Below are 226476 nucleotides of genomic sequence, written 5' to 3'. Positions count from 1 at the left end.
CAGTGAGGAAGAGTGGCACAGAACCACGTTACAGCATGGCCAGTCTCATGCCCAAAAAGTGCTACCAAAAGAACATAAACTGTAATCAATGGGCATGCTTCTGTGTTTGAGGCACCTAAAGATCACTTGCAAAGTGGTTAGGGTCCACAATATTTCATTACCACTCTGCAAGGCTTGTGTTTGGAATCTGAGCAGCTTTAGCCCAGGAGAAGGAGTAGACCACAAGTACAGCTGCTTGGGTCATCAAGGGCCTGGAGGAGATCCCTTGAGACTTCCAGCAAGTGCCCAAAGGAGCCAGTGCTTTACCCTTATGCTTAGTGGTTGTCTTTGAATTTACATCTTTACTTGTGAAAACATTGTCAGCTGGCTTTGACATCCATTTTTCTTCACTGATTCCAGTACCTAGGCTCAACTAGTGCTAGGATGTGAAATACTGATGTTAGCTAGCTATGGAAGAGCTTTAAGAATACATAGAGTTTTGAGAGCAGAGAGAGCAAGAAGGTGGCCATCTGCAAGCCAAAGAGAGATACCTGAACAGACCCTTCTCTTATGGCCCTCAGGAGAAACCAAACCTGCCAATACCTTGATCTTGAACTTCTAGCTTTCATAACTGAAAGAAATTGCACTTAGAGGAAGAGGACAAAGCAAAGAGAGAACAGAAATTTGACACTGAGAAGAAACAACTGAATATTCCACTTCTTTCCAGCCATCCAGTTATCCTTTACTGGATAAAGACAACCAACTTCAGAAAATGATATCAGCAACATGGCTGAATAACACGTCCCTCATTTGTGCCCCTTCCCCAACCTCCCAATAATTTGGCATCCATCCATAGGCAAAAGTGCCTTTGTAGGAGCTTTAGGATCCAGCAACACACACAAGCAACCCAGGAGGAATCTTGCCCACCCATGCATTGGGTAATAAACAGACCAAGGTCCTGGCTTGGACCCAGCAGTGGCCTGTGAACAAGTTTCAACCCCTCTCAGCTGCAGTCTTCAAACCCCTAGGAAACACTAAATCTCAGGCAGTAACCCATGGACCGGAGAGGCTTTGTGTAAGTCAAAGTTACCAGCAGAAAATTTTCACACCATTGGAGCAAAAAATATGTTTAGATGCATTGAAGAGGAATAGTTTAGCCTCATCATTTCTCCCCCAAAGTGGAACAACTCCAGGCCAAGGGAGATCTCAGCTTGTGATTTCTCCTGTGGGGGGAAATGAGAGTACATAAGTGTCCAGCTTCCCCACCTTTGCAGAATGCTACCAAAGAGGCCCATTTCACTCTCATCCCATTCAGAGTACTGAATCAAGTCTGTGTGACTAGGGCATGGGAAGAAGCTGGAAGGGTAGCAGATATGACTTTTGGAGGCTATTAAAGGGATATACAGTCTACCAACTGCATCACAGTCTCCATTAAGAAGCTGGCTCATGAGCTTCTGGGGATGCCTTACCCGTGGATCTCCCTGACTAGCCCATGGGAAACCCCCAGTGCTCCATGCATCTCTCTCTCTCTCTCTCTCTCTCTCTCTCTCTCTCTCACTCACACACACACACACACACACACACACACACACACAAAACCTGTGGCTGGCTCTCTGCACTCCCAACAGCCCTGAGAGCATGCTTTGGCAGACAGCTAGTGACCAGGTACAAAAAGTCTGCCCAAATTCGTGGGCCAGAGAGGTAGAGCTTTAGCCCTACCCTTGGGAAAGCAAAAAGACTGTCCACACCAAGGCTTGTCCATTGCAAAATCAAGAAAAGGCATACAAACTTAATGCTACCACAAGAGGGGTGCCTGAGTGACTCACTTGGTTAGGCGTCCTACTTTGCCTCAGGTCATGATCTCACAGTTTGTGGGTTCAAGCCCCACATCAGACTCTGTGATCACAGCTCAGAGCCTGGAGCCTGCCTCAGATTCTGTGTCTCCCCCTCTCCTTACCCTTCCCCTGCTTGCACACTCTCTCTCTCTCAAAAATAAATTTACAAGATTTCTACCACAGGAGGCAGCAAGAAGCATGGAGCAGTCATATCCATACAGTCTGAGAGTCTCAGATTCTCTACCAGAAGTGACCAAAGTTCCCCAAAACAGTCAAGATTGGTGGAGGTGTATTCTTCAAAGACAATGCAAAATTTAAGGAACATGAGAAATCAAGGAAATAGGACACCACTGAAAGATTATGATAATCCTCTAGTAACTGAACCCAAAGACATGGAGATCTGATTTAACTGATAATTCAAAATATTTAAGGAAGCTCAATGAGGTAAAAGAATACACAGACAATTCAACAAAATCAGGAAAACAATACATGAACAAATTGAGCAGTTTAACAAAGAGAAATCCTAAAAAGGATGAAGCATACTCTGGAGTAGAAAAATACAATGAATGAAATGAAAAATACAATAGCACCAACACCAAAGGCTCAAGCAGGAAAAAGAATCTATGAGTTAGAAGATGGGAACTCTGAAATTATCCAGTCAGGGGGAACAAAGAAAAAAGAATGAAAAAGTGTGATGAAAGCCTATGTGATCTATGGGATACCATCAAAAGAAACAATTTATAAATTATTGGAGTTGCAGGAGGAGAAGAGAGAGAGAAGGGAGCTAAAAGTTTATTTTTAAAAATAATGGCTAAAAACTTCCCAAATCTGGAAAGAAATTTGGATATCCATGTTCATAAAGTTTATGGGTTTCCAAATCCAGAGACCTACTCCAAGACACACTATAATAAAACTACCAAAAGCCAGAGTATTAAAAGCAGCAAGAGTAAAGAAGTTTGTAACTTGGAATCCCATCTTGTCAGATTGCTCAGCAGAATCCTTACAGGCCAGGGAAGAGTGGGATGATGTATTCAAAGTGCTAAAAGAAAAAAGCTGCCAAGAGTCAGCTGCGAAGATAGACAAATAGGAGGACCCTAAGCTCACCTTATCCCACAAATACAACTAGATAACATTAATAACAGTGTGAATAACTAGAAAATGATCCAAAGACTGGCAGAACAAACTCCACAACTAAAGGCTGGGAAGAGGCCACCCTGAAGAAGGTAGGAAAGGCAACATCACAGTCTGGGAGCAAAACAGACCATGGCCAACCACTATGGAGAGGGAGCTAGTGGCATGAGGGGTGAAAAACCAGACTTTTATGCTGGGGATCCCACAACTGGGGAGAATGAATCTTCATAATATTTCCGTTTGAAAGTAAGAAGGAGTGCATTTCACGAGTTCTTAAAAACAGTGACTTAAAGCCTGGAATTTAAACATTCTGTGGCCTCAGCTCTGGTACAACCCTGAGGGCATCAGGAAGTTGAGTCCCTGCCCTTAAAGAGCTCAAGAAACAGCACGTGCAGATACAGCACAGATCCAGTAGTTTGAAAAATGCTGGGGTCAGACAGAAGGGAGAGTGATTTGCTGATCGCAGAGCGTGGCCAGACAGATGGGTCACGGGGACATTCCTCCAGGAGTCAGGGACAAAGGAGCTGGCAGGTGCCGTTTCTCTCTTCCACTCCACAGCATAAACAATGGGCATCTTCAGGAACCAGTGCAGTACCAACACTCCTTACTAATTTTCTTAGTAAGGCACGAAGCCCCATCACTTGTGCTTCAGCAGATCTGCCCTTCCCAGTCGAGCTCATCTTGGTTCCTGAACTGTGGGTCCCCCAGAAGACCCATGCAAACTCTGCCAACACTCTATCTCCAGAACTGTACATTTTGTGGGACCTCAGTTCTTGCAGTGGTGAGTCCAGGTATCATTTCACAAGTAGATCACTGCATTAAAATGTTAAATGTTTAAAAATGCCCCACCGAACACTGCCCACAGTAGGCAAAGAGAGCCTCTGCAGTCAACTGGATGGAAGGAAAAAGAAGCCAAGGCTCAACAGCAGAGAACATGCAACATACATAGGAGACACTCTCTGAAGCGCCAGGCCCTGGGGAATGGGATATTGCACTGAAGGGCACTGTAGGACCTCTTCTTCTTAAGGCTGTTATCATTAGAGCAAGAGAAGTAGCTGACTTACTAACACAGGAAATCAGACAAAATGAGGAGACTGAGAAACATCTCCCAAATGGAAGAACAGAACCAAACCACAGCAAGAGATCAAAGCAAAATAGATATAAGTAATATGCCTGATAGAGAACTTAATGATCATAAAGACACTCAGTGGACTAGAGAAAAGAGTGGAGGACATCAGTGAGGCCCTTAACACAGCGATAAAAACCAGAGATCAAGAACACAATAAATGAAATTAAAAAACACTTGATAGAATAAATAGGCTAGATGAAACAGAGGAACAAATTAACAACCTGGAAGACAGAGTAATGGAAAGTAACCAAGTTGAGCAAAGGAGAGGAAATAAAATTATGCAAATTGATAATAGTCATAGGGAACTCAGTGACTCCACAAACATAAGAATATCTACATTATGGGGATCTCCAAAGAAGAGAGAGATAAGGGGGCAGACACTTTATTTGAAAAAATAATAGCTAAAAATCTCCCAAATCTGGGGAAGGAAATAGATCCAGATATAGAAGCCAAGAAATTTTACCAAAATTCAACCCAGGGTAATTAAAATGGCAAAAAGTGGCAATAAAGGGGAAAAAAATCTAAAGCAGCAAGAGAAAAGACAGTTACTTACAAGAGAAACCCCATAAGGCTATAAGCTGATATTTCAGCAGAAACTTTACAGGCCAGAGGGGAGTGGTATGACATATTCAAAGTGCGGAAATGGGAAAAAATCTGCATGCAAGAATACTGTATCCAGGAAGGCTATCATTCAAAATAGAAGCAAAGATAGAGTTTCTCAAACAAAAACTAAAGGAGTTCATGACCACTAAACCAGCCCTAAAAGAAATACTAAAGGGGAATTTTTGAGTGGAAAGGAAGACCGTAAGTTAGAGAATATGAAAATTAAAAAACACAAAGTAAAAATAGGTATTTCTGTAAAAATTAGTCAAGGGATCCCTAAAATAAAAGGATGTAAAAATATGACACCATATACCTAAAACATGGGTCATGGGGATAGGAGTAAAGAATGAGTTTAAACTTAAGTGACCATCAACTTCATGTAGACTGTTACATGCATAAGATATTATATATAAACCTAGTGGTAACCACAAATCAAAAATTAGTAATAGATATACAAAGAATAAAGAGAAAGGAATCCAAGCATACCACTAAAGAAAGACAACAAACCATGAAAGAGAGCAAGAAAGGATCAGAGAAAATCTATAGAAACAACCACAGAACAAGTAACAAAACAGCAATAAATATATATGTATCAACAATTAATTAGAATGGAAATGGAGTAAATGGTCAAATCAGACAGGGTGACCTAGTGGATTAAAAAAAAAAAAAGACCCATCTATATGCTGTCTACAAGACACTAATTTCAGACCTAAAGACACTTGAAGATTGAAAGTGAGGGATGGAGAAACATTTATCATGCACATAGATGATAAAATAAAGCTGGGGTAACAATACTTATATCAGATAAAATAGACTTTAAAACAAATACAAGAGACAAAGAGGGACACTATAAATAAAGGGGACAATCCAACAAGAGGATACAAACAATTGTAAATATTTATGTATCCAACGTGAGACACCCAAATACATAAAACAGTTAATAACATATAAAAGAAGTAATTGATAGTAATATAATAATAGTAGGGGACTTTTAACACTCTATTTATACATCAATGTATAAGAAACAGTGGCTTTGAATGACACACTGGACCAGATGGATTTAACAGACATATTCAGAACATTCCATTGTAAAAGAGCAGAACACATATTCAAGTGCACAAGGAACATTCTCCAGAATAGATCATAAATTAAGCCACAAAATAAATCTCAACAAATTTTTAAAAAAATTTGGAAGTTATACCATGCATATTTTCTGACCACAACACTATGAAACTAGAAATTGACTACAAGAAAAAATCTTGAAAGAGCAAAAATTCACGGAGGTTAAGTAACATGCTATTAAATATTGAATAGGTCAACCAAGTAATCAAAGATGATATCAAAGATTACATGAAAACAGAGGGTTAGTTAAGATGGTAGAGGAGTAGGGCAACCCTAAGCTTGCATCCTCCCTTGAACACAGCTAGATAAATATCATTCTGAACACCCAAGAAATTGATTTGAGGATGGAGAGAACAAAGCTGTGCATCTCCAAGCAGAAAAAAATGACCACACTGTGGAAGGTAGGAACTGTTGGAGAGTTGATTTTGGGGAGAAAAGAGCCATGGGCTTTGCATAGGGGAAGGATCCCTGACCACTGAAAGAGGAAAGAGAAAGTGAAAAAACTGAAAACATGTACAGAGGGTTTCACAGGAAAAACTTCCCCAAAACCACTGACTGCGAAAAAACGAGAGTTTTGTGGGTATTTTTTGTTTTGTTTTGTTTTGGTTTTGGGTTTTTTTTTTGTTGTTGTTGTTTTAATAAACAGCAGAGCACAGAATCTAAAGCTTTGGAGGTCAGTGCCATCACCAGGGACACATCTGGCAGTGCTCCACTTGGAAAGGAGGGCAGAGACCCAGTAGTGGGCAGCATGGTCTAAGGATAGCCTGGGCACACAGGGAAAAACAATTCCCCTTCATGGAGTGTATTTGGTAGAGGTAATACAGCCTCTCCAGGGTCCCCATTTGCCAGCATAGGAACAAAGATGCTGGCTGAGGGCAGCAAACCTTGGCACTGGCTTTGTGTTGTGATTTACCATAAACTCTGAACTACTGCATGATCATGCACCCATCTTCTGGGACAAGCTGGCACCAGACACAGTGCAGCAAGACCCTTCCACAGAAAATCAGAGTAGGGCCACACCATGGGGGTTTAGAGATTTGAAATACAGCCACACCTGAGATAAAACACAGAAGGGTGGTGCTGCCTGGTAAACGGACAGCTCATACACAGGATAAAGGCAGGGATCTGATGGAACCCTGGGACACAGGAGTGGTGATTATTGACTTGTCTGTGAGGGCTTACTGAGGAGTGGTGGGCACAAGCTCCCCGTTCTGGAGATGAGAGAGTGGATCAAAGCTATTTTCACCCCTTGCCCACCACCAGTGAACAACTTCAGTGAGCTAAACAGTGCCATCAAGTGGAGACTGAAGCCACTGCACCAAGCCCGCCCCGCCTGCGACCTGCAGGTGCATATTCACTAGGGAAGTCCATCTGAGAATCAGTTTAACAGGCCCCTTGTGCAGAAGACCAGCACAGACCACGTGTACACACCAAGTCTGATCATAGAATGCTGCAAAGCTTCAGCTTTAGGGGAAATAGAATCTAGCTTCCTTTTTATTATTTAATGTTTCATTTTTTTTTATGTTTATTTATTTTTGAGAGAGACAGAGACAGAATGCGAGTGGGTTGGGGCAGAGAGAGAGAAGGAGGCACAGAATCTGAAGCAGGCTGCAAGCTCCGAGCTGTCAGCACAGAGCCTGACACGGGGCTCAAACTCATGAGCTGTGAGATCATGACCCGAGCGGAAGTCAGATGTTCAACCAACTGAGCCACCCAGGTGCCCCTTTAATTTTTAATTTTTTAATTTGTATTTTTAAAATATTTTTATTTATAAATAGTAACTATTTTAACTGTATTCTTTGGATATAGCTTCTTTTAACAAGCATACCAAAACACACCTAGGATCTAGGGGTTTTTTTAATGTTTTGTTTTCTGGACAAAATGACAAGTTGGAGGAAATAACCACAAAAGAAAGAACAGAAAGTAAATTTTATGGCCAGAGATTTCATCAATACAGATATAAGTAAGATGTCTGAACTAGAATTTAAAACAACAATTATAAGGTTACCAGCTGAACTTGAAAAAAAGTACAGAAGACACTAGAGAATTCCCTACTAGAGAGATAAAAGAACTAAAATCTAGTCAGGCCAAAATTTGCAATGCTATAATCAAGATGCAAACCTGAATGTATGCCATAACAGAGAGGATGGACAAAGCAGAGGAACAAATCAGTGACCTAGAAGATAAAATTATGGAATTAAGCTGGAGATAAAGATAAAATTAAACCGAAAAGAAGAGGGAAATAAAGGTATTGGATCATGAAGGCAGACTTAGGGAACTCTGCAATTTCTTAAAATGTAATAACATTTGCATCATAGGGGTCCCAGAAGATGGAGATGAAAGGGGGAAGAAGCTTTATCTGAGCAAATTATAGCTGAAAACCTCCCTAATCTGGGGAAGGACTCAGACATCAAAATCCATGAAGCACAGAGAACTCCCATAAAATTCTTCAAAAGAAGGCCATCACATAGACCTATCATAGTCGAATTCACAAAATACACCGACAGGAAAGAATTCTGAAAGCAGCAATGGAAAAAAAGTCCTTAACCTACAAGGGAAGACCAATCAGATTCACATATCTGTCCCTAGAAAGTTGGCAGGTCAGAAGGGAATGGCAGGATATATTCAATGTGCTGAATGAGAAAAATATGCAGCCAAGAATACTTTATCCAGCAAGATGGTCATTCACAATAGAAGCATAGGTAAAGAGTTTCCCAGACAAAAACTAAAGGAGTCCATGACCACTAAACCACCTCTGCAAGAAGGGGAATCTCTGAGTGGGGAAAATAGATCAAAGGCAACAAACACCAGAAAGAAACAGAGAACATCTCCAGAAACTCCAAATTTACAGGTAACACAATGGCATTAAATTCATATCCTTCAATAATCATTCTGAATGTAAATGGACTAAATACTTCAATCAAAAGGTATCAGAATGGATTAAAAAGTGAGACCCATCTATATGCTGCATGCAAGAGACTCATTTTAGACCTAAGGACACCTGCACATTGAAACTGGGGGGATGGAGAGCCATCTATCATGTTAATGGATGTGACAACAAAGGTGGAGTAACCTTATTTCTATCAGACAAACTAGATTTTATTTTATTTTATTTTATTTTATTTTATTTTATTTTATTTTATTTTATTTTAATGTTTATTTAGTTTTGAGACAGGGAGAGACAGAGCATGAACAGGGGAGGGTCAGAGAGAGAAGGAGACACAGAATCCGAAGCAGGCTCCAGGCTCTGAGCTGTCAGCACAGGGCCCAACGTGGGGCTCGAATTCATGGACTGTGAGATCATGACCTGAGCCGAAGTCAGACGCTTAACCGACTGAGCCACCCAGGCACTCCCAGACAAACTAGATTTTAAAACAAAAACTAACAATAGATGAAGAAAGGCATTGTATCATAACTGAGTGGTCTATCCATCAAGAAGATCTAACAATTGTAAGTATTTATACCCCTAATGTGAAACAATACAAATATATAAATCAATTAAACGTAAAGAAACTCATTGATAATAGCACCATAATAGTAGGGGACTTCAACACCCCACTTACAATGGACAGATCATCTAAGCAGAAAATCAACAAGGAAACAATGGCTTTGAATGACACATTGGACCAAATGCACTTAACAGATGTATTCAGAACATTCCATCCTAAAGTAGAATACACTTTTTTTGTGAGTACACATTGAACATTCTCCGGCATAGAACACATATTGGGTCACATATTAGCCCTCAATAAGCACAAAAATATCAAGATCATACTATACATATTTTCAGATCACAAAGCTCTGAAACTTGAAGTCAACCACAAGAAAAAAATTGCGAAGACAACATAAAGGTTAAAGAACACCCCACTCAAGAATGAATAGGTGGGGCACCTAGGTGGCTCAGTTGGTTAAGCGTCCAACTCTTGACGTCAGCTCAGGTTATGATCTCAAGATCATGAGATTGAGCCCCATGTCAGGCTCTGTGTTGAGCATGGAGCCTGATTAAGATTCTCTTTCTCCCTCTGCCCCTCTCCCCTGCTTGCACTCTCTTGCTCAATCTCTCTCAAAATAAACATTAAAAAAAAAAAAAAAGAATGAATGGGTCAACCAGGAAATTAAAGAAAAATTTAAAAAGTACAATGGGGGGCGCCTGGGTGGCGCAGTCGGTTAAGCGTCCGACTTCAGCCAGGTCACGATCTCGCGGTCCGTGAGTTTGAGCCCCGCGTCAGGCTCTGGGCTGATGGCTCAGAGCCTGGAGCCTGTTTCCGATTCTGTGTCTCCCTCTCTCTCTGCCCCTACCCCGTTCATGCTCTGTCTCTCTCTGTCCCAAAAATAAATAAACGTTGAAAAAAAAAATTAAAAAAAAAAAAAAAAAGTACAATGGAAGCAAATGAAAATAAAAACACGACAGTCCAAACCTTTGGGATGCAGCAAAGGAAGTATATTGCCACATAGGCCTACCTCAAGAAGAAAAGTCTGAAATACACAACTTAACTTTACATCTTAAGGAGCTAGAAAAGAAACAGCAAATAAATCTGAAATCCAGAAGAAGGGAAAAAATAAAGATTAGAGAATAAATAAACAATATAGAAACAAAAAAATCAGTAGAATGGATCAACAAAACTAAGAGTCAGTTCTCTGAAAGAATTAATAAAATTGGTAACCCTCCAGCCAGACTTACCAAAAAGAAAAGAGAAAGGACCCAAATAAATAAAATCACGAATGAAAGAGGAGAAATAACAACCAACACCATAGAAATACAAAGAATTATAAGAATATTATGAAAAACCATATGCCAACAAATTGGGCAATCTGGAAGAAATAAATTCACAGAAGCATACAAATTACCAAAAATGAAACAGGAAGAAATAGAAAATGTGAACCGACCCATAACCAGCAAATAAATAGAATCAATAATCAAAAATCTCCCAACAAACAAAAGTCCAGGGCCAGATGGCTTACCAGGGATAAAAGAGTTAATACCTATTATTCTCAAATTGCTCCAAAAAATACAAATGGAAGTAAAACTTGCAAAATCCTTCTATGAAACCAGTATTACTTTGATTCCAAAACCAGACAAAGACCCACAATAAAGAGGAATTACACGCCAGTATCCCTGATGAACATGGATGCAAAAATTCTCAATAAGATACTAGCAAGTCAAATCCAAAAGTACAGTAAAAGAATTATTCACCATGATCAAGTGGGATTTATTCTGGGGCTGCAGTCTGGTTCAATATTCACAAATGTGATACACCAAATGAATAAAAGAAAGTATAAGAGTCATATGATTTTGTCAATAGATGCAGAAAAAGCTTTTGACAAAGTACAGCATCCATTCTTGATAAAAACTCTCAACAAAGAAGGGATAGATGGAACATATCTCAACATCATAAAGGGCATAAAAAAAAAAGACCCACAGCTAATATCATCCTTAATGAGGAAAAACTGAGAGCTTGTCCTCTATGCTCAGGAATAAGACAAGGATGTCCACTCTCACCATTACTATTTGTCTTAGCTTCAGCAATCAAACAACAAAAAGAAATAAAAGGCATCCAAATAGCAAGGAAGAGGTCAAACTATCACTATTTGCAGACATGATACTCTATGCAGATAACCTGAAAGACTCTACAAAAAAAAAAAAAATTGCTACAACTAATACATGAATTCAGCAAAGTCACCGGATACAAAATCAACGTACAGAAATCTGTCACATTTCTATACACCAACAATGAATCAGCAGAAAAAGAAATGAAAGAATCAATCCCATTTACAATTGAACCAAAAACCATAAGATATCTAGGAATAAACCTAACCAGAGATAAAAGGTCTATATTCTGAAAACTATAGAACACTTATGAAAGAAATTGAAGAAAACAAAAAAATGCAAAAACATTCCATGCTCATGGATTGGAAGAACAAACATTGTTAAAATAACTACACTACCCAAAGCAATCAACACATTTAATGCAATCCCTATTATAATACCACCAGCATTTTTCACAGAGCTATTACAAACAATCCTAAAATTTGTATGGAACTACAAAAGACCCTGAATAGCTTAAGTAATGCTGAAAAAGAAAAACAAAAGCTGGAGGCATCATAATTCCAGACTTCAAGCTATATTACAAAGCTGTAGCATCAATACAGTATGGTACTGGCACAAAAACAGACACATAAATCAATGGAACAGAACAGAAAATGCAGAAATGGACTCACAACTACACGGTCAACTAATCTCTGACAAAGGAAAGAATATCCAATGGAAAAAGGATGGTCTCTTCAACAAATGGTGTTGGGAAAACTGGACAGCAACATGCAGAAGAATGAATCTGGACCACTTTCTTACACCATACACAAAAGTAAATTCAAAATAAATGAAAGAGCTAAATGTGAGACAGGAAACCACCAAAATCCCAGAGGAGAACACAGGCAGCAACCTCTTAAACCTCAGCTGGAGGAACTTCTTACTAGACACATCTCCAGAGGCAAGGGAAACAAAAGCAAAAATGAACTACTGGGACTTCATCAAGATAAAAAGCTTCTGCACAACAAAGGAAACAACACAACTAAAAGGCAACCTAAAGAATGGGAGAAGATAGTTCCAAACAGCATATCAGATAAAGGGTTAGTATCCAAAATCTATGAAGAAATTACCAAACTCAACGCCCAAAATAATCATAAGCATAATCATAATCATAATCTAGTTAGGAAATGGACAAAAGACATGAATAGACACTTTTCCAAAGAAGACATCCAGATGGCTAACAGCCTTATAAAAAGATGCTCAACATCACTCATCATCAGGGAAATACAAATCAAAACCACAATGAGGTACCACCTCACACCTCTAAGAATGGCTAAAATTAACAACACAAGAAACAACAGGTGTTGGCAAGGATGTGAAGAAAGGGAAACCGTCTTGCACTGCTGGTGGGAATGCAAACTTGTGCTGCCACTCTGGAAGACAGTGTGGAAGTTCCTCAAAAAATTAAAATTAGAACTACCCTATGATCCAGCAATTGCACTACTAGTTATTTATCCAAAGGATACAAAAATGCTGATTCAAAGTGGCACATGCACCCCGATATTTATAGTAGTATTAGCAACAATACCCAAATTAGGGAAAGAGCCCAAATTTTCATTGACTGATGAATGGATAAAGATATATAGATATAGACATAGATGTCATCAAAAAGAACAAAATCTTCCCATTTGCAATGGAGCTAGAGTGTATTATGCTAAGGGAAATAAGAGAAATCAAATACCATATGATTTCATTTGTATGTGGAATTTAAGAAATAAAATAAATGAACATATGAACATATGGGAGGGGGAAAAGAAGAAAAGGAGAGAGGGAAACAAATCACAAGAGACTCTTAAAGATAGACAACAAACAGGGTTGATGGAGGGAGGTTGTTGGGGGATATTCTAGTTGGATGATGGGTATTAAGGAGAGCACTTTTTATGATAAGCACTGGGTTTTGTATGTAAGTGATGAATCACTGAATTCTACTCCTGAAACCAATATTGCAGTGTATGCCAACTAACTGGAACTTAAATAAAAAATTGAAAAAAAAATAAAAATGGAAAAAAGGTTACATGAAGACAAATGAAAATGAAAACACAGGAGTCCAAAATCTTTGGGATACAGCAAAAGTGGTTCTAAGGGGAAGTTCAGAGCAATACAGGTCTATATTAAAAAGCAAGAAAAATCTCAAACAACTTACCCTTAAATCTAAAGGAGCTAGAAAAGAAGAACAAATGGAATCCAAATCCAGCAAAAGAAAGGAAATAATAAAGATCAGAGCAGAAATAAGTGATATAGAAACTTAAAAAACAAAACAAAACAAAAAACAATAAACAAACAATAGAAGGGATCAATGAAGCCAGGAGCTGGTTCTTTGAAAAGATCAACAAAATTGATAAACCTCTGGCAAGACTCATGAAAAAGAAAGAGGACCCAAATAAATTACTAATGCAAGATGAAAAATAACAACCAATAACAAAGAAATACAAACAATTGTAACAGAATATTATGAAAAACCTATATGCCAACAAATTGGACAACTTAGAAGAAATGGATAAATTCCTAAACATATAACCTACCAAAGCTAAAGCAGGAAGAAATAGAAAATTTGAACAGACCAATTACCAGCAACAAAATTGAATCAGTCATCAAAAAAACCCCAAAAAAAAAACAAAGTCCAGGACCAGACGGCTTCACAGGCAAATTCTACCAAACATTTAAAGAAAACTTAATATCCATTTTTCTCAAACTATTCCAAAAAATACAAGAATGAAAATTTCAATTGAAATTTGAGGCCAGTATCACCCTGATACCAGAACCAGATAAAGGCACCATAAAAAAAGAGAACTACACACCAATAGCTCTCATGAATATAAACGCAAAAATCCTCAACAAAATATTGGTAAACTGAATCCAACAAAACATTAAAAAAAATCATACAGCATGATCAAGTCAGACTTATTCCCAGGATGTAAGTGTAGTTCATTATTCATAAAACAATAAGTTCGATACATTACATAAATAAGAGAAAGGTTAAAAACCATATGATCATTTGAATAGATGCAGAAAAAGCATTTGACCAAGTACAACATCCATTCATAATAACCCTTCCCCGCTCCCACAAAGTTGGTGTAGAGGAATCATATCTCAACATAATGAAGGCTTTATATGAAAAACCCATGGCCAACATCAGAATTGTGAGAACTGAGAACTACACCCCCGACCCCCACTTTTCTTAAATTGGGAACAAGACAAGGAGGTCTACTCTCACCACTTTTGTTCAATATAGTACTGGAAGTCCTAGCCACAGCATTCAGACAAGAAAAAGAAATAAAAGGCATCCATATTGGTAAAGAAGAAGTAACTTTCTTCTTTCACTTACAAACTTTCACTGTTTGTAGATGACATGATACCTTATATAGAAAACCTTTAAAACCACCAAAAAAACTAGTAGAACTGATAAATTAATTCAGTAAAGTCACAGGATACAAATCCATGTGTAGAAATCTGTTGCATTCCTATACACTAATAATGAAACAGCAGAAAGTGAAATTAAGAAAACAATCCCATTTATAATTGCATCAAAAACAATAACGTGGGAATAAACTTAACCAAAGAGTTAAGAGACCTATACTCTGAAAACTAGAAAACACTGATGAAAGAAATTGAAGATGACGCAAAGAAATGGGAAGACATTTCATGCTCTTGGATGGGAAGAAGAAACATTGAGGGGCACCTGGGTGCTTCAGTGAGTTAAGTGTCCGATTTCAGCTCAGGTCATGATCTCATGGTTCATGAGTTTAAGCCCCATGTCATGTTCTGCATTGATGGTGAAGAGCCTGCCTGGGATATTCTCATTCTCTCTCTCTCATTCTCTCTCTCTCTCTCTCTCTCTCTCTCTCTCTCTCTCTCCCCCCCCCCCTCGGTCTCTGCCCCTCCCCACTCTCTCTTTCAAAAAATAAATAAAAGGAAGAAGAAACATTGTTAAAATGTCTATACTACCCAAAGCAACCTACAGATTTAATACAATTCTTATGAAAATACCAATAGCATTTTTCACACAAAATAGAAAAGATAATCCTAAATTTGTATGGAACCACAAAAGACCCTGAATAGCAAAAGCAATTTTGAAAAAGAAAAACAAAACTGGAGGTATCACAATTCCAGATTTCAAATTATATTACAAAGCAGTAGTAATTAAAACATTATGATGGGGTGCCTGGCTAGTTCAGTTGGAAGAGCATGTGACTTTTGGTCTTGGAATCATGAGTTTGAGCCCCACAGTGGGTATCAAGATTACTATAATAATAATAATAATAATACACTTAAAACAACAACAACACACACTGTGGTAGTGGCATACAAATAGACACAAAGATCAATGTACTACAATAGAAAGCCCAGAAATAAACCCACAATTATATGGCTAATTAACTTTTGACAAAGGGGACAAGAGTATACAATGGGAAAAACACAAGTGGTGTTGGGGAAACTGGACAGCCACTTCCAAAAGAATGAAACTGGACCACTTTCTTTCACCATACACAAAAATTAACTCAAAATCATTTAATAACCTTAAACCATAAAAATCCTTGAAGAGAGCACAGGCAGTAATATCTGACATGGGTCATAGCAACATCTTCCTAGATATGTCTCCTGAGGTTAAGAGAAATAAAAGCAAAAACTATTGGGATTATATCAACATAAAAAGTTTCTGTACAGCAAAGGAAACCATCAACAAAACTAAAATAAAACCTTCTGAATTGGAGGAGATATTTGCAAATGATACATCCAATAAAGGATTAGTTTCCAAAAAATTCAAGAATTTATACAACTCAATACCCAAAAAACAAATAATCCAATTAAAAATGGACAGAAGACATGAACAGACATTTTTCCAAAGATGACAGATGGACAACAGACACATAAAAAAATGCTCAACATCACTCATTATCAGGGAGATACAAATCAAAGTACAATGAGATATCACCTCATTGTCAGGATGGCTACAATCAAAAACACAAGAAACAAGTGTTGATGAGAATGTGGAGAAAAAGAAATACTGTTCCACTGCTGGTGGGAATGCAAACTGGGGCAGCCACTCTGGAAAACAGTATGGAGGTTCCTCAAAAAATTTAAAATAGAACTACCCTCCAATCCAGGAATTGCACTACTGGGTATTTACCCAAAAAATACAAAAACACTAATTCAAAGGGATACATACTCCCTACGTTTATTGCAGCATCATTCACCATAGCCGAACTATGGAAGCAGCCCATGTGTCCACTGACAGACAAATGGATGAAGATGTGGCATATATACAATGGAATATTATTTAGCCATAAGAAAGGATGAGATCTTGCCATTGGCAACAACATCAATAGAACTAGAGCGTATACTACTAAGCAAAATAAGTCAGAGAAAGACAAATGCCATATGATCTCACTCATATGTGGAATTTAAGAAACAACACAAAAGGTAAGCAAAGGGAACAAAAGAAAGACAAACCAAGAAACAGACTCTTAGCTATAGAGAACTGATGGTTACCATAGGAGAGGTGGGTGGGGGAATAGGGGAAGTAGGAAATTGAAATAAAAGAGTACACACATCATGATGAATAAAATAAAATAATTTTTTTATATAAAAGAAAAGAACATGCCAACCAGGAATACTACCTGGCAAAGTTGTTCTTCAGCTACGAAAGAGAGATAAAGACTTTCCCAGACAAAAACTGAGGGAGTTCATCACCACTAGACCTGCCTTATAAGAAATGCTTCCAATCACAATCATAAGAGGATGTTTTGATAATTTGATTCTAGAATTCTGTTAGAAAAATACATGAAGAAATTCAGAGCATATACACTTTGACCCCAGAGTTCCATATCAGGAATTTATCTAATGTATATACTATCACATACACATATCCATCACACATACATTGCATATATGTACAAGGATATTCAATGCAACACCATAGTAACAATAGAGTAGAAAATAACCTTAAAATTCATTAGCAAGGAACTAGTTAAGTGACATATTTATGTGTTAAAACTATATAGCCTATTTAAACATTATGTAGACTGATGATAAGTATTGATGCAAATTTTACATCATTGTAGAACAATCTCCAAAATCTACTTTTAAGTAAAGGGCATGTGTGCAGAAAAATGTTTATAGTCTGTTTCTATTTTTATTTTATTATTTTTAATATAACTTATTGTTAAATTGGCTAAAATACAGTATGAAAAGTCTGCTCTTGGTTTTTGGGATAGATTCCCATGGTTCATCGCTTAGATACAATCCCCAGTGCTCATCCCAACGAGGGCCCTCCTCCATGCCCATCACCCATTTTCCCCTCTCCCCCACTCCTCCATCAACCCTTAAGGAGAGGAGATGGGTGGTACATATACATACAGGTATATACACACTTGCATAGTCACATAATATCTCTGGTAGGCTACACAAGAAACTGGTAAGAGTGGTGACATCTGAAGGACTGAGGATCAGGATTGAAAAAGAGACTCATTTTTACTGCATACTCTTGCATTGTGTGGATTTTTCTGCCATATGCACATAATCAATTATTCTTGCCTTTTGAGGGCATATTGTTTTATTCAGTATAAGAATCCTAGGTTTATTCAATAACTATTTTTTAATTGTTTTGCAGAGTCAATATTTTATTTCATTCAAAAATGAAATAAAAAAAGGTATACAGCAAAGTCTTCTTCCTACCCATGACTCCTATCCCTGTAGTTCTCCCCCACCAGAGATAACTATATTCAGTTTCTTTTATACAAGTTTATGCATATATAAGCAAATACAAACACATATATTCTCCTTGTCCTTCATCCTTTTTTTTACAAAGACAAATTACTATTATATAAACAAATCTGCACAATGGCTATTTTTACTTAGTAACATACCTTAGAATGAAAATTACAACCCACAAAAAGTAGACTAGACATCTTAAAAATTAAATACTCTTGTGCTTTGAAGTATGCCATGAAGAAAGTGAAAAGACAACCCACAGAATGGGAGAAAATTTTTGCAAATCATAAATCTGATAAGAGACGTGTAACCTAGAACATATAAAGACATCTTAAAATTCAATAATAAAAAAAATTCTGACTTCCAGAGAAGACATTGGAGTAGGAGGATCCCAAGCTCACCTCCTCCTAGGATTACACCAAATAACTGCCATATCAGTGGAAATAAACCAGAAAACAACCTGAAGACTGGCAAAACTGACTCTACAGCTAAATGTAGAGAAGAGGCCACATCAAAGATAGTAGGAAGGGCAGAGACACAGTCAGGACCTGTGTCTGACCTATGGGACTGTCCACCGGTGAGAGGGATACCCTGGGTGTGGAGAGGGGAGAGGATCAGATCCCATACCAGACACAAAGAAGCCATACTGGAAGATGAATCCCAGTAACATTTGTCTTTGAAAACCAGAGGGGCCTAACTTTATGAGTTCTTATAATCAGTGGGACCTAACACCTGGAAATTTATAAATCAGCAGGCTCAGAGGGCAATAGGAAACTAAGTCTTCACCCTTAAAGAGACGGCACAATAAACAACCCCACTGAGATACAGCATAGAAACAGTTTCAAAGTACCTCCGGTATACAGAGATTTATTTACTAATCTCAGAGCATGTGCTGGAGGGGCAGGAACTTTTGGAAGACTTCTTCAAGAACAAAAGAATTAGTGGGTACCATTTCCTCCCCTGCACCCTAACCTTGACACACAGACACTTATGGGAACGAGTACAGCATGAATATTCTCACCTAGCTCCCTAACATCATGTCCCACTCCTGTGCTCTTCTGTGGATCTGCCCTCCTCCATCGTGGTCTGGGAAGGAGTTTTTCCAGGGTGGCTCCATGTCCCCTTTCACAGTGGACTGGTGCAGATCTTGCTGGCATTGTATTACCCACCCCTGCATTCCTCTGCAGATCTGCCCCCTTCAACACTTCTTAAGCAAGAGACCATCCAAAGCAGTGCCATAAGCCTAGCAGGGTACAAGCAATCCCAACAAGGGCCAGCACCACCCAAAGTGACTCCTACCCTGCAGAGAGGTAAGATAACCACAGTCACCAGTCAGACTGTAGATTCAGCTGTGGCAATGGGCAGGGGACAGATAACTGGTATGATTCCAGACCCTGCCCTACCAACAAAAGCTTCACAGGAGACTACAGAGGGAAAGCATCCTGCAATTTGATGCTACCAGCGCTCTGGCAAACACCTGCTCTGACCCAACTCAAATCCAAGGCTGCCCCAGATTGGCTCGCTAACAACACAGGGACCAAATCTTGCCCACAACCAGGCAAATAGAACCATTTAAGATGATTGAACTGAAGGCAAATGTAGCTCAGTCACAACACTAGGGCATACACAAAATAAATAGGAGACACCCCTGAAGTGCCAGGTTCTGGTAAACAGGAACACTGAACTATAGGGCACTACAGAACCTCTTCCTCATAAGTACACTACTCTCAAGGGCCGGAGATGTAATTGACTTTCCTAACACAGAGAAACATAGAGTTAGACAAAATGAGGAGCAGAGGAATATGTCCCAAATAAAAGAACAGGAACAAATCACAGCAAGATAGCTAAACGAAATGGAGATAAGTAATATGCCTGATAGAGAATTTAAAGTATTGGTCATAAAAATTCTCATTGGCCTTGAGAACAGAGTGGAGGATCTCATTGAGACGCTCTGCAAAGAACCAATCATAGATGAAGAGCTCAATAACTGATATTAAAAATACACTAGAGGAAATAAATAGACTAGAGGTAGCAGAATAGATCAGCGACCTGAAGGACAGAGTAATGGAAAGTAAGTGAACTGGAGAGAGAAAAAAGAATGAAAAATGAAAATAGATTAAAGGAACCAGTGACACCATCATGCATAATAACTTTCTCATTGTAGGGATCCCAGAAAAAGAGAGAGAAGGGGGCAGAAATCTTATTTGAAGCAATAGTAGCTGAAAAGTTCATGAATCTGGGGGAGGAAACAGAAATCCCGATCCAGATGGCAAGGAAAGCCTCCAATAAAACAAACCCAAGGAGGTCCACACTAAGACACATAGTAATTAAAATGGCAAAAAAGTAGAGATCAAGAGAAAAATTTAAAAGCAGTAAGAGAAAAGAAAACAGTTACATACAGGGGAACCCTGTGAGATGATTTTTTAGCAGAAACTTTGCAGGTGAGAAAGGAAGGGCATGATATATTCAAGGCGTTGAAAGAAAACCTGCAACTGAGAATACCCTATCTAACAAGGTATCATTCAGAATAGATGGAGAGTTTCCCAAACACAAGTTAAAGGAATTCATTGGCACTAAACCAGCCTTCCAAGAAATGTTAAAGGGGACTTTTTGAATGGAAAGACCATAAACAGGAGTAAGAAAAGTAATAAGCCCCACAACAGGAAAAATAAGAATATTTGTAAAAATCAGTCAATGGATTCACAAAATAAAAGAACGTAAAATGTGACACCATATACCTAAAATGTGGGGGAGGGGGAGGGAGAAGAGTAAAAATGTAATGCTTTTAGAATGGGTTCAAACTTAAGTGGCCATCAACTTAATATAGACTGCATAAGATGTTATATATAAACCTATTGGTAACCACAAATCAAAACCTGGAACAGATATGCAAAAAATAAAGAGAAAGGAATCCAGGTATATCATTGAAGAAAGCCAACAAACTGTGAGAGAAGAAAGCAAGAGAAGAAAGTAACAGAAGAACTACAAAAACAACCATAAAACAAGTAACAATATGGAAATAAATGCATACTATCAATAGCCAAATTTGGAAGCACCCAAGTGTCCACTGATACATGAATGGATTAAGAAGATGTGAGACATATATACATACACATTCACACATACACACACTGGAATATTGCTCAGCCATAAAAAAGAATGAAATCTTGCCATTTGCAACAACATGGAAGAATCTAGAGAATATAATGTTAAGTGAAATCAGAGAAAGACAAATACTATATTATTTCACTCATATGTGGAATTTAAGAAACAAAAGAGACAAACCAAAAATAAGACTTTTAAATATGGAGAACAAACTGATGGTTACTAGAGAAGAATTGGGAGAGGGGAATGAGTGAAATAGGCAAGGTGTATTAAGAGTACTCTTCACCACGATGAGCCCTGAGTAATACATAGAATTGTTGAATCACCATATTGTGTACCTAAAACTAATATAACAATGTATGTTAAGTATACTGGAACAAAAATTTTTAAAAAGTGAGTAGAAATGTGGAAGGACTTTTAAAGGTCAGCAAGTTTAATAAGCTTATCTTAGATTTAGGAGGGATCCCTTGTAGTTTTTTGAACTAAGGAATGAGAAATTAAAGCTGTGCTTCAAGAAACGTTAACTGGAAATTGAACTGAGATATTTCATTTGATCCCACTGGGACTTGGTGAGTCTGATTATACCAAGTATCATACTTGATATAGTTGTGCAACTTAGAGAACAATTCCTGTTGCAAGGAACTTAGTCTGGTGGAATCAAGAAACTGATTTTTAAAAGTCTGACTCAGTAAAATGTTAATAGCAGAATTGTTCTCAGCTTATATTATCATGGGGTAGCTGTTCTGTGCTGCCAGTGTAGTTCCACCATAGCAAGAGATGGAGTCTGTCATGATTTTACACCACTAACGTGGGTTCTGTAATTCACACAGGATGCTTTAAAGTCTATCCCCAAATCACAGGAATCCTGTTGTATCATATACATTTAGATGAATTTTATTTTTTTAAATGCTATTTGAGAAAGAGAAAGAGAAAGAGAGAAAAAGAGAGAGAGAGAGAGAATGCACCCAGAATGAGCACAAGAGTGGGGAAGGGGCAGAAAGAGGAAGAGAGAGAATCCCAAACAGGCTTCATGCTGTCAGCAAGTGCAGAGCCTGATACAGGGCTCAGTCTCACAACCATGAGATCATGACCTGAGCCAGAATCAAGGGTCAGATGCTTAACTGACTGAGCCACCCAGGCACCCCTAGATGAATTTTAAACAGCAGCATCTGTATTTCATTTTTCTGCATTTGTTCCCCTCTAAATTAGATTTCCATCCATCCTTAGGAAGTCTCACCCCTCTTTTACTGCATTCTTACCACCCCACATCTTCTCCTAATTATGCCCACCTGGTGGCTCCTTCTCTAAAATGCTTGGATTCCTTTGTCCTGCATATCCCTGACACTTTGCTCTGCAGGTCTTTCTATAACAGGCTTGCTTAACCAAAATTATAGTCAACTTGAAGACACAAAAAATAATTTGGAAAATTTTAAAAAATTGTAAATGCTGAAAGGAGTTCAAGCTGAAATAAAAGTAATTAGTAACACACTAGTAAAAGTAAGTATAAAGCCAAATTCAGAATACTCCCATTGTAATATGGTTGAGTATTAATCACATAAGACTAGTATAAAGGTTAAAGGACAAGAGTATTTAAAAGTAATTATAACTACAATAACTTATTAATGAATACACAATATAAAAAGAGGTAAATTGTAACATCAAAAACTCAGAAGTGGGAGGAAAAAAGGATAGAGTTTTTGTATGCAATTGAAGTTGTTATCAGCATAGGTGGCTGCATCTATGTTTTATGTAAACCTTATGGTAACCACAAAGCACAAGCCTACAGAAGATTTACAAAAGAGAAGTGAATCAATGCATAGCTCCATGGTAAATTATCAATTTACAAAGGAAGGAAGCAAGAGAGGGAATAAGAAACAAGGAAAATACAAAACAGCTAGAAAACATTACAATGACATTAATACATCCTTACCTATAAATAATCACACCAAACAAAAGGCATAGACTGGCCTTTTGGATAGATTAAGGAAAGATTAAGGATAGATTAAAAAAACAACATCCAGCTATATGATGCCTACAAGAAACTTATTTCAGGTTTACTGTTTATTTTTTTGAGACAGACACAGAGCATGAACGGAGGAGGGGCAGAGACAGAGAGGGAGACACAGAATCCAAAGCAGGCTCCAGGCTCCGAGCTGTCATTACAGACCCCAACATGGGGCTCAAACTCATAGACCATGAGATATTACCTGAGCTGAAGTCAGACACTTAACTGACTGAGCCACCCAGGCTCCCCCAACTTTAAGAACACACATAGGCTCCAAGTGAAGGTAAGGAAAAAAAGATATTCCATATAACTATAAACCAAAAGAGAACAGAGGTAACCAATATCAGACAAAATAGACTTTAAACCCAAAATGGTAATGAAACAAAGATCATCATATACTGATAAAGGGGTCAATTCAAGAGGATTTAACAGTCATAACTCAACATTGAAGCACCTAAATATATTAGGCAAATACACACATGAATAGAGAAATAGACAACAATACAGTAACAGTAGGGGACTTTCAATATTCCACTTGCAACGATAGATAGATTATCCAGACAGAAAATCAATAAGGAAACACTGGACTTGAACTACACCTTAGAGAGAACTGGCCTAAAAGACATATACAGAACATTCCATCCAACAACAATAGAATACATATTCTTCTCAAGTGCACACAGAACATTCTTCAGGATAGATCATATAATAGATCACAAAACAAATCTTAGCAAAGTTAAGAACACTGATATAATACCAAGAAACTTTTCTAAACAAAATGGTATGAAATTAGAAATTAATAAGAGGAGGAAAACTGGAAAATTCACAAATATGTGCAAATTCAACAACATGCTCCTGAAAAACCAACGGGTCTAAGAAGAAATCAAAGGGAAATTTAAAAAATACCTTTCAAACAAATGAAAATGGGAATACAACATAAAAAATTTGCTGGATCCAAAATTTATGGGATCCAGCAAAAGCAGTTCTAGGAAAGATGTTTATAATGATAAATGCTTACATTAATAGAAAAGAAATCTTGAACAACCTAATTTTCCACCTCAAGGCACTAGAAAAACAACAGACTAAGCTCAAAGTTAACAAAAGGAAAGAAATAACAAAGATCAGAGCAGAAATAAATTAGAGACCAAAAATAGTAGAAAAAAATCCAACAAAACTAAGAGCTGGTTTTTTGAAAAGATAAACAAAATTGACAAACTTTTAGCTAGACTAAGAAAAAAGAAGAATCAAATAAAATCAGAAATGAAAGGCACATAATTGATACCACAGAAACACAAAGGATCATAGGAGACTATTATGAACACTTATATACCAACAGATTGGATAACCTAGAAAAAATGGGTAAATTCCTAGAGACATAGAACCCACAAAGACTGAATAAGCAAGAAATGGAAAATCTGAATATAGAACAATAATTAAGGAGATTGAATAAGTCATAAAAAAAAAATCTAACAAAGAAAAGCCCAGGACCACATCATTTTCCTGGCGAATTCTACCAGACATTTAAAGAAGAATTAATGCCATTCCTTCTCAAACTCTTCTAAAAAATTGAAGAGGGAACATTCCCAAACTCATTCTGCAAGGCTAATAATACTCTGCTACCAAAGGCAGATAAGGATACTTCAAGAACAAAACTACAGGCCAATCTCCCTGATGAGTACAGTTGCAAAAATTCTCAAAAAATATTAGCAAAGAAAATTCAACATAACATTAAAAGGATCACACATGCATGATCAAGTGGGATGGATGGTTCAACACACACAAATTAGTAAATGTGATATACCAAATTAATAGAATACAAGATAAAAATCATATGATCATCTCAATAGATTCAGAAAAAATATCTGACTAACTTCAACATCCTTCGTGATAAAAAACTAAAAAAATAGGGTACAGAAGGAATGAATCTCCACATTATAAAGGCCACATATGAGAAGCCCAAAGTCAACATCATACTCCATGAGAAAAGTTTAAAAGTTTATCCTCTAAGGAGGCATCTGGGTGGCTCAGTCAGTTAAGCATCTGACTTCAGCTCAGGTCATGTTCTTGCCATTCCCAAGTTCAAGCCCCGTGTTGGGCTCTGTGCTGACAGCTCAGAGCCTGGAGCCTGCTTCGGATTTTGTGTTTCTCTCTTTCTAACCCTCCCCCACTCATGCTCTGTTCACCCCCCCTCAAAAATAAATAAACATTAAAAAAAATTTTTAAAGCTTATCCTCTAAGATCAGGAACAAGACAAGAATCTCCAGTTTCACCACCTCCATTCAACATAGTACTGGAAGTCTAGCCAGAGCAATCAGGCAAGAAAAAAAAAAGCATCTAACTTGGAAATGAAGAAACAAAACTGTCTTTATTTGTAGATATGATCTTATATACAGAAAATCTTAAAGACTCCACCAAAAAACTATTACAACTAATCAACATATTCAGTCAAGTTGCAAGATACCAGAAATCAGTTGTGTGTCTCTATACACTAACAATGAAATATCTGAAAAAAAGAAAGCAATCCCATTCACAATATCATCAAAAATGACAAAATACTTAGGAATAGATTAACCAAGGAGTTCTATATACCTAAAACAACAAGACTTTCATGAAAGAAATTGAAGAGACACAAATAAATGGAAAAACAGCTCATATTTATGGATCATAAAAATTTATATTGTTAAAATGTCTGTATTACCCAAAGCCATCTATAGATTCAATGCAATCCCTATCAAAATTCCAGTGTGAAGAGCCCAGGACCCAGAGTATTTTTCCCACACAGAAATAGAAAAAAAATAATCCTAAAATTCACATAGAACAACAAAAGACCCTGAATAGCCAAAGCAATACTGAGGAAGAACAAAAAGCCAGAAGCATCACACTTCCTGATTTCCATCTATACTACAAAGCTATAGTAATCAAAACAGTATGGTACTGGCATAAAAATAGACACATGGACCAATAGAACAGAATGGAGAGCCCAGAATACTCAATGGGAAAAGGGTGGTCTCTTCAACAAACAGTGTTGGGAAAACTGGATATCCACATGCAGAAGAATAAAATTGGATGTCTTTCTTTCTTAAACCACTCACAAAAATTAACTCAGAATGAATTAAACACTTAAACACAAGTCTTGAAACCAAAAAAATTCTAAACAAAAATGTAGGGAAAAAGCTCCTTGACACTGGTCTTGGCACTAATTTTTTTGGATATGACACCAAACGTAGAAACAAGAGAAAAAATAAGCGGGTCTGCATCCAACTGAAAAGCTCCTGCACAACAAGAGACTACAAAATGAAACAGCAACCTATGGAATGGGAGAAGATCTCTGCACATCATGTATCTGATAAGGGGATAATGTTCAAAATACACAAGGAGCTCACACAACTCAGTGGCAAAAAATACAATCTGATTTTAAAATGAACAAAAGAACTGAACATTTTTTTCCAAAGAAGACATACAAATTGACAACATGTAAATGAAAAGGCATTCAACATCACTAATCATCACGGAAATGCAAATCAAAACCACAGTGAGATACCACCACCTACCTGTTAGAATGACTGTTATCAGAAAGACAAGAGGTAACAAGTTGGCAAGGATATGGAGAAAAGGGACTTGTACAATGTTGGTGAGAACATAAATCAGTTCAGCAAGTACTGAAGCATTTTTCATAATAGCCAAGATATGCAAATAACCTAAGTGTCTGTCAAAAGATGAATGAATAAAGATGTGATACACACACACACACACACACACACACACACACACACACACACACACACTGGAATACTATTCAGCTAGGAGGAAGAAGAAAATCCTGTCATTTGCAACAACATGGATGAGCCCTGAGGGCATTATGCCAAGTGAAATAAATCAGAGAAAGAAAATATTCTATGATTATCACTTATATGTAGAATCTAAAAAAGCTAAACTCATGGAAACAGAATAGAACGATGGTTACCAGGAATGGGGGTGGGGAGATATTAAAGGATACAAACTTCAATTTAGTTCTGAAAGGTCTAAAGTACAGCATGGTGACTATAGTAAACAATACTGTATACTTGAAAGGTGCTGAGAGAACAGACCTTAAATGTTCTCACCACAAAAAAGAAATGGTAATTATGTAAGGTGATTGAGGTGTTAAGAATCTTACTGTGGTAATTATTTCATAATATATAAATGTATTAAGTCATCAGTCACACTGTATACCTCAATATTATATGTGAATCATATCTCAATAAATCTGGGGAGGGGCGCCTGGGTGGCTCAGTTGGTTAAATGTCCGACTTCGGCTCAGGTCATGATCTCACCATTCGTGAGTTCAAGCCCCGCGTCGGGCTCTGTGCTAACAGCTCAGAGCCTGGAGCCTGCTTCAGATTCTGTGTCTCCCTCTCTCTCTGCCCTCCCCCGCTCATGTTTTCTCTCTCTCTCAAAAATAAACATTAAAAAAATTAAAAAAAAAATCTGGGGAAAACAAGACAACCAGCTTCACTAGTTTGTGTGTGTATGTGTGTTGTATCCCTGAGATATTTTATGCATATCTATCAAATGTGATACCAAATATGTAAAAACACTTTGCCTTATTTTTTAGCACAAATGGTAAATTAATACACATATTTTTCTGTATTTTGATTTTTCCATTTTATATATCAGATTATTCTAACACATGAACTCTTCAAATAAAGTTTTGGGGGTTTGTTCTTTTAAAAAAATAGGTGGAATTTCAGTGGGTGATAACTTCAAGAGATTGTGGAATGCTGGACATTATTTTTTCCAATATGGGGATGAGATAAACCTGAAAAAATCATAAACACCATTTATATCAAAGTTCTTAACAGCAGCAAGTATGTGGTTATCTCAGGTGTAAATATCTCAAATTTAGATAAAACAGATGTTTGTTTCTCTTTCCCTTTAAAAATAAACTCTATCAGGGGCACCTGGGTAGCTCAGTTGGTTAAGCGGTCTGACTTCAGCTCAGGTCATGATCTCATGTTCCGTGAGTTTGAGCTCCGCCATCAGGCTCAGTGCTGACAACTCAGAGCCTGGACCCTGCTTCAGATTCTGTCTCCTTCTCTCTCTGCCCCTCCCCTGCTCACCCTCTATCTCTCTGTCTCTGTTTCATAAATAAATAAACATTTAAAAAAATAACCACTATCATGTTTACTATTCTTCTTTGTTAATTACTGTATTATCTCCCAGGAAATTAAGTATCTTGGATCTTACAGGTAAATGGGTCTTCCTGGATTTAGGAAGACCTGATTTTCTCTCTAGTGAGTTATTTGAGCAGTAGTGGGAGTGGAGTGAAATTTGAGTGCCACTCCACAGCTGTCCACTTGAGGGAGGATGAGCTCTTTTCCCGTCTCTCTGGCTCTTTCTTTCCTTATTTTATTTTAGGCTAGAGACCCCCTAGATGATTAATCTTGCTGGTTAACCCTTAAATTTAAGCCCAGACCTACACTCTAACTTTAAGCAAGCATAATTCTCCTAGGAAATATTTGTATATCCCTTTAAAGAGCTCAAGAGAAGTAGTTACTAAAGTCTCCTGCAGGCCTATTCCAAAATTGGGTGCCTTCTTCTGTCCAATCTAAATCTCTAAGTTTTCATAAAAGTTCCTTGAGTTGGGCTAAAAGCCAATATTCATACTGTGTATAAATATATGAAGTATATTGTATGCTAAAGTATATTAAATACTATTTACAGTCTTGAGGGATATCTTCAGTAGTATTTCAATATGTCTATTTAAAAAAAGCAACACCTATGTGAGATAAGAGCAATTTGAAACTCAGATGCTATTTTACCTTACCACTGCTTTCTAACACAATTACCTAAGACACTTCCTAGAAAAACCAGTGTTTTCCTTTTAGAGAAATGAGAGAGAATATACCAGATCCTCCAAAGAGATTTCTCAGCTCAACAGCTAACAGTGGCCCACAAACTGAGGTCCCCATTGTTTCTGGATCACAGACAAGGCTAGGGAATTCACGATTTCTGACCTCAAGCCCCACCTTGATGTACCACACCTCTGTGGCATCTTTAGATCTTCTGTCCCAGACCCCAGATACCCAGTAACAGTGCACCCTTCAAACCCTTTAAGCTTCTGGACTGTCTTCAAATGAAACAGTGGAAAGCAGACAAAGGCCTTCACCTCCCTAACTCCATACCGCCAGGTAAACAGGGTCCTGAAAACTGGGATTCTGGAGGGTCTGTGGGAAGGCAACTGAGGCATTTAGGGGTTACATAAGTGGCTAGATTTGTCAGGGACAAGCCTAGGCTTTGAGAACATGAGCATACTGTATGTTGAGGATAGGAATTAGAGCCCTTGCCTCCAGGGTCTGTCTGGAAGCTGCCTGCAAAGGCTCTCAGGTTTGATCCCATAAATTCACTGGGTCTAGCTGGCCTCATCACCGAAACTACTCAGTCCAACTGCTGCTTGCATGTAGGCCCATGAGACTCCTTAGTGTGATAAACATGAAAAGATTGGACTTCTAAAAGATTCTCTGGTAATTTAAACTTGGATAAATAAGTGGTGAACCATGACGTTCAGAAAAATTCAGAAGGAAAATTAAACAAATTCCTAGAGCTCCAGTTGTTTACCAGTTCTACAAATAGTGGGCATTTACTCGACATCAGTCTTTGAAACCTGGTCTTGGGTTTGGTAATTAAAGTAATGAAGAGACCCCGTTGGCATCAGCAAGCCAAGGGCTCAGACACTTAATCCGGCAGTCACAGTAATAATGCTTCCGACGCCTGTCAACTTTGATCCTTCACTTGTTCAGTAACTGTTGATCTCCGACATAGATTCCGGGACTATTCATAGTTACTGTCCCCACCGAAGGAATCTCTTACCTACTCATTAAAAGCCACACTAAAATTCTAATAAACTGCCACATTCCTTCTTGATCCTTTAGTCACCCCCCTCACCCCCATCGCTAGCTTTAGTATTATTTATAGTAGGCTCAGCTGTGTTTCTAGGCACTTAAAGACCCTCCTTCATTGCTATTTCTTAAGGTGGGATCCACCTTCATGGATCCTGCTGGGCTCAGTGCTCTATCATCAGACTCTCTGGACTACAGATTAGGAGCCTGCTTGCCAGAAAGCTCCTGGGTGCTTCTTCCATGCAATGGAGTGGGAGGCCCACTGACCTGGAAAGAATTTCCCCTTGCTTGATAGCTGGGTCAGACATAACACTTTAGAGAAGAAGGTAAGGTGACGGCATGGGAAATGCAGTATACAAGGTGCCCCCCAGCTCCCAGCAAATCTGTGCTTGTGGCTGGCCTCATCCTGGCATTTCCTTGCTTCCTGGCCTTGGGCTTTTCAAGTCAGTGAATGGAGCAGGGGTTATGTGGAGGCGGGGGCGGGGGGATGGTTAGCCAGGATTCATTAGCTATTTTTAAAGCAAAGAATAGGGATAGTGTCCTGTTGGCCCTTCTTTCCAGAGAAAGCCATCTCTGGAATCTCTGTTTAAAAATGCCACCTCAGCACATCTCAGAACCCAGAAGAAAGAAACTACCACAGGAAACACAGCGGGCCTGGGCCCAGTAGCCTGACACCTTCCTCCAGCTGCCAAGTCAGGCTCTGTCCAAGGCTACCGGTTCTGATGCTATCACGCAATGCTAGCCAGTTGCACTCCCTCATCACAGTAAAACCGGAGTCCTTTCTGCTCTGCCCTTCACAATAATCACTTAATTAAATAATTCATCATAACGGAAGTCAGCAGGGTGCCTGGGCAAGTCCATATTCCAACACAGACTATTAACTGGAACCCAGCTTGCTCAGCAGACACTTTTTTTTTTTTAAGTTTATTTTGAGAGAGGGAGAGAGACAGAATATGAGCAGGGGAGGGGTAGAGAGAGAGAGGGAGAGAATCCCAAGCAGGCTGCATGCTGTCAGTGTAGAGCCCGACTGGGGGCATAAACTCACAAACCACGAGATCACGACCTGAGCCAAAATCAAGAGTCGGCTGCTTAACCGACTCAGCCAGGCGCCCCAGCAGACACTATTATTAAGCATCCCCACAACCCAAAGCAGCAAGTGAAGCCTGCCTCGTGTGATTTGACCCCAAACTCAGGAAAACACAAGCAGATGGGAAAGGTCTGAGGCTGTATCTCTGTCTCGCTTCTCCGTCCTTCCCCAGCCATAGGCAACCACCGTACACAAGGACAGAACTCTCCAGTGACGAAATAGCACACACTTTTTTTTCTGCTGCTCTCTTTTACAGGCCTTTGAACTTCACTGCTCCCATGGGCCTGAATTGTCCATGTTACCAAACCCTAGCTGGCCACCCAGATGCTCAGATAGAAGGGGAGGAGCTGGAGACACCCTTAGAGGCAACAGCCAGAGGCCCCAGGGTCCCCCCAGACCACACCTCCCTGCTGCCTTCAGATCTTGTCCTTGCTGTTTGGGGCTGTGATGGCTGAGGGACCCGGCCACCCCTGACTCTCTCCCACCTGTTTTCCTCAGTCTGTGTGCTGCTGGGGCAAGACCGACGCTGAGTCACTCTTGGCTACTCGGCCTCCCAAGAGGTTTCTGGAAAGCAGGATGTCACAGCAGAAGCTCCTTGGCCTGTCCCTTTTGCATTACTTCCACCTGCCTTTGTCAAGGCCACTTGTTTTCTTTCCACAATCTTCCTTGTCTGCTTGACATGTCCCAGGCCAACTGTAGTCCTTAATCACCGTGAAACCAGAGTCCCTTGTCTCTTACCTACTCTGTGCCTCAGTTTCTTCATCTGTAAAAGAACACACAAACAACAGTACCAACTTCACTGGACTCTTCTGAGGAATAAAAGCAGTTAAAAGTGTAAGGTGCTTAGGACAGGAAGGAGCCAATAAGCGAGGGCAAGGATTATTTAAGATAAGTGAGCAGTGCGGAAGCCATTAATTCCTTTCCTTTGAAAGCAAACCCTGTGACAGTCACCTGTGATGCGCACTTACCTCCCATCACACAATGGTGGAGACATATGCCAGGCTGGGTTCTCCCTCGCTCGAGTGGGACGGTGTCTGTGTGGGAGCAGGGGAGGAGAACTCCAACTGTTAGATCCAAAGAAACACAAAGAAAACCACCTCCCTCTAGCTTTGAAAGAATGCAGCCCTCTCTTGAGGGCCACGCCCTTTTTGCTTCCCTTGACATCTTCCAAGCAATAGTGAGGGAGTCATAGCTTGGGCCCAATTATTTGTGGCACAGGAGGGCTTCTGGCTAGCCTCCTAGTCAGTCCCACTAAGTCTGCTGACAGTAAAGGACAAGGCTGGTGGGGCAGAACTGAGAGAGGCAGCCCTACTGACCGGCTCCTGCACAGAGAGAGGACGAGAGCTCTCGGATCACAGGACCTCTGTGGGACAGTTGTCAGGAGAGGAAGGTTCCATTGGGGCAGGAGAGGAGGGGCTCTGGTCGCCTGCAGTGCTCCTGTGAGCGAGGCCCAGGGAGGATGCCAGGGCTTCTGCTTGGTGCCTGGGGCTTTCCGGTTCCCTAGTGCTTAATCCTCTTAAAAATCCTCTTGGCTTTTCCAACAAAGTGGCTTCGCAGTGGGGTCCCTTCTCCAACAATCCTGGTGGGAGAAGAAAAGAATGGGGAGGGAAGGAAAAATCTGATGGCAATGTTACATTTGTGCACAGAGCTGGAGATGGGGTGGAAGGAAACTCTGGAGAAGGGTAGGGCTTAGTAACAATCCACGGGGGCAGTGGGGGACAGATACATTCCATCCAACGGACTCTCATTCAGCAATAACAAGAAATGAGCTGTCAGGCCATGAGGAGACAGAGAGGAAATTTAAACACAGGTTGCTAAGAGAAGAAACCAACCCGATAAGGCTACAGACTGTATGACTCCAACTATATGGCGTCTGGAAAAGGCAAAACTGTGGAGACAGTAGAAAGACCAGTGGTTGCCAGGGGGAGGGGATGAACAGGCAGAGCACAGAGGAGTTTTGGATCGAAGTAGATAGATGTCTTTATACATTTGTCAAAACCCATGGAATGGACAAAGAGTGAACCCTAATGTAAACTCTGGACCTCGGTTAATAATAATGTACAATACTGTTTGGTCAGTGGTAACAAATATACCACAGTGATGTTAACAACTTGGGAAACTCTTCCGGGGGAGTATGGGAACTCTTGTGTTTTCTGCTCTGGTTTCCTACAAACCTAAAACTATTCTTAAAAATAAAATCTTATTTATTTATTTATTTATTTATTTATTTTTTAATTTTTGGGACAGAGAGAGACAGAGCATGAACGGGGGAGGGGCAGAGAGAGAGGAAGACACAGAATCGGAAACAGGCTCCAGGCTCCGAGCCATCAGCCCAGAGCCTGACGCGGGGCTCGAACTCACGGACCGCGAGATCGTGACCTGGCTGAAGTCGGATGCTTAACCGACTGCGCCACCCAGGCGCCCCAAAAATAAAATCTATTAAGGCACCCAGGTAGCTCAGTTGGTTAAGCATCCAACTCGTGATTTCGGCTCAGGTCATGATCTCACTGTTCATGGGTTCGAGCCCTATATTGGACTCTGTGCTGATGGTGTACAGCCTGCTTGGGATTCTATCTTCCTCTCAGCCCCTCCCCTGCTTGCTCTCTCACTCTCTCAAAATAAATAAGCATTAAAAAAATTAAAAATAGGGGCGCCTGGGTGGCGCAGTCGGTTAAGCGTCCGACTTCAGCCAGGTCACGATCTCGCAGTCCGTGAGTTCGAGCCCCGCGTCAGGCTCTGGGCTGATGGCTCAGAGCCTGGAGCCTGTTTCCGATTCTGTGTCTCCCTCTGTCTCTCTCTGTCCCAAAAATAAATAAACGTTGAAAAAAAAATTAAAAATAAAATAAAAATAAAATCTATTGAAGACAGCAAAAACGAGAAGAAAGAAAACAAAGCAAAGCAAAACCCAAGCCCAAACCATCCCCCAAAGCAAAAACCAGGAGGGCTGGGTCTCGAACTAGAAGAGCTGCCTCAGCACACAGCTTCCTGAGCAATGGCTTGGACCTTAGGAGCTAAAGCTGAGGCCACTCTGCATGTGAGGTGTGGCTGCTGAGTCTGCCTCCAGCTCAAACAGAATGGCCTTCATCAGGGCCATTTAACTGGCTTTCTTTTCCCTTCCTCTCACTTAAGAAGCCTTTCTTTCCATAGTTTTGGTGCAAAAGTCAGCCTGGCTAAAAGGATTGGGGCAGCTGGCTGGCAAATGCTGGTGGAGGTTTGCACTCTAGATGAGGCACCAAAAAAGGTTTGCTCAGCTGGGAAGCTGAGATCACCCTTTCCTCCCTGCCATGTTGTTTCCTTCTAACTAGAGCTCTTTGGGTCAAGGCTCAGCCATCACAGACTCCATGCCTCCAGTGGTCCAGTCTGAGTCCAAGGGAGAGGCACTACTCACCCTCCTACTGGAGAGACGGTCCCTCGGAGCGGGCATGGCTGAGGCCCAGGGACGCTCAGAGCCCCAAGGAAGGCCTTCCTTCCTGGGCCCATGATCAGTGATGCTTCTTGGAGTTGGGCAGTCCCAAAGATGGTCTCTGGTGGAAAATGGGCCTCTTTCACTGCATCCAGCCCCAGACCCGAGTCACAGGGATCACACTGTGTGGTGACAACAGTTTCTGGGTGCTGGTCTGCATCAGGTTTTCAGTGCGGAAGAAGAATAAACCCTCAGCTCCCATGGTGACCTGGAATAACCCAGGTGATCCAGGCTCATGACTCACACATTCCCTATCAACCGTGCTACTTACACAGCACTGCTGTTGGCAAGTGTAGAGTTGATATGTGGGCCTGGACTTTGGGCTGGGTTTGGATTCCATCTATTTACTTACCGGTTGTGTAAGCTGCAGGAGGTTAAGCTCTCTAAGCCTTCGTTCCTTTGGCTGTGAAGTGGGTGTTATAATCCTGGTCTCACGGGAGACCTCAGGGAGAACCATGCCATCTAAGGGGAGGGCCCCTGGTGGCGGTTAACATGTGCTTGCCCCCCTGCCCAACCGCCCCCCAAAATAGACCCTCCCTCAATACTCCCAGGCTGAGCTTCCTGCGGACCCAGAATCAACAGATATTCCTCAGAAGCACTATCAGGCAGCTCTAGGCTCGGGATCTGATTGAAAAGTGATGAGGGCGGGGAGGGAGGAAATGATATCACCCTGACAGAATTCTTGTCCAGCACAGGAACCTCTGCCGAGCGTCCAGAGGCACAAGTGGGGCTCAGTGTACAGGACAGTCTAACCAAGGGCTCAGAAGACGAAGAACAGGCTGGGAGGGAGAAGGTCACAGAATGAATTTTATGGTGATCTCAGGGGGTCAACAGGGATGCGAGAGGCATCGCTGCAACGTGGGGTGTAAAGGAGCAGGCTCCCCGGATGATGGTGTCAGAGAGGCACGGGAGTGGGCACAAAACACCCGGGCCAGGGAGCACCCGGCCCCTTCCCCCAGGACTCTCACTGCAACCAGGCATGTTCATCTCTGTTTATTTTTTTTCAGAACAAAACTAAAAATCACCACTCAAAATATTTGAGGAGAGTGCTCAGCTCAATCACAGTTAAAAGCTTTATGTAATTTGCAGCCAGAGCATCATGGACTGGAGGTCAGAAAGGAGAGCTTCTGGCATTGCTGGGACAGGGCCTGGCAGCCTGAGACGGCCCTCCCTTGCCCTGTCAGCCCCACTACTGTCCTCTGTATGCTGCCACCCAGGGCGGCAGCCAGCCAGCCCGAGTCTGCTGAGGTGGATGGCATCCACACGTTAGAAGCCATCTTAGTTCCCCACTGTGCTTCCGATTTGACCATCCGGTACCTCCCTCCCCCATTAGGGGTCCAAAAATGTCCACAAAGAAGGCAGGCAGGTCGAGGCCCAGGTGCTAGTGTTGTCAGGATGAAGACTGAGACAAAGTTCTGAGTCCTCGTCTTCACCTGGAAGGGCGAACTCCCTGCCCAGGCCTTCCGGGTCACACGTGAAAAAACAGATTTGGTGCCATCATCGCTCGTGTTTAATGTTGGCTTCACTTCGCTCCAAAGTGACCCCGTTGCCATTCCGAGGGCATTCCTTCTTGTTCCAATCCTTTTCAGTGTAAAATTCGGCTAGCACAGGGCAGTGCTCAGAAGCCACTCCTCCCCAGGACCAGTTATCTGGAATCCAAGGGTTCGTGAGGCCTTCTCTCACTACAGCCCAGTGACCTGGAGAGACAGAGGGAAAAGAGATGCAGAGATGAGGCCTGGGGCTGGGTGGGGTCCCGGCTGGCAAGAAGAGGCATCTGTTCAATGTCTGCAAAGTCAGGATTCCCTGGCGATACTCCTCAGATAACCAGCTTGCCTGTGCAAACAAAATGTTCCAGCCAATTTGGTTTCCTGGACAAGTGAGGGCTTACCATGTAGGTACTGAACACCCCCCCCCCCCCCACCCTCCGAGTCTAGGCCTCCCGCCCATTCACGTATCGGCCTATGGTTGACCTCCTCCTCACTATACACCTTTTCTAATCTGAGCAGCAAGAGTAAATATATTTGACGTAAGGTCAAATATCTCTCAAAGATGTCCAAAGTGAAAGTTTTATTTCACAAAGCAAAGGCAGTAAGTGGGGGAGGGAGGTGAAGGAGTTCTACAGCAAAGAGTAAAAAGGAAAAAGTTCTTACAGAGGCTTATGAGCAAATAAAAGTATCTTAAAATAATGCTTGAGGGGGTGCCTGGGTGGCTCAGTCAGTTAAGCGTCCGACTTTGGTTCAGGTCATGATCTCATGGTTCATGAGTTCAAGCCCCGCATCAGGCTCTGTGCAGACAGCTCAGAGCCTGGAGCCTGCTTCAGATTCTGTGTTTCTCTCTCTGCCCCTCCCCTGCTCGCCCTTGTCTCTTTCTCTCAAAAATAAATAAACATTAAAAAAATTAAAAAAAAAAAAACCTCTAATGCTTTAGAAACATATAAAGCACAAGTATATTTAAAAAACAGTGAGGGGCGCCTGGGTGGCTCAGACGGTTAAGCGTCCAACTTCGGTTCAGGTCATGATCTCAGGGTAGTTCGTGAGTTTGAGCTGTGCTGACAGCTCGAGCCTGGAGCTTCCTTTGGATTCTGTGTCTTCCTCTCTCTTCCCCTCCTCAGCTCGTGCCCTGTCTCTCTCTCTCAAACATTACAAAAAAACTAAAAAAACGAAACACAAACAGTAACAGAATAGTTAACAGAATAGTTACAGAAGCGAGCCTAGTGAGGGAGCACGGCCAGAGACCTCCAGTGAGAAGCGAGGTCACGTTAGTGGAAGCGCGAACAGGTCTGGGCTGAGCCACGGCCTGCCCACGTGACATTTCCATGATGGTGGCCACTCTTCCCTGTACCTTCGTCTCTAGCTTCGCAGCAAGGGGACGGATGAAATGATTCCTACCTTCCTTCTGGCCCTGTGTTCTCAACCGTCCAGCTCTGCTGATGAGGGCCGCTCTCTGCAGGCACCTCCTGGCACCTGGGCAGGCTGTGGCCGCTCTCCGGCCCACCGCGCATTTTCTGCAAGCTGCATCTCGCCTAGTGTGAGGACGGTCACTCCCCCTGAGACCCGCTTCCCTCGTCCTTCAGATCCTCCCCGACACAGTCCAACAGGCAACTGGCACCCAGACAGAGGTAGAAGCTGGTGACACAGCCTGGACTGGTGAGAAGATCTCAGCCCTGGCTGCCAGTTAGGCTTCTACAGAGGCGACCCCAGAATTGCACTTTCACCAATGTGGAATGTCTCCCTGAAGTATAATATGTGTAACACGTTGGGACTGAGTGAAACAACCAGGCAGGATTGAGGACCACTGTTCTCGCCATTCATCAAAAAACCTTACCGTCACTGTCGTATTTCCGACCGATTGCTTCCTGACCCAAAGTCTGCTCAGCAGACTCGGTTGGGGGCTGCGTTGCGGCGCTCAGATTCCCCACCGCACCCTGATCCTCATACAGTCTGTGAGAAGCATGTCCCCTGTCCTACTGTGAGGCTCTGAGACATGTCTGCTCATCCTCAGTGGCTGTCCCTCACCCAGACAGTGCGTCAGGAAGCCTCGGGCCACAGCACGGTGCCTGAATGTTATGGTGCTTAAGGAGTGTCTGCTAAATGACTGAGTGTCCTTGAATTAAAGTAAGCTATCAGCTCATCTCTGAATCGGTACCCTGCTGGCCTAGAACCAGGTTTGCCTGAGACACAGTTTGCCACTCCTGAAGATCAGTGAATGCCTCTTCATTATTTTTCACAGCCCCTCTTAGCCCTTAAAAGTGGCTCTGTTTGAATGATAATTATACAGGCACCTAAACGATACATAATCCTGTCAATGCCCACGGAGGCGGTAAGAACTCCTGACCAGAGTTATCAAACCAAAGGACCTGGAACTATCAGTTCAGACGGGTCTCTCTTACACCATTTCTGAACAGGAAAAAGAACGAGTGACTTCTGCTTTACCTGTGAAAACCTTCTTTAAGCTTTTACTGATCCAGATGTTGTCCAAAGACTTTGAGCCTTGGGGGTTCTTGGTGCTGATGTTGGTGAAGGTGTGTGCAGGGACCAGGTGGTAGAATTTTTCTTTCCTTAAGATATCATAGTCACTGCTGTCAGGTCCCTGGCCAAAATCTCCTAAAACAATCATGTCTTTTTCTCCTGGAGGTAGAACAAAGAAAATCAGGTATTTAAGAGGTCGTGGGAGGTAAACCCAATATTGACTATAACCCACTAAGTGGGATCCTGATTCTCTGATTGGACTCCCCAGGGTTAGGAATGCATATGGTTCTCATTCTTCCAATTTTTCCCAATACCGCGTACAACAAACAAACATAAAACCAAAATACGCACAAAAGTTTGAGTAGGTTTGTAACCTGTTTGGACAAGGAAAGATATGTGAAGCAGAGATCGCCTGTGTTCCAGCTCAGGTTCCAAATCTCATGGCAGAAAAAGCCTGAGGGTCTTGTCCAGATATTTAACAAGAGCTGGAAAAAACATTTATTGGGCACAGTGGGGGAAAAAACATGCAAATAATACAAGAGGGTGGCCATCTACAAGTCAAGGAAATCATCCCTCTGACACCTTGATCTCAGACTTCCAACCTCCAGAACTGTGAAGAAATACATTCCTATTGTCTAAGCCACCCAGAATATAGTATTTTGTCATGGCAGCGCTAGCAGACTAATACAGGGTGAGAGGTTTTTCCCCTTATTTTCAACATTTCTACCATTGTTTGATGTTCACTAAAGCAACTTAATCATCACGAAGTACTGAGTCATCACAAAGTACTTCCCGGAGGGAGCAGACATTCTGAGAGGACAGTAGACCCCAGCTAGGCTCTGGGATTCCCATACCTCTGCCGTCTCGAGATTCCCTTCAGGGGAGCCACATTATTGTGGCTAGCAGGGTGTCTGTCCTAGCTTTCAAGGGAGTCTTTAAGAAAGGCAGTTCATAAACGAGGGCCCAAGGTATCCGAGACCTGCAGGAAGTCTTTCTCCGAGACACCAACATGTTTCAGCAATAATGGCTAGAGGCAAAGAACTCTGAAGTGAAATGACAAAAGTTCCCAGCAGAGGGCACTCGCGCACTGCAGATGACACCTGCTCTGGGGACCATGAGCGACAAAAGGGGGTGTGATGGAAGACCCTCCTGGGGTTCCACCTGTGGCCTACAGAGATGTAATGGTACCCCTAGGCTGTATCTCAACAACATCTCAACATGACTTGAGAAATCAGTGCCAACTTCAACAGGAAAGTAGACTTGAGAATAAAGTGAACAACTCCCACCTGGCCAGTGCTAAGGCCATCCATGAGCCTTCATCCTGGCCATCCATGAGCCTTCACCTGGGATTGGGCCTTCTCCACAGGTAAGAAGCTAAGTCTCTGAGAGGCTGAGTGGCTTGCCAGCCCTCAAGCTCACGGCTCTTCATGAAGGGCTAGAATGCGAGAGCCATGAGGATATGGGCGGCTGTTCATCACAAAATCCCATGGGCCTGGAACAGTGCCTGCTGCACGGCAGACCCTCGATAAGCACGTATGGAACAAATGGGTGAATGAGGCACGAGGAAAGCCCCTAGAATTAAGGTGCACTTTTTGAAAGGAGAAAAGACAAGGATGCTACGCTTACTAAATAACAAGAAAAGCCGAAGGTTAGGAGAAATGAGGCAGGACGTTCCCATATAACGAGACACGTTTTCATTGGGACGCAGACCCGAAAAAGTTTGGGCCAAAAGCGATTCTGAAACCAGGAGAGATGCTGGTGTCAGAGGTCAGCAGACACAGCTCCGTGTGACTTCAGGAATGACAACACCACAGCTCTTTCTGAATGCGCACATCCAGGTCTCTCACAACTCATCTGCTTTTGGTTAAATTGCTCTCCGTGATGGGGCGTCTGGGTGGCTCGGACAGTTACACATCTGACTCTTGCGTTTCGGCTCAGGTCTCTCGGCTTTGTGGGTTCAAGCACCACGTTGGGCTCTGTGCTGGCAGCAAGCACAGTCCTTGCCTTCGAGAATGCACAGGTGCACAGAGGCCTGAATTCTCCTAAAAAGCCATCCGCCTGGGATGGGATCCTTAGTTCCCAGGAGCGGCAGGGAGGATGCTTGGGGCTGACTTCCTCAGATAGTTCCTAGATTTACAGAACGCCAGTGACAATAGCAGGAGCTGGTCTCCACTGAGGGATAGTCCTACCCAGATGCCAAGCCATACTATGTACCCTGTTTCACGCTGAGTTCACAGAGAGAGTCCCAGGGGGGTCTGAAAGAAAGCCATCCCATCAGAGGACTGGCACACCACATGCTGAGGTCAACCCAGATGCGCATTCCAGACAAAGGCAGAAAGGCCCAGAGTTCCCTAATCAAATTGGCTCTGTTTGCTCTGATAGCTGTGGAATAAAAGCTTAGTCTTTGTTTTAGCTCAGCCACCTCTGCTAATAATCAATTTGCCCTTGCACCTTGGGCACACTCGAGAACTTCCTGAACCCTTGGGTCTGCTGTGTCACCAGTTAACAACTGGATATTAGTTATAAGCACAAGGGCACTGGGAACATGAGTCACTGTCCATACCCGGACAAGTCAAGGCGAGCCGGGCTATGGGTCAACAGTCCCTTGGCAACTTGGAATGAAAACCTGACCGCGCTCTGGATGTCAGAAAAAACAGTGAGACGTTATCAGAGAAGTTATGAACTGGCATCTTTTTTTTTCTGCTTCCGTGTACAGACAAGGAAAAGCTTGAGGTCAAGAACAGAAACGTCCACAGATTTTAAATGCTATGAAGTCATCTTTTTAATAGGCTAGAGACAAGCTGTGGGTGAACAATTTCCCATAGAGCTGCTTCTTGGATGGAGTATCTCAGCTTAGACATCTTTGTGACTTTTTCTTTAGCCTGAAGACCCCTGATTTAAGTAGAATGCTAGTCACAGCACATCCTGGTTCACACTGTAAGTTGCCTATCAACATCCACAGCAGCATTATTCACAACAGCCAAAAGATGGAAACCAGGTATTCACTGACCAATGAATGGATAAACAAAATGCAGTATATATACACAACAGAACAGTATTTGGCCTTAAAAAGGAAGGAATTTTTTTTGAGAGAGAGAGAGAGAGAGCGAGCATGTGCATGTGAGCAAGGGGCAGAGAGAGACAAAGAGATAGAGAAGTTTCTATTAGGGGCTCGCCTGAAGCGGGGCTCACACTCACCTGATGTGGGGCCCAAACTCACCAACAGTAAGATTATGACCCGAGCCAAAGTCAGATGCTTAACGACCGAGCCACCCAGGCGCCCAAAATGTAAGGAAATTGTGACACATACTACAACATGGATGAACCATAAAGACATGATGTAAGTGAAGTAAGCCAGCCACGAGAGGACAAATACCGCATGACTCCATTTGTACGAGGTACCTAGAGTGCTCCAATTCATAGAGACAGAAAGTAGAAGGGTGGCTGCTGGGGGCTGGGGAAGGAGGGGGTGGGGAGCTCGTGTTGAACGGGCACAGAGTTCCGGTTTGGGAAGATGAAGAAGTCTTGCAGACGGATGGACATCATGGTTGTAAAACCATGTAAATGTACGTACTGCCACCAAACGCTTAAAAAAAACGGTAAATGGTGTCTGTTATGTATGTTTTACTACAATCAAAAAGTCTTTTTAAAATATAAAGCTCTAATTTGACCAAATTATTTTTATAGCTGAATTCTCACGAGTCACCCCTATGAGGGGCCAATCTAACATGGACAAGGCTTAGAAAACTAGAGACTATTGGTGAAAACTCAAGAACACGTTAAGACAATTCTGGGCCTCCGGCTGTAAACGCCCACCTAGAGAAGGGCAGGGCTCTGAAAAGTCCAGCCAAAAAGCCCAGTCTTTACAGCAGCGTTAACTCTTCCTTCTGGTCAACCTGCACACGGGAAAATTTCTGTATTGCTGGGGCAGAGCCTGGAAACAGAGAGCCCACTTCCTACTGAAGCTCTGCTCTTTTCACTGCTCTCTTAATCCTCTGGTATGTTTTGAGTCAGCTCGTGTCCGCTGAGCCCTCACTGTGTGCCCGGTACATCCACAGATCACCACCAGGCCTCCCCAGCCGCCCCTGTTGAGGCGAGCGCTGGCCAGTCCCTGACTGGACGGGCTACAAGTAGTGTGGTGATTTCCCTGAGGTCCTACAGCGACTGAAGGAGCCAAGATTAAATGTGGGTTTTCTGAGAGCTCCGGGCTGATCTGCATCCCAGCAGGGAGAAAAAATCTACCTTGTGCTAATCAGGACTTTCCCGGTCACCAACTGTCTTTCCTTCACAAGACGAGCATGTGCCAATCTGCAGGTGGCATCACCACAGCAGCAGCTGAACGCAGGAGGACTTGTCACGGGGGAGGGTGTCGTCACTTTTTTCCCCCTTAATCCTTTCCATCAAAGAGAGGCTGAAAAGCCCCAAAGCCAACAGTGTGGAGCGTGCATGGTAAGCCCAGAGATGGAGGTGTCACCATGCACAGGGGTGGCTGGGCTCCACGAGATGCAGGGGCTGTGACAGACGGTCTTCTGTGCCCCCAGCATGCACTGCTGCTGACAGCCCTGTCAGCCTAAGGGATCAGAGGGATGCTCCGAAGAGGCAGCCCCTTGCCTGCCCCCTGCAGAAGTGGGACTTGTCGGCCCAGCCGAGGATAAAGACAATCTCCTACCTTTCAGGGTTTCCTGCAAGGTCTGTGCAAAGGTAGCCAAGCGGTGGCTGTCACTGTGATTCCTGCTTGGATTGTCGCCCCCTGGGAGGACCATGGATGCCAGGTGAAGGTTCACAAGGGTCAAGTCATTGCTTCCCACCTAGGCAAGAAGAAACAAAGCAACAGGGACAGGCTCAGATGCTCATATTTCCTGTATTCGTTGCTTCTGACTTAGGAACAGCTTCCTGCACGATGTTGACAACAGCAAACACAAACAAGGCAAGCTCACACTCCAAGAGATAATGCAAGACAGATCACGCTTGGATTCTTTTGAGGCCCCCATAGGACATCACACCCCCATTCCAACTTAGGGTCTGGAAAACCAGGTGCATCTGGAAAGGTCAGGTTTTGTTTTTTGTTTTTTCCTTGTAAGCAACCACAAAACAGGAGGCGGTGGTTCCCGCAGCTGGTGGTTAAGCAAGACTGGGGTCTTACACTCTAGGGCCAGACCGTGATCCCTCTGCCAGGACCCACCGCTGGGACCCACTTCCTTCCCCACCCCACACACATCCCACCTATCCGCCCCCTTTGTGTTCTCTTCTCTCTGGAGACCACTGTGCCCTGCTGCTCACTTTCACCAGATTTCAAAGGAACAGGAAAGCTGGCTGAAGCCTGGCAGCATCGGATACATCGCAGCCTTGGGTCCCCAGGGCAGGTGTCGTGGTGGGCAGGTACAGAAACACACAGAGATGGGTCTCCTGGGCACGGCAGCTTTGCTCAGCTGCTCGGGTTTTGGCAATCCTGCCCTTCCATTTGTCATGGTGACAAACGCTAAATACTGCCAGGAAGGACAGGGGTGCAGGGGGAGCCCCCAGGAAGTGAAGGCTTCACTTCATTTCATCTTACAGACATGACCCCAGTTCACCATCACCACCACCCAGCCTGGAGAGCCCTCTGCAGCTGTGGCTCCGACCACAGAGAAACCGCCTTAAGGCCACAGGCAGGGAAACCCTGCCTAGGAGGAGAACCTGGAGCCTGCTCCAGATTCTGTGTCTCCCTCGCTCTGCCCCTCCCCCACTTGCACTCTCTCGCTCTCTCTCAAAAATGAATAAACGTTAAAAAATAAATAAACAAAATTGGAGACACCGGTTGGTCTGGCTGTTGCCCTGCTAGGTCAAAGCAAGTGCGGCCACTTTACATAAAACAGAAATCCAGGGCAGCACTAGGAGGTTTTAAAAAATCTGGCAGATTTTGCACATCAATCTCCTAAGCACAACCACAGGCACCCCCAGGCGTGCGTGTGCACACAGAACCCCAGCAACTTTGCAGCCGGGGGCAGAGCCTGGTCCAGATCCCGGCTGCAACCAACACAGAGGCTGCCCCTGCCACATGCCGCCAGAGACCGTGCTGTGATTTGAGGCAACTCTCAGGCTCCAGAACTGCTCTGGAGCACACAGAAGTGGGGGGGGGGGGGCAGGGGGTGCTCAAACACCCAGCAGGTAGCTTGCTAGGCTCTGTGGCAAGGGACCACTCTTGCCTGACCCTGCATTTCACAGGTAAGTGCCATGGGGATAAGGTCAATTGAGTGCCGACTAGGAGATCTATTTTGGGTGCTGGCTTCTTTTTTCCTCCTAATGCCCAGCTTCTGACTGTTTGTTGTTCATGACGTATCCCAGGTGCATCCCGAGGAATCAAAGAGACAGCTCAGATCAGTCCCCCTGCTCCTATCGATGCTCACGTAGGGAAGGGCTCATCTGGAGAGGTCAGTGGTGGGGCTGCCCTGACTCCACAACCCAGAAGCTCCTCTTGAACCCCTCCAAACCCAGATGACCCCTTGAGGGTCTTCCCCTCCCCACCCCCAACCCCCCACCCCACCCTTCCACCTCCTGGTAAGGAGAAGCATGTCCTCAGAACCCATTCTGCTGTCCTCTAATCCAGTGATCTCCAAATGCCAGAGGAATGAAGAAGCACTGAAGGTACCTTTGAGAAACAGGCAGTCCTGGGCCCTGTCCCAGAAATTCTGTGTGTTTGGGGGACGGTCCAGGAATCCCTGATTTTAAGACAAGCCCCCCAGGTGATTCTGACGCACGTTAGGTTTGGGAGCCAGCCATTTGATCTTCTGTGCCCAGATACCAGAGTTATCAGAGCTAGAGTCCTCACCGCCCCCCACCCCCCGCCCCCAATCCCTCTCATTCCTGTTCTGGACAAGTTCACCGGCCAAGGGAACCCCAGGAGGACACGCTGACCTGACCCTCAAAGAGAATGAAATCAAGACAAAAAGATGAGGCCGCTCTGGATCACAGTTTAGAAAGGGACCCCCCCACCCCACCCCCCAGCTTTTAGAAGTAGACCTTCACAGAAACATGGAATGGTACCTTGAACCTCGCAAGGTACGGGCTGGGACCCGTGGGCTTCCCATGCCCGTTGCCAGGTGAACTTTCCTGCGAGGTGGCGTCTCTCAGCTCCACCCCGGCCGCAGAGTCCCACAGGAATCCAGAGAATCCAGCCCCCTGCGGGAGAGGAACAGCTATCAGTCTGAATCAGGATTCAGCCCCACACTGGGGGAAGAGGCAGGGGAAGCCAGAAGGAGATTTGGGGGGGCAGTGGTTGGTTCTGCACTGGGTCCTGAGATCACATGCATAGGGACTGTTTCAGAAACAAAAGCACACCCCTAAAGCCACAGCACATTCCTCCTTGCCCCCAGCCCCAAATTTCCCATGCTGCCAATTTCAGAGTTTTATGTGGAGCCAGAGGGACCTAGGCTGTTATCTCTTTGGGGTGAAGTGAAGGGAGGCTCCAACTAAGCACAGAATTATCTTTTTAATCATCACATCCCTATGACAGACACTCATATCCCTGTCTACCAGGCAGGGGCTCAGCTGCTCAGAGAGGTCAAGTAACTTCCCTAAAATCCCACAGCTGGTAAGCAGCAATGCTGAGAATCAAATAGAAAACTCTCAGCAGTAGGCTTTGCTTACCAATTAGTGGCTGCATACAACAATCAGCACCTAGCAAATCCTCAGTATTTGCTGGATGAATGGAGGTCAGTGCTAAGAGTCACAGTGGTTTAGAAGTGGTCAAGGGCCCTCTGCGGGTGGACAGGTCTGCAGCCCCGGTGCAGGGCCCCATGAGGGCCAGAGAGTCATGTCAGGAGTGTCCCAGGGCTTGGTGCTAAACGCTGCCATCTCCGGCTTCAGAATCTGCCAGCTTCTCACTGCTATCCCTGGGGCCCTTCTGCAAAGAGGAAAAGCTTCCTCTCCCACCCCACTCCATCATCTAGAGGCTCTGCCACCCGAGATTGGCAGCGGGACCTGTGGCATCGCTGGAGGGGCCGGTGGTGCTCGTTGCGAAAAGAGAGGAAGTGACTCTGCACAACCTAAGTGGCCTCTGCTGAGTCCCCAACATCGGCTGGACTCCAGCCGCACGCCTTGCTGGGCTCAGCACCTCAACTAGACCAACTTGTGTTGAGGAGGAGGGAAGGGGCGAACAGGGAACTGTGTTCTGCATGCTTTGGTATTTATAGAACCATAGGCCTGCCCGCCCACTGGAGAGAGCACCAGCTTAAGAATCGGAAGAGCCGGATCTCAGGACCACCTGTGTCACTCAGCTGCGGGACTACAGGAGCCCCCCCTCCCTTTTCTAAACCTGTTTTCTTGGGTACAAAGTGAGGGAAACGGGATTTGCCCTTTTGGTTTGGGAGGGTTATCCCCCCTTTACTGCTTCTCAAGCAGTGGTGTCAGAGTAACCTTCCTAAAGTACCGTTCAGGTGGTCAGCTCTGCTGAAGAACCTTCAGTGGCTCCCCAGTGTGCACAACCCACTGCCCGAGGGGCCCTCCCGGTAGGCACCTTCGTGTTCAATGCGGCCCTTCACACCTGCTCACCCACGTTCCCAGCAGGACCGGCTGTTCCTGGGAGCATCTCCCAGCCCCGGGACCCAGGGACCCCACCTCCAGAAGAACTGCTGTGCCTCCAAGCCAGGCCACAGGAGATCAGGTGTTAGAGCCAGAGCCCTAAAATGGGGTTCGGGGCTGACTCCACCTGGCGGCGGCTAGAGGACTTTGGGGCAAGTCGTTTTGTCTTTACAGATCGCAATTTCTCATGTGCAGCTGTGCCTCCAGCTGTGGGGCGAGGACCCAAGAACTGAAGAGAGGCGCGTGGACGTCACTGCATGCATGGGGCAGACGGCAGGTGCAGCTACCCCTCTCCCATCTCCGTCTCGGGTAGAGTCTCGGGTAGAGATCGAACATGTGCCACTCACAGATACAATTTATCAAATAGTGTTTAAAGAATTTTTAGGTTATCTGCCCATATTTAAGATTCAATAAATGTCACATTAAAATCCAGGTACGTGCATCTTTTGAGAGACCAGAAGATTTGTCCACACGAGGCCCACAACCCTCCACAGCAACAAGTGCGTGGGCACAGCCTGCCGCCTCACGTAGACGCTGCCAGGCCCTGGCTTGTGTGCAGTTAATAAAGCATTTCAATGCACATTATCTTTTCAAATCCTACAGCCACCCAGTGACTTAAGGAAGGGGCTATTGCTCCCATTTTAGAAATGAAGGAATGGAGGCTGAGAAGGTTAAGTGGCTTGAACTCGGGTCTCCTTGCAACGGCACAGTGTTCTCCAATGGCCTCGATGCCCCAAGCTGGAGCAGGGTTTCCTGCCTCGTCCCTCCAACAGGCTGTGAGCTCCCGGAGGGAGGGGCTCCATCAGCTCAGGTTGAATCCCTGCCCTGGGCTCACAATGAGTGAAAACAGGCAGGGCTGTGTCACCGGGTCTGTTTTTCTTACTGATGTCTATCTGGCATGTAGCAAAGTGCCTGGCATGCAGTAACCTTTCTAATTTTTCAGCGGACAAATAAAGAGTGTTAAATGGACTATAAGATCCTAATAAACCCACCTATAAGATACTATTTTTTTTTTAAAAAGGCAAGGTGTGGGCGGGGGAAGGGGGGGGTATGCGTGGGTGGCTCAGTCGGTTAAGCATCTGACTCTTAGTTTCGGCTCAGGTAGTGATCTCACGGTTTCACGATTTCAAGCCCCACATCAGGCTCCGTGCGGAAAGTGTGGAGCCTGCTTGGGATTCTCGCTCTCCCTCTCTCTGCCCCTCACCCACTCATGCTCACTCTCTCGCTCTCTCTCAAAATAAATAACATTAAAGAAAAAGGCAAGGTGGTAGTGTTATTTCTATGTAGCCTGAGTAGGAACAACCATGGGCTACAGAGGTAAAGACCAGACACATTCCAAGTTGGCTTAATTTCCGGCCTATGGGGAAAGTACACTGGCTATCGCCTATAGTAACAATTTACATTCCAAAACATAAATCCCAGAGAAATAAGATTTATATCACCTTTTTAAGTCGTGGCTAAAAAAGAGAGCTTATTGTCAATAATTAACCAGATAACTTTAAGCCAGTATATATTTATAATTTAAAAGTTCCAAATCTCAATATCCCTCACATAAATGCTATTTGTGTGTTTATAAACATGTTGGGCATACTAGAGAGAAAGAAATACAACATCTGAATTTATAGAAAAACTATGTGATGACACAATTTCCAACTCAAGATTAGCTACCAGAACTCTATTTTAAAATCTAAAACCCCACTAATATCAAACATTCCAAATGAGTAAAAACCTCAGTCTTGAATAGATCTGTCAGAGTGAAAACATACCCTTACAGTGATTTGCCCACAGCCACAGGGGAAATACCAACGAAAGAAGACTCAAAATTAAAATCTGCTCAAAATGTCCACAGAACATTTCCATGTGCACAATTTCTACCACGAAAAGCAAATGCTTCACCTATGAATTAAGTGAATTTGAAGTTTTCAGTCAATGAACAATGGGCTCTCCACAAACTTGGCAGAGGATAGAACTGTGGCGACAGGATTAAGAGGACAAAGGACAGAAATACCCCATTTGCAGCCTTGGCTCCAGACAGGATTTCTCCTCTCCTCCCAATACCCCAAACCCCCGTTTCCGCCTGGGCAGCCGTCCATTCCCGATCGAAACATGAAGCAAGAACCAGGGCATTTTGCAACGAATAGCAAAGAGCTAAGAAATGTGCAGCAACACAAAATTGCACCAGGGATGTTGGCGAAGGAAAGTTTTAAATGTCTGTGATTAGGGAAAAGAAAGGTTTCCACAAAACGGAGATAAAATCCAAGTTTTGCAGACGAAGGTACCTTCTGGAGCGGCGTGGAGGGCATCTCGGCGACAACGGCCTTCCAGCATCCCCGGGGCTGCTTCCACTTGCGGATGTTGGGCAGGAGAGGCTGGTTTAGCTCCGTACAGAACTGCAAAGACAGAGCACAAGTTGGTGTGTGTTCGTACCGAAAGCACACCCAGCTGGGGGCAGCCGGAGGAGCCAGGAAATGCCTGAGCCTGACTCATCAGCCTTATTCAGAGGTTTGTCGGGCTTCATCTCTGTTCTTAGGGTTCGTGAAGACGCAGAGGACTAAAAAAGCCCCACAAGTTAAAAAGCAAACTACCTATAAACGCACAGTTATCACCTGGGGTGGGGGGGGGGTCTCAGTTCATAGTAATCAATTCGCTTTGTAGCATTCTAGCACAGATAGCTCAAAACAAGCTGTCAGAATCCTTTCGATCCTTGTAAAACCAGTGGTTTCAAGGTCCCAGGAGGATCTAGATACCAAATGTGGAGAAAGGAAGAGGAATACGTGGGGGTCTTTTCTCCCCCGAGCCTAGCTCACAGGTGGAAAAGCCACCCCCCCACCCCGCTCCATCTAGAACCACCATATGTTCGCTTTGATGCTCTTCCGAGAAGAAAGCCCCGCTGTGGTGGCTCCGACACCCCACGTGTGTTTATAGGCTGTGCTGCTTTTCGCTTGCGCGGCTCCTCCAAAATGGCATGGGAACCACAGAGGGACTTGATTGATCACCAAGGCAAAAGACAACTGCACCAGCCAAGTAAATGAAGGGTTAACAAACTACGTGCTCCCAAAGAGGTGGACCAGCTCCTCGAACTCACGCCTCAGTCACAAGCCAGCCCCTTGACGACGGTTCCTTTGAGGGGGCCCCAGCGTTTGTCATATTTGGGTTTTGTTTGTGAGATGCTCCAGCATCGGATTCCACCCCTTCTTGGGGGACACCGTGTGTCATGCAAGTCGGAGCATGCCAGTCACCCGTTTCTGTGTCCGGCCCTACAAAGTGAGTCTTCTGGCTCCCCTGGGCGCCTCTCCACCCCCTCCCCCGTGAGCTGTCCTCCACTAACCTCACTTCGATCCAGTGCTTCAGCTTACACCTCTGTCCCGAAGGCCCCCAAACCTGTACCTGCGGCTCAGATTTCTCTCCCAAGGTGTGAACGGCATTTCGACAACCTTTTTAACATTTCTACCTGAATGTCTCCACAGAACCACAAGCCCAACAGGGTCACAAAGGGACCTGCCGTTCCCCTCCCCCCATGTCTATCTCAGTTCCTGGTATTTCCATCCTTAGAGCTGCTCTGACTCGTCCCTCTCCTCCTCCGGCCTGGCCCACTGATTCCACCGCCTCATGGGTCCGGAGCTCGCTCTTTTTGTTCTCTAGTCCCATGACCGTGGCCTGTTTCAGAGCCCCATCTTCTCTCACCTGGGTCACCAGCAGAACCGTGAAGTCTTCCTACCTGTCATTCAGTCACCCTCCATGTGTCCTCTGGGTAAGTTGTGATGGCCATGCTGACAGCTGCTATCCCTGTGGTTCCTAAAGTAAGGCCCGGGGCCCAGGAGCTTCAACATCACCTGGGAGTTTGTTAGAAAGCCTCCGGCCAGGGTCTGATCCTAGACCGACTGGATCAGAAAGGCGAGTGAGGCCTGGTGACCTGTTGTTAACGAGCCCGCCCTGCAGGTGATTCTGATTCCTGCCAAGGTTGGAGAACTGCAGCTGGCCAGACCCTCATCACAAGTCTCTGCCCAAGAGGCAGGCAGTGCTGTGGGCAAACAGCTGTCAGCTGCCAGCCCTCTGCAGGAGCACCTCAGCTGCAGAGAGCTGCATTCCTGGCCCCTCCTGGGCGGGGCCTCACACTGCTTAGCTTTAGGAGGGAAGATGAGCATCCCTCCCTGGGCGAGGGAGGAAGCATGGCAGGAGGTCTACTTTAGATACATGCCATTCTCTCTCAAAATAAATAAACTTAAAGAAAAAAAAAAAGCAGGGGCGCCTGGGTGGCTCCATTGGTTAAGCATCCTACTCTTGATTTCGGCTCAGGTCATGATCTCACGGTTCATGAGATCAAGCCCCGCATTGCACTCTGTGGTGACAGTGGGCAGAGCCTGCTTGGGATTCGGTCTCTCTCTCTGCCCCTCCCCAGCTCGTGCTTGCACGCTCTATCTCAAAATAAATAAACTTTCAAAAATATTAAAGAAACAAAAAAGAGATGTGCTGTTCTTGGGGTTCTGCCTTTCCAGTTAGACGGTTAAGTGTCTGCCTTTCCCTGATAGCAGATAACATAAAGAACAGACACTTTACCCAAGTCACCTTTAAAAAAATTGTTTTATTAAGTTTATTTATTTTGAGAGAGAGAGAGAGAGAGAGAGAGAGAGAGAGAGAGAGAATCCCAAGCAGCCTCGGCAATGTCAGCGCAGAGCCTGATGCAGGGCTCAACTCACGAAATGTGAGGTCATGACCTGAGCCAAAATCAAGAATCAAGCCCTCAACCGACTGAGCCACCCGGCACCTCCCAGAGTCGCCTTTATAAAGCTCAGCTGACACTGAGCACGGTGCCCCCTGACACTCACCAAGCCTCTGCTGGTGAACCAGGAAACGCCAGGGAAGACGGCACTCCCCAGTCCGTCCGTGTATGACACACAAATTGGGGGCGGGGGGACTGCTCCTTGCAGCTGATTATCTAAATAATTGCCTCAATTTTAACCTCACTTTGAGTCTGCCTGAGAAGTGTTCTCTTTGGGATTTGATCATTAGGGCTTTTATCGGTTCCTGACCATGGACAGTGTGCTATTCCTAATGAGGGCCTTCACCCCAGATGAATCCCCTTGGCCAGATGGTCTTGGCTGGAAGCCATCCTTGGATGGGAAATGAAGCACTTTGGAAAATGCAGCCGGAATGTATTGACTATAACTTTAGGGAATCTAGCGAGGAAATGGACTCCACAAAGGGTCCAATTTCCTGCCAGGGAATCATTTGCTTGCTGAGTGATCATTAGAGCTGAATCTGAGAATCATTAAAAAGGAAAGAAGCTCCGAAAGCCCATCTGGTGCTTCGCTCTTCTCCACGCAGGGAGTCCCACACCTGGCTGCTCACCCAAATCTCTCAGGATGCACCCTGGGGAGGCTCTATTTTTAGATACCCCCTCCGGTGATTAGCCAGCCACCCAGATTAGAGAACCCGCAGGACCCTGCTGTGCTGGGAACTGCAACATGTAGGAGCCACAAATCACATCTTTCCTAACCCTCAGAGAGCCTTCAGATACCTGAAGACAGGTGAATCTCCCGTTCACGCTGTAAACGCCAGCCCCACTTAAACACGCCCATTCCGGGCAACACCACTGTGATCAGAAGGGTTAGCATGCGAAGGAAGAAGGGACACAGGCTTCCATTGCTCTCCATGCTTATGACTCTCAGAGAAGGCCTTTGGAGCCTAAAGTCAGCTAGTCAAAGTGTGATCATCGGTATCGTCTGGGAATTCATGAAACATGCATATTCCCAGGCCCCTCTCAACCTACTGAGTTAGTAACTCCAGGCGGGGGCCAGGTGATCTGCATTTAAACAGTCCCTCCAGGTGCCTTGGATACAATTTTAAAGCTGGTGTTATCAGATGAGGGAAAGACATTCTCCTTTTGTTTTCTATCTAAAAGCTTTTCTTTCGTGGGTAAACTCTAGGAGATTTAAGGAACCCTAATTCCTGACCTTTAAGGGCTACCTATATTTTGTACATCTGAAGCCTTGATCTTGATAACCTCTCTCAGCCCACAGAGTAGATGATCCCCCTGCTATGCCCTCTTATTCAGTATCTCATATTATCAGAGACAATTAATAGTTTAAGGAACCAGGGGAAAATTATTTATGGCTAGAAGCGTTCTATGCGACATCTGCACGCACAGACCTCAGTGCTAGGTAAGGGGTAGGACTGTCTTCTATTTCTAGGGCTGAAAAAAGAATTGCCAGTGTGGTAACTTAGTTGACTGCACTACCAGTTCACAGCAACACTGAAGAGCACCTTTTAGATTCCTGCTACTCAGAGTGCGGTCTGTGGACCGTCAGCACTGACCTCACTTGGGAGTCTGTCAGAAATGCAAAGTCTCAGGCTCACCCCAGACCTACTGCCTTGAAATCAACATTTTCTCAGGACCTCAGAGTGATTTACAAGCTTGGCAAGTTTGAGAAGCCTGCTTCGGAGCCTTCCTTGTTTTGTAGACATCGTCCCTATTACCTGCCCCAGCCGGCCTGCATGAGGCGAACACCCTACCAGTTATTCGTGAGTGAACTACAGCACAGAAAGGTTAAGCCATATGTGAGTTTCCAGTCAAGATCACACGGTGGAGAAGAGTTAGAGGAGGGTCTGAACTGAGGTCTGCTTTCCACTGCTCTATCTCCTGGCCAGGCAGGTATAAGAGACGGAGTAGGGCAGGCTCCCAGATGAGGCCAGCCCGCCTTACTGGATGGATCCTTGGGTCCTTCCTCCTGAAAACTTCACAGGAAAACAAAAGCAACCTCTGAGAGCCCTCCCTCTGAACTCTGCCTAAAATTGTTTTATTTAGAACAGCTGGTTCTCAAATTGTCTGCTTCGTCCACATATCAGCAGGTAGAAACAATACTCTTCTAAGTAAAAGAGGCTCACCGGGGCAGAAAGGGTGGAAATGGGGGGGTGTGTAGGGTTGGGACAAAATCTCCCAGGGAGCTGACCTGCACAACCCAAAACTACGACCCTACAAATGTATTTCTAGAATCCTGGGGGCTAGCCCACCATCTGCCTCCATCAAAATCACACTGGTTCTTGTTTTTAAAAGCACAGATTTGTGAACTCCATCCCTCACAGAATCGGAATCTCTGAGGTTAGGGCCAATCTGTGCATTTCTCACAGGATCCCCAATCAGCTTTGAAGCGTGAGCAACTCAGACAAGGCTCTGCAATTGCTTATTTTGAACTCAGCCTTCATATTTTTCATACCTGTGGTCTGGAAAGACAGTTTTCATTATTCAAAACAAACCTACCATTTCAGCTATCACCCCCACACGGTGCAAGCATCTGACTGGGCCTCTTCTCAGATAATCCCATGAGGTAACACATGAAGGGAGCCCAGCGCACAGGAGGCATGTGACAGATATTCGCTGAATGGATGAATCAGAGAGGTCTCCTGAGGATCCCACCTTATGGCTTCTCTCTCCCAAGATGAGTTACAAGAACAACCGTAGGCTGGACTTGTTTCTCTAGCTTCAGACCAAACATGGGTGATACCGTCATTCTTTCGCACCCACCCCACTGCCAGCTTCATCAACACCAAATCCCCTCTGCTCTTTGGCTCAGCAATCATGGGACTCAGTGTCAGAGATTTTAACTCCAATCTACAAGATGCCCAAGGCATAGGCATTCAGAAATGCCAAGTCCTAAGAGAAAACACTCTTGGCTATGTTTCAGATGTGCTGCACCCTGGGTCTGCCCTGGATCAGCTGACTCAGCTTGTCTCTGCAGTGACAGAAGGGTTCCAAGGCTTGAGACCAACCTCGATTTGTTTGTGGACCTTTGGACTTTTTTTTTCTTTCTTTCTACTCCTTCCCCTTCCTGAAACAAATATTCCTTGCTCATCCGGTCCTGAGTGAGAAACACAAATAGGAAAAGCAATCTAATTTCACTCGGTGGCCTGTCCAGCCACCACCAAGCTCAGTGGTCCTTTCGGCTTCCCCGTTCAGTTAGGTATTAACGTGTTACAGCGGTGCCCACAGAGTTAGCTGGAGACAGACTTTTAGGACTACTGGCAGGCATTTTCAAAAGCAAACTCCAAATGGCCACCCTTATCCTGCATCCTGGATGGCGGGGGAGGGGTGTCCTCACTTGGAACCCTCTGGGTCAAATTTCCAGATAAAGTTGCTTTGTTTTGAGTTGGTTGTTTTTGCTTGCTTTATGGATTCTGGAGGTGACCTCCTGGACAGTGAGTTTTCCACATGTGAACCGCTAGTTTTCTCTGCACACTCAAGACAGCTTCTGAAAACGCAGTATATGATGGATAAAGCAGCACAGGTGAGCTTCCTTAAAAAAGATAAATTGCCATCATAAAATAAAGAAGTCCCTGACTCAGACCATGCAAGGTCAAGAGACTGAACTTTCATTTGGATGCCACAGGCATGGGTGCAAATGACAGAGACAACAGTTTCTGTACCGTTAATTGTAAGCAAGGGCTTATCTTTGCCAGCATCTTCAAGGGCGGAAATGCCATGGACAATAATAGAAGCCAGCACATCTATGGGTATCTGTAAATGATCCCATTTGGAGTGGAACCAAAGAATGGTTGAGGTCATTAAAAAACGTCACTGTACTCTAAAAGAAAACACCAACACAAAAGCAAATTACATCTCAGTATCAGCTCAATAAGAACCATGTTTGGCCTTCTAAGTGTAACAAGCCTATTGCAAAGTTTTTCTGGGATATTTGTTTAGCCTTTAGAATGTTGATATTTTGAAGGTCGATGGGCAGCCAAGTACTCAGTTACATTGCTTAGTTCTCCAAGGAGCTAAGTGCCTTAATGGTTATCAGCGGTCTTAATGGCCCTGGCATGCCTCTTTGCAGAGCAAGGGCTCACACACACAGTGTAACACGGACACAAAGCAAAAGCGAAAAGTCTTTCAACCTCCTCTTTGTCTCAATCTGTCCAGAAGAGATAAAGTTTGCTCGGTGGCTTATGCCCTATGTTCCCAAAGAGCCAGGATTATCATAGAAGAAAGAAGCCCCTGTCTTAGGTCAATGCAAACACAGGCACATATCCCTGAGGGGAGACAGGTGCAATGTGGGACAGAGAGCAGTATAGGGTGAGGGTTCTCCAGGGCTCTGAGCACCTCTGACTTTACTGCTACAACACTGCCTACAGGGCCTTCCCTACAGGGTCAGGAATCTGCAGAGGGGGAGCGTCGGTCATTCTCTCTGCTCCTTGGGGGCTCATTGAGCAACTACCATATTCCAACATTAAAAGGAAGAACTGGCCTTGGTTTCTTCTAGCTTCACAAGTTTCCTCAGTGGGCCACCTTCATGGGCTAGAAGAAGAGGGGGAGCTTTGAGACCCTAGGTCTTGGTCTCCCTATCCATCAAGTGCAGGGACGGGAGGAGATGACCCCGTTCAAGGGCATTTCCAGCTCCAAAACCATACGATTCTGGAATTCTAGGAGGCGAGGATGAGAAAAGAGGGAAAGTTGGAGGGGGGAGGGATGAAGGAAGCGTAGGGAGAGGAAATATAAGATTCTCATAAACTCCTCTCTCCCTCTTTCTCTGTGATAATTGCTGTATGAACTCCACGGAGAAGCTGATTGCATTGAGAGGACACTGAACTATCCAAAGGCCTTTCCCCCAAACCATGAGAGTGGATTCCACTCTTCCAAAAAACGGCATCAGCTTTCTTTCATGTCCCCTTGGCTCCACCCGGAAGACCCCTCGCTAAACTGCCTGGAATAAGAGCATACTCCTAATAGGTAGTAATTCTAATAGGTTAAGTTTGGCTAAATCCAACAATAGTCAGAAACACAGGTGGCCAGTAACCTACAGCCCAGTCAGCTTCTGAAACCTATAAAAAAGTAAGAGCCCTGGAGGGGGAAGGGAAGGGCAGGGGAAGTAAGTGCCAATAATTTGACAGACACTTTTCACAGATTATCACATTTACTCCTACTGATAACCTCGCGAGGCAGGTAATAATGCTCCCGTTTGACCCCTGAGGAAACCAGGCACCATGGCAAGGTCACTCACTGCCAGCAAGTGGGCCACGTGGGATGGGAACCGGGTCTGGCCAGCTCTAATGCCGAAACGCACAGAGGGGAGAAAGCTCAGAAAACACAAGCCCGCCAACCGATATAGGCGATGGTGTATGTGGTGCAGGCACCGTACCACAGGCGTTCCAAATCTGGGGTTCTCTGGAACTGAGTCAGTTTCATCATCAGTGCCCTCGGGGTCCCGGGGACACAGAGTTCTGGAGAGGTCACCACATCAGACCACAGCTTACCTTCTGGCAGGGACCAGGCACTGGCGGGACGTGCCCATTCTGTAACCTAGAGCCAAGTACTCAGAGCTTCATAAGGCAGCCCCTGCTCTAAAGCTCAGGCCCCATCCTTCCTCATCAGCGGGGAGAGGCAGTGAGTTTACAGCCCCTTCATCACTCGGCCCAGGGGCCACTTCCAGATCAGCTCCATGAACACGCTCTTTCCATGGGCACCCGAAAGGAATTCTGGGCGAGTGTTCATCCTTGTTTAAACATTATCATGCTGAGGAAGATCAAAAGCAAACAGAGACATTTCCTCAGCCTCCACAAACAGCTAATCATTAGCTGCTTTTACAGAGTCAAGGGAAGGGACACCCATAGGCACTCCTGTCAACAGAACGGCTGCTGGTTCTGGTAACCTCTCCTCTGTGTTCTCCCAAGTTACTTATCATGGGTTTCCTGAACAAGATGGTTAAAAATGACAAAGGTGGTGTGTGTGGGGGGGGGTGCCTGGGTGGCTCAGTCAGTTAAGCGTACGACTTCAGCTCAGGTCACGATCTCGTGGTTCGTGGTTTCCAGCCCCACCTTGGGCTCTGTGCTGACAGCTCAGAGCCTGGAGCCTGCTTCGGATTCTGCGTCTCCCTCTCTCTCTGCCCATCCTCTGCTCATGCTCTGTTTCCGTCTCTCAAAAAATAAATAAATGTTAAAAAAAATTTTTTTTTAATAATAATAAAAAATAACAAAGGGCTAAAAAGCCTTTCAAGGACAATCAAAACATTTTTCTGCAAGGGGAACTATAAAATGGAGAGCAGAGGGAGAGGGAGATTTCATAGAGGTGGAAGTTAGGAGGAGACGGAGCCACACGGGGCACGGGGTCCCACACTGCCACACTGCCACCACCCTCACCACCTTCCTCATCATCCCTCACTGTCGCCCTTCAGGGACACTTCCAAAGGTTCTCGTCTTCTTCAAAGGTCTTCGGATGTGAAGACTCTTCATCTCAGCTAGGAGCGAAGACTGTGATAGTTTTGTGGCTTTTTTTCCCCCTTCTCTTTATTTTTTTTTTTTAATTTTTTTTTCAACGTTTATTTATTTTTGGGACAGAGAGAGACAGAGCATGAACGGGGGAGGGGCAGAGAGAGAGGGAGACACAGAATCGGAAACAGGCTCCAGGCTCTGAGCCATCAGCCCAGAGCCTGACGCGGGGCTCGAACTCACGGACCGCGAGATCGTGACCTGGCTGAAGTCGGACGCTTAACCGACTGTGCCACCCAGGCGCCCCTTCCCCTTCTCTTTAAATTGAGGCTTATGTCCAGTCAGAGTGGCCAAAATGAACAAATCAGGAGACTATAGATGCTGGAGAGGATGTGGAGAAACGGGAACCCTCTTGCACTGTTGGTGGGAATGCAAATTGGTGCAGCCGCTCTGGAAAGCAGTGTGGAGGTTCCTCAGAAAATTAAAAATAGACCTACCCTATGACCCAGCAATAGCACTGCTAGGAATTTATCCAAGGGATACAGGAGCACTGATGCATAGGGCCACTTGTACCCCAATGTTCATAGCAGCACTCTCAACAATAGCCAAATTATGGAAAGAGCCTAAATGTCCATCAACTGATGAATGGATAAAGAAATTGTGGTTTATATACACAATGGAATATTACATGGCAATGAGAAAAAATGAAATATGGCCTTTTGTAGCAACGTGGATGGAACTGGAGAGTGTGATGCTAAGTGAAATAAGCCATACAGAGAAAGACAGATACCATATGGTCTCACTCTTATGTGGATCCTGAGAAACTTAACAGGAACCCATGGGGGAGGGGAAGGAAAAAAAAAAAAAAAGAGGTTAGAAAGGGAGAGAGCCAAAGCATAAGAGACTGTTAAAAACTGAGAACAAACTGAGGGTTGATGGGGGGTGGGAGGGAGGAGAGGGTGGGTGATGGGTATTGAGGAGGGCACCTTTTGGGATGAGCACTGGGTGTTGTATGGAAACCAATTTGTCAATAAATTTCAGAAAAAAAATAAATAAATAAAAAAAAAATAAAAAAATAAAAATAAAATAAAATAAAATAAAAAGCAAGTTGTAAAACTGAAAAAAATAAATAAATAAACGTTAAAAAAAATTAAAACAAAACAAAACACCAGAAATACATTGTCAAGTACTGTGAATAAAAGAAATACTTAATTAGGAAAAAAAAAAAAAAATAAAATAAATAAATAAATTGAGGCTTATGTCTGGATATAAACGAACACAAGCTCATTATAGGATAATTTGTAAAGTAGAGAAACACAGAAAAATCTAAGCAGAATACCACTGGGCAGGACAAGCACTGCCAACCTTCTGTGGATTTCCCTGCAGGCTATTTCCTGTGGAGTTTGTTGCTACATCTGTCTGTCCGTATAGATGCACACGGTTTTGCGTTCTGCTTTTCCTGCTTACCACTGTGCCACAGGATTACAACGCCTTCTAAATTCATGCCATGAGCCATCTGACATGCTATGATACGGACAGGGCAAGCCATACCACGGTGGTGGAGGTTTCATTACTTGGAAGAAATTTCTGCTTGAGGCTCCTCTCATTTCACTGTCAACATCTTAAAATCACCTAACAAAGTAGTTGTAAGACCGATTCTACCCTCACCTGCTCAAAATGATTTCATCCACAGGTGTAAATAAAAATCCCGAGTAAGTTGGCATTTAAAATTATAATGTGTTCATTTTCGAAAATGCATCAGGAGGTCTTTGTTTATTTAAATATGTATACCTGTGATAAACACACAGCAGTACAGGGCCCCAGAGTGCATTAAACCCCTGAAATGTACAATCAGAAGGGAAGTGACACTTTCTTTTTTTAACCCCCTGGTATAAGAGATGAGAGTTTTAAAAAATAGTTTCTTTCATCTTAAGATAAATAACTGTCACCTTTATTTTTTCCCTCTAGCTTTGTTTTTTAACAAAATGTCTCTCTAGAGAATTTGTCCTGCTGTCCGTCTATCTGTTAGGACCCTCAGGCGTGTACAGAAGGTGGGGGCGATCACCAGGTCAGAACTCAATGGGATGTCTACTCCGCTCTGGTGCCTTAACCTAAGCTGTAATGTTAAATGGGGTCATGTTCATTATTCAAGGATGAGGTTAGGAACACAGACTCTAGAAAAAGGCTGCATACATCCAGACTTCGGCTCTACCACTTATCAAGAGTTTTGACTCTGGGCAAATGACTATTCACCTGCTCCACACCTCAGTTTCCCCATCTGTAACAAGAGGACACAAACTGTTCCTGCCTTACCAGTTTGCTATTTCTTAATTTTTTTTAAACATTTATTCATTTTTGAGAGACAGAGAGTAAACTGGGGAGGGGTAGAGAGAGAGGCAGGCTCCAGGCTCTGAGCTCTCAGAGCCTGGAGATTGAATCAGAAGCTGGCTCCAAGCTCTGAGATGTCAGCACAGAGCCTGATACGGGGCTCGAACCCACAAACCATGAGATCATGACCTGAGCTGAAGTCAGATGCTTAACCAACTGAGCCACCCAGGTGTCCTTGCCATTTCTAAAGCAGGTAGCACAGGGCTTGGCACACAGCAAGTCTCCTGTGTGTTCTTGTGGCTGTTCTAAGATTGGGCCACTCCACCATGACAAGGCCATGGAAAGAGGGTCCCCGCCTTCAACTTTCCACACACGATGGCACAATTCTCAAAGCAAACCAGCTGAGGAAGTGAGCAGGGGCAGGGGCCAGGGCCAAAAGCCAACACATCGCAAGCTGGGACATAGAGACCACTGAAATACAGCCCTGCAGATATGGACAGGAAGACAGGAAACTAGTTGCTAATATTCTTCTCTGGTGAAGAGGAAAAAGGATTCATGCAAGCATTCAATAAAAATGTAACAAGCATTAACTGTGTGTGTATCCTGGGTCAGGCTCTGGAGCTATAATGGTGAGCATTAGAAGCATGGTCCCCTGCCCTCCCTGAGCTTGCAGTCTATGTATGAGGGGCAGGGGGTGATGTAAGCACACTTTAAAAAAATAATTATATTTATGATACTTTTATTGAGGTCATTCTAGTGCCAAGTACTGAACACACATGAATTCATTTTGTTCTCAAAATAGCTTCCTAAGGTAGGTGTTATTATGATCCTCATTTGATGGATGAGAAAACAGAGGCACAGAGAGGCTAATTAACTTGCCCAAGATCACACAGCCAGTAAGAGGCAGTGCTAGCATTTGAACCCAGGCAGTCTGACTCTAGAACCCGTGTTCTGTGTATAGCCTTCTTTTGTCTCTGTCGACACAGTTATTAATCAAATAATCATCCACACACAAAACTGTGGCTGAGACGTGGGCCACAAAGGAGTGGTTCCAGGAGCCTGTGGCATCCATGACAGTGGCAGTGGGGGTAGGGGTAAGAGGGGTTTGACTTAGTCAGGGACAGCTTCCCTGAAGAGGTGACGCTTGAGCTCAGAACCCAAGGATGAGTCAGAGTTAACTGGTTAAAGAGGAGGGGAGAGCAACCCAGGCAGCCGGACAGCACATGCAAAGGGCCTGTGGTGAGACAGACATGGAGAATTTGTAGGACAGAAAGGTGAATGTGGCTACAGCACAGAGGATGAGGGGCAGAATGGTGGAATGAGCCTCAAGGGATGTCAGAGCCTGACCATACAGAGCTCAGTCTGCCCTGAAGGGAGTTTGTTCCTCCTCCTGTGAGAAATCCTAAAATTGACAGAGGGCACAAAGAGATCTGCATTTTTACACGGGTGTAGAGCTGTAGTATACAGTGTGGGCTGGAGAAGGGCCGACAGGCCGTAAGACATGGGGACAGCTTGACTAAAAGGAAAGTAATCACAGTCTGAAAGATAATTAAGAAGGAAGCATAACTTGACTTTAAAAACATGAAAACAGGTACTTAAACCAATACGACCGAGTATGTGAATATTCACAGCAGCACTATTCACAACAGCCAAAAGATAGAACCAACTCAAATGTCTGTCAACCAATGAACAATAAACAAAACGTGCTGTATCCACACAATGCACCACCAGCGACCCACAGGAAAGGGATGACCTATTAATACCTGCTACGACATGGGTGAACCTCAAAAATACACTGAGTGACAAAGCCAGACGCAAAAGGCCCCAAATTGTAGGATTCCATGTACATGAAATGCCCTGAATAGGCAAATCCATAGAGACGGAAAGCAGACCGGTGGTTGCCAGGGGACGAGAGGAAGAGGATACTAGGTTTCCTTCTGGATGACGAATATGTCTTGAACGAGACGGATGTGATGGTTGCACAACACTGTGAATGCAGTAAATGCCATCGGATGACACACTTTCAAGTGAACTCTGCAATGGTTACTTTTTTGGTACGTGAATTTTACATCAATAATAAAGAAAGTGAGGGCACCTGGGTGGCTCAGTCGGTTGAGGGTCCAACTTCAGCTCAGGTCATGATCTTGTGGTTCATGAGTTCGAGCCCCACATCAGGCTCACTGTTGTCAGTGCAGAGCTCACTTTGGATCCCCTGTCCCCCTCCCTCTCTGCGCTTCCCCTGCTCTCTCTCTTTCTCTCTCTCTCTCTCAAAATAAATAACACATTTAAAACAATACTAAAGAAAGTGACTTGGACAATGAATTGGATGTTGAAAGTAACGCAGAGGAACCACTCTGTTCATTCAACACACACCAGACGCTACACCAGGCTACAGCTGTGCCTGCTGGCTGTCCCTCAGGAGCCCTCCATCAGGGTGTCAGTTCCACCCCCAGGGAGGCCACCTCTGCACAGGGACAATCCAGTGTTTCACCACATGGTCACTGAGCACCTGGAAGAGGAGAACACCACCCAGTAATTCCTGGAATAGAGGCTCTCTGAAGCTCAAAAAAGACATTTTTAGGGCAAATAAAATAAATACTTTGTCCCAAATTAGCACTAAACTTGTGAGTAATGATTGAAACTAATTATTCTAAGTGGAAAGCAGGTCTGAAAATAGCTTTGGAGTTTTGGAGGATTTTGCAGCTATTTTAGGAGAGTGTAGGAAAGCTGCAGGCAGAGTGAAGGACCCCAAGTCAGAGCAGAAACACCGTGATGGCCATGCCAGGGTTTGCCCTGAATATGCCGCTCCGTAGATTCTAACATTTTTACCTGGCTCAAGAAACATGCCAAGGACGAAGGTTGAAACAGAGTTTCATTTGTCACTTCCTAATGAAATGCTGAACTGAAATTTTGCTGTGAGATGTCAACCATATATGTTACGATGTTTTACTTGTAAGCAAAAAGGCACCTGACCCAAGCTTGTAAGGTGACAGTAACATTTCCTAAGACAAACCATGTTGGTTTAGCCTACCGGAGCTCTTCCCTTTCTAGAATTTTCTTCTGTTTTAGATATTTTCAGGTGACAGGCTCAAAGAATGGGTAAGATGGGTACCAAATGGGGAAACAGTGTTTCTAAACCCCCCTCCCCCCAAAAAAACCATCCAACAGTACAATGTATTAATAAGAGTTTTTTTTAAAAAATCTTTAATGTTTATTTATTTTTGAGAGAGAGAGACAGACCATGAGCAGGTGAGGGGCAGAGAGAGAGGGAGACACTGAATCCAAAGCAGGCTCCAGGCTCTGAGCCATCAGCACAGAGCCCGACGTGGGGCTCGAACTCACGGACTGTGAGATCATGACCCGAGCTGAAGTCAGACGCCTAACTGACTGAGCTACCCAGGCGAGTATTTTTACTTCTGAGGTTTCAGATATGACAACAGAAAGGGTTGGCGACACAGAAAAGGAAGATGGGAGGAGAGGAAAAGCCGAGACAAGAGGGTAGGTACTTACATTCAAAGAAAATAATCCAAAGAGAAGCAGAACAAAGCCCATGGTTTACATTAGCTCCCATCCCTACCCTCTTATGAGAACACCCACTTTTTTTTCAGCCCCAGAGATAGATTTTCTCAGTCCATAAACACTGAAGACTCATTCACTCTTAGACTCACTCTAGGCTGCAGAGCTCCCAGCACTTTCCTGTGTGTTCCTGTGAAGCATCCAGAGTTATTTAGGAACCGTTACATTAAACACAAAATTAGTTCTTATGGACCCCCAGGGAAATCGCTCTGGTTGCCATTTTTCTTACAGAATGCCAGCCTTCAGCTATTCTAAATGGTGTTTATGCAGCCTGCCGTCCTTAGCAGCCATAATCATAAAAATAAAGACTTCAAAGCCGTGGGTGAAAGTATTACTGATTCATGACTTATTTTATTTTGATTTGCATTATGCCAAATCCTACGCTTTAAAGCCTTCATATTTCCTAAATTATTTCGGGGCAAACCACACAGATTTGATTGTTCTTTTCTGTGTGGGCAGCAAGGGATGGAGAGACCTGTGATTTTTTCACTCCCAGGCACGTGATGACAGCAAGAACTATATAGGTGGCCGTTCATGACACAGCATTCTCATTTTGGAGAATGTCCTGAGACTCATCACTTCTCAGTTTTCTGTGCTAATGGGAGAAATGGAAAGCCAAATCCCCAAACTATCTTTTAGTCAACCTCCCTTCCCATTACATTTTTGGCCAGAGGCACTTAAAAATAGCATAACTGCCGGAGGTTAGTTTCACAGGGTCTAGAGCTCCTTTCAAACTACTGGGAGTGGGTAGAGTACAAGCAAACGGGGCACTGTGAAGCGTTACAAAAATCAAGTTGCACACCTGGCAAGGGCTGTGTCCTGGATGCCAGAACAGTGTTCTGCAGGGCACAAAGAGAAGTCCACGGTAATGAGTTGTAACCACAACAGCGCTTAGTACTAGACAGCTCACCACAGGGCAAACACTACCACTGGCTCGGACCCACGTCATGGCTGGAGAAATGGGGAATGTGGGGCTGGAGGGATTAGGATCACCCAGAGGGCAAGGGGCTGAGCCAGGACCCAAATCCATGTCTATCTGACCCCATTGTGCCCTTCAGCTTCCTGCTGTGGCAAGTACAAGGTGAGGAGTCACATGATCCATCTTGTGTTTTAGAAGGGTTATCTGGTAAGCTTACAAATGAGGAACTGAAACAAAATTAAATTACAGAGACCAAATCACCCTTTTATATGTTTTTTCAAAAGTGGTGTTTTTTTGTTGTTTTGTTTTGAGAGAGAGAGAGAGAGAGAGAGAGAGAGAGAGAGAGAGAGAAAGCATGAGCAGGGAGCAGGGGAGGGACAGAGAGAGAGGGAGGGACGGAGATAGGGAGGAAGGGTGGGGGAGAGGGGGAGAGAGAGAGAGAGAGAGAGAGAGAGAGAGAGAGAGAGAGAATCCCAAGCAGGCTCTGCACTGTCAGCGTGGAGCCCGATGCAGGGCTTGATCTCACGAACCGTGAAATCATAAACTGAGCCTAAATCAAGAGTCGGATGCTTAACTGACTGAGCCACCCAGGAGCCCCCTTTTATGTACTTTAATTTTTCTTTCTGCTTCCAAGCTTTCTAGAAATCTCACTTCTCTAGCCATGGTATAAATACTGATCAACTGACTTGAACTTCATTCAGGTAGAAGCTATGCAGGTGCATGCACACACACACGTTGCGATTTTTCATAAATAAAAGCAAATTGAGTGCTGTTACTAAATAAATTAAGTACCAAAAACAACATTAAAAAAATGTCCCGGCCACATCCTGAAATGAAGCCTAAAAATACATGTTACTTCTTCCCCTCTTATTTTCAAATATAGCCACACAAATGAAGTACATTGCAAGGATGTCTGGTAAGGACAAATAAAATGAACAATCGATATGTAGCAATTTATTCTTCAACTAGAGGTTTCAGCCAGGTGGACAGGAGAAGGGAAGACAAATCTTGCCTGATACAGAAGATTTGCAGTAATACAGTCACAATTTTGTAATCAACATGGGGAAAGGCTTTAATCTCCCTCCACTGCTCCCACCCGCCTCTCCAGAGCTGGTGCAAATGCTGAAAATTCAGGCAAAAAAAACAGAACTTGTCACTTTCCCTTCCAAGTTCAGCTCTTTGGCTTGTAAAGCCAAAGCTCTGGGGATCTTGCTTTAGTCCTGGGCACTTCTGATTCCTGTGGATCCCCAGGGCTGGACACATCAGGAAGATGCTCCGTGTCTCAATAATGACACTACAGAGCCACTTAAAAAAATCTCTTGACTGGCTAGTGGTGTAGGAAGCCACCAACAGATAACTAGGAAAGCAGGTAATTTTAGAATAATGCATATATGGGGAGCTACTTTGTTTTCTCTGGCTGCCTTGTTTGAACCTAGTTAATTCTGTCTGTGAAAACGGGTCTGCATTTCATGGACCAGAGTTAGGTAGGACAGGCTGGGGGCGAGGCAAGGAGTGTAGGACAGCAGACTCAGAATGCAGAGGAGGAACTAAGTCTAGGATCTAGAAAGAGGTCTTGGATTGTGTTCACAAGTGATGTCAGTACACTTTTCTGAAATTCTACCAAGATAGATCAAAGTCTCTGAAAGTAGGTTGGATGCTTTCCCAGAAGTTTGGAATCTTGTTAAGGCCCAAGCTCACCATTTCAGTACCTCCTGAAGGTTAATAAAAAAAAATATTTTATCAGCTGTAGGAATTACTCATTCTAAATGGGTAGTTAACAGTCTGATAGATTTCTCCACTGAATTAATTCAAGCCTTAGTGACCAGCTCAATCAGGACAATTTTACCTGCTGAGAACATGAGAATAAATGTTTTTAGCGACAGAGCAAAACAGTTTTACCTGCCTGCCCTTCTGTTTCATTTTAAATGACAAACTAACCTTAATTTTGCCTCTGTTTCATTTTAAATGACAAACTAACCCTAACTTTACTAAGTACGCAGTCATGCTCTTAAGAAATGAATGAATGAATCATTCGTGAAAAGTCTCAGAATTCTCTAAAGAAGTGAATTGAAAGTTCTCTAGGTACCAACTCATTGTTAGCATTTCCTGATAACAGAAGCATTTGAGGGTGGACTAAATAAGACAGGAAATTGCATGTAACTCCTGTCACATGGCTAAGTGAATGTTTGTACAAGGTGGTGGCTACATGCAACAATTTTGAAGGGAGTGCAGTGAGTTGAGCACATTTTCTCTCTGTTGAAAAGAAAATAGAGGGGCGCCTGGGTGGCTCAGTCGGTTGAGCATCCGGCTTCAGCTCAGGTCATGATCTCACAGTCTGTGGGTTCAAGCCCCACGTCAGGCTCTGTGCTGACAGCTCAGAGTCTGGAGCCTGTTTCCAATCCTGTGTCTCCCTCTCTCTCTGCCCCTCCCCCACTCTCACTTTGTCTCACTCTGTCTCTCAAAAATAAATATTTTTAAAAATTAAAAAAATAAATAAATAAAAAAGAAAAGAAAATAGAGTCAAGAGACCAACATGATCAGAGGGGAAAGTGCTTAGGATATACTGAAGGACAAACAGAGCCTTTCAAGTACTGAAAAAAATCCCAGAGCAAGCCTCTTCCCCTCTTCCCAGCCAACAGATGGTCTACGACAGCAGTTTTTAAACATTTTTGACCATGAGCCATAGCAATAAATACATTTTTATATGGCAATCTGGTATATTCTATTTGTCTGCCTGCCAACTGTGTATGTATGCATGGAAGTATGTATGTATCCATGTACCTATCCATCTATCCATTCATCCATCCATCCACCCACTCACCCCTCCACCCATTTGTATATGCATGTAAGATAATGATGCCGAATAGTAATGTGAACCCACAGGAACAAATGAAGAAAACTGGAAATAGTAAATAATAAGGTTAATGGAGCTACTGCTATAAATAGATACTTGTTCTCCTTTCTTCTCTCATCTTCTTTAAAAGACATAATAGTATATAAAGTAATGACTATAATAATGTCTAGTTGGGTCTGTAGCATAGTAGTTAGATGTAACATGTGTAGTAGCAACAGCTCCCAAAGGGGGAAGAGGGAATTCAGCTATATAGAAATAATGTTTTATCTCTCACTGAAATTAAGTTAGTACAAATCTGAAATAAGTTAGTATAAATCTAATAAATTAACATTTATATGGCAAATTCAACAGCAACTACTAAGAAAACAACTCAGAAAGCATAGTGAAAAAAATCATTATGGAAATTAAAATGCTACAGTAGAAAGTATGCACTTTATGCAAACGAAAGCAGTGAAAGAGGGAAAAAAGGAACAAAAAGACATAAGATATAGAAAACAAAAAGTAAAATGGGAGCTGTAAATGTGACTGTATCAATAATAACATTAAATGTGAATGGATTAAATAACCCAATCAAAGGGCAGAGACTATCAAATTGGGTAAAAAAACAATATCAAACTTATCCTGGGAACAGGAGATACAGATAAGATTCAAAGATATGAGTAGGTTGAAAGTAAAAAGACAGAAGAAGACACATGATGCAAACAGCAACCATAAGGAAGCTGGAGTGGCTAAACTAATGTTAGAAAAATTGACTTTAAAAAAACTGCCAAATACATGAGACAAAAACTGACAGAATTGAAGGAAGGAACAATAGTTGGGAACTTCAATACTCCACTTTCAGTAATGGTTAGAACAATTAAACATAAGATCAACAGAAAATAAAAGACTTAGGCAATAATATCAACCAAACAGACCTATAAACATTTACAGAACACTCAGCCAAACAACCCCAGATACACATTCTTCCCAAGTGTACATAGAACATTCTCCAGAAGAGACCACATTCTAGGCCATAAAACAGGCTTTGATGCATTTGAAAGGACTGAAGTCAGGCACAGTCAGTTAAGTGGCCAACTCTTGATTTCAACGTAGGTCATGATCTCAGGGTACATGGATTCAAGCCCTGCATTAAGAGTCTCTCTCTCTCTCCCTCTCTCTCCCTCCCCCACTTGTGCTCATGCCCTCTGTCTCAAAATAAATAAACATCTAAAAAAAGGAAAGAAAAAACAAAAGGACTGACGTCAAGTAAAGCCTGTTCTCTGACTGCAGTAGAATGGAATAAAATTAGAAGTCAACAGCAGAAAGAATTTTGGGAAATCCACAAATAAATGGAAATTAAACAACACACTAAATCACAAGGGAAACTAAAAACTCTGAGATTAATAAAAATAAAGATGCAACATACCCAAACTTATGGGAGTAATCTAAAACAGCACTTAGAAGAAAAATTTATAGCTGTAGATGTTTATATCAGTAAGGAAGAAAGGTCTCAAATCAATAACTTAAGCTTCTACTTGCAGACACGGGATGGTGGGCGGGGGGGGGGGGGTGGCGGGGAAGAAGATCAAACCCAAAGCAAGGAGAAGGAAAGAAATAAGAAAGATCAGAGCAGAAATGAATGAAATAGAAGATAAAACACAATGGAGCAAATTAAAAACTCAAAAGTTCTTTGAAAAGCAAAAAAATGAGAAACCTTTAGGTAGACTGACAAAGGGGGGAAAAAAAAGAGAGAGAAGACTCGTGATTTCCTGCCTGAACTCTAGCTGCTCACACAGACTGGGCAATGTGATCAGGGGGAAAAGCTAAACAGATGTAGATCTCGCCCAGCGCTGGTTTCTTGTTTCCAGGGTTGACTGCTCTCCAGTTTCTGCCTGCTTTTGGTAGCTCTTAGTGCTTTCAAATAGTTGTCTGCATTTTACCCAGAGTTTATAATTGTTATTTGAGGGAAGTTTATACTGATATAAGCTGCGCTGCCATTTCCAGAACTGGAGACTCCAGATACCTTCTTGAAGAGGAAAGAGGGCATCTCAAGCAAAGAGTTAGCACAGGAAAAATATTAACATGGACATGCTATGTTTAAATCATGGGCTGGATAAGTGCACAAGACCAGCCCATCATTTATAAGCCACTAGAAGAGGCCAGCAAAAGGCTCTCTACCTAATAATACAATTCTTAGCAAAACACAGAGAGTGGTGATTTTTCAAGGCCCTCTTCACTTTGAAGCCTGAATGAAATCATCTTTCTGCTTTTGTTATAGGCCTCGTGTTGGCCTCTGCCTGAGCTTGAGATCCAAACAGAAATGCTAAGATTTCTTCTCTTTTCCTATATAAATATATAATCAATTAGGAGACTAAGAAATAATGAACTTAGAGTATGAAGCCAAAGTAACGGAACCACCCAGAAGAACAGCTCCAGGGACAACCGTGGGTAGAAGGCAATAGTGGGTTCAGACGCACCTAGATAAGACAAGCTTCTGATACAATCTCTTTCCTTTTCCCACTCCCAAATTCCTAGCGTTGTATCTAAATGGCTTCAAAATGCTATGAAATGTTTGTTAACATAAAACCATTATGCATTCATTATAAAAACAGAACTGTTGTACAGAAATTACTAAAAATGGGTAAGTGCCTATAAAATTCTTAAGTTCTATATCAAACCAGTTCATAGTTTTTTTTTTTTTTTAAGAAAAGCAAAAAAAAAAAAAAAAAAAAAAAAAAGAAGAAGAAGAAGAAGAAGAAGAAGAAGAAGGCTTACGTGAAAATGCTTTGGCTTAGAAGCCGGCCAGGGTAAGCTATGATTTGTTAGATGAACTGGTCAGAGGCCAGGTTCCTAAGGGTGCAGGAGAGATGAGGAAGTGTGAAGGCTGACCGTGGAGGGGGGAGAGTTTACATTCAAGAAAACTACCAGCACATGAAAGAAGAGAAATAGGACAGTAGCAAAGAGGAAAGTAGGACAAGTAGGGACACATTTCAGGTTTGGGGACCTGCTACCACAGATTGTTTAACCCCTCCCTTCCCACTGAGCACTGAACTGCCGTTCATTATTCGTAATTAGAAAGCATGACAGAACATGCTTGCTATTTTCTGTTTTTATGGATCATTTCCTTAAGAAACACTTCCACGAACGGGATCACTGGCACAGGGCAGGGGCATCTCAAAGGCTGACAAAATACACTGCCCAAGAGCTTATGGAAGGACAGTGCCTCATCACCACCCCTCTCCAGCAATGAATGCCGACACTGGTTTTATCAGCACTTTCAACATCTTACAGCATTGCCTAAAATACTTTGCTAATGTACTAAATGTGAAAGAATCTCTTGTTTAATTTGCATATCTTTGATAGCTAATAAAGCTAAAGGGGATGTAAGAATCTTATTTGGGACTCTACATTTTGCTCACTTCATACAAAAGCTTTTCATAAAGACAGAAAGGTAGTGGGAGCCCCTAAACATACACGGTATCTTGTGATTCTAAAAAAAAAAAAAGAGAAAATACATCTCTCTCTTTTTTTTAAATGAACTGTGAAGTCTGGCCCATAATTCACCAAGATGCTCCATTTTCTGGCAGCGAAGGTGCCTGGGGGGACTCCAGCCAACAGCCCTTTGCAGAACGGGGGTGGGGCCCAAGTGTGCAGTTGTTGAAGCAGAGCCGGTGAGGGGGTGGTTGTGGCAGCCGGGCAGTGGGCCCGAGCCAGACTCCACGTGGCGAACAGGGGGAGCCTGTGCTTCACTCACAGAGGCCTCCGTTTCTGCTTCCCGGCCCCTCAAGGAAGGTAAAAAGCTGCCTGCTGGAAGGGATTTGGCCAGAAACATGACTACCGTGAGTTTAATCATGCTTAGACACTGATATGGCTCAACCCACTTAAAAAAAACAAACAAGCAAAAAAACAACTAACAGATACATGAATACAGACCATTCAAGATGGCATTCAGATTAAGCTCAGACTACATGAAGGACCAGGCAGGGGAGAAAAAATAAACCCAGAGAGCTGAAGAATCTCATTCTGATATTTTTAAATGAAGACAGAGTGCTATTTTTTAAAAGGTATTTTTAAGTAGACTTTACGTGAAGATTCTCGAAGCTATTCATGTTGACGCTGAGCCTAAATGAAGGGGGTGTCTGCTGCATGTTCTCTACTGCCTCCTTGGCAGGTCCTTGGACCCCCGTGGCCCTCACACAGCTGCGAGTTCCTCCACTCTTGGATGCTCCCCTGGTACTGTCCACATCCGGAGCCCTGAACCTCTAGCTGCCTCCTCCTTCAACCCCAGCCCACATTCTGTTTCCCCTGCTGGACCAAAGGGTCCTCGGGGGAGACAAACATTATATGCTTGTGTCTGTTTTACTACAAGTCATGCTGTTCAAAGACCTGAGTCTCAGCTCTCCCTCGTCTGGCCAGGGCCTGAGCCTGTGGGTCTGCTCCCACTCCTGCGATATGCAGAGATAGAAGCTTCCACAAAGTCCGCTAAAGCTAATGTCCAGATTAAAGGAGATCACGGGAGATAGGCAGTGGCTGGAAGGGAGCTCTGGAATGGAGTCCCATCCACTGGGGTCCACTCTTGGTTCTACAACACAACTGCTATGGGCCCTGGGCCAGGAGGACATTTCAGCTCCTTTGGTCTCCATGTCCTATCCACAAAATGGCAGGGTAAGATTCCATGGTTTGAACAGTCTCCCTCAGCCCTGGCATTCTGAGATGTTATATATGCCATTCGAATGCATTTATGAGTGCATTTGAAAGAAATGCATTTACGAGTGCATTCGAAAAAAATGCAAAGAGAACTCTACCCTCTTTGGTATGCAGTGCAACTTAGGCACAATGTTAAGTACTCAATTGTTGCACAAACTAAATTAAGTGGAAGTCCAAATCACAGTAAAAAAAAAAACCTCTAAATGCATGGAATGGCAGAGCTAGAACTTATGTATGTACCTGTGTGTGTGTTCAGAAAACACCAGCACCGGTTATAGATCTAAGCATTTAGCATCCTTAGGTCACAGACACACATTGATGTGACTGTTATTTATGTCCTTTTTCTTTCTGAGAATTCCCGGGAAGCTACTAACTTCCAATTCCAATGTCGCCCACCCCTAGGGTTCAACTGCAAAAGTCCCTGACCACCACGTGCAAATATCAAGTTCAAGTTTTCTGCATTCAGGCTTGCTAGTGAAATGTATGTGCTTCATCTCGCATGTAAGGTACCAAAAGAGGTCCAGGGGATCATCCACAGCACCTGTAAGAAAACTAGACTCAGAGTCAGGCTGCAAAGCTGAAATTCTATGAAAAATATCCAGCAGCAGGCATTTTGTCCTGGTCATTCTGGCAAACAGGGAGAGGGCAGGGGTGGGAACTCCTTTTTTTAACATCCTCTAATGCCATCAGCTCAATCTCAAGTCGGGCTTCTCCAAAAAGGAGGAGAAAGAGGTATCAGTGATGATGATGATGATCACGACGACGACACCAGGGATGACATCAGTAGCAGGGACAGCATTAGCTACCATTGCTCTGATGCTTATTCCCTACAAAAACTCTTTTAACTCATATACTGTCTTGTTTAATTCTCATAAAAAAATCTCAGTGAGGTAGGTATTACTGTGATCTCCACTCACGTTAAAAAAGAAACCAAGTCTGATCAATAACTTGCCCAAGAGATCTCCTAGCTGGTAAATGTCAGAGCTGGATTCAACCCCAGTCTATGGACCCTCGGAACCAGGGTTCCAGGAGACACAGCACGGGACTCAGTCAGCTTGTGATTAATGGCTGAGTCATGGCCTGTAGAGGCTGGGGTAGGGATAACACGGGCAATGGTCATGAGCTGGGTGGCCTGAGCCTCACACAGGCAGCTTTTCAGGCAGACTTGGATCCTGGGTTGGGTCGGCCGGTGCTCTGCCCGCTGGCCCGTCCAGTAAGAGGGTGACTCCAGCTGGAGCAAACGGCCAAGCTATTGTTTGCAACTTTGCAGGATGCTATTTGAAAGGGTCATTGAAAAATGATCTTACTAAATCAAGCTGTACCAATATTTTTATTTCCTTTCATGCAATGCCACATTGAAAGGCATTAGATGGGCCTGTTTATAGAGCCTGGGAAACAAATCTGTGTGCCTTAAGTTCAGAAAAACAAAAGCATCTCACACTTAAAGCAAAGAGAACACAGAGAACGGGATGGTGTGCATCCTTCTCAGAGCAAGTCCTTGCTCTTGGCACCTGATAGATGCTTGATGACAAAGCCCATCTAAATCCAAAACATTTATCAGAGAAATGTCACATGTCCTGACATTTATGCAAATTAAATAATCTTCCCATGGTTCCAAGGTTTTTTAAGACAAAAAATTGGTAGAGAAACTTAGCTTATTAATTGTATGGCTTATAGATTTTTTTAAGTTTATTTTTAAGTTTTAAATTTATTTATTTAATTTTGAGAGAGACAGAGACAGTGTGAGCAGGGGAGGGGCAGAGGGAGAGGGAGAGAGATCCCAAGCAGGCTCTGCACTGTCAGCACAGAGCCTGATACAGGGTTTGAACACATGAAACTGTGAGATCATGGCCTGAGCTGAAACCAAGAGTCAGACGCTTAACCAAGTGAGTCACCCAAGTGCCCCAATAGCTTATTTTCTACATAAATGACAAATGACTGTCACTTGTCCAGGAAATGGCTTAATGTAGTATCTTTAGAGAAGAGAAATTGAGAGACCTTATCCTACCCGGGGTCCCCAACCTCCACCCCAATCTACTGCACTTAAGACAAATAATATTAGAAGAAGCAAAAACTAGAAGCCTACTGCTCTGTGTGCAAGGGTCACTGGGCATGAACTCACCATCGCTTCTCCCCAGAAAGTGTGTTTTAATGGTGAGTAGGGCACATGAAACATAGAGGCCCCGAAACCCACTGGGAAGTAGAGAAAATACTAGAAAACAGGGTATGAGAAAAAGAATTTCCCCTCTTCACAATGGGATCAGGGATCAACTGAGAAAATAAAACCCAAGAGTTTTAGGGTGGGAAGGAACCAGAGAGATCAGTTTTATGTAAAGAAAGGGGATCCAAAGAAGGTCCTCTGCCAGGTCCAACAGCCAAACAGGGGCGAGGCTGGGAGGCGATCTCAGCTCTTCCATAAGAGAGCCTCCCCTGAGCTGGCCCTGTGTGCTGCAGAAGCCAGGAAAGCCTTGGCACTTTTACGACAGACAGGCTTTCTACCTCAAACCAGGGGAAGTAGAAGCCAGGCAAATTTGAAGCTAAAATACAAAGACCATAATGCACTATTAGGGAGAAAAAGCACTAGAAATCTTACTGGCTAGGACACTCCAAAACACTGCTGCTTCTCTTCTGCCTTTTATATTATGTTTTACATAATATGATTATTTTACTGGTCATATTGAACCTGCAAGTACCTGTGAGGGAAATGACCCCTCAATAGCTTATATCTTACAAGAGAAAGGCATTCAGGTAACGGGTTCCCATTCTTGGGACTGTGCCTGGAGGTGACTAGTTCCACCATGGCGGGATCTCAGGAGTCCAGTAATCGCAAACCCCAAAAGCAGATTGCCATTGGAAGCCCAGCGGTGAAGATAGTCGAAGAGGTTTGAGGTTTGTAGGATGTGTCTCACTGAGGCCTTTCTGGCTCTACCTATTAAATTAAATAAGACAGGGTGCCTGGGTGGCTCAGTCAGTTAAGCATCTGACTTAAGCTCAGGTCATGATCCCACAATTCGTGGGCTCGAGCCCCACGTCAGGCTCTGTGCTGACAGCTCAGAGCCTGGAGCCTGCTTCCGATTCTGTGTCCCCTTCTCTCTCTACTCCTCCCCTGCTCACTCTCTCTCTCTCTCTCTCTCAAAAAATAAACACTTAAAAAATATAAATAAATAAATTAAGACTATTTTCTAAATGAAAGGAAGAAGCAGGAAAACTAAAGATAAAAACCGGGTTCTTACCAATAGAATGATGTTTAATTCTCTTTTGGTGTGAAAAGAAAAAACAGAGCTTAATTGGCCACAGAAGCAAAAGTGTGACACCGCAGAAGTTCTCTATTAAGATGGACTAGTCGATAGCAGAGATGGTGACAATGAATGATTCTCCTCAGGACAACTTCTTGGACTTCAGTGCGCACAACTCAATGGGTCTTGTTCGAATGCAGACTGATTCTGGGGGCGCCTGGGTGGCTCAGTGAAGTGTCTGACTCTTGATTTCAGCTCGGATCATGGTACCATAGTTGTGAGATCTAGCCCCATGTCGGGCTCCACAGTGATAGCACAGAAACTGCTTGGGATTCTCTCTCTTCTCTCTCTGCCCCTCCCCCCTGTTCACACGCTCTCTCTCTCTTTCTTTCTCTCTCTCTCAAAAGAAATAAACACTAAAAAAAAAGAATGCAGACTGATTCCGGTGTCTGGGTAGAGACTGAGATTCTGCCTTTCTAATAAGCTTCAGACGCTGCTGATCTACAGATCACACTTGGGGTAGCAAAGCTCTCCCGCTTACTAAGAACTCTTCTTGGTGGTTCTTTAACTTATCCAAGTGGATGAGAATCCATATGTCACCTCTTTGGGAACGTACCTTATTCCAGCATATGAACTGGGCCAATCTTGCTGCAGAAGATGGTACCATGGCAGGTAATATACTATGTGTCACTCAAAGTGCCACTGACTACCAAGCTCGTGTCAACTGGCTGTTTCTGGACTTTCCTCAAAATGTTTCCTACTTGGGGGCACCTGGGTGGCTCAGTCAGTTAAGCGTCCCACTTTGGCTCAGATCACGATCTCATAGTTCGTGGGCTCGAGCCCTGCGTTGGGCTCTGTGCTGACAGCTCAGAGCCCGGAGCCTGCTTCAGATTCTGTCTCTTTCTCTCTGCCCTCCTCGGCTGGCACTCTGGCTCTCTCTCTCTCAAAAATAAATAAACTTACAATGTTTCTTTCCTACTTGTCTGGCACATAGAAAGCTCAACAGAGGCCCGTAGTATAAATGAATGAATGAACGAATGAACAAAGGAAAGATGGAAGGAAGAAGGACACTAAGTGAACTTGGCTCCCACCCTGCCTCTGTGCATATTTGGACCATCTTGTAAATCTTTCCACTTGTCATGTATGGAGATAGGGGAACAATTCAAAACCATCATCAGCCTTGGTGAGAAACGGGAAGGAGGAGGAGATGGGGAAATAATGCGTGTAGCCAGTAACTTATGGGGATCACTGAGCCCCGGGCACAGAGTTAAGTCCTTCACATTGACGTAACTTCATCTTTTCAAAACCTCTGTGAACTGGGGATTATAAAGATTTCCACGTTATAGACTGAGAAACTGAAGCACAAGAGGGTTACTAACCCAAGACACCCCAGTGAGGAAGGAGGAGGCAGGCTCTGGGCCCAGGCTGCTTGAGCTGCACATTATACACCCCTCTTCACAGCAGCCTCAACACTTAACCCTCAGGGCAGCACTGCTACCCCCCACAGCAAGCCCTGACCCCCTTCTCTGCTATATTCCACAAGCAGTTAGCACCCCAAATTGGCTTGCCCGTGCGGCTTCTCCAAACTGAATATTAACACAGCATTAAAGACCTAATCGTTGCCTGTGTTTTTATTATACTGATACACCTTAGCACACAGACTCCACATGTTTATGAGCTTTGTCGGATGGTTTCTGCAGTTTCCCTAACTGAAGAGTAAAACAAACAAACACACAAACAAAAAACTGTAGAGAATACTGAGAAGAAAAACTGTTTTTGGAGAGCGCACTTTTACAAGGTTTCAAGAACATACAAAGAATCTTCATATACTCCTTCACCCGGAAGGGCCACCCGCCTGCACTCCGCCCCATTTGCTTTATCATTTATGCTTGCTCTTTCTCCCTCTGGCTCACATATGCACACATAGATCTCCACTATTTTGTTCTGAATCATTGGAGAATAAGTTATAAACAGCACACCCCTTGATTCCGAAATACCCCAGTGTATAATTCCTAAGAATAAGTCCATTCTCTTACACGTACTAGTCATCGACTCCGGGAAAAGTTCACGTTGATCTAATACTTTAATCTACAATCCACATCCAACATTGTCATTTGGCCCAAGGATGCCTTTTCGAGCTGGACCTCATACGTTTTAATGGCTGGATGTCTATTAAGAATTAATACAAGTAATTAAGAATTAATATGAGTCGAGTGCTTTGGCATTTAGAAAGCCCTTCCACAACACCAACTCATTTGGTTCTCGTGGTGCCTCTCTGAGGTCAGGCAGGCAGCATTATCCCTGTGATGAAAATGAGGCTGAAGGAATGTTACATTCAGAGCCAGAGCTCAGCATCCCCTCCCCTCACATCACTGCTTGGTGCTTAAACACTTTGTTTTCATGCCAACCAGCAGACTGACCGCCAATCCAAACATTTAAAATTCTATAAATACAATAATATTGCTTCACTGTTTATATCTCTAACCACTTTCTTTTATGTTAACATTATAGATTCTAATTACTGCACATAGCTACATACTGAGGAAGAGTCTGAGGTGCCCCAGGAGAGCCACTTGGTATGAGTTGGGAGGCCCATGGGCTGGCCCTTGGCCTTGCCCAATCTGTTTTCCAGAGCCTGCACCACCATGTGCATAGAACTTGAACTCATAACTGGCAAAGGATCCCCAGATGTGTGCTTGGCTTGATCACAGAAAGCTGAGACACTGGATATCTCTTCCAGAACACAGTGAAACTGAAGTTTCAGGTGCGGAGGGAATTTGCTAATCTTCACAAACAGCCTAGAAAGATCAAACTCGTGAACTTGCCTGCCGAACAGAAGCACTGATTTCGGAAATGGAACCAAGAGGTTCAAATCTTTACTCTGCCACTTAGCTAATTTTCCTTGGGCAAGTTACCTAACTTTGCTGGGCCTCCATTCTACCGTCCGTAAGCCCAGATGGCAACAGCCACAAGCAGAAATGATATGCGGCGGCCAGCATGGAGTCTGGCCCATTGCACGGTGTTAAGAGGAACAGAAAGCCTACATGGCGAGTCCCTGCTGTCACACAACCCTGAAGGAGCCTTGCAAGGCTGAGTTTGTAACAGGATGTGAGCAATGTGGGGAGTTTGGTGAAAATTCTGCATGGTTCTCTCACTGTTAAGAACACAAACTAACAGAGCCACTCTGCAGTAAGTGCTGTCTCTGGCGACAGGAAGCTGAATTTTTCCTGCGTGTGGCACTCCGCTCTAAGTTTGTGAACGTGGGGTAGAAAGAACAAAGTATTTACCTTTTCCAGGGCCTCTCTGTCAAGTAGTTCCTGCACAGCTAGAAGCTTGATGCTGTAAGAAAAAATGGAAACCACACTTGAGAACAAATCATTTCACGTCACCAAGCATCAGCCAAGTCCCGAGAACAAAAGTTTGACGTGTCAGCCTGCATTTCTGCTTAGTCCCATCTAAAATCAACCTCTGCTTTGAACTGAAATAACCAATTCAGAACTATTAAAAATATTTCTAAATTGTACAGCTGATTTCATCATATGATCCAGAAATTTCACTTCTGGGCACATACCCAAAAGAGTTGAAAATAGGAACTGGAACAGATACTTGCACACCCATGTTCATAGAGGCATTAGTCACAACAGCCAAAAGGTAGAAACAACTGAAATGTCCATCAATGGATGCATGGATAAACAAATATGGTGTATACATGCAATAGGATTATTTCTTTTTAATGTTTATTCTATTTTTAAGAGCAAATGTGAGCAGGGGAGGGGCAGAAAGATCCGAAGTAGGCTCTGAGCTGACAGTGAGCCTGATGTGGGGCTCAAACTCATGAACTTTGAGATCATGACCTAAGCCGAAGTCAGACGCTCAACTGACTGAGTCACCCAGGTGACCCTGTATGCAATGGAATTATTATTCAGCCTTAAAAAGAAGGAAATTCTGGCCCATGCTATAACATAGAGGAACCTTGAAGACATTATGCTGAATGAAAAGCCAGACACAGAAGGACAAGTATTGTTATGATTCCACTTATATCAGATACCTAGAGTAGTCAAATTCAAAGAGACAGAAAGTAGAATGGTGGTTACCAGGGACGGGGGAGGAGAGAAAGGGGGGCTGTTGTTTAGTGGGTACAGGGTTTCAGTCGGGGATGACCAAAAAGTTCTGAAGATCGATGGCGGTGATGGCTGCACATTGATATAGATGTACTAAGATGCATGCCTATACATGGTTAAATTAATAAATTTTATGTTATGTACATTTCACCAAAAAAATTCTAAAAATCATGACAGCGGCTTCATGTAAGGAATATGAACAAATTCAGAGGAATATAAAGAAGAAAACAGTTGCCCATGTTTAAAATTAGTCTTCCCTCGATGTCCTTTTGATGATAACAAGCCAACAGCTAAATTCGCTGCTTATAAACATGGACGGCTCAGCTGCTCATCTGTTTACCACACAGTGATCAAGCCCTACAATATGTGGGTGGCCGAGGGTACCCAGGACTGGGACATGGTCCCAGCCCAGGAGGAGCTCACAGCCTCTTGGAGGCCACAGTCAGACCACAGTCAGAATACAATGTGCAGGGTACCAAGTAGACAGGCCAAGATGCAGAGAGAAGCCTGGCCCTGGCAGAGAACAAGGAAGGCTTCCTGGAGGAGGGTCTGGCTAGCCTTGACCTGGGAGAAAGGCGACCCACAGAGGGACAGCAGAGGCAAAGGCACCAAGCCTAGAGTAGGGGTGTGGAGTGTACACAACCCGCCCGTTTCCAGTTTAGGGGCCAGAGCTGTAGCCAGCAACTCAGATGAGAGAATTCAGAAGTGGATGCAGGATTTACAGGGAAGATATCTTTCCCTCATGGCATGCTGCTTTTGACATGTCTGTGGACACATGGAAGGACTCATCAGTACATGGACTCATCAGTACATGGAAGGAAGCATGAGAGCTCACTGAGATTGTTCAGAGAGTGGGCCAGCTTCCGATGGTACATGACGCTCCCTCCCCACTGAGCTCATCTGTTTATGGCCACTGGCCACTGTGTTCTCTACCTCCAGCTAACCTGCATGGGTTTTCCGGAGTAGAAATGTCCCCACTGCCCACCTGTACCAGGAGCCTCCCTCCAAGGGGGTCATGCTCATGTTAAGATTCACCTTAATTTACAGAATTCTTTTTTTAAAATTTTTTTTAACATTTATTCATTTTTGAGAGACAGAGAAATAGAGAGTGCAAGTGGGGGATGGGGCAGAGAGCAAGGGAGACACAGAACCTGAAGCAGGCTCCAGGCTCTGAGCTGTCAGCATAGAGGCCTGATGCGGGGCTCAAACCCAGGAACTGTGAGATCATGACCTGAGCTGAAGTTGGATGCTTAACTGACTGAGCCACCCAGGCGCCCCCAGAATTCTTTACAGTATCTCCATATGACTAAGCAAACACATCCAACCAAATGCAATGGTTTACATAAAAGCAACTCCAAGAAGCACAATAAAAGTTTTAAAGCTTATAAGACACTATGACCACTGCTAACAATTTAGCAAATATAGGAGCTCAGAGGACTCTGGGCATTCCCTCTGCTCCAACCACACTGACTCTCCTTCATCTCTTGGACATTAGTTTTGTTGTTTGTCTGGCTTGGGTCTTGCGCAAGATCTTTCCAACACTGACGCTGGTATATTGTGTCATTCCGGGCCAGATGTGAAGGCCATGTCCTCTAAGCAGCATTCTCTGGACACCGAGGTCAAGCAGTGTCCCTGATGATCACATTTTATTTTCTTCAGTACACTTGCTGATCTCTTAAAGCATTTATTTCTTGGGGTGCTCTTGCTTGTCTCTTTCCAAGCAGCATGGAAGCTCCTGGCACCTGGGGGCTCGAGGGTTTTTTCACTACTACATTTGCAATGTCTATCACTGGCACGTGGAAAGCACTCAAGGAACATTCACTGACCGACTAGCAGGGCCCAGTCGATATTACAGCTGACCCATTCCAGCTTGGATCTACTGGCCAGGCCTTAGTTTCTCCCTCTGAAACAGAATGCCTCAAACAAGAATACTATGTGTGTTTTCCCTTGGTGACAGGCACAACATTCCTGTGCAAATGCCTGCCATTAATGGGGCGTGCCTGGTGGCCGGTCAAAGTCACTGGCTACTCCTCAGCACATTCTGATTCCCAACACATGAATCTAAATTCCAGGCCACCAATTTGGATGGCGACTTACATGCTGGGTTAGGGATTTCCAGTTGCAGCTCAAGTTTCAGAAGCTTAAATTGCTTCTGAAATAAGCACTGGAAAATATTTCTACCAGAGGAAATTTTTCAGTGGTCTCTTGTTCCTGCCCTTATCCCTGGCTATGAAGTCTGACTCCAGATCAGATATCAGACATCCACCGAGTAGAGGAAAGGTTTAAACACTGTTAAGATCTTCAGCTCTCTTTTCCTCTCTGCTTGCAAAGATACTGCCCTCAAGCAACTGTAGAACATGAGCTGAAAATCAACAGTTTCAGGCTCTACAGGAAAATGAAATTAAAACAGGGGCGCCTGGGTAGCTCAGTCAGTTGAGTGTCCAACTCTTGATTTCAGCTCAGGTCATAATCCCAGGGTCATGGGATCAAGTCCTGCATTGGGCTCTGCAATGAGTGTGGAGCCTGCTTAAGTTTCTCTCTCTCTCCCTCTGCCCCTCCCCCGCCACTCTCGCTCAAAAAAAAAAAAAAAAATCAATGGATTCTCATTTAAGTCAAAGCCTGAAGGATTCCTGTTCTCATTGCCTTCCTTTGCTCTTGAATGGGGGTGGCAAATATGTGGCATGCCTATCGCCCCTCCCCAACCCTCTCCACCTCTTTCCATAAACCCTGCCCCATTTAACTTAGACACAGGTTCAGGATCCTTCTCAACACTCCAGTGAGGCACAACCAATCTACTCAGGTTGGCACATGAGATTACACTGATTTAACATCTACTCTAAAACTAATACCAAAGGGTATTAACATATGGACGGGTCAGAAAAAAAACAGGGGCATCCCCACACTACTAAAATGCAGCACCGTGAGATGAGATTGCTTTACGGGCAGGGGGAGAAAAGATGGAGAGAAGGTGAAAGGACACTCAAATCCATACGGCTTGAGTTTCAAAATGGAAAGAACACATGCTAGTAAGTGAATGCTACAGCGGCTTGTAACATGGGATTTCTTCAGGGAGCTGTGGGGCTTTTTTCCTCCTTAGAGCTGTAGTCTTTAAGAGTATATGAGATGCTTCCTGTTATATAACTATTCCTAATGTTTTTTCTTACTTTATTGGAAACTCTCCAAGTTTGGGGTATTTATTTCAGTATTTATGGTATCAGATTCTTCTAACACATCAGATAGTCCCTGGGATGAAATGTCACTCATACCAAGGAGCAACAAACCCTTTTACCAAATCCTCCAACTGGCATTTCTTAGCCTCATCTCTCAGTCTGTTTTTTTTTTTTTAATTTTTCTTAATGTTTATTTATTTGGAAGGGGCAGAGAGAGGGAGACACAGAATCAGAAGCAGGCTCCAAGCTCCGAGCTGTCAGCACAGAGCCTGACACTGGGCTCTAACCCACGAATCCCAAGATCATGACCTGAGCTGAAGTCAGATGCTTAACCGACTGAGCCACCCAGGTGCCCCTCTCAGTCTGTTTTATTCCTCCCTCCCTCTCTCCCTTCTTCCTCCTCTCCCTCCTTCTATCCTTTTGCTACTTCCATGAATGTATATTGAATACCGCCTATATTTCAGAAACTGCCAGGCACCACGGTGGCAGAGATGAACACATACTGTCTCTGCCCTCAAAGAGGCTAGGATTCTGCTTGGGCATGTGCTGGGGAGATGTGTCCCTGAGACTCTCCTGCTTCTGTGGACCGGCAGAGCTGGACTAAAGAGGACATATCTGTTGGGCTGCCTGGGGCTTGGCCAGCATCCTCTGAAAACAGCAGGGCTCCCATCAGATGGAATGACATACAATTTCTTTTTCTGCACTCCATTGAGAACAGAGGTAAATAACAAATGCAGCTGGCAGTGGCGATTTACTTAGAAAAATGACAACTTTATGGACAAGTTCTGAAGTCTAAATGGACGACACTTAGACCTAGAATGCATGCAATTAATGTTTGTTTAACTAAGCTACGAGGAGTAAGGTAATTGAGGGCAAGGTCTTATTCAGCTGGATAGAGCCTGGTACAGTGCGGTCTATCAAGGAACTAGAGGTGGCAATGGGGAAAGTGCCAGGTGACACCAAAAGCAGGGAAGAAAAGCAGTAAAGTTGAAGAGACAGAAGCTGGAGGGCACCTCTGCAGTCTCGGGTGGCTTAGGACTGCAGAATGAACCTTGATGGCCCCGAAAAGGCAGATAAGAGGCAGATAAGATAAAAGACAGATAGCTCTATGGGTGCTATAAAAACACTTAAAGGACAGCTCCCAACTATGCAGAAACTCATGTAGCCAGAACAGATTATAGCCTGAAGGGGCATCAGAATCAAGAATTCACTCCAGCTCCCTTTCTCTGAGGATTTTGGCACGGAGTTTCCACTGCATTTGTGAAGTGACACATGATAGTGCACGAGACACAGCAGCATTCGATAAATGAATAAAGGATGGATATATAATATGGTGGAGCCATCCACCCACCACATGGATAAAATATTTAAGGGTTATGTATTATGCACCAGGCACTATGGGCGCTGGGGATTCCGTGATGAGCAAGCACAGCATCTGCCTTCAAACTCCTGAGTGTAATGGAGGAACCAGGTATGTACATCAGCCACAAGACGAGCACTCTCAAGGATGCCATAAGGCCCTTTGGAAGGGCATTACACAAAGCTGGCAGGTCCCTGGGAAGTGACTTCTAGACCAATGCCTACAGGCTTGCAAGGCTGAGAGGTCGAGTGGGAGGAAAAGCATGAGCCAAGGAACCGGGGGACAGAGTGAACATGGCCCACCGCCACCCCAAGACTGAACACAGACCAGGGAACACAGGGGCAGGGGAGGGTGGGATAGATGCTGAAAGATGATTCTGCAGAAACAAGTGAGGCCAAGCCTGCTTAGAGGGTTTGTTAAGCCACATTAAGGAGTTTGGACCGCACCTTTTTTTTTTTTTTTTTTTTTTTTTTTTTTAGTTTGAGAGAGAGAGAGAGAGAGACAGACAGAGCGCAAGCAGAGGAGGGGCAGAGGGAGAGAGAGAATTCCAAGCAGGCTCCATGCTCAGTGCAGAGCCGGACTTGGGCCTCAATCCCACCACTGTGAGATCACCACCTGAGCCAATATCAAGAGTCAATTGCTTAACTGACTGAGCCAACCAGGTGCCCCTGGGATGAGCTAGGGCAGTGGTGTTGTAGAGGGCCCAAGACACTCAAGATGCCCAATAAAGGTATAAAAATGGCTCTGGTGTGAATGACTTGGGATCGGGTCAGGTCAGGGTGGGGACAAGAGTGGAGGCAGTGAGATCTGAGCTCTGCACCCGGCATACCAGCCCAAATTGTCTCTGGGACAGGGAGCCAGACAAGTGAAGGAGGGGTTTCCGCTTGCGTCTTCAGCATCTGAATCTCCGTGACAGCAGAAAGGACACTGCAGGCAGCCTTCCAGCAAGGGACAGGGGTCCGAAGAGCAGAATCGGGAGAGGAGGTGGAGTCGCAGCCAGTGGCCACAGGTAATGACGACTCACTATCCACATGTCCCCCCACAGGGCATGGGAGCCACTTAGGAACAGAAACTATGTCAACCCAGTTGTCTGAATGCTTCTCCTTTTTCTTTGAAGGAAGGCTCCACACTAACTTCCCCTGAACAAAGTAAGGGAGAGCTCTCTATTGGTCATCAAATTTTAGAAGAGGCCATGGATGTTAGATGCAGACTTGTTTTCCCTGATGCTTTATTTTCTCCCACCATTAGCTCAGGGCTGGGCAAACACAGCAGACATCCGCCTCTGGATATTAGTGACAACAGGCCGCAGGGAGAAGGCAGGCTCTCAGGGAAGGCACTGCTTTTCTCAGATATGTCCTCTTCAGCATCTCCTCCAGTCGCCGCCAAGCACCTGCTCGCCATCTCATCCTTCCTTTCCAAAGCCAGGCACTGAACTAGAACATCAGCACCAGATCAATCTATGTGGTATTTAGCTTGGGTAGCTGTTCTTGGCAGGTCTGAAAAAAGTGGTCTGCCAAACGGTGGGCAGGAAACTTCTCTGATGACAGTCTCATGGTTTCTGTGCTATTTAGGTTTTCAACTGCTTGAATCAATTACAGTAATTTCTATTTCTTACAAACTTCTTAGCATATTGACCAAACCATTCAGATTTTCAGATTTTGAGCACAGAATGGTACTAACCATCACTCTTAACTTAAAAACAACCTCTGCTTCTGTCCTTATGTCCTCTTCCTGGTTCTTTAATGCATGTAAATATTTTTTCTCATTTAAAAAATTAGATTTGTGAGAAATCAGTCTACTTTGTTGGTCTTTTGGAAAAAATACCTCCAGGATTCATCAATCCTACCTTTTTTTTTCCTAATTAAGTAGGTCAACATTTACCTTCATTAATTCCTTTCTCCAAATGTCTACTGTTTTCTTTTGTTTCTCTATTTACCTTCTTGAGTGGGGTATTCATATTTATATGTCTTATATAAAAGCCATGAATTTTTCTCTATGTAAATATTCGTCTTTGTTTCAAATTTCATTATGTACCTTCCTTGTTACCTTCCACCAAATCTACAGTTGCAATTTGGGTCTCTTATTGGAGCCCACGGTTCTTTGGATTGTATTTTTCTATCTCTAAGTAATTGGGATTCAAATTTTATCATTTTGTATTTTCTATAATTCTACTGCACTGAAGTTAAAGGAAGCACCCTGTACATTTTCTGCTTTTTAAAATCTCTTGATAATTTTTGCAGGGTCTATTTTATGATCCTTTTCTACTTCCTAGGTTTGAGTAGTTCTAGAACTTTTTTTTTTTTTTTTTTTGGATCTCCCAGTGTGTACCTTTAAGTTTTCATATTAGTGTGGGGGATTAGGGAAGGGCTCTGCAGTCAGTCTCCCTGGTGTACAAGCTTAAGGAACTTTAAGAATAGTAAGTGGGAGGCAGGGAAGGGACCTGGCATCCACCCCTGTGACCTTGACCAGAGATGACACAGGAGAAGTATTTAGCACACTGCTTAGCTCAGGGTAAACTACCATCAGTGGTGGATATTGGTACTAATATTGTTCAGAGCCTTTCTTTAGCTATTAATACTCCTCTAAAGATCAGAATAAAGAAAGAAACAGCTTTTTTGTGCTACCAACCCATTTCTAGACAAGCGCAACAAACCTTTATCTCCTGCTCTCCTTTTGATGTCATTTAACAATAGGCTACAGTTTACTTCTCAGGCAAGGTCACTTTGTCATTGTTCCATTCTATAGCTCTTCTTAAGGACAATTTCTGACACTCATATTTGCTTGATAACCAGACTTAAAATAATAATTTAAATTGCTCTCTACGTCTACTGATTCCTGGGCTTGTGCTACCTCTTCCTGAGCAGTATTTTGTTTTATTTCCCGAACTTCTACAACATATCTTTAAAGTAAATTTTAAAGTAGGAGCCCCTGGGTGGCTCAGTCAATTGAGCATTTGGCTCTTGATTTAGGCTCAGGTCATGATCGCAGGGTTGTGGGATCAAGCCCACGTTGGGCTCTGTACTGAGCATGCAGCCTGCTTTGGACGCGCGTGCTCTCTCTCTCTCTCTCTCTCCTTCTCTCTCTCTCTCTCTCCCTCTGCCCCTCTCTCCCACTCATGCTCTTCTCTTTCTAAAATAAAAAATAAATTTAAAAAAATAATAAAGGAACATGTTTATATGTTTTCCAAGCCCCTGCATGTCCGAGAATGTCTTTCTGATCAGCTTCATACAGAAAAGACAACTCAGCTGAGTGTGAAATTGTTGGGTTACAACATAACTACCCAAACTGCATAGATGGTTTGCAAACTTACTTGATAATCAGAAGAACTTTTAATGTGTCCTATTTACAGAACCCACCTGGGGAGGAGTGATAGAGGGGCTGGGAAAATCCCTGAATTCAAAACAAGACAAAACAAAACTCTCAGTGTTCTAATCTTCCAACAGCTTCCATAGACATAGATTCTCTATTACAAAGAACAAGCCTAAAGTCAACCTGATTTTTGTTACTCTTTTCCCTGTTTGGATTCTTGTTAACTTCCCCATCCCCCTTCATCCTTGTTATTCCCTGTGTTTCCCAGGCTATGCCCAGATGGGGGCCTCTTTTCCATGACAATGTTCAGAATGTGGTGAGCCAGCGCCTAATTCTCACACCCAGTCTCTACGTAGCTCTGGGAGGTAGCTGATGCCAGATCACTGATCTCTGTAATCACCAGCACCAACAATCTGAATATGGGCTATCGGTTTGGTTTTCTACATCTATAACCTTGTCTCTTCTTTTTCTTTTTCTTTCTTGTATTTTCCAGAATGATTTCTCAAAGTCCCCCCCCCCCCCAATAACTCACATCACTGATTTGATTTCCCATAGCACTTGTATTAGTTTTCTGGGGCTGCTCTAACAAATTGTCACAAAGTTAGTGACTTAACACCACACACATTTCTTCTCTCACCGTTCTGGAGGCCAGAAATCTCAAATCAGTATTACTAAACAGAAATCAAGGGGTCAGAGCAGCCCCAATCCCTCTGGAGGCTCTAGAGGGGCATGTATTCTTTGCCTCTTCCAGCTTCCGATGGTTGCCAGCGTCCGTGATGTGTCTCCATCTCCATGACCACAATGCCTTCTCTTCTATCAAATGTCCCCCTGCCTGTCTCTTAAGGACATTTGTGACTGCACTTAGGACAATTCAGTGTAATCTCCCCATCTTTCAAGATCCTTAACTTAATCACATCTGGAAAGTCTTTTTTTGCCCCATAAGGTAATAACATTTACAGGTTCCAGGAATTAGGATATGGATATCTTTTGGGGGTCATTATGCAGCCTACCACACATTAATACTCTTTATACTCCTGTTGTTGGATTTTGTTTCCTCAAAACCCTTTCCTTATTTACTCCATCACTTTTTAAAACTTTATTTCTGTTGCCCTTTCCCATCAACACATACTTTCCTTATGTTTTTCTGCCCCTGTTCGAGAGAGGCCATGTCTTTTTGGAGTATGCTAAGGATGCCACACATTTCCCCAAAACTGTACTTTGTGGCCTGCTATAGATGATTTTCTGGGTCTTCCGAAGCTGCTGTCTTTATTCTGTTCTGCCGGACTTCTCCACAAAGTCCTTTTTTGTCTTATTCACCCATAAATAAGGAGAAATTTGTCCTGACCAGTGATTGATTTTCAACAGACATTATGAGCAGACTGACAATGGTTCTGTTTTCTGCCCCTCTGTGTAAAGGATGAATCTCCTCCTCAGACCTGCTATGGAAGGGGACTGGCTGAGGGCATAGCTCCCAGCCAGCTCAGAACCTTCACTCTAGTGAGGTTCACCTCCTCCTCTGAGACTCTCAATCAATCCAAGATCGGAAGCATCCTGTCTGCCAGCATGTGCAGCTGTCAGGGCACCTTGCCTGTAGCACTTTGCTTTTGGGGAGTAGATTTACTAGAATGCACTGAATTCATGCCAGTTTCCCCCTATTTCCCATCTGGTCAGTCTGATGTTTTCTTTCTCTACTTGGCAATGGGGGAAAAAAACCCAAAGAGATGGCTCTACAAGGGCCCACATATGAGGCCAGTAACTGAGGATGGCAAAGAAAGGCTAACCAGTTGGAATTTGCTTTGAGTGCATGAGTCAGAAACTAACGATGAAAAAGGTATAAATTACTTTCTCACTTTTTTTCAGGCAGGGGTCGGGGGGGTGGTGAGGAGGGGTCTCCTCTTGGTGACCCTTTGTGTCATAAGCAATGTCCCAGAAAGGCTCCCTGAGACCAGCACTGTCTGCCTCATCACTGTCATTGGTTGAGGCCTCCAAGATTCTGCCATTTGTCAGTCTTTCTCAGTTTTTGCTGGCCTGCGAGTTTTTGTTATTTTTCTGTGTCATAATGGCTATCTCAGCCAAACCTTCCAGAGATGGGTCTCTGAAGGGCAGGATAATGTCTGGTCTCTTGTTTTTAGCAATTGGCTTGCTCAGTAAATGGAAAGACTGGCTCTTCCTCAAAGTGCAGGGTTCTTCATGCCCCACGTGGGGAAAAATATTCAAAAGACACCCATCTCCCTCAGTCAGATCTGGCTCTTCAGGGCTCCCAGAGCTTCAGGCTTCAGGGCTTCTGAGCACCTGGCAGGGTGCCCACAGGGTAGAATCAGGATAGTACCTTCCAGAAATCTCTTCAAGCACAAACCAGTGGGATGGCCAGAAGTGAGGAAGCCTGATTTTAACTGAAAACAGCTGAAGATGATCAGACCCAAGACTGGACAAGCTAACAGTGGAAGTGAGGTTGGCTCCCAACTGGAGACTGGGAATCACTTTTCCATACCTGTGCTTTTTTCTCAGCAGCAAACTGCCTACTTAATGCCACTTTTTAAAAGGTTGAAACATTTAACCTACCTAAGGTCTGAAGCCCCACAGGAGAGCACATTAGAAAGTTAATAGCATGGTTTCACGGCACGAGAAAAAGCTACAGTAGACTGGGCAATTTTATTCATGGGGAATTTGGAAGAAAAGACACAGGAACAGACTGAAATGTTGACAGAATCAATGAAGGGGTGTCGTTAATGGAATGTCTTCCAGACGTCAGGTATGGCACTAAGCCTTTACCACGTTATTTTCCTTAGACCTCAAAGTTTCCTTAGACCTCAAAGCTATGGTAGCCATAGCTGTGACAAACTGCAGACTCCAAAGCTAAAGAGTATTCAGGGATTGACTTGGCTTGTAATGCTACAATATTATTTTTTTTACTCCTGGCTTTGGGATGTTTTACCCTCAACTGAAGACTCAGGGATTTCAACTCCTATTTTATAGCTTTAGAGAGATTCGGTGTCTTGTGAAAAATCCACACGAGGGCAGGGAATTGCACCCAGGTCTGTATGATTTAAAAGTGCTCTCCACTTTTTATTCATTCGACAAATGTTTACTGAGCACCTACTGTGTGCCAGGCACGTTTCTGGGCAGCAGAGATAGAGCAATGATCAAAACAAAATCTTTACTCTCATGATGCTTCCATCTACTGAGGGGTAAGGAGTGGTGGTCTGCTGGCATATGTTTAGCCCCCGGCCCTAGGGGAGTGGGGCCTGGGGAGCCATAGCATTTGCCAATTTCCATGGTGTAAATAACTACCATCAGAGCCCATTTCAGGCCACCAACTTGACATGACTAAACACAGAGACGGGAAGGGCACACCATCTCACACCAGCTCCGGCACATCATTGGTGAGGAGGGATCGGCAACAAATCAGTATTTCTATTATATTTATGATAGATTGAATATGTAATAAATTACGTAATTATGTAATGTGCCTAGTGGTGATGAGTTTATAAAAATTAAAGGGGGGTAAAGGAGTAGCAAGTGGCCAGTGTGCTGTGAGGAAATCAGGAACACTTATCCCATGAGATGACCTGGATCAGACACTGGATTTTTTTCTCATCTGTAAAATCAGGACAATGATTCTAACTAGTTAATGGGGTCATCACAAGGATTCAATGAAATGGCAGCGATTGTAAAATGTTGCCTTCTAGTATATAATAGGTACTCGATAAATGAAAGCTATTAATATTGATCTGAACTGAGATGGAGATGACCTAGTACACAATTCTCATCTTCCTTAGAACTAATACGAATCTAAAGCTTTCATTTCATTCCTAAAAACCAAACTGGTATTTTAGCCACTTAAACAAGTTCTAAATGATTGAGCAACAACCCGGAAATGTTCCCATAAAGATGGAGTTGCTAAATTCGGGTTTAATAATGCGAGGCCCTTTAACACTGCCATTGCAGTTTCCCTATTATTATTGAACAATTTGATTAAATTCTTTAATAGCACTATAATTCCAGATCAATCCAGGCCACTCTCCCTCAAAGAAGTACAAAGGACGCCATAACTCTTCTTGAGCTGAGTAGACCACATAGTTTTGTTCTCCTTCATCCTCTAAACCGAAAACAAAAAGATACACAGATAATAAGTAAAACATATACTATAGAATTGGCTCTTAAACTTGCTCAAAGCCCTAACAGTCACACAGGATGCAAGTCTCTTGACAAAAGGGTAAAGACTAGAACCCACCCCCCTGCAAAGATAAAATTGTATACAAATGTTGAAAAGAAATTAAATGTTAAGTTATTTTAAATTGAAGAGTGAAACTTTTCCCTCAAACTGAGAAAAATTATCAACTACTTTTATTATTTCTTTAAGAACTGAGGTACAGTAATAGGTTCATTATCAGGACAGAGGATTAAAGGAGAAAGGAAAAAACTTTCTTCTTAGCCTGCCATCTGTCGTGCACAGAGCCAGGTGCCCCACAAACACCCCCAGTTTGTCTGCCCATCGCAAAGACCTGGCGTCATAAGCTCTGCTTTAGAGCTCTGCTGGAGCGAAGCCATCATTCAAACCCAGGGCTCGGGGCCCTGACTGGTACCTCTTGATTTCATTCCAAATTCCCACACTGGTGTCACATCCAACTGGTTAATGATGGAGCCTTAGAACTTGGATGAGGTTCTTGTTGGGTCATTCTTACCCCACGTGGTTACGATAATGCAGGCCCAGATGTCCCTAAACCAAGGGAGCTCTCAAATTGGTACTGTTCCTTCTCTAATTCAAATGACCTGGGGATTTCTTGGAACTCATACCTTCCTCCTTAATTTATTTCAATACACTTCTGCCCAAGAAGGAGCCATCTGACCAAGACCATTCAGAAAATGCTGCAGATATCATTTGAAGAGGTTTTCCTTCAGAAAGAAGTACTTTTCACCACACTCCTCTCCAGTTGCTTTTCCTAAATCCTCTTTGGTTGCTCCTTGGCTTTCATTGGGGGAAGGTAAAAGCAGTAATCAGATAAAATGAGTTTCCTGCAGTCTTCCCCTAGCAGCTCCTTCAGAAGCATGTGGGATATACTTTGAAGGGTGATCTTGTCTTCCCTTTCCATTCACAAAGCTTCCTTCCAACATTTAAATTTTTTTTAATGTTTTATTTTTGAGAGACAGAGAGACAGACAGGCAGAGTGTGAGTGGAGGAGGAACAGAGAGAGAGGGAGACACAGAATCTGAACAATGCAGGCTCCAGTCTCTGAGCTGACAGCAGAGTCTGACACAGGGCTCAAACCCACGAACTGCGAGATCATGACCTAAGCCAAAGTCAGATGCTTAACCAACTGAGCCACCCAGGGGCCCCATAATCTTTTTTGCATTATATGTATTTCCTTATATGAATCAAATCCCGTGAGGATGGAAGTAAGCAACACACACACACACACACACACACACACACACTTTTTCTTTTTCTTTTCCTTTTCTTTTTTTTTTTTTTTTACGAGTACTGGCCAGCTATCATGTCAATAATGATAGGTTTGGGGTTTTTTTTTGGTCCCCACCCTTCTTGTATTTTGGGATTCACGGGGGATTCCTTGTTACCTAGTTTTTTCTGTAAATGCCCACAAGTTTAGGTTTTGCCAACTAGTTGCTCTTTTTGCTCCTATATTTTCATTATGAAAATTTTCGAACCTTCAGGAATATTCAGAGAACTCTACAGCAAACACCTATCACCCACATTTTATAATTGTTAGCATTTTCACTCTATTCGCTTTATCACACATCTGTCCTTCCAACCATCCACCCACCCACCTTTTATTATTATTTTTTAACACATTTCAAAGTAAGCTACCACCCCGTGATTTGTCTGGTATTTCACACAAAGGCTGGCTTCAAAGTAATTCCTCTCATTTTCAACTGAACCACTCCCTGCGCACTCCTAGAGCCCAGTGTGAAAGCCCACCCTTGGACTCTACTGAAGATCCCTTGGTATGAAGGCCTGCTCTCCAGGCCTTTCTCAAGGCTCCCTGGGAAGCTTTCATTAACCAAAGGCCCTCTCACCCTGGGCTAAATCACCACTCTCCCCGCCCACCCCAGCTTCAACTCCTCCACCTTTTAATGTTTCCATCAAGCCACCATGAAATGAATATTTCTAAAGCTCAACTTCACATTTGATCACATATTTTCAGCCAGGAAAAGAGTGCTATCTTCACACAGTACTCAGTATAAATGATTCCTCTTGGTGCACTTCAAAACCAAAGGACACAGGCTTTTCTCATGGCCGTGTCAGCCCACTGACAATGTCTTAGAAACCACCAGAGTGGTATGCTCAAGGAGGCTTATTTGCTGCTGTTTTCAACTATGCACTGGCATCGTCATAAGAACTTAGTTACTGGGAAAAAGAAAGAGTGCTTAACTGAATGTTCAAGAGAAAAAAAATTCCCCTTTCAAGAACATACTAGAAATTAGAAAATCATCTAACACAATGCAGGGTCTGTGATTCCAACTTAAGGCTCCAGCCAAAATTTTTCATCTGGCTTCAGTGTTAACCTTTCACCTCTTAGCAAGGCTCCTCTTCCTTTTAGGCCAGACAAAATTCACCCCTGGGTTTTGTCAGAAGCAATGGCCTCATTAATCAGCTTAAAAAGCAAACAGTCATCCCTCCTTGTAATGCAAACCAGTCAGTAAGATTCTTTGAGCAGGGAGTTGTTTAAAGCAGCAATTAAGAGGGCATATTTCACAGGAATCTGTTATTTTATGTTTTTAAAGAAGTCATTTACAAAGCACATATTTATTGAAAAAATTTAGAAAAATACAAAAAGAGAGAGAGAAAAGAAACAATAACCATAATCCTACTACCTAGGAATTACCATTAATTTCTTCATGTATATCCATTTAGACTTGAACAAAATGAATATATACATTTTGTGAAATTGGGACTATATTGTCCATGCTGTTTCTATTATTTTTAAATTACCATTACACTATAAATTATTGTCATTATTATGAATTGCCATGATTTCATGTCATTAAGTATTATTTGATGTAATTTTAATGGAGACATATAAAGAGATATAAATATATATATGCTATACTTAATAATTTTTGTTGGACATAAAAGCTGTCACAGTGAGAATAGCTTGGCCTACAGTGTGCCACTTTGGCATGTGGATTGTTTTGAGCTAAAGGCTATCAAGAGTCAGCAGATTCAAGAAAAACTTTTACCTTTCCCTTAACTACCAAAAAGAATTTAGATATGGAGGCTGGTCCAGAAAGAGAGTTATTATCGCAGATAACTTTTCATGTGAATGACCCATCTGTAGGGCAGAGCGAACAGCTAATTATCAAACACCTGTTTTTGTCCTGCATCCTTTGGTCTGTGAATCACCCTCCTCCCCTTTGAAGCCCCAGGTCCCTAGCCCATTCCTTAGCTCAGGATGGCATATAAGCTTCAATTGCCAGACTTGCCCTCGTATTTTTATGGGGCTCTCATTGGTGTGAAATTAAAATGTTGTTTTTCTCCTATTAATCTATTTTATGTCAACTTAATTATTAGATCAGCTGAAGAACCTAGAAGGGTAGAATAAACTTTTTTCCACCCCAGCAGCTGTTTCAATTTTTTTCACTATTCTAATTATCACTTGGTGAACAATTCTGAACATACTACTTTCTGCATAACTTTAGCTGTTTCAAACAATAAATTTCCAGGAGGTCAAGGGCTATGTGTATTTTTAAGATTTTAAATAACTTTTGCAAAATTGCTTGGCAGATTTAGACTTCTACTAGCAGTTTTATGACCCACTCCCTTACCCTGTATAATTTATGTAAAAACTCCCTAATCCAATAGATGGAAAAGCTGTTATTAAGCTGTTTAAATTTACATTTATTTGACTATCAGAGAAACTGAACATTTTAATTTTCTTTCATCAGAGCCAGTGAGTGATGGCGAGGGAGGGGGGCAGTCCCAAGGAAATATCTTCCAGCACCTGTGAGTCACATTGGAAGGCCCGGTATAGGGATGGGGGGTGGGGCTCAGCAGCCCTGTGCAGGGTAATCAAGGAACAACCAAACCTCTAGACCCTAGTGGAAGTTCTGAAACCATTTCTCTCCTTCCTCTCCTTTATTAATTGGATCTATTTCTCTGGAGACACTAGGACAGGAATATACAGGGATTTTAAATTCCCCAAAATTCTTGGTAAATAACTACTATCAATATTTTGCCCAAAAAAAGTTTTGCATAGGGGCATAACAGCTGGAAGAAGTATGATGAAAGCCTACTTACTGGAGAAAGAGTATAAAAAGTGTATTTGGAAACATTTACTTGTTGGCTCAAAATCATATGGGTAAACCAGAACCAGAACTGAGGGCTCCCATCTTCCCCATGGTTTTGGAGGCAGCAGAAGAGGTAGCTAGACAAGTGTGCAAAATGCAAAAAATTTAGTTAGATTGGACATAGGTCTGCAGTCTGCGGGGAAGCCACCGGTTTTCCAGAAGGGGAGAGGGTGCTCCTGAGGGGCATCACACGTACTTGCCTGCTCTGGCCTCCCACCCGGGAATAACCCCAACATCAGGGAACGGAGCCAGTCATGGCTCCCCAGGATCTAACCACAACACTGCACTCAACAGGGCAGAACAAACTGGAACACAAATCTCAGGCTCCCCAAATGTCACATCTACAACCCTTCAAAAGTTGAGTATCACAATGCAGGGACAAATGGCACTTACTCTTTGCTGAGAGCCTTGGTTCCCTGTAAAACTTCAACCTCTGGTTTCTAGAGTCAGCTTCAGATGTGCGGGGATCTGGCTGGTCTCTGGATATCTGTCCCTATGAATTATGAAGGGGAGAAAACCCCCTCTATCTCTCTAGCAATTAATGTTTGCTGCTGGGTGTCCGTTCTACGAACTGCAGCTAAAAAGTTAAGTCCCTTAAAAGTAACAGCAGCAGCCACCACTGCTGAACTTTTGTCTCCCAGGAATCCCAAGATGCACTAGGAGCTTGGTGTCCCAGCAGGGTGCCGAGTCACAGTGAGGACAGCGGCTGGTGGGCTGTGACTGGTTTTTGTTAAACAACAGCATCTCACCCGGTATCTTCAAAGCAATAGGTCCCAGACACCACCGCTATGAATTCCAGCTGCTGAGTGTGAAACCTTATCCTCCAGCCTGCAATTCAGGCCCCTCCAGTTCTTAACTGTCTTTAATTTAAAATGCTGAATTCAGGGAGACCGAGAGGTCCCCTCCCCTGCCCTCTCTCTTCCCCTCACCCCTTACTAGCTGGCTCAGAGCCTCCTGTGTGGTGGAGTCAGGCCCAGAAAGCTGCCTGAGATCCCTGCAGAAACTGCTGGATAACTCGGACTTTATCAGCCCAGTTCTCAGGGAATTCCAAAGTAGGTTTTAAGTTGACAACTTCAAAATCTCTTCCAGGGAGCAGGCAGGAAGAAAACAGACATCCCTGCTCTTGGAGGCTCCTGCATAAATGTCAGTGGAGTGAGTTAATTTCCAAGAAGCGCTGGCTTGTGTTTTGCAGTTAGCACACTTGTTCTTGAGCTGTAGTGTTAAAACAGACTGGGACCCCAGCCTGGAGTTTTCCATTTAAGTAGGTCTGAGAGGGAGCCTGAGAATTTGCATTTCCAACAAGTTCCCAGGAGAGGCAGGTGCTGCCAGACTGGGAACCTTACTTTAAGAAGCACTGAATCAGAACATGATATCTGACGAGGAATGCCACTTAGGTGAAGACTTCAACTTTACATGGCAGACATCTGAGGTTTCCTTAACTGGACTCGGCGAGGAGGGCTCTCCGGGGAGACTCTTGGGTGGCTTGGTGGGGATGCAAAATAGGACTATCACTTTGTTTCTCAAGACGGATATCTGTTTTCTGTGGACACTCAGTTTGAAAAACCAAAGCCCAGCTGACCTTGAGCCATGATGCCCATTTACTGCATGGCCTCCTCTTTCTTATGGTTCATTCCATCTTCTTTCCTATCCTTGCCAGTCTGAAGAGCTCCTAGGCCACTTTTCCAAAACCAATTCACTCACCTGTGCTCTTAAAAGACCAATCACATTCTCTTTCCCCGGATCTGCTTCCACTCTTTCTAGAACCCATCTTTCTCCACCTCTAGCCACTGCATGGTACTGGTGCCTGCTCCCTCCTTGAAACCCTTCTCCAGAAATGCTGCTGGACCCCCAACACCTTCTCTGAATCCTTCTTACACATTTATTCTCTGGCTTGCTTGCTGCGTATGCTTTCACTCACTCATCCTCCCAGAAAACCCGGGGCCAGACCACAGTGATTAACAGCAGTGGGCAAGATGGGGCTTTGCCCTGCTGTCATGCAGTTGACAATCCAGTGGGGCCACTCCCACGGACGAACTGACTATACCAGTGGTCATTTCACTAAAAACATGCCAAGTGCTCCAAAAGAAAAGCACAGAGTGCTGAAAGTACTTACAAAGGGGTGCAGGGGGGTGGGTAACCTAGTCTGGGGCTGGGGCAGGGAAGGCCTTCTGAGTGAAGCCACACTGAACAGTGTCTGGCCAGTGGAACTGGCCTGGCACTTGTCTTCCAGGGCCTTAAATGTTGGGTCTAAACATATTTTCAAGGATCCTAATCATATTTTCTCTCTCACAGTGACTAGCAGTGATTTAAAAAAAGAATATTTCTCTCTCCAGTACCCACTTCCCCTCTTCATTCCACTTCTGTATTTCCAACATCTGCTGGACTCTCACTACAATGTCCCAGCGGGACCTCAGACTCAACACGTTAAATCAGATGTCCGCCAGCCAAGCTGCTCTACATCCCCTTCCCCCATCTTAGACATATCCAATCAAGGCCTGCACATCATTATTCTTGAACCCGCCTACTCCCTGCCACGTCCACCACCTAAAAAACCCACCAATACAGGCTAACTCTGTCCATCCAACCATCTTCTGAATTCATCTCCTGTCATATGTTAGGTTCTCCAAAGCCATAACCATACTTTCCTAATTCAATGTATATTTTTTGCTTATAATAAAACACATACTCATTATAGAAAATTTTGAAAATACACAGAAAGAAATTAGAAAATAACCGCTGATAACATTCTTATTTCCACATGTGCATGTGGTTTTGTATGTCTTATATTTAGAAATGGCAATCATAGTATGAACATATACAGTAGACCGCTATACTGGTGAGTCCCTCAGAAGATTCCTTTTTATGAAAGACCCACACTGAGGGGCACCTGGGTGGCTCAGTCAGTTGGGCACCTGAGTCTTGATTCCAACTCAGGTCATGATCTCACGGTCCATGGGATTGATCCCCGAGTTGGGTTCCTCACTGACAGTGTGGAGCCTGCTTGGGATTACCTCTTTTCTCTTACTCTCTCTCTGCCCCTCCCCTGCTCACACACTCTCTCTCTCTCTCAAAATAAAATAAATAAACTTAAAAAAAAAAGATCCATATGGATAATCTAAGGCAGGTGTTATGGGTTGAATTGTGCCCCTCAAAATCTAAATATTGATCCCCAATAAGGGGATTAAGTTATAAGGAGGTCATAGTGTAGCCCTAATCCAATATGGGAGGGGGGGGTTCCTTATAAGAAGAAGAAATTTGGATACAGACAGCTACAGAGGGAAGACCATGTGAAGACACAGGGAGATGACAGTCATCTACAAACCTTGGAGACAGGCCTTAGAAGAAACCAACCCTGGGAACACCTTGATCTCAGACTTTTAGCCCCTGGAACTGTGAGAAAATAAATTTCTGTTGTTTAAGCTGCCCAGTCTGTGGTACTTTGCTGTGACAGCCCTTACCATATCTGCAAAATGGGACTGTTAATCATGTTAATCCTGTTAATCATGATAAAATAGAAAGTTATTTGGCCAGGATCCAGAACATCCAGATCCTTAACCAGTCCTTTCCTGTGGCCACAGCCACCCACAAGTCCCAAAAGGGACAGCACCAGCCCAAGGAGTACATTAATTCCTGGGCCAGGCATGACCCACAAACCACATGCAGCCTCCTACAAACCCACCCTGAATACACGTAGCCCACAATAATTCCTCCGGCCTGCGGCATTTAGTGGTGACTCTTAACAGCCTTGCATTAAAACGCAGTAACAGGAAAGGATCAGAAACTGACACTAGGTGGCTTGAAAACCACCAACAGCAGGAAGGAAGAATCCTGCCATGGGCATGCAGGAGAGACATCACCAATCAACAATGACACAAATATGCTAAGATCAGGCTTAGTCTTAAAACCCTTCTCTCAGTGTTCAAGCAGCTCCCAGGAAGGAACTAGAGCTAGCAATGAGAAAGGCACCGTGGGCTTACAGAGCATCCTACATTTCTATAGAACGAGATGCTGTAACAGCTACATGAATTAGGTTTCTACAAAACAGCCAGTATAATAAATGAGTAAACAGCCTTTCGTTTAATCAGACCTAGGATCAAGGCCGAATGTGAGATAGCTAAAGCAAACACTTAGTGCACTTATGCTGAGCACTAGGGAAACTGTTCCTAGTTTTAACATAAATGACTTAATGTAATTCACACATTTGCATAATCCACTATTAACACTGCCCCACAATCTACAGATAAGGACACTGAGGCACAGACAGAGTGGTGGCCCAACTCTCCCAAAGCCAGATCTGAGATCTGAGCCCAGACTAGCCTTCACTAGGTGAAATCTGTGCTCTTCACCTTGCTGGTGGGGGTTCCCAAGCTTCAGAGTGTCTCAGGATTGCCTGGAGGACTTCCTAAAACACAGCTAGCTGCGCCCCTCCCCAGTGTCCTCATTTCTGGAGATCATGGATGGGGCCTGAGAATCTGCATTTCTAACAAGCTCCCAGCTGAGGCTGACACTGCTGGTATAGGGACCACACTTGGAGAACCACTGCCCTATGGAAGGAAAACTCCCTGTAATGATGATAAGCTCACAGAACAGTTGTGTAGAACTCCTGGGCCAACACAGGAAGAGTGCTTAACACAGGTCCTAGTATAGCACACGGGGCCCACAAACACTATTTTCCTTCCCTCTGATTTCAAGTGAGTTTCAGGCGTCAGCCAAGAGAGGGGCAGCGCAGACCATCCACCTTCCCGTTTCTAAAATTCTACCATAGCCTCCCCTGAGAGCCTGGGGCAGCTGCTGTGGAGTACTCATTTTCAGGGGAAGCATACCCCCCGATGCCCAACCTCTGAATAGGAAACCATGTCATTCTGATGCATCAGCATGGATAAAATCTCAGCACAGCTTCAGCGTGAACGTCAAAGTCAACGGGCCTGAATTTTATCTACAGCCAAACTCTGAGAGGTACCCGCACTTGACTTTGTGTTTCTAAATATTAACATCTGAATTCTGCAAACTCTACTTGCTCTTTTAAAAGGGCTGCTATAAAGGGGGTGTGGGAGGGGGAAAGGCCCCAATTTACATTTAGCGTACCGTTTTCCCAGTTTGGAAACTGGTCAGGCTGGCAGGCCACTTTCGCTCCTGGCCAGGGTGAGCCCACCCTGCCCTGTTCCCAGCTAGTCACACAGGAAACCCCCATCCCTGCAATCCCAGCCCAGGGCCGCCTCTGAACTGGAGTAACCTGGTCCCGCTGGCCCAGGCCCAGGCAGACAGCTCATTCGGGTCACTAGGATTCACGCTTTAAAAGGAGGAACACGCTGATGAGATAAAAATAAAACCTGCTGAGTATAGAGGAGGCTGTCGTTCCTGGAGGGCAGCAGGCCTCAGGCAGGCATGTGGGTGCTGTCTCTGTCCCGCCCCAGTGGTGGCCAAGGGCCTTTTGTCCACAAAAGGCAAGAGCCCAGATCCCTGTCTGGCTTAAGATCCGTGAACTGAGATTCCAGATGGGCAGTCAGTTTACATGGGGATGGAATCATCCAGAAAGAGTGATTTCTCTCCCAAGACTCCTCAATAACTACAACAGAAATAGAGCAAGCAGTATTTAAAGCATACACCCTTACTGATTTTGAACGTAATGACAATACAAAATTATATACAGAATATTCTTTTTTTTTAATGTTTTTTTATTTTTATTTTTTGAGAGACAGAGAGAGACAGAGCGCAAGTAGGGGAGGGGCAGAGAGAAAGGGAGACACAGAATCTGAAGCAGGCTCCAGGCTCTGAGCTGTCAGCACAGAGCCTGAGGCAGGGCTCAAACTCACGAACTGCAAGTTCATAATCTGAGCCAAAGTCAGATGCTCAACCCACTAAGCCACCAAGGTGCCCCCTATGCAGGATGTTCTTATTGCAGATCTCAAAACAAGACATGGTGGCTACGGGCAGGAAAGGCCCTGGAATAGAGGTTATCAGATCATCAAGTTTCAGGGTAAGGCCCTTCCCATCACTTACTCCCTAAAGAACTTGCCCAGAAACCACTTTTTTCCAGATGAATAGCAGCTTTAGGCATGGCTAAGCCAAACTCCTGGGCTCCAGAACCCTTGCCTTATAGATAGCCAGTAGGACTTCAAGCAGGTGGCCCACCCTGTCTGCACGGTAAAACGGACACACCAGTCTTGGAAGTTCTAACTCAAATGGATCACGTTCAGAATGCCTGTCCCCTTCACTCCCTCTGCCAGAAAAAAGGGCCTCCTCGGGGCGCCTGGGTGGCGCAGTAGGTTAAGCGTCCGACTTCAGCCAGGTCACGATCTCACAGTCCGTGAGTTCGAGCCCCGCGTCGGGCTCTGGGCTGATGGCTCAGAGCCTGGAGCCTGTTTCCGATTCTGTGTCTCCCTCTCTCTCTGCCCCTCCCCCGTTCATGCTCTGTCTCTCTCTGTCCCAAAAAAAATAAATAAACGTTGAAAAAAAAAATTAAAAAAAAAGAAGGGCCTCCTCATTCTGCATTTTTCTACTCAAATATCTGTCCTCTGATGTCTCAGGCAGAATTCAGGTGTTTCTTCTGTGTTTCTTATAGCCCCTGCTCACATTCTCACGACAGTTCCAATCATACTGACACAATGATGAGTTTTTCTCCTCCACTGGAATCTAAGCTCCAAGAAGGCAGGTGGTTGTTGTTTTTCTTTTTGTTTATTCTCAAGTTAGTTAACATGCAGCGCAGTACCGGTTTCAGGAGTAGAACCCAGTGATTCGTTACTTTACATATAACACCCGATGCTCATCCCAACAAGTGCCTTCCTCAATGCCCGTCACCCATCTAGCCCATCCCTCGCCCAACTCCCCTCCAGCAACCCTCAGTTTGTTCTCTGTAGTTAAGAGTCTCTTATGGTTTACCTCTCTGTTTTTATCTTATTTTTAATTCCCTTCCCCTAAGTTCACGTGTTAAGTTTCTCAAATGCCACATCTGAGTGAAATCATAGGACATCTCTTTCTCTGAATAATTTCACTTAGCATAACACACTCTAGTTCCATCTGTGTTGTTGCAAATGGCAAGATTTCATACTTTTTCACGGCTGAGTAGTATTCCATTGTCTAGATATACCACATCTTCTTTATCCATTTATCAGTCAGTGGACATTTGCGCTCTTTCCATAATCTGGCTACTGTTGATAGTACTGCTATAAACATTGGGGTGCTACAATGCTATGAACATTGGCAGAAGTTGTATGTGAATCAGGGCCTACCACCCAAAACACCCTCCAGAAACATCTGCCAAAGGAATGGTACCTGCAAGAAAGAACATACAAAAGCATCCTCTAATGGAAACCCCCATGAAAATGAAAATGTAAAGAATTATTATTTATAACTTAAGTTATTAAGGTCTAAAGGTTTTTAGTTTTAATGGCAAAAGAATACTAGAAGAACGCTACATCAAACACTATATTGATCTCACAGGCCCCGACAGCAGCCGGGCGGCTTTCCACCCTCTCACTCTGTAAAATGCTGAAGGATATGTCTTCTAGACCTCAACTCTCCAATACAGCAGCCAAGACACAAAAAGAATGTAAACCATTTCGTGAGTACTTTTCAAGTTGATTGTGCACATAAACGTTCAATGTAAGTATTTTGGAAATGCTGACTTCAATAAAAAATATTAAAATTAATGCCACTTGTTTTGTCTTCCCTTTTTACACTGTCAGAAAATTCAAATTGCATATGTGTCTCACACTGCGTCTCAGCAGGACGGTGTGTTCTAGAGAGTCCACCGAGAACTGTTCTCACTGACCCAGCCCTAGAGTGCAACACGGTCCATTCATTTCTTCGGGTTCTTGGGAGAAAAATCCTGTTCCTTAGTGTCTCTGTCCAGGGATTTAGCACTGTTATCACTCAGCCTTCAGCCGGGCTCCTGGAGCCCGGAGACCTCGTGTGGGTGGTGCTGGGACAGTCTGGCTGACTCGGGAAGGCAGCCCACATGTCGTCTGGGGCTTGAATGCACATGGGGCCGGTGTGTGAATGGAGGATGCGGCGGCCTCAATTCAGCCCATTCTGGCAGCGTGAGCTCATTGTACCCAGCGGGTTCCTGCCCTTATTTAGGTCAGTGGCCCCATTACCCCAGAGTCCGAGAGAGAGAGTTTCTATGGGGTTTTGTCTTTGCCGTTCTTTGCTACCCTTGTCCCCTCTTTGCAGAAAATACCATGTTGCGGAGGCACTAAAACTTTGATTTTCAAAAGAGCCAGAGATCTGGTTTCCACGTGCTACTCACTACAACCCTTCCTGATAAAATGGCCTAGGCACTCTGGGAATGTGTTACTGTTTTCAAAACTTAAATCTATCATTCAAAATCTAGTGCCATTTCATTTGGGGGAAAAGAATCACATTCTGTGCTTTTCACCTGCAGCTCAGTTTTTATAAACCACACTTGAGACAAATGCTTTTCCCCTTCCCCACGCAGCACTGGGACCAAGAAGGACCGGGGCTGCTTGGGCCCTGAAACTTGAAACCATTTACAAAGCTCACCAGAGGCCAGAAGTATTTTGCAGGCCGCTCCTCCCTCCCCTATCTGAGGTATAGAACAAGCCAATCAAAGGGCAGTGACTCAGTTAGATACGATAGTTTTGAAAGGTGAGGAGTCTTTGGAGAGTCTGGAGTCAAAGAATAATTTTCTTTTCTCTTGTTTACCTTCTAAATTATTTTATTTATACAAATAACACATGGCTGCATCCTCATTGTGAAAATAATCCCCAAAATACAGAAGCGAGAGTGACACAAAGCCCACACAACTGCCACCTCGAGGACTTTGTTCTCAGCTTTTGTTCCCCATGCAACTCAACGTCTGCTTGTCCTGTCTGCTTGCTGGCCCCCACTCCCCTGCCCATCAGCACTGCCTTGAAGGCCAAGGTTCCAGGCACAGCCACCCCTCCCCCAATGGAGAATCATCGCGGGGGGGGGGGGGGGGGGCGCGGGTGAGGGGGTGGGGTATGGCCTGTGTCTGCAGGCCACTGATGGGAACAGAAACTGCTCCCAGCTTCATGCACCGCTAAGCTTTATCCTGTCTTAAAGCCATTACAGGATGGTTTTCCCCCCACTTCCTAGAGGATAAGAGCCATGACTGATTCATTCCTATACCCCTAGTGTCCAGCACAGGACCTGGCACCCAGGAAGTAATCAACGGATATTTGCTACACTGTCCCAAGGCACACCTTTCTTTTTAAACCACTCCTGCCCAGTAATCTCTAGCCACTTCAGGAACTCCATGTAGGCTCTCCAAAACTGGGTAGAAAGGGAGACGCACCTAGGAGAGCGGCAGCCCCAACTTCTGTAGCCCACGTGGCCCCATCTCTTTGCCAGGCTTTGGACACCCAGACTTCACTCCCAATCTGTTCTGGGGCAGCTACAAATCCCAGAGGGCCAGACAGCACTCACCTGCATGGGGGCTCTAAGACTCAAGGCTCTATGATCCACACTCACACAACTCAAAGGGCTTTCCAAAGGAGGCCTGCTCACTAGAGATCTGGCCTGGAGTAGCGATCACATTTCACCCCCTCTTAAATCTATTTCAGCCACTAGTAAAATCCACCCATATTTACTACCACTATTCTCTTCCTCTCTGCTCAGTCAGTAAATGTTTACCGAACAAGTACCCTGTGGGGGACACTGAGCTTTGAGAAATCACGTGAGACAAGGTTCTGCCCACAAAGAATTTTCCATCTGATTGGGAGACACCAAATCAAGGCACTGGAGCTCACCGACATTATGAGGCAATAAAGGGGCAAGCAAATGATCAGGGCAATGAGTCCTAAAGAATCAGGACTAAAGACAATGCTCCCTGTCCAGACCCCTTGGTCACAAGCTGCAATGCTCAGCAGACACCAGATGGTTGGTTGCCCTCACTTACCTTGCAGGCCACTATGAGGCCACCTCCAGACCAAATGGAAAGGAAGAAGAAATGAGACAGGAGTGAAGACTCATTCTCTAGGACAAAGGGAAAGGGCATGAAAGCTGTAAAATGTGCAGGCCCTTTGACCCAGCAGAAACCCATGGGAAAACACGGGTGTGCTTAAAGATGTGTGCTTATTATGAAGTTGTTTAACACACATTTTTGTTTTAAAGAGAAAAATTTAGGGGCACCTGGGTGGCTCAGTCAGTTAAGCATCCGACTTCAGCTCAGGTCATGATCTCACGATTCGTGATTTCGAGTCTGGCATCAGGCTCTGTGCTGACAGCTCGGAGCCTGGAGCCTGCTTCGTATTCTGTGTATATGTCTCTCTCTCTCTGCCCTTCCCCACTCATGCTGTCTCTCTCTCTCTCAAAAATAAACATTAAAAATTTTTTTTTTAAAAGAGAAAAGTTTAAATGTCAAACAACACAGATTAAATGGGGAGCGCAACAGGACCCATCTGACAGGCTGTGTGACGATAAAGTGGATTCGTATGTAAAGCCTAGAACGGTGCCTGACACAGAGTGAGTTCCACACAAAACCTCCTGTCCCTCCTCATCACTGCAGTTGCTGCTGTTTCTAGGTGAGTTACAATGCCTTCATCTAATGCAGTCATTTTACTATGACAAAGAACATTTAATGACATGGGGGACACCTGAAATACATTTGGTGAAAAAAGTACTTTAGAAGACTATACATCAATGGATCCCAATTTTGTGCAAACAAGCATGGACCTGTGAGCAAAGGAAATACAAGCAGGAATAACAGCAGTTATGTCAAATGGTAGGACTAGGGGTGATTTTTCTTCATTATTTGTTCTTTTCTGACTCCTCGAAATTTTCACAGTAAAATGTATTCTTTTCATGACTTTTTCTTTTTCACATTAAAAAGCAAGAGAGCGACAACTTTAGGCCCACTGCCTAATTTTCATGAAGCCAATTGGCCGGTTTCTTTTAGCTCCTGCAAGTGAGGTCCGGGGTCTATTTTTACCGCCGTGTTCCCACCCCATCACAAATAACGATTACTCCCACCAGGCAGCTTTTTTAAATGACGATCCCGTCTTCCTATAACGGCTAATTACCTCTGAGCCTTTCAGATGATTCTAAAAGAGAACCAGTTTCAAAACCACCAGCCTCTCCTGAGCTGGAGTCCCGGGGAGAAACCAAACTGGCTGGGTATTAATTTAGTTTCTGGTGGTTTTCCGCTTTCTGCTGCTCATCTGTTCAAAAGGGAAGGGAAAGGAAGGAAAATGCCCACAGAATGGGGACGAGCCTGGGTGGTGTGGCGCACGAACCGCGGAACCCTCCTGAGCTACTTTCTGTCCAGGCGCAGCCCATTCGGTGAATGCTCCAGGCCCAACCCAAACGGCCACACTTCACAACCACGGTGCAAAGAAGCCCGGACGCTGGCCCAGGTCTGGCCACCAGGAAAGGCATCGTTTACCCATACATTCTGCCTGGTCTCCCAGCCTGCAGCTCTCCCTTCTAACCCAAACCCAGAACTCAACACTTGAAACCAATATGCCCTGCACCTCACCAGAGAGCAGGGGTATGGGGTCCTGGCCCATGGTGTCAGGGCAAGCACAGAATCACAGGAAGGAGGCTGCAAGGTCTCGCTCCTGCCCCACATGAAGGAAAGCACTGGTGTGGCTGTCTCGCTTCAGACACTAGAAGGGAACAACAGAGGGTTCAGGAACCGGGCTCTGGGTTCAAATCCTCGTTCCACTTACCAGCTACATGACCTCGAGCCCTATTAGCCTTTCTAAATCCTGATGTCCAGGGCCATAAAATGGCACTAGTGGTGGTCCTGCCTTGTAGGGGCATGGTGACAGTTAAACACAAGGCACATAAAAGCACATGGCTCAGTTCTTGGGCACACCGGATCATCTAAGAAATGTGAGCTCAGTTTAAATGACAAGCCGTGCAGTACCCGAGTCAAGCTGTGGGTTATCAAGTCTTGCCACAAAGCCTAGCATTGAAAAGCAACCTGTGCCATTATCCATTTCCTGTGGATACCCTCGGGGCAGTTGGATGCTACTAGCTCTGTGTGTGGAGGCCCCAGGCATGCTTGGCACAGGCTAGCAAACAGGGTGAGAAACCCAAGTCTCCGCAGAAAATAAACAGCCCTTCCCCAGCAAGACCCTGGCCAGGCCACCCCACGCAGAGGCCCTGGCTGAAATTTCAGGCTGCTGGCAGGATCTCATGCCTCTGAAGTCTCCGGGGGGGAGAATTCCACACAAGGGCCTGGCCTAAAACGATGCATCCTGAAGATTTTTCTAACTGTGTTCACATTTCTCAGCTCTCCCATCGACCCTCGCCTAGTCCCTTCCTGCAGAGACACACACAGGAAGGCAAACTGCTCCGGGCTCGGGATCTACTTCCATGTCAAGTCCTCAGGTAAAGGACTTCTGGAGCTTGTGTCATGAAGCCCCTGCTACAGCCTTTGCACCTGAGCCTCTGCAGCTCTCACAAGCTCTCAGGTGACGCTGATGCTGCTGGTCCGCTGCAGGGGCTAGAAGCCTTTGAAGGAGAATCCCACAGGAAGCCAGAGCGGCCACAAGGGCAGCTGAGGCAGGATGGACCGGGGCTTAATCCCACTTCAGGCTTCTTCGGACAAGAGCCACAGAGAGAATTTCTCACCTGTAGAACCAGCTTTCTAGACCTTGGGCATACGGGCATGTTCAGGTTTCTGAAAATTCTGCACGAGAGGGTGCATGGTGGAGGCTGGCAGAGATAAGGGGCAGGTTGGGAGGGGCTGGAAGGTGGGAAAGAAGACGAATCCCTGGCTTACCCGGGGAAGGGAACATTGTACACTGTGGGCTGCATACACTCCTCTATGCTCACAGTAACACTGGGAGACCAGCAGCCAAGGAGACAGAGGCTCTGACCAGTGTCACTTAGCACGTCACTATCAAAGGCAAGATTTGAACCCACACCAGGCCTTTTGGGCTCCAAAACCTGAGCACCTTTCTCCATAGCCCGGTGTGGGAAAGATGCGGGACCCCTCATCCAGCTTCCCTTAAAAGGTTAGCATCTTGGGGTGCCTGGGTGGCTCGGTTAAACGTCCAACTTCGGCTCGGGTCATGATCTTGCGGTTTGTGAGTGCAAGTCCCGCATCGGGCTCTGTGCTGACAGCTCCAAGCCTGGAGCCTGCTTCGGATTGTGTGTCTCCCTCTCTCTCTACCCCTCCCCACTCATGCTCTCTCTCTCTCTCTCTCTCTCTCTCTCTCTCTCACAATAAGAAATAAGTGTTAAAAAAAAAAGGTCAGCATCTTGCAAAACAGTATAATTATCAAAATCAAGGAAGTCATGGTGACACAACACTATTATTAACTACTCTAAAGACGATATTCACATCTCACCAATTGTCCACTAGGGTTCTCTTCCTCCAGGATCAATCCAGGATCCCATACTGCACTGAGTCACCACGTCTCCTTGGTCCCCTGCAACCTAGGACAGAACAGCCCTTCTTTCCGCTGCCCTTCTTTCTTTGTCTTTCATGACGCTGACATATTTTAAGAGTACTGGCCTGGAATTTGTACAATAGGTCTCAATTGTGTCCGCTTGCTGTGTCCTTGTGATTAAATGCGGACTGTGCACTTTTGGCAAAAGTTCCCCAGGAGTGAGGTTGTGCTCTTCCCAGGGCTATGGGCTCGTATCAGGAGACGGATGAGGAGCTACCTAGGTCATGTTAGGGTGGCATCCTCAGGTGTCTCCACTGGAAAGTCTCCACCTTTTCCTTTGTAATTAGTAAGTATCCTGTGGGGAGACTTGGGGGCCACCAGAATGTCCAAACGGCTGATTTTGGTGCACATTGACATGTGGATGCCTTGGGGCTAAAGCTGCAGGACTCTGGGAAACCTGGTTATATGGCTGTTAGCAGCCAGTTCGCACAACAGACAACCTGAGAGACTACAGCAAATCTCTGCAGTGACAGCCTTGGGCATGAATCCAGCCTGGGAAATTTGGTAATCTCAGTGACAGAAAAAAACGAAAACACAAATCCCTTGGTGTCATCTTCCCAGGAGGAATATTCTCAAGGGCATATTTAGCACCCTAAAGCATCCTTGCTAAAAAAATTGGAAGGTGCAGGTAATGATTTCCTTAAAGTAAGTTTTTTGTTTGTTTGTTTTTCTAGAACTGGGCTCATCTGGAGCAAAACTGGGAGTACTTAAAGGAATGTGATGTGGGAGAAAATACCCAGAAATCTTAGGAAAGAACAGGAAGAGTTCAAGATTTACTGGAAGCTCCCAGCCTCCAGGGCAAGTATTCCTCCCACCCCAGATGCAGTGGGCACCACAATTTCTGGAGACAGAATATTAGTCCCATTTTGGGGGAAGAAGCAGCTAAGACTCTGGGGGATACCATCATCCAGGCCGCAGAGGGAAAACAGGGGTCCGAACCCAGGCCCATCCAATGGCACCTATTTCTCCTAAGCCTCTGCCAAGCTCCTCCGAAGTGTCCTCAAAGTTTCAAAAGTCGTGGACATATTAAACCCGGACATTACGATTATTATGGATTCTTATTAAACCTGGGCATGAGGCCTCACTTCCCACAAACACCATGTCCTGCCACCTCTTAGCAAGCCCCCACCCTCCCTGCTTCTGAGGGCCATGCCAATAGTTAGAAAAGTTAAAATTCTTAAGGGAGGGGATTAAAGAGCTTTTAATACTACTGCTAACGATAATAATAATGATTATGACATTAGTGATAAATCCCCCTTCCTAGAAAATACTTATCATCTAGACAGTCCCTGGAAAACCAAGGCATTTCTTGACACCCAAGGGAGAAAGTGCTAGTGAAGGCAGCATCCTAAATAAATGGGTCTAAGGCAATACGTGCTAAGCGCTGGAGAGACACTGCAACTTTCAGAGAACTTTTCTCAGATTTCTCAGACAGAAAAAGAGTACCTATCTCCTATCTCACAAGGACAAATCTGCATCTCTGGGTCTGGATTCCAGTAGAAGGCATTATACAAAGCTTGCATCCTGCCTGGGCTGGCTGGGTGGGTATGCAGTCCGGAGGACCCCCCCACCCCACCCGCCTCCGCCCCAGGGTGGAAGGTGCTCTTCGACCTCACAGGAGCAGCAAGGAGACTCTCCTAGGCCTCCCTGTGGCCCTCCCCTCACTGTACAGGACCCCTGGCACATCTAGTTCATCCCACCAGCCTCACTGCTCAGGCCACAAGGCATTAGTAAGTCAGACCCCCCAAAGACAGGGATGGATGGCACAGGTGGGCTCCATACCAGTGACCGTGAACAGAGGCGTGGGGAGACAGCGCTGGCTGGAGCCTCTGGGCAAAGGGCAATCATGACCAAAGCATGTGCTATACATTGTGCCTTGATTTAAGATAGCACTCATTCTGTTCCCACAAACTAAGGAATGCAGAATGTGTCATCTTTTAAAACTCTCTCTTTTATCTTCAGGGAAGAAGGTCCTGGACATTCTGGCATTTAAGTGCTCTGCATGTCGTATGCAGACCCTGCTCACCTTTGCACATTTTGTCAGAGTCCTCAACTAAAACTGGAGAAGTCACTACACTCTCAGTGCATAAAGGCATCAGGACTTTCTTGATGGCTTTCTTGGCTTCTCTTATGAATTATTAGGAAGGGAACCATTTTTCAGACCCACTCTTGATTTCCTGGGGATGGGCAGGTAATGGAATCTCTGCCAGCAGGGTTCCACCATCAGGGAAGCCTTCCTCTGAGCCTGGCAGCTCTAAGTCCCTCATTTCTCCCACGAGCAAACCAGACCTGCTTCTCTCACCTTTCTCCTACCTCACAGTCTGTCAGGTCTTCGGCCCTGTTAGCCCTCTTGGCCCCACACTCCACGCTAATAGGGTATCTACTTGTGGCACTGGGACAGGAAGCCTGCCTCTGGCTTCTCACTGTATCACCAGGTCCCGGTCAGGTACCTGCCGAGAAAGCACTCAATAATACCTGATCATCAAGGGAATACAGAAAGGAACAAAACAAGAAATGAGTTAGAAGGAGACCGACTGCACAATGAAGGATTCGTTTCAAAAATAAAGATTTTAGGGGTGCTTGGGTGGCTCAGTCGGTTGAGCGTCCAACCAGCTCAGGTCATGATCTCACGGTTCGTGGGTTCGAGCCCCACGTCGGGCTCTGTGCTGACAGCTCGGAGCCTGGAGCCTGCTTCGGATTCTGTGTCTCCCTCTCTCTGCTCCCCACCCCCCCCCCCCCCCGCTTGCACTCCACCTCTCTCTCTCTCTCTCTCTCAAAATAAACATAATAATTAAAAATAATAATAATAAAGATTTTCATAGTCTCTAAGGGCATAAGTTTGAGTGTCTGGTATTTGGAGACTAGGTAAAGACACACCCAAGTCAGCACCGGAACCAAATAACCAATCTTAACACACAGAGGGACACGTGGATTTCCGATACACTGACCACATTTTAAAAACGTACACCTCCAGACTAATGAGTCAGGCAGGCTGCAATGACAAAGGCTGATTTAGGATCCAGTGCTGCCTCTCCCGTCTACGTCTCTCACGGCAGACCCCCATAATCGATCCCTCCATTCTTCCGGGGCCAGCCCAGACCTAGCCTGGGACTCCTTCACCCAGTGCACACTAACCGTACCGTTCACCCCCACTGCTACCTGCCTCAGAAGTATCTGGGGCTCTGTTAGAGATCATGACGGCCAGCTCGCGTCCCATGCTTCCTAAGTCAAACTCACTGGGACTGGGGTCAGGGAATCTGCATCTCTAAAATGATGTCCAGGTGAGCTTTCAGTAGGGGGGCATTTGAGGACCACTGTCTAGCAAGAACTAACAATCACTTAGAGTCCATCCTATTTGGCCTCCCTGGACTAGAGTAGCATCCCCGGATGTCCACGTGCGTGGGGGGCTTTTCCTATGAGACTAAGACCTGAGAGGAGTGTGCACAAGCAGAAGATTCAATTCATAACGTTCGGGTTGTGAAGCAAGGGGAATGCGGAGGTAACAAGCCTCAGAAAGAAGGTGGCAGCGGGAGGGACCAGGACTCGGGAAGTCCTGTAAGATGCCCTCACCCCTAGGGGATACTCATCATGGAGGGGGAGGCACAGGGAATGGACGGGGCAGAATGTCAAAAGAACTACTGGGTAACGATTACCAACTTGAAAATACTGCCAGTTTGGACCTGGAATTCATTCACTGATTTATTTACTCATTCCTTCATAAATTCCAAGATTTCTTCCACCAACATGCACTTAATGTGCCGGGATATGGGTCTGAACCTAAAGCATGAATCTGGCTCCACATATGTTCAAGTTGTTGCAAAGGAGGTCCCTGAGGTCTAGAGGACATGACGAATGAGAGGACAGCCACTACAAGCGGTGGCCTCCTGAGTCCACTACTTCGGACGGTAAAATCCTCCTTACCACATGGAATGAGAAATCCAAAATGTCCCTCACATTTAAATAAATGTTTATTTATTTATTGAGAGATAGAATGTGAGCAGAGGAGGGGCAGAGAGAGAGGGAGACACAGAATACGAAGCAGGCTCCAGGCTCTGAGCTCTCAGCACAGAGCCCAATGAGGGCTGGAACCCATGAACTATGAGATCGTGACCTGAGCCGAAGTCGGACACTTAACCAACTGAGCCACCCAGGCATCCCAAGGTCCCTCACATTTAAACTCAGACCTTGTTTTCACCTCCCAACAGAAGTAGCCATCGTTCTTCTGGAATGAAAAAGACTCAAAACATGGGGTTCAAAAGGCCACACAGAATAAACCCAGGACTGGCGCATCTCAGGATTGACAGGGGTCTGCCTGGCCCTAAGGACTCAAGCCGAGATGAGAGGCTCTAGGCAAAACTCTCCAAACTCCTCACATCCTGTCCAAGTCTAGATTACAGCCAGCTCTGCCACAGCACGGTGATATGGCTCCAAAGGCCACCTTAGAGGGAGGTGACGATTATTCTGGAAAAAGCCTTAAGAAGAGTGTATGCCTGGAGGGGTGCAGCTGGTTTGCTACTAGTCGCTTACTGGTCACCTACTGATGGTCTGGATTCCTGAATTCCTTAAAAAACACAGTCCTGAGCACATCCTTAATAAGATTGCCCCTCACCGAACATGGAACAACAGCCAACAGTGTACAAAGGCTGGCCCTTCTGGAAACTGTGGTCCCTGGAGCTTTTCTAGCCCTACGTCACCACTAGGAGAGGGTATCTGGCCACCTCCGGGCACAACTCCATCAACACGAATAATGAAAACTCCAGAGCTTCCTGAGCCCTCCTTTGCTCTTTCCACGGCTTCCCTCTGCCCTTGGTCACCCTGGACCTCTGAGTGGCCTTCCAAGGTCTGTCTGAGGGGGTCCCTCCCTTCCTGTCCAGCCTCATCTCTCCCTCATTTCCCCTGTGGGATTCTTCCTGTAAATCGCCATACTCTGCCTTTGTTACTCTACAAGTATCCTCTCCTCTTCTGGCTCCGGGCCTCCACACTTTCTCTCTCTCTGGAACTTTGTTCCCTAAGCCTCCTCCTCCTCCTCCATCAAACTTCTGGTTGGCACTTTGGATCTTATAATTCATCATCAAGTCTTCTGGAAGCCTTCCACAACACCCCATTCACCCCAAGATGGGTTAGCTTCCATGCCGTGAACGTCCCACTCTGTGCCCTGCTTGCCTCCTCCACTGGCCCACGAGTTGCTTCATACAGACACAGGCCAGAGTCCAGCAGGGTCAGGCTGTGACTGGAAAGCAGCAGTGAAGGGTCTTGGCTGGGCTGTTCCTCCTTAGCCCCCTCCAATGTCCTGAGCCCCACACAGGAGACCGAGGGACAGAAGGAACCTTGTGCCATAGCCTTCTGTTCCCGCCCAGGGGCATCTGGGTGCCACTCATCCTCAGGGAGAACATCAGAACAACCAGCCCCCTTACCTAGGAACGGGGAAGAAGGAATTCTTTCTACTCTATCCAGAAGGTCTCTAATTCATTCATGGAAACACAATTTAGTTATTGATCCAAAAAGTATCATTTCTAGCCTCAGATTTTAAACCTTTTTTTTTTTTTTTTTTTTTTGGTAATATAAGAGGAGCTGGGTGATAGGACAGTCTGACTTCAGTAAACCAGGTCTGCCCGGTATTACCCAGTGTGGAGATGCAGCCCTTCGACCGGTGAGGTTCTACTGCTCGAGTGCCCAGGTTTGTTCACGTTGTGGTAATACCGCACACTCTATACTTCCGATTTCTGCATTTTGCAGTGTGTATACAAAAGCTATTCAAATTCATTTTAACAGAAAGAAGGGATCCTTCCACATAAAGATGGACACCATCAGTGCTCTGAACATCACAAAGAAAGGTATCCGCTACCCCCTAGAAGACAAGCAGATAATTTGCTGCCTGTTCGTTCTGGTCAAGCTGGTCTTCCCTCTGCCGCTGCTCAGAAATGCCTCCTGCTGAGTTTTTCCCTTGATTCACATGACGTGAGGAGTTCTCTGCATCTGTTCTCTGGCCTTCTTCCCTTTTAAAAATAATTTGTGGTTTGTGTGTTTTTACACAATACAGATTAGCTGGCTGGGGATGCGTCACTGCACATACACCATCACTCTCGGTGTTTAAAAATAAAAACTACATCTGCAATGTAACGCTCAGGCCTTCCACTTTTAGAAAAGGATGAAAGACTTGGGTGCCCAGAGCCTTCTTTTCAATCCGACTCAGGCCCTTATGTGCCTGTGCAGAGCCTGTACAGAATTTAACCTGCAGGGTTCCGACAACCTGAGAGCGCCTCTGTGCCCCCAAACTGTGGCCTCCCAGACCTGCCCATTCAATCTCAAAAGCACATGGCAGGGGTCCCAATCACCCTCACGATCCCAGACTCCAGAAAAGGCTGTGGTCTCTAGCCATCAACTCAATGGGATATATTCCCTCAGACTAACAAAACAGAGCACCCTTGAGTCACAACATGAAGGGTGTCTGGTTGGAGACCCTGTGTTGCCGTCCGGGATGGACAGGACACGAGTGTGCATCTGGTTTCAATCAGAAATGCCCACGTGTATATCACCTGAGATGGCTCACACTTGATCAGGCAGCTGAATGGGTCACAAATCATTCCCGATCCGAGCGTTCCCCTCTCTTATTCCGTGTGGGCTGGAAGTCTTACCATGGGAAGCAAATGACAGCCCTGGCCAGTACCACCACTGGTCTCGGCCATAATGGGGAGGACCCAGCAGGCTGGAGAGCAGCTGCTTTCAGGCTAGTCCTGTGTCCCTCTCCCCATCTCCTGGGTGCTCAGAAAACACCCTGTTTCATGCTTACCTATACAGCTGTGCCAGAAAGACCTCACCCACAGCAGAGCATTAAGGGCTGAAACGCCAATTTCAGGTTCTAAACGAAAGCCATCTCAGACTGGCTGGCCTCAGGAACCTGTCTCCTGGTCCTATCTGATTTTACACCACCTGGCCCAAATGAGGAAACTGCAAAGTTTCTGAGTAAAATCGAATGTAGAAATCTTTTCAAGTTCAGAAACCTCTTAATCATTTTTCTGGGGAAGAGGTCAATGACCGGTAATGACCAGTAATGACTTAAGAGAAGACGGCTGGCAAGAGACCAGAATGAGGAAGCCCGAACATTCTGGGTGTGGTGGGCACAAGTCACGCTCCCAGCCAGGCTCAGAAGCTCCCACACAACCCCAGAAGGCAGAGACCAGGATGGATATGCAATTTACTTGACGGTGGGTTTCTCCTCTCTGAAAATAACCTGGGGACCATCAAGCTACAAGGCTTTCATCCCCAACTCCCCCACCTTCAAAGAGAGGGCTGTTTTACATCTGTACTCGGATTAGTGTTATTTTTGTGTGTCAGGCTTCCACTAGGTATCAGACTCAGAGAACTAAAATAAACGCAGAGAACAAAGGAAACCAGTGGAAGCTGCCAGATGTTTTTCTCTCGGTGAGTCCACGATGGCCAACCTGTGTGCTGTTGCCTGCCCAGCTTCACCTTCAAGAGTGGCCTGTGCTTAAGGATCAAATGTGCGGCTTTGAAAAGTCAAACAAGAATCGCTTCTTGGTCACCATTATATTGATTTTTGTCTGCTTATGCCCAGGAATTAAGAATGGGAGATTGACACAGGAGCCAAGTCAAGAGTCACCCAAGCTAAAAATAAGGGTCGGCATTGATCCGGCCCTGGGCTATGGGAGCCTTAGGTGCATTTCTCATCTACATGTTATCAAAATCAAAGAGGCCCATGTTGTTATTTTTATTTCATAGATGGGGAAACTGAGACACGGGAAGGTTAGGTAATCTAACACATCAGATTCAGCAAACATCAGGCATAGAATTTGAACTATTCACAGATCCCTTAACCACAGCATTAAATAACCTCAGCAAGGGAATGACCATAATGAATTTTGGGGAAGCCTTCCTTCTCAGTCATCTTAGGGAATGGTCGGGTACGCACTTTCTTCCGTCTCTTAAGCACCTACGCTACTGGAGCTCTTTACCCACAGCAGGTACTGGCTGGATTTCCAGAGTCTCACATCCAACAAAAATCTACCTCAAGAAGATAACAGAAGCAAAGACCTTCCAAAAGATTTAGGAAAATTAATGTCCGCTGATAACATAAAGAAGTTGACTATGTTACACCACAGTTACTGAATATTTAATAATCACATCAATATTAATATTTCAAGACTGAATAAAACCATTCATTATTTTTTTTTTCTGGGACGTGGCACTAAAAAAAAAAAATCCCTATTTTTCAAACTGACAAATGTTCCACCCTTCAGAATTCAGATTAGTGCTCATCTTGAAATTTTTATAAATTGGGTTAACCAGTCAGCAAATATGTTTTTGAGGACCACACCACACCACACCACGTGTTGGGCTCGATGCTTTGGAGCCTCCACAATGGCTGTCGTCACTGCATCTCTCGTCCTGTGAAGGCTGGCACAGAGGAAATGGTCAGACACCTACTAGTGACAACTGCAGAGGCCAGGATGAAGGGCAGGAATGCCTCAGTGGCATTGGCTACAATTCATATGTCCACAGTATCTGTCCAATTGAACCCAGTAAAGGACACTCAACATGTCATGCATTAAGCAGATATGTTTTAAATGTGGATGTCAATATTTGCTAGTATATTCTTACAAAGCATTTCCAAATACGAAATCATATAAATCCTTGATAATATTTGGCAGTTCCGTAACAAAGTCCACCAATGAGCTTCATAAGAATTCATCTACTCATTTCTCCAACTCATTTAAAATAAATATCTATAGTCAGCCATTTATATACTTCAGAGCTTGATTTTTTTTTTTTAGGCTCTTTTTTTTTTTTTTTATCTGACACACAATATATTCATTTCAGGTGTGCTACATAGTGATTTGACATTTGTGTACACCATCCAATGATCCCCACGGTAAGTCTAGTTACCATTTGTCACTGCACATGGTAAATATAATGCTACCGAGTAGATTCCCCATGCTGCACAGCACATCGCCATGACATTTATTTTACACCTGCAAGTTTGTACTTCTCAATATCCTTCACCCATTTCACCCCCACCTCTCTGGTTATCACCAATCTGGTTTTTGGGGGGTTTTTTTTGTTTTGTTTTTTCTCTAACACAAACCACTCGTGTCAGCAGATAACTAGAAATCAGGACAAGAGGAAAAGGATGTTGAATTCACTCTCATCAACTATTTACTGGAGATCTCACCTGCATGAAGGAAAGGCCTGATGGAAATTTTGCTTTTCATCGAAGCTGATTATTGATTCATAGCCACTGGGTTCTTGCAGGATCCAGATGACAGCCATCCAGCCCCCCCATCTTAATTATAGTCACAACGCTGCCGGCTGCAGTGTCCTACCTCTCAACAGTGTTGCAGGGATCGAAGGCCATTACCACACCATCTAGACTGACCCCTGCACTGTGCTGGCAGGTGCCAGACATGCGGAATGACTGATAAAGTTATGTCACCATAACCGATGTTGGTAGAATAGGAAGTGCCTCTTCCTACTCCTTTCTGGTCTCATCATCACATGCAATCATTATTGCTATACTAATTATCAAAAAAAAGTACGTGTTCTAAAAATCCCATAGTAAAAATAACAGCGCTTATGGAAAAAAGAGAAAGATACCATTCAAAACTGATGCAAATTTGTATCCAGAGAAGGAAAGAAACTAGCAATTACAATTTAAAAAATTATCAGCACAGTTAAAAGTAAATGTTATCACTAGGAAGTAGAGGAACAGGACTTACAGACAGTTATTTGTACACCTGTATTATAGCAGGATTATTCACAACAGCCAAAAGGTAGAAACAACCCAAGTATCTACAGACAGGTGAATAGATAAACCAAATGTGTCATATACATACAGTAGAATATTCTTAAGCTTTAAAAAGGAAAGAAATTTAGACACATGCTACAACATGGATAAACCTTGAGGACATTAAGCTAAGTGAAACTAGCCGGTCACAAAAGGACAAATACTGTATATTTCCACTATCTGAGGTACTTAAGAGTAGTCAAATTCACGGAGATGGGAATCAGCACGGAGGTTGCCAGGGGTCGGGGGAAGAAAGGGGAATGGGGAATTAGTGTTTCACAGGCACGTCATTTCAGTCTGGCAAGAAAAAAAAGAGTTCTAGAGATGTCTTGTGGTGATGTTTGCATAAAAATGTGAATGTTCTTAGTGCCAATGAACTATATACTTAAAGATGGTGAAACTGTAAATTTCATGTTATGTATGTCTTACCACAACTTTAAAAAATTTTTAAAAAGAAGACTTCGCCTAAAATTCTAAGAGGTAAAGGTGGCTTGATTGAAAGATGGGGGAGTTGGAGGTGTTGAGTTCTAATGACAAGGGCAAACTGCACAGCGCTCAGACAGATCCGGCAAAGTCACTTCCGGAACAGAGTGCACAGCCAAAACAAACCAAGAACAAGGTGAATGGGTTCCTCCTTGGCTTGCAGAGTTCTGCTCGATTTGTGCACTGCTGGAAAATATTAATACACTGGAACATATTAATGTGGAACAAATGACTTCCATAATATACTGATATCACTGCCATATTTACCATCATAACAGTATAGGAGCTAGCCTACATTATAGAAACACGTGATGCGGCAGGAGTTTGGTATCTAACATTTCGAATAATAGTTCCTAACACTGCTAAAAGAATGGTTAGCTTGCAAACTTTTAATCGGTCCAAATTTTGTATATACCCCTGCCACAGCAATGACCCTGCCTATACCTCCACCCACAAGTACACATTTATGCATCCCTAACTGTCCATTTATTTTGAATTACTTTTAATTGCTTGCCTTGATTCACGCTATTCCCCTTAGCTTAATGCAGAAATTCTGATTTATGAAGTTGTGAAGGGAAAAACAGACAATTATTTGGGTCCTTCCAGTAGGCTGCAGCTATATTTTCATAATCCAATAGGAAGATGTGGGGATGTGTTTCTTATGTCCTTAAATGAGGCTGACAGAACCCTCTAAGACTCCTAGTGAAGGTCTGGAGTTGAAGCCAGGGGAATGAGCCCTGCTTCTCCCTCTGGAAAGCACGGTCAGAACTTCAGGCTGATCCCACTTGGGATAAACTTTCTGGAATCAGAAGAGCCAATCTGCCCGACAGCCCCTTCCCCACTGGCCATTGGCACCCTTTATTGTGAACCCTGAGGCTAAAGCTAAAGACGAGACAGCTAGATTTTTGAGGAAGAGGAGTGTAAAAGACAAAAGGAAGGAAAGTGGCAGGAGAAATCGGTGTCCTACTACTCGAGGGAGGGAGGGCCTGGAGAGGTGTTACAGTGGGGTCTGGGTGCCAACAGAGTCTCGGCCACCTGGCCTCTGGAACCCTGGGGAATGCAAAGACAGGATCACATGCTGCTGATTTCCTACAAATGCCAGGAAAAATAAGAAACCCACCAAGCAAAATAAATCTAATCTCTGGAAAGGAAAAGGGGAGTAAATGCACCTCAAGTATCTATACTTATCACAGCTTGTGTTAAATGGTCCTTGTGTTAAATCCCTTTTGCCAGTTGGTAAAGGGATATTCTGATTTATGCTGTACACTTTTATGCCAAGGTGAAGGCCTTCTATGGAGCTTAAAAGAAACTTGATATAGAGCATGTGATCCCTACAAAGCCTAACAACACGCCAAACAAACACACTGCCACTAACACAAAGGGCACCCAGTGAAACATCAAGGCTGCTTAGGAACCATGAACAGATGCAGAGGCGTGATTTGCCTCCCTTACAGAAGCCATCTCCAACTCAGGAGGCTCGTATCTTACCAGCGACCTTCATCAGTTGGAAAGCGCAACATCTTTCTAGGGTAATAATGTGCAGGGCCACAGCTCACAGGAGTTGGGAGCACGGGATCTGGGAATCTACGTGTTCACCAATCACTGGTAAATCCTGTCTGGCAAAGGGATGCTTGATGCTAGCATGATCAATAAAATAAAAATTTATTAATCAGACACCAAAAGCCGGCCAGTCTACTTCTAACCTACTCCCAAGAGAAATTCTTGCCCACATGCACCAAGAGACAAATATAAGAATGTTTGCAGCAATACTGCCTGTGATAACAGAAGACTGGAAACAGTCTAAATGTCCATCAACAGTAGAATGGATAAGTAGACTGTGGTACACCCACACAATGGAACAGCACAGCGGTGGAGCTGAATAAATTACGGCTACAGGCATGGATGAACTTCGGGAGCGTGAGGCTGAGTGCAACAAAAATTGAGCTACAAATAACGTGGCACTTTACTCCATGATATAAAATTCAACAATGCATCTGTTTATGGACACAGACACATGTGGCAAAACTCTCCAGAAAAAAAATGAAACGATGAACACAAATTCCCCAAGGAGTCATCTCTGTGTGTGGAGGGCACAAAAGAAACTTTAAAATAATGGTGTTCTCTTTCTTACATTGGGCGGTAGCCTATGGGTATTCATCGTATCACTAATTCTTTACCTCTTACCGATATTTTATGAAAGTTTTTGTGGTTTTACAAAAAATGCTATTTTAAAAAGCAAAGGGAGTCAACAGCCTGCCTCCTGGTTATGGGAGAGAACTATAGTGTAATTCTTGCTTCAAACTGAAGGGACTGGAATTCTCCAGGGGAAGGAAGAAATATAGATTTGTCCTTCCAGAGGTATCTCCTGCCCTCACGCACTCCCAGGTCTGATATTCCCAGGGTCCACTTGATTCTTGACTCTGTGATGGTCACTTGGATAAGATGGGCTGTGGGTTCAACACTGTGAGCAGCTGAGTGTATGTGAGGCCTCCTTTTTCTTAGAAGTGATCAAAAGACATCAGTGATTTAGAGCAGGCATCAGCAAACTGCACACCCACAGGCCATATCCAGTCTGCCACTTGTCTCTGTACAGCTTGTAAACGAAGAATGGTTTTGACATTTTTTATGGTTGAAAAATAGCAAAAGAAGAAGAATATTCTTTAACATGAGAAAATTATATAAAATTCAAATGTTAGTATCTATGAAGTTTTACTGGAACACCACTACCTTTGGTGTGTTGTCTGTGGCTGCTTTCACTCCATGACAGTGAACAGAGTAATCCGCAATAGAAATGGTATGGCCCAAAAAGCCAAAAATATTTACTCCCTGACCCTTTGCAGAAAAAAAATCTCCCAACCCTCATCCCAGAGAAAGGTTTAAAAAATGCTCAGGTCAAGTTGAGAAGAACCTAAGACACAAAATTTGCTTCTTTGCTTATATTCAGCCTTATTCCATAAAGAATTTATGGCTTTTGTGAAACTATACAATAAAGTAGAATATAGATTTTAAAAATAAGGGCTGGGAATAATCTGACGAGAATGGGGAGACAGGCCCAGAGAGACAGATCATCCAGGTTATGAGATCTACACCATTATTGATAATGGAATACCAATCTGTGCCTTGAGCAGCCAAAGTACTGTGGGAAAACTCACAAAGTTGGAGGAAAACAAACAAAAATGTAAGTTACTTGGAGCAAAGATGCTCCCCCATTGGGGTGAAGCCACTGCACTGACTGGCAGTGTCCTGACAACATCCCCACAGTGAGCTTCCGGCGACAGAAGGCAAGTGTACAATTCCGCGGAGCCCTCGGTCAGGATGGTCTAGTAGGTAGATGTGATCAGATTTTTCAAACGGAGACCATGCTCAGCCTTACTGGGTCTTCATCATCTTCTCCCAAGAGCACAACTTGACTGTGTGTTAGCCAAGTACAAAACCTGTGCCAAGCAAGCCAGGTTCCAGTCTCTGTGGAGAACACGATGATGTGTGCATGCCATCTGCACATCCGAAGACACTCAGGAACAGCCCACAGTCAGCTGCTCAAATTTGAGAACAGTTCTACAAACTGGAATGTGAGCTGGCTTAGAAGCAGGGGATTACAGAGAAGGACTGGCACCCTTTTGGGCCCTCCTCTCTGAGGCCTGCCTGACCCCATCCACCTAAGAAGCCCTGACTCACCAATACCAGAACTTAGGGGCGGCCGTGGTTACTGCTGTCCACGGAGAAAGGAAAAGGCAAGAGGTCAAAGGTCATCAACACATGAACAGTGGAGCATAACTGGACACGGACACCCTAAAGAGCACTTATAGAAGTGAAGCAGAACTTTAAAAGAGTGAAAAGAGGGGCACCTGGGTGGCTCAGTTGGTTAAGTGTCCGACCTCAGCTCAGGTCATGATCTCGTGGTTCATGAGTTTGAGCCCCACATTGAGCTCTGTGCTGACAGCTTGGAGCCTGGAGCCTGCCTCGGATCCTGTGTCTCCCTCTCTCTCTGCCAGCCCCCTCATGCTCTGTCTCTCTCTCTCAAAAATAAATAAACGTTAAAAAAACTTTTTTAAAAGGGTGAAAATACCCAGGATATTGGATTTTACTTCAAGGGTGCCATTTTAATGCCTGCATCTGCATGGCGGTCCCATGTCCATCTGCTGAAGGGAAGGAAGCTCTTTGCTTCTATTCTATGATGGTGCAGACTGAGTTCCAGAAATTTCCAGCCTGCCTGCCCACTTCCGGCCACATGCCCCTGAGAAAGTCCATAACTTCCTTGTAAAGACCCAATGGAAGGAATATGAAAGCTTGATGGGAACTTAGGCAAGGAAAAAGCTGTTGAAACCAGTCTGGTTTTAATTACAAAATAATAAGCAGTCTGCTGATTTAGCATTACATAAAACCATATTGGAGATATTTTTATCTGTATATAATTTTTTAAAGGAAATACATTCACATACTTCAAAAAATCAAGGTGCTAATAGAGACACATGCTGAGAGATCTGGCTTCCCCCACCCATCCCCTGTCCCTTCCAAACCCTGTCCCTACCCCTATGTGTCCCTCACCATGGATTACCATTTTATTGGATCTCTACAATACAGAATGGCTAGCTTTTTGCACGGACCTTCTGTTTCTTCTGTGACAGCTGCAGAGAGTCCTCTTTGTGTGGCTGGGCCTAGTCTGTTAACAGTAGAAACACAAGCTATTTCTAGGCTTTGTTGTCACAAACAACATGCAACCTTATCCAGACTTCCCTCAGATGTGTTTAGGTTTGTTTGCAAGATAAACTCCCAGCAGCAGATCACAGATTTTAATCCCACCCACCCCCCAGTCTACCATTTTATAAATCATCTTTATTTTTATCAATGGCTTTAGTCAATTAGTCAATGGTAAAAAACATAAGAGATGACAATTGGGGTAGGGAGTCTTAGGAATCCGTGCTTTTGTTGGCAACACTAGAGAGGGGATAATATTCTGTGGCAAGGCTGTCCGGGTGCCCTGCCCCTTCTCCTCCTCCTCCTTCTTGTTCATACTACAAAGAGTTGGAGAAAGAACAACTGAGCATGTGGGACATAAAAGTAAATGCACCAAACAAGTATCTGAAAAGGGACGCCATGTGCTCTATTTCCCTGCTGGTCTAAGGTGCTCAGGTCTCAGGGGCACCAAGAGAAACTTGGATGTTTTCTAACTGTGTTGCCATAATTATTTACCTCCTACACCAAAGTCTTTCTGAATGTACCCACATTTCCATCTAAAATGAGGGGGGTGGTTGGGGACTAAGAATAGGAAAGATCCTCAAGATACAAACCAACCCAAGGTGCTTCTCACCCTGCCTGTGAGCCACCATGCCTGTGTCCCGAGGGGGTCATTTCTCCTCCCTATTTCTATGGTTGAGGACAAGCTACAACTATGAAGACAGTCACATGCTCCCCAAGACTCCAAAAGCAGTGCCAGGCAGAGGCACCATGGCCTTGGTTTCTGGGAAGGGACATCAGGGTAGACCTGAGCCTTTCTGGACACCTTTCTTCCACTAGCCCATAATGGGAAAGGAGAGTGGGCAGCGCAAGAGGAGAAGGAAGCAAATAGCTGTGGTCCCATCACCTCTCCCCTCCCCTGCCACCTTTATCTTTAAAACCCCCTGTCGGGCCAAGCGGTGAAGGGCTACGATGGGCCGTGCCATCTGCTAATGACAAGACAAATGGTAAATCAGACAGAAGACTGTCACGCCTACTGCACAAGTGGAGAATTATCCCATGGCACTTCCTCCTGTGGTTGCACAATTATTCTGAGCATATCATGCCCTGCCAGTTACCCAATTCCTTTATCCGTGAATCTGGTTTTGTGGAGAAGAGTCTTCAGAGAGCCTTTCGTACTGCTCTATAGTTCCGTACCCAAGCGCCTCTTGGAGTCGTTGCTCACTTGCTGGGAGGGACAGTTCTCAACCTGCTGCCCTCAGCACCAGGAGCGAGCCCTGAGGAAAACTCCCACGCCCCGCCCCACCCCGGGCCAGCACAGGGGCATCTTGGGGTGGAAGCGGGCCTGGGAACACAACCTCAAAGCTCCTTTAGGTAGTTGTGAAGCACAAAGAGGGTTGAGCAGCGCTGCAAGGGGAAGTTACGTGGGCAAGACTCCAGGCCCCAGCCCTTCATGCTCACACGGGGGTGTGTACTGTGCACATTGTGGAGTCCCACCTACAAGTTCCTTTCAGGAAAAGCTTCTGCTGATTGTGCAAGTCTGCAAACCACTGCACGTAGATAAGCTTCTACGTGGTTGCAATCCTGTTTCTAATTTTAAAATAATGCATCCCTACCGCCACCATCCTTAGAGCACCACCAATATTCTTGATATCGTATATTCTTGGTTATATACAGTAAAACCTTGGTTGCGAGCATAATTCGTTCTGGAAACACACTTGTAATCCAAAGCACTTGTATATCAGAATGAATTTCCCCGTAAGAAATAACGGAAACTCGGAGGATTCATTCCCCAACCCAGAAATATTCATATAAAAATGATTACAATACTGTAATATAACACAAAACGATGAAGAAAACACAAACTATAAAGTAAAATAAACAAATTGACCCACACTTATCTCTGATAAACCTTTGTGGCTGACGTGAGGGAGACAAGAGAGAGGAAGGTTATCGCGTAGGATGACTTTCACCATCACTAACAGAATCACTGCTCTCTGTTGGCTCAATGGAATCTTTTTCTTTTTGTGCAACTTTAACAAGGAACCTATCCAATGACCTAGAATGAAGCAAAGCATTCCTTACTCTTGTTTGGACAATCAAAGGACCGTCCATAGGTGCTCTGAAGTGACCAAAAATACACTAGTGCCAGTGCTGGGCACCTTCCAACGTTTGGAAAAATCACTGGTTTCAGCCAAACACCGCAGCCTGAGACCGAGCATCCGAGCATGGGAGCCGATCAGCCACAATCCCGCAACAAGAGATAGAGGGAGAGGGAGAGGGAGGGGGAGGGGAGAGAGAGAGAGAGAGGGAGTGAGAGAAGGAGAGGGAGAAATGAACCGCTGGTTCAGCTGTGATCATGCAACGTTTGGTGTCACATAGAACTCATATTGCAAGACATCGCCCATTTACCAAGTTAAAATTTATTAGAAATGTTTGTTTGTCTTGCAAAACACCACTCGCAGAACAAGTTACTTGATCCAAGGTTTTACTGTATATATAGTTACCGTATGTACATATATACACATACATGTATAGAATTTCTATATGGCATTTCTATACATAGTAATGCTAAAAGGATGAGATAAAATTCATATCAATAAAACTCCAGGGAATTGCCAGCCCCCGCTGGCCCAGCAGTGGCGGGGGGGAGGGAAAGGCTGATTACCAGAGTAGGAGCTAAACAACAGAATCCCTCAGATTAAAATGGAAACATTGCTTTGTTTAATTACATTTTTAAAATACATGCGTAGAAAAACTGAAGAGCATCTCCACAGGAAAAAGTTGGTGTACAGGTGAGCAGATGGCTAATGGGTAAGCTCTTTTATTCCATGCAAAGAAAGCATTTCTAATTTAGGGCTTTAAGATCCCAGGAGATCAGATGGAGAAAGATTTTTACCTTGGAAAGGTACCATCCTGTAAAATGCTAAGGTCATATGTCTTTTCCAGTTTAAGTCAAACCTACGGAAGACAAAACGGAGCTTTCTCTGGAACAAAGACCCAAAGAGAAAGGGTTCCAGACGTGAGGCCTCCCAAGATGAACAGAACAAACACTTAGCAGGCTATTTCCCCGGGGCAACTGAACCAGGAAGGCAAGCCAGCACTTGAAAGACACAGCTGTTCTTCAAGGGTTGGTGATCAAGTGCCAGGCACGGTGCTGGCGTAAGTGATATAGGTGGCATTGGTGGGCACGCCCTACTTTGTGGGGCTCATGGCAGGTAGAAAGTAATGACCAGTGCTGAAGGGCTTGGGAAGGGCCTGATCCAGGCTCCAGGCTGGCTTCTCCCGGAGCCACAGGGATACAAGCACCTACAGAAAGAGAAAATGGTGGAGAGACCCTCCCAGGAAGAGCCCAGATGGGGAAGGGGAAGCATTCCTGACTGGCAGAAGCACAGAGAGCTGAGAGATGGCTGGAGAGCTTAAGGTGAGGCCAGAGACAAAGGAGACCCAGTTGGGGTGGGGGTCCCTATTACTACAGGGAGTCTGGACTCTACCCAAAGAGCTATGGGGAACCACCTACCACGGGGTTTTCAGAAAGATCAAGTTGTCCTTTTAGAAGCTGCAGCCTAATTGCAGCATGTGGAAAGGAAGGTGCAGGAGGCTCAGAGGCAGGCCTGGGCCAAGACAGAGAAGGAAATGACAAGTGCCTTGAATACCGATGACGATAATGATGGTGGTTACGATAACACCAGGATGAGAGGAAGCTGTACGTGCTTTATACTCACTAATTCAGTTACATGTCCCAACAACCTCCGAGGAGGTACACTATGCCCCCCCCCCCCATTTTCCAGGAGAAAAGGATGAGGGATAGAGGGTTTAAGATTTACCTTAAGTGAGATACTTGTTAAAAAGGCCGATGAAATACAGACACAGAAAAACTGCTGAGAAGTCAAATAAGATATTACCTAAAGCACAGAGCGATAACTCTTTGATCACTTTAGTGAGGTACAATTTACATGCCATAAAATCCTCCCATTGCAAATGTACAATTCAACGATTTTTAGGAAACTTACAGTCACACAATCATCACAACCCAGTTTTAGAGCACGTCAATCCTCCCCGAAAGCTTCCTTGTGCCCATTTGCCATCATACCAGCCCCACTTTCTCTCCCTAAAAATTTAAGCATTAACAATATAAGCCAAAATATGCTTTATCATTTTTCGATTCATTATTTTTCTTTCCACAGAAGACACTCAAGGTGTCTTGAGGAGAACCAAGTAGCTTTATTTTTAGGTTGTACAACTTTATACCATATGCTATTTCCCTCCCACATCTTCTTCCTTACTGAAAATGATTTAGTCTGCTTTTTGGCATTAGCAATTTATTTAGGATTGTATTTATAATACAGCCAAGCACATATCAAATTAGCATGATCTAAAGTCAAATACGATTATCTTCTTAATTTGAGAGGTTTCTCTGCACACACAAAAAACAATACTTTATTTCAACTGGGCTTTTGTGTTTATTTTAAGGGAGGGTCATTAATAAGTGAAAATGATAACATCCCCCATAGAAGTATGAACACTAATGCTTGAGTATCTGAAACCCTGCTAATATTTTCCCTACACATCCACAACTGTAATAGTGATGTTTCTCAGCACTGGAGGACAGAAATAATTTTATTCAAATAGCCATTGCATAAGAGAACTTGTTGAAGTCCCTAAGCTCCCATGAGACCCAATTTTTCTATTGTAAAATGGGGCCCAGAGATAATTAGATCTACCTCTTCTTCCCTTCCAGGTTTTTGCTCTGCCCCAGACTGTGTGAGGGAAGGGATTCTCTCCAGGCCACTCCTGCACTGATTTGCAGTCCAGCAGGTGCATCGATCTCCCTTGGGAAGGCCTTGCTTTGTCCTCTTTAGGGAGGGGCCTTTGCTCAGCATTCCTGCCCTTCCCACATCCCAGGTTCACCCCCATCACCAGGCAGGTGGGTCAGTTTGTGGCTCCCAAGTTCCTTCTTTACTCAGCAGTCCCAGCATGGGTCGGGGGTGCAGAAGGGTTATCAGGCCTCACCTCCTCATCCCGGCTTTCTAGTCCACGCAAATCCCACCGGCTCCATCCACACCACATGCTCCATGGTGGAAACCGTATATGCCCCAGCCTCTGCCCCGCCCCCCAGTTCTCCAGCTGTGAGAAGTCACCCACGCCCCTTCTTCAACCTCACTGGAACAAAGTGGTCTTCTTGTCAGCCCCTCTGGCTTCCCTCCTTCCCTTTCCAGTCCATGCCCCAGGGTCCAGCACTTCTACCAAAGCCAAGGAAAATCAGCCAGGCTGAGCCCTTGTCCCCACAGTAGTTACATTGTTCTCTGTGCCTTCTTTACAAATGGCTCCAGATTTGTACAAATGGCTCCCAGGGGACATTCATTTGGCAATGAATGTTTGCAGACATTTTTGGTTGTCACACCTGGAGAAGGAGGGTGCTCCTGGCATCTAGTGGGTAGAGGCCAGGGATGTCACTAAACATCCACAATGCACAGGCCAGTCCCCACAACCAAGAATTATCTAGTTCAAAATGTCAGAATGTGAATCTATCATAACCTCAAAATGAAAAAAATTTTTAAGTCAAAATTACTAAGGCTGAGAGACGTCATTCTAAGGCACATCCTTTATTACATGTGAGGGCATAATTCACTGAGTAGTTGACTATTAAGTTTTTTATCTTAAAAATGGGTGTGTGTTTCGAAGAAGATTCTAAGAGAGACGTGTAACAAATGTCCTTTGATCCAGGTATCCACACTTGCATAGGGTCTGGATGTGGGCCAGGTTTGTAACCATTCACCTGGTGAAAGCCATCAGAGAGAAGGCCAGACAGAGTCTTAGAGGAAATGGACGGCACGTGAAGGGGCCTGGACATATAAAACAATGAACAACCGGTAGCAAATGCCACCCTCGGCTCATCCAGAGGCTGCCTGGCAGAGAAAACAGGGCTTGGGTAATGTGGGCAAAGAGGCAGTGACTGATCCAGGGACAGTTAATATCCAGGGCCATGGATTTCAACTGTGATTTGTACAGTGGAGGCCCCTCCCAGGCCCCTCACCCAGAGAAGCTCTCCTTTCATTGGCTTCCCCATGTGTGTGACTTCATTTAAGAAAAGGTTTTGTTGGTTACAAAGAGTTTTAAAACCACTGTGAGGGCCTATATATGAGTGTATCAGTCAAGATTCTTGATTGCAAGCAACAGACACCAACAGTGACTGATTTAAGCAGAAAAGTACTTCACTGACAGCATATCAAGAAGCTCAGACCGGGCAATCAGGAATGAGAGGCAAACATGCCCCAGAACCGGGGTGTGAGAAGCCCTCTGCCACAATTCCAAACTCGAAGTTGCAGCCTGTGCAGCCAACAGCACCACCCTTGCACATCACTAACTGCCAGCAGCCACACCCTCTGCTGTCCCAGAGACACGATCCTGTGTAAACTGTCCCCACGGCCAGAGCGAGCTCTTCACGTCCCTGAGCTGTCAGTGCCACAGGCTCCCAACTCAAAGATTAGGATGGACGCATCCACCTGCAGAGCCTGCAGAGCAGCTAGGCCCTAGCTGCAAAGGATGCTGGGAAAGTGAGCGTCTGCATTTCCAAGTCCTTAGAAGGAAGGTAATATTCCAAGCACCGATGGGGTGGGGTGGAACAGATCTAAAAGAATGACCGTGGGATAAAAGGGCTCTGGGTTCTCAAGGAAGTAAAATGCATTGACAAGAGGGGGGAAAGGCTTAAGTACCATTTATATATATTTTTTGCATGTTTTAAATGTTTCACATCAAAATTAAAGGCGCCTACTTGGACACCAAACACAAACTACAGTTTGGCCTTAACTATGCAAATGACCTAAGTCATGGCACCTGACATTGACTTTAGCAGCCACCAGGCCATTTGGAAACCTGATAGAAAAAGAAATTTCTCATTTTCACCTGGGTTCTTTTAGGTAAAATCAGACACCAGGTACTATTGGGCTTGGCTGAAGCCAACTACAGAGGAGAACTTAGAAGTAATTAGTTAGAAGGCAGTGCACAGCCAAATGCATACAGGTCCTCCCAACTTGACTTACTGAGAAAGTGGAAGAAGAAAGAAGCAATTAACACTAAAGATAAAGATCTATTTAAAACGATGGGTATATTTATAACTCACACATACCCAGACACTCTGTGGGTGGAGGCATGTACAGACATATGTCTGTGGTCAGACACACAGGAATCCACGAACACGTGAGAAGCAAATAAGATTTATAAAAATGAGACTCCATAAATAATGTTTGAACTATTAAAAATAATTCTAGGGTCTTTGATCTCAAATTTGACCAAATGCGACTCGCGGCTAGAGTTGTTCTGCACAAATAACATTAATCCGTTAATTTTAAACTTAAACATTTAGAATTTAGGGCCACTACTTTTTTTTTTCTTTTGGTTTAAGCCAGTGGAACGTGTTTTGGCTCTCCCACCGAGTCCACTCATATTTGTAGATCTACTCATACAGGAAGGGCACTCTAGAGCGCCTGGCTGGCTCATTTGGAAGAGCCTGCCACTCTCTTGATCTCAGGGTTGTGGGTTCAGGACCCAAGCTGGGTGTAGAGATTACCTTAAAACATAAATAAACTTAAAAAAAAAAAAAGAGGACAATCTTAAGTCTAGAATATAGTCAGAGAATTGATTTATCCTTGAAAAATATGAATCATAGAGAAAGGCAAAATGAAGTAACATTATTTAGGGTGAGAGGATAAGGTGAAAGGCGATTAAACCGAGCCTTCCAAATGTCACAGAGCTTCTGACTGGCTGGTTTTTACTTCTACCAGGAAACAGTCAGCAAAATAGGCCTAAACGACAAATTAAGGATGTACAGCAAGTGGAGGAAGAGCATTGTGGTAACAAGGACAGTTAAACACTAGAATGAATAACAGAACAAAACTGTAGAACTTCATTCTCTGGGGATTTTAAAAACAGGGAATCAAAGTATCTACGATCTGACCTAACAAAGAATGCATAGGACCTCCATGGAGAAATATGTTAAGATCCATGAAATGTTCCAAAAGAAGATTTAAATAAATGAAATACAGATGTTCAAAGAAAGGGGGACTTAACGTCGCACTGACGTCAGATTTTCTCAAACTTCATTTATAAAGTCAGTGCAATCCCAGTCAAAATTCCCAAATCCCCAACAGGATGTTTGAGATGCAAACTGATTCTAAAATTTACATGGTTAGGGAAACTTTTTAGTAGGAGAACAGAGGGGACTCACCCGACCAGATGCCACAGTATCAGTGTGGGAACAACATAGGAGCACACAAAGGGGTCATTAAATGTGATGCTAATGGCGGCATCCCAAATCAGTGGGGAAAGGATAACTTGTTTGCAGATGGTATTAGGAAAACTGGAAAGACTAAGAGTGGATTCTCCACCTTATGCCTACACAGAGATGTTCTCCAGATAGATTAAAAACTTAGATGCAAAAGAAAACTATGAACTGAGGCGGAGAGGAAAATGTAGACATGAACTCGGGGTGAGATGGGTTTGTGAAACAGCAGCCAAAAGGGAAGCTACAGGTTCAACCATATCAAAATAAAGAGTTTCTGTTGCTTGAAGGCTACCAAAGACAAAGTTGACAGGGGGTGATGGACTGGGCGAAGAGCTTTGCAATCTCTGTGGACTGGCATCTAGATCGTGCACAAACACTTCCAAACAGCTAAAAATAATAATAATAACAATAAAAATTTTAAGGAAATTGTAAAATTTATGAAATGAGCAAAAGTTGAGAAAAGTTGTTCCCCAAAGAGGAAATCCAAATGGTTGAAAAGTATGTGAAGGACATGCTGGCCTCGCTGGTGGCAGGGAGCCCAAGGCGGACTGGTTTGTCCCCATCTGGAGATGGATAAGTATGTGTGGTCCCCACCCTCACGCACGGCCAATGACTAAGCAGTAGTCAGGAGCAAAGGACTAGCTGGCAACCATAAAAATACAAGGTTTCTTCAGATTAAAAACACTCCATTTTTAAAATCTACGTCTCAGGCTATGTATTTAACACTTCGTACTGGAGATCTATGGAAGGGGATGAATGGGGAAGTGGATGAAGAAGACATTTGACAAATAAAACAAAATGGCAGTGGGGCCTAGCATTGACTGGTGACAGAGTGCCATAAACTGAAGAGCATGACTGAAATCTCCACAGCCAGGTTCAAAAGAATAAGGAATTATAGAAATATTATATATAAAATTTCATTTGTCTGTGATGACTTAGGCAGACTCCCATGGACAGTGCTCCTTCAAGGTTCTTTCCTGGCTCAGGAATGTGATTTGCAGATATTGTTATGAACTATCCAAAGCTCGCCTCTCATTGCAGATCCTGGCGTACCGTATTTGGCTTTAGATAAAAAGAGCTAAAGTTTCATCCAAAACACATACCTTAAATATAAAAATCAGAGGACACCAAGTACTTCCCAAGGACAGTATTAAAAGTCCAGTGTAGACAGACTGCTCCAGCCAGAATAATGAAGCACAAAGTGAAATTCTCCAGGTTCCTTCCCAGATTGAGCAGGAGGATGGGGGTGGGGGGGGGGGGCAGGAATAGGGCGAGAGATATTTATTCCTGTAGGATGGCAAGCACTTTTTCCTATTACAGAGGAATTATTCTAGTTTAGGTTCCAGTATAATGACCCCATGATTAAGGGGCAAAGAAGAGGGGGGGAATACGGAATAAAAAGGGAGTCAGTATAAAAATATCTTGTATTTTATCAGCTTGGAAACAGGTGTGAAAACATCCCACCCAGATCTGCACAGACATTTCTCCAAGAAGATCTACAAATGGCAATAAACACACAAGAAGATGCTCAACATCATTAGTCATTAGGGAAATACAACTCAAACCCCTAATGATACACTACTTCATGCCCACCATGATGGCTATGACCAAAAGAGAATAACAAGTACTGGAGAGGATGTGGCAAAATAGGAGACCTCATATATTGCTGAGGGGAATATAAAATGGTACAGCCATTCTGGAAAAGAGTCCAGCGGTTCCTCAAAATGTTAGACATAGAATTACCGCATGACTCAGCAGCTCCACTCCTACATATATACCCAAGGGAAATTAAAACACAGGCCCACATGAAAACTTGCACATGAATATTCACAGCATTATTCATAATGGCCAAAAGGCAGAAACAACCCACTGTCCATCAGTTACAACTGGATGAAGAAAATGTGGTGTGTCCGCATAATGGAATATTATTCGGCCATTAAAAAAAAGAAATATACATGCTACAACATGGATGAACCTTGAAACATGCTAATAAGTAAAAGAAGCCAGACACAAAAGGCCACATATTATATAATCCCATTTATATAACCTATCCAGAATAGGAAATCCAAAGATACGGAAAGTAGCTGGCTGGTTACCAGAGGCTGAGGGAGGGAGGGGAGTGACTGCTAATGCATCACTAATATGGAGTTTTCTTCAGGGGTGATGAAAATGTTCTAGTATAGTGGTAAGGGCTGAACAACTTTGTGAATATACCAAAAAGCCACTGAATTGTACACTTCAGAAGGCTAAATTGTATGGCATGTAAATTACATCTCATTTAAAAAAAAAAATCCAGCACGCCAAAGTCCCACATTCCTGACTTCACCAGATGACAGAATGGGATGATTTCCTCAATACCAGCTGGGACCCACTCCGGGGAGTACCCTCCGATTAAACTTGTCTCCTCATGCTTTCTAGATATAAAAAATCTAGGAAATCTCCAAGTTTATGGACTCTCTGCCTGTGAATATGAAAGACGTTGGGCTCTGAGCAATTCTTCCTGGCTTTGAATTTCTGCTCCATGCTCACCAACCATCTGACTTTAAGCAAGTTTACTTAAATTCCTTAAGATACGTTTCCTTATATGTAAGATGGGGACACTCTACCTACCTCACTGGGATGGTGTGAAGGTAAAAGGCTTAGCAATCACACTTGGGGCAAAGTAAATAGGTCAATAAATGTCAGGGGTGGTCTCTTCTTTCCACAAATTCCTGATTGTTACTGTGCTGAAAGCAGGCTGTTCATATAGTCCAGGCGTGCAGATGGCATCACACGGGCAACTACAACAGAATGGCCACTTTGGAGGGAAACATGAGCCAGGGGAGTCCACAGCTGCAGCGCTTAACAACACAAGCCAAGGAGAGCTGAACTTGAGTTGGCTTCACGGTGGTCCCTCTGAATCTCACCTTCCCTCAACAATTCTAAAGGGTGCTACATTCTAAGGGGTAAACTCGCAGGCCAAGGGCAAGCCAGGAACTTGGCAAAGTGGAGCTGCTGCCTCGGTAGGGTGGGTAAAGGGTTTCAGGTCACTGCTAACGTTTCAGGAGAAAACCAAGCATTGGCAAGTTGCAAAGAGAGAAAGATCACAGCCCATAGGAGCTGATCCATGCTGATTGTGGCTGGCAAGAAAGCCATCTCTCTAATAGAGCAGACTGTCATCGGGAAACTCTAATACAATGATCTCTAGCATTTAAATGGTTAAACAACTACCTTGAATCATCATCTCTCCAGGAAAAACCCAGAGGTGCGGGTTCCTCACAAATAGCCAAGAAGGAATCCCTGGGCAATATATCTTACATCATTTTGTTGTAATAGGCTGAATTGTGTCTCCACAAGTCATACGTTGAAATGCTAACGCCCAGCACCTCAGAATGTGACTGTATTTAGAAGCAGGGTCTTTAAAGAAGTAATTAAGATAAAAGAGGCCCATTAGTGTGGCCCCAATCCAATATGGCTGGCATCCTTATAAGAAGAGGAAATTTGGACACACACAGGTACAGAGGGATGACCCTTTGAGACACAGTCAGAAGATGGTGTCATCTACAAACCAAAGAGAGAGACCTCAGGGGGTAAGTAAAAACCTGCCAACACCTTGATTTTGGACTTACAACCTCCCAAATAGGGAGATAGTAAATTTCAGTTGTTTAGGCCACCCAGTCTTTGGTAGTTTGTTAGGACAGCCCTCGCAAACCAATATACATCTTACCCATAGGAACAACCACTTTTTCTTCTCGGAATTGAAGGGCACATTTGGCAGAAATGGTGATCATTTTCCCTCTCTGTGGAAAAAGCCTCAGGATTGGAAGAGATCATTGTGATTTAGAAGAAATGTATACATTTAAATGGATAACCTTTACCTATACAACCAATCAATAAAAACACTGCAGCTGCTTTGATGAATGCAAACATTGCATTTGAAATCGGGGGTTATGGGTGATCTTGTCATCACCTCTCACTCTCCATCCAGTTTATTTCTCTTTTTTTCCTGAAGATCTATCTATCTGTGAATTGGGCAGTACCCCATCTAGCAAGTAGAGGGGAGTTCCCATCACCTAGTTTATTGCTATACCTTGTTTTGGTAGGTCAGTGACAAGAAATGCCTGATTTTCAAAGATTTGATAAACGGTTGAGAATGGCCGTTTTGAACAACCATCTCATGATCTCAGAAGCTCTTCAATTAAATTTAGTCAAGAGTTTAAAAGACAGAAGCAACTTCTCTTTCTAAGTTGAAGTTCTAACGATACCTAACAACTACTTGCATTTTTATTAGAAATGTTGGAAGCATTAATAGTAACATAATTGAAGATTACAAGTCAACCCCAAACAGTCTTGCCTGGCATTTAACTGAGGTCAGCACGTGGGTACTGCAATACAACGGTCTCTTACACAGGTTCACATGTATAGACATGTATTTAACTTTATAAGGTACTTTTTTTTTTTTTTTTACTTTATAAGATACTTTATCTAGTCCAGTCCATTTGCTTAAATCCCTCCCAGCTTGCTGTTATTCATGAATTTCATAAGCAGCCCATCTATGTCACAGAAGAAAATGCTGACTAGTACAGGTCTTAAGTCGAAAAAAAAAAAAGCTCATTACTTCTTCACCTCTTTTATTTCTAAAAGTTGCAAGAGAGTTTTGGGGGGTGTGGGAATTTGGGGATGATGAGCCCTTGACCTTATAACTAGTAACAGTTTTTGAGTCCATCTTCTAGAGAAAAGAATAGTGGGTCAGTAACAACCTGTAGTCACTGCCAGAGATCTGCAACATACATACAGTGCAAATATTGTCTCTAGGCTACATAAATAATATAACTTGGGCCCAGGTGCCCAGATACCAGTATTTTTTAAAACAACACAAGTATTCTCCTAACCAACTTCTACTCGAGGGGACCCACCAGACTATCCTTAGTCCCTTTGGAAAACATACCAAGGGACGGATGCCCATGGCACATGGAGTACTCCTGGCTAGATCAACTGTGCATCATGTGTTTACCCAGGGTCAGCTGTATCCATCCCCAAATTTGTTTATGTCAGCTGTATGTGTTACTGTGGTCTTCTAAAATGTGACATCAACTGATGACACAGGGGTGTAAGCAGAACGAGAAGTGGTTTCTAAGAAAACTAAGACAAATGCTTGGGAAGCTTGCATAAGAGCAAGTCGTTTAAAGAAACTGTTGTCATAATAGGTGTGGGCAAGACAACTGTTAAAGACTGAAAAGTCATAAAAATACAGTTTCCTGCACTCAGATTGCTTTGCAAATATCCTTGCTCCACTCTGAAGAAACAAATATAAGAGACACACACAGGTATCATTATAGATCAGTATATTTATGAAAGATCATGACCTAGGGAATTCAAACCAAGTTGGTGAAGGAGAATGTCTAGTCTAGGATGCAGGCAGGCAGGCTAGGGCAATGAATGAAATACAGGTACATGGAAAAGTATTAGTGAACTCAGACTCGTTTTTATCATTAAACTTTAGAGTCTAATTTCTTGGGTTATAATCCAAGCTCTACCACTTAAAAGCTGTACGATCTTGGAAAAAATCACTCAGCTTCTCTGAATCACCTCTCTATATCTGTACAAGAGGAGTAGTGATGATACCCATTTGTGACCTCAGTCCCAGGAGTCGTCAGCGTTAGTTATCATTGTTTCTGTTCTTGGTACAATGACCACTACCACATGGACACTAAGTACAGCCATCACTGGGTGATAGGAGGGACATGCAGTATTTTGCTGTTTTTTAAAAACAAAAAACAACGAGTCTTCAAATTAAAAACAACGGGGAACCACTTTGCAAAGAACTGACCGGTAACGTGACACAGTAACCTGACATTGCAGAGGCTGCCCGCCAAGCACAGAAGGTCAGCGCCCTGGGTCTACTGGCAGAAGAGTCCACGGCCTAATGCCACTCATGGTACTTCAAGGCCACTAAAATGCTTACTTTTTCGCCACTTAATTAAAAGAATACTGCAAAAAATTTTAAGTCAGACTAGATTTGCTTAGTGAAAATATATTCTGAAGTTACATTTTTTTAACAGAGTATTGGATCAGTATTTTTAAAAACAACAGTCCAAAAACAAAACAAAACAAAACAACCCACAACAATCCATCCGATGAGATCTGCTTTAAAAGACATCGTGAGGGCGCCTGGGTGGCTCAGTCAGTTAAGTGTCCCACTTCGACTCAGGTCACGATCTTGCAGTGCACGAGTTCGAGCCCTGCATTGGAGCTCAGAGCTTGAAGCCTGCTTCGGATTCCGTGTGTCCCTATCTCTCTGCCCCTCTCCGTGCTCACTTGCTCTCTCTCTCAAAAATAAATAAACATAAAAAATTTTTTTTGAAAAGGCACTGTGTTTTTTAGCACAGGCTGAGAAAGATAAAGTACAGATTTCACTCACTGACTTCTGGGTGAGCAAACAGGATTCAGATCCCTGGAATGTGATAAAACCACACTCAAAATGCACACAGCCTTCAATGCGGCAACAATATTCTCTTGGCTGAACCACTATGTTTCGGGAGTTTATGGTGGCCTCTAGATAAAACCATTGAAGGCCCAACTTAACAGCTTAATCAGGTAATGGCTGAGCCAAAATAGAATTCCCAGGAAATAGGGCTGCTGGAAACAAATGACAAAGCAACACAGGCAGGGATCTGTGCTCAGTAAAGAAAACCCAGGGTTTCTCTACCCAGGAGTTTGGTGAAAGAATTCAAGCCTTGTCTTTAAAATGAAACGTCTACTCTGAGCATACCTCCCCAGGGTTCCTATCCGGCTGTTTGACAGCTGTCAATCCAAATATTACAATAAGAGCTGTTGTCCAGACCACACCTATGTACAGTCACAGGCAACAGTCAGGGAGCTTCCGAGCCTCCTAAGTATTTGTTGAGGACCACGTGCCTGAAAGCAGAGCAGGGCATCTTTGTGGCATCTGTGGGATGTTTCAATGCTGGCAGTCACTGGTGTGAAATTTCCACTCAACTGTTCATCCCTGCACTCAGACCGGGTGTCTGTGATGAGCACATCAAATTTGAATGAAACGCATCATTTTGTTATTGGCAGAGACCGTTATTAAGGAATTCTGAGATAAAATCTTTTTGTAAAGTAGGGGAATTTTGAGATAAAAATAACACGCTGCAAATAACACATACCTCAATACGATTCTCTGCTGTGAGGCACCGTTCATGGAAACCTGCTGTGTTCCCCGCTTGAATATTTCAGATTATAAGCCTGGGCAGTGAGCCAGCCTGGACCCCTGAGTGTCAGGAACTGCAGGGGCGGGGGGGGGGGGGGGCTGCTGACTTTCACCCTGAGGGCCATGACGCTCTTACACCTCAGATCCCACCCTCCTCTCAACCACCCTCCCTCCCAACCACCTGCCTTGGTTCTATCCCCTCATCTTTCCTCTCTACTGAGGACTTCACATACCTCCAGAGCTGAGCAGACAGGTACCAGATCCCTGTGATTAAGCTTCACCTCCTCCCTTCTAGCACGTGGCACCCTGGTAAGTGCCAGTGAATGCATCCCCTTGTAAGACTGTGAGGGTAGGCTTGATGACAGGGTAGGCTCTCCCTGTGTCCCCAACCCAACTGGGGAAGAGACAAGGAGTAGGTGCTCAATCAATATTGAATTAAACTCATTTAAATGTCTCTTAATACAAATAGCTACCCCAAACCCGCCAAATATGCCCTTGTTACATGTATAATTGATAGTTAAAAGAAAGTGGCCCCATTAGACACCTGGTCTGAACAGAGGACAGACCACAAGACCTCTTCCTCTATCCACTACGGACTGAGACCTGCCTTGTCCAAAAGGAGCACTGTGTACCTGTCCAGAGTGAGGCAAGAATAGAGGGGAGGGGTGAGGCCGGCAAGTTGCATCATGTCAACACAACATAGAGGTGTGTGAGCTAGCCCGGGATTCCTCACCTCTGAGCCTGTTTTCTAGGGATCCACATGGTTAATCCCCACAACATCTTGAATACACGCAAGGCTTTCCAGTCTTTGCCACTAAAGGATGCTCTCATCTCCACCCCACTCTCCCTTCTCGCACTCACTATCCTCTGTAGCCTTTCTTCTGAAATCTAACTTTCTCAATCTGTACCCACTACCCACCTTCCAGGACCTGCTCCAAGTGCCTCCCCCAACCCCAGCAGCTAGAACAGGCTGGTAACAGGTTAAGTCGCCAACCTCTGCTTCTAATCCTCTGTGGCCTCCTCCTGGGAAAATAAGAGCCGTGGAGGCCCCACCCATCTGGCCCTGCCTCCCCCTGCACCCCCAGCCACCCACCGCTCCCAGAACTCTGGTTTCTGTCTGGAGCAAGCATGCTCAGGGCCTTTGCACTTGCTGGTTCCTCTAGGGGAGTACCCTTTCGCCCAACTTTTCCTATGCCTCCTTCTCATCCATCAGCTTTAGCTGAGGCCTTCCTTGTCCCCCATCCACCTCAGCAGGCTTCTCTTCAACCAGCCACCATCCTCCTCAGCATTTACCACTATCTGTAATTATCTATTATGCATTGACTTGTCCATTTCTCCACCTTACATGGAAGCTCCATGAGAGCAGGGACTGTGTCTTGTTATTAGGAGTCGGACACAGAACCCAGTACCCTTATAAGAGCTCAAAAAATATCTGCCGAATGAACAGATAATAAAGGAATGAATATCCCTTGGGAGAAGCAATACTATCAAGCCTCCAAAATCAGATCCCAAATGGGCCCATCTTTCTTGGAAGATAAACTAACATCTTCCCCTTTGGTGAAATAAAGTCTGCATGGTGCACACACCAGGATTTCCCTTCATTCACACTATCTTCTCTTATTAATACACAGCAGTCTTGTTACTGACCACCTTTCCCTCTGGAAACCACCCAGAGCCCGTTGGCTCACAAAACCGGAACTCTACCTTGGAGTTGAGCCAAGGTCACAGACTCAGAGTTGAGGGGCTGGGTGGAGAGGCCCTGACGCCCTCCGGATTGCTCTACCTCTGGCCATAAGCCCTGTCCTTCAGAGGAACAAAAACAGGAAGGGAGCAGAGGCCTCGGGAGGCTTGACATGGTCCTAGGAGTCTAGGTGAAGCCCTGATGCCTGGCCAGCCTAAGACCCAAGACGGAGAGGAAAAAGCAGGTGTGCCAGGGGTCAGTGAAAGGACATGGTGTTTGGGAAGAGACACTCACACTCTCCACTCGAAAATCAGACAAACGCCTGGCTTCAAATCCTAACTCCGATCAACATTTCTGAAGGCCACACAGACGCTATTTAATCTGTCTGAGCCTCGGTTTCCATAGTCAAAACAGTTCTCCCAATTTCTACTGCAAGAAGACTGCTGGGCGTTTTGCCCCAGACGTTATGTCCGACTGCATCTCCCCACCTTTCAATCTCCCAGGATCAGCCCATTATTCATACAGGAAAATATAACCAGAAATCAATCACATTCAGTCACTTTCCCCCCAAAATCTGGGTTTCTCAGACTATTCTGAGGCTGAGCCGTACAAGCTGATTCACATTTACTTAACTGTGTTAAACAATAGGCCAGGCTGATTCCTGGATTTAGCACATGCATGTACACAGCAGCTACTCAATACGTATTTTTCAATGAATGAATCAAATGACAAGATGGCTTGTGTCTATATTGATCTTACTAATCAAGTCAGATCAACTAAAATCCCATTTCTCACAATCAGTACATGTTGCCAGGCACTAATTCACCTTGTGCTTGGATACTACAGACAGACATGTAGCAAGAAAACAGACTGAGACCATTATAAGGCCGAAGACTTTGACATGTTCTTTTCTGATGGGGAGAATGTGCAAGTGGGATATTTTCTTAATGTTTATTTCTTCTTTGACAGAGAGAGAGAGAGAGAGACAGAGAAAGAGCATGCATGTGTGCACAAGTGGGGGAGGGGCAAAGAGACAGAGGGAGACTCAGAATCCAAAGCAGGCTCCAGGCTCTTAGCTGTCAGCCCAGAGCCTGACGTGGGGCTCAAACCCCCAGACCGTGAGATCATGACCTGAGCTGAAGTCAAACACTCAAACACATGAGCCACCCAGGCGCCCCAGTGTGCAGTGGGATATTAAATCTCTTTATTTATTAATTTTTTTTTGGAGATTATCAAAGTCAGCGCCTCCAGGGCTTATACTTTCACAAACCAAAGGGACTTTTCAAAATAGGACAACTACTCAGCAAAAACCAAAAATTAAAAATTAATCTTCATTCCATATGTGAGCTGCCACCAGATTTTGTAAGGATGTTTAGCAGAAGTGTTCCTCTTTCTGCCTTGCTCCATAAACACTGAACAAGGGAAAACATTGCCCAAGACTGAGATTTGGCAAAGGAATCTGATGAAACCCATCTATTCTGTGCCATAGGGTGATGTCCCTGAAGGCTACTGGTGACTGGATGATTATCTAGTTTTCGGCTGTCCTACCTCAGTTTCCTGCAAAACACGGTTTCTTATTACTCACACATTCTTGTCCACCCAGCAGTAGCATCTCAAGGCAAAAAGGGACTCTAACTCTTTAGGGTCCCACACAGGTACCCTTTGGCCTAAGAAAACACACCTGCTAAAACAAACCCACAGAAAGGAAAATGAAGATCCAGTTAGTTATTCTCTTTGCAAAAGAAGTATTTTTTTCTTATGTTTTTTCAAGGGTTTTTTTTTTTTTCTTTCATTAGCTACATTTAACAGATGGAAAAACTGAGGCTTGGAAATGTTAAGGAATTTCACCAATTTTACACCGAAAAAGGTGGAGCCATGGGTTTTTTAAATGCCCTTACAATGGACTTATTTTCTTAAATGTGACTAGCACACAAATCAGCAAGTGCCCCTGATTGGGCAGAGGGCGGGATGCCTGAACAAGAGGTAGGATCAACGTGGCTTGCTTACAAAACACAGCACGCTTGCAAAGGGCACGGGACTGAAGTCAGAAGGTCTGGGTCCTAGTCCCAGCCAAGTCATTAATGAGCTATGGGATGGAGGCAAGTCATTTAACTTCTTTGGTTTTAGTTTCCTCACACAGAGATGGAGAATCATTGCTAAAAGCAAGCATTACCTACATCCAAGGTTAATGGGGAAATGAAATGAATATGGAAGCGTTAGACACTATGAAGACATAGCCAGAGGGGCGCCTGGGTGGCGCAGTCGGTTAAGCGTCCGACTTCAGCCAGGTCACGATCTCGCGGTCCGTGAGTTCGAGCCCCGCGTCAGGCTCTGGGCGGATGGCTCAGAGCCTGGAGCCTGTTTCCGATTCTGTGTCTTCCTCTCTCTCTGCCCCTCCCCCGTTCATGCTCTGTTTCTCTCTGTCCCAAAAATAAATAAACGTTGAAAAAAAAATTTAAAAAAAAAAGACATAGCCAGAATACTTGTGTTATATATATGTATGTATACATATATACGTATATATACACATATATACATACATACATACACACACACACACACACACACACACACAGGTGTGAAAATAAGAATCACCTAGAAAATCTCCTGCATCCATTCTTGCCCACACTAAATGTATTTCCTCTTGCTAATGAAGGCATCAATTGGATGGTGAGAGATTTCTGTGAATCAGGATGAACACACAGCCCTTGGAGAATGTGCACTGCTGTTCTGAGGACATGTGAGCCACTCTGGAACAGCCAGCCATCTTTTGGTACCCTAGGACAGCCACACAGGCAAAGGGATCCACTCCAGCTCTACAGGGGATCAAGCCCTAAGCCCATTACTATATGTTTACCAGATGCTAATAAGGTGCCGAGAACGCTCCAAACACATTGTGAACACGCAAAAGAAACCAAGACACAGGACAACACAGGGGGCCAAATGTGAGATATGTGACGAGGACCTAGGTCACTGCCCTGGCTACTTCTACGCCCTACTAGGTCTGGGTAAGCTCTAGCACTCTCACTTGAGGACAACAATTAAATGTCTTCAACAAATCATCATCCTTCTAGAACAAACCCTAACCCCATGCTGGATTCGACTTGCTAGCGCTTTCCCTGGCTGACCCAGGTCCACACTGCAGAGCAGAGCCCTCTCTGAGGCCAGCTGTTCCCTGCTCTCTCTCCCATTTTCTAGCCTTCACATTCACCTGTTCTAAAAGCGGAATAAGCCCTTTAGCTCTGGCCAGAAAGAACATCGTACGTTGGACAACTATAGGGATGATCAGAACGATCCAAGAAAACATAATACCTGGAAGGCTCTGCATGGATTCACTGGCCTTGTCAGAAAAGCCAGTAAGGGGGAGGTGGTGCTTTACAGCCAAAACAGGGGGCAGCTGATCACCCAGCACATAGTACAATGGGACTCAAACTTCAGTGAGCATCAGAACCACCAGGAGGATGCGTGAACACACAGAAACCCAGAGTTTCTGAGTCAGTAGCTGACGCTGATGCTGGTCCAGACAGCACACTTTAAAAACCACTGTCACAGTAAATGGACAAGAGCTGCCCGATCTGTCACTCCCCCTGGGCAATTTCAGATCTTGATTCATCCCCCCAAATTGAGCCTTAAGAAAACTGAGGAGGGGCGCCTGGGTGGCTCAGTCGGTTGGGCGTCCGACTTCGGCTCAGGTCATGATCTCGCGGTCCGCGTCAGGCTCTGTGCTGACAGCTCAGAGCCTGGAGCCTGTTTCAGATTCTGTGTCTCCCTCGCTCTCTGACCTTCCCCCTTTCATGCTCTGTCTCTCTCTGTCTCAAAAATGAATAAATGTTAAAAAAAAAATTTGAAAAGAAAAAAAAGAAAACTGAGGATAAGAATTAAACAGCCATCCGTCCTTTACCCTCCCTTCCCCTTTCCCATACATGCACCCAAGTTGCTATGGATGAAGAGAAACAACTATCAAGCCATTCCTGATAAATATCACCCAGCATCAAGTTCAGTTCTCACCTGTGAACAAGATGATTTTGCAAAAGGAGTGAGTTACAGTGCAAAACAGAGGACACAGCAGCGCAGGCAGAGTGCTGGGGAGCTCTCCCGGTCCAGTTCTCTGACCTGGTGCGTGCTCCCTCAGTCCTGTGATCAGAGTGTGCCACGGGGACAGTGCCAGGGAAACGGTGTGACCTGGTTTTCTCCTCACTCATTTATCCTGATGCTCTGCCACAATGCACTGTGATTGCCCGCTGAGAACTCACTTCGCATCACTAAACTGCTGCCACTGAACTGTCAGGCTCACCAACAATCCAGTGCAAAGGAAAGTAGCTAGTGGCCACAGACACACTACATGTCTGTCTGGTGGGTGGCAGGGCGTAATCCCTCAACACCAGGACCAGAGGATTTCTGGCCAAGAAGAGACCATTAAAGATATTTCTTTCCTTCCCCAAGCTGATTACATTATACACCACACTGTTTTACTAACAGCAGGAGTTACTGCTACAATAATATTGTTTTGTTTTACAGGGGGTTAATGGAAGCTCCTACAGAAAGCAGTGTTGTGAATAATGTAAACACGCTGCGATAAGAGCCCATCCTACAAGTCTCTTCTCCTGTGGTTCAAAATGGGAAAATCTGGCCAACAGTCACCACATGTCAGCCTGACCTTTCCTGGCTATGGGACAGGAGAGGTTACATACATTTGGGGTTGCAGTTGTGGGCCTGAACACCAACTTCAGGCTAAATAAGGAAAAAGAATGAGGAGTGATTCATTCACAGCATTTTGGTGAATATATAGCATGTATGTGTTTGCAAATACCTGGCCTTTAAGTGGATTTTGTGCACACAAATAGGCATATTTGGTGAAACAAAAGTGACTTTGTGTCTCATTTTTAAAAAAATCCCAACTAGCTCTTTCTCATATGCAAAACTGTGCAACGCTTCCCAGGTTCTGAGTGTCTGATCTGGTGTAAACCCCACGAAGTCCTCTAAGTCCAACAACATTTTCCAGAACAATAACACCAACACAATCTCCACTTACCCCAAAATTATGAATTGATCTCAGATACGCCAGGTTTAAGACATGGGCCACAAGCCCAGGTAGCTGTATTCAGAAAATTCTGGAGCAGGAGAGAGAGCTCAGCTGCAGGTGACAATGTTGGCTGGGGCCTCAAGAACACTGATTAAATAATCTTGCCCTCTCCCTACCCCCCCAAAAGTCCACTCATTTGCGTGTACAGATGAGGCCACGCAAGAACTGTCTTCACACCCCACCCCCTCCATGGTTCCTGTCCTCACCTGTTTTCCAGGAGTGTCATGCACACCACTTCTCGCACCCCGGGGTTGTTGGCCTTCTCCACTGAGCAGCCTTGCAAGTTCCAGGTGGCCAGCCTCAGCACCGGCCGCCCATCCCTTGTGCCTCCAAAGGCCTCCACGGAAGGACGAGTGGAGATAATCTGGGTGGGCCCCCCTGGCGGGAGGTCCAGATCCTCACTCTGCAGGCTCAGCGAGGTTGGGCTGGGGTGAGGCTTGGCGGTGAAGGTCAGGCCCCCATTGGTGTGGGTAGAGGGGGGCCTGGACCGCTCCGCGAACACCTGGTGCCGGATCCTGTCGAGGAAGGCGGCGTTGATACCGCCCATCCTCACCAGGTCCTCAACGCTGCGGAAGGGCCCATGCTCGCGGCGGTAGTCCACGATGTTCACAGCCATCTTCTCCGTGAGGCCTCGTATGCTCATGAGCTGAGCAGGGGTGGCCGTGTTGATGTTGACCCGTGGGGTGAGGGGCACAGTGGTGGCGAGGTGGTGAGGCTGCTGCTCAGCCAGCAGGTCCCGCCGCAGGGAACTGGGAGAGTGCTGCGCGGAGCTGCCCTTGCTGCTCACGCAGATCTCAAACTTGACCTGCTCCAGTTTGGTGGCACCCACGCCGCTGACCAGCGCCAGGTCCTCCACCTTTTTGAAGCCACCAATGTACTCGCGGTACTCCACGATGCTGCGTGCCACCGCACGCGTCACACCAGGCAGGGTCATCAGCTCCTCCTCTGTGGCCGTGTTGATGTTGAGCCGCTCCTGATTCACCAGGATGTTGCTGAAGTTGCAGGCCGCGCTGAACTTGCGGCTATGGGATAGATCCGAGGGGTCCCGCGGTATGGAGCGGTGGCAGCCCAGGGTGCTCCCCATGCCGGCCAGGGTCAGTGGCCCAGGGAGGCCTCACCACCGCAGAAGAACTCTCTGGCTATGGAGGAAGCCCAACAAACCTTACAGGCACAGAAGGAGGGAAGGTGCACGATGCAGGGAATGAAACGGTTACCAAAGACAAACACTAAATCTCCATGCCCAGGGTGTCCAAAAGTACCTTTCACTTGGCCACCTGGAAAACAAATTAATAAACACACAAATCGATTGGATCAGTTAATCAGTTTGCATTAGCATTCCCTACCTAGAGCAGGAGTTCTTAACCAGGAGTCTCAGGCTAATGGCTGTCCGTGAACCCCTGAACACACAGCGAGGCTGGCCCGTATGGATTTCCCTCTGAAGAGGTCTGGTTTTTATCACATTCGGGTCCAAAAAGGCTATGAGCTTCTTCTCTTGGAAAGAGACCTATCCTCATCAGTCCACACCTCTGATCCCTGCCTCTACTCTCCTCTCACCACCATCCCCCCTTAGGTCGCCCCTACCAGGGCTCAGGCAGCAGAGAGGGTGTATCTCCCACGCCCACCCCGCCGCCGGACATTCAGCACCACCTGCAACTTGGGAATCCCGTCCTCACTAGTATAGGCACCAAGAAGGGGTTTACGGACCCCCACCAGACCCGCCGCCAGTCCCCGCGCCCCACCTCTCCGCTGCTCCCCCGGGGCGTCCTTCCACCTGCGGCTCGGAAGCCTGAGCTCAACCCGGGACTGCGCGGGCCCCCTGCCTCCAGTTCTGGTGCCCGCGCAGGTGTGGGTCAGTGGCTGGGCCGCCTCGAGCCGCGCGTCCCGGCTCTTTCTGCGGGAGAAACTCTTAGAGTCGCTCTCCCAGAGCCAGCAAGAGCTGCAGGGCTGCGCGGAGGCGGCAGCGGCGGTGAAATCCGGCCGCCGAGGCTGCACCAGGACTTGCGGCGTCGCCGCAGTTGCGTTGATGGAAGCAAAAAGTCCTGCGCCCGACTCGGAGACGGGATCCGCCAGGACCGCGTCGGTGCCGAGTACCAAAGCCACGGCTCCAGTTCGCCGTCCGTGTCAAAGCCAAAGTCCTGGCGGCTCGGCCCGCGCCTCCGCCGGCACCACGGCCACGCCTCCCCCCGCGCGGCAACTCCTCCGGGGACTCCGGAGGGAACGTGGAGGCGGGGCCGAGCGCCAGACCAGAGCCCGGGAGAGCGGAACCAGAGAGCGTTGGGGCGGGGCCCTGGAGTGCGGGGGGCGGGGCCACGGAGCGCGGGGGCGGGGCCAGAACGCGAGAGGGTGGAGTGCGGGGCCGGCAAATCTGAGAGGCGGGGCCCTGCTGCGCGGGGGGAGGGCCCCGAGCGCGTGGGCGTGGAGATGGAATGCAGGAGCGCAGGGGCGGGGCCATGGCGGAAGGGGGCGGGCCACGGAGGCGCGGAGGCGGGATTTAGGGACTGAATGGGCGGGGCCGATATCGCTGCTGCAGTGTCGGGTCCAGAGGAGCTTTCCCTGGGGCCTGCAGCTCCTGAGTGGAGATACTACCAAAGACTTAAGGCTATATGTGTGAGGTGGAGTGTTTGGTCTTGACCGAGGCGAGACCTGCCGAGCTGCTTTTCCGCAGGAGGAGCCCGAAAGAAGAGAAGGCGCCCATGGGCGCAAATACTACCAGGCCACCAGTCTGAGTTTAGATCATCTTTGGGGCGTGGCTTAAGGTCCCGGCACTCCAAGTTGTGGGGGGGGGGGCACCCCTGCGTGTCAAGGGTCTCGCTCAGCTCTGCGGTCAAGTCTGAGAACGTTCCCAGAGGGGACTGAATGGGATCTTTTTTACTTCTGCCCCCCACTTCTGGCCTCCTCTTTTCTTTCACTGGAGTATTGCCTTTGCGCTGCGATCACAGAGATGTCTTCAAACAATGCTAGTAACTCCTGCTGCTAGGAGAGGTCACGCACCACCGATTATTCAGAGATATGTTCGCACACAACACTTAATAGGGTTGCTCTTTGGCACGTATAGCGCTCTGAGTATATATCGATATGTTTCTATAAGTATTAAATCTAGTCATTAAAGAGACAGGAAATGCTGCTTGGAAATGAAGATTGCTTACCAAAATTCAGAACAGTCCTTGGATCATAACCACTAAATGACAACTCAGTTAACGATTAAAGAACCTGCTGAAGTACAGCAGATACATGGAGCTAGAGTATTTGATTAAACAAACCATGTGGTGATGGTTTTGAATACTTTGACCCTGGGCATTTGGTGTGCTCTGAAGTTTCGTCCCAACCATTGTGACCAATGTTCCTGCTTTAAATTTCCCAGGGCTAGGTCAGCAAAAACAGTAACTCTCAGGGAAGGCACAAAGTACTTCAGATGTGAAGTAAGAGGCAGCCAGGGCTTGGCAAAATGCTATTGCCTTTCTGAGGCACATTCCCCTACTGTGTATACGGGTCAGGACTTAATTGCAAGTGACAGAAATCCCAGTCACACTAGCTTAGACGAAAAGAAGGGAGGGAGGGATTTCCAGGTTCTTATGTGCTAAAACTAAGGAAGAGAGCTTATGTCAAGAATGGCTGCATCCAGCTCAAATGATGTCATCAGGACCTAATCTGACTCCCTCCCTCTATCCCCTTCACTTGCCACCCTACTCCCCAACCCCAGTACTAAACTACATTATGCCATTCCTTTCCTCCTGAAATCCTGTTGTGATAAGGAAAAACATGTTCAAGAAAAGCAGGAAAATCCCTTGTAGAGGAAGGAAAAGTCTTTGTTGAGCAGAATGCCTCGAAGGGCCTGGGGGCACGGCCAGTGGGATTAGAAGCAGAGAAACTACATATTTTATAATACAAACCAGGACACATGGGAGGGTAAGAGGGGCACTGCCAACTTTACTGGCACAAGAGGCATAACCTGGTTTTATTCTCTGTAAATCGAAGCATATGCTCCCCCTTAGTAGAAATGAAGCCAAGAGGTAGCTAAACCCCTGGGTGTTGAAACAAACTAACAAAACCAAAATAACATGACTAAATTGAAAGTGACCGGCACACCACATGTTGGTGAGGTATGGAGCAACTGAAACTCTCAGATACTGATGGTGGGAATGCAAGGCAGTGTAACCACTTTGGAAATCAGTTAGGCAGTTTCCTAAAAAGTTCAACACTCATCTACCGGATGACCAAACCACTCCACTTAGGTATTTACCAAAGAGAAATGAGAGCATGAAACCCAAAGATGTGTAGTGAATGTTCTAGGAGTTTGTTATAGCCCCAAATCCACCAGTAGGTGAATGGATAAACAAATAGTGGTATATCCATACAATGGAATACTACTCAGCCATAAAGACAAACTATTAATACACACAAGATTGAAGAATCTTGAAATCATCACACCGAATGAAAGAAGCCTGGCAAAAAAGTGAGAGAATATGATGCTTGATTCCATTTATACTAAACTCTAGAAAATACAAGTTAATCTATATACCAAGAAAGCAGCTCAACAGTTGCTTGGGGTTGTGATGCATGGAGGAGTGGATGAAACTGGCCAAAGAGCACAAGGAAACCGTTGGAATGATGGAAATGTTTGAGAGGTCATGGTTTCATGGGTGTATGTATGTCAAAACAGAGATTCACACACTTTTTGTGATGTTTAATGTACTTCAATTACACCTTGATAAAACTGAAAAAAATCCTCAAAAGATAAAAAGAAATGCTGCTTGAACTAGAAGAAGAAAGAGGAGGAGGAAGAGGAGGAGAAGATGGAAAATAAGAGGAAGAAGAAGATGGGACTATTTTGGGAGAAGGAGTAGGTGAGCCAGGGTGATGAGGAGGGAGGTGAAGGGGAACAAAGGGACCCAGGAAGGAGTTGAGTCTGGAGCCAACAGAAGAGAAGACCAGTGAACAATCCCAGTTAAAGACAGGGCCCCAGGAGAGGGGACACCTGAAGGCTTTAAGACTAATAATGTCTCAGGGCATCTGGGTGGCTCAGTCAGTTAAGCATCCAGCTCAGGCCGTGATCTCACACTACAGAGCCTGCCTGGGATTCCTTCTCTCTCTCTCCCTCTTTCCCTGCCCCTCCCCTGCTCATGCATGTGCTGTCTCTCTAAATAAATAAATAAATAAATAAATAAATAAATAAACTTAAAAAAAGACTAATCATGTCTGACAGTCTATTTTATCCAATGTGCTATTCTCTGATGTAACCCCCACACTTATACTCTGAATCTTTTTTTTTTTTTAAGTAGGCTCTACTCCCAACATAGGGCTTGAACTCATGACCCTGAGGTCAAGAGTCATACGCTCTACTGACTGAGCCAACCAGGGGCCCCCACACCCAGAATCTTTAATAAGAAATGTAATGGCCTCGAATGAGTGCTATCAGGGACATAAGGTAGAGAAGCTGAGTCTCTCTGGAGAGATATGGGATAGTGAGAAGGGGCCAGTGGCAAGCTGCCAGATGAAAGATCCAGGATTCATTGCAAGCAAAACTCACAGCCTGAGTGACCCAGTGACATGTCTGACTTTCAAGAACCCCTACTGAGACTGGCAGCTTGGCTGGTGGGGAGAGAGGCCCTGCTCCACAAAGAATGGAAGTTTGAGCCAGTGTCATTTGCCTGTCAGAAGGACAGGAAGTGAGGACCTGGCTGACACCTGTGTTACCTGAGTATGTCAAAGAGCAAGGGTCACATCATCCCCTCTGAGTGCCACGTCCCGTGGCCACTGCTCCTTACAACAGAGATCTCACCTGGGGCTTTGGCCAGAGAGACAGAGTGAGGGAGGTCTCTGGCCTGCTTCTGAGTCAGCAGTTTCAGAGGGAAATGGCGCTTCAGGGGAAGGGAGAGGTGATGGAAGGGAAGAAGGGAGAGAAGTTTTCAATTTAAAATTTCAACATGCATGGCACTAGAAACATGTTGATGAGGAAGATACACGATTTCTCTATTCCCAGAGCAGAGAGGCCAGCAGGAATGCAGACATTAAATTGATAAGAACAGAGAGCATGTTAGAATAAAGGGAAGGGGAGGAGGATACAGCTGTAAATTAAAAATAACTGAGTGTAGGGGACTTCCTTGGGAGGTGAAGATGAGATCTGAAAGATGAATAAGGAAAGATACCGCAACCCACAAAACCTCAGCCCTTGCAGAGAAGTCCCCATTTTCCTAGTCAACAAGGGGTTCAGTCAGACCACTGACAGCTATCCTGGCACCCACACTCACGCAATGGCCAAACTGGATGTTGTCCTGAATATTGGTATGACCTCAACAGCAGATTTGTCACTCTCTACCACAGTAGGCTTCTGTGTGTTCCCAAACTGATGAAGCATGAGACATTGACAGTATATGGGAACTTTCTAAATCAGACCCTGCCTCCCTGGGAGTCACGGTGTTTGATGGCCCAGAATGCCCCCAGATGGATCTCATGGACAGTGGCAATGGATATACCCTCAGTCTTCAAATTTCTTCTTCTGTGTGTAGACACTCAGCCATGAATCTCGCCACTAGAAGCATTTTCGTTGGGTTCTCTAAATGAGTCTATTGCTCTGTTACACAGCGGTATGTGGCAGACTGTGACATTGGTGGCCCCCAGTGAGTCATATGTCCTAGTACTCTCATCCCTGTGTGATCACTTGTCATGTGATTTGCTTGGCCATGTGATTTGCTTTGACCAGGGGACATTTACTAGAGGCAAGCAAGGATTTGATAAGCATTTACCCATTGGATCTCCCTGGAATGTTTCCTCTTAGAACCCAGCTGCCGTGCTATCGGAAAGTTCTGGCTTATCCTGTTGTGACAGGGGGCATCCCCACCCTCAATAAGCACTGAGGTCTCACATGGGTGAGAGAGGCCTTCTAGGACCTTCCAGCCTAGCCCAGCCACTAGCTAGATGAAACCACAGGAGTGAGCCCAGGAGAGACCACAAGGAGCAGAGAAAACAACCCAGATGAGCCCAGCCAACCTACAGAACTACCAAAGAGTGTCATTGTTATAGGCTTACAATTACTGAAAAGGTTGCTTCACAGAAGTATTTATCATATAGATGTGACCCTCAGGCCTGTTTTCCCAGCAAGAAAAACCAATGTCATAGTTCCAAATGTAGTTCCCTTGACAATTCACTGACATTTGTCCCATGTTCATGTTCATGTTCAGGTGACCTCACCAGGCTTTGATTTCCCTCAAGGAAAGTGGTTTGAGGTTTTTTTTTTTGTTTTTGTTTTTGTTTTTCAGTTGGGTCACAGGAGAATTTGGAAACCTTCAGGGCCCTTCTCTTGTAGAGCAGTAGATGAGTATTGTATGACATCTGTAGCAATAAAAAGAAAATGGTTTTGTTAAACTATCGTATTTAAACAGAATAAATTAGCATTTTTATAATCGCGTTTATTTCTACAGCTCTATTTCCCCTCCCCCACGAACACGGAAGACAAGATGGAGAAGAGCAGGGAAGAGGAGAAATGCTCCAAAAGCAACAGTCCTATCCGTCTCTGAAGTTCACCCAGGTGGGGCAAAGAGGCCTTTCATCTTGTCCTCTAGGTGGCCCCTGGCATCCTGTAGGTACAGCATTATCTTGGAGACTGCTTTTGTAGGCTTTGGAAGTGTCAGCCCCTTATCTGAGCCCTGGGGGCGAAGGCTGGGCAGGTCATACTCTCTATCCCCCAGTGCACGAAGTCCTCTCTCAGCGGGCCGTGCACGCACAGCATCATGTACATCTTGTCCAGTTCCCAGTGCAGCTGTTTGTGTTCAGCACCTGGCCAATCTCCCACACTTGATGGGCTCCAAGGAGCTCATGATCTCCATGCTTCATGTAAAGTACAGGGAGCACGCCTGACCTCCCAGCATGCTTCCTTGTTTATCTCACTGCTTTGGCCACCTGAAGTTTCCTTCTCCACTCTTTCTGCTTCATGCCAGTTCTTTCTGGCTGACCTCAAACACAGGGGTGGATGAAAGTGAACCTTCATCCTTCCCAGTGACCCCCTGCCGGCCCTGGCTGCTGCTAGAGGCAGAGGATGGGATCACACAGTCAGGCAAATTCTGTTTGTCAGACCACTGTCTAAGCTGCCGGTATGGAGGGGCTTTCCTGGAGGATATACCCTGGGGGAATTTGGTTGCATCCAGGACATCATCACTGCTGCTGGTGTATGGGTTCAGGGGAGGCCAAAGGTCCATGCTGGGGGCTGTGCTGGGTGGTCTCCTCTCTAGGCCAAGTAGGGGACTGTCAGATGCTTTGCCTGAGCTGCTCGCGTTCCATCCTAACTCCTGGTTCTCCTCAAGCCACTGATTTTCTGTCCTGCTCTTCTGACTATTCTCAGAGTAGGAATTAAAGGTGGAAGTGGCAGGCTCATTGAAATTCCTCTGCTTTGGGTTAGCAGAGTCACGATGCCATACCTTGCAGTATGAGTTTAAAGGGCAGCTGTGGGTGGGATAAGCCAAAGGATGGGGCTCAGGATGATGGTGTCACCCTCCAGCTCAGATCTCTTATAGTCCAGAAGCACATAGATTACCATCATTTCATCATACTTCTGGCCCATCTATGAGTCCTTGATCCCTTCCCATTGTGTAGCCCTGGGATACCATCAAGTCAGTCTGCCCAGGATCCTTGGAGTCAGGGAGTGGCTCCATGTAAGGTACTAGTTCCTCTCCATGGTCCATGTTTACCTACAGAACCTTCATGATTTCCTCTAAAGTACCCCCCTTGATTGGGTTGAGGATGAAGAACTTCTTGAGGTTTTCATACTCCACTGTCATATAGAAGAGAATATTGTACATTCTGCTCAGTACTCATTCCTACAAGAAAGAAAAGCTTCAAAAAAGAAAAGTTTAAAAATTAGAAAAATTGAAAATAAAAGTTAGAAAAATAAATGAAAAAAAAAACGAGAAAATGGCAAAAATAAATAAAAATAAGAAAAAGAAAAATAAAAGATTTAAGAAAAATAAGAAAACATGAAAAAGAAAATAAATGGTGAAAATGCAAAAAAATTAATTAGAAACTTTTAGATGAAGAAATAAAGAAAAAATAAGAAAGATAAAAAATAGAGGAAAACATTTTTCAAAAAAAATAAGCAAAATAGACAAAAAACTGAAGAGAAAAATACTTAACTTGGTGAAAATCCCTCAGGACTAGAAGGACCAAAACTCTAGGCCCAGCCATGGATTGATATAGGTGCTTAGAATTCTATCAAAATGCCTCCTTATGAAGCCATGACAAGAAATGGACCCATCATAGCCAGGGATACTCCATGGCTTTCTAACTTTTTATCTCAAAAACCTTTACCATTATAAAATTAAAAAAAAAACAGTTTTTGTTTATGTGGATTATAACCATAGACATTTGCGTTATTAGAAATTAACACCTGTAGGATGCTTCAGTGGCTTCTTTACTTCTGGTTAGAAAAGCTATAAAAAATTTTGGTTTTTAAAAAGCTCATAATGTCTATGCTTAAAATATTCAATTCTTTTTTTTTCTTTAAACTCTGATGGATCTCAAAATGATGCCACAACTTAACTAATATCAAAATACTATACAGAAGTATTCTTTTGCATAAGCAGTATAATTTTTGTCTGCTTTTGGTATTAGGGTAATGTTGGTCTCATAGAATCAGTTAAAGAAGCATTCTTTCCACTTATATCCTCTGGAAGGAATTGTAGAAAATTGATATCATTTCTTCCTTAAATGTTGGGTAGAATTCACCAGTGAATCCATCTGGGCTTGATGCTTTTGTTTTGGAGGGTGATTAATATTGATTCAATTCCTTTAATAGATGTAGGCCTATTCAGATTTTTTGTTGTGTAAGCTTTTTTTTTTTTCAAATTGAAGTTTTTAGAAAGAATTAACAGAAACATTTCCATGAAAGTAAACTGAATAAAAAAGATTGTGAAAAAAATTTCTCCATTTAGGTATCATTTGTCTGTTTGCATATGTGCCAATCTGTTTGCTGATAGGTCACTAAACTGATGATAGAAATAGGGGAGCTTATTTCTTCTGGTTAGATACATAGATACTGGAGGAGACAGTTTCCAATCAACTTTACATGCAAACCTGCATCTGCTTTGGTTTTACTAAATGGCTTAGCATCAGCCCCCACAATAGAGCTCAATACCAGTTAAAAACAGACACCTCCATTCACAACTTCCAGGGAATTCAGAAGTGTTATTTCTCCTTCCTTTACTGGACTTGGCCTTCTCCCAGGGAAGTGGCTTGAAAGGCAGGAATGAAACTTTGGCAGTACTGGGTTGTGTGTCTTTGCATCAAATTTCTCCATGAAAGCCCATAGTCTACTGACTGATATATTGTTTAATTTCATGGCTGACAAGTGAAGGCCTTTGTCATTTCCCAGACATGGTAAATGCCTTTCCAACTGGCATTTTATTTCTTATGGAGCATTTGGCTGGAGGTTATTGTATCAAAGTCCCAACAGAACGAGGTGGCTTCATTTACAGTACCACAATGGAGAACATTTACCATCAGAAGCACTGTGTTGCCCTCCCTCCCATCCCCATCTGGAATTATTGTTATTACAGAAAATAATATTCATTAATCTTTAACGGTGATGTGAGTATCATCACCACATTTGGGAATTCTAGTTCCCATTTGCTTTATTTACTTCCTCTTAAAAGCAACATTTCCAGTGAGTTTCAGACTTCCACTTTTTCGCAGAACAGTTAATTCTTTCTTGTTTATTAAATTTGAGGGTTTATAAAACATTCTTCTTGGTAGAGGCCATTATTTCCATTTCTGAATGCCTAATTATGAGTCTTCTCCTTAGCATAGAATACTCCAAAATCAGAACAGGGAATGAGGCAACTCTTCCTACCTTAGGATAAATCATGGAAATACCCTTGGACCCTAGTACTTCTGGAGGTAGGGTGAGGAGGCTCCTTCAGCTGGGCCATGGGCCAGCACGAGGGAGCACTGCTGACAGGAGCTAGGGGAAAACGCTGTCACACACGTAGGAACAACAGGTACACCTCACCTGCCCCTCCTTTCCTCCAGGCTCACTTACAGCTGGTCCTCAGTGTTGACCCCCTGCCAGGTTCAACCTCACGATGCACTTTTATGATTCTCACCTTTTCTTCTCTTTCACCATTACCAATGATGCTCGTATTGGGACCATGTTTCTCCTCAATATTGGAAAAGTAGGTCCTGATAAGTTGGTCTCTGACCTCACAACCCCACTCGCAAAAATGACTTCCTTAAGAAATAACCTCGAAGACCTTAAAGAACATCCCCCAAAGTGTGACCTAGCGGTGGTGAGGAAGAGGAGTTTAAGAGACTCCAGACACAACATTATATATATTAAACCCCTCAATGGGGAATCTCTCCCTTTTCATTTCTCCAAACATCACTGTGGTTGTGTTGAGGAGAAACTCTCAGTTTGGGGCCACCACGACCAAAATATGTTCTCATATTTGTTAATCTCTGTCCATAAAGAAAATGCTGACCTCAGGCTCAGAATTTTGGCAGGCACTGGTATCTAGCTAGAATTTAATTATATTGCTTTCCATTTTGGGGGGTTTTGTTTTTCGGCTATCTCATATTTATAGCAAAAGATACAACTGTTCATATTGTCATATATTTTCGTGCCCAGATGGTACTCAGATATGATAATAGACCATGAAGGTGTTCAAGAAAGACTGCAGTGTGAAAACTGTTTTAAAGACAGTGGTTCTTGGGGCGCCTGGGTGGCTCAGTCAGTTGAGCGTCTGACTTTGGCTCAGGTCATGATCTCGCGGTCTGTGAGTTCGAGCTCGACACAGGGCTCTGTGCTGACAGCTCAGAGCCTGGAGTCTGCTTCAGATTCTGTGTCTCCCTCTCTCTCTGCCCCTCCCCCACTCATGCTCTGTCTGTCAAAAATAAATAAACATTAAAAAAAAATTTTTTTTTTAATAAAGGCAGTGGTTCTTAACCTCGGCAGCACCTAGGAAACCTGGGGGCAGTTGCCAAAATCCCAGTGCCCAGGCCCTTCCCCAGACCAATTTCATCAGAAACTCTGGGGGGGGGATCTAAGTAGGGATATTTGTTAAGCCTCCAGATGACTCTGGTACATAGCTTACAGTAGAAGCAGTGCTTCAAACTGATCTTAAGTCTGAGCATAAATGAGACCAAACATTTTCTCCACACTAGAACAGCAGGATCAGCATCTGGAACACGAATAACCAAGGTCAACCACAGTCCTAAAATCTCAGTCCAAAAAAATTATGGAATTTTGGAGCTAGAGGAGACCTGAGAGCACTGAGACTAGATCCTCATTTTATTTTTGAGGACCTAAAAGGCCAAGAAACTTGCTGGGAAGGGAATCTCTCTTGAGGAGCCCAGGCTAGGGCTCCTTTCCCACCATCATGCTGCATCTCTGGTGGCTATAAGTGCCCCGTTTGTGAATTGATCTGGAAGAAACTACCATCTTTTTTGAGGAATAATTTAAAGGCCCAAATGTTGGAAATTCAGCTTCCAGAAAGTACATAGGAAAGACGTTATACAGAGCCCAAGAAGTCCCATGGACATTCTTCAAAGTACGTTCCACAGTTGGAAAGTGCCAGGGTAAAGAAGTTGAAATGGCTTTCATCATTGCAAGACTTCTCAGGGCCTTCAATTTACAAATGTGCATAGGGAATCTCCAGAAGGAAACAGTTCAACAGCACCTATTTGCCCTTTTATGTGGAATGTTTCCCAGAACTAGCTTTTCTTGCGGAAACGCTAGGTGGGCACAGTTGCCTAAAGCTCTGGCCTGCTCTCTATCCCTCTCACCTTGCTTTATTTGTCTTAGTAGCACTTTTCACTTAGATATTTGTTGTCTCTTTCTCACCAAAATATAAGCCCCTGGAGGACATGGAATTTGACTTCTCTGCTGTATCCCAAGCATCTCCAAGAGGGCCTAGACCTTAATCAATATTTGTCAAAGGAATTAATGGGTGGTCTCTTAAAACATAAGTAACCATGACTGCTTATCTAGTGGGATTCCTCCCACTCATGGTTGTAAGTCTCTCACCACCATGTTAGGCTGAATTTGGAGGTCTGTATGCTGCAGGGAGTCTCACAGACTAAGTAGCCCTGGTGACACCTGGGTTAATGGCCAGACTCCGGCACTAATGAACTCGGTGACCGTGCATAAGTCAGTTGACTTCTCTGGGTCCCATTTTCCTTATCAGTAAGATGAGTGGATTGGATCAGACAATCTCCAAACGTCCTTCTCAGTTATTGTATGACAAATGGCTAAATTAAAATATCTGATACAATTGAGGATTTTTCTATTTCTCCTTGGAGTTCTATCAGTTTTTGCTTTATCTTGGTTGAAGCTCTATTATCAGGCCCATAAATATTTAAGATTGTTATAATCTTCTGATGAATGAACCATTTTATCATTATGAACTAACCTCCTTTGTCCTAGTAATATTCTCTGCCCTGAAATCTACTTTGTCTGATACTAATATATCTTCCCCAGCTTTTTAAAAAATTAGTGTTACCGTAGTACATCCTTTTCCATCATTCTATTTTTAACCTAGTTGTGTCTTTCTAAAGTGGGTTTCTTGTAGGCAGCCTATCATTACCGCTTTCTTTTTTCCCACCCAATCTCTCAATCTCTGCCTTCAAATTGAAGCATTTAGACTGTTTAAATTTAATGTGGTTATTGATATGATTAGTTTTTTTTTTTTTTTAAATAAGCTCTATGCTCAGTGTGGGGCTGGAACCATGACCCATGAGTTACCCATGATCATGAGTTACATGCTCTACTGACTGAGCCACCCAGGTGCCCCTATATGGTTAGGTTTAAATTGACCATCTTGTTGTTTGTTTTCTGTTTGCTCTGTTTATTCCTTTTCCTCCTTTTCCTTTTTTCTGCCTACTTCTGAACTTATTGCTTTTTTTGTAATACCTTTTCTGAGATGTAATTCATATACTGTATACTTCACTCATTTAAAGCATACAACTCAGGGGTGCCCAGTTAAGCATCTGATTCTTGATTTCAGCTCAGATCATGATCTTGCAGTTTGTGGGATTGAGCCCCATGTCTGCTCTGATGTCAGCACGAAGCCTGCTTGGGATTCTATCTCTCCCTCTCTATCCCTCCCCACTTCTCTCTCTTTCTCATTAAACAAACAAACATTAAAAAAAAAAGAAGTGCTCCTTCTTCAAGTAAGAAAAGTTGTGTACAATTCAATTACTTCTAGTGTATACACAAAATTGTGTAACAGTTATAGACCATTTTGATCACCCGAAAAGAAACCTCACACCTTTTAGTATCACCCCCAAATCCTCCCACTCCTACCCCTTCTCCAGCCCTAGGTAATCTCTAAGCTACTTTCTGCCTCTATAGATTTGCCAATTCTGGACATTTCACATAAGTGGAGCTATAGAGTATGGGTCTTTGGTGACTGGCTTCTTTCACTTAGCGTAGTGTTTTCAAGATCCGTCCATGTTGAGGCCTGTGTCAATACTTAATGCCTTTTCATGGATGAGTTCCACTGTATGGACATACCACATTTCTTGATCCATTCTTCATTTGATGGACATTTGGGTTGTTTCTAGCTTTTGGTTATTATGAATAATGTCGCTGTCAACATTCATGTCTTTGTGCAGATGCATGTTTCATTTCTCCTGAGTATAAACCTAGGCACAGAATTGCTAGATCCTATGGTAATGCCACGTTTAATGTTCCAAGTCCTGCCAGACGGTCCCAAAGTGGCTGCCCCATTTTACATTTCTGCTAGCAGTGCATCAGGGTTTTTAATCCTCCATGTTCTCTCCAGTGTGTATTAGTATTTGCCTTTTTGCCTATAACCATCCCGGTGGGTGTCAAGGATTTATCTCACTGTGGCTTTTTGCATTTCCCTGATGACTGATAATGTTGAGCATCTTTTCATGTGCTCCCTGGCCACTTGTACATCTTCTTTGGTGAGCTGATTGCTGTCTGTGATTTCATTTTACTTCCTCTGTGGCTTACTTGCTATAAATCTTTGTCTTGTTATTTTAGTGGTTATTTTAGGGTTTATAGGATACATCCTTATGACTACCTTCATGTGATATCACATCACTTCATGTACGTTCAAGAACCTTACAAAAGTACACTTTCATTCCCCCACTCCTGGCTTCTGGACTATTGTTGTCACATCTCTGGTTAAATTACAAGCTCTCCTCTCTGTAGTATACTGGTGCTCTGTTGCCTTGAGGGAATAAGATGTGTCATGGGAAGCTAGAAGAGGGAATGTAAATGGCTAGTTTTTTTAGCATTTTTCACTGTTCCTGGAGGGTAGGCCTGGTCCAGTCGTGAGGATCGCCAGAGAGAACATCAAGAGGGGCCTGGACTCAAATGCAGGAAAGAGAAGAGGAGAGCTCAGCCTGGTAGAAATCCTGAGGAATCTGGGAGGCACCTTCAACACATTGCTGGTTCTCCTAGTGGTCTTCCTGGCTACATTCCTTGGCATCCAACCCTTGGGCTCATGACTAATACATCTGTCAGTTGCAGTGACTGCATGTGAGTCGGGTGGGGCAACAGAGAGTCATGGGCTTGGTGACAGAGAGAGCTGGGCTCGAATACCAGCTCTACCCTCATAGATATATCCAGGGACAAGAAACTAAACTCTCGTGAGCCTTGGTTTCTTCACCTATAAAAATGGGGAAAGACGTTCTTACCTCATAAGGTTGTTAAAAGGATTAAATGAGGTGACGTAGGTAAAAGTGGTCAGTATGTGACATTACAAGCACTCCATTAACATTTCAATCCCTTCTGTATGCCTCATTATCTCTTAACCAGTTATAGTTTACATTTTTTATGTTTCTCAAGCATTCATAATTCATTGAGATTGAGAGTCCCTTTTCCTTTCCATAAACTTAAAATTCTAGCACGTTCAAATATTTTTATAGGACTGTTACAAACTTCCTATTGTTCAATGTGTACACCTGCCATGTATTGGATTGGCTCAATGCCAGGGATGTGCTATGCACCCTGCATGTCTCATTTCCATAGCTAACTATCAACCCCACAGGATGGGCAGAGTTTCTCAGCCCTGGTACAATTAACATTGGGGGCCAGATTATTCTTGGTTGTGTGGACTGCCTTGCGCATTGCAGGATACTCAGCAGCATCCCTGGCCTCTACCCTCTAGATATCAGTAGCACCACCTCTGTTGTGATCATCAAAAATATATGCAGACATTACCATACATCTTCTGGGGGACGAAAATCTCCCCCAGTTGAGGGCCACTGGGAAGGAATTGACATCCTTCCCATTATCTACCTATGAGGAAGCCACAGTTCACAGTGGCCAAGAGGTTTGTTCAGAGTCACACAGCTACCAAGTAGTGGAGGCAGGATTCAAATGCTGCTCCAAAGCCCTGCATTATGGTGACGTGAGAATGTATTCTTATCTGTAAAGATAGCCTCAAATACCTTTGCCGTACCTGGCCCTCACTCTATCTTCTGTGAAGAGGCCTGAACTCTGGACTCTCTTCTCTGAAAACCAAGAATAGGCCCCAAAACAAGGGATTAGACAGCCATTGTTTATAGAAAGGGCCCAGAGGGCCAAATGCAACCTATTGCATGCAGCTGGCATCCAAACATGCTTTTCCTGGACATAAGGGGTGTTACAGTTTAAATCATGTCCCTTGAAGATATGCTGAAGTCCTAACCCCTGGTACCTTTGAATGTCATCTTATTTGGAAACAAGGTCATTGCTGATGTCAACAAGTTCAGATGAAGTCATTAGGGTGGACTGCTAATCCCATAGATCTGATGTCCTTGTGCGAAGAGGAAAATCTGGGCAAAGAGGGAAGAGGGCCACGTGAAGATAGAGGCAGAGATCTAAGTTATGCTGCCACAAGCCAAGAAAGCTGGAAGAGACAAGGAAGAAGCCTCCCCTGGAGGCTTTGTAGGAACACAGCCCTGTGACACCTTGATTTTAGACTTCCCTCCAGGTCAGTGAGGCAACATATTTCTATTGTTTCATGCCAACCAATTTATGAGACATTTGACCCTTGCGCAACATGAGTTTGAACTGCATGGGTCCACTTAGAAGTGGATTTTTTTTTTCCAACAAATACAGTACAGTACTGTATTTTCCTTTCCTTATGATTTTCTTAACATATTTTCCTCTAGCTTACCTTACTGTTAGAATATAGTATTATAATACAATAAAACCTTGGATTGCGAGTAACTTGTTCTGTTAGTGTTCCGCAAGACAAGCAAACATTTAACTTGATTAACTTGATAAATGAGTGAGTCTTGCAATAGGAGTAGTACATGACACCAAATGTCACATGATCACAACTGATTCAATAGTTCATGAAATTCGCTTTGATATACAAGTGCTTTGGATTACAAGCATGCTTCCAGAATGAATTATGCTTGCAAATCAAGGTTTTACTGACACGTAGCACACAAAATATGTATTAATCAACTATTTATATAATCAGTAAGTCTTCTGATCAACAGACTACTCGTGATTGAGTTTTGGGCGAATCAAAAGTTATAATGGGTTTTCAACTATATGGTTTTCAACTAACCCCTGCAATGCCCAAGTCAAGTGTACTTGGTTACAACACTCCCAAGAGATCACTCCCCAGGTCCTCTGGCAGCCCTGAGCACTCCATATTTTGATTTGACAGTTCTTCTTGCTCCCCACTCAGTTATGATACCTGGCCATTAATCAAAGTCATTAAAGATATTTAACTTCCCTACAATAAACCCACAAGTTAGTTTGTGCCTCCCAGGAATCACATGGCCAAGACAATGATCTGGTAGTGAAATGACAACATAGGGACCTTCCTAGATAGCAGCTGCCCGTCCAGATGCCTTCATATGCTGTGTCAGCCACCACGGCATTGTATGTCAGTGCCTTATCTTTCTTGGTAACAGGAGGGACCATATGGTTCCAAGATAAGGAGGAGAAACTTCGTACAACCTGACTGAATGGCCTTGGTTACCTGCAGGTCACAAAGAAACACACAGAGGGAAATGAACCTCAGACAACTATGAGTACAATATAGACAGGAAATGATCAAAGGTAACTAAGAGCATTTAAAATATGAAATCCAAAGCAATGTATCCTGGGCGAGTAAACAAGTAGCAGCAAACAAACTCATATGAAATCCGAGATTCTTTGAGGCTCAGTCAGCCCTTAGAGGTCATGTGCATCCCAAATAGGCCTTTCATCTTTCCCAGCCCAAGCCCTGTGGGACATTCCACATTTAAAGGGCCACATGGACGAGCAGAATTTGGAAAGCGTTCTGTACTTTCATCTCTCCCTGGAAAGTTCATAAAACCCATTAGCATATTAAAGACAGAGAAATTCTGCTGGAAAGACACCCATTCGACTCCTTTTGGGGGAGGCAGTGAGTAGAACACTCTTTGGACTACTGATGTACGCCCATTCATTTTATAGAATTTGAGGCTGAGGCCAAGAGAAATGAGGTGCTTTTTCAAAGGTCACACAGACAGAAAGTGACCTTGCATGGTCTTCAGATTCCAAATCTGGTGCTTTTTCTATGTTTTCATGTGCTCATTAATGAGTTTATTAATAAACATTTGAATGCTACCATGTGGTAAGGCAGGAATATAAAAATGAATAAGGTAGGTCTCGCCTTGCATGTAATTTACTATTTCTGGAGTGAGTGAGCAGCAGAAAAACAAATAAAGGAAAGATTGTGGGGACAGGGAGGGGAGGGACAGAATGGTTGACTTGGGGATGAATACAGAAGCTGTCAGGCCGGAGGTTTCCCATCAGGTTACTGTTGTTCTTGTGAAGCCCCATCATCGAGACCTGCCTTCACTGCCACCCACAGCCTCTGCTGAGGAGAGGCCGGTGGCCAGAGCCCAGGGGGCTCCCGCTACCCTGGCCAAGCTGACTGGGGGAGAGGGACCACCCCACAAGCCTGTCAGACACTGACAATGTGCTTGCTTCCCCCAAATGGGATGACCAACTGGATCCTCTCAAAACTGGAACAGGGGGCTACGGAGAAGATGCAGTGATCAGGAAAGCTGAAAAGGAAAGAACATCTGAGAGACAGCGTGAGGGTCATGGGCAGAGCAGGGGAGTAAGGAGGCCAGCAGCAGGCAAGAGCCGAAGTTGTGAGGCAGCAGGGATAGAGCGCAGTGGAGAAGGGATGGACAGCAGGCAGTGGCCTGTACTGGTGGCTGGGAATGGGGTGGCCCCATCACAGCTCCGGGAGCTGCACTTTCAGGAGGCCTGCCCCCACCCTACCTGAACTAGCCAGAGAGGGGCTCTGGTCTTGGTTGGTAAAAGTGCCTAACTCCTATTTTTCAATCATGGTAAAATACATATAACAAACATTATAAATACATATAACATTTTAACCATTTAAAGGCATAGTTCAGTGACATTAAGTGCATTCACACTGTTGTGCAGCCATCACCACCATCCATCTCCAGTACTCTTTCGTCTTACAAAATTGAACCCCTGTGCCCAGTAAACACTAACCCCCCATTTTCCCCTTTCCCCAACCCCTGTCAACCACCACTCTATTTTCTGTCTCTATCAGTGTGACTGCTTTCAGAATCTCATGCAAGAGGAATCATACAGTATTTGACCTTTTGTGACTGGCTTATTTCATTAGCATAATGTCCTCAACGTTCATCAATGTTGTACCATGTGTCAGAACTTCCTTTTCAGGGCTGAATAATAGTCCATTGTATGCATATGTCACATTTTGCGTATCTGTTCATCTGTTGAGTGGAAATTTGGGCTTTTTGACTACTTGAGTAATTCTGCTATGAACATAAGTATACAAATATCTCTGAGACCCTGTTTTCAATTCTTTTGGGTGTTAAGATACCTGGCAGGGATACACGAAGAAATTTGGCTACCTAGGGCACAGGTGGTACATAGTCAACTGAGGTCCAAGGAGGGGAGGTGAGGGGCACCTGGGTGGCTCAGTCGGTTAAGCGTCCAACTTTGGCTCGGGTCCTGATCTCACAGTTTGTGAGTTTGAGTCCTGCATCAGGCTCTGTGCTGACAGCTCAGGGCCTGGAGCCTGCTTTGGATTCTGTGTCTCCCTCTCTCTCTGCCCCTCCCCCATTCACGCTCTGTCTCTGTCTCTCAAAAATAAACGTTAAAAAAAAATTAAAAATAAATAAAAATTAAAAAAAAGAAGGGGAGGTGACGAAGAGCCCTTCTTTGGGGCTTTATCATAGTGCATAGCTTTGGGTTTGCTATCCTCCCAGCCCACACCACAGGGAGCCTCTCTCTAGGCAGAGACAGAAGATCAGCAGTCTCAGTGAACTGAGGCACAGTTTTCAGTCACTTTCCTTTTTCTCTCCCTTCTCCATGCTTTTCAAACAGGCTTTCCAGAACGTCAGCTCCATGAAGGCAATGATCGCCCCATTCTGTTTACTCACCCATTCTAACACCTCCTGAGTGCCTGACACGAAAGGCACACTCTAATCAAATAACATTTGAGAAGTCATTAACACTTCAAAGTGAGTTAAATTGCTGTGTTCCTTTTTTCTGTCCTCCCCCATAAACTTCCACCTTCCCGAGTTTTGCTTTGTTTTTATCAAGCAAAGTCTAGAGTTTGCATTAGGGTTCACTGTTGTTATTGTATGGGTTTGGACAAAGGCATGCATCCACCATTATAGTGTCTTACCCAGTGGTGCCCACCACAATCACCTGAGGAGGGTTCTGAAAAATTTTTCAGGTTTGAGTTCCAACTTGGAGATTCCTGTCCGAAGTGAGACCCAGGAATCTGTACCTTTAAAAAGCCTCAATGATTGTGATGGGCAACTCCATCTGGAACCATGACGTGAAAGATAGAATTTCAGACACTGTGAGAAATGGGAGGCTGGTCCCATCATGACACCTGGAGGGGGCTGCCTGCTTGGCCTTCCCACCTGTCCTGTCCCATGGCTCCATCTGAAAGCCAGATGAGACCAGACCTTTATAATTCTCTGCTAATTGGACATCTCCACCTGGCACCTCAAATGTCACTTCTCCCAAGCTAAACCCATAATGATCTTAATCCCACCTGGAAACCGACTCTACTTCTGACCTTTTGACTTTGGAAGATGGCAAATCCAACCTCCCACCCTTTCAGGACAAGACTCTTGAAGTCAACCTTAACTTCTCTTAGGATACATCTCATGTATCAGCAACGCCTGGTGGCTTGACCTTTAAAATAAATCCAGGGTCTGACCACTTTCACCCCCTCCACTTCCACTGCTGTAGCAGGTCTCCTGGCTTCTGCCCTTACCCCCTTCCTGTCTTTTCTCAACTGTAAGCCAGAGTTGGCCTATAAGAATGAAGTCATATCATGTCTTCCTCAGCTTATAACCCTCCACTGGCTCCCATGTCACTCAGAGGAAAAGCTGAAGTCCTTACAATGACTTATAAGGTCCCTCACAATCCTTGTGGCCCCCATTTCACACGCAGCTCTCTCATATCACCTACTTTTTGCCTCCCTGGCCCTTCTAGGCACATGGGCCCCTTGCAGTTCCTGGAATAGGCAGGTATACTCTACCCCAGGGACTTTGCATTTCTGCTCACTTCTCCTGGAATGCTCTCCCTCTAGAAAGCCACCAGCCTGGCTTCCCCACACCCTGCAGATTTTCACAGGACACCCTGTCTAAAATTTCAAATTTCCTGCTCCCTTGCCAGCACTGCTATCTTTCTTTTTCTCCTGAGGACTTAGCTCTGGTTATACTACCTGCTGACTTGCTTCTTTTTGTTTCTGTCTGGCTCCTCCCACCAGATGCTAGAGCCACAAGGCAGGGTTATTGGCCTTCTCTGTCCCTGCAGTGACTGGGAGCCTAAAACAGCGCCTGGTACACAGTGGCTCTCATCCTCCGATGGCCCTCCTTTCCTCTCAGCCACTGGCTCACGTCTTCCATGTACTGAGGTATCCCCTTTTTTACCCTCTCGTATCTACGCTACTTAGTCTCCACTCCTGGGGGGGCTCTCTTTCCTTCTGGAGAGCCTTTACAGCTGCCAAAATCTTCTTTCTAAGGGGTAGATCTGCATCAATCCTTCAGTGACACCCTTTAACTTTCAGGACACTGTTCAAACTCCCTGCTTCAAACACAAGGTGCCTGCCAACCGGCCCAGGCTGCTTCTGCAGTCAAATCTCTAACGCCTGCCCACCTCATGCATCTTCAACTCTGTAGGCTTTTTCTCTCCTGCCTTTGCACATGACATCCCTTCTGCCTGGCACGCCATCCTCACACCCTGAGTCCTGCCCTACCTACGCTACACCCATCGAGCCCTGAGTTAGCCTTCACATTCCAGCTAATGGAACCACCTACAGAAAGCCTTTTAAGAACCCCAGTCATTCTAGAGCCCCTCTGCCACCCCCTTAGCTCCCTGGGTGTACTGAGCAGCACCGCCCTGTACCCTGGCCAGTTAACTGTCTCCACTATTAGTCCAAGTTCTCCACCTGCCTAGTCCTCATACTGGCCTGACACTGAACAGGAGCTCTGTATACGTTTCCTGATTAAAGAAGTCTCCAGAAATGCAAAAAAGTGGTTCAAATCAGTAATAGTGGTTCAAATGTCTACGACACTTTTGCCATCTATTTGAACTCATTAGTCAATAGTTTCAAGAATGTTCTAGAATACATCATTGCAGGTGTGCCTAAACACTAGGACAGAGGAGATAACTGGCCTCTCAGGGATATCTGTACAGCTCAGACTGGACTGGCTAAACAGTCTCCCCACAGTTTACCATTCCTGTGTGTGTGTGTGTGTGTGTGTGTGTGTGTGTGTGTGTGTATACACTTGCATATAAATATGTTATATACGCACGTAATCTAGGTAACTGAAGATCCTGGAAATATTCTCTGGTGCATGGCTGTCAGGCTACCCTGTAAAGCCTCCCACATCTGGATGAACCTCCTGCACTCAGGCAGGTCAAGGATAGACCATCGGAACTAATACTCACTTTCAGGGAGGGGGGATGGGCTAAATGGGTAAGGGGCATTAAAGAATCTACTCTTTTTTTTTTAATTTTTTTAATCTTTATTTATTTTTGAGAGAGTGAGAGAGAGAGTGAGAGCAGGGGAGGAACAGAGAGAGAAGGAGACACAGAATCCGAAGCAGGCTCCAAGCTCCCAGCTGTCAGCACAGAGCCCGACGCGGGGCTCGAACCCAGGAACCGTGAGATCATGACCTGATCCGAAGTCAGACGTTTAACCGATTGAGCCACCCAGGTGCCCCCAAGGAATCTACTCTTGAAATCACTGTTGTACTATATGCTAACTAACTTGGATATAAATTAAAAAATAAATAAATTTTTTAAAAAAATTAATACTCACTTGTTCCCTAAGTCTCTAGAGCTTGAGTCTTTACTAAGATGTTTGTTTCTAATTACAGGACCTTGTTATAAAATGCTTTCATGTTAATTTTAATCCACTTTATTCTGTAATCATAGAAGACCCCTGATGAATATTTTTCTGAAAATATTCTGATATGTTGAAGACAGTAATTACATCTATCGCATTAGCTAATTTTAAACTTTGCAAATCATCTGTATGATTTAAGCTAATGATTTAATTTAACGTCTATGAGCATGTAGTTCGTTCATTCATTTAGAGGCTCTGCTGGTCATTCAACAAATGCTCACTGGGTGTATGCTAGCGGAAGTCCAAGCTGACAAATAAATGAAATATTCAGATAATGATAAGTGCTGTAAGAAAAATAAAATGTGCCGATGTGACAGAGTGCTGGGATGAGGGCATTACTGCAAATCACATGTATGGGAGCACGTCTCTGCAGAGGCGACATTTGAAATGAAACCTGAAGAGAAGAGACAGGCCCACAGCAGGGATTAAAGGGGAGGAGGGGAGGGCAAAGCACTGGGGACACTGGATGGGACGTGGTCCTTGCCAACCTGGTGGAAGCCTAATCGTCCACTCTGTCCCCCTCCTCTTGCAGCCTTGCCAGGTGCCCTTCCACTCCCCAGCCGTCTGCACTGTGGTCATTTGTTTGAGCAGTTGGACATGGGCCGGGTCCAGATGTGGCTCATGCTTTCACCCTTGTATCTATTCACAGTGTTTGACAAATAGGTGGAGTTCAATAAATGCTTGTGGCATTGTCGAATAACAATGACTTGACCACAAAGCAGATTGTGGCCCATCATATGATAGAGTAGAGGCTTACAGTGCTTGTCGGAGAAAAGAATTCCCAGAACCAGACGAAATGTCTTTTAATTTTTGGATTATCTATCAGTGATTCTCAGTGGGGAAAAAAACATACACAGTAACTCTCAGGAAGGATTTAGATCATGGGGGATATCATGGGAGTGATAGGAAACATGGCTGAAAATGGAATTTCAGGACTTTGATGTTAATTTAATCCGTCTTAGTTCCAGAAGCCATTACTACCCACAGCTCTGTGTGCTGGGCAAAGTGAGGCTCCAGAACCTTCCACCCTCGTAAGTGTGGCCAAAGCCCATAATGCTCATGCGGCAGGTGAGATGGAAGTGCCAGGTGTATGACTCAGCCCACAGGGGAACCCCGTGTGTCTGCAGGTACAATCAATGTCCAAGGAGCAGGCACACCCCCAAAGGAGTCTGTGAACACTGCCCAGTTGTGCACTTTGCCTCTGATGACCCAAGTACCTAAAGAAAATACTGCAGATACAATACAATAACTTCTGATCTAGAATCCCGCAAATTGGCTCATCTAGGCAGTTACTTTCACGTCAACAGCAGTACCCTTGCGGTATTTCTAGAAGGTTGAGCTCCAGAGGTGTGACTCAGACACACTATCCAAAACCTTTGGTTAACAGTAATAATAGGTAGCACTTATCAAGTGCTGCCTATGTGGCAGATAGTGAGCCGAGTGCCTTATCTTGGTTAATACTCCCAGCACACTTACGAGGTCAGTATTATTATTAACCTCACTTTATAGAACAGGCAAATGGAAGCGAGAAGTGAAAAAAAAAACTGGCCAAGGTCTCTCAGTGAGCGGGGGTATTTGTCCTCTGGCCAAGAAGTTGATATCTCTATGGCAAGCGTCCATCCTGTTATCAGGATCTGTACTATTCCGATCCTATTTGCAAAAGTGAAGCAACAACGCCTGCGCCTGTACAGCAATCGTATTAACCCATAGTGCTCACTGCTGAGATTGAGGCACTGGTTTGAATCCTACTGTCAGAGGTTCCAGCTCTTGTGCTCAAGAAATAAAATCAACCAAGTATACACTGGGCACCTGCTGTGATAACAGCAACAGCTAACACTTACTGAGCACCTGCTAGGTGGCAGAAATGGGATTCAAATCCAGGCAGTCCTATAGTTTTAAATAAATTACCAAATACATACTTAAGAAAAAATTTTAGTTTTGATTTTAAATATTGATAGCTATAACCCAGGAAATCTCTTTAGAGTCTTCAATACCTTCCAATGGTATTAAAGAGCCCTGGGACCAGAAGGCTTGAGAAGTGCTGCAGTAGGCAGTCTCGTCTTCCCGATGTGGTGGGGTCCTGTCCCCATCCGCAGCCCAGTGGCCTTCCTGCCACAGATGGCATGAAGACAAGAGGTACACTGGTACCTCTGCCAGACCTTCCCTCACCCCCATGCTAGGTTGGGCATCCTCAGGAGCAGTGCCTTCTGGGGCATCCCGGCTCCACGAGGCTCGCGAGAGGCTTGGCGGAGGACCGAGGATATCCTTTTCCATCAGGGGTGAGCTCTACGCTCTGTTCTCATCAAAACCTTCCCTCACGGTGTCTGTGCCTCTGAACATCATGGCAAAGCCTCATATTTATGAATCTTCCTCCAATGGTGAGGCCGAGATCTCTTTTCAAGAGCTCTCTGTGGAAGGCAGTAAGTGAAACTTAGCAAGTTCACAGGCACTGGAGATTTTCAAACAGAGGCAGGACAAGGCCTTGTGAGGGGGGTGGTTCTGGAGGGGATTTGGTGATAGGGAGGATGCCCACATTCTCTGAGATCCCTCCCGTATGAAAGCTCTGACTGCTCACAAAAGCAAGAGTCATTACTGTTGGTAAAACCAGCCAGCTGCTTTTAGACACAGTGAATCTAGGAAGTGGTCTTCGTGAAGGGGGTCGCAGTAAGCCTGAATCCTGAAGCTTCTGGAGGCTGCAGCCTTGTCTGTGGGGACTCTGCAGAAACCTATGGCCCACAGCACCGGAAGTTAAGCCTCAGCTTTTATTAATCAGGCAGGTGAAGGGTGCATGAAACTCTGAGACAGGAGTACATGGATAAGGCCGGGTTCTCTGCATGGCTGTGCCCTACTCTCGCCATGCCGGGCTTCCCTCTCTTTGCCCTAACCCCACATTATCATTAACAAGGCCCTGTGCTAACGTCATATTGGGAACAAACACCCTATATTTTTTACCTATATTAGGTCATCAAGAAGGTTGTGAGGAGCAAGTGGGGGCTCAGTTGTGCCGAGCGACTAACTCAGTGGCAGAGCAAGTTTCTAGCAGAGCCTAAATTTGAACCATGCTCTCCTGGCTCATGAAACTCTTTCCAAGACATCACAGCCAACTCTGACACCTGCGGAGGCAGGGAAGGCACAGGCCCCATGGACTACTGAGCAGCTCCCACTGAGGAAATGGGTACTCTCTTGCCCTTGACCCAGACAGGAAATCTCCTAGATAGATGCCCCAGGTCTCAGACTCTGGGAACCCCATTGTGAGCCAGCAACCCCAGCAACCCCTGACCCCAGACACTGTGACATCATTGGAAAGCCAGTGCCTGGACCAGAGGAACCAACAAGGGACATCCAGAGACCAGCAGGCAGGCAAAGAAAAGGCAGAGAAGAAAGGAGCTCATTTACTGAACTCTCTGTGTTGACAGGCACTGTACTAGAGAGTGTAATTTTCAAGTTAACTTTGTATTCAGGTAAAACATACATTTGGGGCGCCTGGGTGGCTCAGTCGGTTGAGCGTCCGACTCCGGCTCAGGTCATGGTCTCATGGTCCGTGAGTTCGAGCCCCGTGTCGGGCTCTGTGTTGACAGCTCGGAGCCTGGAGCCTGCTTCGGATTCCATGTCTCCCTCTCTATCTCTCTCTGCCCCTCCCCTGCTCATGCTCTGTCTCTTTCTGTCTCAAAAATAAATAAAAACATTAAAAAAAATTTTAAATGTACATGCAGAAAAGCATGCAGATCATATGCATAGCTTGATGAATTTTCACTGAGACAATAGACCCCTGTCACCAGCACTGAGATCAAGAAACAATAAATTACAGGAGTGCCTGGGTGGCTCAGTCAGTTAAGCGTCTGACTTCGGCTCAGGTCATGATCTCACAGCTTGTGGGTTCGAGCCCCGCATCAGGTCCTATGCCGACGGTTCAGAGCCTGGACCCTGCTTTGGGTTCTGTGTCTCCCTCTCTCTCTGCCCCTCCCCCGCTCACACTGTCTGTCTCTCAAACATAAATAAACATTAAAAATAAATTTAAAAAAAAGCAGTATATTACCAGCACCCCCAGAAGTCTTCCTTGTGCCCCTTTCTAGGCACTGTCCCCAAAGGTGACCACTGCTCTGACCTCCATTAGCATGGATTGGCTTGGAGGGTTTTGAAGTTTATGTAACTGAACACACCGTATATAACTGTTGGTATCGGGCTTCTCTCTCCCTCAACACTGGTGGTGACATCCACCCTAACTGTAGGTAGTTTGTTCATTCTTATTGCTGTCTAGTACTTCCCTGGATGACTATCTCATAATTTATTTACCATTATCTGCCAGGGGACACTTGGGTGGCTTCCAGGGTGCGGCTATTGTGTCAGTGCTGTGAACATGTGGACCTTCTTGGAACGTCTTTTGGCAGCTATATGCACTCATTTCTCTTGGGTATGTGACTAGAGGTGGGACTGCTGAGTCCTGTGACGTGCATGTTTCACTTTGTGAGAAACCGCACATCATTTCCCCACACGTACGTACCGATTCCTACTCCCCCTGCAGCGTATGGGTTTTCTGCTTTCTCCTTATCCTTGCCAATACTTGGCCCATTTGCACCAGGCACTTAGGATGTATCGTTTGGAGGTAGTCTGGGTGGTGGTTCAGGGTGTGGACTCTGGAGCCACAGGCCTGGGTTCTTATCCTGGCTCCACCCTTTTACTAGCTGTGTGACCTAGGCCCACTTCCCTAATCACTCTGTGCCTCAGCTTCTCATTTGTTTAATGGGAATAATAGGAAGAGTCCCATCCTCTTGGGATTGTTGTACATTTATCACGGTGCTTATTGCACCTAACGTTGGTTCCCATGGTTACGCCAAGTAGACACCAAGAGGCTTTCACAGTGGTCTTTAGGGGGTCCCTGGAAAGCCCCTACCACTCAGCCTCCGTCGTTGCCCATAGCCAGGGTCCCCATGTGGCATTGTGTCTGTGCTCCATGCCCAGGAGGAAGATTCACACCTGAGGAGTGAAAAAGAACAGGGAGTAGGGGGTGGCGCAGGGGAGTGGGAGGTAAGAAGGGTAGGGGGTGCAAAGTGAATAGGTCTCCCTCATCAAAGTGCTTTCCAAAGAAGAAAGGGCCAAAGGAGATTCCATGGCTTGTACTGACAGTTACCTTTTGGCTTCTCTGCTTATAATTTTTCCAGCTCCTTCCCCATACACAGTTAATCGCTCTGGAAGAGCTAGTGGTTATTTAGAGAACAGGATGAGGGAGAAATGTCTAAAATATTCAGAACAATGTGGAGAAATTGAATTGCAGCGATAACTGGTCTGATGGGCTACACTGTTTAGTAAATGAAAGTCTAATCAATATTTCTTTTTATCTTTAAGAAATGTTTGTTTCCCACCCCCCCACCTTCAGTTTTGTCTTATAAGTTTTGCCAGAAGAGAAGTTCTCCCATTTTTATACCATACTGCTGTGAATCATGCTACATTAAAAATGAACGTTTGTACTCATGGCAACTGACAGTGCTGGGAAACAGAAACACAATCCTCTATTAAAACTGCATGAGACTAATGGCATCCCTCAAGAAAGCTTTTTAAAGAAAACTGGTCCTGCCATTTGTTGGGGCCAAAATATACACAAAAGTTTCCCTTCTTAGAGTCACGACCAACTGAAATAGAAGTGGTTTCCGTGGGGAAGACACGGTGACAGGGGAATCACCAAGCTCCCAGAAGGGAGGACTGAATGAATCCTTTAGACCCTTGGGACTACCATTTCCACATCTGTGACAAGGGAGAATTAGACCGGGTCTCAAACGATCACGTCCAGCTGCACCATTTGGAGAGTCTAAGAGTAACTTGGCCATTGGAGAATACCTGCCTAACTTTCTCTCCTGATTTCCTTTCAACGTTCTCCTTCTTGGTCATTCCCCCTCCAGCATCAGAACCCCCAGCACTGCAGCAGCTTCACCTCTTTGCTATCTCACGATGGAGGGGTTGACTCCTAAAATGCTGAGTGACTCTGGCAGATTCCGGCAGCACGGTGACAGAAACCTCCACCCCACCCCAGCCCCAAATCCATCTCTGAAAAGCTGATAGCCTTCACTCTCTAGATTGCTTCTTTTCAATCCTAAAACTAAAATTTCCAGGAAGGAAAGAATTCTTTTCAAAAACTTAATAATAACATAAAATCTAGTCCAGAGACCAATCTGAACATCTCATTTACAGGAGAGACACCCGACACTCAGGTGCATAACATGGTTTCCCCAAGGTCACACAGCTGTTAAAGACAGCACAGGGACTAAACCCCAGGTTTTCCTGTTCACACGGTGGTGTTTTGTTAACCAGAAAAGGGAAGGGAACAAACATTTCTGAGGAACCTTTATGTACCATGAATCTTGAATGACTTAGGAAGATTAATATCACTGACCCCATTTTACAGACCAGAAAACTGAGGCTCGGAATAACTTCCTCAAATTATTCTCGGTGGCAGGAGAATGTAAAACTTTGCTACTTCGAAAACATTGCTTTACTCTTTCTATGGTATCACGTTTAATTCAAAGGAAGAATTTTTCCCCTGGAACTTTTCTTAGGAGGAAAACTTGAACTTTTTTTAAATAGATCTCAAACTAGCAGGTAAGATCTCAAGGGGGCTCGAGTGTAAGGTGAACCACTTAGGGTTGGACAAGACAAATAACTTGTTTTGGGGGCAGGAGGGTGGATCCAGAGAGCTGACGGAAAGCCATACATGGGCTACAGCATGACCCCTCCTGAGACCCTGCAAACTTCAACCCTTCTTCAACTCATGACATACTTGAGTGTGTGGAAATTTCCTGGAAAATGGTGAAGGATGGACAGAACTGAGGTAGGTCATGTGGGAAGGGGGCTAAGAAGAAAATCCCAGAGAAATCACAAGGAGGGCCCATTCCCCCCAAAGCCAGGGCATTAATTGGTTTCAGGTCAAATTTTCCAGGGAGTGGGGGTAGGTAGCAGGCAACTACCTGACATCTTCTGACTCCCCTGGTCAGGAAGAAAAACTGTCAGCTAAGCCAAATTCCACTTTAGATCTTGATTCTTGGTCAGGTTTTCTTGGGGGTCAAGGAAGATGGGAATTTGTCTCTTGCTTACTAGTTACAGCCTTATTGAAGAGGGTCTCACAGACCCCTCCCCATGAACACACACACACACACACACACACACACACACACACACACACACATAGTGCATCAAGCACACCTGAGGGGAATGTCTACTGAATTTCCTTGTGAATGGCAGGATTTTTACAGGACGGCACATGTGTGTTAGCCTTAGATTTTGTTTAAAGCACCTACTCACAGCTGTGATTCAGGGAATATTTATCTCATGCAACCATGTGACATGCAGAAAATGAATATGTCCAGTGGCTGCTGAGGCAGGGAGTGTAGTCTGGAGGGACGGGAGACCAGTGACAAATTGCAATGTAATGACTACAGAGAAGGTTATGCTGGGCAGAGCAAAAGCACAGTGTGTGGGGGGTTAATTGTGCTTGAGGGCATCAGGAAAGATCCTGTAGGGGCCGCGATGGAAGCCAAGGATAAGGAGTCATTTATCAGGAGCAGCAGCAGAAGGCCAGGATATACCCAGGTGGAACAATTGAGACTTTGGTTTAAATATGGACATAATTTTGAGGCCAGAATCAACTAGAAAAACAGAAGAACCATCTGCCGGGGCCAGAGAAAGATAGAACTCATTCTGGCAGGAGGCTGGCAGGAGGGCTTCTGCCTCCCACATCAACATCATTGTTATTAGTGTTGCCTTAACTTACCCTTACCATTAATGGTCCACAGCCACCCACTCCCTAGGCAGCTTCCCAGAAACCCCAGATCTCTGATCTAATTTTATCCGGGAGAAATTTGGATTTCGAAGGAAATGCACAGAAGCCTTGCTTTGGAGGAGGCTGGTGGAAGTCAGGAACTCCAGGCCTCTGGCGAGCACACAAGGTAAAAGGAGGATGATTCATGTGGGCAAACCCACAAAAGGCTCCCATGTGTATGAATGACAGTATTTTATGCCACCATCCAGCAGCTGTATTTGCCCATCTCTGAGGAGGGTGACACAAGTCTCTGGAATGGGTCTCTTATTTCTGTCCTGCCTGGGTTTGTAGCTGTACAATGAGGTCTCTGCCTTCAGAGCAGAAAGGACTAATTAGTCTGGTTTATCTGGGCAGGAACACTGACTGCGTTTTCCTTGGGCTGGCAGTGGTTAGGCCATAAAAGGTTGTGTCCCAGGAAGCCACTCTGGGTGTCTGCAGTAATGTTCCCCAGTGTGTGTGTGTGTGTGTGTGTGTGTGTGTGTGTGTGTGTGTGTGCAGAGAGGTGTGTTCACAGCTGTACCAAGGGTGCGCAGGGGAAGGTTTGACCACGACGCTGTGACTCAGGCCCAAAGGTGGGTGGAAGAGGAGATGGGCCACATCAGTATGAAAATCAGCCTTCCCTCCTGGGCCAGCAAGATGCCAGCCTTCACCACTCCCTTCTGAGGCCAGGCTGTCCCTTCCCATCAGTGAAGCGTGTCCTTCAATGATGCCTAGAGATTTCTCCTCAGTGATCTACTGACACAACACAACTTGTGATCTACGACACAAATTGACCTATAGGTTCAATCCCAATCCAGTTGAATTGACTTACAGTTGAATCCCAATCCAGATCCCAGCAGAATTAAAATCTGCTCTGTGTAAGGCACAGATGACATTAAGACAAGGCACAGACTGGGAGAAACTATTTACAAAAGACGTATCCGATAAAAGACTGTGACCCAAAATATACAAAGAACTCCTAAAATCAGACAACACAAAAGCAAACCACCCAATTAAAAAATGGGCAAAAGACATGGCCACCAAAGAAGATATATTATACACATGGCAAATAAGCACACAAAAAGATGCTGAACATAATACTGTAATTAAAATGACCATGAGATACGACTACACATCTCTTAAAATGGCTAAAATCCAAACCACCAAATGCTGGTGAGGATGTGGAACATCATCAAATACCAGTGGGAATGCAAAATGGCACAGCCACTTTAGAAGACAGGTGGCAATTTCCTACAACACTGTCTGGGTAGAAGCACTTTTACCGTATGATCAAGCAATCATGCTCCTTGGTACTTACTCAAAGAAGTTGACAACTCATGTCCACCCAAAAATCTGCACATGGGGATTATGGCAACTTTATTCATGATTGTCAAAACTCGAAAGCAACCAAGATGTCCTTCAAGAGGTGAATGGTTGAATGAACATGGGTACATTCGGACAATGGAATATTATTTAGCACTAAAAAGAAATGAGCTCTCAAGCCATGAAAAGGCACGCATGACCCTTAAATATGTATTACTATGCGAAAGACACCTATCTGTGAAGGCTACATGTTGCATGACTCCAACTATGAGACATTCTGGAAAAAGCAAAACTGTGGTCCGTGAAAAGATCAGTGGTTGCCAAGGATGGGAGGATGGGGAAATGAATAGTCAGAGCACAGAGGACTTTTAGGGCAATGAAACTACTCTGTACGATACTGTAATGATGAATATGTGTCATTTATATGTTTGTCAAAATCCCATAGAATATACAAGGGTGAACCCTGATGTAAACTATAGACTTTGGGTGATTATGATGTGCCGATGTTGGTTCGCCAATTGTAACACACCTACCATTTTGTTGTGGGATGATACTAGTCAGACAGCCTATGTGTGTGTTGGGCCAGGGGGTACACAGACATCTCTGTACCTTCCAGTCAATTTTGCTGTGGACCTATAACTGCTCTTAAAAAATGTCTATCAAATACTCAAAGAAACAAAGTAGAAATCCCTAGTCTCTCAAACCACAGAGGCAACTACTATATAGACCCTAAAGACAAGAATCTGCTCAAAAGAAACTGGGAAAAACTATAAATAAGAAATAAAAATATGATGAAAACTGTCTTCCCCTCAGCTTTGTAGATGTTAAGAGTACAGCTTATTATGTCTTATGTAATGGAACAGTTTTGTACTGTTTGGAATTTAAAGAAAAGGGAATTAAATAGTTTAGATGTAGGCGTGCCTGGGTGGCTCAGTCAATTAAGCATCCTACTCCTTATTTCGGCTCAGGTCATGATCTCACAGTTCATGGGTTTGAGCCCCACGTCAAGCTCCATGTTGACAGTGTGTAGATTGCTTGGAATACTCTCTCTCTCCCTCCCTCCCTCCCCCCACTTCCCTTCCCCACTTGTGTTTGCGCACTCTCTCTCTTTCAAAATAAATAAACTTAAAATGATAGTTTAGGGGCGCCTGGGTGGCTCAGTTGGTTAAGCAACCAACTTCGGCTCAGGTCATGATCTCACAGTTCGTGGGTTCCAGCCCTGCATCAGGCTCTATGCTGACAGCTCAAAATCTGGAGCCTGCTTGGGATTCTGTGTCTCCCTCTCTCTCTGCCCCTCCCCTGCTCACACTTTGTCTCTCTAAAATAAATAAACACAAAAAATATATATAGTTTAGATGTAAACACTACAAGTTCTTCAAAAGCCAAAAGGTATTATAGCTCTTCTAGCCAGACGTAAAAAGGCCACTGAGACATCCCACAGGTTTTCATTTCTAGTAAGGTAAATATTGATTGCCACGATCCACAAGAACAAAAAGCTCTTTGGAGTCCTCCCACTTTGTTTTAAGATTAGAGGTCTCTGGATTCTAGAAGGTGAGAAAACCACTGTGGAGTATTCCTAACTCCGAAAGGTCTATTTCTTGCTTTGACTCATAAGGAGTCATTGTTGCTTAATTCCAAACATCTATTAAAGTCCCTGGCTGGGCCTGGCTGGGCCTTTAGCTCAGGAAGCTCACTTTGCTCACCTGAGGGACTTTCAACAAAGTTAACTTTTTTTCCTTCTTCAATTTTTGTGTATAAAAGAAAACTATTTCTCTGTTCACAACACCTTTGACACCAAATGTGTGAGTTTTCTACAGCAAACAATTCTCCAGTTTTCTGTGGACACCAACTGGATGTCCTGTAATTTAATTCAGTTCTGACTCAACCCAGAATTAGCACAGACCCCACAGATTAAGGGCTCAGTCCCATAAGATGGACTCCTGTCAGAGGCCAATTGCAAGTAGTAAATCTCCAGGTTACCCTCACTTATGTCTGACTTGGCTGTAAATTGGTAGTTCCCACAACCCCCTCCTCAAGGCTGATAATTTGCTATAATGGCTCACAGAACTCTGGGAAACAGTTTATTTGGTATTACTGGTTAATTAGAAAGAATACAAACTGACCAGACAGATGAAGAGCTACATATGGCACATATGGCAACATCGAAGAGTCCCAAGGTCAGGAGCTTCTGTTCCTGGTGGGGTTTTGGGGTGTGCCACCCTCCTGGCACCTGGGTGCAATCACCAACTCAGAAACTTTAACCCTTTGACTTAGGGTTCTTTATGGAGGTTCCATTATAGGCATGCTTGATTAAATCATTAGTCGTTAGTGCTTAATCCCCAGCCCCTTTTCTGTCCTTGGAAGTTGGGGCGGTGGGGGTGGAGGGAGGTGTAGCAAGCTGCAGAGCAACTGAAAGAAGTTCCAACTCATCAAATGGTTGGTTCCTCTGGCAACCTGCCCCCATTCTAAAGCTGGGAGAGGCTCTTAGATACCAGTCATCTAATTAACATAAACTCCTGTCTGGTTTTGAAGGGGCTTATTATGAATAACAAAAGGTGTTCCTTTCACCCCTACCACTCAGGGAAATAGCCAGCCTCTTAGAATCTCTGTGCCAGGAACTAGGGAGGAAGACAGAATATGTATTTCTTCTTATATCACAAAATCACAGTGTGTGTTGCTTGCCATTTTTTCTTCATCCTCCTCTACTTTCCCCCCATTTTCTCATTTTTGTTTTATTTTTTTTCTCATTTTTCTTTTTCTTTTGAAATTTTTATTCTTCTCATTTTTTAAAAATTTTAGTTTAAAAGTTTTTTTCTTTCTTTACTCTGTTAGTCTTTTCCCAGTGTTGCTTTTTTGCTTTACTCTTTTATTATCACCTTTTGCTTTTTCTCATTTTTATTTTCTTTTGTTTTTCTCATTTTTAATTTTTTCTTTATCCCTTTACTTCTTTCCACTTTTTGTTTATTTCTCATATTTTAATATTCTTTTTTTCTCATTTTTCTCTTTTTTTCCCATTTATTTTCTCTCTTTTTTTTTCTTTAGTAGGTTAGTGTTGTTAGCAGTCAGTCCAACACCCTGCAGAGACTCTCAACCATCTCTGCTGAGGAGCAGGCCATAGAAGGGACTACTGGCCTCTCAAAGCCATTGCAAAGACCATGACGCTCATCATCATATCTCTAGATAGATGTTGAAATTGAAAATTGAAAACTGCTTTCCCTTCTTCCCTTCCATCACCTCTCCCTTCCCCTGAAGCGCCATTTCCCTTTGAAATGGCGGACTCAGAAGCAGGCCAGCAACCTCCCTCACTCTGTCTCTCTGGCCAAAGCCCCAGGTGAGATCTCTGTTGTAAGGAGCAGTGGCCACGGGACGTGGCACTCAGAGGGGATGACGTGACCCTTGCTCTTTGACATACTCAGATAACACAGGTGTCAGCCAGGCCCTCACTTCTTGTCCTTCTGACAGGCAAATGACACTGGCTCAAACTTCCATTCTTTGTGGAGCAGGACCTCTCTCCCCACCAGCCAAGCTGCCAGTCTCAGTAGGGGTTCTTGAAAGTCAGACATGTCACCGGGTCACTCAGGCTGTGAGTTTTGCTTGCAATGAATCCTGGATCTTTCATCTGGCAGCTTGCCACTGGCCCCTTCTCACTATCCCATATCTCTCCAGAGAGACTCAGCTTCTCTACCTTATGTCCCTGATAGCACTCATTCGAGGCCATTACATTTCTTATTAAAGATTCTGGGTGTGGGGGCCCCTGGTTGGCTCAGTCAGTAGAGTGTATGACTCTTGACCTCAGGGTCATGAGTTCAAGCCCTATGTTGGGAGTAGAGCCTACTTAAAAAAAAAAAAAGATTCAGAGTATAAGTGTGGGGGTTACATCAGAGAATAGCACATTGGATAAAATAGACTGCCAGACATGATTAGTCTTTTTTTAAGTTTGTTTGTTTGTTTGTTTGTTTATTTATTTATTTATTTATTTATTTATTTATTTATTTATTTATTTATTTTGAGAGACAGCACACGCATGAGCAGGGGAGGGGCAGGGAGAGAGGGAGAGAGAGAGAAGGAATCCCAGGCAGGCTCTGTAGTGTGAGATCACGGCCTGAGCTGGATGCTTAACTGACTGAGCCACCCAGATGCCCTGAGACATTATTAGTCTTAAAGCCTTAAGGTGTCCCCTCTCCTGGGGCCCCGTCTTTAACTGGGACTGTTCACTGGTCTTCTCTTCTGTTGGCTCCAGACTCAACTCCTTCCTGGGTCCCTTTGTTCCTCTTCACCTCCATCCTCTTCACCCTGGCTCACCTACTCCAACCATCCCCCACCAGCTTAAAACAACAACAAAAAAAACAAAATCCTCTCTCTTTCAGAGCATTCCTTTTTATTTTAAATTGTTTTAGAAAGTACAATTGAAGTACAATTGAAGTATGTTAAACTGGTTTCTGGCTATACCAAATAAGCTCCCAGAACACTCACATTAAATCTTTGGGTTTCATGCTCTCATTTCTCTTTGATAAATACCTAACTGGAGTGGTTGGGTCAGATGGTAGATGAGTGTTGAACTTTTCAGGAAACTGCCTAACTGATTTCCAAGGTGGTTACACCGCCTTACACTCCCACCATCAGTGTATGCGAGTTTCAGTTGCCATCCAGTGGTATGCCAGTCATTTTAAATTTAGTCATGTTGTTGTGGTTTTGTTACTTTATTTCAACATGGGGATTTCGGGGGTTTCACTAGCTCTTGGCTTCACTTCTACCAAGGGGGAACATACGCTTAGATTTACGGAGAATAAAACCAGGTTCTGTCTGTTGTGCCAGGTTAACAATGCCCCTCTTACCTTCCCAAGTGTCCTGGTTTGGATTATAAAATATGTAGTTTCTCTGCTTCTAATCCCATTGGCCGTGCCCCCAGGCTGTCCATCCACAGCCACAAAGGCTCATCAAGGCATTCTGCTCAACAAAGACTTTTCCCTCCTCTACAAGGAAATGTCTTGCTTTTCTTAAAACAATTTTTCCCTATCACAAAAGGATCACAGGAAGCAAGAGTGGCATAACGTTGAGACACCCAAATAAATTAAAAACTTATATCCACAGAAAAGCCTGCTCACTAACATTTACCTCGGCTTTACTCTTAATTGCCAATACTTCGAAGCAACCAAGATGACCTTTAGTAGGTGAATAAACACTCTGTGATGCATCCAGACCATGCAATTTTATTTATCAATAAACAGAAATGAGCCATCACCCATCTTAAGGGACCTTAAGCATACCGCTTACTGAAAGAAACCAGTCTGAAAGGCTACATATTGTATGATTCTAGTAACATGGCCTTCTGGAAAAGGCAAAACTATAGAGACACTTAAAAGATCCTGTGATGTCAGGGATTAGGGGTGACGAGGGATGAAGAGGTCCAGCAGTGTAAAGCATTTTGCATGATACTGTAATGGTGGATACATGACATAAGGCATTTGTTAAGAGCTACGGAACTATAAGAACACAAAGGGTGAACCCTATATGAACTAGGGTCTTTAGTTCACCATAATGTCTCAATGTGGGCTCATCAATTTTAACACGTCACTCGTGCAATGTGTTAACAACAGGGGAGATTGGGAAGGGGGGCTGCGTGGGGGGTGGAAGGAAGTGGTACATGTTTTCTGTTCAATTTCTATGTAGACCTAACATCTGTCTAAAAAACAAATCTGGTATTAAAGAAAAAAATCCCTGCAGACTTTTTGCAGAAATTGATGTGCTGATTCTAGAATTTAGTGGAATTTCAAAGAACCTAGATTTGCCAAGACACTGGTAAAGAAAATTAAAGTTGGAGGACTCTACACTGCCTGAGTCCCAGACTTACTATAAAGCTACAATTGCCAGGACAGTGTGGCACTGATGTAGACAGTCCAGTGCACGAGTGGAAAAGGGCAAGGAGTGCTTAAGGGGACCCCCAGATGCAGTCGATGAACCCACATGGGGAGAGGAACATCATGTTAACAGGTCATACTGGAGCAACTAGACATACCCATAGAGACAACGAACCTTGACCCCTACTTCATAACACACACACACACACACACACACACACACAAAGGAATTCAAGATGTGTAATGGATCTTAATGCAAGAGCTGAAACTAGGAGTGTCTGGGTGGCCTAGTTGGTTAAATCTCTGACTTTTGATTTCAGCTCAGGTCATGATCTCACGGTTCGTGAGAGGGAGCCTCACATCAGGCTCTGTGCTCATAGCACAGAGCCTGCCTCAGATTCTCTCTCTCTCCCTCTCTCTCTGCCCATCCCCTAAACTCCCTCACTCTCTCTCTCGCTCAAAATAAATAAACATTTTTTTAAAAAAGAGCTAAAACTAGAAAACTTCCGGAAGAAAACATAGCAGAATAAAGTTTCTTTTTTTTTTTTAATTTTTTTTTTCAACGTTTTTTTTTTTTATTTATTTTTGGGACAGAGAGAGACAGAGCATGAACGGGGGAGGGGCAGAGAGAGAGGGAGACACAGAATCGGAAACAGGCTCCGAGCCATCAGCCCAGAGCCTGACGCGGGGCTCGAACTCACGGACTGCGAGATCGTGACCTGGCTGAAGTCGGACGCTTAACCGACTGCGCCACCCAGGCGCCCCCAGAATAAAGTTTCTTAAGACAGGATAGAAACGCACTGATTATAAAACAATCAGTAAATTGTCTTCCATTAAAATTAAAGACTTCTTATCAAGGAGCACTCTTAGGAAAATGAAAATCAGCCTTAGGCTAGAGAAAAATCACATATAATTTGACATAAAATAAATGGATATATGCATCCATGCCTGCATGTATGTACATATACACGTGTACACATATAAACAAACACAGGTAATCTGGAAAAGATTCCTATCCAGAATGTACAGCAAGGTCCGCCAAGTGATGACAAAGTGAAAACAACACGAGAAACCTCTTGCTGGGAAGGGACCATTCTTCTGGCATGCTCTGACTTCTTTCTCAGCCACATCCAGGCTGTCTTGGCCCCTCTGCCCCCATCCTGCCCATCCTTTGCTGCAGTGGCTGTTGTCCCCTTCCTCAGCCACAGTGACTATTTGTGGGGGATTCACATGTGTTTACAGAAGCCCAGTAACACTCTCAAACTCAGGGGAGCCAACTGAGCAGTCAAGGGGCCCTGTGGCCTGGGGCAAGTCACTGTTGTCCACCTTCCTGTCTGAAAATGAAGTGTCAGGCCACTGATTTTAAGGGTCCTTTCTGCTCTGACCCCTCAGTAACCCCAGTTAGGGATCCAACTGTCCTGCACAATAACAGGATGGAGGTGGGGTTGTCTTCCCATCAATGATTTCCACTTCAGCACTGTGCATCCTGCTTGTGAAGTTGCTTGCTTAATTCAGTTTCCAGAATAAACCTTTGCCTAGATCCCGCATTACATGACCTAATAATAACAAAAATAGCTACTCTAATAAAAGGTACTTCCTGACCTCAAATCAAATCTGAATATCATATGTAATCACTCACATTTCTTGGGTTGGAAAAATGAGGCTCAGAGAGGTTAAGCTGCTTGCCCATGATCACACAGCAAATACTGGCAGAGTCAGCCTTCAAACACAGGTTTTTCTAACCCCAAGAGTTTTCTACACTCCCACTGAGAGAACAGTGCTGATTTGCTTTTAAAGAGTTATATTCTTTTAATGAAGAGACTGCTTTTCAGGAGGGCAGGTGGAAGGGGATGAGTCTAAGATTCATGACATCTCCAATTCCTTGACACATGGGAAAACAGCATGAAGCCCGTGGGGTGGGGGTGGGTGAGTGAGGAATTCATACCTGTTCAGAGGACTTCTTTGAAGCTTGAAGCAATTCTAAATATAGTTCCTCCGAAACTACCCACAATTAGGGTACCTAACATGTACTATCGCATACCAGTAATCCCATGAAATAGACATTACTTTGCAAAATTTTCACAGCTTCAGGAGGTAGGTCCTATTGTTCCCCCCACATGTCAGATAAGGTGGGTGAAGCATGGAGTGGTTAAGGCCTTGCCCACGGTGGCTGCTTAGGAAGTGTGTGAGTGGATGGGGTTCCAGAATCTCATCCCATTACTCCATTTTAGTTCCTGTTCAGCCCTACCACCATCAGATTTGTTTTATGTGTTTATTTTCTGTGTTCTTCTTTCTAGACTTTAGTGTCATAAGGGTGAGGGACTAACCCCTCTTGTTTACATCTGTGGACCCAGCTACTTGAGACCCTATAGACGCTCCCACACGAGTTTTGAATAAATTAACAAGAAGCATTACATGGCTTACTCTTAGGTTCTGGGTTCATCTCTTGTAATGAGAAAAGGAGGAGCCTAAATCATAGGAACATGGCTCACCGAGGCAGGGTTTTCATGGGAGGTGAGGTGTTTTCAGAACTTTGGTGGAGAGTTCTAGATGAGTTTGCGGAGATGAGGGGAAGTTCAGTGCGTGTTCCTTTTTTCTCCTCCTGGCCCCACCTCAGTTCTTTTTCCAGGTTCCTGCAGGCGCTGGTCAGGATGGAGACACTCCTCACCCTTACTGGAACCAGAGGATAACCCTCAGTGTCCCAACCACCACTAGTGTTCCTTCCTAGAGGAAATCTGTGAAGCTGTCCCTGCTTTTCCTTCCACGTTTGGCCTGTGCTGTGAAAGGGATAGAGAGAGGCCTAGAGCTCATCTGCTTGTTTTTTTTTTTAATGTTTCTTTTTTAAATTTATTTTTGAGAGAGAGAGAGACAGAGAGAGAGAGAGCGAGAGAGAGAGCAAGCACAAGTGGGGGAGGGGCAGAGAGAGGGGGAGACACAGATTCTGAAGCAGGCTCCAGGCTCCCAGCTGTCAGCAAAGAGCCTGATGCGGGACTCGAACTCACGGACCCTGAGGTCATGACCTGAGCCGAAGCTGGACTGAGCCACCCAGGCACCCCTGCTTGTTTGTTTTTAAAGTGAAAATAAAAATGTTCTGTTTCCAGGACTGTCACCCAGGGCTGTGATTAGCTGGTAATAGACAGCAAGGTGTGAAAATAAAATAAATTTTAAACATTATTCACCATTCATCGTTCAAAAAATTCCAGAATATGGCTATCCACCTGATTGAGCCCAGAGAGACCTGTGTTGGATTGTAACATGCAGGACTGGAAAACGATACATTTGTATTGTCTTAAGGCACAAAACACAAACAAACATACACACACCTTGTACAACACTCCTCCCTACACACACACACACACACACACACACACAGAGGCTAACATTAATTTTTCTTTCTTTCTTTCTTTCTTTCTTTCTTTCTTTCTTTCTTTCTTTCTTTCTTTTCTTTTCTTTTCTTTTCTTTTCTTTTTGGATGTAACAATTTTAAGCTTTCTCTCTCTATATAGTTTCATGTAATGACCACAACAGGACAGAAAGTTCCATCACCCCCAAAACTCTCTGTGCTCCCCCTTAGTGGTCACACATTCCCCACCCCTAATCCCCAGCAACCACTGATTCATTCCCCATTGCCATATTGTTTTCTTTTTCCAGAACATCCTTGGCTTGTTCCAAATCTCAGGGAGAAAGCATTCCCTTAGAATTTTTTTTGAGTGTATCTATTGGTGCTAAGTTCTCTCTGCTTTCCTTCACTGAGAAAGTTTTTATTTCATCTTCATTCCTGAAGGATGTTTTCACCAGACAGAGAATACTGGCTTGACAGTTTTTGCCTTTTAGCCCTTTAAAACTGTGGCTCCATTTCCTTCTGGTGTCCAGTGTTTTATACAAGAAATCTGCAATCCTACAAATTAATGTTTCCTTCTGTACAAAGTGCCATTTTTCTCTGGTCGCTTGTAAGGTTTATTTTTTTGTCTTTGTTTTAGTTTTTAGCAGTTTGATTAGACTGCTTTGGGGCATGAATTCCCTTGGGTTTATCTTATTTGAGGTTCACCGAGATTTTTCAATCTGTTTCTATCTTTCATCAAATCTGAGAAGTTTTTACCCATTATTTCTTCAAATAATTTTTTTTTCACCATAGTCCCTTCCCTCTCCTTCTGGGACTCTGACAAGATGAATGTTAGACTTCTTGGTATTGTTCCACATATCCTCAAGCCTCTGTTCATTGTTTTTCTAATTTTTTCTCTTTGTGTTCACATTGGATACGTCCTATTGATCTGTCAAGGTCACTGACTCTTCTCTATTTTGCTATTGATCCCATCCACTGCATGTTTTATTTTGGTTATTGCATTGTTAGGTTCAAAAAAAAAAGTCTATTTAGTTCTTCTGTCTTCTATTTCTTTATTTCTTTTTATCTCTCTATTCATTTCAAGAGAATTTATCCTTGTTTCCTGGAGCATAGTTATAGCTGCCTCAGCATCTTTATCTAATAATTTCAACATGTGTGTCCTCTTAGAGTTGGCATCTCTTGACTGTCCATTCCCTTATCAGTCGAAATTTTTCTTGTTCCTCATATGCTGAGTAGCTTCAGATTATATTCTAGGCATTTTGAATATTATGTTCTGAGAATCTATGCCTCGTTTAAATCCTGAAGAGAATGTTGGATTTAGTTTTGTTTTATTTTAGCAGGCAACTGGATCTGGCCAAGCTGTAGGCTCAAGTCCTGACCTGCCTCCTGTGGACTGTGGTTCTAATGTCAGTTCAGTTTCCAAAGACTTTGCAGTACTGTGCAGATCTGTTTTCAGTCACCCGGTGGCCATCTGGGTGCCTGGGTGATGCTCTAATCCACGGTTGAGTTCTCAAAGCACACAGAGCTTAGACACGAGCCTAGGAGTTCAGATGGGGCCTCTCTCTTAAGAGCTGTCCTTTCTGAAATCATTCTAACACTCTCACCCCCTGTGGCCCTCTGGTAAGAGAGCTGGGGCATTAGTTCCCTGATGTACTGTGCAATCTCCAGAGTGTGTCTGAGTATGGGGCCAAGCAGTGGAAGACAAGGAGAGAAAAAAAATGGATGGAATTGTGTCCTACCTCTTTGAGACCATAGTGGTCAGAAGGAAGATTTCCCTCTCTCAGAACTTTATGCACCTTCCTCGCTGTTGTCACCATTGCTACCGCTGCTTTGAGGTTAGCTGGGGGTCCAGGTAGGAGAATGAAAGGAGCCAACCACAGGTTTTCCCCACTTCCTCTGACCCTTAGGAGACCCTTTTCCCACTCCTGGTCCAGAAAGCAAGGGTTCCTTTAACAGCCCATTCTGTTTGCATCTGGTGTGCATTTCTAGTTTTCAGACTGCCTATGAGTTGAGAAGGCAGATGGTCCCAGAGGGGAGGAAATGGGAGACTCATCACAGGTTTGGTGATACTTCAGATTCTGATCTCCTTCTCCAATCCACCTGCTCCTCGTTCCTTTCATTGTCCTCAGACAGCTGCTCTGCACATTCTGTCTAGGATTTTTTTTGTTGCATTCAGTGGGAGAGGCATGTTGGAGTACACGTACTCCATCTTGCTCAGAACAAGAACCCAAATATATATATATATATATATATATATATATATATATATATATATATATATATATATTTTATCCAGTTTTTTAAACAGTAAAGGAACCTTGCCTTAAACAGCAGGCACAATGCCCAATACTAATTGCCAGGGTTGCCTTCACACGGCCTCTAATAGCTGCATTCTTCTTGCTGGATTGGGCCTTCTGGCCATGTTAGAGGTAGGCTGTGGCAGGCTGTGCCCTGATAGGGTGCTCCTGAGGCTGGGAAACTTGCAGCTGGTGACCATGGACATTAATTCCCTCTTCTGCAAAATGGGGATAACTACAGCGTCCACTTTGCTGTGCAGCTAGGACAAGACTATGGATGCACATAAGAGGCACTCAGTAAATAACCATTTTTATTTGTTTCTCCAAGATGTGTGGGCCCAGCCGTACCAGCACATAGAGTTGTCCTTGAATCTCCAAGGACCAGCAGGTCCCTGGGACCAGACTCCATTTTTAGTGATAATTGGATGCTTGTTATCACCTAAGATCTGACTTAACAGCTATTTAACACTTTAGCAAGAAGAAAAACAAGCAGCTGTGTCTTGATGGCAGTCAGATGGCCAAGACATCAAAATTCGTTGGCATGACCCAGTACTTTACCTACAGGCAAGTTTTAAAGACCTCATCTTATTTAAACAGTTCCATTAAAATGTTTTTCTCTCAATTTCTATGAAGAGGCAGGGAAAAAAAGATACTATGTATTTTCTCCTAGCATTTTTACTTAATGGGTGAGGTCACACTTAAAAGCAGCTTCCACATGTTCGGCAACATTCAGGGACAGTCTGGTCAATGGAAAGGAGTAATGTTCCCACTTACGAGGTGGGAGCCAGTGACTGGGTCAGTAATATTCCACTGGCTTCCCTGAGAAACCTAACAGGGACCATGGCAGGAGTGAAGGAAGAGGGGAGCATAGAAGGGAGCAGAACCAGGCGACTGCCCTGCGGGGAACCAATTGCCTTGGACTTATCCACAGCCTCTGTGCTGTGAGTCCTCCCTATGAAACCTGGGGTACATGGGTCTAGAAATGGACCAAAGTTGGAGGAATATCACAGCCAGGCTGATGGAGATGTGGAATTAGGGAGGGTGGAATCAGATGGATCTGCTCTTGGTAGTTACTGCTTTTGGCAAATTGTTCAATCTATCTGAGCCTTGAGTTCTTCACTTGCAGGGTGGGGGAAACAGACATCCCCCTCTTATGACTGGGGGCGAGATTAAATGAGGTAACGCGTATGGCACAGCCGTGGGGACTGGGGTCCAGGGGATCTCGATAGCGGTGCTTTCTTCTTACAACACAGATGTCCTATGGGACCCATCTGCCTCCAAGACCTGAGGAATGATCCCAAATCCCCACCCTGCCTACTAACAGTGGGGGGTTTCAGTGAAGCCCTAGGCATCATTTTTCCTGCTTCCACTCCATTATGCTCTCCTTAGTTATTAAATCTAACCCAGATATGGAACTCAGCTTGACACACACCATGCATGCACACACACACACACACAAACACACACACACACACACTCGCTATCCCTCAAAGCCACCTGGGTGGTCCAGTGGTACTGATTCCTTGGGGATATGGAGATTTATAGCAGAGAAACACAGTAATACGAAACCACCTATAGACAGCCTGGTTTGTTGGGTTTTTTGTCTTTCAGACATTTCTGCCCATCTTCCTCTCCCCTTCCCTCTAACCCTCCACCTACAGGAGTAGTGGCTCCCACCACCTCTTGGGGGCCTTCTCCCAACTCAGGCCCACGGCTCTCACCTTCCACTTCCAAAAGCTCATTGAGTTATTTTCCTAAAGATGTGTGGCTCTTTCCCAGAGTCTTCTGGGAGCAGCTGGTAGAGTGATCTATCTATTTTGCTCTGCAATCTCCTGCACCAGCATCTGATGGCAGGTATCAGCACTCTATTCTCCTCCTGGAGTACAGGGCCTATGTTCGTCTCCACTACCGCCATCTTCCCAGGGCCCCACACCGCTCCTGGCACAGAACATGCCCTGGATAGACACAACGTAATCGGCTGATGGCATAAATCATTTTATGATGCAAATTAGGTAACCAGTCTTTCTATAACAGTGGCATCCCCGTCACCTCCACCATCACAGGTCAGGATGTTACTACCACTTTGGGCCATGCTGAACTGATCTGGGTTATAATTCCAGTTCACTTATTGCCCGCTGTTTGACCTTGGCCAAGTCACTACCCCAACCTGAGCCTCAATTTCATGATCTTTTAAATGGGAGCGATGATAGCTATACCCAGAGCCAAATTTACTGCGAAGCTAATAAAGGTAAATCTATAGGTAGTAGCCCTCACTTCTATATAAATACCTGCTTTTGTACCTAATTTTTGTGTTGGTAAATTTGTGTTCATTTTCTACAAGGGCTCCCCAAATTGTATACAACTTGGGCACCATGAACCTGGCTCTTGGTTGATGTGAGGCTGTGAGATGCACGTCAGTGCTCGTCCTAGAGGGCTCCAGGATCGGAACCTTGTGACAAGAGAGCCAGAAGTATGGAATGTGTCTTACAGGCACCCCTCGCCCACTGACAGGCTCCTGCAAATTTGGGCAAACTTCCAAAGGGCCTGAGTCCAGCTTCTCTCAGGCAGACACTGACTCACCCTTTTCTGGGGGGTATCAGGAGAGGAATCTCTGGACTCCTACAGGTGACCTGACAGCCTCCCACTAGCCTCTAAGCCAGCTCTGCTTTGCTCAAACCCCTGTCCATTCCCTTCTGGAGGCCATGGTGGAGCCAAAGGGGAGGAAGTGTTCCAGCCGGTGTCCCCCACCTTCCCCAGCTCAACAAAGGCCCTGTTGCAGCCACTTGAGACACCGCATTACTGTAATTTATTCCTACATTCCATTTCCTGACCCTCAGGTACACAGAATTGGATTATGGATGAATCACCATCCTTGGTTCATGACATTCTCTTGTTTTGGTCCACGTCTGACCTCCTATTGGAACTTCCTTGGGCTTTTGGTTTTACTTTTTAACATAATAAGGACTGAAAAACCATCACTCAGAACAGAAGCTAGGACCATGACAGAAACCTACAGTCTGCTCTGTGTGCCCCACGCCCACCTGTGTTTTCAAACACTGAAGTCCAGTCCCATAGCACATCCGGCTCCAGGCCTCTGCTGTCCCTCTCACCATCTCAGAGCCACCCCAGGGAAGCTGGGTGAGAGGTAGTGGTACAGGGCTGGGCCGGGTCCAATCAGCCAGACCAGACAGGGCTCCCTTCTCATGGAGGAAGGAGAGTGGCTGGGATTGTACATCCAGAAACTTCTATTCACCTTTGATGAACCCAAGAGTCTCCCCCTCAGGACCGTTGACTGTGTCTGACATCGAGTGAGCTTACTGACTGGATGGAACAAGGCCCAGGAATTCTGTGTTCCCTGGAAAGTTGGCCACTGATATTAGTCTTCCATGTAAGGGCAGCAGTTGCTCTGAGAGAGCTTACAGCCAACAGCCCATGATGGTGACCCCAAGCCTCCTGATCTAGCTGGAGGCTCAGCAACCACAAGCCAGATGAGCCACATTCTTTATTATCCTTCCCCCTCTCTGTCTACCCCAAGACATACTAATTCCTTTAGAATAAATCAAAATGGGGGGCACCTGGGTGGCTCAGTCGGTTAAGCGTCTGACTTCAGCTCAGGTCATGATCCCACAGTTCATGGGTTCGAGCCTCACGTCGGGCTCTGTGCTGACAGCTCAGAGCCTGGAGCCTGTTTCCGATTCTGTGTCTCCCTCTCTCTCTGCCCCTTCCTCACTCTCACTCTGTCTCACTCTCAAAAATAAATAAATAAACATTAAAAAAATTTTTTTTAGAATAAATCAAAATGGGAAGGAAGACTTTCCCAAATAGACCTTACCTGCTTGAAAATCCCTCAGATTTCTTCACTTTTGGAATACCTTGTTTTCCCCTCCATCAGTACTGCCTGTATTAAAAGCCTTCTCTTGATAACAGAGAACTTTCAGGTTGATCTTCAACCTAAGGTAGATTTCCTAAACAAAAGCAAAAAAAAAGCAGATCAGTGTGGTTTATTTAATCGAAACTTTATAAAGTCTCATTGTGTGGTCCTTTTGGGTCTGGGCACAGAACAATTAAGTAGTGGTATCGCACATTGCTGCAACCAGGGCAGGCTTGATGTCAAAATACAGGCAGTCAAAATACAAAATCGATTATTTCCTCTCCAAAGGGCCTTTTTTTCAGGTTGTTCTCAGCCTAGAAGAAGCATAAGTCTAAAGACAAGAAAATTCTTCCCAGAGACACAGTACAACTCAGACAGATGGGGTGGTCAGGGCAGGCGAGCATCACAGAGCACGGGGCCATCTCGGGGTTCTGGGCAGCCCACCCTGCAGAGCCCACATCTCAACATCTACATCTGCACAGACCTGTGCAGTAGCACAGAGCAACCAGGAGAGCAGGGCTCCTGAACATAGGGCCTAGAAACATGAAATTTGAGCAGTTGTAGCTAGAAAGAAGGAGACCCCTTTCCTTATTATTATATTTGAAGCCCTAGCAGAAGGGGTGAGCCATCCAGAAGAGACTGGAGGGCGACAGGAAGTGTGTGGTACATAAGATCAATAGAGAATGACAGAAGACACCATCAACTGGAAGGGACTGAAGCATTTACCACAGCTCAATCTGGCTATGGTTTCACCAGCCATTAGTGTGACAGGCTTGGAAGGAAATATGGGGGATACACCCTATATTTGTTTGTCCTTGGTGCATTCTCACGGAAGTTAATCATTCAATAGTTTATTCTGTAGCATGTGACTGGCTACAGGGGTGTAACTTAATCAGGGCTCTTCTGTATACAGGTTTGCCTAATTTGAAAGCCCGTTTCCAACCTGGGCAGGGAAGTCTCGGGAGCTGTGATGGGAAAATGGGAAACAGGGTCATCTGTGGTTGACATGCGAATGCAGGTGACACGAGCAGGGAATGCCTACCTGTTGGGATTGCTCTGGAGCCAATATGCTGCCAGCCGCTCCAGACAAACCACTGTCACTGGGGCTTCTGCATGGCCACGAGTGAAAGGGAGAAGTAGATTTTGAACAATGAATAGTTTATTTTCCAGGTCAACTTTGGGATGCCAGTAATTTCATTTCCAGGACCATCTGCCTACAGCAGAGGCTGTGGGGGAGGGGATCTGTGCCCCATCTGGAGAGGAATGTCCTGCAGACAGCTGACAGTCTGCATTGGGGAATATTTATGGCATCTGCACAAGTGAAGGCCCATTTGTATTTGCATTCAAGGAAAGGATAGTAATAGATGCTTAATGAAACTCAAGTGGTATTAGAGCATGAGGCTCATGTTAAGTGGGTAACCTCAAGCTAATGAGTCTTATTAGTACAGAACAACAGCAGTAGCAGCCACAGAAAGATGGGCAGTGAGGGCATCAATGGTGGGGAAAGAAAGAGTACTTTTCGTTACAGCTGCATTTTTATGTGAACAGTTAAATGTGACGTGGAAACGTGAATAGGATATGACTGAAAAGCAAACCGGTTCATAGAAGAACCATGTGGAGAATTTTGCAAAAGAATTTTGAAATTAATGTTTGTATTAGTCTCCTATCCCTGCTCTAACAAATTACCACAAATGCAGGGGCTTAACCAACACAAATGTATTATCTTACAGTTTTAGAAGTCACGGGTCTGAGATGGTGTTTAAAGTCAAGGTAGCAGCGGGACTGCATTCCTTCTGGAGGCTCAAGGGGAGAATGTTTTTCCTTACCTTTTCCAGGTTCCAGTGATGGGTTTGTGGTCCCTTCCCCCATCTTCAAACCCAGCAGGGTGGTATCTTCAAGTTTCAATCTCTATTCCTCTCTCTCTCCCTCCACCATACCCCTCTGCTTCCATCACTACACCTCTGCCTCACCCTTGCAATGACTTTATAATTACAATGGGCCCACACAAATAATCCAAAATAATCTCTCCATCTCTCCATGATTCCCTTATTTGAATCTGCCAAGACCCTCTTACCAGGGAAGGTAACAAACATATTCCCAGGTTCAGGGAATTAGGATGTGAATAACCATGGGGGGTGAAAGCATTATTCTACCACGATGTTGTGTTGTAAACGGTGAATCTTAAAAAATAACTTATTTTGTAATAATTTTAGGCTTATAGAAACCTAAGGTAGTACAGGGTAGTACGCCTTTTTTTTTTTCCAGAAACGGGTAAGCCTAGTATTTTTTTTTTTATTTTTTAAAATTTACACCCAAATTAGTTAGCATATAGTGCAACAGTGATTTCAGGAGTAGATTCCTTAATGCCTCTTACCCATTTAGCCCATCCCCCCACCCAGAACCCAATTCCAGCAACCCTCAGTTTGTTCTCCATATTTATGAGTCTCTTCTGTTTTGGCCCCCTCCCTGTTTTTATATTAGTTTTGTTTCCCTTCCCTTATGTTCATCTGTTTTTTCTCTTAAAGTCCTCATATGAGTGAAGTCATATGATTTTTGTCTTTCTCTAATTTCACTTAGCATAATACCCTCCAGTTCCATCCAGGTCGTCTCAAATGGCAAGATTTCATTCTTTTTGATTGCTGAGTAATACTCCATTGTATATATATATACACCACACCTTCATTATCCATTTATCCATCGATGGACATTTGGGCTCTTTCCATACTTTCGCTATTATTGACAATGCTGCTATAAACATGGGGGTGCATGTGTCCCTTCGAAACAGCACACCTGTATCCCGTGGATACATTCATCCATTTTGAGTTTATTTTCATGTATGGTGTAAGAAAGTGGTCCAGGTGCATTCTTCTGAATGTTGCTGTCCAGTTTTCCCAGCACCACTTGCTGAAGAGACTGTCTTTATTCCATTGGATATTCTTTCCTGCTTTGTCAAAGATTAGTTGGCCATACGTTTGTGGGTCCACTTCTGGGTTCTCTATTCTGTTCCATTGATCTGGGTGTCTGCTCTTGTGCCAAGTGAGCCTTTTGAAAACAGTGTTTTCATCTCTGTTCAGGTTGTACACATGTTTTTGCATTGAAAATTATTTGCAAACAAATGAGCCATCTATGAAAGTGCTTTGTGTTCTTTGGAGGGAAAAAAAAAGTGCTGTTTAGTGCAAGGCATTTGTGATACCCTGCTGCCTTCAGAGGAAAACCACACAGTGTTCCTTGATGGGAGTTTCCAGTCTCTTCCATCCCTGGGAACTTCTTGGGGCTGGTTGCTCAAGAGACAGGACCCAGACCTCATGACCATTATTGTCCCATGCAGACAGATAAAGTTAAGATGACTTCTCTCTACCTGTTGGAAAGCACATTCCACTCAGAAAGTCCTTCTCAGTATCACCTACTTCCTGTTTCCTTCAATTGTTTCTTTGGATGCTTCTAGGCATTTGCCTACTTGTAACTGGCTGGGCAAGTGGTACCTGGGAAGCTTTGCCAGGTAGTTTGCCTGAGTCATCTGTGCCTGTATGTGAGATCCTCAGGGATGCTTCATGGGAGTCTTAGGGACACTGTGATCCCTTCACCAGCTCCTGCTTAAGAATCTTCCCCTGCTACAGATTCTGGCTCTGGAATAGAACTAACCCTGATGGTGATGGGAGGCTGGTGATGGGCATGATGGCTTCCAAACCCAGGTGTGCATCAGGATCACCTGGTGTGCTTTGCAGGAAATACACCACAAGATGACTCTGGAACATCTTGTTGCTCAAGAAAGCAAGGGAGGCACCTGGGTGATTCAGTCAGTTAAATGACCAACTTAGGCTCAGGTCATGGTCTCATGGTTCGTGGGTTCAAGCCCTGCGTCAGGCTCTGTCCTGACAGCTCAGAGCCTGGAGCCTGCTTCGGATTCTGTGTTTCCCTCTCTTTCTGCTCCTCCCCCACTCATTCTCTGTCTCTGTCTCAAAACTAAATAAAACGTTAAAGAAAATTAAATTAAAAAACCAAGGAATTAAAGAGTGATGGGAACATGTCAAAAGGACCCAGGGACCAGACTGAAAGCTGAATCTGGGACAATTTGAACACCGCAATAAATAGTGATAGTAATGGATTATAAGCCACTGAATAAATGAATAAAAAAGCTGCCCCTAGTCCATACTCATTTGTATAATTAGCTAAACAAGTAAATAATCAGAGGAGGTTCTTGCTAATATATGTGTGTATATATTTATATATATATACATATACATACACACACACACACACACACACACACACACACACACACACACACACATATACCCCATTCCAGAGATTCACCTGCTAAAACACTGCCTCAATAGATCTAGAGTGGGGCCCAGGCACAGCAGTTATAGAAGGACCTGAAGTATTTGTCGTGTCATTCACTCTTCATCTGTTGAAACCTGTGTGTCAGGTGATGTACAAGTTGGGAAACCAAAGGGCAAAAACGTCCTGCTCTCCTAGAGCTCAGGGCAGAGGTGCTACTTAGACATCTAAACAATCCCCTGGGAGGTGGGCTCTGGGGTCTCGGAGCCCCGAAGAATGAAGAGGACTTTGCCCGGTGGAGGGGGAGAAAAGGGCATTCAAGACCTAGGGAAAAGCAAAGGTGTGGAGGAGGGCAGGGCGCAAGGGTGATCTTATCACGCAGGCGGTGAGTGTACCACAGGATTGCAACAGTGGAGGGCGAGAGCAGTTCACACAGACTCTGGAGCACACGCCCTGAGCCAGGCAGTGGCCTGGGCACGCTTCGTCTACGGAGCCCTGGAATCTTCACCACAGCCACACTTGACACGGAAGGACACAACAGAGCGAGACTGAGGGACTTGCTGAAGGTCACACTGCTGGCACTCTGGAGCACAACTTTTAACCCTTTGCTGGGCTTTAAATCCTTGCTTTTCAACTGACCAGCGGTCTTGGTCTCCCCTGGGAACTTAGTAGACGTGCAGAATCTCAGAAAACCTGCACTTCAACTTGATCCCCAGGATAGTCACACGCACCTTGAAGTCTGAAAAGTGTCAGTGTAGGTAGGTCTCTCTGATGTCTGCTAGGAGGATGGACCTAGATAGGGACAGTGGGCGGGGACTTGACAAGACCAGGTGGAGGTCTGTCATGGTGCTCTTATGAGGGGGGAAGGGGCCTGGTGGCACTGACACGGTGCTAAACTGATCTCCCCCACACGGGCTTTCTCTCCACATCGTGACCGTAAGTTCCCGCGGTGCTGTCTCCAGCAGATCTAGCATGGCGATGTCCATCCATCAAGTCAACAGATGTAGGCCGACTCAGCGTTCTGTGGATGGATCACTGACTCCAGACTTGGAGCCATGAGATTGCCCACGGCTTCACACGCTTTCTGCAATTCCACCTCCTTCATCCGAGCGCTGACCTCACATCCACAGGGATATCTGCCCTCCTGCTGGCCTGTCCAGTCACTTCCTGGGCTCAGCCTCTTCCTGCTGCCTCAGTCATTCCAGTGGCAGGTGTGAGCCATGAAGGTGATACTTAGTGGCAGGAGGGAAGTGAGTGTGGGAGCCCACACAGTGACCAGGCCATCCACTCCCTATTGATGGTTGCAACATCACTCATCACTGAATAAAGAAAACCCTATGGCCATTGTCACTGTCCTCATTGTAGGAAGAAAAAAAAAGTATCCCAAAGCAGCAGTAACTATTATAGAATTGTGGATTTTCTGTTGTGGGGAGCTTTGTCCAACCAAGAAAGCTAGATATGGATGTATGTCAAATGGTGTAATTTCTCTGAGTTTCCACAATCACTGGTGACTTCCACATTATTAAGAACTCATTATTAACCCGCAAGTGACCTCAGTTCTGGGCTTTCATTCTTGGCTGCGGGGTTGCTGGTGTTTTTGCCCGTCAGTTTGCCCCGATGGATGCTGTTCTGCTTTTCTTTTCCCTAGTTAGGATTTAAACTGAGGATTTGAGTGTGAACTAAAATGTATTTCCATTAAAGGCATTTCTATTGCCATGGGGGAAATAACTCCAAGACATTCTGATATTCCCATGACTCAATCATAATTAATATTAATAATAATTACTAACGTTTATTGATGTTCCCTCCCTAAAAATTTCTGCTGTCATTAACTTACCCCAAATTCCCTAGGAAACAGGAGAGACCTGGTTCTTTTCCCTTTAGCACCCTTGAGCACAGGGACTGTGTTTCTCATCTCAGAATCTCACTGGCCAAGTGGTTAGCTCAATGAGTGAACACTCTGGCTGCTTTCAACCCAAGAAATCCTGCATCTAAGAAAACAGACTGTGGAGCAAGCAGAAAGAGAGCTCCAGGGTGGGGCGGCACTGACCACTGGCCCATCCACACACTCTTTCTGTTATATGGACGGAGAGGGGGAGCCAGCAGAAGGGAAAGAAACCACTGAAGCAATAAGATACTATTGCAAAGTTCTCTGGGAATTAGGAGATGGTAATTTTGCAGAATAATGGATGACCAGGTTTCTCAATATCAAAACCACTGAAAAGATGAGCATCTCTAATCAAGATAGTCAGGTGACATCCCAGGGTAGAGATTTGGTGAGACTAGGGAAGGAGGGTGTGGCGAGCCATGACTGGGGGTGTGTGTTTAGCTGTGCCCTGGCCCAATTCATTCATATTCCCGAACCCCCTGCCCAGCCTTGACCACTGGGGCCCTACCCCCTAGCCACAGGAGCCTAACAGGGCTAACTTTTCTGCCCCCCCCCTCCCTTTTATCTAGTGCAGCCCTTGTCAATCATCCAAGTCCATGAGCAACACCAGTCTTCAGTCTCCAGGGTTCCTTTCCCTCTTAGTGACCCCATTAGAACTCCACCACCGTGGAGCCCAGATAACCTACTCTTGACCTCTCTGTGGCTCCTTCTCCTTATCTGGAAATGGGATAAATTTTAACTGGAAGAATACGTTGAAGGCACTTTGCTTAGTGCTTCAGAGCATTAAATAGCCAAGCCTGGAATTCTTGTTGTGCTGTCATTCATACCCCACCCTCTCAGCATAGGCCACAGGCAAGGACAGGAAGGGCGGCGGGAACCTGCCTGATTTCACAAAGAGCTTGGTTCAGGAATGCCGAGCCAGGGTGAGTAGGTGGAGGGAAATGACGTCTGGCCCTTCCCAGGTGAAGGTGCCCTTTGCCTTTGGGAAAAAACTGTTTAATTTGGGGAGGATCCCAAACAAAGGAGGCTCCAGAACAAGAGAGGTGGGGTTCGAGAGCAAAGGCAACTGCCCACCGGCCAAGCTTCCTTCCACGGTGGAGTGGACACAGGTTCCCCAGGTTCTGGGATGACAAGGGCATCCAGCCAGTCTCTCCCTGCCTCATCTCAGATGGCAAAAATTAGCATCCCCCTCTGTGTTCTCTGCGGTCTCCTGACAAAAGTTAAAACAAACTGCGATCCACAAAAACTTAGTGCTTGGCACTATTATTAGTGAATTAAATCATTAGCTTAAGGGTGAAAATGCCATGCCAGTGTGCAGAGTAGATATTCTACCACCTTCTACAGGAACTGAAATCCCACTGTGTGTCAGAAGAGTCAGTTGGGAAAGGAAAGGCTCAGTGTGTTCCAGGGAAACGCAGGTGCGGGGAGCACTGTTCGCGATCCACAAGAACCGTCACACGGGGGGCATGGCGCAAGCTTCCCAACCCGCCTGAGCCAGGGACTTTGCCACAATGCAGGACTCCTGTCTCAGAAGGACAAGAGAAAGTGTTCTGGCCTTAAGCCTTGCCAGGTGGGAATGACCTTTACTGTGTGAGCTTGGAAGGAATCTGCCCCAGACACTTTTGTTTTGCATGGTTTTACAACAATCTTAAAGTGTTCTTTAGGGTTTGAAGTCCTCTCTGGGCTCTGGAACAGCAGGGGGTTGTAGGTGGGGTGGGTTGTTAATGGTATTTCTGAAAGGAGAATCTCCAGCCCTTGGTAGTTGACAGTTGGTCTCCCAGTAGTCAGATTCTTATTGCTGGAAACCTAGACCTAGGCCTTGAAGTCCACTTGACGTTGGAGAACATCCCCTGAATAATGCCATGGCTGGCACTGAAGTGCTTTAAGGATGGATGGGCCTTAGGTTCCAGATTTCAAAGAGGATTCTAGGCACCAACAGCATTCAAAAGCAAGTGGGAGGAAGGGAAGGGGGTCCCATTTACAGAGGGCTTTATGGACAAGGTGCTGTAAACTTGTCTTTATTCCTCACGTGAACACCCTGAGACAGGGCTTAGAGTGTCCCTTTCAGAGATAATGAAGCCAAGCCCTCGCTTTGATGAAGTAAACTTGCCCAGTGTCCCAGGGCTTGCAGTCAGTTGCCAGACTCTAAAACCCCTATCCTATGCCCTATATCACAATGGCTCCCGTACTAATGTTCCCCATCAAGGGACTCCACAGGGGTTGGCTAACAATCCGTCATCATATGTGGGTGGGTACTGTGGCATACCACTTGTCCCACCCTGCAAGTTTTGTGTCTAGCCCTGTAAGGGGCTGAATTGTGTACCCTGCAAAAGACATGTCCAATCCTTACCCCTGGTGCCTGCGAATGTGACCTTATTTAGAAATGGGGTCTTTGCAGGGGTAATTAAGTCAAGGATCTTGAAATAAGATGTTTCTGGACTTAGAGCGAGCCCTAAAGCCAATGACCAGTATCCTTATAAGAGAAAAGGAAGGGAGAACTAACTCACAGAGACACGGGGAGCAGGCCATATGAAGATGAAGTCAGAGATGGCAGTGACATGGCTACAAGCCAAGGGATGCCAAGCATCGCCAGCAGCTACCAGAAGGTGAAGAAAGGCATGACGTAGATCCTCCCTCAGAGCCTCCGAGAGAAATCAACCCTGCTCATCGGATTTCAGACCTGTAGCCTCCAGCACTGTGGGAGAATCAATTTCTGTTGGTCTAAGCCACGTGTGTTGCAGTAACTTGTTAGGGCCGCCCCAGGACACGGGTACAGGCTGATCTCTGTAGTGAGAGGTGTTTAAGCCATTTCTTATGTAATGTGACTGCATGTTCCTTCTAGATGCTGACCTGAACCTGTGCTAGCTCCACTGAGCCTCTCCCTCACTCTATAAGGTGGGTGCCGTTATTATCGTGTTCATTTTCTGGAAAGAAACAGACATAAGTCATCAGGTCCCAGCTGAGCTGGTGCCTAGTGGGTCAAACTCTGATCCAGGCAGTGAAGCCCCATGCCCCACACCCCCAGACGGTGATGAGTCGGGGGTGGGTAACGCCTGTCCGGGGCACAGAGGGCATGGAGGAGGCTCAGCCCTGGTTCCAGGGTTGGCCCAGCCTCACAGTGGGCCTCAGAGCTGCACGGGACCACTGGTGGCACCCAAGGCTTACCCTCTGCTCCCTCCCCACTTAGTGGACCAGGGAGGAACAGTACTTTCCCTAAGGAACCCACCTCCACCTGACAGTCTGTGAGCACATCCGGCTGCTTGTTCCTTGTGTCCCGGAAGTGCCCAGGGGTTTCCTCCCTCTGGAGCAGCTGCAAAGACTCCAGACCAAGGTGCCTCTCCTGCCCTTCCCCCCAGGTTTATCCAGCGAGGATTTATATGAGCAGAAGACCCCCACAAATGCAACCTACAAAGTCCGCTATCCCTTATAGTGATTCCTGAAGGCCAAAGCTCTGAAAACCCAAACTTTGGCGTTGCCAATTTGGTAGCAAAAACCTGACCTAATTCATACGCAACTCTTTACGATCTATATCTATCCCCTTGGCGTGAATATTTCACTGGAGAAGTATTAGTAGGATTCATTTCAGGGCACTGCCCCAGATGCCACCAGGTATTAGGTAAGACAGGACATATGCACTACGATTTCTTTATAAAATCGGGAAAGGCTGAATTTTCAACTTCTGGTTTTGAAACATATCTGGTCCGAGAACTTCAGGTTAGAGTTTGGGGTCTTCTTCCATTTTCTCCAGGCCTGTCCTCTGCCTAAGAGGGGTGAGACACGTGAGGGACAGAGAACAAACCCAGTTTCACACTTCCAATGGAGGGGGTGAGTGTAGACATGTTTCATTCTTAGAAAAAGGTTTAATTTGAAGTTAAGCTTGCATTAAGGAAGAAAAGTAGAGTTTATCAAGTCGGGGAGACCTGGGTGCAAACTCAAGGTTAAAAGTTCCTGACTCTATTGCACCTATGCGATAATGTGCAAAACATCTGTAAAATGGGAACATTGCACCCACCATGCAGGGCTCTGTGGGTGGGAGTATTAAAGCAGCAGGGTGAAGGAAAAGCACAGTGACTCCATAAACACACCCCCTCCTTCATGAAACTCCTCCACCAGGGTGCCTGTGTGGCTCAGTTGGTTGAGTGTCCAACTCTTGGACTCTTGATTTTGGCTCAGGTCATGATCTCACGGTTTGTGAGTTTGAGCCCCACATTGGGCTCTGCGCTGACAGTGCGGAGCCTGCTTGGGATTCTCTCTCTCTCTCTGCCCCTCCCCTCTTTCTCACTCTCTCTCAAAATAAACTTTAGAAATTCCTCCTCTAAAGCTGGCCAAAGTGTAAATTCTCAGAAAGAAAGTAATATTCTTTCCAATTCTTAGCTACAGGTATTTGACACTGGTAACCAAGAGATTAGTCTCATGGTGTCATAATCAGACTTTGCCAAGTGCCTTCCAATAAATTATCACAGGGCTTTAGGGGCTCTGCCAGCCTGGGGTGTATACCCCAGCACATCTGGGGACAGAGACCAAGGGCAGTGAAGGCCACCCCAAGGCTTGCACTTGACTAATGTGTTTCATTATTAAAGGAGGTATCTATTTTTTTTCAATATGAAGTTTATTGTCAAATTGGTTTCAATACAACACCCAGTACTTATCCCAAAAGATGCCCTCCTCAATACCCATCACCCACCCTCCCCTCCCTCCCACCCCCCATCAACCCTCAGTTTGTTCTCAGTTTTTAAGAGTCTCTTATGCTTTGGCTCTCTCCCACTCTAAGGAGATATCTATTTTAAATATCCTTTCCACAGGTTTGAGCCCCCAGGAGACTCTGGAGAAGGCAATTTCCAAAGGACAGGGAGTGTGACATTAAAAGACCCTGGAGATTTGCAGGGTGAACTTTCACAGGAGCTACTCCTCTGACACAGAGAGAGGGACTAGGAAATGATGCTGGAGAGAACAAAAGATCTAGAATACACATTTTCTTTTATTCAGCCAGTTTCTTCTTGTCTTATTTGAAAATATAGGGTCTTTTCCCAGATTTATATTATTGTCATTAAACCAATGGTCTCATCAAGCTAACCCATAAAAAATATTTGGGGTCTTTAACTGTCCAAGGGCTGGCAGGAAGCAAAGGTGAGGAACTTCCCCCCACTCCCCCCGCCTCCACTGCAGGCCCCTGCCCTGCCCGATGATACACTGCACTTCACATTTCATATGAGGCTGTGAACTTAACCTTGAGGACCTGTGCTCTGGGAGAGGGGAGATTCCATTTATATTTTATCCTGAGAGATATGTGCTGCCTACAAGTCTTGAAGCAACTTCAGGACCAGGACCACTATTTTTATTCCCCTGGTTTTCAGTGGGGGAGGTGAAGCTTCCTGATGCTTATTTATCTTCACAAGGGAATGCTGCAGCCAAGTTATACATTGGTCAGTTTTGGACAATGATGGAAGGAAATAGAACACTCTTACAAGCCAACAGTGCTAGCTCTCCCCTTTTCATTCTGCCCCTCGTACCTGAGGGTAACAGGTGTTCACACTTAGGAGTCTCCTGTCCTGGAAGGGTGTGCTAGAATCTCCTGGCGGGCCAAGAGGATGACAGGGAGAGTGTTGTGTAGTTTGGGCAGAAATCTGCTTACAGTAGTGACTTTCAGATGACCTTCCCTCCCCCTGAGAATCACCAGGCACTGGGACAATTCATTCCTTAATTCCTTCACACTCTCATTCATCCAGCAACTTTTTGGCCCACAGCACGGACACAGTTCCTTTTACTACCATGGTTTTGCACAGGCTGCTTAAAAGGGCTTTTATTTGGGGTGCCTGGGTGGCTCAGTCGGTTAAGTGTCTGACTTTGGCTCAGGCCGACTTCGGCTCAGGTCATGATCTCACAGTTTGTGAGCCTGAGCCCAGCATTGGGGTCTGTGCTGATAGTATGAAGCCTGCTTTGGATTCTCTGTCTCCCTCTCTCTCTCTGCCCTTCCCTCTCTCATGCTCGTTTTCTCTCCCTCTCTCTCTCTCTCTCTTTTCTCTCTCTCTCAAAATAGATACATTTAAAAAAAAGGGGGGGGGGGCTGATGTTCATTCTTTAAAACCCAGAATCAAATGTCACCCTGTCAAATGTTTTCTGCTTCTTCCCTCTCACCTCCAAATGCCCTGAACAAAGCAGTTCTCTACTATGTTGATTATTCTAAATCTAAAATTGATTCATTTTTCTGCCTTTCTAGTCCTGCAGCCAGTGAACTCCTGGGGGGAAATGGATCACTCTGTCTTATTAGCCTCTGTATGCCCAGCCCCTCATCGGAGCCTAGCAGAAGGCGCTCAGTAGATATCACTCCGTGAGTGATTTAATGAAGCATTTTTCAGGGCAAACATTTTCTAAGTGTGATCAATTAAAATGCACGTGTCGGGGTGGGGAGCAAGGACTGACCGCTCACATGACAAACTCCGCTGAGCGAACTTTGTCCTGGGACTTCTTTAACCAGGTGCCAGGAGGATGTGCAGGGAGGTGCCATTGAGCAGGAGTAGCAGATACTGCAGTGCCCTGCCAGCAGCCCCTCAGCCCCTCCTACTGGTTCCGTGTGCCCACATCACTCCTGAACTTTGCTCTCTCATCCCTGTGACCCTTTTCAGAGAACTGCCCTTGGGTTCCTGGAGCTGGCTGAGCAGCCAGGGCAGGGCACTGGGAGCACCCGGGGACTCCCTCCAGGGTGACTGCCAGCACCTGACTGTTGTGGGTGGTTGTGAATGCTCAGCTCCCTCGCCTGAAGGGAAAATTCCAAGATTCAACTCGGTTCTAGAGCTTTCTGCAGGATCGGGATCAAGTTGGGGCTGGGAATTTGCCTGAAACTGACCTCTTACCGGCTTCCTCTCTCTTCTCCATCCTGTCCTTTCCTCCTCCCCACCTCCCTCACCAGCACTCCCTTAACAAATAAAGAGCTGCGGCTGGGGTGGGGCCTTTCTTCTGTGCCTCAGCTTTGAGGTTTGTAAAATGGAGACTAAACTCTATTTTTATTGTGAGGATTCAATGAAGTGATCCTTGTAAAACCCAACACAGAGCATGACACTTAGCATTTTAGCAACAGAACTCTCACGTTGTAGCTAGCACCCTGGCACCCCCATCCCCCCCCCCCCAAAAAGGCTGCATTTTCCACTTCCCACCCTAGTAGGTTGATGTAGCTGAGTAAATCCAGGCCTGTTGGATTTGAGCAGAAGTGCTGAATGCCGCGTGTAATGTCCCTTGAAGGTAAGGGGGAATACTCCACTCGGGCTGGCTGGAATGTGGGGGTGACAGTGGGAATTGGCACAGCCAGCCTTGACAGTGAGGTAGAAGCAGCTCGCAGAACAAAGGGGCCCAGGACCTGGACACCCCTGAGCCACCCTACGGCCTGAAACCCCCTACTCAGACAGTTACACAAGAGAGAAACTTCTGGTTTACGACACTGTATTCGCATAGGGGCCTCTTTATAACAGGGGCCAAACCTGTGCCTTTACTTCTACAGTCACCCGGTGGAATGATTACTTGAGGAGAAAACTCTGAAATGTCTCCTAAAATAGCCCACTCCAGCACTGGAAAGAGGAGACTCTTGCTTACCTGCACCGTTTCTCTCCCTTGCCTCACTTTGTCTCTCTTTTTGCGCGAAGATGGGATAAGAATAGGAAGGTATGTTATAAGAGAGAAAATTAAGGAATGACGGCTCTAAAGAGGAGGTAACTTCAAGTTTGCACTTGAGCTGGTAGAAATAAAGGGAAAGTAGACAGGGGTGGGTAGACCCTGCCCAGAAAACAATTGTACACACGTGCTAATTCTAGAACGCTTCTCTGCTGCCCTTTCCCTCACTTCCAAAGCTCATCAACGGAAGCGGAATGAACCTGTCACGTTCCTCCCACAGAGCCCGTCTCTGATGCAATGGCAGTTGGAGACCCTGTTGCCGATGCTGCAACACTTTGTAATTTTGTATAAAAGTCATGTAGTGATTGCTGCAATTTTTCCAAAAGCGAAAATACTCAGAAGAGATTCGTTTATTTAATTAGCGAATTGACCCCACTACTCAGTTCACGGTGTTTACTTGGTCACTGCTACTGCCCAGGGGCAAGTTGGTGTCCTGAGGCATAGAATATGGACATTCTTTTTATTTAGAAGGGCCTGAGGCACAGGCAAGGAGGCATTAAGGAGGAAAGATGGCTTTCTGGCTTGGTCCACCCTCTAGGGCCAAGCTGTTCAACTTTAGCACTGCTGACATTTTTGATTGGGTAATTCTTTGCCATAGGGGGCTGTCCTGTGCACTGCAGGATGTTTAGCAGTCTCCCTGGCTTCTACCCAGTAGACACCACTAACACTACCACCTTCCCAGATGTGAAAACAGAAAATGTCTCCAGACATCACCAAATGTCCACTGGGATGTAGGTGCAAATTCACCCCTTGTTCCCGACCACTGATCTAGCGTCTGGCTAGGGAGAAAGGCAGTAGAAGCAGCCCCTGAAGTTGTGTTTTTAGTGTGGTTTTCGTTTTCCCTAAAAACATCTCCAAACAGTTAGGACTGGGGAACAAACAATTATGGGCCCAACTGATAGAGTGAAGCTCAAAGGGTAGCAACCATTCTCTGATCTTTAACAGAAGTCCAAAACATAGACTATCCCCCAGAGACCACTTGGAGGCCTGCAAGCAAGGGCAGTGAACATGCCTGAAAGGAAAAGAGCAGCGGAAGAAGAAAAAAGCAGATGCCCGATAGTACCTGATTTCAGTCAATAATGGCTGTCTCATTCCTTTTCTGCCAGTGACTGATCTATGGATGCCATATGATCCTGGGAAAGATATTCTTCCCTGACAATAGGTAGCTGGGGACAAAGACCCCTTTCTGCTCTTCTCTCCCTATCCCATCCAATGCAAGGATGGAATTGTGGAGCTGCAGCAGCCATTTTGCAACCAAGAGACAACAACCAGAGGTCAGAGTCTATTGAAAACCTATGGAAAGAGTCCACGTGGTGATATGGCTGAGCCAATGAACCAACTTTAGGACCACCTACCTTTAAGCTTCTTGTCAAGTAAACAGTATATGTCCTATGACTTAAGCTAGGGTTAGCTGGGTTTTCTGTCATTTACAACCAAAGACATTACTAATCAATGGAAATGTTTTCAACTAAAATTAATAGGATACCCAACTAAAAATAATAATAATAAAGGCAGAAGGTATTTTCTCACCTAACAGGAGGTCCTGAGGTAGGTAGTTGGTCTGGTGGCTGTGCAATGTCAGAGTCCTGAGTTGACTTCTATGTGACTCTCCTGGCCTTTCTGTCATGGTCACAATATTCCTGACACAGCTCCAAATGTCATGTCCACATTCAAACTGTGTTTAAGACAAGAAAGAAAGAGGCTTATCCCTCTCTTTTTATCAGGAGAAAAAAAAATCCCCCTCAAACTCCTAGTAAACTATCCCATGGTCTAATTGACCCAAACTGGACCACATACAAAGATGATCTAGGAGAGTGAGCATTTGGCATTTTAAGTCTCTGTCATGGGAGGTGGGTTCTTCCAGAAAGGTCTCTTCCAGAGAAGGATTGTTGGGTCAGCAGACAACAGATCTGCCACAAAATAATTGCTCATGTTATACACCCTATGATCAGAATGTATTTCCCTATTGAGGCTTCTTGTCCCATTGCATCCCTAACTGTCCTCAAAGTGGGTTGACCCAACTTCCACATAACAGCAGAAGAGAGAACTAGAGCCAATCAGTTCAGTTCTGATGGTCTTTCTCCCTGACACGTGGTATTGCATTGAAGACTGTTGCCCTGACAACAGCACTGCCCAGCCCTGCTGAGAAGCCCCATTGCCGTCTGGGAAGCCTGTCCAGGATGCACTGGTTCTCTTAGGGAGGACAATCACATACCTTAAGCACTAAGCCAACCAAAGGTGCTCCAGTCGCTGCTCCCTAGATTGGCTCCACGTGCTTGACCTCCTCCCAGGCCCAGAGTTGGTTCCAAGTTAGCTGGCACACAGGGCCGCATGTCCCCTTCCTCTAAATGAACTCTCCTGGGGCACCTGGGTGGTTCAGTTGGTGAAACATCTGACTCTTGATTTTGGCTCACGTCATGATCTCAGTGTCATGAGATCGAGCCCTGCATTGGGCTCCTCGCTGACCGTAGAACATGCTTAATATTCTCTCTCTCTGCCTCTCTGCCCCTGCTCCTCCTCTGCTCGTGTGCCCTGAAGGAAAGAATAAAACATGCTCAACCTCTAGCAGGGCCTCCCCTCTGATACAATCCACTAATACATAAACAAATATGGCTCCAGAATGTAATCCTGGCCAGAGGTACCCTCTTTACAAAGACACCTGCTACACCAGATCACAGCCCCCTGTAGATTTCCTGTAGGTCTGGCCTGTATCCTGTGTAGTTCTCTGTCCTGCCCTGCCCTGGAGTCCAGAACAGCCTTCTGATCCATTCAAGACTGGCCCTTCTGAAAACTGAGGCGTTGAGTGTGCTCTCACTCCCCTGCTGGGACATCTGGAAGCTTGTGTTTGTTTTCAGAAACTGCTGCCTGATAGCTTTTTCATTGACAATGGGGACCAATTTGACATTATACATAATCCTGGATTACTGACTTGGTTAATATTTCATGATGTCTATTAGTCTTTACATTTATAGAAACATGGGCCATAAAAAATTAAAGCTTTAATTGCTTTGCTTTGGGTTTCCTTTTTTTTTTTTTTTAAGTTTATTTACTTATTTTGAGAGAGAAAGAGAGAGAGAAAGCAAGCGTGGGAGACGGGCAGAGAGACAGGGAGAGAGAATCCTGAGCAGGCCCTATGCTGTCGGTGCAGAGCCCAACACGGGGCTGGATCTCACGAACTGTGAGATCATGACCTGAGCTGAAACCAAGAGTCAGACGCTCAACTGACTGAGCCACCCAGGCGCCCTCCCTTTTTTTTTTTTTTTAATTTTTTATGGTTGAGAATTTTTCTCTTGGCTGAGCTGTCTTCCAAATTTGGGACCCGAGTTACTCAAAAAAATCGGGGAGTTTGGAGATACAGTCTGAGGACAGGCAGTGGTGACGCTCTAGAGTAAAGGGATGATTCAACATACTGGTTTTCTCTTGCCACAAGGACAATTGCACACCAGGAAACCAAGGTTGAATCTGTCATTGTGGAATTTCATACCTGAGGACAGCCCAACACTAGACACCATGAAAAAGGACTCTCGGATAGCCTGGCCCTGTGCACTGGCTCCTGGGGCCAGGACCCTTTGGGTTCTTCTGCATTGATCAGGCATTTCAGATGTCTTAAGGCCAAAGGCCTCAAACGTACAAGATATGGAGTAGCCTAACAGGTTAGTGCAGCCCCTGGGAGTCACCTGGGGAACTCACCTTTGCAGCTGGGCTTCCTGGGCCAACAGATTCAGGGCTTGCTCAGTGCCGCTGTTGTCTTGAGAAATAAATATTTGGTCTTTGATGTTTTGTACCTCTATCATGTATGTAACTGCGCCTCTTTATTTGGGGGGCTGGGGTGTGCCTGTATTTGACGTGGCCATTTCAAACAAATTAACTTCATTCTCTTAGCTTGGTCTCCCTGCGGGTGAACTGTCATATGAGATTGGCAATTGTGAGGATTTGCAAAGTGGGGGCTTCGGTTTCGTTTTCTGAAACCATGGACCTGGGAGGTGGGGGTGGGGGGCGGGAGGCTGCTGTTCAGGGAAGAAGAGGTACATTCTGCCCTGGTAGAAAGGCCCGGAAATCGGCCTCAAAGGCTAAGTGACCGGAAGCATAGATGTGTGAGGCAGAAGGCATGTGTTTGTGTACGTGGCAGAGAGATGTGTGACCTTCTATCCTAATAGAACAACTTTCCCAAGGAAATCACCCAATCTCTAAAGTAATTGCTAATTAGACAAAAGCGCAGTATTCTCCAAAGCCTACTTGAATTACAGCTGTGACACAATAGATTCTTAGGGGAAAACAATTGTTTTATGTCCCTTCAATTTAAACTATGGAAATTACTTCATTGAAAAGAGAACATTTCTTCTTAACGTCTAAATTAAGCAAAGCTTTACCAAACCAGATTTACAGCGAGATAATACTTTTAACCGTGTAACATATAAGACTCATCATGGGTTGTCACAGATTTAGGACACCAGCCATCCAGTGCTGTGAAAGTTTCTGCAAGGACAGTACAGCATATGGAGCCTAAGCAAACCAGACATTTCGTCTCAAGGATTAATGTCTTTTTAAGCCCCATCAGATTTGCACGACATGCTCAAATTTAACTGCTTTTCTATGTCAGCGTTTAGTATTCCATAAAACTCAAAACCCCCGGCTACACCTAATACAGGCAGCTTATGTCAGTATGCCACCCTAAAAAATACCATTATTTACTTTCATGATGTCTGGGACATCCTTTCATGTGAAAAAGAAGTGGAAACACAGCTTTAGAACATCAGCATCTCACTTCTCGGTTAGTTCGATTTCTCTCATCCGCTGAACTCCTCGAGGTATGCAAAGCAAGTCGATCCTTTAAATGGGCTCTACGCAGGAATTTGCTGGAATCGTGGGGAGCCAAACACGGCAACGTTACTTATTGTGAAAATGAGGGAGACAAGCAGAAGAAAACACATTTTGGATTATTGAAGAGCTGAATTTTGCTCCCACCAGGCAGCATGCTATTGCACCGGATTTTGTTATTGTGACACAGATGGGTCTCTGAAACATTTTTTAATAGAACATTTATAGAACAGGAGACCAGAGACGGTCTCTGCCACGGAACGGGGAGTTAGGCAAACGGTCGGCCTTGCATAATCGCTGGGGCCTAGCTATGGCCTCCCAGGAACATTATCAAGAGAAGTGAGGGAACACAGACGTGGCACTTGCAAAACCAGATCAAGATAGCTGTCCCCTTCCGTGCGCTGAGTACTGTGGTGAGCACACCTGTGGAAGGCTGGGGGCGTGGGCCTGTCAGCGAGGATGACTGACGAAGAGGGCTGGCCATGCCCTGGGGACTCAGGCCATGGGTGCAAAGGGACAAACACACTGCTTTAGAAGGAGATGCAAAGCCTTCAAATCCAAGATGATATAGTAAACAACCACCACCACCAAGCTGGCCACAGCTGCAAGTTTCAACAGATCCACAAACCAAAGGACATCGGTATGTTCAATTTACTTCCTCTTTCTACTTTCCTCTTAATGCTCACAGGATGCGGGCCCTGGTCGACAAGGGTACAAACAGACCCTCTTCTATCTCTTCTGGTGGATCTTCAGCCCTGATGGGATTCCCAAGACAAACCTCCAGTGCTCAAAATGAGAGCCAGCCGGGGCACCCGGGTGGCTCAGTCGGTTAAGCATCCGGCTTTGGCTCAAGTCATGATCTCACAGTTCGTGAGTTCAACCGCCACATTGAACAGAGCGCTCTCTGTTGTCAGCACAGAGCTTGCTTCCGATCCTCTGTCTCCCTCTCTGTCTGTCCCTACCCCGCTCACGTGCTCGCTCTCTTTCAAAACTAAATACACATTAAAAAAAAAAAAATGAGAGCGAGCCATTTAGAAGAGTAACTCCATCTTTTTTTTTTTTTAATTTTTTTTTTTTAACGTTTATTTTATTTTTGAGACAGAGAGAGACAGAGCATGAACAGGGGAGGATCAGAGAGAGAGAGAGACACAGAATCTGAAACAAGCTCCAGGCTCTGAGCTGTCAGCACAGAGTCCGACACGGGGCTCGAACTCACGGACCACGAGATCATGACCTGAGCCGAAGTCGGCCGCTTAACCGACTGAGCCACCCAGGCGCCCCAAGAGTAACTCCATCTTCACTGTTATCTGGAAATACTGCGTCGAGGGTTAAGTGAACAACACACAAATACACGCTCGCACCCAGAAAAGACAAGACTGAGCTAGGTCAACTAGTTATTCTACAAGTGCTTATCAGCAGAAGGCCAAAAACAATGGCAAAGAAAATGATTTTACTCCTGGAGCTGGCGAAGTGAAGTCTCCCTACTGTTTGAGTTTCCAATGTGTGGACTCACAGAAGTGGTCATGTTTCCATACTATTACTGAACCTTACGTGAGTCTTCCCCCACGGTTCTTTTCTTCAGTATCGGTGTTTGCACTGCCGAGCGATTCACTTAGAAGATCATGAAATTTCACAGGAACAGGCAGAAGTTCACCCAGAAACACATTCACAGCGTGTCTGTAGCACAAACAGCAAGAGAACGTCGGCATCCGCCGAAAAAGGGAAACAAAAACCAGGCCACTTACTTTCCATGAATCCTTTTGGACTCTATGTCTCCATGGCTTCCGAAAAGTCAGGCCCAAAAGGCCAAAATCGTTTCTGCAAAGGGGCTGGGGATGGTTTGTTGCGCTGAGGGAAGACACAGGAAGCCTGTGCTAAGGAACCCACCCACGTCACACCAGCAAGCGGGGGACCTCGCTCCCGGGGCCCTTTGGCTGTGCCGAGGAGGACCGCCCTTTGCAGCCATGCTCAGCGGACTCGAGGCTACAGCAGGATGAAGAACCCCTTAAAAATGTTAACTCTTCTGTGGTCGAAGAATCTGGGCTCAGGTCAGCTGGTATGGCCAAGGTCATGGCTGTACAAGCCTGTTCCCCCAGCTGAGCACATGGCCACCTCCACTCCTGTCCACTTCCACATCTGGAGCCTGGGGCTGCCCTATAAAGGACCACAGACCGTGTACTGGGAGTGGAGATAGAGGAGGAGGAGAAGGGGAAAAAGAAGAGGAGGGAGAGAATGAAGATGAAGGGAAAAGAGGGGGGTGAAGGGAGAGAAAACCAGACATTATGTGCCTCCCGATGCAAGAATACACTGCCACCTAATGTCTTGCCAAAAGGATTAGAAACAAGCCTAATGAAACCTCTGATTTCAGCTGCCAAATCCCAGGAAATACACAGCACAGAGGAACACGTTGAATTGTACCATGAATAGGCAGCCAGCAAGATCCAGACTGTGAGAAACTCTGCAGGTTAAATGTTCCTCTGCTTTAGACGGAGGAGGGAAACCTGTAGATCCAATGGCACTGAAAGACAACAAATGCGTTGAAACGGCAAGACGGAACTCGAGAGACCAGGAATGCACCGCCAGGCGATGGGACTGTAAAGAAATGTCAGGAGGTGGTAACTCCACGAGTCAGGAGAGTGTTCACTTTTAGGAAAAGGGAAGGAGTGGGGAGAGGCCGTAGAGGGGCTTCTGGGGTGACTGGCAAAGCAGTGACATGAGCAGTGATTAAGGGATGGTCCCCTCACAGCTCCTAAGCTACACACCGGCTTTATGTGGTTTTCCGTGTCTTTTAAAGGGGGAGGAAGGAGAGAGAGAAGATTGTCTAGCATTTTCTCCCCTCGCAATGTGCATTCCCAGCAGCGATGAACTAGGGCATCCGGGGCCCCGAATCTGGAGCCAGCTAACAACATTTCAGTGTTTCTAGGACACTGTGAACATGGACGCATTTTACTGCGTTCCCGTATGCTAAAAAGTGGTGATTCCGAGTGTGGTGAGTTGAGAGGACATGGCACCGAGATCTCCACAACACATTTTATGGACAGACGGTGTTGGCTGCTAGCTGTGGGAGGAAGGGAAGTTCTGAGAAGTAACACTTTCACTCAGTCCTCTTTTTCTTCCTCATGCCAGGTTCTCAGGTTTGCTAACTGAGTAAACCACACAATGCCATAGCTAGGACCTCGGAATTCACCCAGCTCAGTGTTCCTTATATAAATGCCTACCCCTCCCCCACTCCCCCCCCACCGACCAACAAGTGTCAGCATCTCTGGGGCTCATTCAGGATGCAGACCTGGCCCCACGCGAGATCTGCGTGAAGTAGGGCTAGACTCGGCCTTACGCAGCCCCCCAAGTGATTCCCACACTCCCTGAGGTTTGACACCCACGGGTGTGATCCAGCATCTCTCATCAGGTGAGGAAAGAGCATCTCAGAGAGGAAGAGGGCTCCCCAAACCGTTGTTCAGGAAATTAGCACAAAACCAGGACCGGAACTGTGTTTCCCTATTCCTGCTGCCCGCTCCTCCCAGGCCTTCATTCATTCCCCGCCTCCTTCAGCCATATAAGGCCCGGAAGGTACAATTTCAGGTGGAACAGACTTAGTCCCGCCTTTATGGCGCCTACTGACAGACGAGACCGACAACAATTTTTTAAATTCCCATGATGTAGAATTACAGATTGGGATGTGTTCTGAGAGAGAAGAGCAGAGACCTGTCACGTTACTCAGGTGCACAGGGTTCACTTCCATGAGCAGGTCACATCCAAGCAGAGTCATGAGGCCGGGTGGGGCAGCTCTGAGGTCAGAGGGAATTTGGCTCGGTGGAGAGACTCAGAGAGTAGCTGGAGGACACTGAGGGCCCAAGGCCAGGGGAACATGGAGGTGGCGTCCCTGGGTGCTCCTGAAATCAACGTGTCCCCAACTGTATCTCAGCTCGGCCTGTCCATACGAATCACCTTAGGAACTTAAAAAAATATTTCTGCCCCTACCCAACCCCGTGATTTAATAGGACCAGGGTAGATCCCAGGAATTTATACTTTAAAGCTCCTCCGTTTATCCTAGTGTGCAATGAGGTTTGGGAACTTCTGGCCTAGGAGATTTGAGGAAAATGGAAATGATTGAGGCTAAGTGACGAGCTGACTTTGATTTCCTGCTCAGACCCTCACCGTGCTCATTTGTCAGTGGGGACAGAAATACCTGCTTCACAGGGTTGGAGCAGGGTTACACCAGATAAACTCTGCAAAGAACCAGCTGGGGCCTTGGTACCTTGGTATAGGCTCAATACATAGTGACTGTAATTCAGTCCAGGCCTCTGGTTTCCAGAAGGGCTATTTTTAGAAGGAAGGATTATTTTTATCACTCTGCAAAGTATCCAGTGGTTTTCGGGACAGTCTGGGTTTGCACCCTTCCCAGAACAATTCGTATCCCTTCCACCCTCCACTCTTGCACCCCCCCCCCACCCAAGCTGAGAGCAAGAGATTTAGGGTCACGGCCGGTTTAACTCTCCACCCCACCCCCGCCCCCAGCCATGCTCTATTCCCAGCTAGCCATATGGGTGAATAATCTTTTCCCTAAAAATAGACAACGGCACAGGCTCCATCCAGATTGGATTTCACCTCTTGTTTTTAAGGCTGTCAATCTGGCAACCAGTACTGAGGCTAAATTATCTTCTTGAAAATCTTAAATGATGAGAAGAAAGCCTCAGGGGTATGAATTCTTGGCATTGGAACGGTTATATGGCAAAATCTCCAGATCTGAAAAATTGAGCAAGAGATTTGAACCACAACTATTTATTCTTGCAAAATCAGCACAGACTCCTGGACTGTTTCAGTGGGAAGGCAACACCAAGACCATGTGGTACAATGAACGACTGGAGGGGGACACGGGGGGACCCCGAATTTGCTTCTAGATATTGTCAGAATTACTTTCAGGTCTAACATCTGGTGCCTTCATCCTTACAGGAGAGAACAAAACAGAGTACAAATTACAAGGCAGGCAGGGAGGATGTGAGTGATGGGGAAAGGGAGTGAGAAGCCAAAAGGGAAAATGGGAATGTCTGGGGTTGAGGTTTGCCCATCACCTTTCTCTCTGGACCACTGCCCCAGGTCCTCCTGTACTATTTAGGCTTCTCTGTGGATGGCCCAGACTCTTCTGTGTGCTGGGAGCCTCCTTCCAGCGTCACCCTCCATAGATCCCTTCCTTTATTCTCTCAAACACGGCTGACACAAGACAGCGTGTTTACTGTCTTTACTGAGTGGCCAAGTGACAGAAGATTATGATGCAGAACAGAAAACTATAAAAACTGGACCGGTAGATTCCACCCAGTGACCCTAGAGATTATGGGCCATGAACATGTGTAAGGATTCGGGCCCCTCCATCAACATTTATGTTCATGTTCTTATAGGTGTTTTTCACAGATTTTTAATTTGTTTTTGAGAGACAGAGGGAGCAAGAGCTGGGGCTGGGGGGAGGGTGGGAGAGAGAGAGAGAGAGATTGAGAGAGAATGAGAATCCAAGCAAACTCCATTCCCGATGCAGGGCTTGATCTCGTGAAGGTGAGATCATGACCTGAGCCAAAATCAAGAGTCAAGACACTCAACTGACTGAGCCACCCCGGCACCCCTATATTTCCTGGTTTTTGCATTCATTTCTTCATTACCAATCAACAGTCACTTCTGGCTGTCTCCCTAGCCCGCAACCACCCACCTCCTCTACCCCGCCCCTCGTCCCCCCTCATTTAGGAGCTCATCTCCACTCAGCCCACCCTTCTTTCATGCTCCTTCTTGTGACTAGCTTCTTCCAAGCCCAGTGACTCAAGAAACAGGATAGCCCTTCCTCTCTGCATTACAGGGCGTGATTTTAAGATGGGCAGGTGGACAAATGGGCCTGAAACAGGGGTGTGATGGAAAGGGCCTCATTAACGACTGGGGTTGTATCTATCGTGGGCCCAGAGGGTGGGGGGTACAGAGGTGGCTTCGGTGTTCAGCCAGCACAAGGAAAAATGAAAACGTGTGAGTATGAGAATAATACATCCCAAGCGATGTTTTAGGAAGATTTCAATGCGATTAGATATGAACAAATTTGGAAAGTTATACAGATATCCTCTTGTGTAAGAAACACTTTTTATTTAAATAAAGCTTTAAGTAATTTATCAATAAATTCATACCTCATCAGTTTGTTTTATGAATAGTAGGTAAGTGTCAGCTTATTTAATTATGAGTTATTCATGGTTTGAGATTCTTCAAACTTCCCCCAAATATATCGTTCCTTAAGGACACCTTATGTGCCAAACATTTGCCAAATGCTTCTCACGTGTTCTCATTTTCAGTTAAGAAAATTAATACAGGCACAAGATAGTCAAGTAACTTGTCAAAGGCCACACAGCTAGAAAGTGGGCAGGCTGGGATTCTGAATTCTTATTGACGGACATCAGTAACTGGGACTAGGTTGTGGTTACCTGGAAAGGCAATTCTGGGGTGAGCCTGGAGTTGGTGCTGTGGGGAAGACACGGCCAATGAAAGGTTAGTAGGGTCTCTGATGCCTTCCGAAGAAAGTTGGCATGCATACCCCACAGAATTAATCCCTACAGCCCCTGTTCAAACACAAAGAGCATGTGCAGTATGGCTCTGGGGTGAACTGAAAGTTTTCTTTAAATGTATCTGACAGAAAAAGAACCAGCTCAAAGCAGACGGGGCTCTGACCAGTCAAGAGCCCAAGGAGAATACAAAGTCCTGCTTGGTACTAGTGGATGATAATCTTGTAGCCTCCAGCCAGGCCTGTCTAAATGTCCATCTGCAGCCCAGACTTTTGAGTGGGGTCTCACTTGGTTTTGTTTTTGTTTATGTTTTTTTATGTTTTTTTTTTTTTTTTTTTTTTTGAGAGAGACAGAGCATGAGTGGAGGAGGAGCAGAGAGAGAGGGAGACACAGAATCCGAAACAGGCTCCAGGGTCTGAGCTGTCAGCACAGAGCCCGACACGGGGCTTGAACCCACGAACCACGAGATCGTGAACTGAGCTGAAGTTGAATGCTTAACCAACTGAGCCACCCAGGTGCCCCATCACTAGGCTTTCAGAGGTGCTCATGGGAGGGCAGATGTGGCTGGTGGAATAATTGCAACCCAGGCCCTGGTGGCCCCTCCAGCTCAGGGTCTGCCCTGTCAGTTTTGCCCACATCAGTCCAGTGCAAAACTCAGCCCCTTTGCCAGTTTCTACCATATACGAAATTAAAACTCATTTGCACCAAGAACAGTCTGAGGTCAGCCATTGTAGTGAATATAAAAACGTGGTGGGAAACTGTAACCCAGATGTCCGTCAGTAGATGAATGGATATACACACGTAATGGAATATTGCTCATCCATAAAAAAGCATGAGATCTTGCCATTTGCAACAACATGGATGGAGCTAGAGGGTATAATGCTGGACAAAATGAGCCAGTCAAGGAAAGACAGATACCATATAATTTCACTCACATACAGAATTTAAGAAACGAAACAAATGAACAAAATAAAAAGAGACAAACCCCAAAAACAGAGTCTTAACTATACAGAACTGATGGCTACCAGAGGGGAGGCAGGTGGGGGGGGGGATGGGCAAAATAGGTCAAGGGGATTAAGAGTATACTTATTGGGGTGCCTGGCTGACTCAGCATGTGCAACTCTTGATCATGGGGTTGTGAGTTCGAAACCCACACTGGGTATAGAGATTACTTAGAAATAAAATCTTAAAAAAAAAAAAGAGTGCACTTATCGTGATGGACACTGGGTAATGTAGAGAACTGTTGAGTCACTCTATTGTACACTTGAAACTTACAGAACACTCTGTGTTAACTGTACTGGAATTCAGAAAAAGGGTGGTGGAGCTGGACCCAAATGCACACACGTCTTCCCTCACTGTCCTCCCCTCTCCCTCTCAGGACCAACAGAAACCTCTTTTGTCCTTCACCTCAGTGCTTGACTATGTCCCTGGGGACTTAACTCTCCTTCCCAAGAGACAGATCTAGCGATTCCTTCCCAAACAATCTGGTATTCTCTCCAAGACGAAGCTGGGGAATAGAAGCTCTTTACCTTACAACGTAAATGTGGCTGGGAAATTTGACAAGGGCAAGGGAAAGCTTTTGCGCAGCCCAGAGATTTGACTGGTTTCATCTAAAAACTGGGGGAGAAAAAAGTTTATCCACAAAAAGGCTGAGAAATTCACATTTGGGCCGCTGTTAATTTCAAAGTGCTGACCAGGAGCTTGTAGCTGTGCCATGTTTCAGTGGACCACACTCTTCATCACATTGCATTTTGCTCAAGTTGCACTGCAGTCTGGGGTAAGGGCCTAATTTCTTATATATATATATATATATATATATATATATATATATGTATATATACACACACATATATATGTATATATGTACATATGTATATATATGTATGTATATATGTATATATATGTGTGTAAATATATAAAATATTTTTAAAAAATAAAATATTAAAATATGTTTAAAAAATAAATATTAAAATACATATACATATATATGTGTATGTGTATATATATTTTTTAATATTTATTATATGTATATATATGTATATATATTTTAATATTTATTTTTGAGACAGAGACAGTGTGGTTTGTGGAAGAGCAGAGAGAGACACAGAATCCAAGGCAGGCTCCAGGCTCTGAGCTGTCAGCACAGAGCCCAACACAGCTCTTGAACCCATGAGCTGTGAGATCATGACCTGAGCTGAAGTAGGACGCTTAACCAAATGAGCCACCCAGCCACCCCTAAAGGCCTAATTTCTCAACGTGAAATTCAGAGATGCCAGAATATTCTCTCACTTGAACACAGGGGTCATTTTCTCCCTGCTTCCTGTTTTGCCTTCATCTTTGACAGTCTAGATTCTGCTGAGGAATTAGCCCTTGTATCAAAAGTCCATCCACACTGCTGTCTATTGTTCTCTTTCAAAACTAAAGTTTGAAAGTGCTACTTGCCAGTGGCAGGACTGAGGCCATACAGGAAGTGGCCTGAGTTCCCAGTGCTGGTGGGGGCACCGATAGTCAACCAGTCACTCAGGACCTCCTCACCACCCCCCTCTTGCCCACTCTGAGCTTTCCACGCTCACCCCTTCATTTTCCCCTTTCAAACAAATTAAAAGCAAGCAAAAATGGTAAACTCCTTTTTCAGATTTAAATTACTTTACTGAAAATAGCAGAATCTTCCTTCTCCATCTTCTACCAATGCTGGTCTCTAAAGATGTGGCTACTGCTTCCCTTGGTGAGTGCCTTTACTTCCAATCCAAGATATTTATAAGATAAAGACCATGTCTTTATTTCAATATCTGCTATACACAATACAAGTTTAATTCTGTTACCCCACATGCTTTGCCCTTTCTGGAAATCAGTGCTCTGAGCTGTAAAATGGGCACATAATTTCGCCATGGCAAATTAGAAATGAGACTACATATGTAAAGCATAGCTTCCCAAAATAGTTGGCCTTTAATAATTCTGTTATGCCTTGCCTTTTCTTCCTTGGATTTATAGGTCTGAATATAGCCTCTTTTTGTCAGCTAAAGCCTGACACCCTGGCCTGGGTAACCTTTCTGCTACCTGTGGGAAGACTTTGGGAGGCTTTAGGAAGGTCTACTGGAGCTTGGAAGCTTTTGCCTCCCTAAAGCCCAAGATCAAAAGTCAGGAGAAGGTAGGGCAGCCCTGTAAGTCCGAGCTTATGTGCAGTAAGAGAACCTCAGACCCACACATGTGGCCAATCACTCATTCATTCAACAGCATTTGTGATCCCCTCCATGGTCAAAGGCATAGGGCTAGTTGCTACCAGACAGAGCTGTTTTTTAAAGGCACATTCAGGGCTCTACCAGCTCTCACTGATAATAGCCCATCATCCCACCCCTCTCGGGCGCAAGGCACACTCAGGTTCAAATCCCAGCCTCACCACTTGGCAGATGTGTTGTTTTAGACAAACTACCTCAACTTTCTGAGCTTCATATCCTCACCTTCAACTCTCCTCCCACCTTCTGCAACTCCACGTGGACCTTAAAAATCACACTGCACCTTTTTCTACCGACTATTTTGCTGTGAATCTCCCAGTTTTGTTTTGTTTTTTTTAGATATTTCCTGGAAAATCCTTCCTGCTTTTCAAATTCATCCGAAGCACAGAGAACAATGCATGGCATCCAGTGAGTGAGAGATAGATGCCCTAAGAAGCAGGGGAGAGCAGAAGCATCAGGAACAGAGCGCCCAGTGGCCTCAGCAGGACCCAGGGGCAACTGCACTCGGGACAGTGCTGGATCCTCTCTTGGTGTGGAGCAGCTTTCAGTGAGCAGTCAGTCCACTGCTAGGTGGGCAGGTGACATCGGGAATCCCAGCACCGCTGGCCTGGCCCTTGCCGCTTAACAGGCAAACGTGGCTGTCAAACCCAGCTCCGTTTCTTAATACTGTAGCATCCACTTAGTGACCTGGGAGGGGGAGGCCATCCAGATCCAGCTCTCAAGCCACTGGCTTTCAGCATAAAGGAAACTTGTTCCTCAGCCCAAATCATTAAGGAACTGATAACAATCTGTTGCCAAGGTAGCTATTCTTCCAAGATGGTCAAACAGAGAAATTACTCAGATAGTCAATGGTGATGTAATTTTGAACCCGGTGGCCATCTGGCATCAGGTCAAGAAGCAGAGCCAAAAGCCCATGCGCATTTTTTTCTTTGCTTGCAATTTTCCTAAGAGCCTGGGCATGGGAAACTTGTCCACACCCCCTTGGCCCTTACAGCCAGAGGGAGCAGCAGTATTTGTCACTATGCCTGGGAAAGAGAAGAGGTCCTCTGTGGAACAACTCGAGAAGTCCCCCGTGCCAAAGTCCCCCTCTTCCAGCCCTTGTCAATGCTGCCTGCAGAGGGGAGCCCAGAGAACAGCCTGTCAGCTCTTTTCAGGGCTGAGAAAGTCAGGCTTTCTGTCGCCTTGGCTGGACTGAGGGACTTGGATCGCTGGTCGTCAGCCCAGGATTTACACAGAGAGGAGCAAAGAGGGATGGGAAGCATCAGACCTTTCACTGATTGGGAACCAGGGACTCAGAGCTGGAAGAAACCTTCCAATGGCCACCCTGTTCCCTCAGTTGATGAGAAATGGAGGCCCGTCAGAGTCACACAGCTCAGCGCCCAGGGCTCCTGCCTGCCCAGAGCCGGAAGGTCTGAGCAGATCAGGCACCAGCCTGGCTTCTCCAGGGGCTGGACCATCACTGCATCAGCTTCGCCCTGTTGCTGGCTCCTCACAGCAACTGTGCTGCTCCCGACCGTCAGCCCCAGTAAAAGAGCAGATTCGTTTCCAAACTCCCCATCCATCCCCATCCAGCTGCCCACGCAGCCCGCTGCGACTCCGCCACCAGCCAGCCCTTTCTGGCTCAAGCACCCACAGGGATTCAGGTTCCTGGAAGAGCGACTCCAAACGCTTCAGGACGTCATAGTGGAAAGAGAAAGAGAACAGCTAGAGCAGGGCTCAAAATCTGACTCTGCCACTTTCTCACGCTTGATGCTGGTCAGGTTATTTACTTTCTCTGAGCTTTGATGATCTCGGTAGTAAAATGGAGACAATAATATGTTCCAAGGAAGATTGTAAGAATTAAACGAGAATCTATGGAGCACACACAGTCTCACTCACGTCTGGCACACGTTATGCCCAGGAACTGGCAGCTGCTTCTCTTTGGGATCTTCCACCTTATGGGGCGGGGTGGGGGGCGTCCCTTGATGGGTCCCTACATGAGCCTTCACTTTGGTCATTTACTGCCTTTCTTTGTGGTCCTGGCTGCCACTGATCCTTAATGCTTGCTGAACACCTGCTGCGTGTAGACCCTTGTTGGATGCAGAGGATGCAGCCACCACTCAGTCCCGCTTCCTGCCCCTTACATGCTCATGGCCAAATGAGAAGGCAGAGAAAGAAGTCAAACACAGAGCAGCAACTTTGCAGGCAGAATGGGTACAAATGTGGCCTGGAGAAGTCAGGAGGAGAGGTCATACACTTCATGATTTGAGTATTATCTAATCTCCTTTCCTGTTCTGGCAAGACTATGGTTCTCCTCCCCATGAAGAAGACCCGGGGGCTGGAGTTAAGAGCAAGAGTTGCTCTGATGGGCTCCACCGCCTGGACTCAAGTCCTGAAAGACACTGTCTGAGGGGAAGCCGGAATCAAGAACTAAGACGACTGTCAGTCCTGAGCCATGTTCCCAAGGAGGTGCCGAGAGCCTGAGGCAAGGATTCAGTGCATCTGATTTATTGAGGAGGTCTTCTCCAGATGAGGGAGTGAGGGAGGAAGGGCAAGGCAGGGATGTGGTCTCAGCTGGTGTCTAACTTCAACCTTCCCAGGGGGAGCTCTGGAGAAAGAATTGTCACTTGGAGTTGACTCCACAATAAGACGAGAAGGCCAGACTTTTATACTCTGTGTCCATCAGTCATGAGTTGGGTTTTGAAGAGGGGTTGGGTGCCCCTGAGTGGGGTGGTTCCTGCTGGGCTAAAGATAATTTGGGAGGAAGTGGGCAGCTCCGAGCCTTCAGCACCCCACAACCACAGCTTCTGGAAGATAGATGCACTGGCCCGCTGTGCTGTCCAGTTAGAGGTTTCAGCCCAAGGAGGCTGGACAAAGGCAGAACCTGGTAGGGACAGCCACATGGAAACTGAATATAGAAGGTTCTGGAATTGCAGAAAAAGAGGACTTGAAATGTTGGACAGTATGTGAGAGAGAGTGTGAGAGAGAATACTAACTCTAGCAGCTTTTACTGAGCTTTCGTTGAATACCAGCTCTTGTGCCGTATCTTGTAAATAGGACCTCATTTAATCTTCCCCCAGACCCTACAAAGTACCCATCTTGTATGTGAGGAAACAAAGGCTCAGAGAGGTTAAGTCTGTTGCCCAAGTTCACCAGAGCCAGAGCCGGGAATTGAACCCAGATCCTCGTTTCTCTCAACTGGCATTCCTACACATCTTGCCGGGGCCTTGATCTTTCTTTAGCTGGTCCCAGGCTGTTTCCAGACGTGGTGTTTGCAGCCAGCGCCCTTGAGGGATGAGATCACAGCTTCCTCCCGGATACAGACGAGCCTGCTAGAAGGTGGTGGGTTCCCCAAGTCCATCGCCCCTTTCCTGGGGTGGGGGGGGGACGTCTATCTAGACTCACATGCACAGCCCCTGCGGGCCTGCGGGCTCAGGGAACT

General features: G+C 45.0%; 1 protein-coding gene and 1 long non-coding RNA gene across 2 annotated transcripts; both read right to left on the bottom strand.

Moving 5' to 3' along the window:
• Positions 1 to 31651: 31651 nt before the first annotated feature.
• On the bottom strand, positions 31652 to 32759 carry LOC125161173 (uncharacterized). The gene is made up of 3 exons (XR_007150494.1): positions 32489 to 32759; positions 32141 to 32206; positions 31652 to 31935 (listed from the first exon to the last, which is right to left on the bottom strand). It is a non-coding gene; the product is annotated as an uncharacterized LOC125161173 (long non-coding RNA).
• A 2853-nt stretch (positions 32760 to 35612) lies between these two features.
• Positions 35613 to 148984, bottom strand: EEPD1 (endonuclease/exonuclease/phosphatase family domain containing 1). The gene is made up of 8 exons (XM_047850822.1): positions 148548 to 148984; positions 147015 to 148082; positions 79245 to 79296; positions 49442 to 49552; positions 45627 to 45761; positions 43273 to 43411; positions 38568 to 38762; positions 35613 to 36332 (listed from the first exon to the last, which is right to left on the bottom strand). The coding sequence occupies exons 2-8, from the start codon at positions 147890 to 147892 to the stop codon at positions 36133 to 36135; spliced, it is 1710 nt and encodes a 569-aa protein (XP_047706778.1). The 5' UTR covers positions 147893 to 148082; positions 148548 to 148984; the 3' UTR covers positions 35613 to 36132.
• Between the last annotated feature and the right edge of the window lie 77492 nt (positions 148985 to 226476).

The sequence above is a fragment of the Prionailurus viverrinus genome, chromosome A2 (assembly GCF_022837055.1).
Source record: "Prionailurus viverrinus isolate Anna chromosome A2, UM_Priviv_1.0, whole genome shotgun sequence".
In the NCBI taxonomy this organism is placed as follows: domain Eukaryota; kingdom Metazoa; phylum Chordata; class Mammalia; order Carnivora; family Felidae; genus Prionailurus; species Prionailurus viverrinus.
This window is presented reverse-complemented; position numbering and strand designations above follow the sequence as displayed.

Bases quoted from the DNA above. Each gene is read 5' to 3' on its own strand.
- EEPD1 (XM_047850822.1), bottom strand. From the start codon at position 147,892: ATGGGGAGCACCCTGGGCTGCCACCGCTCCATACCGCGGGACCCCTCG. The intron at 43,412-45,626 runs GTACCATTCCAT...CTTCTTGCCTAG, and splicing joins CGTACCTTGCGAGGTTCAAG to GTGGGAAGCAATGACTTGAC. The intron at 38,763-43,272 runs GTAGGAGATTGT...TTCTACCTCCAG, and splicing joins CTTGCAGGAAACCCTGAAAG to GAGAAAAAGACATGATTGTT.